Here is a 286,545-nt window from a genome sequence, read left to right on the forward strand (position 1 = left end):
AAGAGAGTTTTTGGGAAAGGTGCCAGGTACTATGGACCAAGTTCAGCTCCAGACAGAATTCCCACTGAAATCAATGGGAGCTGCACCTGCTGACTTTGGGGCTGAATATGGCCCAATATGTGGATACTGTAAAGGTTCTGTTTCCAAAGTTTCTTCTGGCTTGTTTTGTGGGAATGCAGACCTGGCGCCAGGAGTGTCAGAAGACCAATAAATTCACTATGGGAACTTGCAGGCAAATGACAACTCTCCCTCACAAAACAAATCCAGAAGCTCACACGATGCTGAAGGACAAATTGTCAGTGTTCCCCCAGTTCATTTGCATGAATACCAGTTCCAGAAATGCTGTGAGAGAGGAAAATGGGGAGTCTGTGGCTGGGAGAGATACCAGGGGGGATGCTTTGATTGGTTTGCCCAAATTATTTGGATAAATATTTAAATTATCCCAAATGTTTGTTAACTTGCAGGGAAAGTGGTCCTAAGCCACTAAGCAGGGTATATTATATTTGTACAAATGATTTGGTGGCTGGTCTCAAGAGCTGCTATTCTCCATCTTCCCAGTTTGGATGGAATTTAAGCTGTGACTGTCTCCAGGGGCAGAATAAAAGTCTAGACAGCAGAGAGGAGTCCATCCAGAAAAAAAAAAGGAAAAACAAAAAAAGCAGTAGCCTGAATGTATCCACGTGGCATTGAATACAGAGGAGTTAACAAAGGCATTATGTAAAGGAGCCAGTTTGTCTCTGTTGGGGTTATAATTGGCTGGTAACTGGGATTTAAACAACTGAGATTCAAAGTCCACTTTTTGAGTAATTGCAGTATAATGGGACCAGTCTCCTCGGAAAGCACATGTGTTCTTGGCAAGTGGTTTGTAGGTAGTGGAAGCACAGGAAGAGAAAGTTAAAAGCACAGCACGAGAAACAATCTTGGAGCCCCTGCATCACAAAACTAGTCAGTTTTAATTATTTGAAATTAAATTTAATTTTTAAAAAAATTCTAAATAAAACCAGCATTAGATCCACAGCTCTCATTCTGATTTAACCTAAAGTTTGAAAGTATTTAAAGTTGGTATTTCTAGCTCATTTCCTTGATACACAAACCAAGAACCTTCTATATTTGACTAATTTATAAATGCAGTAGTTTTCTAAACGAGGTATGGAGAAGGAGAGACTTCACTTCATGGGCACTGTGTCCACTCTGAACACTCACGTGTGGAAAAAGGGCAAGGGCAGAGGAAGGGGTTAAAGGCAGTGAGTGCCCACGTGCTGATCTGCTGGAAACCCATCTTTCAAAGGAATATTGTAACTTCTTGTATTTGGCATGTCCTGGAAAAAAAACTCTTTTAAGATTTCTTTTCCAAGCTGCTTATGATTAACAACCTTCTTTCCATGCCCTCCATCTCTAGCCCAATATTCCTTCTTCCACCACTAAACCCAACTGAGTCATCCCTTTTAAAATCCGTGGTGGTCACACAGAGCACTCACACACACACACAGCAAATTAGGGGAAAATTGATGTCAAGACCTATCGAGTATGAAGGGCCTTTTAAAACCAACCTTCAGAATGTGCTAATATTTACACATTCCCAAACCACCTGGAAATATGTTCCAACAGCTTTAAAGCATTTGCAATATGATTTAGATGTATATGCAGCCATTCAGGGTGGTACATTAATTTACCCTAAAATCCAATTTGATCCAATCCATAATTTGATGTCTTTGAAAAAATACCTGCCCAGCCCTGGATTTTACAGGAAGTCAAAAAAATCTTATTTCAGCCAAGAAGGAGTCAGAGTTTTTTCCTTCAACAATTTTCAGAAACTTTTTTTTTTTTTTTATGCTGGAGATACAATTTATGAATCTTAAGGTTGTGCTTTTCCATAATCTTTTTGAATAAACATTTTCTTTCTTCTTGTAAATATGAGATAGTTTGGAGTTCTTTAGGTTTGAAGGAGTTTTGATGATAGCATGTAGTTGAAGTGATGGAAATGTGGATAAATAAAAACATATATTTTTATATATATTGAGCTTATATAATGGTCAGGTCATTTTATTCTGTATAGAACTCTATCAAATATTTGATATAAATATATACATTGATACGAATGAATACCTACAGCCTATTAAATCCTATTTAATCCTCTGTTTACTTTGTTTTGTATTCCATTTATACGTTCTGCCAAACTAGAACAAATAATCTTAACTTTCATATATTCAGCTCCATCTTGAGTCAACTGCAAATGCAGAGACAAACAAGAATTTTATTTTGAAATCTGTAATAAATAAATGATTTTATATCTAATATTAAAAAAAAGATCATCCCCCTCCAAAATAGAAGCAGATAGCATAGAAGCTTTTCATTCTCCTGCAGGTAGCAGGGGTGAGCTTAAAGTCACTGGAGTCAATCTGCACCTGTGTTTCTTCCTACACAGCAGCAATAATTATTCTCCTTACGAATGAACTGTGACATTTAATTGCCTATAAACACATTTTAAGATCCAGTGATGATGTTACTAATCAATTGGAAAATGTAGCAAGTTTCTTCCAGGTACTGAGAGCAGCGCGTCCCTCTCGCTGCTGTGGGTCAGCATCGCATCATCCCTGGGCCTGGTTCACAGAATCCCGGAATGGTTTGGGTTGGAAGGGCCTTTAAACATCATCTCTTTCTCATCCCTTTGCCATGGGCTGTGACAGCTTCCACTAGACCAGGTTGCTTCATGTTCCACAGGACTCGTGTACGTCCATATTTAAGATTAAGATGTGAAAACCCAAAGTGGTCAATGCAAATAACCCACAACACAGTAGGGACAGACCCTTTCTGCACAGTACATGGGGTAAAAATCAGACCCCTCTCCTTGTTAGCTGGGTGAAATCCTTGCTGGTGATGTTAAAGTTCAAATACATGTTGCTTTGAAAGAGTTAATAATACAAGATTAATAGCTGTTATAAGCACGTTGCAGACATGAGGAGTTTATGCTATAAAATGTAACAAGCACATCACCAGATGGCCTGGTGGATGCTCATAAGCCACGGTTCCAAGCACGCAATCGACCTGTTGGACTCTGCACCAACCTCCACAACTGGCTGGGCACGTCCTCCACCACCTCCCAGCCACTCATTAACTCTTTGTAAACTATTTACACACACGCCATTAATATGCAGCGTGATCGCCTCACCACTGCCTGCTACAGGAGCAGGATCGAGCCCTAATTACTCGCACCAGTTTATTAATTCAACCCATTAATGGGAGGCAGGTTCTGACAGCCCGAGTGGGGAGACAAGAGGCACTGGGAGCAGCTGCTGCCCTGCACCTCTGGCTCACTCTGCTCACCTTCGAGGTGCCTTTTGTCACTCATTTCTCACACCCAGAAGCACGAGGGGGGGCACAGCCACGGGGTTTGGCAGGGAAGGGGTTTGGCTGCTGCTGTGCCTCGCCACAAAGGCTTGGTGTGGTTGCAGAGTGCATCGACAGCCCTTTAAAACCCTGTCAAAAAGGCACAAATATCAGCATAATTTATCGGTGGCTATTTTAGGCAGGTGCACGGGAACTCTAAATATATGGCATTCACCGCTTGCTGCAGTTGCTATGGATATGATATCTCAGGCCTGTAACTAGGGTTATAAATGCTGTTGTGTGCTTATTATTGTTGTTGTTATTAAAACATGAATTTTATAGTTATTCCTGCTCAGCAGCTGCCCTTAAATCATCCATGTAACTGCATATCCCTTGTTTGAAGGAGGAATGTGTATGGGAAAGAGGTAATAAACAGTACCCTTTCTCCCTTCTGCTTTTTCTTTGCTCCAGAAGGGAACAATCTTCAGCTTCTGCTTGCAGTAGTTTCAGGGCCAGGAGAAATACAAATCACTCAGAGCCAAAGAAATGTCCTTCATTTGGGTCTATCTGATTAGCTCTCTGGTAGTTAAATCTTGAACACATCAAATATGTTCAATTGTTGTTGTTTTTTTTTTTTTTCCTTCTCCTTGCCCTAAGATCTTGTTCTTCTGCAGCTGCAGGATTCTGCACAGCCCTCTCAATGTTACAGTGAGATGGTCACTTGTACCCTAATTCTGGGTAAGATCTGGGAAAGAGAAGATGATGGTCAGAGGCCAGAGAGGCTCTACAGACAGAGCAGTTAATGTCCATCTGCCCACCCAGCATCCATCTGAGGTGTGCTGTGCTCCTGGCCCCTTGCTGGGAGGAGGCTGAGCATCCTCCTTCAGTCAGGAGCCTGTGAAGGTCAATGGTACAGAGTGTGATTCAATGCAGAGCAAAAACTGGCAAAAAGGGAAAAACGTGGTAAAAAGGGGCAACCCACATTTTGCCTGGCTTGTTATGAATCCATGAAATGCAGTTTATAAGGGGGGATTTGGAGGGGGAAAAAAGAGTGAATTCCAAGGATTTCTGTTTGTCTTTCATGTGTACAAAACCCACTCACCCATGCTGTGTAAAAGATGTATCACTCACCCAGGCACAATTCCCACCTGGAACTCTTACCTACCCACACCTCCCCTCAACGAGAAGGTTCAGCCTGAAGCAGAGGCTGAACAAGGTGAGCTGGCAGCACCAGCAGCTCCTGGAGCAGAGGGGGTGGCTGCAGTGGGTGCTCTCAGCTGCAAGGGCCACACCAGGAGCTGCAGAGACCTTCCAAAAAGCAGCCCCAGGAGCAGACAAAGGCAGTGATGGCTCACCTTCATCCCGGGGAGCCGACATGGCTGGAGAAGGCAGGAGAATAAATTTCAGCAGCTCCCTTCTGCCGGTAACACGAAATGTTCAGAGGCAGAAAGGTTACGACAAGCGAGCGTCTGGTAAAGAGGTCAGGCTGCCCTGAATGTGCTGCAGAAGCCAAAATAAAGTCTAGTCAAGCCTATACGGAGTCCGAGCACTGAGGCAGGGGAATGAGTGAGGCCTCTTCCTCCCCAGTGGTGGCCCCAGAAAGCGGTGGTGAGGCTGCTGTTAAAACTGAAGTATGGCTGAGTATGAGGATATTTGCCTTGGGCAGATCTATGTTTTGAGAGACTGGGGTCAGTGGCTGTTTTAACCGCGTTGTTTCATCGCCACTGCCACACTCCCTGAGTTTTCCACTTAAGTGGCATTTTAAGCAGGACACAGGTATGCTGGTGGCCTTCAGCATCACACTCCAAAGGGTAAAATGTGTGTGTGTAACCAGGAGATTCTTTCTGTCCATCTATCTCAAGGACCACAAACCAGCTGTGGACAAAGGAGAACCACAAAGCCTAGTGCAAACGGAGAGAAGGAATGATTGTAGAACCAACAGGACAGAGAAGAGCCATCATTTTATGAGTTCACATTGTTATGAAAATCAAATATAATTTATCCAAATTATAACTTTAATTTTGCACATGGTATAGGTACATTGTGCTTGAGGTTTTCATCGTCAAGGACACGACCATGGTGTGGTTGTACATGTTGAAAAATCCTGATTTAAATATCTCCACTGAAAATAACTGGAGCCCTCCTGGAGGAAGATGCCAACACACAGGAGCCAGATGTGATTAAAAGGGTGCACTAAAGCTGAGCATGTGCATGTGCATGGCTGGCACTGGAAGCTGCTGAACATGGGAAAGCATGAGGAAAGCTGAACATTGTGCACAGCTCTCCTCTTAAGAGGTTAAGGGAACAGAGCTATGGGCACCTGGGCATTCACAGGAAAAGGGATTCCTCCCTCATACCTCCACAGAATAAAAGGTAAAGACATCCTGGCAGAATCCAGCCAGATAATTACAAATTATGAATTTCACATCAGCAGCTCAGGAGGATGGAGAGCACTGCAAACCCTCCTGTTCAACAATGTGCTGTTGTTACCATATATTTTTAAAAACTTTTTAAAACAATCTGACAGATTCCAGAAGCAAACTACGTTACGACACCTATAGGACTGTGTTTATATGAGACTGGGAGCTCTTTGAGGCACAGCACATCTTTCTGCTCTCTGCCTGTACGTCAGCCAGTACAACAGGCTTGTCCATGTCTTACCCTATTTGCCAAAGTAATGAAAGAAAGGCTATTTGACAAAAATAAAAGTTCTTCATGACAGCAGAATGATGAACTATAGACACGCAGTTCCTACTTCAGCTCTGCCTTTACATAATAATACGTTAATTGGTAAATAAGACATTACAATTTATGCTGCATCAATGCCACGACATGCACGGAAAGGACGCTTGCTCTGCTCAGAACCAGGGCCTGTAACAGCCACAGCTGTACCCAGCAACAGTAAAAATTGATGGCACATGAAGATCTCTCTGGCTCAGTTTGAGGACATGAGAGCCTGTGTGTTACTGATAAAATCTATGGTAGACACACACGTGGCAGTCCAGGATGGTTTTAGGTGTAAACGCCTGATTTTCCTACAGGCAATCTCAGGAGGGTTGTGCTACCACCCAAATGCACACAGTTTTGAGTTATTCCTCAGTTACTGACAGAGTCCTGCATAGGTGTGCTCGTGTGGCAATCCTGGCCCTGTTGTTCTCAGTGATGATCTTCCCTTCAATTTCTGTGACACAGAATTGAACCTTTCCATCTTTCCTAAGGGGTACAAGAGATAATGCGTAACTCATTCAACTGGACAATTCTCACAAGGCAAACTGTGGAAGAATAGATGGAGAAACTATAAGAAGAAAAACATGTTCAGTATGAGGTTGTTGGAAATGATGGGGTGGCATCCCTGAAGGATATTGTAAAACAAGATGCTCAAAAAGAATTCAGGTTTAAATGTAAAAACTTAATTTTGACATTTGCATTAATAATGCGACATTTTCAAATTTCTTAATGTACTTTTTTTTTGAAAAAAACAACCCAACAGCCTAGACCATAGCTAATGCTCGCAGATGTCTGCTTTCTTATACTTCAGCATCATTTTGCTATCTCCCCATGCCAAAGTATTGCAACAAATCTGTGATTACTCAGGACACCCATATGCCGCGCAGCATGGCTACTACGAGCTCCGGCGAAACAGCGGGAACACGGCCCACGTCTTCCGATTCCGAAAAGCCCAAACCTTTCCTGCTTCAGCTCATCCATGTCCCCAGCATTTGGGGCGTCCGATGTCACTGAGGGATACCAGCGAACAGCTGAGAACGGAGTGACAGCGTTGGAGCCTTGGGTGGGGATGCTGAGAGCGCAAGGGGAGGATGGAGAGTGTGGATGGGGACATGTCCCACCGTGGTTTGTCCCCTGCTCTTGGCCAAGCATTGGCGTCCCTGTCCCTCGCTCCTGACCCGCATCCCTGGGAGCAGCGCTCCAGGGTCGGCCCTTGGCCCTGTTCTCAGTGTGAAACAGAGGAGCAGCTTCCATTAAGTGCCATAAGTAAATAAACAAACACACCATGTAAAAATCGCAGCTACAGATTTCTACTTCCTCCTAACCCCATTCCTGCCTTTTTATTATGTTTCATCTCATTTATTTATTTGTCACGAACACAGCGGCATTTCCACTGGCAGGGCTCGCTCGCGGGCTCTCCCGCCGCCCCGCAGGATGCTCGCTGCACATCCGTCAGGTCTCCTTCTCCCGCTTCCCCGTTAGAGAAGGCCGTGGCGGAGGCAGGAGCGGCGGCGGCCCCGCAGCATCCCGAGGTGCAGCATCCCGAGATGCAGCATCCCGAGATGCAGCATCCCGAGGTGCAGCATCCCGGGGTGCAGCATCCCGAGGTGCAGCATCCCGGGGTGCAGCATCCCGGGGTGCAGCATCCCGAGGTGCAGCATCCCGGGGTGCAGCATCCCGAGGTGCAGCATCCTCCCGGTCCCGTTCCGCTCCGGGTTTTTCCCGACGCTCGCTCGCGCCGCCGCCGCCTCCGCGCGCGCCGCCGGCGCCGCCGCCTGGGCGAGGGGAGCCCGCGGGGGGGGGGGGGGGGCGCGGGAGCGCGCCCGGGAAGGGAAGGGAGGGAAAGGAAAGGAAAGGAAAGGAAAGGAAAGGAAAGGAAAGGAAAGGAAAGGAAAGGAAAGGAAAGGAAAGGAAAGGAAAGGAAAGGAAAGGAAAGGAAAGGAAAGGAAAGGAAAGGAAAGGAAAGGAAAGGAAAGGAAAGGAAAGGAAAGGAAAGGAAAGGAAAGGAAAGGGAGAAGGGAAAAGAAGGGGAGGGGAGGGGAGGGGAGGGGAGGGGAAGGGAGAGGAGAGGAGGGGAGGGGAGGGCGGGCGGGAGCCCCGTCCCCGCGCGGCCGCAGAGCGGAGAAGCGGCGGCGAAGCGACGCCGGGCTCTTGTTTACCAGCGCTCACTCTCCGTCGTGTACAGGGAGCCAGCGCGGAGGAGGAGGAGGAGGATAAGGGGGGGGGGGGGGGGGGGGCAGACGCGGCAGCAGAGCGCTGCGAACCCTGCTGCAAGCGAGCGGCGAATTAATCGGGAGGAGCAGCAGAGCAGCAGACCCTTCCCCCCCGTCTCCCTCCCCGCCCCGTTCCTCCCCGGAGGAATTACAGACCCTTCGCAACAAGCTCCTGGGGTTTGACCTTCAGCAAACCGGATCGCCTTCCTCGCCCCCCGCAGCCCCCCCTGCTCACACACACACTCACACACACTCACACACACACACACTCACACACCTCTCCCGGATCCCCCTCCCCCTGCCTTGGGCTGGGCAGCGCCGGGGGAAGGTTCGCAGCGCGCGCGCACCCAGAGGAGGAGGGAAAAGAGGAGGAAAGGGAGGAAAGAAAAAAAAAAAAAAAAAAGAAAAAAAAAAAAAAAAGAAAAAAAAAGAAAAGGATTTACAAATTCGCTGGGTGGTTTTTGTTGTTGTTGTTGTTGTTGTCGTCCTCCTCCTCCCCCCCGCCCCCGCCGCGATGGCAAGGCGGCTCGGAGGGATGCGAAGAGGAGAGCTGCGGGGGGAGGAGGCGGGGTGCTGAGCGCTCCGCTCGCCCCGCTGCTGCTGCTGCTGCCGCTGCTGCTGCTGCTTTGTGTGTGTGTCCTGGATTCGGCTCTTTTTTTTTTTTTTTTTCTTTTTTTTTTCTTTTTTTTTTTTTTTTGAGAAGGATCTTGTGGCAGCCGCGCCGAGGAGAGGAAGAAGAGGAGTAGGAGGGAAGCCTTTTTAATTCATTTTCGACCCAAATTCTGCATTTCGAGCCTCTGCAGGCAGCCGGACTCGTGGTGGCGGCGGCGGTGTTGTTGTGGGTGGTGGTTGTGCGTGGGGTGTCCCCCCCAGCCTCCCCCGCGGAGCGGGGAGCGGAGCCGCGGGGATCCCGCCGGGGCAGCCCCGTCCCCGCGCGGGGGGACGGCAGAGCTGTTGTTGTTTTGTAATAGGATTGTCTGGGTCGCGCCCCCCCCTTCCCCTCCCTCCGCGGCCCTCCCAGTTTTTGTGTCTCTGTGTGTGTGCGTGTGTGCGGTGTTTGAAAATGGAGGTTGAAGATGCCGACTGCCAGCCCCGATGTGCCTCGTGTTTGCGGCTCCTGTGCACGATGTACCACCGCAGCCAGCGCTGAGGGGAGACGGCGGCGCCCCCCGCCCGCCGCCCCGAGCCCGCCCCGCCGCCCCGGAGACAGCGTCGCCCCGGGGCTTCCATGCCTTGTTGTTGTTGCCGTTAATACATCGTGAATATCTGTGTATTTTTGGTGTGGTTGCTCCGGAAGATCAACACCCAGGGACCTCAGCAACCCTCCGGTTTGCCGCGCCGAAGGGTCTTGTGTTGTTTTTATTTTTTTTGCTTTTTTTTTTTTTCTTCATTTCTTGAGGCAACGTGGATTTATTTACCCTGCCCCGCTTCTCCTCCGTCGCTCGTTATTTTTAGAGGACGGGGAGAGGAAAGAAAGCGAACAATTTTGGACTTCTTTTTGCTTTGTTTTGTTTTCGGAAAGGAGGATTTTGTCCAATTAAAGAAAGAGGAATGAAGTCTGGCGCTGGAGGAGAGTCCCTCGCCGTCGTCTGGGGGTTCCTGCTCGTCTTCGCCGCACTTTGTCTGTGGCCAACAAATGGGGAAAGTGAGTACAGTGCGAGCCGGGGGGTGCGGCGAGGGACCCCGCGGTGAGGGAGCCCCCGAGTGAGGGGCTGCCGGGGAGGGGGCGAGGGCGGCGGCTGCCTGTGTGCGTTTGGAGGGGCGTGAGGGGGTCCCTGTGTTTGTGTGTGTGTGTCCCTCTGTGATGTGCGTGCGTGTGTGTTTATGTGGGTGTTGTGCGTGTGTGTGAGGGGGGGTCCCTGTATGAGTGTGTGTGAGTGGGCTGGTGATGGGGGGGCTCCCTGCGTGCGCGTGGGTGCGTGAGGGGCTCCCCGTGTTTGGGTGTGTGTGTGAGGGGCTCCCTGTGTGTGTGAGGGGCTGCCGAGGGGGTTCCCTGTGTGTGTGAGGGGTTCCCTGTGTGTGTGAGGGGGTTCCCTGGGCGGGGGGCTCCCTCGCTGTGTGTGTGTGAGGGGCTTCCCTGCGTGTCTGGGCTGTCTGAGGGGCTCCCTGTCCTTGGAGGGTGTGTGAGGGGTCTCTGTTCGTTCCGGGGTCCGTGTGAGGGGGGCTCCCGCCGTTTCCCGCCGCGGCGCCGAGCGGGTCTCGCCCCTGCCCGCGGGGCTCTGCGTGTTTTCCTCCTGTTACGCGTCTGCTCCTCGAGCACGTTTAACAACCCGGGGCTGCGCGTCTCCCTGCCTGCCATGCCCGCCTTCCTTCCCCGGAGGCGGCTGCCTGGTTGTACACACGGGTCGGCACCGCCGCAGCCCCGAGCCCGGCGGAGGGGGCCGTGCCCCTCCTTTGTGTCCCCCCCGAGCGCGGGGCAGCGCTCAGACGCCGCAGCCAGGGCTGCGAGCTGCGTAGTAAACACTCGCAGGCAGGGAAGGACTCCGCTCGCTTTCCCCGCATGGAAGGAGCTTGATCTCTGTCAATATTTAGAGGCTGTATGCAATAACCGGCCGTAGCGAGTGAGGAATTCCTGGAAATGAACGCCTTGCCTTTTATTGCCGCTTTACCGCCGAGGAGGGGTTTCACTCGCTGGGCGCGGGGTGCGGAATTACGGCGGCATCCCGCAATCTAAAGGTCACAGGCTGCCGTTCTTTTTTTTATTATTATTTTTAAATTAATTCGCACATTGGTGCTTTACGTTTGTGCGTAAATAAAAAGGTTTGATGGCCGAACGGGCTGCGATCTTAGGGGTGATGCATTTTTCTAAGCGGCCGTGTCGCGCCCGAGGTTCGAGCAGCGTGCGAGCCGCTTCCCCGGGAGCACCGGGAGAACGGGGATCGCCGTGCGGGCCCGGCTCCCTCCGGCCGCCGATCCTCAGCCCCAGCCCGCGGCCGCCCTCCTCGCTCGGGAGCTGCCGGAGCCCCGACTTTGTTTTTGTGCGTTTCCAACCTGTGATTGTGTTGCAGTGCCCGCCCCTCTCGGGCGCAGGGGGAATCGAGGGGGCAGGGAGGGTTGCGCTGCCATTGATTACACTGCAATCATCGCCGGATTAATCCCGGGGCTGATCGGTTTTCTCCTGGTATGTCGGGCTCACGCTGGATTGAGGATCTCTTGCATGAAATTAGCCTTCCCTTGTTTCCCAGAGTATCTCTGCAGACGGGGAGATGGTAAATGTGTCTTGGAGCCCAACCATTTTAAACAGTGCTCCCTCTCCTTCGGCGTCTGCAGAAACAGGGATGTTCCTGTACTGCATCCTGATGCTTTAATTTCTTCTGCCGTGTTTTTTCAATGCACTCCTGGAGCTGTTGTGTGCCTCTCCCTTTCAGAAAACGCGTCGTTGGAGGGAAGGAACGAGGAGATCAAATTTCTCCATTTTAAATGTAAAGGGAAAGAATTTAGGAGACAGGAGGGCTTTTCTAAAGGAAGTGGTTTCAGACTGAAAAGAAAGGGAAGTTCTTTGGATGCACTGACAGTGAGGCTAAGTACACAAAAAAAGATAAGTGAGCAAGAAGCACACAGACGAGCCTGTAATGCATGTTGAGTAATAATTATGTTTTGTTAGGCAGCAAATGCCTGTTAACTCCTTGCAAATTAAGGCCCAGTTTAGGCTTTTGGGCCAGCTAGGTCTGGAGAGCTGCAGTCTTACTTCCATGAGTAGAACTTCTTGGCTAGTGCTGTTTTCAAGAGGGAAGATTAATCTTTAAGTGTAAAAACAAAACCCCCGTGCACTTCTTCAGGGAAGGGCTTACAAAGGATCCAGTAGCGTGGAGAAACAGAACGGGAGGAGGAGGAGATCTGGTGCCTTCTTTAACTGCTAGGATACACACTTAGAATTGTTTTCCTTGTCTTACCTGGTACAAAGTACCTTGAAGTAAAAATGCTCACCCAGCTCTGGCAATGAAGTAATGCAGGAAGAGTATGTGAGGATTTTAGGTTGTAGTCCTCTGAAATGTTTGTGGTTATCACTTACCTAAAATGAACATCCCAAATGAAATATCTTCTGAAGAAGATTCAGGCATTTAAATATGGGAAGATATGCTGAAAAACTTGTCTTAGCTGAATACTGCCTCTAATCGATTGTCTTTGTAGTTTACAGTTTAATAGCCTTTGTTTTCACGAGTTATTGCTGAAAGAATTTTGCTGTTAGGGGGAAAAATGATCTCCAGAGCAGATGTTTTACATCTCTTCATATTCTTCTCTCTCCCCACAATAGTGGAAGGAAGATTAATCTTAATTTTTATTTGTTTTTCATATATACTGTGTCATAGCTAAAAGGCATTTCCATTTTCGGTCAAACAAGCAAGGCATTCCTAAATAGGAATACAAAGGAGTTACAACTGGAGGGGAGAGACCCATCTCTTTAATGCTAAATTATATAAAATGTGTTTGTAGTTACGTGACAGAAACCTCTTTAAAATGCAGGTAACTTCAGTGGAGAGCTCCTGATTCAGAAAAAGTAATTTAAAAATGCTGAGAATTCCCTGAGATTGTGTTAGAACGGCACAAAAATGGAAATGAGAAGACCTTTCATTAAGCTAGAGTTTGTGGTGCTGTACCCGTGCGTTTGATGTGTAAAGTTACAACTGTTTGATGCTGGGGGTGGGTTTAAGATGAGGCATAAACACGAGGTGTTCTTCCTCTCCTCCCTTGAGCACGATGGGGTTTTGATTTTCAGCCTTTTGTGTATTTACAGAGGGAATGTCTAGGAGGGAATGGGTTAAACACTTGGGAGGAAAATAATAGTTTTAGGTGTGATAATACTTCAAATTGATGGATATCTTGATGGGTCTGCTCATGTTAGCGCCTCATTTTTGTTTGTCTATCCAGGCTGGATGTTGTGATTGTGATAATGAGCAGTAGCTCATGCTGATGCTTAATCTCTCTCCCAGGTTGCTTAGTAAAAGCCCTCATGACCTGCTGAGTGTCGGCGTTGCACTCACCTCGCTTTTGCATCAGCATTTTCCTGTACGCCCAGTGGTTAGGGAATGTTGGTAACTGGGAGCTGGATAATTCCTGCTGTAATTGAGGGTGCGAATAGAAAACGCCAGAGCCAGTAAGGAAATTGGCTCAGGGGGTTTCAGCAGAAGGGGAAAAGGAGAGAAGTGAGCAGGGAGTGATGGTGCCTGGAGTGAGGAGAGTGGGCCGGGCAGTGCTTGGACTTTTTTTTGGTTGGGTTGGGTTGGACTTCTGGTTTGCAAACCAGAACTGGAGCAAAGGCGTGTGTGAGTCAGAAACTGAGAGGGTTAGGAAATGGAAATGACTTAGCTAATATCAGGCAAAATGTGTTGAACGTGAGGAAGCAGAGGGATGGGTGTGGAAAAAAGGTGTGTTGGAAGTTTCAGTGTTGAACCAACATTTGAAGGAGAAACACAGGGCGCTTTTGTGTGTGTAAAGTGAAGGAAATTTAACTTAGTTCTTGTGTTCTGAGAAGTGAGGGAAGGAAGGGCCTGCAGAGACCAAGAAGACAGATCAATTAGTTTGACTTCAGCACAACAGAAGACATGATTTATTTGGTCTAATGGGGAAATTGCTCAGATGTGATCAACTACTGTGTTGATTTTTGTGTCAGCGTTTCCCTGACGTGTTGTTCCTCCAAACTAATTCTAGGCCATAGTTAAAGCACATGCCAGTGATGCTGAAATTATTTTCATCTTGAAAGATACACACAAAATCTAGTGTTAAAGAGCAGCCACGTGATGATTTTTGAATCTGTCTTCATTGGTAAATAATTAATTTCTATCCGTATGTGTTACCATGGGAAAAGTTGTTTCAATTCCTGTTTAATTTTCTGCTAAACTGGCATTTACTAAGATCTTGGAGAAGTTTTTTTAAGCATCTAACATTCAAAATTAAAATCCATTTCAGGGCTGAAACTATTAGCTTTAAAGGATGATTTCAGTTCATGTTTAACTAATGCTTTTTCTCTTCCCCAGTAATTTTTGTTTTCTTTTTACGCTGAGGTAGATTTTACCAGTGATCACTGGAACGATTATCTCAGTGAGAGCAGAAGAGGCAGTTTTGTTAAATGATTAATTATATTGTGTGTATATTCCATCTGTGTGAATTGTGAGCTACCGCAAACTTCATTGTAGAGGAGTTTGTTTATGGTCCTGAACTTTGAGAGAGAGAGAGGCAATAATACATGCAGAAAACCTGTTTTTCTCACACTGGATGTTAACTTTGTGATCCCACACAGCAAACAACTTATCTAGCTCATCATCTGTAATGGCTCTAAAGTTCATAACTTACAAAATGTGCTGAATTAAATTATTTTTAAGAAGTCAGGGTATTTATCTGAATTATCTGTAGTTAAATTAATAAACTTCATGAGCATTATTGTACTTGAAAAGCTGATGGCAACTTGCTGAAAAAGTTCCTGCAACTTTGGTTTATGAAATTAAATACATTCTTGCTTGGATTTTAGCATAAAGCTTTCACATTTGGAAATGTTTTCGGATGTTATCAAGTAGCAGCTGTTTTTTATTTATGTGTGAGTGCATACATAAGAATGGGTAAACTGCACTTTATTATTGAAAACTATTGTGGATGCTAAATTTTAAAAAAAGCTGCAGTTTGAGTGATTGTCTCGGGAGTCTCGTAATTAAAGTTGTTGCACATTTGCAGTTACAGTTTAATTTGGATCTTCCTGACAGAGCTGAGCTTTTAAGGTTTTTGGGCTTTGGTGCTAATGGAACGTGCTGCTTTTAAGAGTTTGTGTGCAGAAAGACTTTGGGAATGTAGTGATGTGTTTGAAAGGTAGAAATACTGTTTTAGTATTTTGATCCATTTGACATGTGTAATTTTTCTATCACTGTAAATTGTATAGACAGCTTCTTTGTGTAGGTTACTTGGATTAGTTTTTATGATTTATGAAAGCCACTTTAAAAAGAATAGTTTCGCATTCTTTTTCATTGTACAAAAGCAGAACTCAACAAACAGCAGTTGATGAAGACACATTGGTGGTTGTTAGCCAGCCTGTCTTGTGTGTGTTTTTTTGAGCTGCTTTTTTTCCCTCTTAGCCAAGTCATGACAGGTACAATCTGGACTGATTTCTGGAGTACTATATTTGTCTTTTTTTGTGTCCAGAAATGTCTGAGAGAAACTTTGAGGACCAGCAAACGATCAGCAGCACACAGTGTTCATTCATATGTTTCTGTGCTCTGCACACAGAGCTGTACTGAGTGCTCAAACTCAAAGATAGGCTCTGGTTCCTTTAGACAGGACTTGTTGGTTTTGCTCACACAGTTTGATAACAGTTTGACTTATTAATTAATTAAGGAGATGCATTCTGACAAGCCCGGGTGTGTTGTGAAGATTTAACTCGCCCTTATCACTGAAAGTTTTGCTTTCTAACCTTTGCAAATGCAAAACATGAGCCATTCCCTTAGGATATCTTGCAAAGACGCCAATTAACTTCTTCAGTGTTGATATCCTCAGGAAGTTGCTGTTGTGGCCCAAGATTGTTTAAAATGTGCTGAAAAGCAAAATTGTTGTTTCTTTATTTACAGGTTGATTTGCATATGACTCCTAAGCTTGAATGTCACAGAAATTTATTTATTTATTTATTTATTTATTTATTTATTTATTTATTTAGGAATATCCAGACCTGTACATTTCCAGTTAGTCTTGTTTCTTTCTTGGTAAACTTGATGGTAGGAGCAGAAACAAATGTCTGTATCTTTCAGTGACTTCCCAGATAATTTTTTGAATGAAACTGTTGTCTCTGACCTGTCTGAGGAGAAGGGATCTCACACCCCAATAAAGTACTAAGATTATTCCTTTAGAGGACCAAATCCACTGGTAAATAATTGGGTAGAATATCAAATGTACAGTTTTGCGTCAGCAGAAAGTCACTTTAATACTGACTTAGGGCAGTATTTGCCATCGTCATCCTGCAGACCTGGTTGGATTTTAAGACTTTTGTTTCACTGTTGACTTCAAAAAAGGGTAAACAATACAAATAAATCATTTAAAACAGGAAATAGTCGTACTGCACATGTATGTGCTTTACCATCGTAGTTTATAACTTCAGTGTGTTATAAATTCAGTGCTTTGGAGAATTCTTGGTTTGTGAAGGTGTGTTTGGGGCAGGTCCCCTAGCTGAATGAGTTGGTTTGCCTGTGTTGCCCATGTTGCTGCAATAGCTCTGTGACCGGTCAGGAAATGTTATCTCCAACCCTTATTGGTGCCATTACGTGCTGTAAAGATAGCTCTGTTTACTTGGAAGTGTGAGCATCAACTGATCAAAACACTTTCTCTTAACAGATGGGCTTTTTTTGGAGTTCTTTGTCGAGCATCCCTTCTGCCTGTGCTGGGAGCAGTGTCAGAAAGTGACAACATCAGGCAGATGCAGGAAATATTAAGAGTTTTTAATGACAGAGGCAAACTTTACAAGAGTGGTTTTCTCCTGCTGTTGAATTGGTGATGGGTCATTTTTACTGGCTGTTTCCAACAGCTTTGCAGTTTTTTCCTTTAATATGAACAATTTGCAAATTATTACACTACTCATTTAAGTGATCTCCTTATGCAATACTGTTCAAATAGCAGAGGGTTTGATTTGAGGCAGGAAAGAAGAATTTTTTGAAGTTCAGAATGCATGAAATGAATACATGCTGAAGTAGTCAAAGATCCCTTGTACTTTATCAGAGAGCAGTCTGCTTGAATGAAAGGTACTGTACCTGCTGTTAAGTTTATAAACTTGGTTTATACAGATTACTTTTTAAATTATTCATGATGCTACGTTACAAGTATATCTGACAGGTTTAAAATAAATGGCTTGATGGTAAGAGGGAGCATGCATAAATTAGAGCTGGGATAATGTGCTCTTTGAAGTATCTCTCCCATTTGTTACTACTGGAATACAGTAGGTAGCTGCAGCTGAGTGTGTGATTCTCAAGTGAGAGTACATCATTATCTTCAAACTGTGGTGTAGTGGCAGTTCTCGTGTAAGACAGATGAGACGAAGCGGCGGGGAGGACCAAGGTGCTCGCTTTGTTTTTAGTTATAAACACATTTCTGCTGAAGCAGGAGAGCGTTTATGGGATGAAAAGTTGTAAGCGCAGCAGTTGAAAGGGTCTGCTGGCTGCTGTGCATTGCCGAGGTTAGGGTGGCATCACTTTGTTTTATTTACTCTTCTCTGTTAGCGTTGCTGTGGGTTTGTAAGAGGTGTTGTAGCAAGGTGCTTGTACTTAATGGGATGAGGTGTTTGATTTGCATATGGATCGTGGTACTCAGCTTGAGAAGTCTTCCTGGGATGTGTGCTCGGGAAAATGCAAGAGCTGAGCCTTAGAGTTTGGAGAGCTTTATTGGTGGGGAAAGAGAATTCCAGATCTCTTGGATGCAGAAACGGCTTCCCCAAACATAAATTGACTCAGTGCTGATTTTCCTCATCCTGTAGACAGGCAGCTCATTATATTTGAGAGGCAAGCTCCCCAAGGAATTCATAGGATAGGGGAAAAAGCCCCCATAATGATGTGTGATAGAGCAGCCATAAAAATGATCACAGGTTTTTCTGAGAGTGAAAGGTCTTCTTGTAGACAGGGATAGTTCAAATCTTAATCCTTAGTCAAAGGCATAGAGCATTTTGGAGAAAGATCTGGTGACAGCTGCCCCTGGAAACTGTCTATAACCAACTTTCTACAAGAGAATTGGCTTGTGCTTGCAGGGAAGGGCTTTATCTCTGGTTCTCGCTGGGCTGGTTTCCTTATTATTTCCATTGGCTTCAGTTGAGAGTTGTCTCCCCATTTTGACCTTCTCCAAGTAGTACTTTTTACTTCCCTGCTGCTCTTCTCACATCCCCATGGGTCTGTCTGTGTGAGAACAGCCTTGAAAGGTTTGAAGAGTGCACTGTGTTCATGTTGGGCAGGGAGTGAGGAACCAGCCCTGCACCGTAGGAATGGACACGTGTTTGCTCAGCTCAGCTGACCTCGGAGTAACACTTGGCTGAAGTGTGAAGAGTTGAAATGGCAATGGAAATTCTTTGTTTACTCTGTCCCCGTGCTCTGCCAGGGCAGAAATTAGTTTTATTGTGTTCTTCTTTTCTGTTTTCTGGGATGTGTAGTTAAGTTGTCTTCCTTAGTGAAATTCCATGTGTCCTACTGGGGATTTGGTTTGTTCTCCAAAATACTGCTGGGCTGATATAACATGGATTGGTTCTTTTAAGCTTTCAGGTGGTTCTGCCATTTTTTCAGCTGAGAACCAACTTTAGAGAGACTCAGCAGGGTGATGACACAAACTTTAAGATAGAAGGAGGATAGAAGAGGGAGCCCACTGGAATTGTGATAGAGCCTGACTTCCACTACTGGATTAGCAGCTGCTTCTCTCTGGTTGTTCTGAACCCCAGCAGGAGGAAGCAGCTTGTGATGCTGTGCTGATTGCAGTTAACATCATCTTTCAGTTCGTTGTGGCTGAAGCTTTTGTCTTGTTGTTTGTTTGTGAGATGGATGTAAATTTCTTGGTCCCTTGCACACTGTGTCTCCTGGGATGTATGGAATGAGTGAATATCCACCTGTGCTCAGAGATCCGTGTGAGTTACTGCTGCTCTGTGCACTTTGCTCCTCTTCCTCAGACCTGAGAGATGGGACACTGTAGTAGGATGGATGGCCACTTGTATGTGGAGGAAGATGCAAAAAGTCAGAGGGTCTGTTGTTATTCCTGTTGATTGTGCACCTTGGATTGTGGAGATTTTGTGTTATTAAGTGATGTTGGTATTCCCTGCAGCTATGCCCTTGGTGGAGCTGGAGTCTCTGCAGTTGTCCCTTGTAGAAAAGAGTAGCAATGGGGTGTAAGAAAAGCAAGTTTGTTATTTCAAACTTGAGACTTGGCTTGTTAGAGACTGACTTGAGCCTGCCAGGGTCCTGCCTGGGAGTGACTGAAGGTTTGTTTGTTTATTTTTTGTGTGAGTGCTAATAAAATGTTTATATTTTTGTCACATTGGAGTAGGCTGACTACGTGGACAAATATTTTCATTGATACTATGTCTCAACAAGAGGCATGACAAACATATTGAATATTCAAATTCTGGTGTGAGAGTCTCTTTTAAGATTCAGGCTTAGATATTCTTAGGTGGGTTGTGATTCTGAAGTGGCCAGTGAAGGAACAAAGGCCCTTCCAAGTCAGTTGTTGTCCTGCAGAAATGAGGCACAGAGAAGTGCAGTGGAGTGTGTGTGGTGGAGGTTCTGGGCTGCAGCACAGCACACATGGAACACACATCTGTTTGTACACGGGCTGTGCAGCTCTTTGGGTAGTTCATTGTTTAAATAAACATGTTGCATTAGCTGTGAGGCTTCAGTGCCAAATGCCCACTGATGAGATGTATGAGGGTTTTGTTGTTCCCAAGCCACACTGAGGAACACAACAGCTTTATAATTCAACATGTTTGAGGAAGATTACAAAAAGAATTTGGGGTGGATCGCAACCAGCACTTCAAAAGCATCAGCTTTAGAGTAACTCCACTACAACACAGTGCAGCCCATGGAAAAACACTGTCATCTTAACAGATGCAATGTTATTTTGGAGATTCCACTGTATAAATACATGGACTGTGGTTAAATTGTGATGGCAACAGATGCGATCTCAGTTCTTGGTTCTTTCATCTCTTTAATATTTAAAAATACCCCACAGAGTAAAAAAAAAAACCCAACCAGCATCAAGGCTGAAAATATTCCCTCTGAAAATCGCTGGGGCTGTACCTTTTGGGCCTGATAACATTTTGGGTACATCACTGCAGATGGGACTTGGGAAGAGTAAATGCTCCTCTCTTTGAAGGAGCTGCAAATGCTGCTACTCACGACTTACTGTACCATTTGCATATGAATGGAATTACTCAGCTCTACTTAAGAAATGTCAGTGAGATTGAAGTCAGAGTTGGTTAACCTGGCAAAAAGATATTTTCAGTATTTTTCATGAAAGAAAGTGATAGTATGTAGACAAGAATTACACATTCCACTGGCTAAGCCAGCACTGTCTGAGGATTTTCTTGGTGTCTTTGTAGTTGATACCAGTGATTTATTTTTAAATTTGTCTGTGATACATTGCAGTGTTGAGGAGCAAGAGAGTTGGAATGTGGGAATCAGATGCTGTATCATAATGCTGCACAGTTGTGTTCAAGTTTGTTTTTCTTTCTAGATCTGATTTTATTTAAATCCTGATTTGAAAAGTATAAATTCAGAGCAAGGGTCTTCATTTTAACAAAGAGCAATTAAAGCATAGTAAGAAGTTATTACTGGTGCATTCACCTTTATCCATCCACTAGTTGGATAGAAAAGCCTCAAGTTAAATACTGTAATTTTAAATACAGAATTTTAAAAGGAACCAGATAATTTGTGTGAGCATTGGTAGTCATGCATGCTAAAATAGGGAGTGATCACATCTCGTGCTTCAGGAGCTGCCAGGATTGAAGGGTTGGGAAGAAATTGTATTCCTCCTCCGGGTGTCTGTATTTCCCTCCCCATTTGTAAAACACAGCGAGTGCAGTCCTTGGGGGGTGGGTAAAGGCTTCGTTTTTGCAGCAGGGACGTGACTTGGGATGCTCGTGTGGCTCTGTCATCCAGGTGACAGCGCTTTCACTGGGAAGCTGCTCCTTGCCAGGCGTTGGATGACTGTACTCTGAACAGAAGTGTGAGGATGGGGGTGTTGGCATCAGCTGACTGATAAGGAGATAGTATATTACACTAAAAATACACCCAGATCTTCACAGGCAGCTGTGAACATTACCTGTGTCATGTGCAGCAAGAATGAAACACAAGCTGAGGTGGTTGAGCGTGGCTTGGCCTCACTGTGAGGATGTGCTGGGATGATGCTCTCTGTTCATTCCATGGGATTGCTCTTCCTCCCTCAGCAGCAGCTGCTCACAGAAGTGTGCAGAGATTTCTGGCTTGTTGCACGTGTGGCCACAGCCCTTTGTTCACTGCAGGATCACAACAGTGCTCTGAGCTCATCGTGACTCTCCTGCTCCCCGTGTCTTGTGCCTCGAGTTTGTGTTTGATGCCCTTGTGGCTTCTCCCAAGCAGAGGTGAATCCTGCTCAGTGGGGAGAAGGGGAGAGCAGAGGGGCTGAGCATGTGCTTGTCATGCCATGTTTACTGATTTTAGCAGGGGGAGGGAGGGCTGCTCCCTTTAGGATGTCTGCACACCCTGGTTCTGTGCATTCCCCTCTGTTCTCACGGAAGCACAGCGTGAGAGGCCAGGGGGATGGATCCTGTGGCTTTGCAACCTTCTGGAGAAAATGTTGCGAATTTTAGTCCAATTTGTCCTTCAAAGTTTATTTCTTCCTTAGTATGAAGGCCTCAGAGCACTACTAATGTGTATTTTTTTTTTCTTTTATTGAGATGAAGTAAATGGTTTTCGTAGTGACAACAGCAAGCAGGAAGAGCTTGCTCAGAATATACAGTTTGAATCTCATTTTGCATATTTTTAGTTGGATTTTTTTAATGACTGACAGCTGTTAGAACTCTGATTCACAACCAACCATTTTTGAAAGTACAGACCTTTTTGCTAGTGAATAGCAATGTGTTTCTACAAATTCATGTAAATAATTAGATGCCTTGGATGCATTGGCTCAGATCCTTAATTTTCACATTTTTAAGTGACAAAATGGCAAATGATGTATTTTCTGGTAGATTACTTCTCATTTGTGTTATTTTTTTATTTGGAAGGAAAATGGAATTTTAATTGAAATGCAGAAGATCTGGGTTTTGAGACTTAATTAAAACTCCAAGTGTGAAGGAGAGGCATGATTTAAAAAAATAAACAGAAAAAATAGTTTGTCATTGTTTCTCAAAAGTTTAGAGTTCATAGATCTTGCCCACTGACCGTTTCACAGGTTTCTATGCAGGAGTCCTTTTTAATTTGGGATTAGGAGCTCGTTGAATTGAGCCATTGGAGAAAACTTAAATGAGGCACTGCAGAAATAGCTGTTGAAGGTAGAAGTTCTGTGAGCATTTCATCAAAGGGTGGCTTCAAGAGAGCACTGAACAGCAAATTCACCAGTCCCAACTTTTTTTTTTTTGGTGTAAATTATATGCTTACTATTTTTATTTTATTTAAATTACAGTAGGCATTAGCCCTAATATATGCTGTTACAATTTCATGTTAGATTTGTAATTAAGTTTATTTTTAGAAGAATGCATTTAAGTGGTTTATATAAAATGATTTTCTATTTTTGTAAATGAAATAATTGTTTTTTATTGACTTTCGATTTCATGCAAATATGGGGTTTTTTTTTGGCTTGAAGGTTGTGTAAGCAGAAGGAAATTAATGATTTGAGAGTATTTTCATAATACAAAGGAGATTCATTGTCAGTAGCTGGCAACACTGATAGGCAGAGTTAACTCCTCTTGAGACATGTTCAAATTGAGTTATGGATGTTAGAGGCTGTGGTACAGTTGGTTTATATAATAAATTTTCCTATTGATTATTTTTCCTGGTTGAGTTGAGAAAGACAAATTGTGAGTGCGTTTGGGATCTGACGCAAAATGGTCAGGATGTCGCAATCCCGAAAATGTTGCAATCTGGGGCAAATCTGATGGACAAGGGAGTGTTAATTGTGAGTGAGCCAGATTTGCTATTTTTAATTCGGCCGCGCTATCACGTCTCTTCACAGATGAATTTGAAGGCTACAGGGAGTTGAATGATGAGTCACTATTGAGTTAGTAAAATCACAATTGATCTCCATTTCCTGTTGATTCCAAAATTACTGAAGTGTGAAAGCCGAGAGTGACTGATCACTTCTTGGAGGGGAGTTTGAGGCTGGAATGTGGAAGTGACTCCCTCCGGAGTAACTCAACGCTGCCCTGGGTGTGGGGACAGGGGTGTCTGCAGTGGAGCAGGTGTGTGTGTGATGGTCTGCCCGGCTGAGTTACCTCCAGGAATGATAATCCTCACTCTAAAATACGCTCCCCGCAGCAAGGTGGGGGGAAGAGCTGTCTTAAGTGGCTAAGGATAGAAGCTGAAGATTAAAGTTTTCATTAGTCTCGTCTGCTGGGGTTCTTTCTAGCTGACCTGTGTCTCTGGTGCTTGGCTCAGACCATTCTGCCCTGACATCCCCGTGCTCCCGGCGCTGTTTCTGTGGCAGTGGCACAGGGGAGGATGCAGGGGCAGCAGGGGTGGGATACAGAACATTTATGTGTCTGTTGTTGTTTGCAGTTACCTTTTGATGAATGGCAAATTGTCATTCTGCAGCTTTGTTCTTTTCTTGTGATGGAAATGCTCTTTTGACAGATACTAATTAGAAACACTGTGGTAAAATGCAGGTAAGATTTAAAATTTATTTTTTTCGTTCCTAGAATTTACTGTTAGCAAAACCTTTTTTTTTTTGGGTTAGGAACTATTAAGTCACATTACTAGACTCTGCCCACGTTGCATATGTGAGAGTAAATTCTGCTGAAAGGGGATTTGTTGGAAGAAATTAAAGGGAGGAGGTACACTGCTCTGAGTTGCACTAGAAGCAAGCTATAAAGAGGCCTTGAAGTAACACTTCAGGAAGAGAGAACTTACTTTAGTTCCCTGGAGGACTAAGAGGAGGTGGGAGGATGCTCCTCTGCTGCATTCCTCACAAAATTCTGATTTTAAAGAATTTTTTGAAGGGATATTCTCAAAGGGGATGTAACGACCTGTGTTCTGCCTAACAACTTTTTAGATGGTCTTTGAACCATTGAAACTTGTCCTGGCTGTACACTCTGATATACTGCATTAAAACAGAAATAAAGAGCCAAGAGAAGAGGAAATCTATATCCTTTCCTTGGAAAGCATGTACAAGTTTTCCCCAATGTTGCCTTAATTAGGATTGTAGAAAACTGGGAATGGGGTTGAAAAAGAGATGGCTCATGCTGCTGTCTGAGAACAGCTCAGTTTTCGAATTTGTAAACAAAAGTGGAAAAAAGATCCTGCCGGCTTCCTGACAGGCAGGGTGTGCGGTTTTCAGTCAGAGAAGCTGATTCAGTTGGTCTGGCTTTTGCAAGGGAACAACGAGAGGAATAAATTGCTCTGAGAGGGTGTAAAGAACTTTCCTTTCCTCTAGAAAAAGTTGAGCAAACACGGAGCACCGAGTTGCATGGTTGAAATTTGGTGAGGCGTGGAAAGGACACTGGTTTTCAGCAAAGTACGGTGTTTGTTCAGGGTGTTGTGAATTCAGGAGTAAGAGTTGCCACACTTTAAAGACACCTCTCGGTCACTGAGGTTTAAAGGAGCTGCAAGGAGCTTTATGAGGAGCAATCTCGGCAGTTCTCAAAGCTGTTGCTTGCAGAGAATCTTCCAATACTTACAGCCACACCTTGATATCTTACATCTTGTCTCGTAGGATCTCTGTTGATGTGCCCCACTACAAGAGCACTTTGTTAAGGCCAATTAAATGTATAATATTTTTATAATACTTGTGTTTTGGAAAAATCAATATGACCAGTTTCCCTTTGAAATGACAAGAAGCCTGTTGTGCTGACAGAGTAGAACACATTAGGAAGTGGTGCTTTGTATCCTCTCAAGAGTAATGTGCTCTTGTTTTCTCTTAATCAGCAGGATGTTCTCCTGTATGTCAGATGTCTTAGTTGTTTTTGTGATCTCTATCAGAGAAGAGTGAGGGGGGAAAATGTCAGAGGAACAGAACAGGTTTAAAAGCTTTATAGCAGAGAAAGCCTGCAGCCCTGCATTTCTGTTTAAGTAAAAGTGGGAATCACCACCTTAGGGTTGGACACTTTGTGTTTATGTTTGTGCTTTAAACAATAAATAAAAGAACAACTTGCCCTTCAGAAGAACATAATGCGTAGCCCGTTGAAATACTCTGGAGCATAAGGGATATAATTAACCCTTTTCCCTTTAGCAGGGTTGTGTTTCAGAAGCAAGATGTCTAACACATTATTTGCCAGTTCACTGAAGTAAGGATTTTTCAAGTTGATTGTCTGAAAATTAGACCTCTTCTTTCTCCCTCCATTGCCTTCCCCTCCTTCCTTGTTTTCTGAGCTATGGTTTCCAAATTTGTAATAGGTCTAGTAATGGTTGCCTTTTTTTTTTTTTTTTCTTTTTTTTTTTCTTTTTTTACTTAACAGTAGCCATTGAGAAGGAAAGCTTATTTCCCATCACTTTTGCTCAAGGCTATAGAGAATAAATCTTGGAAGTTGAGGCACTTGTCCAGGGTTTTCAGAGGAATATTTTTAAGAGATACTTTTGATACAGTGAAGGAAGGGCAAAGACTTGAAAGGATTGACAGCACAACCAGGATTTGGCTCAGTGCATGAACGAAACCTCTTCCTGTGATCCTTGAATATTTTGCTTTTCTGATCAGGTCTTGGGTAGCACAAATCAATTCTGAACTGTTCCCTCAGACAGTTTTGGTCTGAACTGTTCCCTCAGATAGTTTTGGTATGATTCAGTGAAAATGAGCTGAAAGGAGACAGAACCTGAAATGCTTCCAACTCGTTTTTTCCCATCTTGACTCTCCTTGAAATATGTGAATTAGTGTGAGAAAGTGTCTGTAGCTCCCACCGGGTCAAATGGAGGTTGAGATAAAAATACTCCTCTCTGTGTGTATTGTAATATTGATCGTCGTGTGGTAAATAATTCCTTGGCAGCAGGATTGCCAAGTCTGATGTTTTACACTTCATTTGTAAGTTCTGGTGCAGTCTTGCTCCTGGCTCTGTGCTCAGACCTGCTTTTTGTTCTCTGATGGATATCTGCTTCATTACTTCCTTTTGACCAGCCTTTCCTTTCTGATAAACCGTCATCCTTTGGATTGGTTTAGCTGCCTGGAGCTTACTGGGTCTGTTAGTCACAGCTACTCTCTTTTTGTTGTGACATTTTAATAAATTCACAGTCTCCATGAAGACACATTCCTGTTTCTCACCTCTCCCGACATGCTTGTGCACCAATTGACACCAAAACAAAGATTGCTTCCCAGTCTCCTTCTTTGAATGTCTTTGTTTTTATCTGTTCCATTGTACACATCTTTACATAGTGTTACCCAACACAGTCATTCCTGTCACTTGGGGACCTCCTTCTTTGGGCACTCGTGTTTTCCAAAGCAGACTAGGAAGTTTTGTGTTAAAGGCAGTGTGGCCCTTTCACAGATCTGGGGGCGGTTCTGAGTCCGGGACTTTGTTTGTGTCCTAAATTGCTGGTTAAATGTGGAGGCAGTAAGGAGACCGAGTCCTGGTTTCTGACTCTGAAGCTGAATGAAGCTGGCGTGTGGTAAAGCAAGCGCTGTCGGCTCAGATGTGTTTTCTTAACATGGAACCAGCCAGCCTTGCACAAATACCGTGGTTTTCTTTCACAACAGCGGAGCGAGGCCGGCGGAGCTCTCAGGTGGGTGAGGCGAGGCCGAGGGCCGTCCGTCACCTCTGCTCCCGCACCAGTTCACCTGCAAGCTGGCAGCTGGAAAGGAGGATGTTCTTGTCCAAATCCTTTTTACTTTGCTTTTTTCCCCTTCTGTTACTTTATGTTTTTCTTTCTCTGGCTTGCTCTGAAGCTTTGTGTTTGGAGGTGGATGTGGCACTGTTACCCAGCGTGGCAGTGCCGCCGAACACCCGCCCTGGCAGCGTAGTTTGTGTTGGCAGGAGCTGTGTGGCTGATGGCACTTCATGATGTTCGGGCAGGCAAATCATAACTACAGGCAGAAGAATGCCTTTTTTGGGGTGGCTGTAGTGGCACAGTGGAGATTAGATTCTTCTTCTACCTCCCAGATTGGCAGCTGGTTTTGCTGTTGATGATGGTGGGGAAGGATGTGGGGTGCTATAATTAGTTACGGGATTTCAGAGCTTGGAGAGACCTTCCTCGTGTCTGAAGGAAACAGTCTCACCAAAATGTTTTTGAGTGTAGTTTGGGTCCAGAGAGAGGTTTCTTTGATGCAGTCATGTAGCCTAATTCTAAAGTTTTGTGAGCAGCTTCTGCCTGTGTGTTGGTTTCCTTCTCATCGGGAGATGTTCAGAATTATTTTTTGGGTGGCTCCTTTGTTTGAGAGATGGCAGCTATTGAGATCAGCTAATATTTTTTTGTCTATCTTGCAGAATGTAAAGTGTCTGTATTGTTACCATGATAAAAGGATTTCTGAATGCAATGAAACTAAAGGATAGGCCACTTAGGTTTATATATTTAGGAGTTTATATTACAGGGTTCATGTGGTTTCTCTTGCTTCCCTTTGTCTAGTTCCTCCTTATTTGTTGCAGTGGATAAAGTTCACTGTTCAATTTTTAATCTAAGTTCTCTAAGGAAAGATTTCTTATCATAGGTTAATTATAAATATATTTTCTGTAATAATTCAAATATTAAGTAGTATACATTTGTTAATAATTTCCTGAAGAAACATACCTGCTCACAGGCTGAGGTTCCAGGTGTTCTGGTGCTAAACCACCTTTTGACAGCAGTTGTCCAGGGAACTCCACAGTTCCTCCAGGGAGGATAGTTTTATTTTAGTTCCATCAACCAGGTCATGGCAGTTAAGTTCTATTGCAGTTAAGAAAATTTGAATCTAAAAACTTTTAGTATATTGTGTCCCCCCTGCCTAAGATGAAAATTGATTTTTGAGAGGATGAGATCTTTAAAAATAGTATCCTTTCCAAGACTTGTGCATTTCAATAATCAGTTCAGGTTAAACCTAGAACAGTATGTTTAGATCCACTTTTTCCTGGTGAGTGCAACAAGTTAATTTTAAAGATGACTTCAAAGTTGAGTGCCCCAATTAAAATCTTGTTTTGTGTCCACCTCTTTGTAGATGTACACTATAAAAACAAAGCAAAACTTTCGCTCAGTTGTTTTTCTCTCCTTGATGTTAACCATCTTTTCTGACTCAAATTCCTTCTAATTTCGTATGTTACCTTCTTCATGACCAGAACAAATAGAGAAATAGTACCAGGGAGCTGGCTACAGTCAGGTTAAGTGTTTGTTCTTTATTTATGTCTTTAAGTAGGAGAGGGGTGTGTGTACAAGGTGAAGGGTAAGAACAGTGATGAAGACTGAGCTCTCTGTCTTGGTCTTGCCTCTATTTACCTTCCAGAATAAATCAGTGCTGCTGCAGATCCCAGTGAGGGGAGGTTCCTGAAGTTGGGAGTGTCTAGACCAGCATCCAGGCTTGATATTGCTGCTTTTTTTGTCCTAGCCCCATCTCCTGTAACTTCCTGCATCCTCTTCCCCCCAAAGTCTTGCAACACCCTTCTTGCAACACTCTTCCCCCCAGTTTTGGCTGAGAAGGGGGGTGGAGTAGATAATCCCTGATGAGGAGCTGCTGAATGAAAGGTGCCATGGATTTATTTGTCTCACTGTGTTGGACCCACTGCTTTCTCATGGGGAAGTTTGTTAGAAGTGTATCAGGGTAACCTGTTACATCCTAGGCTCTCCAGAAGCACCTACCAGAGGGTGAACAGTAATTCTCCTGCTTGCTCTGCCGTTCCAGTGCTCTTGTGATAAAAGTGGATATGGTGACAGGAATTGCAGTTGCCAGGCAATAGAACTCAGCAGAGCCTGCCTGGTTAAATACCCGAACTGTTCTGCTCACCAGAATTGCAGCATCGTGCATCACCCACAGTGCTTCTAGGCAGTGTCTAAAAACTGTGTATGAGGTTGGAAATCCAATGTCTTGGATAGCATGTAAATGTGGAATAGACAGTATTGGCTGAAATGTCACCTTGAATGTAAGTGTGGAAGGCGGTTGGAAGTAAACCACAGTTGGCTCTTCTCTTTTTAACAGTTATATATATTTAGGTTATTTTATTTTTTATTTTTACTGTTTTACAGTAAGGTTCAATCAATTGCTGATGAGAACATCTGCATAGATACACTGAAAATCCTATACTCAAGCTTTCCTTGTATTTTCAGAGAAATGAAACTCCTAGAGTTCCAGTGGCTGACTGTGCCTAGAGCTCTGCTTTCCCATCTTTAACCCTGTTTATCTGGTAGCTTCTCACCTGTGTGCATTAAGGATGTTTTGTTTGAGGACAGACTCGCCTTGAGTGGTATCACAGAGGTGTTTGGTTCTCTTTTTCCGTGGTTATTGTGCTGTGGTGCCTCTGAGACAATTAATACCGTGTGAACGCTGCCCTTGTGGTACAAAGGACACTTCCCTTGGTTGGGCTGTGTCTGTGATACTAAAAGTGAGTCAGAAGCATCCAATTCATCAGAAAGGTGAATTCATGTGAGAACTCTTCCTGATATTGCTACTTTGGTTTACATTTGCCTTAAATTGTGTTCTGATGCAAATGTTTTTGGTTGATAAGGGCTGGACTACGTTACCTTGTCTCTGGCGCCAGCCCACATGTTTTACCTTGTATTTGGAGAGGAAGGTTCTTTTTTCAATCTAGTTAGCTCATGGCTGGAAAGCCCCACAGCACCTGCATATATGTAATTTAATACCTTTAAAGCCCTTTTTGGGGATTGCAAGTTGGTCATATTTTAACTGCCTTGAAAGAGCAGGTTACAGCATGACCTGTGTGATTTTTAAGCTGTGTAGTTGCCATGTGAAGGGAGGGGTGGGAGAGCTCCCTGTTCTGTTAAATGAAGTTTGATAGCATTAACTTTTTCTTCTGTTCAGTTAGATCATTATTTATTTTTTAGCACCATGTCAAATTTCTATTTTGGTACAAATACGGGACTAATAGAAGTCTTAGTTCAGTTTGTTAAAACAGAAACATTGCTGTGGAAGGCCAGAGAATGTAGGATTTCTGTGTCTGATTGCTTAAGAGCTGGTTAGCACAGCATAGTAGGGCCCTGTGTTGCATATTGTTAAGAGTAATTGCATCAGACTTGTAATTTTTCTGTGGATCTGTGACTCACTATTAAATCCTTTGCTGACCATTATGGATGCAATTGTATGTTATGATACTGTTTTGTCAGTTGGCTTCTAATGAAGCCTGAATGATCTGGCCTGATTAGCCAGCCGTTTTTGAAAAATAATAACACTAAAAAAATTCCCCAAAAGCTTTTAAAGAGTGACAGCTTTCCTAGATTACTGCAGGGTGGCAGGCAGCTAAGAGCATGGTAAAGTCTTCCTGAATGTGAGTTGCTGAGCCCAGCCACATGATGAATTTCCATTCTGGAAGAATTTGGCTGCTTATCCCAGCTACCTAAGTGTAGATCCCATAGGTTTCTGTCAGCCAATTGCTGAGTCACTTGGATGTGCAGACAACTGTTTTAAAAACAAATAAATAAAATCATGCGCCCAACTTTTTTTTTTAAAGGTGGAAAGAACAGTCCCCAGGAGAGACAATTTTTGCTAAGCTCTATTGTCATCACAGATTGTGAAACATAAATTCAGTGTTATAAACAGCTTGTAATTTCAGTCTTCCATTTTTGCTTTAGCAGGCATTAGACTGAAGCTGCTGGCGTTGGGTTTAAACATTATTAGCACCATTAAAAATGTTTTACTCTCATAGTTATTGATCATAATGTGCCACCTACTCACTTGTATGTTATGTATTTTGTGTGGCACGTGCTCGTTTCGTGGCTGTCAGGGAAGTTATAGTGTGGGATAAGAAAAAGTGCAGAGGTTTGAAGTCTGTCTCCTGTGAGGAGGGGCTCATCTTTAGTGATTTAGGCATTACCTGCTTTCTTCTGTAGTTTTTTTTTTTTTGTTGTTGTTTGACAATTTTCTCACAAACTCGACCAGGCTGTGACTCTGCATTGTTGCAGGGAATTAACCTGGAGCTGCATTCAGCTGATGCTTCTAAACAGCTTTCCCTTGCCTATAAATGCACAGGAGCAGCTTGCTGGAGGTTAAAGTGTTCAGCTCCAGCCACGGTAAGGTTCAGACAATGAATTTCAGTGTTTGACACCTACGGGGTGTTAATGGGTGAGGAATTTGCTGGTGAGGTTCGTCTTTGACTTAGCTCTTCTTTTCTTCTTTGGCAGAGCATCTTACAGGCATTGCCCATAACCTGGGCACTGCAGATCAGGGTTAAAAGTCTAGTGCTTCTTTTCCTGGCTTTGATAGCTGAGGGTTCTGGGCTGGATGTTGTCCTCCTTCCATTCCTGCCCTGTGCCCCCACGAGGATGAGCAGGAATCGTGCCAGCCGAGCCACTGATGTGCTATTTCAGCAGCAGGAGGTAATGGATGTGGCTTCACAGGAACCCCTGAGGGATGTGGTGTATCAGGGCAGTCTTGGTCAGAGAGGATTAATTTGGGGATGACTTGTCATGAGGATGTTTTCACGTGAGCTGGGCTAATTCTAGACCTCCTTGCTCTGGTGAGCTGTGTAGAGAAGGCATCAATCAGTGTTATTAAAGGGATTCAGTTCGTTTTGCTGGCCCTGTTTGTGCTAAGCTGCTGTTCCTGTTGATACTCAAAGTAAAATGTTGGCAGAGAGAAAGAAAGTGAGATGAGGGACAAAAATGTGATTTATTCTGAAATTTTATTTGTGTAAATTTATGTGGAACTTGGAGGAAGTTCATGGAAAGCAACAATGCCAGAGATGTCTTCAGCCAATGACAACTGAAAATTGCAAGAGCAAAAAAGCAGAGACAGTTTTAGTTTGTGATGTGGGTTGTAGCCCTTTTGTGTGTTATTTTTGTGAATGTTTTGTTCTGGTCAGCGTGGTAACACAGTGGCCCTTGGATTTGGAATATATATTTAGTAGAGTGGCAGAAGACAAAATTAAAGTAGGATCTGTGTATTTTTCTAAGGGCTGTGGGAGACAAGGAGAATGTGTGTGGAGAAGGGGAATCTGGTTGCCTTTTAAAGCATTTGCACCACATTTGATTGGCCTCTTGTCACACCACTTTTCCCTTCCAAATCTGGGTGAAAATAATTCCGTAAAAGGTTGATAGGAGTGATGAGTAGCATGAGGTAAATTAATGATAATATATTATGTTTCTCATAAATTACAAGCTACGTTGCAATATAATCTCCAGTCCCGTGAGTGTTTTGAAGATCGTAGTGGTCTGGCTTTGTCCTCCAAAACTTAACTTGTAATTAAATGAAAAAAAAAACCAAAAAAACCCAACATGCTCTCCTTCTTGGCCTTAGATACATTATGAAGAATGTTCTCAGGACTTATATTCAAATAGAAACAGTGGGGTTTTGTTTGGGTTTGAGTGTTCCCTTTCATATTTTGAAAGCCAAAGATAGCAGCGTTGTGCTAGTGCTGGAAATACAGAAGTTGAAATTCAATTATGGTCTTGCTTAGCAAAATCTAAAATGATTGACACTTTATGGGTTGTAGGGTGCCTTTTATCTATCCCCTCCCCACCCTGAGAGATGCAGCTTCATGAAATCTTGGTAAATGTGAAGAGGTTTATGTAGCATATTCAGGGAAGAGAAATAGTTCAGTGGGTAGGGAAGCAGCTTGAATCGTGATGTAGATGTAGTTCCCTCCTTGTTACTGGTTCTGACATCCCAAGAGGTAACACAGAAGCTGGCTTCCCTGGGAAGAGATCTAGTGATTGATGTGACACATACAGGATAGGTGAGCTTAGAGAGTACAGAAATTTTGTGGGAGGTTGTGTAAGTACATTAAAGACACTAAAATATATATCTCATTCATAGTGTCACTATGGAGGCAAAACCAAGAGCTCAGTGGGTGGTGGAATCCTGTGTTAATGTAAAGTGTCATAAGCAATCTCTCCAACCACTGATTTCTGTGAACTCCACATTTAATTTCTTCTTTGCAGAGTATGCAATTAAAGAATCCTGAGACTTCAGTAGTAATTTTTTTTTCCTTACGTCTGCAAATGGTGCAACTGTGCTGAAACTTTTCATGGGCTCCAAGGGAAATTGTGGTTGCTAAGCTGTTCCTTCTCAGACTTTCTAGCTTTGCCTTCCATGCCTCTGAAACTACAGGAACAAAGAAGGCTTAGGCCCAGGGCATGGGCTGCAGTGACTCTCTGTTCAGTGATGACTAAATAACACTTAAAAGGTTTTCTTAGGGCTATAGGATAGTCCTGATGGCTTCCTTAAAACATACATAATTCTTAGAGTAAGAGTGAAGAGAGATATTAAGGTCAAGTTCCACTTTCTCCTGTTTGTAGTTTGTATGGGCATCACATTTTCAGACTGTTCCCTGTGCCTTCACTGATGTGTCCTTCTGCTTCTCTTCTGAGCAAGGACAGTCATGTAGGATAGAGGCTCCTTATAAACCTGATGATTTGGCTCTATCCTAAGTTCAGTTCCTTTTTTCTAACATGACTCAACCTTTTAGTATCTTGAAGGAATTTTTTTGAGCCCTAAGTTTTTTTCCAGTGTGCCAGACAACCCCTCCATTGGGTTGATCCAGTAGATAGTAAACATGTCAATCTGCAGCCTGTGATACATTATACAGATCTAAATCTGCTCAGTGCAATAAACATGTTTTGTTGTTGTGAGAGGGATGGGAACTCTGGAGATGCTTGCCTGAAAAGGGATGCTGCATGCTGGGAATCTGGGATGAGGGCAGCTGGACTGCAGCCACATCCAGTAGCTGTTTTGGACTCTTTCTTTATAAGGACCTGCCATAGATTAAAACTAAAAAACACATGATGAAAAGGAAGTGGCTCTGTTGGGAATAAATAACAACACTGTTCAGAAGATGTGCTGGTCTCCCAGAAAGACCCACAGCTCTGAGCTGACATTACTGAGGGCTGATGTGGTCAGGGCTCTTTCATTAGAGCAGTTTGGGAGAGAGCAATGTTCTGCACTCAGGAGCATCAGCTCCCTGCTGACCAGAGAGCAGCAGTAGCTGTCTGGGAAAGCCAACCTCTCCTTGGAGTGGAGTGTGCTCAGAGAAGCCATTATTGGCAAAGTGAGCTGTGGTGGTGTGAGCAAGCTACTCTCTAAAAGTAGAGCCAGCCACAATTGTCTTCTTGTATTAAGCCTTGTAGTTCTTTCTTTGTGTGGGAATTCGTCCAGCACTGGTGGTAACACACTGTGCTTGTTACCAACTGTGCAGATTTTCAGGATAGATGAGAAGTTGGGCAACTTCATGCCCTCCCTTAAAAAAGAACCCTTTGGAACCTTGTGGATCACAGACTTGGCCCTCAGAATGGGTGTTACAACCCCTGGACAGGAAAACAATGTGGAATTAAAACAATTTCTGCACCTTTAGTGCTTTTTCCACAACCGGTGTAAAGAAATGCTCTTCATAAAACTGAAACACTGAAGGTGTCCTCATTTAAGATTAACTTTGCATCTCTGCTGTGAATAAAGGAAGCAGTTCTTACAGAAGCAAAGTCAAAAGGGGGAAAACAAAGGGAAATCAGAAATCAGGAAAAAGGTGAGTGTGAGTTGGTATCGAGGTTGCTGGTGAAATGCTCATGGCAGGCTGTCTATCCTCATTCTTGTTTCAGAGATGTAAAGGACTGCTCAGGCTGAACAAGTCTCTGTTGCTAGGGGAAGCCTGACCCAGCTGGAGTAGACTTGTGTTGAAAAGGCTTCAGGATTGTGAAAGGGATGTGCAGGATTGACTTGGTGACTCAGAGCTGCCTTGGTGCTGCTTTGTCTGAGACCTTTTGGTGTTGAGAGAGCCAGACAGTGGTGGTTGCTCCATCTTTAACTTCTGGCTAGTTGAGAGGATATTGAGACTGTGCAGTGTAGTGCAGCTTTCTAATGTCATCCAAAAAAGTAAAGGGTCAAAGGCAAGGCTTAAAATGTTGAGGAATGTGGTTTTTTTCAAGAAAAAACATACATAGTTGTGTTGCTTTAGAACTTCTAAATGGAGCAAGCTGGAGGAGTACAAAACTTGTAACTACACCAAGATGAAATTGCTTCTTGTAGGAAATGAATCCTTCTCTTATTAAAACAGTGAATGTGTGAACTGTCAGTGCTGCCCATGAACACCTTGGTATTGATAGTGAATTAACTGTGGTGAATTTATGTCCCACTGGGATGTGGTGTAGCAAGCAGATGTTGTAGTGTAGGGTGAGTGTTGAACAGAAAGTCTTCTGCTGCTTTGTCTGTGCTAGCATGGGATTTTGCAGAAAGAAGGGAAGGGTTCTTTCCAAACACTGAAGGGCAACAGCCAAGTCCCTTGAGGATTCACCAGTGACCTGAAGTAACTGGCGGGCATAGGAAAAGAGTGAAGAGCTGCTGTGTGAAGTAAATGACTGTTCGTAAATAGATGGTGAGGAGATAGCAGGTGTTTCTCAAGGTGACAAGGCAGTTCTGCATGTCAAAATGGTTTTAATGATCCAAGTAAGCTTTGGCAAATCATAGTTAAGGTCGAGAGGAATCTGCTGGATCACTGCACTCTGTGACACAGCTTGTTTGGAGGCTGCCCAGCCTGTCCTCAGCAGTGGCTGTGTGTGTGTCCTCAGCCCCAGCTCTGCTCCAGCCAGGGCACCACTTACACGGAGACTTGCCAGGAGGCTCTGCCAGATCAAGGAGCATTAATTACTCTCGTCGCATGAACCTGTTACGTGCAATCACTTTTCCTGCTAGTTCATTGACCCCATCTCAGTTACATGAGCAGGCTTGGATCTGTCCTCTGACTAGGAATGGGCTGCAGGTCGTCTGGGTGACTGGGGCGTGGTGTGGGTATTTCTGTTGCCTTTGAAAGTTTATGTGCCCATGGGGTGGTCCCAGAAGAAGAGAAGACAAATGTGCTTCTTGTTGGATAGCAGGTGGAGCTCAGGACTTCTGGGCTAAAGAGCTGTTTCCAGGGAGACATTTGTGTTTGTCTAGGTAAAGAGTGCGTTGCTTCTCTTCAGTATTTTAGCATTATTTAAACAAATAAATACATTCGTCTTGAAAGAATGAGTTTCTGACTCTGAATTAGGTACTTCGTTTAGGCCAGATCTGATAAATGATAGGCAGTTTAAGGAAAGACTTGGAAATCTGTAGGCAGTTGAATGAAAACAGCATGAGTCTGACTATTGGTAATTATCCTGGGTGTTTATAATCTACCCAGAACTAGTGGGGCAGGGTCATAAACAGCTGTTGCATTTTTATGTTCCGTTTTTGAGCAAAATAAATACATAACAGTTAATTTCCGATTCTGAATTAAATGTGAAACAAAGGCAAGTTATCCTAGTCATATTAAAAAAGTTCTCGAAACTGGAATATCCAAAACTGTTAAATGGAGTATAAGTGCTCTGAAGAGCATTTTCTGTGCACTTCATTGTGTCTGACAGACCAGTTTATATTGTAAGTCCATATACGCTTTCTCTCAAATGGCATCCAAAGAAAACACAGCACAGCCAGATGGAAATCGGAGTTGACTTTGAGCTCTGATTAATTTGTTTTTCATATAATCCTTTTCAGGGCAGTGAGAAAAACGTGAGAAAAAGATGATGTGTTGTGGTATAATTAACTCTGGTGAACAATGTGAACTTAAAAGAAATTTCTTTTAAAAAAGTGTCTGCTTTAATGGGAACTGATTTTTCCAAGTGTCAGGATGGCCCACAATGCTCGCCTTATTTCACATTTGTGTCTCTGCAGTTCTCATTATATGTGTAAAGTTCTGCAAAACATAACTCACCAGATGAACTAATAAGTTCTTAAATCAAAAATGTCAACAGCCACTCATCTGTGATCAATTTCTAATGTGGGACCCCACTGGACTTTATCCTTTTCCATACTAAGGGAATGATGGTTCATAACTGAGGCAAGTGACTAGAAATTTCATTGATTTATAAAGCATTAAATATCTAAAATTAAGTAACTTTAGAGCTGAAACAAATATAAAGCTAAAAGCAATATGACTTTGAAAGGCCAGCCTCAAACAGAGACATGAACAGATATATAATGCTTTAGTTAACGGTTGCTGCCATTTCTCTTACAAATTGTTCTTTAGGGTATTGTAACTCAGCTGTTTTTAAACCCATCACTCTGGAACCTTGCCTGCAAAATGTCAGCGCAAGTGCAAATTTTATTTCTTTAACAAAATAAAGGGCTTGGAGCAGTTAAGCTTTCTAAACTTTTATGGCAGGAAAATAAATCCTGCTATTTTGCTTTGCTGTAGCAGGAGCCGTACGGTTCACCTTGGCCCGCCAGCAGGCAGAGATGGAAACCAAGGGTTTAGTGGGGGACACTCTGTGTGTTTTAAGTTGCCTTTTCAAAACAAGAGAAGCCCACTGTCAGAGTGTAAACACCCTTTGGGTGGAGGGCACAGGCCCTGGGGTGAATGGAGGGTTTGTGGCTTTAGAGGATGATTTCTGAAGTTGAAAGCAAGATGTGGGTACCAGCTCATTAAATGAATTTAATAATGCTTGAGGTTGTTTTTCCTGCAGGTTCAGGGGAGAACCCCTCACTTCTGCACTAACCAGTGCATCTCTTACTAGATCTACTATCTTGGAGTTCTCTAACATTCTCCCTCTTCCATCTGGCTTCTAAAGCTGGATAGTGCCAAGTCATTCACCCTTTTTAATGTTTTCCAGAAGTTCAAGCCTTGACACATACACCAGCAGTAGAGTCCAATTTTTCTGAAGTCAGTATGTACAAAAATGGGGATTTCCTGTCGCAGTGCTCATGAGTACCAAGTATTCCTGGTGGTACATTAGTCTTGGTGTTTATTTTTTTTTTTTGAAAGTCTAGGGAGTGAACTTTCTTGCACATAGCTACTTCAGTGCAGCAAGTCACATTTAATAGCCTTTGCTTTCAGCTTGAATCTTTACAGAAGGAAGTTTAGGTAATAGTTTGTGTAGAAACATCTGTTTCCTAACAAAGATCTCGCCCTATTTTATTTTTTTGTGCTGTCCCTCTAACCAGAAAGTCTTTTAGTCTTTTAAAGACTTAGAAGTCTTTAAGTCCTTGTTGGGTATTAGAGTTGCTGTGGTTTTAGCATGCTCATGCTCTGGAGCCTTTGTTAGCTTAAGTTATTAGCCTTAGATAAGTGTTGTGGGATGGAAGGACTGCTTTCTATTGTCAGTGCAATTTCTGAGTCTCTGGACAATTTGTCTGGGTTAGAATTTAAGTTTTTTGGCTCCAGTGCTTGTTTAGACCTTTCCCTTGTCTGAGGGAAAAGATGTTCTTAAAATAATTAAGCCTAGCATGCATTAAAAGAGAACCTTTCCACAAAATTGAATTGCTTGGAGTTTATTTGAGTTTTGGGTTGCCTAAATAAATAGGCATTTTGCTTTGTTTGCTTACAAGCAACTTAGTATCTCTGATGGGGAATCTTTTTTTCCCCATGTTTTCCAAAGACCAGCTCTGGGAGTTTTGAAGAACAACAGCTCTCTAAACTCTGCAGTTCTTTGTTTTACATCCAAGTGGATTGTATGTGTCTAAATATTACATTATTAACGCACATGTTGTCCAGCCCCTTTAACATTGTTATTGTGATATGTCTCTAATATGGGAAGACTTAATACATAGATTTATTAAGGAATAATCCTTTTGGTCATTGTTTTCTTGCGAGTTCATAGAGTTCAATCTGCTGTTTTCAAGGAAAGATTCTTCACTGTGATGCTGCATGTTCTTGTAAATAAATTTATCCTGTGTTTCTTAGAACTCAAGAGACTCTTTTATATCTTGGTGCCAAAATTAGTGAAACTTGGTTTACTGGAACATGCAAACAGGAATTCAGTGCTGTACTTTGTTTTCTTCCCAGTCACAGAGCAGGAAGTGCTGACCAGCTTTCCATGGATTTAGTGTTGCTGCTGACCTACTGCAAGACTAGTATTCCAAGAATTAGGGCTTGTTTGGCGTGTGACCCTGGAAAGAAAGAGTGATTTGAGGCCTAAGTTGTAATTTTCTGGGAAATGCCTTCTTTGTGTGCGTGTGTCTTAAGCGGGGTGGGGAGTGAATTAGTAACACCATGAGCAGTGGATCACTCTGTTTTACCTGCCTGGTTTGAAGTGATGTGGCTCAAACCCTGCTCTGGGCACACATTCGTGATCTAATTTGAAGCAGGGTGTGCAAATGCACTGGGTTTATCTTTGTATTCCTCAGTGTAATGCAGCTCTTGTCATCAGCAGTAATAAATCAGCATTTCTCCGTGTGCTGCAGCATACAGGGAGAGCTGCCATCCCCGTGCTGCTCCTGGTAGTCGTTAGTGTGATAGGCTAAAAGAAATGAAGATTCTGTGTAGGTGTAAATCAAGCACTCATTTTCTATTTTAACACTGCAACCTAATTAAAAGTTAAAAATTTTACGGCCATCAGAATATCCTTCTTGCGTTCCAGTTTCAGAAGGCTTAGGAGTGCCTTATTTTCTAACTTTTCTTCCTCCTTTTCCATCTCAGTTTGCGGGCCAAACGTTGACATTCGCAATGATATCCACGAGCTGAAGCGCCTGGAGAACTGCACGGTGATCGAGGGTTTCCTGCAGATCCTGCTCATCTCCAAAGCAGAGGATTACCGCAGCTTCCGCTTCCCGAAGCTCACCGTCATCACTGACTATCTGCTGCTCTTCCGTGTGGCAGGCTTGGAAAGCCTCAGTGACCTCTTCCCCAACCTCACAGTCATTCGTGGCAGGAACCTCTTCTACAACTATGCCTTGGTTATCTTTGAAATGACAAATCTGAAAGAGATCGGGCTTCACAACTTGAGGAACATCACCCGCGGGGCCATCCGGATCGAGAAGAACTCTGACCTGTGTTACCTCTCCACGGTGGACTGGTCTCTCATCCTAGATGCAGTGTCCAACAACTACATCGTTGGGAATAAACCTCCAAAGGAATGTGGGGACTTGTGCCCGGGAACAATGGAAGAGAAGCCGTTGTGTGAGAAGACATCTATTAACAATGAGTACAACTACCGCTGCTGGACCACCAACCACTGCCAGAAAAGTAAGATTTGAGTAGATATCCTGCTTTTGTTACCTCTTTTGGAGGTAAACATTTAGTTTTGGGGGTTTATTTTAAGCTCTTCAGCAAGTGAATCTTTTGTTCTAGTTGCGTATAGTTTACATGATTTACCCGGTTGCCACACAAATAGATTCTTCCTCTGTCAGTAAAGGTTTGTTTCACTTAAATTAAGAAAAAAAAAGAGGAAACAACAGATCAGCAACTGTAAAACAAACTCCCTGAGTTACTTCCTCATGGAAAAGGTGGAAAGTGTAAGTGTGGAACCAGGGCCATTGTAGCAAAGCTGGAGGCAGCTTTACCTCCCTTGAGGAGTTTGGCAGGAGGTGGCCATCGAGTGCCATCTCCTCCTGCTGGAGTGACATTCCGTGTGTGCCAGAGCTGTGCTGAAGCTGTTAACTGGACTTTGTTTTTTGCTTCTCTTGGCATGCACCTCCAGACATTCCTGCAATGGTAAATCCTGTACGTAAGGACTTGTTTACTGACATTAATTTTCACAGTACACTCTGTAGAGGCACAGACTCCATGAATATCTTGACTCCCAGTGAAGTTACTGTTGCGTGTTTTGTTCTTATCTGGCAGGTTTGTCTTTCTGATAGCAAGTATTAGCAAAAACAAAACCTGATCTCTTCTCACTTTTTAAAAATAGAGTAAACAAACACATAGTTTACTCAGGTAACATGATTACATGGCAGGCTTTTTGAGTTCATCCTGTAACTTTACGAAAGCTGAGCCCTGCAGTATCAGTAGGGCTTAATTACAAACAGTCCTAAATTCCACAGGCAGTCTTGAGCAAAGCTGCTGTAATGATAGGAAGCATCCCAGTGTGAGAGGAATCAGGGCTATGTTCGGGTTACCTTCATCTGGGGATGTTGTGTTTTTCTAACGTGGCTTGTCAGTTGCTTGTGGAGTCCTCCTGTTCAATTAGAACTGCAATTAAAGTAGATCGTGGGGCAGTTTCAGTCAACACATGCCAAAAATACCTCTGCAAAAAGGCATTTGGAGTATGTGCTTTTATCAATACTTACAGGAAATAAAGTTCGTTTTTTAAACAAAGCAAAGAAACCCCCTCAGCCTGTTACTGGGAGACTTTGTGCTTTGCCCAGGGCAAGGGGAGTGTTGCTATGAGTCCTGCAGGCCAAATTTATGTCTTCATTAACAGAGTGTAACTCTTGTCTGCAGAGGGTGACCAAGGTGACTCCGGTGCAGCTCCATTGCCCTCGGTGGTTTGAATGGATGTAACGAGAGTGTATTTAATGAGATATAACGACCTACTTGCTTTCTGTTGTGTGCTTTGCCTATTTGGAGTAGACAAAAGTAACGTGCAAAAGAACTTTTTTGGCATCTGAGGGGCTGTTGAAATAATTTGGATCCCAAATACACATGAGAAGAAGTTTGTTTAAATGAAATGAGGTCATAGTTAGACTGTGATAGCAGGACTTTGAAGGCAAGGGTGTAGGTAATGTGTTTTTTTTTCCATATATGCTTTCATCTCCTTTCATGGGAGATTGTGAAGAAGAAAGAAAGTATTGGAAAAGAGCCTTGAAAAGCTTGTTAAGAGCATTACAGTGTGGAAAAACAATTTGGTTTAGAGTATCTTAGGATGTACAGCATACAAAGAAATTATCAAATTCTAATTAATAAAAAGAGTGAGAAATTTGGACCTGTTCTAATCTGCTTGTTGTGATAAGTCACAGACTTTGAGGAAGATGACTTAAAATTTGCAGGCCATTCATTCAAAAAGAAAACAACCCCAAAGTACTCCCACTCTGAAGAAAAACAAGGGAAGTATAAAAGTGCAGTTGTTCCAAAGGAAGCTTTTTGTCTCCCCTGCTAGATTGCTCGGGCACTTTGGCAATGAACTCCTGATCAGGAGAGGACTCTTGCAGTAAGAGATCACACAAGAGATGAAAAAGAATAGAAGGAGGGACTTTGCAGATACTGAGTGTTTCCATCAGCGTTTTCCTACTGGTCAAGATATGACACCTATGTTATTTTCCAAGGAATATTTTTCTAGTATCTAATTTAACCCTGACATTCTCCTTGTGCGTCACAGTAACGTTAAGCTGAAAATGTTCTCTGTCACTCAGGGTTCCTTTGTGCCTTTTTTATTTTTCTTTCCTGTGGCTCTGTGGAGGAGTGCGTATTAAATCTCTCTTGTCCTTGTTTAGGTTTTACACTGAAAGACCTGAAGTTGGTGGGTAAATGTTGTGTGGGAACACTTGGTACTTTAAGTGGCCTGGCTTCTGTTTAGTTTTGCTGTTGAGTGGAAGTTGTTTTTTTCCTTCTTTTTCTTGCTCACAAACAAAGGAAGAAGCTTGTGCTTCCTTCAATATAACTTGTGCAGGAACAATGCTGAGGGAGGAGGGAGGGAAGGATATGCTGTGCCTGACTTAGAATAATCCATGGACATTTCTATAGAAGAAACTCCTATAAAGAAACTGTAACTTTTACATTTTTCTGGGTATTTTAAGGTTCAGCTTAAAGCGTCAGCAGCTCTGCTGCCAGTTTGGTTGCCCTGGTTTCTGGGTAGTGTACATTCCTTTACCTTCGAGTGCCCCAAGGCAGCAGCAGTACTCGTTTGCTCTCTTAGGAGCTGCAGCTTGTTGTGTTGGGCTTGGCACGCGCTCTTCTCTCTGACTTGCACCTACTTTTATATTGGTGTACGAAATTCCAGCTGTGCCTCGCTGGGGTTGCAGGTCCACACTGAGGAATCCCTCAAGATAAAAGGGGAATACTGGAGTTGTTTGTTTGCATCAGTGCTTTGGGGCACAGGTAGAGATGGAAAAGAGAAAAACTGAGTGTCCAGACATACAAATGAGAATATGGCCTTTCATGTTTTTGTTTTTTTTTTCTGGCAGTTGTAACTGCTGGAAAGGTTTATGGAAGCTGTGTGCATCTCGCTCAGCAACTGATGTGAGAACCAGAAAAACTATTCCTGCTGTACCCCTTGCAAGACTTGTGTCTGCAACACTAGCTCTGCCTGTCCAGTGGTCTGCTGTAAAGAAAACTTTGATTGTTTTCTCTATTCCTCTTGCTGATGATTAAATTTTGAGGTCTGCTGCCTTAGTCACTAGGCCTTTCCAAGCCTGCAGGAACCAAATGTAAATTACACCCTTGAAAGCCTGCCTGGAAGTTCAGGATCCCTTGTCTGCCATAACCTTTGTGTTCTTTTTCAAGCAAGGCCAGCTAGTGCTTCCTAAGACACTTTTGCTATTGCTAGGACCATAAGAAATGAACTGGGCAAACTATTTGGGAGAGTAATAGCAAAACTAGCAGTGATCTGTATTTATATACAGATCCCTATTTATTAGGGTCTTATGACCCTAATTATTTGTCTTCTTTCCCCCAGTTAAGCTGGAGATGCTCTGTGTCAATGCTTGCTGAAGCTTTTCCTGTTCAGAGAAAAGACAAGGGGTCTGGCTATGGGGGAGGTGGGCTGTCGTGTCTGTGAGGAAAGGGGTGTTGGCTTCAGCTGCTGCTTCTGTGGGACAGGATGAGAGCACAGTCTGGGTCCCCCCCTCGTGAGAAAGCAAATTAGAATTCCTGTATTTCCCAAAGAGGTGGAAAAGCCACTTCCCATAAAAACAATGACGGAAGTATTGGAGTGCGTGAGGAAGCTCTAATATTCAAGTCTAGGCATTAAAACAAGGATGTGTAAGCTGGCATGTAGAGAGGAGATGGATTAGGGTTGTAAGAATTAAGGATTTTGTTCAAAAGAAGTGAATTTGACTCGAAACAATAGCTCGTGTAGACCTCACTGCACAATACAACAGGAGAAAACTTTGAGCTTCTGAATGTGTGAAACTGAGGACCATGGAAAAGGCATGTGAGGATTTGGAGGCCGATGAAGCAGATGGCAGCTAAGCACAAAATGTTTTTAATGAAAATGTATCCTTATTCATTTTTGAATTGGTTTGACAATGCCCCGAGAAGATGCGGTGTATGAGGAGCAGGAGGGAGAGAATGACAGTGAGTGGGAAGAGTGGTCCATATGTGCCTTCTACTAAAATGTTTAAACATATGGAGACAGTAACATGATGTATTCTCACAAATATTCGGAATCTGCTCCTGTTTGTTTACACGGAGCTCAGAAGATAATGCAGTTGAGTGGTGTCGTTTGACATGGCTCCATTGACTTGTGCAGTGCTTACAGTGTGCACCAGCTGGGAATCTGCTCCCTGTTGATTCAGCAGAGTAGTGCTGAAAACCATGTGCTGCTCTTCCCCCACCCCCCTTTCTCTCCTCTTCTTCCCCTCTCTAAGGAATATTCACTGTATTCCCCTGTCCTTTAGAAACAGTGAACATACATGAACTGTGTAGGCAGCAAGAGAGGAGCAGAATTTAGGAGCCAGAGATGATGAATCAAATTATTCTTACTTTGCTTAAAATTATGTTTGCATGCTTTTTTTTTTCCCCTGCTTGCTGCTGCTTTTTTTTTCTTTTCCTTAAACGCTGAAATATAGTAGATATTATATATGTCAGCAGAGGACAACATGCTTTAGGTTTTACTCTTTCAGCAAGCAAATTAGCTGGTCTGTGTAACACTAATGCTACCTTTGTTGGTTTAAAAAAAATTCAGTATCACATAAACCTGACCATATTTTGAAATGGACAGGTTGTTTGTTGGTTGTATTTGGTTGGTATGCAAACTCTCCAGCAAATAAAGATCTTCTGAAAGGAATAAACAGACAAATAGATAATAATTGTAAAAGGCACAGTTGGTGTCACTGAGTTAGAAAAATCTGGAGTATGTTAAAAAAAATTTGTTAGTGTTTTCTTTCTGAATGAAGTTTTTTGCTGACTTTTGCTCCCCTCCTGAGAAGTTTGCTCTCCAGCCAGAGGTTTCCCAGAATTTTTATTATGGCTGTGAGAGCATATTTAATTAGTAAGCTGGAATGGCCACAGAGCAGTTTAGGCCAATCTGCAGTTAATTACTGTAGCAGTGGTTTATATTCTGAGAAAAGGGCTAAAATTAAACAAATGTATACTTGCCATTTTTCTTTGTTCTATTATAAAATGGCATAACCTGGGAAGAATCTTGCAGCCTGCACTAGCCACCAAAACCTATGTGATAGTGTTAAGTGCTCATCGTGGCTTCCTAGTTTCTTTTGGCACAAAGATTTGTAGAGGGCTGTTTGTTTTGAGAGGTCTTTAAATTTGGGAGTTTCATTTTCCAGTATGAAAAGATGATGCGGTGAGCTCAGTCCACCACTTTGCTACACGTTCCAACACACACACAAAAAAAGAAAACAATGAACTTTTAAAAGTACTTTGGAAAGATTTAGAACTTTTCTCCATATTTTGGAATAAAGAATGAAAAAAAGTTTGAAGTTTTTGAAAACGCCCTGTGTCTTTTTTGCTCACATTTACAACACACACTTTCATCTTCTGAGGACATCACATTTTACACTTGCTCCAACTTCCTTTATCTTTGCCAGTCCAGGGGTGTGTTTATGGTCACCAGGTGATGTGTAGCCACATTTTAGTGACCATCCATGCTATTGGAGAAATTTATTTTTCCTAGTGTTGTTTGAGCTGATGGGAAGGGGTAATCCACGTGTTGTGGAATGAGACAGTAAATAATTTCAGTGGCACTACAATTCCTTATAGATGGTGGGGTGATTAAATGTATGTGCTCAGTTACTGTGAGTAATACAAACTCTGTTTTACAGGGATTAACTTGAATTGTCTTGTACCAAGAAGCTGTTTCACTGTCAGAAAAAACCCTGTAGAAAGGCAGTTGAGAGGTCACTGATAGGAAATAGCAATTCCTTGGTTTTCTGGGTTGTGTGTGTGTTCTTTCCTCAGTTCAGTTTCTCTGATGCTGTGTGGTAAAGGCTGGAGAAGAAAAGAGTGCCAGTTCTTCCTCAGAGGAGGATACAAAAGCATCTCCAGATTGCACACTGTGTGCCTGACAACCTTCTAACAGGGAGTGCTTGAAAAGAAGTCCTGGTCTAACCTCACATTATGTGGAAGCTCATGGGAGAGAGGAATTGCTCTGCAGCCCAAGGGGCCTGAGGCTGTGGAGCAGAGGGGGAGAGGGAAATGATGGCTGTGATCACATTCAGTGTGGATTTCCAAGATGATGTTTATTTGTTTTGAACTTAAAATAAGAAAAATAGAAGTTTAAAACTTCTAAAACTTCGGTCACATCCTAAATTGACCTTTAGGGGTACTGTGTGTTAGTGATGTTTCAGAAATTTGATAATCTGGTGCTAGCTAGGATTGGAAACAGAATGTTTTTGGTTTTACTTGCAACACTTTGCTGTTCTTAACAATTCGTTTTCATTCTGGAGCAGACTGAGAGTGATGCCCTGTTTGGAGAATTTTTTGGTTTACTTTCCTGTGCAGCAGTGCCATGTTAAATCTATGCAATTAAATACAAATCTAAACTTGAACCAAATCTTTCATTAACGTGCTTAATGTGGATTTCCAGGCCCCATTGATACATATGTTAGACAAATGTTTGTTAATAGAATAGACAATTGTATTGGATAGTTAATTAGATGTAATGTAAGACTTTAATTTTATGATGAATTTGCAAAACAACTGGGAGCTGGGAATAGCTAGCAGTGTTAGAAGGAAAATGTCAGGGAAATGTCAAGTGTAAAACTAAAAGAAAGCTGTGTTTTTGCTGTGTTCTTGCAGATGTCACAGGGACAAGGCAAACTCAGCCTGGCTTAGCATTTTCTGCAGTTCTCTGTGGCTCTTATCCATGCAATGAGTCCAGCTTGGAGCGGGTTGTGAGTTTTCCTAGGGATTTCAGTTTTGACAGATAATGCTTGTATGGATGTCAGACAAGGGGTGAACTTGGGCCACAGTCTTCTTATCTTGGTGGGGGGCCCTAACGTGATCTGTCCTCCACCTGCCCAGTTGTCCCATTTTCATGGAATGTATAGAAATGCATCTTTTGTGATGACTGAGCTGCAATTAAATTTGAAATAGGCTGAAGGAAAGGAAACTTAGGCTCAATCCTGTATAGGAGTTACGTTCTCTAAAAATTTTGAGTAGGAGGAACCATTTTCCTATTTTTCTTTCCCCAAACAAACATGAATGTTGGAATTAATTGTCCTTAAGCATTTTCATAAACTGTTTTTATGTGGCAAACAAGTTTTTCAGTGTTTAACAGTCCTGAAGCCGCCTTTGTTTAGCCTTCTTTCCCACTAATAATGGGATTTCCTTTTCAAGTCTGTCTACGACTCTGAGAATTAACTTCTAATAAAAAGATGCTCGGATAATAATATGTTAATACAGATTGTTGAATTGCCTTTTTCTTCTGAGGTGAACTCAGCCTGGTTCAGTTGTCGACTGTCTCTTCCTCCCCCTCCTTTTGAGCGTCGGAAATGGAATGTGCATGTGCTATCAGCCGAGTGCTAAAAATGATTTAGCAACGAGTTTGCCCACCATAAAATGGGGAGAGTGTGAGGTGCCCCAGAGCCTGGCTTTTTAAAGCTGGAAACCATGTGCCATTCTCTCCATGTTTGTGTTGTTTTTTGTTTTTTTTTTTTTTTTGTTTACTGTTTCTTGCTGGGCGAAGTGAACGTGTAGTTACCTGCCCAAAGCACAGTTCTGTGTTCCCGGGCTAGTGATTAAATGTATTTGTGTAGCCCTTGACAGTGTAGGCGAGGATGAATTCAGCACATGACTCTTGGGAAAGGCTGATGTTTTTTTGTAGTTTGGTTGCTGGAGGAATTTGAGGGGCAACTCAGAAGTTCTCAGTTGTTGCTAGTTCAAGTTCAGCTTGTGCTCTTAGGTGGGTCAAACTTGTACTTTGTATACCAAGTGTGACCCTCCTGATGTGTTTTTTCCTGGTTGTAACATAATTGGGTTCCTAGGCTCCTTAATATCACTGCTCCAGAGCTGTCCAGGCTCATTTCTCCCCACCACGCTCGTCTTCCCCCATTAATGGCTTCTCTAACTTTCCAATCAATTATGGGGTGGTTTGTCTTAATTATTTTTTCTTATTTATTTTTTTTTTCCAGTTGAAGTGCGAGGGATATAGATGGATGATTAAAGGTTATAGTTTTGGGAAATGATGCCATTTAGGAAGCATGTTGGAAGTGTTGGGCGCGCAGAGAAAGTCTTTTATATCGACGCAGGCCTTGGGAGGAGGAGATATTTTTCTATGTATAGAAACTTCCCGTATAGGATAGCAAGGGAAGGTTGCAGGGGGGGTTGCCTGTCTCTTTAAGTGGGTTTATAATTGGCTAGGAATTTTTGTCAGCTTAGTCACTGCAGCATTCAGCGGATGAGGGAAAAAAACCACAGGCCCCAACCATTAGGGCCGTTGGATCGGCTCTGTCATCCCAAAGGAATGCGTGTGAACAAAACACTTTGTGCGGTGCAACCGTTGGCCTAAACAGTATTGCATTCTTCGAGCGGGCTCTGAGTCACATGGAGCAGATGGATTGTTTCACTAAAATGGAAGTTATGTATCACTGAGCGCTCCCCATCCAGCTTTCGGCTCTGCTTCCGATAGGTCAGGGTGATGAAGGGGTGTAAAGGAAAAAGGAATAAATAAAATTCAGTTCCTTCTTGTGTGGCTGAAATAGTTTCCGTGGTGTTGAAAAGGTAAGAGTGTTTCAGTTTGGTAATTACTGAGCTGGCACACGGGCCTCAGAAGTTTCTCTCTAATTTCAGACCAGCATGGTCTTAATTCTGAGGCACTTCTTTTTCATGCTGCCCAAACTAATCCAAAGAAAGCTCTGTTTTGAGGGGGACAAGGAGGGGAGAAAAACCACGCACTAAGCCCCAAACCTGTTGGCTCTTCTCCCAATGCAACAGCTGCTGTGCTCTTCCCCACCCTGTCAGGCTTTTGCCCCAAAATCTTTCTCGAGGCCGTTCTCTCCAGAGCTCAGAGTATATTGATCAGTGAGAGAGTAGCTCTGTCTCTGAGGATGCCCTATCCCTTTATTTGGTTTTATCTCTTCCCTTTGAGGGATTTGAAAGGATCTGATAGGAGCCTTCAAAGCGTGCAGGGGAGGAGCTGCGACTTCTGGCTGAACAAATTCAGAGCTGTCAAAGAGGGGTATTTTTTCTATTTTTTCCCCCTTCCTGTTTTGTGGGGAATCCTCTTTAAAGAGTGCTCTAGGATTTAGCAGAAAACCCAGCCTCCAGTTGGTCGATATTGACAACTGCTGTCGTTTGGCAGGCTGGCACTGGTAGGAGTGCAGCAAGTTTGGAGGTCTTAATCCAGTTACCACGAAGGCAGGTGTTTCGGAATTAGTGCCTCCCCGCGTTGTATTAATTGAATCTTAAATCATTACAGCACAAAGGGGAAACACTGACTGAATTCCCTTCCATCTCTGGAGCTTTCCTCGTGAAGGCAGCACATGAATAGGAACTCTTTCTTAGAGAAGCTGGTTTACTTTGAGTGCCTGTGAAGGCTGTTTGGCAGAATGAGAATTGACTGGTCCACGTGAAGCGCTACATGCAGAACCGAAATTGCAGTGAGTCACTGTCTGCTCTGTCTTTTGTGATCTGAGAGTCTGGGATAAAGTACTGCAGTGGGTGTTACAGATAAAACCAGTATGCAAATCCCTAATTCAGAGATGAAGCCTTCTTCCTCTTCTGCTCACTGCAGTTGTTTGTCTGTGTGTATCTATTTCTCTTCTGTAGAAGAGAAATTAAAATAATCAGTAATACCTTGCACCAGGAGATGAAGAGAGTGGTGGCAGGGAAAACAAATACCGCTTCCAGCAAACCAGCTGTAGAGACAATTTAAATTCAAGGGCTGCTTTAGGATCAAGTGTTTTACAGGATAATAAAAGTAATTGGAATTCATCTTACAGATGAAAAAAATCATAGTCTTCCTAGGCAAAATTTTTATTATTTTCTACCCTTAAGACAGAAAATGGTTCTTCTTTGAATGGTTAGAATTATCTGAACCTATCAGATGATCTTTTTAGGAGAAAAGGTGTGAGGGAGTGAGAGGGCATTTCTGGAGTGAAAAAAGCAGTGGAAATCTTTCAGCATGTCCCTGGTGACAGTGGAAGGCCCCCGAAGTCTGTGGTGGTCACAGGTCCCAGCTCCAGCTTCTTGCCTGGTGTAAAAGGAACGTTTTGCTCTGTGAACCAGCATTGCTGTTTTAATCATGGCACTGTTTTAATGGCCCTGGGATCAGTGTGCTGTACCTGTCCTGTGCTGTTCATGCTCTGCATTCTGGATACAATGTCCTTATGCTTCTCAGTAGATAAATCCAACGTGGTGCATGTAGTACCTGAAAATCTCAAGCTGTGAAGCTTTCTTGGTTTTCTTGTCTACTTATTAAATATTTCTTGAAATGGTAGCCTGGGATGAGGGAGGAGGAGGAGGAAATGTTGTTCAACAACACGGGGCTCACCCGCTGCCATAAATGGTGCAAAGCTCTGTTTACATTAAGTGTGCTGTAATGGGGTTACTTCAAGGAAATTGCATAGCAAGAAGCAAAAGCATTTGCTTTTCTGTGTGTGCTGAGTGGGCTGCATGATCTGACCTGTATGTGAGGGTGCTGTCTGGACAAAGAATGTCATGAGCAAGTGGACAGCTATTTTGCAATGTTATCCTACTCATTCTTCTAGTATCCAGGAGACACTGGAACTGGTGTAAATAACTGTGCTGTGCCTGGTTAAACACTATGCCCTGAAGAAGGAGTTAAAAAAACCCTAAAAGGATGACATCCCCACCCCCAGATCTTACAGCAAAGGGAAAGGATTTTCCTCCCAGCTTGTGTTCCCACAACAGCAGCGAGTGTGGCAGTAACTTGCCTGGGTTCTCACAAGCTGTCTTTCTTCTCAAACCTCTGCTTTTCTGTTCTCCTTCCCAAAATGTGTTTGGGAAACTGGGAGCCTTCCTGGCCCTTCCCACTGTTCTCTGCAGCAGCAGCAGCACAGAAATGATGTGCCTGTCCAGTTCATTCTGCTGCTGCTTAGTAAACTAATGAGCAGAGGCACTGCAGCTGCCAGGAGGAATTCCTTTCCAGCAGTTTTGCGAGAAAAGTCAGCAGGATTAGGGCCTGGTTCAAACTTGATTGTTCAGCATATCTGCTATGCAAACCATTTGAGTGAGGGAGAGAGCAACCAGAGTGGCAACCAACTTTGCTTGAGGCAGAAACAAACTGTGGGAACAAGGAGGAGACTGTCTTGTTCTTTATAAACCGTAGTCTGCTTAGAGCATTTTGGTGTGCTTGAATACAGACATATATATGTGTGTATATATATAAGTATTTTTTTTTTCTTCTCTGCAGCAACACCCGGAGTTAGTGTCTGTTCTAGCTTAGAGGAAACAATTATTTCAAAAGCCTTTCTTAATAGCTCTCTTAATCACCTTTTGAGCTTCTCTCATGTTTTGCTGCTTGGATGTGCGTGCTCATGCCAGATCCTGCACTGGATCTCACAGTTCTGGAGCACCTACTTAGTTATCTATCTAGGCAGGGAGTATTGGGGCACCTCCCAAGTATTTAAAAATAGAAATAAACATCTCATGCTTGCTCTTCCTTCCTTGATTAAATTTACAGGGTTTGTGCTGGGCTTGTTTTGCTTTGTGTGGGTGAGTGGGTGTGTCTCGTGGATGAAAAATTAATTGCGAGAGGGCTGGAGTCAAAGGAATATGTTTGTACCTTAGTTTGGAAGCTGTAAGGTCTTTGGTCATTTTGCTTTCTGGAGTCAGTTTATATGAAGGTTCAGCTTTCTGTACTTTTAAGTTTATTTTGATGGGGCTGTTTTGTTGTCAATGACTAAGTAGTGAAGTGCTGCTGCTGTGGGAGGCTGCACTCCCAGCAGTGAGAGGTGATCTCTTGGGTGGCTTGAGCCAATTGCATGGAGCATTTGAAGTATCTGGTGAGAGACCTTGAACTGTATTACCTGGAGCTGCAGGTACAGAAGGTTGATTTTTTTTCATGTACTGTTGGAAAGAGAGTCTGGAAACAGGAACTTTTTAGTTCAGGATAGCTGAAGTGTAGGAACTGCAATACCAGCAGAGGAAAAGTCTAAAAATGTGATTATAGTAACATGTTCTTGAGTAGAATTAGGTGAAGGACATACTCAACTCTTTTTTAATTTTCTTGTTAAGTGCTTTGTTGCACTGGTAATTTTGTTTTCCATTCATGTGAAGCAGGTGTGGTTTAACCTACCCACATGCTGGAGTAATAAACACTTAGTGTTGTATGTAATACATGGAAAATAGGATTAGCAGAAATAATAAAAACACAGTGTTTGTGCTGCTGCAGATGTGAGAGGTAATGGGACAGCCAGGGGCAAGTGATGAACCAGTTAAACAGGGACCAGGAACTCTGGTTGAGCAAGCCCTTCTCTTTCCAGCACAAACATGGATACAAGTTACACTCTGATTGCAAACTTGTTTGTTTGACTTTCCCTCCGTGCTCCCTGAGCCTTAATTATAGGAGGGAATTGCTTCTCAAAATGACTTTCAGATAAATCATTATCTGTACTTGAGTGACTCTTACATCTGTAGCAGTCTTGTCTCCAGGTGAGGAAAGTATTCCTGAGGGTCTGTTCTGAGTGTATTTCCTTTGGAAGGCTTCTATTGACGTGCTTCAGTCTGTTTCCTCACTACCTATTGTGTAGGACTAGGCAAGAAAATAGTAATTGTAGAGAAAAATATTCTGGGCCAGATGGTTTGCTTTGTAGCATGGAGTACAGAGAGCTGCTTGATTTCTTACATCTATTATTTCTGCTACTCTGGGCTGTGCCTTTGGTGGAGAAACTCTTTGCTAGCTTGAGACACAGTGGTGCAGGTAGCAGCAGCTTCAGGTAAAGCCGAGACTGGGATGTGTTTTAGAGGCCTGTCCTCATCAAGTGAACTTTAATTAAGGAACCATCTCATATTCTTACTCTCTGGACATTCTGCCAAAATGGGTTTGCAAACCAGGGCTTCTAAATTAATGCTGGAAGTTTCTCAGTGAATTCATCACTCTCCATCCTAAGGCAATATTGATAAAATAAAGCGTCCTTCAATTTATAGGAAGGATTTTTGTGTATATCAACTTTCTGTCAGTGACAGTGACAGAAACTGCTGCAATCTTGCCACTGATTTCTTACCCTGTTCCTTATGTCATCAGTGTGTTGTTTTTCTATGAAGCAGTGGCATCATGCTCTAACATAATATTTGAGCTCTCATTTTAACAACTGATGTGCATTATCAACATTTTCTGTGAATGAAAAAGAAAAAAAGGTGAAATTTGGTGTTGTCAGTGAGATACCCTGATTGATTAACAGATTTCATTTCTCTTAAGTGTTCTGGTCCACAGCTCTCTGGTGGGTGGTCTGACAAATCAAGTGTAAGGTGCCTGAAACCAGTAGTCCTGTTTGAAAATCTAGGCCAGAGGATTTTGCCAAGTGTAAACATTGTCTCATGGTGTGAAAAACAACCAAACAATTTTGGTTCATTAATATAATTTACTTGAAGACAGACAATGCACTTGACATGGCTGTTTATACCCAGGCTTTTATGCCATTCATATATCTGATGGGTTTTTAAATTGGTTGGTTTAGAGCAGGCCAACCAGAAGTGGCTTTTATAATCCATAGCAGTAATTTCTAGATTCTGCAATTACACTGGATTTATTTATTTAAGCAGACACCTTATAATTAATCTTCTAGTTGGCTTTGACAGCAGTTTCATTGGGTCTTTCCATTTTTTTTTCTTTTTTAAGCCTGGAATCAGAGAGTCTTTGATTATTGCAGCTATTTCTGTAGGTAGCTAGAAAAAAAAAACCAACCCAGCTTAGCTGTGAAATTGAGTTCAATTCCACTCATTTTGGAGCCAGTGGTGGGGCACTCTTTGTGATTTCACTGTGTCTCCTGGCAGAAGCTCCAAACGCAGCACCTGCAGCTCCATGAGCTGTGAGGAAGCAGCAGAGATGGGAAAGGTGCTGCAGGTGTGTCCCAGCATGGCAAAATGTCCTTTTCTTCCACCCCCCACACCAGCCTGGCTGTGTCTGTCCGTGCTGCATTCACAGAGGAGGTGGCAGTGCCAGGCTGTGGCAGTGCCAGGCTGCTCCTGTGTCTCTCCTGTGTGTGAATCCCTTTGGATTTTGGGGGCTCCAGAGCAATTCCACCCCGTGTGGCTCACGTGGCTCTAACTGGGCTGCTGGAATCTCCCCAGTCCTGTGGGCTCCCCAGGGTTTGTTGTTGTCAGACCTCATTTTACCCCCCACACCCTTCATCCTCTTTTCATAATCCATCAGTTTTGGGAATGTCTGAATAGTGTTTATTACTTTTATTGTTTGGTGGGAAAATGGCCTTGGAGCTTTGATTGTTTTATGGCAGGAGAAAGGCCTTGTGGAACCCCGGGCACTTTTTTCCCCCTTTTTTCTTATTTAACCCCAACAAGGAGTGCAGAAAAGTAACAGTAATTTAATTGTAAATGAAGAATTTCTTGCTGGTTATAGCCTGGGGACATGTTTTATTTGAATCCAAAAATCAACCAGAAAATAAATTTAATTATTTTCTAATCTATCTTGTTAAAGCATGGATCAGTCTGTGCTGCAAATGAGCTTTGGAGGTTCTGGTGAGAGAGAATGCAGGTTCCAGTTTTGCTAGTAAAATTCTTTTTTACCAGTTTTGCTGGTAAAAATCCTTAAAATAAAGGATTAAATGCTGGATGTCAGCACTTTCTCTGATAGCAGCGTTGTTGAGAACTGCTCTGGCACACCAGATCCCCCTGCATGCCTGTAGCTTGCTATAGAAGTTAACTCAGGACTTCAGCTTTTGTCATGCTCCATTTGGAAAGTTTGGATTTCAGAAAGAGGAAAATGATGCTGCCTGCTTTTAGCATCTAAAACAAAAGTGTAGAAAGCTGGAGGAGCTGATTTTGAAGCTTTTGAAAGAAGTCTTAGATATCTTTCTTCAAAGAATAACTTAGTTTTATCTTGTATCTTTCAAAAGCTCAATCATTAGATTATTGGTATCATTAAAATATCAACAGGCAAATGATGAATGTCTTGTCTTGCCTTGCTGTATTTTTTAATTGGGTTGTTTAATTTGGATTTGTTCTTTTTTTAAAGATACTTTTCTGCAAGACAAAGCCATTTCTCCCAGCACATTTGGCATGTATTAAATATATTAGTTTTAGGAAGATGCTGAGCAGTGCTTCTTATGCTCTGTATTCTCCTTTTCCTGTGGCCAAAGAGAAAAAAACCATTTAATTATTTACTGTTTTCCAAACAGTTGAAAAATAAATGTTTGTAGACACTTCATGTCTTTGTCAATTTAGATGCTAATCTGTTGATAATGATGGGAAACATGCCAGTTGAATGTTTCCTGTATACAGAAATTGATGTGGTTATGGGTTTAAAATTGTCCTGACTACCCCTAATAAGAGAAGTAAGGTAATTTATGCTATTGCTCTCTTTGTAAAATCTTTTGGAAAATCCTTAAACTGATTTTTTTTCTCTTTTCCAGTATTTTAAAATATTTATAATCTCTCTCATGTCTGAATTTTGAAGGACTTCACCTGATGCTTTGTGTCTGTGTCTCCCTGTGTTACATCTCTGCATGGGCAGCTCTTTAAAATTGGTTTTGCATTTTAAGGTGAGATTGGGCTTGGTTTATGGGACAGTCACTTAGGCTGCAGTGTCCCATCTGTCCCATAAGGAGGATAATCTTATTTAACGTGAGTATTGTGGTGCACCAGTGTTTGTGAGTGGCTGCAGGTACCTTTTATCTGCAACATAAGAATTAATGAACATCTTGCTTGGAAATCTTGTTGTTAAAGGCATTTTTTGTTACTGTATAACCCTCTTTTCTTGTATTTCCCTGGACCAGTGATGTATGAGACTATATATTACATATTTCAGCTCGCTGCTTCTAGAAAAGAAATCTGTTTGGGTGGAGTTGTTTTGGAAGCACATGTAAAGCACATTAAGCCAAACAGATTTAAATTCATCACTTGAGTATAAATATCCAACAGGACAGCTTACAGATTTTTCTTCCAGCTTGCTGCCTGGGGAGTTGAGGTGTTGTAGAGGAAGGCAATGTACACAAGGAGGAATACCCACTTCTCTGTTCATTTTTAACTCTCTTTTGAATGTCTCATACATATAAGGCAAGAACTAAATGCATTAAGTCTTTTCTTAAGTAAGAACAAACAGTTATTTTTAGATAATATTCTGATTATCTTAGTTATCATACCAATTGATATTGTTCTGTTGCTATTGATGGGAAGTAGCTAATGAGAATTAACTATATGAGCTTTGGAAAGCCTGATTGTTAAAAGGGTTTTGAAATGCATCTCAGTGACAGAAGTCAATGTTACCTGTTAGCAGCTTGAACGAAAAACTCAAACTCTAGCTCCTTTAAAAGACTGAAAATAAGTTAAATATTTTATTTTATAATTCATTCATGATTCAGCTTTATTAGGAAATTACTTGTTTTACTTAATTGTATCTGCATTAAGAACAAGACAAATTTCAGACTCTTCTCATCTCCAGGCTGAATTTAGTTAGACATAAAAGGAGTGTGAGCACTGTGAATCTGGAATTGTGTAGTCAAGGTGAACGGGGAGGTGAAATCCATTATCTGAAACGCTGGTGCAGGTATGTCTTTGGGAACATGAACTGCTGCACTGATATCTGCTGAGAAGCCTGCAGTGTGTGTGCATCCTCACACTGCCTTTCCTCCTGGTGAGGGAGAGCAGTCATTTCAAAAATAACATCTGCCTTGACAGCCTGAAAACCTGTGTCAATGACCTCTCTTTTGAGTTTGTAATTGAAATGTCTCATGGTTTTTTGTTTTTTTGTTTTACTTCTGCTTACAGTTTGTCTCCTTTTAGCATCTTTCTGCAGCCAAGTTCAGTTAGGAAGGAATAATGTAAATTTGGCCTAGGAAAACAGGTCAGTTCTGTAGTTAAGTGTAAGTGGTAGTTAGTGGGTAGGCTGCAGAAAGGAAGAGTGACTTTATTTTGTTGATTGATAAACACGTCAGCCATGGCACAGCCCTGCCTTGGCTGGCTGATCTGGCCTCTCTTGAGGCTGCTCCAGACAGCACAGAAAATGCTCTGTAAGCTCTGGTCAGATTAGTTGGTCCAGGTATCACTCAGCAATATATTTGTGTATAAGGTTTTAGTGCATATTTATTTTAGTTTTCAAGGAGCAAACCAACACTGGTGCCTCTTCTTATAATCAGCTCAAGTCACCTGGTAAATAGGAATGTTCTTTTGAGCCTTCTAGGAGCATGACTGTTCTTTGGGACATAAAAGACATTGGAAAGGTTTTCCTGTAATAAAATAAACCTTTAGCAAGCAGAAATTTTACAAAGAGGAGATATTTTTTGTTTCAAATGGAACAATTTCCCTGAGGAATAACTGGTTTGTGGGTAGCAAATACAGAAATTTGAATGTTGTGGTAGGAGAATGTTGGAAAGACAGAAGTGTGTGTCCATTTCTGTGAGTGAACCAAAAGCTCTTGCTGGAGGATCCTTTCTCAAAGGTAAGGCATGGCTTGGAAAGGTGAAGGTCAGTTTGAACCAGAGAGGCTGAGATCTGCACATTGGGGAGAACATCCCGATCCTCAGCAGCTTTGGCTGTGGGATAATGCTGTTGGAGGGACAGGGGACAAGGTCTGCTCGTGTTGGGGAAAATGAGATGCAGGACACTTAAACAGCTTGGTCAGACACATGTGCCTGAGAGGGTGGGAGAGGAGGGAGGATCACGTCTGTTTGTCTGCTAATCCAGCAAGGATGGCTCACCAGCCTAGTGGCAGTGGCAAGGATATGACGTTCAGTGAGAGTTCCCTCCGTGGACTTGCTATGCCTGTGGGTTTTTAAACTAAAAAATGCCCTTTGTGCATCTGTTTTATGTGTAACCACAGTCCACGAGCTAACATGAGGCAGTGGCATGGGTTTGTTTTTATCCACCTGTTGGAGTTGGGGATTTACTGGAGTGTGGATGGATAGTGAGCATTTAATTTGTTGCAGCTAGAAGAAAGATGCAGCAAACTTTAATTCTGAAGAAGCTCAAGCTTTTCAAAGAAAATCCTCCAGGGAGTCATCCCTGTGAACCGCATTGACTGAGAAGCCCTGACTTGGTCAGGTTACATTTGTAGAAACAAGCACGTTTTCCCAAGCCCCTCGTTACAATTCCAAATGCTTGTTTCCAGAGGCCCTTGTCCCTGGGAGCTGGCTGGGGCGCTGTCAGTGCTCTCTGTGCTGTGTTTGGATTCCCTGTGGCTGGGGTGGATGGCTGGAGAGCACACGGCTTTTGTGTGGCTCCTAATCCCCTGTCTGAGCATCGCCCTGGCAGAGGCTGTGTTGCAGAGGAGCTCAGCCGGCAGCATTTTGATCAGCACACTTTTATCCCGTGAACCCAAGCAAGCAGAGGAACAATGGGATTTTTCTGTAGCTCATAGGAGGCAAACAGCTCTGTTTGCAGTGGATGAGGAGTCGGGATTGCTGTCCCTGGGTTGTAGCTTGGTGTTTTCTTCTTGGCTCACACACATGGACTAAGCTCTTTGTCTGGCCTGCTCTGCCAAAGTCTAGGGCTGGACAGTGTTGAACTGTGACCTGCAAAAGTTTACTTAGTAATCTTCCATGTCCTTGTTTTACATTGAAGATTCTCCTGGAAATGCCCAAGGGAAAAAAGAGGGGTTGGAGGTGGCTGGTTGTTGAAAGCAGTCAAGTTGTAGTAAAACTGGGCCAATTCCAGTGTTACTGGCACAGTTATGTGAATTTATTCATTATATTTGGCTTGTTTTGCTTTTTGGATGGGACTTGCATGAAAGGAAGACTTCAGATAGTGAGGAAGAAATTACTATTTCAGTTGTTCCTCCTTGCTCTAAAGCAAGTAGGGTGGTGTTACCATTCTCATGCAATGTGAAAGTGGCAAACTTCTTTAGGCAACACTTGCAGAATTGTATGTAAAGCTATTAAATTCCCCTCATTTCCCTGCCAAAAATAGTAAACCTTGAAAAATATGCAAAGCATTCCAAAGCTTGTAAGTACCAGCGTGCTGAACTGAACGTTCCTGTATGTTTAGAGTCCCATTTTAGATGCACTGTTGGCATATTGGTGTTCTCATCCTGCAGGCTGCCCTGGGCTGCTGCCTTGTCAGATCTGGTACCCACAGGAGGGTCAGGACTACTCAGTCCTGGAAGGGAGAACTTGGAAAAAAACTTAAACCTTGGAAGAGCTTGACTGATTGGCATTAGCATTCCATTTTTAATTATCAGTGCTGCAGTTTAATACTGGAGACATTGCTGTGTTCCAGTGGTTTTACAGAGTTCAGTGCAGATCTTCACTGCTTGAATCAGCACTTAGCAAAGTACTTTTTCTCCAGAATTACGGGAGCTGTGTCAGTAGTTCAGAGTACACAACTATTTGGTGTTTTCCTTGCTTTCCAATTCGATATTGTCATTGTGGCTTTGTGGACTTAAGTGTGATGCACTATTAATCACTTTCAGAGCAGCTGCTCCCAAGAACTGAGTGAAAGCAGGATACAGACTGCAAAGCATGGTGGGATGTTTTGAAATAAAAAGCACTTAATCAACATTATTTAGATCAGAGAATCTTTTTATTAAGTATTTGAGCCCTGTGGTACAGGATGATGCTCTGAGACAAGATAGTTTTGCATTAAGAAAAGTATTATCCACATCACATAATACTCAACAATTTAATGTTGGAGTGTGCTTTTATGTTAGGATCTTGTTAAAATTCTGCAAGAGATTACCTTTGCATTTTGCCTGATCTGAAATGCTGAAATGCTTGATGTTGAATATGTGAAGTTGTTTTTTTTTTTTAATTTAAAAAAGTCATTGCAAATCAAGCAAGTAAAAGGAAGAAAACTAGCCATGCTTACATGCATTTAAGTAGATGTGTGAAGTATTTGGATTTCATATTTGCACAAAACCAATACATTTTTTCAGACAATTAAATATTTTGCAAATTAGTCACACTCAAACTGGCAATTTTTTGAAGTAACCATGAAAGCATTTACTGAACTAAAAAAGTCTTTTGTTGTTTCAGCTCTAATCCACATTATTTTTTCTAATTCATCTACCCATCATTGCCTTTAAAATCTCTTGTTCTTTGAAATGCACAAATAAGTTTCATCCTTGTATTTGGGAGCAATTTTATTAAAAAAATTTTTAAACCCTTCACCATTGTTTTTTCAATTTTGCCACACCCACCACAAGATAAATTCCTTAATTTTGTGCTGGGTTGCAGGGTAATCACAGGGAATGGTGCTCTAGCAGCTGCATGTGTTCAGCTGCTGTTTGTGACCACACCTACGTAAGTCAGCGCTGAATGTGGATATTTGGGATTGTGTTGGAAGTAAGAAAACTTCATCTGGGAATTATCTTTAGCTGTAATGTGCTGAATTACTGAAAGCTGCAAGCATCTCTTGCTGCACACAAATCTACTCTGTAAGATTGGAAATATTAAAAAAGCAAGGCAAAGCACTTGGAGTTTGTAAGAATGAAGACATGTAGTGTTATGTCTCTATTTGGAGAACCATGATCTAATCTTATTTATAGGCATCAAATGAAGAAAGAAAATATACTTTCTTTGTGTGCTCAACATCAGCACCTGCAAAAAGATGTCTCTTATTTCCTTTAAAACAAAATAATCTCCATGGAAAAGGCTGATTGGAGGCACATATCAGTGGTGATTTATGTTCTTGCTGACATATTTCTCTGCTAGGACTAGATTTGAAACTGCAAATACCCTGGGCCTGTGGCTGATCACTTTGGTATCAAGCAAAGGCCATGCTTGCATCAGTTCCTCCTTGCTGAAGCTGATTTTCCTCTCTGTAGCTGGTCAGGAGGACACGAGCTGGTGATTCCCAGCGTGGGGCTGGGATGGGTTTCCCATCTGGTGTGCAGAGTCAGGCTGACACACAAAAAATCCTTCAGCTGTTACCACTGTGAAGAAAACCTTCAGGTGGTGGGGAAATGAAAACCTGTGGAGTCAGAAATAAGTCTTGATGAGTGGGTGGGGGGTTTTTTTCTGTGTGTGTTTGAACTTTTGGGGGATTTTTTGGTTGTTTTTTTCCCTGTTGGGTCCCAGTTTGAATTCTAGGAATCTCACCTTCAATAGAGTAACAGGTATTACTGATGGTAGGAGAGGAGTTCAGAGGGGTGTAGGGTTGGGGGAACCCCAGGAACCTCTTCAGAAGGATCTGGGAATGTAAAGATTTTTTGTGGATTGCTGTAGTGGCAATAAAATTGGTATTTCATAGGTATTACAGGAAAAATACCTTGAAGATGCCAGTCATCAGTCCCAGGCACAGCTGTGCTTTTCTTTTTATTTTTTTTATTTCCCCTGTCCTAGAAGCATGTCTGGCTTAAATGCTTCTTTGCCCTGTACCAACCTCTGTGCTGGTACAATTGTTTATGGACTCAAGCAGTGACTGGGAGCAGGGAACTCCATCTGGGTTAAAAATAACTTGATCCCAGAAAATAAACTGTATTTTTAACTGGGATCAAATTTCCTGGTCCAGAACACTGTACAGCGCTGCAAACACCAGCAGTGACACAAGGAAGGTGCTGCCCTGGTCCTTGGGGCTACTGGGGCACTTTAAGTCAGGTTTTATGTTATATCCCAGTTGCAATAAGCTTTGCAAAGAGACATTTTCAACTGTATCCCAAGCTTGCAGTGCAGGAATGTGTTTTGTGGGTGTTGGGGGCCTTTTTGAACTCTAAGTATTGTGTTAGCAAAACAGCTTTGCTTTTTTGCTTTTTTTGTTCTTGGTCAAGTAACCAATCAGGCATAATTTTCAATAATTATAATAATGGCTAAAAAAAATCCATCCATTTAATGCTGAAATATTTTAGTGGAATGGCTTGGGGAGCATCTGCCCCATGACAGGAGGGAGAAATGGTGAATTCTGGAGGCTCACCAAGTGTAGTTCTGCAGGTTGTGTCCTCCTGGGTTCTTGGTGGGGCTCAGCTGCAAAGGCAGGATGGCATTGGAGGCTTGTCACGTGGAGACAGAATGTCATCCATACCTTTTTCAGACATCCAGGGGCTGCCAGGGATCCGTGTGGCTCTCAGGGAGACCTTTGGTACGAGCATGTGTCATCCACTCCATGGGATGTGCCAGTTCAGGAGTTGTCTGTCTATTGTCTCCTGTCACCCTCCCTTGGTGGCCTCTTCCTCACATGTCTTCCACTGCCTAGAAAAACATGTACTGAGCCTTATTCTAGTCCCAACAGTGTCATAGATACACCCAGGTCTTTGGGACTTGCTTTTAGCAGGTAAAAATTGGAATATTTCTGAAGCAAAACCATTCATTTTGTCAATTCTAGCCAAAAGCTGTGTACCTTCCACATGGATAGAAATGAACATGCAGTTGCTAAGGAGTGAGCACATCCTGCTTTTCATGTGGGAAGTTTGCCAGAAGACTCAGTCTCCTTCTGACTGTGGATCTTAATTTCGGGCTTCTCCTCAGGACAGCAAAAAAGTGGGTGTGGGGAGGAGGGTGGAGTGCACCCCATGGACCTGGGGGTTTTGAGCTGGAGTGTGCCCTTGGGTCAGTCTTCTGCCCTCTTGGGACTTTGCTTCTGCCTGAGTATCACGATGGAGAGCTGAGTGTGGAGGAGTGAGGATCCAGCTGAGCCAGCAGGGTTTTGGGAACAATGAATCCATGGATGATGTGGGGCTGGGGGGGAAGTTGGTATATGGGTTATTGTGGTTGTTTTGTTTTCATTTATTTTATTTGTTTTTTAGAATGTGATTTAGAAGTGTTAGGAAATGGAGTGAAAACACCTTTCTTTTTTCTTCTTTTCTTTTTTTTGTTTTCTTCAGAAAACTCCTCTAGCGTGGTCAATCTACTTTAATGAGGGATCCAGCAGTGGGATGCCTTGGTTCCTAATATGGCAGATACTACATCTGCTTCCTGTATGTTATCAGACATGTTTTTAGGTCTGGGTTGTAATCTTCAAAGCTCTTGTGGAACTGGCCCTGGTTATTTTAGAGGCCTTTTCAGTCTGTGGTCTGGAATAACACAGTAATCAGGGGCTCCAAGTGGACAGGGTTTAAAGTGATACTATCTGGGGCCATGAGGAGCTTTCCTGGCAGCACTTAGCTTGGGACTCTGTGTGTGTGATACCAGCCCGAGCCTGGAATTCACTGGTTTTAGGGTGAGAGGGAGAAGATGGGTTTTACAACAGGTTTATCTGCTGGTAGCTGTGAGAGTGCTCCAAGTGAGGGACCTTGTGGGAGACCTTCTCTGTGTCAGTGCCTGAAGATCATGCCTGAAGTTCTTCAGGGTTTTAATTTTTTTACATAATTACCATGTTTTTCAATGTCTGATTTTTTTTTTCTTTATCTTGTAAAGAAATATGTTCTATTTTGCTATAGTAAAAAAATACCTTTTTTGGTTTTTTTGCCTGAGTCTGGAGCATAAGTTTTTAAAGAATTGCTTGTGAGAAATGCTGACTTAATCGTCTAGCTTGGGAGGTGTGTGTGATTTTCAGAGATATCCCTATTTCACACTCCCTTTGGATTTTTCTGGTGAGAAGAAATAAATTCTAATTCCTGAAATTTCTCATGTACAAAAATCCAAACTATTTGTGGATGTCTGCTGCTGAATGAAAATGTGTTGGCTATCGGACGCTAAGATACTTGACAAAAGACTTCAGAGTGGCAGGAGTGGAGGAGGTGGGGAGAATAATGTTTGTTTGAAGATCAGTGCACCCTGGAGAAGAAATTTATTATGATAGTATCAGAGTAAATAAAGTCCTCCTTTGGTGTAGTTTTGTTTGTGTCTTTTTAATTAGCATGATTCCTTGGGGACTGCTGGAGATTGACCTGTGTGGGTTTATGATAAGGATGTGTAAGAAATATTTCGTTCTAAGTAGGGTTGGTTTTTTTTTTTTTTTTTTCTTTTTTTCTCTACAACTGATGGTTGTAACGTTGGTTACCAGTAACAAAGGAGAAAATTTCTTCTTAATCATTCTGTTCCAGTGGGCGGGAATTATCCCAGGTTTAGTGTTTCTGGTACTATGTCTGCCATGAAAAGAGAAAAGGCAGTAGATGCAAGCTCAGTTTATGTCTTCCTTTTCCTTTGTCCTGCATTTTGAAGTCAGCATCCACTTGCCCCATCAGAGAAATGGGACTAATCCCAATTTCAAACTTTCTCAGTTGTGGCAGGTATTTTATGTTAGGAGATGCTTATTTGGTGTCAGGAATTGACTGGAATTGGCATTGCAGATGGAAGGTAGAGCACTCAAATAAACGTTTATTTTAGCTTACGAGTCAAGCCAGAATTTGTGAACTCTGGGGATGTTTTGAGGGCATAGCATGTTCAGAAATGTGTGACTTTGTTTTGAGCAGCAGCTTCTTCCCCTTCATTGGCTTCAGCTGGTGATCACTGCCTTTCCCTGCTGTGCATGAACCTTGTAATCGCCCCTGGAATCACCCAGGCCGAGGCAGACAGCCACAGCCCCAGGTGCTGAGCGGATTTTTGGCACCCAGCTCCCCCTTCCAGGCTCAGGGGACGTGGGACGCTGTTCCTGGAGCAGAGAGCTCCCTGTGTGTCAGGCAGGGAGGGTGGAGGGCACTGGCAAGGCTCTGCAGTGCCCAGTGCCACCTGCCAGCCAGGGAAGGAGCCTTGCTGCTCGTCCTGTGCTCCAGGGCTGCTTGCCCTGCCCGTTCCAGCACTGCCTTTCCTTCCCCAGCCTGGATTTATAGGGTTAGACTGCGCACCAGTTAATCCACTGGTGTAATTTTATGAAGAATTGAAGCAAATTGCTTTCCCACTCACGCGTTTTTACAGATAGAGGAGTAGTTTTTCTCATAATTCCATGAATTATTGATTACTCTGGGCTTCCTTTCCATCTCAGATCATCCTGCTGCAGAGGTAGAGGTGTCCCTGCTCTGCAGCATCACTGAGATCTGGTGGCAGGGTGGGGACTCCATCAAGTTCAGTGTTAGAGTGAGCTAAAGGTGAGATAGCAGAAACTCTGTGAGACACAGGGCTGCTTTAGCCCTGATAATCACCACTCACAAGAAACGTGTCTGTGGTTAGCAGATCTGCACTAACACAGGTCACTGTGATATTCTTGTACCTTGAAGGAAGCAGCGTGGTTGGAGAGCTGTGCGATGTGTGTGTGTATTCTCATGTCCCCATCCCTGGGACTGAGACTGCAGTAAGAAAAGTTTTCTAAAGCTTCCAGTATTTTTCTTCTTTACTTATAATAAAGGGATGGAAAAAGCCTGTCGTATGGTATTGGCATCAAGTACTTTGCTTAGAAAATAGGGTGTTGCAGTTTCCCTAGACAGCAGGATTTAGAGCAGAGACATGTGGAATTTTCTGTCTTGGAGGAGATGATGAGCTTGTTGTGTGTGCTGCTCTCAGCTGAAGCATCCCCATTTTACCTGTGAACCTGAGCCTCTGGTTTTGGTTGGTTTTTTTCCTCATTTATAAGACCTGAGCACTGCTTTCTTGCAGTACTGCCATGCCTGTGGTTGACATTGCAGTGGCCCTTTTCTCTCCTGTGCAGAAGAGCACTCAGCATGCGGCGTGTGCTGCTGTGGGGCTGCAGGTCAGGCACTCTGCAAATGCCCCAGTGTTGATGGAGAGGCTCTAGAAATACCCAATGTTGCTGCAGCTCTAATCCTGCCCTTGAAAGCAAGAATGTTGATGGAATCTTGGTCGTATTCTTTAGGTCTTGCATTCCTCTGTAAATAACAGGATTTGACTGTAAAATGCCATTTGGGGTTTGAGCAAGGAAATGCAGGAGGGGCCCAAATGCAGTCGGATGCTCTCGGTCTGTGCCTTCTGAGCAGGGAGAGCAGGCTGTGGAGTCAGTTTGTGAGGCTGTATTTCAGCTCTTTAGCAGAGTGCTTGAGATTTATGTTGTCCTTCCTCTGGAAAAGAAACACCCCCCTGCCCTTACTCTTTTCATGCAGAATTAAAGGAGGTAAATCTGGGATTTTTATCGGCTAAGGTGGAGGCTCGGTGTTCTGCAGTGTAATGCTCTCTGTAAGAAATGCACCGAGGCTGATCCTTTCTCCCATCTGACAGTAATGAGGGGGGTTGACTTGAGGCAGGAAGCATCTTCCCATCCTCCCCTGATAATCCAGGCAGCTTGGAAAAGCTTAATCAATGCGGGCTGCTTTACAGTGTTTACTGTGTGTGGCAGAGAACTGCAGCACTTATCACCCCTCCTGTTTTTCCTGTCTCTAGAAGCTTAAAACTGTCACTCCTCAGGAATTCCTCATGCTGCAAATCCCCATTTCTCTGGTGTGCTTTTGCTTCCTAAATGACCCTTATCTCTAGTGACAGGGCTTTAGTGACCAGTCGATCTGGATCTGTGTGGCCACTCTGTCTTATCTTGCCACATTGACTTTATTTCAAGAGCAAATTCTGCGGGTCATAAATGGAAATTACTGCAGTTCTTGCTGACTCCCTGGCAGTTTGAATCCCACTTGAGAAGCTGGATAAGAGTTTTTAGATAAGAACCCTTAAAAAAAGTAGGAAAGTAAACCAGATTTTGGCTTTTGAGACTGTGCCTTTCTGATGGTTGAATGTGGGGCTGGTAAACAGCTCTGCCATTACCAGCAATGTAAACTCCACCATCTCCAGTATCCTGTGGTGGCTGTGCTGACTTAAATTGTATTAGTCAGTGCAGAGGGCACAGTCAACTGATGCTGGTGTCATTCAGGCAGCTCCCTCTGGTAGCTTTGTTCACCACTTCCTTTTAATCACACGAAATTTCAAAGGCAACGCATTTTTTTTTCATTTGGTTGATTTAATAGAACAGGTAGAACCAGTGTGGACAATGTCCATCCTGAGGTGATGCACTGAGGCCATGGTGTCTTGCAGCTGGGTTGGGTGACTGTCCCCATCACTTAGAATGAAAGATACAGTGTTAAATGGTTTTGAACATTCAACAGCAAAGAGCTCAGTCTGCTCTCCAACCTATACCAGAATCTTCTGGGAAGGCAGAGGGGAAATGGAGAACAGTGTGGTGTTGGTAGGAGGTTTTTTTGTTGGAAAATGTCTCTGTTTGAAGGCTCTGGTTGCACAAACTCAAAAGGGAGAGCGAGGCTTTGCCGGTGACTCTTTGTCCCTGTGGATCTTTGGAGTTTTGTACAATTAGTCCCCTATCAGTGTCAAACTTGTTTGAAATCTCTCCAAGGCTTATAGCCTACGTCGAAGTCACGTCAGTATTTTTCCATGTCGGAAGGATCCCTGTGATTCAAACAAGATGCATGTATGAGGACAAAAAGTGCCTGTGCCTGCCAGGCTGTTAGGTCAAACAGATAGCAGGGAACTCTGGCTTTCCATGCCCATTGGTTTAATTTTTAACCCATTGGGGTCCAGAGCAGCATGGACATCCAGCATGTCTTCAGATACAGACTTCCCTTGTCCTTGGGTGACCTTAAAAGGCATCTCTCAAGGATTTTTGGTTTTGAAAGTCATGTAGCTTTGTATGAGCAGTTCACCATGCAAGTTCAAACCCCTGTATCATGGTCTTCAGGGGAGTCCAGCATGTGCAATTATTCCATAAATGCCTTTGCAGGCTGTATTTGGTAGCTCAGGACCTCCTTAACACATGTTGCTGTATTGCCCTACCACGATAAAATCTCCTGGAGCATCCCAGTAAGCAGTTGCAGACAGGAAGCCTCCATCTCACTGAGGAGAGTGTTATTGGCTCTTGCAGGGACCTCAGAGATACCATTTTTCTCTATCTTAATGAAGCATTACAGTTAGTTTACATAGTGATAAATATAATAATTATTGTAGCGATGGCTGTGTGCCCAAGATGCCTAGAAAGCTGAACATGAAATCTTTTTAATGGCATCATAATGGTCTTTGTAAGTGTTACAGATTTTCTAGTGTTACATATAATAAATAATGGACGTTATTTTCTGGTGAACTTGTACAGCTCGACAGTGTGTACACACAGAAAAGACTTCATCTTGAGAAGTTTCGTTATTTCTGTGGCAACTTTCTCTGGTTAGACAGTGTTCTGCAGTCAAAATGCACAAGTTAAACAAACTTACTTCATTAGGCCAATGTGTGTTTGTGAAACTAGGGGGAGATGAAATGGAAAAATATGCCAGGCTTGAAGAGTAAGTTCTGTGTCTCCTTCTCTTCACTAATGCATTTTTGTGCATTCATTTCTGATTTGTAAATAATGCATTTCAGAGAACACCCAGCCCTACCCCAGCATGCTTTCCTTCCCTTCTCTCTCCCTAAATCTCTCAGCGGAAGCAGTCTGTAGCCAGTGTGAGATGCTTGTTTGTGGATTCTGCTTCACTTGGCAAACTATGACTCTTTTCACTTTGGGTCCCATTCCTGGCAAGGGTCAACCGTTTAACTACAAAAATCAGTGGGAAGCTGTTGGACCAAGATGCATCAGGCCAGAGAAAAGCTGTTTGTACTTTTTTTCTTTGGTTCTTCCGGCAGATTTGAATAAAAAGTATGTGGAAAAGGGTTAGGCCCTTGAATTTTTAATACTGAAGTGTATTCCTTCCTCATATTTAAAATTCTGTGCTAAGAGTGTCAACACAATAATCTGTTTAAGGTGAACCATGAATTTTCAGAATTAGTGCTGAATCCTGTATGGCCCCACCTTCCCTTATGCCTAAGGACCAGAGTTTCCAGCAGCTCCACGTTTTTAGGATGCGTGAGTCGAGAGTTAACAGTCAAACTATTAATGCAGATTAGAACAAAATACTGCATCCATGGCAACTACAAATGAGACTACTAAAATCAGTGATTTTTTTTAAAATGCCATATTTGTAGTGTTCTGTGAAAAGCAAAATGGGAACAACTAATAAGATGAGAAAATATTTATATTTCTGGTGACTTTCAGAGCCATGGTTTATTACTTTGACCAGCCTTGGTAATTTCAATTATTGCTTGTAGAGGGCACAGTATCAAAAGCATGGTGGTGTTGTGCAGATACTTGATGAACGCAGTGTTCAGGACCTATTTTTCCCGTGATTTTGATGCTTTGGCAGGAAATAGAATGAAAAAGATGAGACAAAAAGGGTGGGTGCTGAATAAAATATACAGCCTTTTCCTTTAGGAATACAATGTACGTGGTCTGTTTCTCAGAAAGTTTTTTGAAGTCTTCATTCCAGAAATAGGAAGGGTCTTTTAAAATTCTGGTTTCATTATGGATCTTGTCCAGCAGGGCCTTTCCTGCATATCCAAATGCTTCATTTGCCATGTGCTTGCCATATTCCAATATTGCCTTTGAGCAGGGGCTGCAGGGTATATCCCCAGTTGCACCTGTAGCTGAGGAATGGGGCTCACTTGACGTGTTCTAGGGCACAGCTTTTCCTTTTTGTAGGCCCAGTGCAGCCTTCTAAGTATGAAGAATTCTGACATATCCTGAGGAGCACTCCACAGACTTACACTCATGTTCTTGGATGTCCCGTGCTTTGTGCAGGGGGCGTTTGTTTGGAGGGGGTAATGTATGCAGGGCTTTTTGCATATTCAAAAAGAAATAGATACATAATATGCACACAAATGTTTTTATGCTGTGTGCAAAGTGATTAATCTAGTGAATATTTTGTATTTTAATTACCATCTCTCTCCCTACTGAGTACCAGTTTAGAGGGCTGTGCAATTCCAGGCTAGTAGTCATCGGTTTTCTCTCATGTTATTCTGTTTGAGTTGTTGCTTATACTTAATTTCTGTCTTAACCAGGGACTTCTCAGGGCAGCCCACAATGTCCAGATGCTGTTCATTTGCAGTGGTCAATATGTTGAAATCCTGTGGTGGATGTAGAGGTCTCTTGTATTTTCCAGGGTGACTGGAAGTGCTGGTTGTGGATTCAATCACTTTACACAGAGTGCTGCTCCAGACTGTGAGCTCTTTCCTCCTCCATGAGGCTGGGAATAAATGGGTTTGCTTTGCCCTTTTGGACAACAAGCTGATGTGCTGGAAGATGTTGCCAATACATGTTTTTCCTAGTGGTTTAAAAAGCTCATTAAATCTGCTTGCTTGGTGGAATTGCCAGTGAGCTCCTTCATACCGCGTTAAGTGTTCCCTTGTTTCTCTCCTTCTGTCCTGGGCGCCTGCTGGTTGGAACAGGGAGCCTGGCAGCGAGGGTTTGGTGCCTCAGGCTGGTGCATGGCTAAAAGATGTGCTTTGAGAAGGAGACACCACGTCTCCCTGGCTGTGGAAAGCCCTTTACTGTGGGGCTGTGCAGTGTCAGAGCTAACCTTGGCTCTGTGCTGAGTGTTGAGGGCAAATGTGCAGCTGTGAGATGCTTCCTTGGAGCTCAGAGTGTTGGCCCAAGGAACAGGAACAGAGGCAGCCCCAGCCCCTAAATGTGCCCTGCTGAAATGCAGGAGCAAATATGCACAATGATAGGCAGTGCTGGGAAAGGAAACAGGGAGGGAGATGTGCTTTGGTGCAGCAGCACACAGAAAGCCAGAGGGGTCTGCTGGCTCCAGCTCAGCCAGGAGGTTACCCCGTCCAGAGCTCACATGCAGGACAGACAATATACTTCCTCTGACCTCGAGTCAATCACTTAATCTGAGTAATCTTACTTTGTGGTTTGTGTTCCTGTTTAAGGTAGGAGTGATAGTGTTAGTGGCTGCTGTCTGTCTCAGGTGTGCTGGGATTAGTGGGTTAAATTTAGTTAAGACATATCAGGCAGAAGTAGGACAGAAGTGCAGCAAAAATGCTGCTGTTACTGAGACACCACCTAGGAGTGATCTTGTAACACTTCCCAAGCACAAGTCTGCCTTGGACAGGGCATTTCAGAGTGTGAACTGTGGAAGGCAGAACACTACTCCAATATTGGAAGGTTCTAAATCATACTGAGGTGAGATTATTATTGTCATGTTGTCTCTTATAACCACTAAACCATTTTGTTCACATAAAAAAATCAGTTACATACAGCAAATGAAGCTGTCACTTTAAGTCTTTCTGCAGCATGTTGAAATGATGATTGTATTGTGGGGGTCAAGTAGGTGTGTTGGTGAAAAGGATGACAGGTTGGAGCTGAGCTGGAGGAAATTCAGGTTGTCTCAGCTTGTTCTCACTGGGATGGACTGCACGCCCAGCTTGGGTTGCTGCTGCAGCTCCTGCTGTCTCCACAGATACTGCTCCCCTCCAAAGGCTGTGGAAGTGAGGGTTAACTATCAATGGAAATTTCGGCTGCCTAAATTGGCTACTTCTGACTTGGCTAAGCAAGATAATGAGTTACTGCTCCCTGATGTAACAATTTATTAGTTTATGGGGTTTTTAAAGGCTTTTAAATAAGTCTTTCTTAGGAAGTAGTATGGAGGGAATTGCCAACTCAATTTTTTTTTTTATTCCCCCCTCGCCCCCCCCTTAGAGAAACCCTAAACCTGCCTTGAGTCTGTAAAGAGGGGATTTTGGGGGGTTGAGTGGGAGGAGCTGCAGAAGGGGAGGGTATTGGATGTTTTGCTTCTCCCTTGGCTGGAATGCTTGAGATTGAGTAACCAGGGTATCATCTGGCATATCTGAGGCCAGGGCTAAAGCTTACAAAAGAGCTTAAGTCATTTCAGTAAATGAATTTAGCTGTTGTCCATCTACATCCTGTGCTTGTTGAGACTTTGCTGATTCCCAGCTGTTTTCTATTGCTCCTGTGCCAGCAGTTGCTCCACCTCCTCTCGAGAGCTGGTGGAATAATTGGAGTGCTAACTTCCTCCAGGCAAAGTCTGTCAAGTTTGCCTAAACCTCCCAAGTGATGGGAAGAGGGGGCTGGCTCAGGCTTCTTCAGTGGATTGGGATTGCTCCTGCAGCTCCTCCTTCATCTGTGCACTAGGGGTGGCATTGGCTTCTGCCTTTGCCTTTAACTGCGTTTGGAGGAGTGATTTTGATATCCTTGGGAGCATTTATCTCTTGTACACGCTGAGTTGTGCTGGTTCTAGTGCTGCAGCAGCTTGTTGGAGTAGAGGAGGAGGAGGAGGGAAGCTGTAGGAATGCTTTCTACAAATTGCTCAGATTTCCTGGAGGCAGTAAGGGACAAGACTGCCGTGGTAGTGTTTAAATCTATGTGAAACAGGGCCTTTGCATGTACTCGTAGGAAGACTGATAGTAAAAGAGTAGGAGATTAAACATGTGTTTTTCCTAGAGGGTGTGAATTCCCAGAAAAGAGGAATGATAGTTGGGGTTTCTGATCTCCTTTTTTATGCTGCCTGTACCAGCCAGGTTAAAGTTCTCTGTCCCATCATATCTGTAGAGGAGGGTGATTGGAGCATTGTAGATGTCAGTCCATAATCTCAGGAATGATTTCTGTATTCAACTCAGTCCTGTAGGATTGGTATGATACAGAATATTCAGGCTTCTTTTTCAAAGAATAAGGAAAAAGGTGATCTACTTTTCCCACAAATTATTTGGCATGGGCTGAAAAGCCGATTTTTCCTTTTCAGTCGTTTTGTCCCTCTGATTCAGTACAAATCTTCTAGTGGTGTCTTTCTGAAGACACAGAATGTTTTTATGAACTTGGAGGTAGACAGACTACACGACAAAATCCCTAGAAAATTCTTTCAGTGCTCTGATTTTTAACAAACACAGCCTTGGGAAACTCTTAAGTATTTAGAGGATTATGTCATGATTCACTTTGAAACATAAGGAAATGAGAGGCAAGGGGGAAACCTGGTCTGCAGCTCTGAATGTTTGGAGAGTTTTGAAGCTCTTTGTATGTGACTTTTTTGCCTGGAGTGAAGCCTCTGAGTCTGCATTCAGTTAGTGTTGGCTAGGTGATAAGGGAACATGGAATGGACTTGTCCTTATTGTAACCTGTGAGCCTGGAAATAGTTCTAAATTGAGAATATGATCCAAATTTGTGCTTTTGTTACTTGAAACAGCCATCCTTGGAGCATCTCTCTATCCATCCCTCTGTATCAATCATGAAATACTGCAGGTTCTGCTGGGATGAGAGAGGACATAAAACTAGAAGTATTAGTCAGAAATCTCTTGAAATACTGAGTATTTTTCTGCGTACTGGAAGAAAACTTGCGAAATTCTAAAACTTTTAATACTATCCCCCTCTCCAAACAAATCTTCCTCCCCAATCAAGCTGTAATTTTAGTAACACAGGTTAAGACCAGTGGCACTGATTTCAGTGTAGCTTGTGCCACTCTGTGGACAGAGGAGCTCGTTGTGTGTGGTCTGTCTTCAGGTTTTCTTCTCTCCCCTCTCTCTTCCTCTGCTTCTTCTGGAATACTGGGATTCAGCAGTTTTTACAGTTGTAGTAGTTGCTCAGTGGGAGTGTGAGAACTTGTGATGTAAAGCTCAGTTCTCACTTTCAAATTTCTTAGTAATTGGTACAGGAAAAGAGACCACTGTAGAACTGCACTCACTGGCTAGTCAATAAATATAGTTACAGAACTCCTCAAAATAAGAAAAATCTAAAAATGGCATCACTCTCTTCATTCTGGCAGTCTCATTCTTGGGGCAGCTCTCAGCTCTGGAAATGTTGCTACTAAATTAAAAAAAAAAAAATGAAAATACTTTTTATTAAGCTTTGACTAAGTAGGGCAAAACTTTAACAAAACTTAACCAGACTTACTGCAAAAAGCCCTTTTAAAATGAAGTGACTGAAATAATTTAAAAAGATTAATAAGCTTGATTAGTTTAATGTGAGCTGAACATCTAAAATTAGAGGTGTTTTGCATTGGTTCATGTTCTTGCATATATTTTGCTCTCACTTATGAAGGTTGTTTTCTGAGCAGGGATTAGGAGCGTGGAACAAGTTATGGATACTTAACTTGGCAAATAAATCTGTCCACACCTTATTTTCCTTCTGGGAGATTTGCTGGGAGAGAGGTGCTATGAAAGCAAGAAAGGAAGATGTGGAACTTGTGGGGAAGTCACAGAGGCTGTCAGATCACCACCAAAACAGAGACTGAGCTGCTGCTGGCACTGGTTCCCTGCAGTGCTGTGTAAAACCTGCAATCTCAAAGGGGCTGCTGTGGGTGCTGGGGGTTTCACACCAACAGGCAGAGCTGGATTTCAGACTGGATTTCAGGACGTGTGGCACTGCCTGGGATACATTTATGCAAAGCTGGCATTCTGGGGCTCAGTGATTCAGCTTTTCCAGCTGCAAACAAAAGGTGTTGCTTTTGGAGGTGAACCCTTCCTCCCTGCAGCTGTGAGAGCACAGGGAGAGCCCCACAAAGCCGAGATAGTTAATGTTCTACTGCAGGGAATAATCCGGTGGTTTTTATCCAAAGACGCTGTTTCATCAAAGTTGCTCAGCCAGAGATGCTGTATGTGAAAGCTGTTGGTGTCATGAAGGGGGAAGAGGATTTGGGATTAAAATTACTTGCTGCCTGCTCTGTGCTATAGATAGCTGTGAAATAGTGCAGTTTGTTCAGGGACAGCTTTGCTACCTGGAAATAGAAAATAATCCTGGAGGGAAGCTGTGTCCCGCCATGCAAATTTGGTAAATAAAGGAGCCTTGTCTGGAATGACAGCTGAACCCACCCCAGTCTGTGTGCTGTCAGAGGTGTGTGAGCACAGCCCTGTTGTTAAGACGAGCTTTCTCTGCGCTTTTGTGGTTAAAATGAAATTAAAATTGTGGATTGATTGGGGGGGGGATCAAATAAAATTGCATGTTGGATAAACGATCTTTAACTTGTTTCTAATGATTTGACAGCTCCAATGTACATAGAGTAAAGGGGCTGAGACAAACCCCTCTAAGAATTAAGTACCTGTCTGCCATTGTGCTGCCAGTAGATCAGCAGTGACATTCCGTGGTTAACTGGGATGCTGAGTAATATTTTTCCATCATTGAAACCCACTGTTCCCTTTTGAATTTATGGATGTTCTTTTTCTGGAAAAAGACTGTTTGCTTTACCTCGTGTTTCTGATAAAGATGTGGAGTTCAAACTAGAACAGTTTATTGAAATTTATTTTTGTAATGAAATATTAATTTATTTCTCCAACGGTCAGTTGGCCAGAATCTAAACTTTGAACTGGCACTGGACTGTAAAGCACTTGAAGTACTGTTGTTATAACAGGGTCACTGTCAATTTCATTTTAGCTCTAAATTTAAGTGCTGTTTACTTAATTTTAAGAAGGGGAACAAGGCAGTGGAATGACCTGATATGAATGTTTTCTGTTTTAATCAAAAATGGTTGTTTTATCTCTTCATCCCTGGAAAGATCAGCTCTGGCCCAGAGCACTGCTCTGGGATGCTTTTGCAACTGAAAGGGGAAACTGAGAACTGTGATTTTTTTTGGGGGTGGGGAAAGTTTCACTTTACTGAAAGGCAGGAAGAAAACATAGTCATGAAGCAAAGCCACAAAATGAATTTTGAGTCGATATCAGTTGAGATGATCAATTAAAAATGGGTAAATAATTGCACACAATTTTTAACACTAGCATTTTTGAATACAGTATTTTATAGCAATAAGCCTTGTGAATTTTCACTGTCCTAGGATAAAGCATCCATTTGAGATAAGAAAAAAAGTAATCTAGACAATGATTAATCCAGTACTTGAAAACATGCCTTTCTGCTGAATAACCCCTTATTTCTGAAAGGATTAAAGCATCACAGCTCCTCCTTGCACAGTGAAGTCTGTGCCTTAACAGCTGGTGAAGTGACTCGTTCAAGGTCACAGTCCCTGGCATCGCTTGAAATAGAAGTGTGATGCCAGACTTGCTGTCCTGTGACATAACCACCAGACACGCTCTCCCCGAGTGCATCCCCGAGCTGGGACTGCCTGGGAGCACGACAGAGCTCTGGAGAAGCAACAGCTGAGGCTTCACCAGCCCTGGGTTGATTTCTGCACACCCTGAGTAAGATCTGAGTGCAAGGAGGCAGCCTGCAATCAGGCACAGGAATTACAGGATATCTGCAGAGAGCATAGCTGATGTTAAAAGAGTCAGTTTGCTTCATGCAGTGCAGCAGGGTTTTCCTTAAAAAAAAAAAAAAAGGCTGAAAACAAAGTGAAGGTAAAGAGTTAAATATTTCTGTTATCATTTTCCTTGACTTTTTGATCTATCAAGCAGGTATTCCTCAAATTCCTTCAGTTCTTGATGAATTACTTGAAAAAACAGAGTTTATCAAGGATTTATTCTGGTGTCTGGTTGTCTGGTAGTCTGTCTGCTGGTTTTTCTCATTATGGTGTTGCAAACCTTTCTTTTCCTTTTTGCTTGCCTAAAACTAAAATCTGCAATTTCAGAAATAATTTGCACCATCTGAATAGAAGAAATGGAAAAGCATTTATTTGCAATGCATAGATGTTTTTCACTGACTCCCAAAGTTAGCCCAGTCTTTAGGCATCAAAGATGCTGCTACCAGAATTTGAAAATGTTGCTAGGAGTTAAGGTTAAAGAGCAAATTTTCACTGCTATACGGACAGCTTGTAACAGAGCTCATGAAAAGCTAATGCATGAGATGAATATAAACCTTTTTTCTTTTTTTTCCCCCCCCTCACTGAGTGTACAGAAGATTTGCAGCTCATTTTGGGTAAAGGATGCAGTGAGAGGAATGGAGTAGGAAGGATTCAGCTCTGGTTTTAGAGGTTCACAGAAGTGCTGGTACTTCAGGCAGCTCAGTAACCCTGTGGAGTTCTGTGAGGTGCCATGGTTCAGAGGCTGGCATGTGTGGATTGTGCAGCTGCCTGGGTAGCTTTTGTATCTGGAGTTTTCCCCAAGAAGTGGAGTTTGCTTTGTGGCTGTAGTAGAAGCAGATCCTTTGTCACATTTATTGAGCTATATAATGATCTCAGGGCTTGCCTTCCAGGCTTGTATTGCTGAGTTACACTAATTTTGATAGACTGTCCTTTAAATTTCTTCAAATCCCAACACAACAAGCACCAATATAGTGCATTGTGATACTGATTCATTACCAGGGTAGACCAAAAATGGGTGATTTCTTCAAAAAAACACCCAGCTCTCAGCCTGTGTCCATGGCAGAGCTTCTCTCTCCCTTGGAGCATCTTTTGGCTTCCTCTGGACTCATTCCAGCAGCTCCACATCTTCCTCATGTTTGGGACCCCAGAGCTGTAGGCAGCACAGTAGGTGGGGTCTCACCAGAGCAGAGGATGAAAATCCCCTTGCTCAACCTGCTGGAGATCAGCCCAGGACAGGGTTTTAATATGGACCTACACATTTTGGTCTTTCTAAATTTTTTAATGTATCAGTGATTTTTATATGCACATCAGTAGCAAATAATTCTGAAAATTGGCTTGAATGTTTTCAAAATAAAGGTGTTGCTGCAATTACGTAGTGTTTTTCAAGTTTAAAGAGCTGTGCTGCAGGTCTGTTGCCTGGGAGAGGCTGCTGAGACAGCTCACTTGCCTTTGTGCTTTGTTCCCTGGTGTCTTGATTCCACCCAAACCTTGTGTGTGAAATCCAGCGCTCTGCTTTTAGAGGTCAGTTTGTTTTATTCCCAGAGCCTGGTAAACGTCTCTGAGTGTGTCAGATGCCATCTCAACCCTTTGCCAGAGCAGCAGTCGGAGCAACAGTTGGCAAGACTTGGAAGCATCTCCTGATGGCTTCAGTCATCCCAATGCTGTGTTATTTATTGTCAGTGCTGCTGGGGAGGAGAGTGCAGGGTTTGAATGGCTCAAAAGCTGTGCAGTACCTGAGCAGTGGTTTGGAGTGTCCCTTAAGGCCACAGCAGACTTGTGAAACCCACACAACAGAAAATATTAATGCTTTGTGCACTCTTCTGAAAGCTTTTGCTTGCTGTTAGAACAGACTGAGTCTCATGTTACCAAAAGAGATGGAAATAGACTGTAAATGTGGTATTTTCCTTTTCCTCCCTCAAGTTTAATTCCTTTGTACGTTGGCTAAGATCGTTGTTGCAATCAGTGGCAGGTTTTTGCCCTTGGCCAAATCAGCCTGTTGAGAGGGGATGGAGTGCATCCCACATGGTGAAGCCTCTTTATTGCTCCCTGGAGGGAAGAAGGCTTCAGATCCACCACCTGGACCCCTGCCCCTCGCTGCTCAGACCTCACTTGGCTGCTGGATCTCTGCTGGCAGCCACGGCTGGCCAGGGAAGCCTTTCATTACTTCCTGGAGTACTTCCTGAAAAGTCTGTAGGGGCTCAGTGAGATAAACCTGCTCGTTTCCTCTAGGGTTTCCTGATGACTGGTCTGCAGTACAACTTTTCCTGTTTCTAAGGTGGGGGGAAGTTTTTTTTCCCCACCCACCTGACTGGCCAGTCACAGTTACGGGATGTTGGTTTGTCCATCCTTTAGCTGTAACTCTATTTTACCTTTTAGTTTTATTGTTTTTTCCTCATCCAGACAGTTCAAAATGAGCTGTTTGAATTTTGCCAAAGCTCTGATGGCCATAGGATTATTCACACACGCTGCAAACTGGGGTCAAACACAGAACTGGTGAGTCCTTTCCTGCCATTGCGAGTCAGTGCTGCATGTAGGAAATTTTTGCTGACCTTAAATCTATCTAGCAAACTATTTTGTAGGAACCATTTCAACTTCTATCATCCAGGGAAGGGGTTTTTTTGTTTGTGTTTTTCCCCCCTCAAAGCAGATTTCTCTCTGGGATCCTCTCTCAGTGGTAAAAGAGTAGATGGCATTTGCACTCTTCAGCCATTAACCTCAGTACTTTTCTAATTGTTAAAACTTACACATTTTCTTGCATTGCATGTGGTAGGTTCTCTGATAATTTGTGATCAGAGCTTTTCCCTCAGCTGAGTGAAAATGACCTCACCTTTGGTGCTTTCATTGCTGCACTTTGTTGTTGACTAGTTCAAAATACAAGTTACTGCATTCATTTAATTTGCAAATTCAATATATTGTGATCATGTATGAGTGTGTATAGTATATTCTGTGTATATGTGCAGTGTTATATATAGATGAATAACACATTTGATCTCTGTAAGTAGTTTATTTCTGGCTCCTTCAGAAAGGAGGTAAAGAAAAGAGAAAAAAGTGAATAGATGTATATTTTTTCTGCTGGGTCTAGTTGTAGTCTGTTGTCGCTTTTTTATTGTCTAGTTATCATACAGTCAAGTATTTTAACTGCAGCTCCCAACTGATTTATGGTAATTATTTTTAACAATAAAAATAATTTCTGCTACTTTAAAATAGGCAAATGTAGTCAGGAAACTAAGACTGCAAATGTAAACTTTGTTTTGGGTGGGAGAAGAGCCAGAACTGACTAGAAGTTAACTTGCAGTGGTAGCTCAGGTTGTAATTAGATCTAAGAAACTGGAAGTCCTATTAACTGCAATGTATTTCAGATTTCTGAATTTCCAGAGCTTTGAAGTGAATAATAATAAAGTGTAGCATGTGGAAAAAAATTTCAGGACAGTCAAATCTGTTATTTGTGAATAAATCTTCAAAAGAGTGTCACAGCTTACAACAGTCTGGATGGTAGTTCAAGAATGAGCTACCACACCTTGCACTTTAGGAAAAGCACACCTTTAACTGCATCTTTAGCCTAATTGGCTGCAGGAAATAACCTTAAATTTTAGCTCAGACTTGATTTGCAGTGCAGGACTGGAAGTTCTGATTGCCAAGCTGTTTGTTTCCACTTCCTGAGAGCAGCTCCTTTTCCATGCCCACCCTTGCACCAGCCTGTGTTAGGAATGCCATTCTTGCAGGGCTGGCAGTGGGCTAATAAATCCTTTTAATTTAGCTTAGGGATCACTGATGGTGCAGAGGCAATCTGTGTTTCACTACGTGTGAAGCCACACACAGGCAGTGTGTGATGAGCCAGCAGTGCTGGTACTTTGGATATGGGATCTGAGTGTTTCCTACCTGTCGGGCGAGTTACTGATTCCCATCTCTTGTTGTACACAGAAGTGCCTTTGAAAGGCTGAGACCTGAGCCTGGGATGGTTTTGGCTTTTGAAGAGCTTGAGCACGTGGCTGTGCATCTTAGAGCCACTGGTTGCTGTAAACTTGTATTGCTCTATATTAGTTCCCTTCCCCATGAACGAGTTCTTTCTGCAGCTGAAATGAACAGGTAGTCTGATAGTTTATATTATCTGGTGATGACATCATTTTCTCTGACTTTCTGTAGTTCAACAAGTCCTTACTGGTACAAACTTGTGGCAGAAGAGGAGGGGAAGAGGAGTGCTGTAATGGCAGCTTGTCAGTTAAATTAGTTTTTTTTCCTAGTAGTATTGTATTCATTTGGGGGGGGAACTGAAACTGTTTTTCATAATCTCGGCGTGGTGAGGAGCAGCAAAGTCAACAGCTGGGAGCATCTGCTCAGAGGAGACCTGCTGCTGCCAGAAACTGAGCTGATAATGATGAGCAGCTCTTGGTGTAATTAAGGTCATATTAACTCAAACATCTCCTCCTACCTTAAACACAAAAATCCAGAAAGCCTCTCCTGCAGGACAGCAGTCAGGAGTGGGTCCTGTTGGTTAGAGACAGCTCTAAATCCATGTGTTGAAAAACAAAGGGAAGTACAGAGAAATCAAAGTTGATTGTAGAGGAATGTTTGATACAAACATCCTACAGTTTCAGGGCAATTCCGACATCACATTGCTACAGATCCTTCCTCAGGATTCCATCCCTGGCATGCACCACTCTGTGATCTGCTGGAGGATTCCTGAGAGTGGCTGGAAAGGTTTTGTTGCTTCCAAAGCTGGAGGAAGGTGGTGTATTGCCTGTCATTTAATCTGTGCTCTGGTGGGGACAGTCAGTGAGTGAGCAAGACCTGGAGATCAGGATGACCAAGGGATGGTCCCAGGGGCTGGTTTGTCACAGCCTGGCAGTGCCTTGTTGTGTTGCAAGGGCAAATGATGAGTTCCTCTATGAAAATCCTCCTTGTTCAGCCCCTGAGCAGAGGGCTCTGCTGCTTACCCTTCACTGTACAGGGACCTAAGCGTAGCTGTACATTTTTCAATGGATACTAAAATCCAAGAATCTTTTAGAAGAGTAGCCAAGTGGGGTTGAAATGGATTTGCACCCCATACAGGAATGCTGTGCTTCTGTTGTGTTGGCTGTGTGGATTTTAAAGCACCACAAAGGCAAAACACTAAGAAAAGGAAGTTTCTAGTGACTTTACAAAAGTATAAAAGTATTGAATGTATTTGAGTAAGTCTGAATAACTCTATTTTGGAAATGTGTCCTGTCATGAGAGCTCAGTTCTGAAACTTGTGTGTCCAGCATGCAGCATTGAGAGGAATGACCAGCTGCCCTGAGGAATGAGGCTGGTGTGACAGGGCAGTAAAGCTTTGTAAGGTGCTTTTCCTCAGTCTGATCAATAATTAAACAAACACCTGGAAATCTGTCTTTCCACCTTCTCCTTTATGAAATTAAATGGGCTATCTCAGGACTGTTTTGAAATCTTACACACAGAAAACACTTAAAAGTCCTCAGAAGAAGCTGTGGTCTGTGCTTCTTTTTTCAGTCTTGATTTCTTAGAAAGGAAAGAGATAACGTTGTTGACTGAAAGTCTTTAATGCTTTGGACAACAGGTTTCTGTGGTTGTGGGGTTTGTACGAGATTTTCTTGCACTTCTGGAAAACATCAACATTTCTTTTGCATAGAGATTGATGAGTGCAGCCCGTAAAAGGCTTGTAGTGCTTCTCCAGAGTTGCTGCTTTCATGTGTAGTGGGGCAGATTTTTGCTCCTCGTTCCTGGCAATCTGGCAGTGCCTTTCTGCTCCAGGTGCCTGGCTGAGATGTTGCGCTGTGTGTGCAGCAGCTCTCTGGGCAGAGGTGGTGCTTTTCCGTACCAGAGGATTTTTCATTGCCAGGGATGTGTTTATCCAAGTAATGCATGCATGTAAATCAGCCTGTGTTTATGATTTTTTTATTCCAGGGTGCGGTTGTAGCAGGCTGGCGCTTTCTGTACTCGGAGGCAGGAAAACAACAACAGGAGGGGTGAAGCAGAGGAAGGGCTGAGCAGAGCGCCGGATGAGGGAGGGTGGCTCGGTGCCTCCTCCTCCTCCCGGCTTCTTGAGGCCCCGTGTCTGCTTTAAGCTGCTCCAGGCACTGCAGCCTCGTCTGAGGGAGCATGAGGCGCCTGGAAAGGGGAGAGGAGAGGGTGGCCTGGTCCTGCCCTTGGAGTCTGTGTGTGTGGGAAGAGGAATGATACGGAGTCTGGCTTTCCACACGACTTTTTAAACCCATAGCCTTCCCCAGCTTCAACTGAGGGTGCTTGTTTGCCTCGAGACCAGAGGTTTTATTGTTGTTTGTATCCCAGAAAGAGGTTTCTCCTGGCTCTATTTAGAGGCAGCGCTGTTTGAGCTGGCTGTGATTGGGAGGAAGGAGGGAGGCAGTGAGTGTTGTGCCCTCTTGTTTTTCTCTTGTACAGGAAGAAAAAAAGCTGAGGAGCCTGTCCTCCTCCTGTGAGTCAGCTGTGGTTACCGTTTGCTGAGTAGGCGTGCGTGTTTGGAAGGGAAAAGTAGCTTCAAATTAAGTCAGCTAAATACTGTACCCAAATAAGTTTGGGGAGGTTCCCCCGCCTTGGACAGACTCTTGCTAGAGCTGACAGCTTAGAGTAAAACTGGTTTATGATAATTATTAAAACTATTGTGTGCGTTGGGTAATGCTTGAGCTAAACAGGAAAACAGGTTCCATGCCCTGGTGAGGTTTCCATTTTGGTGGCTGTTGTTACCACAGCACATTGAGGTATAAATCCACATTAGGAGTAAATATGACAGCAGATTATGATCCTCCCTCCTGTAGGTGCATCCAGATCAGGTAGAACATCAGGGGTGAACTGTCTGCACACACGTACTGTGTGCATCACATTGGGTGACTTGTGGGCAATGTGGAACAAGAGGGTCTGGAAGAAGACTTGCTAAAATTGGAAGGTAACTGGGGAGGAAGAAGTGAGCATCTTCTATTTGGTAGGAGAGCAGATGAATGGATGTCCCAGAAGATCCTGCAGGAATCTGACAGCACAAAAAAAGTCATATGGAAGTTGATAGGTAAATGTAATCATGCTACAAAGCAGCTCTCTGACAGTTTTGGGAAGCTACACAGAGAGAGGAACCCCCGCTGCTGTGTTTGGCCTCAGTGTCATACACAGCAAAACCATTTGTGGAGAACCTCAATTAAGAAACAAAATAACTGATGAGTGTTTGTCTTCAGCAAATGCTTTAAGACTATACTGCACTTGAAATTTGTGAGTAGTCCTGTTGATACTGGTTGAGTACTCCAGGAAAGTGAGAACTAACTTAAGTCAGCACTGGTTCTTTCCATATGAGAATAAATGTATGCTCTGTAAGGTGTCCTGCTTCTCTTTCCAGTATCAACTGTGGAAAGTACTGGGACACTCTTGGGTTTCTAACTGAGCCACACAGAAATGCTTTGAGATCAAGTGGTGACCCTCTCAGTCCCAATTACAGTGCTGAAATATGGGCTAGAGGTGATGAGGAGTGGACTGACAGGTGAGTGAAAAAATGGGAAATACAAGAATATCAATGTCCACACAGCAATAAAATGAGTGACCTGGTGCTGAGATAAAATGGAGATAAGTGAAGTTCCTGTTCCAGTGGTGACTCAAGGGCTGTGCTCTGGGGTTGGGACACAGGGAATAGTTGATATTGGCTTGACTCTTGCATGTGATATCTCCAGTGTTTTGCAGGACAGCCTGGCTCCAAGCCATACACCTCCTGATGGTGGTTGCTAGTGTAGAGGAAATGTTAATTCCTTACTTTTGTCTCCAATTGCTTTATCTTTGCTAACAGAAGTCTGTTCTTGTTTGGTGACAGAGATGGAAACTCAATTGCTCTGCTTGTTTTTGTGTATCTTATCCTTTTTTTCCTGCTGTTATGAACATAATATGATTTGTACTGGTTATTTTTTGGACAAACGGATCTGAAATGGAATGTAAATGATACTGTGTGTTTTGCCAGTACAACTGAAGTTCTAAGTATACATCCTGTTTGTCACTTTGTTTTGCTGTTTTGGGAGGACTTTGATCATGGTGAAGTTGAAGGAAAGTACATAATGATGTTTAAGTGGAAGAGGAATGTATAAAAGCTGTTTTACTAGTCATAAGCCAGTGTTCAGCCAATGTAAGAGCCTTTGAGCTGACACCCCCAGGAAAAAAATAGAAAAATATGTGGGCTTTCTGGCTGGCTGCAAAAGCAATGGTTGTGATGTATGTGAAGTACTAAGCTGTCTCCTCTAGAGTTTCTCCTTTAAGGTGAACAAGTTATTTGCATCACCTAATCTTGTCTTAGGTCTTGGTAGATTATTGAGATCTGAGACCAGGTTTCCTCCTGCAAGATATGATCGCTGGCACGTGCAGTTTGTGGCTCCTGGTTGTGTCCCAGAAGCTCTGCTTTAGCTGTGGAGTGTTGGGATGTGTCTTGTGGCTCATGGTGTTTGGATACAGGTGACATGGATATTTGTGGACAGAAAACATCTCTGCTGCTTGAGGTCGTGGAGGATCAAGGTTAAGACAGAGAACACCTCGTTTAGCTTGTCATGTTTGCTATATGAGAGGATCTAGTTCACAAACAAGAGGAAGAACTCTGGTTTAGAGGCTGCAAAAACAACCAAATGTGTTGTTTATCTGTAAAACTTGATCTGCTTTTGATACAAAACAGCAGGGTATTGCAGAGCTTTAAAGGCTATCAGAATCCAAAGTTTGGATTGGGTTTTGGGTTTTTTAATTGTTTGTTTGGGGTACCTGAAGGGGCTGTTTTCCTTCCGAAGCTGGCCAGGGATTTTTTTATCCTCATATAATACCTCTGCAAAAGATGTACTTTAAGGGCATAGCCACAAAATTCAGTGGAAGTTGAGGAACTTCCTACCCCTGGGTTGTTTTCTGGGACACTGTGCTATGAAGCAGGTGAAGACAAATATGATGCCTGTGTATGTATTTTATATGTATATGTACATACATAAATATAAACATGAATGCTCCTGGCAGTTAGTACCTTTGAAATATGGTCAGTGTGCTGTGGCTCAGGGCATGTGGCCTTGTGCATTGGGAATGTGAAATTGTTCTGTGTCTTGGCCGAACAAAAAATTCCTCCTGGATGATTTGGGCCAAACAAGCAGCTGAATGGGTGCTGCCCTGTGAATTATGTGTCCTGCAGGAGGCCCAGATGATGAAGACAAGAGTTTGGAGTTAACAGATCTGCTGTGAAAGTTTTCTGTCCTTGCTAGTGCCGTTTTAGTGAAAACGGTTCCACCAGTGTTAATGGAAATGACACACATAGAAAATTGGTGGTGATGTTCTCATGATCTCCTGCAGGGCTTCTTGTGGGTTCAGCTCTTTTTTTGGGAGTAGAAAATCTCCCATGATCACACCTGTGGGGAGCAACATATTCATCAAATGCCAGTGGGAATTATCTTCAGAAGTACGCTTTGGACTTAGGCAGCTTGCAAAATATTTCACAAATAGTTCTTCAGGGGAGAGATGCCAGCTGTGGTTTACCTTTGGCTCTGGTAACAGTACCTGTTCTTCAGAAGCTGCACTATGGATTAAAAATTGACTTACAGGTTTCACAGATGTGTGACAACAGGAGATGGAACCTGAGGGGTGGTGTGAGAGCAGGGTGGACACTGCCTACATTTTTTTTAAAGTGCTTTCTGAATGTTAGATGATGGATGCATGTGTGGAGTAAACTCCTTTTGGTAACTGCAGACATTCAGGTGGGTCAGCTGTGGTAGTGGTTACCTGGTTGGGAGTTTGGAAATTCTCTTTTGAAATGCCTGTGAGATGATGGATCAGTGCTGAGGATCTTGCACCATCTCACAGTATTCTGTGGGTACTTTTACGAAACGTTGACATGGGAATATCTGCATCTTTAATCTGTTTAATTCAAATTTGAGTTTGTGTTGATCCAAGGCCTTTATTTTTTTTTCCTGGTCTAGAGAGAAAACTGTTTTGGTGGTAAAAGATGTAGCTGGGATCTTGAGTTAGTTCTGCAAGACCTTTTTTTTTCCCCCACTAGTGTGAATGTGATCCTTTCTTCCTACCCAGTGTAAAATGAAAAGGAGGAGGGCAGGCTGCCTTTTCCTGCTGATGAGCTGGGCAGATGCCTGCTCCCACTTGCCTGTTTGGGCTGGGGCCCCTCTGGAGGGTTAGCAGAATGGAGATGTTATTTGTCATCTTTTACATTGTCAAATTTTTCTAATTTTAGAATAAGAAACTGCTTTCTTAAGAGAATTACTTATCTTCTTGGAAAGTTGGCTGTAAAAGTAAGTCTGTTATTAAATGGCTTTGTAAGAAGTGGATTAAACTCCTGATTTATTGTCTAGCAGGAGAATTGCTCATTTTTCAGCAGGAATTTATGTTTGTTTACCAGGAGAATCAGAAATAAGTAACTCGGACTGATGGTGACAATTTCAGTAAGTTTAATTTATCTTCTGATAATAAAATCAGGTCCTTGGTCAGGCCTTGGCTTCTTTCACCATCGATCATTAATTATTCAGTTTTTGAGCAATGCCTAGAAGCATTTTTCCCAGTATTCCTGCATCTGTGCAAGTCCTGAGCATAACAGGTGGGTTCTTTACTTTCCTTCATGATCTGCCTCACTTCTGTGCACATTTTCTTTCATTTTTCTTCCTTTTTTCTTTTAGAAAAAAAAAGAGCATTTTGGAAATTCCCCTTTGTAGCTACAAACAGTAGGATACTGTATAGCCCATGATTTATTAGTACTGATACTGTTACGGCACGTTTGAGCCTTGTTCTTCCTAATTAAAATGTTCTGAAGGAATTCTTAGCTGCAGATACAGGGAACACCAGAGTTACCGACATTCACCTGAGCTGGGCATGCAAAGCAAAGCGGTTTCATCGCATTTAACAAGCTTTGGGGTGATGATTTCTTCTTGAAATCCTGCCTCGTTTGTTTCTCTATGCACACACACCTAGCTGGGACGATCCCGACGGGTCCCTTGCGGCTCAGCGCGTTCTGTGACTCGGCGGTGTCGGGGTTCCGTTCTCAGCACGGAGAAAGGAACGGAGGCTTTGCACAAAGCCGAGCTTTGAGGGGGCGGCCGGCGGGAGCGGGGCCGAGCCCCCGAACGGCGCTGCCGCTGCCCGGAGCCTGCCCGCCCGGAGCCTGCCCGCCCGCCCCGGCTCCCGGCTGTGTTCGGAGCGGGGGGAGCGGGGCTCTGCAGGGGCAGCGAGGCGCTGCCAGGCCGGGCTGTGCCCTGCGCGGCCGAGCCCGGCTGTGCCGCCAGCCCCAGCAGCCATTTATGAATGAGGCACCAGAAGGGGAGGAGGGACTGCAGCTACAAGAGCAGCCTGCGCTGCCTTTCATTCACCCGCTGCCTTTCAGCAGTACTATGTCCTATTTTTTTAAAAAAAGCAAGTTACATCCCTTCTTTCTTCTCGCTGAGTCTGCCGTGTGGCTCTCTTCGCTTCCACGCTGTTGCCTTCCTGCCCCTCTTCCCCTTCTCCCCGGAGCCCACCCAGACTCTAAAGCTCCTGGCTTTGCCTTTTCTCTACATCGACCCACCCAGGCACCCCTGTCCCTTCTGCCCCGAGGGCAGAGCTGTGTCCCCTCCGTGTCCTGGAGCGGGTGGCAGCTCCCTGTGCTGCCCCCAGCCCTTGGCACACACAGCCCGGCTGGAGGGCCAGGAGCAGGGGGACCGTGGCCAGTGCAGAGCTCCCTGTCCTTGTCCTCCCGGATGCTTTAGGTAGCCCATTATTTTCCGCACTTCAGAGCCCTTTGTTGTGACTGCATTGAAGCCGGGTGACAATGGCCCCCTCGCTTCCTATTCACCCAAAATGAAGAGACAGGCCATTGTCCTGAGCATAATTGAGCTTCTTTCAAAACAAACCCACACAGAGACGGGCAACTCGGTTAAAGCTGCTGGTTTGAGCTGGAGCAGTAGAGGCAGTTTAGGTCTAGAAAATTACCAACATTAACCTCTCTAAAGCCAGGGCAGCATTGCTTTTGAATTTAAAGTGTGCAAGTTAATGTCTCTTATTAAGATATTGGCTGTAATTTACAAGTCACGGTACTGCTGATGACACCTCACAAAACACATGCTTCCCAAATTCGATTTATTTTTTTGTAACCCAGACCAGGTCCACAAAAGATCACAAGTTCCAGCATCAAGAATATGTCCTCAGCTAAGTCAGAAGTGTCAAAAAATATTTAAGCAGCATGTGCTGTGTTGAGTTTATGTTCTCTTGCAGTTTTCACTTGCCCCAGTGAAGTTCTGATGTTAGCACTTGTTCATCCTGTCTTTGGAAGTCTCAAAAATAATTGCCCAGAGAAGCTGTGGTTGCCCCTTCCATCGCTGGAGGTGTTCAAGGCCAGGTTGGATGGGGGTTGCAGCAGCCTGGGATGGTGGAAGGTGTCCTTGCTCACGGCAGGGGGATTGGAATAAGAAGAGCTTCAAGGTCCCTTCCAACCCAAACTATTCTGGGATTCCATGATAATTACTCATTTCCCACTTCATTCACATCAGTGCATCATTTTTCTGTAATCAGTCTCATCAGAACTGCCAGAAATACCCTATTTGTAAATTAATTTTCCTGGCCTAGATGGGAAGAGTTGCAAGTCACTTCCGCTGCAGGTCATTACTTGGATGTAAGAGAATTGTCTCAGGGGTGGGGGAGGCAGGTTCATCCTGCTTGTTTGCTGTTAATATTAGGATTCTGAAATAATTTTTAAACTGGGTGGCCACTTTACCTTTGCATTTACATTCCACTCCCCGTGTGTGTGGGCAGGCAGAGTTGAGCAGAGCTTTGCTCACCTCCTCAAAGCGAATTCTAGCCAGACTAGTTTGCATTCTGGTGATATCAAAGTAAGCAGTGATAGATAAACTTCTAATGATACAAAATCTGGTTCCCTCTGATCCATCTCCTTTTTAGTGCTGGCGTTAAGGGCCACTTTGTGACTCGTATCCATTAGTGCAGACTCCTCTCTGAAGAAAAGCCTTGAGGGATGAGTAAGCTGAGATGACTTGAGAGGCTTGTGGGCTACAGAAGGCTGGCTCACAGCGACTGGAATGGGGCTTCAGGTTGCTACAAAAGATGTCTGCAGATGATGTTGGTTTTATGATGATGAGCAATACACAGATAATGGACGATAGTGCAGAAATAAGTTTTCATGTGAAGAGTTGAGTTGGGGCATAATTTGGGCATAGGAGTTGGGTCTTCAAGACCCAGCTGATGGAAAGCTTTGAGCAGTAGAACGAGGCAGACTTGGCTGTTCTTCCACCCAGACTGCACAATCTTGTTTCCATTTGTTTTTCCTGAGAGACAACCAAACCAACATGTTGTTTCTGTGTGAGTGTAGGCTGCAGACGTGTTTAGCATGACCCCACCAAAGTGGTGCAGAGGCATCTGAAAAATCCTGCTCTAAATGTGTCGGGAAATGTGTTTGGGACAGTTTTTATTTAAGTTTTCTATAAACAAGGAAGATACTTGGAATACTGTTGGTATCTTTTCTGGAAGGACCTTGTCAGTCTCTCTCTGCAATTCTGTATCAATTATTTTGGTAGGATGCTCAACAAAGTACGCACTAAAATATTTTTGTGAGATTGTTGGCTTATCATGTTTAGTTCAGGAGATATCCTTGACGCTGGAACTTGTGATCTCTTGTGGACCTGGCTCATAAAAAAAATCTCTTTTTGGGAGGTAGATGGTTTGTGGGTTGTCGTCAGCGATATCACTACTTGTAAATTCTTGCCGAGCTATTTTTTATATATTTGGAAATGTGCAAAGCCTGTCAGTGTGCCAGCTTTTTTTGAACTGTGGAAGAAAGTGTAGGAAAGAGCTCATCTTGCACCACATAAGTGAGCTCTTCCTGTGGAGGTTAAGTAAGCGGACTCTGAACTCGGCGGATCAAAGGCGGGCGCACTTCGCCAACGAGGAGCTTTAGAGGTTTAGCTCCAGGCAACGTTCAGTGGTTGCCCTCCAATTCTGAGCCCTCTGCTAATAAAACTCCTTTCTCCTTCCCTGAGCTTTACCTAGTTGCACATTAGGGACTAGGACTTGGGAAGTGGGGAGAGATGTGTTTGTGGCTTTGCAGTTTCAGACATGTTCTTTGGGGGTTTTATAAGCTATTTAGTGAAACTGAGCTGAAACAAAGAAGGAAAATACCTCCTAGTTTCCTCATATTAATATATTATTAAACAAACAAACCCATAACAATTGTCAGTTATTTTTAGTGTGTGGAAAATATATATTATTTTATTTTGTGGTTATCTTTTCTTGACATTAAATGAATTTGTTGCCAGTATTAGGCTGAAAGGAGATGGGGAAATCCCAGATTTTTTAATCTTTATATCTAGCATGAGCTAAGCCTCTGTTTTGTGCTTGTTAGGTGATTTCCATTTGAGCAGCTTGAACATAACAAAAGTAAAGATTTAAAGTGAGCCTGTGGGGTAAACTGATGGACTATTCCCATTCTTCCAAGAGAAGCCACATGGACAGAGCCAAGGCTGGTTGCATGCAGAATTCTGTGTGGGAATATGTTGCTGTGACCTGTCTGCAGGTTAAAAATACTGCACAAACTACAGGCTTGGATACACTTTTCAGCTCACACATTTGAGAAGAAACTCTGTCCTCCTGCATCTTGCCTGCATCTGGTTTTAAAACATCCCTGTGATCTCCATGAGAATTTTTTTTCCTGTAGGATACACCCTTGCTGCAGTGCTTCCAGACCAGTTGGGTGTTTTGAGCCCAAAGAACACGTTATCTCTATCTCTGCCTGTCTCACTGATTTCTTTCCTTGCAGAGCTTTTCTTGCATGATGTAAATTTGCCTTTGCTTATTTATGTCTGGGGCAGAAACTTTTTATCTGTGGTTCATGAGCAGTGGGCTGATAAATAAGGTGATACTGTGTGATGTTATTACAGATTGTTCTGGGCTTTAGTTGATTCTAAGCTACTGCAGGAATTTTTTAATTGCCACTGACTTGAGAACTTTTTAAACAAATTAAAAAACAAACCCCAACTCCGCCACCAAAGCAAAACATTGCCCTTCTGTGTTTTTGTGTGCTGGAATCTTTGCCTTGGAGGTAATTAAAAATATAGCTGTTCTCCTTAATGGGATTTCTACACAGCTGTATTTTTTTTACCAAGCATGTCTGTGTGCAGCTGGTTGAACAGAAACACAACAAACACGAGAAATGGCTGGTGTTGTACTGAGGTTTTTAAATACATGTGTGTGTTATATATTTATTTAAGAGCAGACCCTGCAGAGCAGCTTGAGCTATATGAAGTAGCCTGGAGAGCTTTTTGAAGTGACCTTGGAAGGGCAGGTGCAGTTCTGGGGTGCAGGTTTGGCTGGTGCATCTCTGTCCTCTGGCCATGCAGATGTACAGACCATGTTGTACTTGCCAAGCGAAGTGCAGTGGGGTGGGTTGTTATTTGCTTGTGTGTTTTGTTTCTTTTTATTTAGCATTTTGTTTCTGTTTTTTAGACTACTGTAGCTTGACCCCATGCTCCTGTGTCTACGAAAAATAAAAAGTTGTGCTTGGATGTAGGTCAGAACTGTAATTCCTTACCATTGGGGGTGACTTGCTTTGAAGCTGGCCCCAGCTATGGTAACCTTGCAGTTTGTCCTTCTCAAATCATAACTGTGTACTGGGGACTTGACATCTCACGGCCAGAGATGAAAGTCTTTTATCACAATTTGAGCACCCTGACTTCACTGAAAGACTAAACTCCACAAAGCACACTCAGGGGAAGGGTGGTACAAAGTGCCTTGGCAGCCTTGGGCTGTACAGTTTACATAGTTTTCCAGTACTGTTTTAGGTGTTTGCCCCTGTAACGTGGTTTTGAAGGAGTCCTGTTTAGAAATAAGTGGATTCTTTTGTCAGGGTTTTGTATCTCTCATGTGTCTCCTTCCTCCACAGTCTGAGCACATGCAGCTCACAGCTGGGCAGCTCTGCCTCCGTGTGTGTTGGGATGCAGAACACCTTCACTTTTCAGTTCTCCAGCTGCAGGTTCAGACTTACTCAACTTTTCTTGTGTAATAATTCTGACCTCTGGATCAAGACACGCTTTTTTCTCTTGCCTTTGCTCACAACCATTTTTCAGGTAGCTACTGATGTACCTCCACCTCTGGAGCTGACAACCATGGGGGCCCAGGCACAGAAGCTGTGGGTGCCTGACCTCCTCCCAGGATGGAATGGGACAAACAGGTTAGACAGTGTTTGTCAGCAGTGCTTTTACCAGGGCCGTGAGGCTGGGAATGTAAAGAAAAATGCAGGATCACCAACCTTTACCTTAAAGGCAATGCATTGCCTCTGAAAGGCTTGGATTGTAGCCTGGGAAATTTAAGCAAAACAAAAAGGCAATGATTGTGGTGATAGCAGAGAAGGTTATTGACCAGTGATATTCTGGTTGCCTGGCAGGACTGGGAGACTGCTGTTTCTCAGAAAGCACAGAGCTCTGAAGTGCAGCCTTGGAGAACAACAAAAAACCCCAGCAAAATCCCCCAACTAAGCAGCCCCACCACAGAAGCAACCTTTGTTCAGCCTTGGGTGTTGCAGGTGTGTTACTGACCCTGCTGCAGGCCTGCTCCCATGGATTCTGTGCAGGCTGAGGAGCCCGGGCTGGTGGCCAGGTCATGGTCAAAGTCTCTCCTTACTGGGCTGGCCTGCTGAAACAGAGACCAGTAAATACAAAACTAAATTATTATGTGTTGAGCCCTTGATGATGCTGCTGTTCATAAATAGGGAACCAAGTAACGTGCACGTGGAAGTTGTCTCTGGGTTTCTTCTAACGTGCTGCAGTACTGAATGTACCCTATCAAGTTATTACATGCTGCTTTCTTTCCATTGCCATCTGTTATCTCTCTTCTGGTCCTTATCTCTAACTCTGCAAATCCTCTTAGAATTTTCTTGAAAATACTGAGAGGGGAAGCTGGCTCTTAGGTAATGCTTTTATTCACAGAGTATTTGTTTTTGTTTGCACCACCCTCTTTATTTCATCCTGGTATCTTCTTATGTATTTTGATGTGCAAGACTAGTGATCTAACTTGTTGATTTCAGTAATATCATGTCATGTAATTTAAGAAGGAGGCACTGGAAATCCTAAGTTTTGTAAGCTTGTCCCTCAAAGTAAAAAATAAATAGTATTAGATGCCTTTTCAATCTGACAAACACTCAGTGTATAAGCAATTTATTTTCATACTCAAAAAAGCTTTTCCTTCCCAATCTCCAATTTTAGAAACCCTGAGAGTGAGCTCCTGCTACATGTAATACCTTATGTTTAGTGTTGTTTCAGGGATTTAGTTCACATTTGGAAGGTCAGTGTGAGTTCCTAAGGATTCTCTCTGTGTGTGATACTGATATTCTCAAGTGTTTTAATATTCTCACACTAAAGTCTTCTGATCTAATGAAAAGGGGGAATAAAAGGAAAATGGGCAGTAAGATGCTAATGGTGTTTATGGCATTTGGGGTGTGAAAGCAAGGAGAGTGTGTGTGAAGAGCTTTTGGTCATGTGCTTGGATTTTTTTTTAGGATAAGAAAACTACTATCTTGAACTGCTGCAAGTCCTTATGGCTGCAGAGCTGCTTTGGAGTATTGAGAAGTTTCAAAACAGGGTAACAGAAGGATTGTTCTGTTTGTGAGGGTGGGAAAGGCCTTTCCCACCTCCTTTCAGTAACTCAGAATCCTTTGGTTTTCTCGCTCTCAAAATGAAGGCAGTCACAAGCGATAGCTGAATATGATACTGTTTGTTCCGTTTATATGAATTTTGCTCTGAGTTGAGTTCTGGCAGCTTTGCTGAGTGGGAAGCTGATATGTTTGGCCTCTGTAATGGCTGTGTGGGCTGTCATTAGGAGGTGTTTTGCAGAAGTTGCTGTATCTTACCTTCTCACTTCGTTCTAAAGCTTCAACATGCGATCTGCCCTCTCCCAGCTGGCACTGAATTTGTGGGTCTGGAGTGGTTTTGAAATCCTTGGGTTGCCAGGCTGGCACAGAACGGAGCTCGTGTTGCAGATCGGGTGGGAGCTGCTGCGCTGCCTCCCTGGTTTTGTCCCCTGAGTGTTTTTACTAGCAGGGTACCTGCCTCGCTGTGTGATCACAGAACACTACCTTGCATTGCAAAGCAGGTTTTCCACATTCAGATGAGCCTAAGCACATGATCCTAACATAGGATAATACTGTGTCTTGTTGTTGGAAGGTGTTTTAGTAAAGCAAAATGGGATGGACTGGGGGAAAATAAAAATAGGACCATGAGGGAAAGATGAAGTACCCCAGGTCAAACAGCACTGCATAAGGGGCTGTGCTTGACTTAGGATGGTGAGAAACTCCTTGCTTTAAGTAAATAGCTCATCCTTCAAGATCACAGAAATAAATTATGCCAACAAATAAGCTTTTTGAAAGTCGAACTAAAAAATGAAGTTACAGAGGAAAATCTTCTCTTTTTCTGGTAATTTGTGCATGTGATTTAAGGGCAAACTTCATGGAGACCCCAGCACTGGTCATGTGGGTATGTAGGAGCCTCTTGTCAGTGTTGTCAAAGACTGTACCACATATAAAGAAGGCAAATGTAGTTTCTACATTCTCCAGAAAAACACGGGAGATTTCCCTCTAAATTATCTCTGTGTGTGGAGGAATTTTAACTTGCATAGCCATGAAATTCTCTTTAGAGTTTAGGCAAACATTCATTGTGGAGCCCTACAAAACATCAAGGCAGAAATGAGAACAGCTAGCAGATAAGCATTGCAAATGCTCAGATATTTATCTGAATCTTTTTGGTTTAGAAATTGGGTTTGGGAATCTTGAGAGAGCCTGTTCTCACGATAAGGTGCCCTGTAAAGCCCAGGCTCCCACCAGTTAAGAACAGCACAGGTTTAGCCTTTCATTTAAAGGACTGAATCCCAGTCCTGAACCAAGGTGGTGTAAGATGTGCCTCACATCTAAATATTACAGTTTGGCTCTCAGGATAAAAGTTTTTGTGAAGTACAAAATTTGGTGTTAGAAACAAAGGTTTTTTTAACTAAGTAACTGCTTTTCTTAAAGTTCTCATGTTTTTCATCCATGTTTTTCAAAGTGTAATACATGTGTAAAAAAGCAGTAGGAATCGATAAAAATGTCCTTTTCTGGTGATCCACCCAAGGCCTGGCTCTCTCAAGTCCTCAGTATACCAAAATGTGTCTATACCAGTGGTTCACCATTCTCCCAAAATCATCCATGGTCTGAACTGAGGGATTTCCTGAGCCCAGGCTGGAGATTGTCACGACAGAGGTTGGTTGAGGTAGGTTGTAGAATGAGCTTCTAAAGCAGTTTCAGACTAATTTGATTTATACTTAGGATTTTCACTCTCTAGTGTATACATGATGTTACTGTGTCTCTCAAATACATTCCCACATGTTCTAACTTTAGTCAGAATTCTCTGGTACCTGAGAAGAGAGAAACACAGAACCATTGTAACCCCAGACTAAGCTCCCACAGATACGCATTGTGGAAATGTTAGTTGATGGGTGGTGGCTTAAATCTCTTTGCAAATTATCAGTAATGAGTCTGGAGGTAAAAATAGGTACCTATGTGTAGAGAGGTGGGGCAAATACTTCTGACAAAAAAAAAAAATAAAGGTGCTTCATTAATTTTATTCTTGATTACGTGCCTTAGTGGAGTTTGGTTGAGTGCTGATGCCCTGAGGTGGACAGGTAGAGGTTGAAGGGGCTCCAGAGTGCAGAGGAGCCAGTGCTGCCCTGCCAGGCTGGGGCTGGCAGAGGTGAAGTCACACAGCTCTGGTTTGGGGCAGGGAGGGACACCTCAGCCTTCAGATGTTCTGCTGTGTTCCGTGGCTATTCAGTGACTCAGAGAAATTCTCCTTTTGTAGAAAAGGAGAATATCATTCAAATGCATTCTCATGTCTCAAAGCACATTTTTAAAAGCATGACCAGGTAAGGTCAATGATCAGGTGATTTTGCTCCATTAGCTTTCCCCCATTTTCTGTGTGCCTCTTCATGCCTTATAGCCTATGGAAAAACAGGCAGTGTCTCCATCTGATATATTTTCCTTCTATATTCTGTTTTTTTTTTTCTGCCAGTTTTGCAGCAGGTGTTTTGCATAAATTTGTTATAAATTTGGTTTAGTTGCTGTGGCCAGCACCTGTCCCTTGTTTTCTGCACACCTGACGTGGTGGGTGTTTTGAAGTGTGGCTCAGATCGTTTTACCTGCACTGATGCATTTATTGACGTCTTTTTGCTGCACTTCAAAACCCAAACAAAACAACCTGATTTATTGCAAACTTGGCACAACTACCCATGCTCTTGCAACTGGCCAAGTGTCCTCTGCTTGTTTCTGTTGTAAAGAAGTGTCTATTTGGTCTCACGGCTGACTTCATGCTATTACAGTTGGTTTACACAGAATAATATACTAGGTTATATATAAACAGTGTATTACAGTAAACATTTGGCTTTGGGGAGATGACAGTGCTGAGGTGGTACAAGTACAGGCTGCTCTGCTGAGGAGAATTAATGCATATTTTGGGCAGGCAGGGTTGGGCACTCCTGTTACTCTGGCGTTTCCCAGCCTCAGCACTTCCTCATGCAGGTGATAAAAATATATATATATAATTTTTTTTGAGTGTGCTTATCTCTGAGGTGGGGCAGGCACCTTGAATCATCTGTTTGGAAGAAATGTTTTGCACAGAGCCTGGAATGGGAAGAGCAGTGGCTGGTTTGGGTTCTGGGCTGGCAGTGGCTGCCTGGGGAGCGCTGGGGCTCCTTTGGTGGTGCCAGGGCAGGTGGTTCTCCAGTTCTGAACATGAGGGAGGAAGGTGGATCACTCTGAGAATGACACCTCTCAGCTTTCCCAAGTCGAATGGGTGACCCTTTCAGAACACCTTTTAGGCAGGAAAAGTCTTTTTGTTGTTTTCTTCTCATATCCCCAGCTCAGCTCTGCCCTCAGACAGCTTGACCTGAGACCCAGCAGGAGACTTGGCTCCTTTGGGAGCACTCCATGGGCCAGGGGAGCAGCGAGACCATGGGTGACCAGACTGTCACTGGTCACCCATGGGTGTCACCGGCACCCCCACATCACTCCTGCAGGGAAAAAAGGGGTGTTCTTCTGTGTGAGGTCTGTGGCAAGGCCAGAGGGGCTTCATAACTTCTCTTTGTTTGCTTTTGCTGCCTGTTGTTCTGTGTGTGTGTAGCAGGAGGCTCCGATGGGCGCCCCTGCCCGGTCCAGCCCGGGAAGGGAAGGGAGCAAGGCTGTGGAGCAGGAGCGAGGGAAGGGAAGGGAGCAAGGCTGTGGAGCAGGAGCGAGAGGCCCCAAGCTCTCAAAGCCGGCCTTTGTGTCCCCCTCCCCCCGGGCCCTGCCTGGGGCAAAACATTACACAATCCAGCTATTGTCTGCTTGGAAAAGTCTACGGCATCCTATTGCAATTATTTATGAAAGGAAATATTTGATGTTTTTGTGGAAGGTGGGTGGGGGAAGCTGAGTTTACCTCTCTTCTTGTTTGGAGCTTAGTATTTCTTGCTTTTGTTCTTCCTGTCCAGTTGTTTTAAATTTTTTCTGAGCAGCAGAGAGTGCCCATGCCTGCAGTCTGTGCTGCAGGGAAAGTCCTGCTGTGAAAACAGCCTCCCCCCCACCTCCAATTTTACAGAATTTCATTCAGTGTTATAAATAAAAGATCCCCACAAGCTCCTTCTTGGGATTTGGTTCATGTCCTTCACGTTTTGTCTAGTATGTTTTTTATATGTGGCAGCATTTGGAGGTGTTAGGTTTTCCTTAGTTTTCCCTGAAGAGTAGGCGTAGTGAGAGAAGGAAGGAGCTAGGGAGGATCCAGAAGCTGATCCTGATGGAGAGACCCAAAATAAATGGCATTACTTGAACTCATTTTTGTCAGCTTGAGCCCTCTCTGCAGGTGACATAGAAGGCATTGGAAGTGTAGTTTCTTGCTAATAAATGCAAGCCTTTCCACATTAGCAAAAGAGAACTAAACTATAAAATACTGAAAGCAACGAGTAAATGCCCAACAGGTGTAATACCTCACACTTTGTGCCAGTACTGTGCCAAATAAATCTCAGACCCATTTTCTTAAAGGCCAGGTTGTCCCACGTTTCTTTAAATGGAGCTTGAGAAGCTGTTTTAGGTGGCCAGTGGTTGCTGTAAAATATGATTTCTGAAAGAAATCCACCAGAGACTGCTGCTTGTCAATCTTATTTTATCAACTGGGATTTTGCTTTCTTTTTTATGTTTGAGGAGATCCTTCACTGGATTTTGGAACTTCCATGCTTGCTGGCTTTGATTCATCTATAGAAATACTGTCTCATGAAGCCTTGCCTTGCATGTTCGTGCCACTGGCTTGAGGTGGAAGAATCCTCTTGCAGTGATGACTCTTGCAGTCCTCCTCTTTGGATCATTTTTGGGCTGATACTTCTGGTTGGTTGGTTGAAGGAAATGTTAGGAAGGCTCACTGAGGTCTGTGGTGGTTAGGGGGAAAAGTCTGGAAACTTTTGCAGTCTCACAGCCAAAATCAGAGTGAGGAAAACTCAACTTCATAATTGATTGAGAAAACTGTATCAGACCAGCCAGTAAACATTTTCCTTTTGCCGAAGGAGCTAAGGAAGTGCCATTGCCCTGGAAATAGGACGGTTCCCCAGGGCCATCCCTGCCCCAGGGTATGCTCAGGTGCAGTGTTGGGTGCTCTTGCTGAGTTGTTTGGAGGAGGAATGTGTGTTCTTGTGAGAGATGAGAATGCACTGCTTTGTGCAAAACAGATCTCTTGGAGTTATGGAGCATTCTGGAAGGTGTGTGATAAATGAAGAGGCTGTTACATGTCCTGCTTACTGCAGCCTGTTTTGCTGAGGTCAGGGGAGCTTTCTGAGCCAGAGGGGCTCAGTGTGGTGCTCCAAGCATGACCTGCTCCCTTGTGATGGTGGCAGAGAGCAGATCCATCTTCCAGCAGCTCTCTGTGTCTGCTTTGGAGCAGACTGAGCAGTACCTGTGTTGTCCCTGATCCATGGGGTACTTCACCCTGGTAACCGAGATCCACACATGTTGAGGAGAACAAATGCTGCATTTTTAAATCTTTTCTCACATGGTAGGAAGAAAGCTTTGATCACTGACATCATGGTCGGTGGAAGATACCCCTGTGAAATTCTGTATTCCAAACCACACATGGTAAGCAAAAGAAAATCTCACTCAGTGTTTCTTTAATTTCACCGGTGGTTTTCCCTCATCTTGTTGCTGTCTAGGAGTTGAAGCCAGAAGAGTTTTATAGCATTTTTATGTCATTTGCACATAAAAGCATTCAGTTTCCTTGGGTCTAAAGAGGGCTGAATTATTGTCCTGGTAAACATGCCAAGGTATGAATGTCATGAATGAGTGTTTTAAGGTTGTTTTGTGGTAGGGATAGGGGATGCACCACCACAAGGAAGCAGTATCTATTAAATTTAAATTAAGATGCAGTCTTAAATGTAGTCCTGGAGTTTGAGGGATACTTTTTAAAATAAATCAAACACATTGATTTAGTGTCCTGAAATACTGATGTTCTCTTAATTTGGAGAAATAGTGGCATCATAAATTGTAAGGTTGGTGTAGGGTAGTGATGCTGTATGTGAATTAAGGTAGAACTTGAAGTTACATTGGTGGTAGTGCCTGTCATGCACAAGAAGCTTTTCTGTGCTGGGACAGCAGTGCAGCCTGTCTGAGCTACACTCCTGCATGGTAAGGTGCCTGTCCATATCCTGGGAATGGGTCAGGGGTTCGGAATTTGTAGGATGCCTGTCCTTAAGGGTGTGGGTTGTGGGATACACACTTCAAATGCACGCTGCTGGGAGTGAGCAGAAAATGCGTTTTGTAGATGAACTGGTTTCGAGAGCATGGTTGTGTCTGTTTAATGGATTTTGTGTAAGTTGCTCAGTGTTTTTAAGATGCAGGCTCTGTAGGTACTTTTGGATCCAGGTGGGTGCAGTACACTGTGCCTGAGAGCAGTCACTCAAGCTCGGCATTAACTTAGGTGTTTTTGTACTTGCTGGAAACTGATCTTTTGCCTGATTGATCTGTGTTTGTGTGCACATGAATAATTCACAGATATTCACGTTTGGATATACACACACACATCTTGTTGTGTGTTGAACAGAAAACATACAGAGTAGTAGGTACCCAGAGGCAGAGCAGCCCTTTCTTCATTTTGTTTTCCCAAAGCATTGTTGTAGACCAGATATATTTTCCTACTCTTGTATGTGCTATAAAATAATATTTTTCAAGATGGGGAAAATATCAAGTTCCTTCCATTCTGTGCTTTTACAAAAATCACTGGAGAAATTAACATTCTTGTGTATCAGGTTACAGGCGTCCGAGTTCAGGAGGGGCAAGCGTGTAAGGGGAAGCAGGATGTGAGCTTGGAACAAAGGCAGCCTCGTGTTGTGGAGGGGTAACAGGGATGATCCCGCTTTGTGCTGGATCCCTTACGTGTGCTAACAAAAGAATGGGACTGTCTTTGGGTCGGTGGGCAGTCTTTGCAGTGTTTCCATACACGCTGTTACATCCATGTGCCATTCCGCCTCTGTGCATGGGTGTTGTTAACTCCGCTGTTGCGTTGCATGTGGTTTCCATTTGCCACTCTTCAGGTCTTTCTCTGCAATGCATTTCTTACGGATTTTGCTTTAACTCTCGCTGTAAGCCCGTGACCCCTGCCTGGCCTTTCCCAGCCCCAGAAGCGCCGAGAGCCCCGTTCCCCTCTGCCTGTCCGGACGGCGGCTCGGCCCCGCTGCCTCCCGGCCCCCAGAGCTGTGTGAGGTCCGGGGGTCCCTGAAAGGGGAAGCCGAGACGCAAACATGAGGCTGAATAATAAAATGATGTCACTGGCAGCCAATCCCGAGGGCTGATGTCACACGCCTGGCAGCACCAGCAGCCCCCTCTGGCCACTTGTCCCTTCCTCACCACCGGGAGCTGCTGAGGAGCAAAAACCCTCTGAAGTTCATTATTAAGTGCACATAAAACACAATCCATCAGCCCTGCAGTTCATGAGATTCCGAAGTTTCCCAGGACTGTAGAGCTGGGTGGGAGCTCTTGCAGCTCTGCCATGGAGCACATGACAAGCAGGCAAAGCAATTTTCTTTGAGGTTTTGTTTTTCTTTACAGCACTTGCTGTTCTGCCCTGTGTGTGCTGGGTAGGATCCACGTGTTTGCTACTTTCGAGATGTACTGTACACCATTCTTATTTCCATATTTATTTTGTGTTATACGTTTAAGTCTTGTTTTGTATTAGCAAATCCCACAGTTAAGCTCTAAATTACTCACCTTGTTTTCTGTCTCCTCCTATCCACTTAGCGGAGGGTATGTTGAGCATCTTGGTGGTTCAGGCTGTTGGAGGCTGTAAGAGCTGTTTATTATTTCTGAGTGAAATCTAATAGGTTTTCAAACCAGAGAGCTGAGGCACCCTTTCTGGTATTCAAAACAATGACTGTATCTACAGTTTGAGGTAGATTTAAAAGAAATAAATTATTTTACTCTATGAGATCATTGTTGATGCCAGGAAAGAAAGATACGAGCAAACAGATCTAGAACAAAAGTCTGGTTTTAGAGGCTAGACAAGGTCCTTTGTTATAATTTGTTGTACTTCCTTAGTTTATATTTTTTTGGTTTTCTCCAGAAGTATAATGGTGAGGAGGAGGATGGAAGGAGGAAGGGAGGCTGTAAGTTTTGTTACACAGACTTCATCTGCATTTGGGATAAGGAGAAGCAGTGTCCAGAGGGCTCTGATGTTTTTATCTTTTCAGGGATAAATAACCTCCTCCAGTCCAGGTACTGGAATTTCTTTCCTATTGTAGTCTACACTGGATTTCCATGACATGTACAAGAGATGTTTCAGCTTTAAGGACAGCCATGTGACCCAATTTGGGATGCTCGAAGCTATTGCTGGAATGAGATCCAAGCACAAGGCTTGGGCAAGGTGGTGTTCAGTGTGTTTGGATCTCCTCTGTGGGCATGAGAAGATAGGAGGTGTGTTATAAACTCAGAATATTAATAATAAACTCATTTTAAACTCAGAAATGGTCAGGCTAAAGCAGGTGATTCCTCCTGATCTGCGGCTCCTGAGTTGGAGCTGCTGCAGGCATGGAGTAAAGCAGAAGAGCAGCCTGAATGTCCTGTACAAACTGTTCAGATCATAACCCAAATTAAAGGGTTTTGTTTTCATAGTGTGTTATAAAAGTGATTTAATGTTTTGTAATTGTTTTCTTGGAGGGAAAAAAAGAAATTTATGTGAGCTTCAGTTAAAGATGTAGCTACTGTAATTCATCTCTGAAAGAGCTGGAATAGTTTTTAAATGCATGCAGCAGTCTAAGATAGCTGTATTATTGAGAAACCACACTGGAGCTATAAATCAGAAGGCATCTCTGAATTTATTTTCTTCATTGCCAGGTGTATGGAGGACTGTACCATTAGGCCAACAGGAAAAAAAGATTTTAAGATTTTAGTCCTTCTCACAGTTTCATTCTTTTCTTGTGAAGAATCCTGCTGTAATGACAAGCATTGACATAAAAATGATATAAAAAAATAATTAAAATAACATGATGCATTTAAGTTCATCTTGGGTGGTTTAGCAGCATTGATGCTGAGCTTAGGAAGATATTTCCCATATTTTACAGCTATCAGTGTGTTCCAAAACAGCAAGAGAGACTAAAATCTTCCAGCTGACGGATGCTGTGGGTGTGGGTTCTTGTATGTGCATTGAGATACAGAGTAGATTCCATGAAAATGGAATGAGCCAAGGGCATGTGAAGAGTTTCACGTGAGATCGGCAGAGGGAGATGCTTTGAGAGGAACCATCCCCACTGTGCAGTCCACACGTTGTTTCCTGTGCTTGAGGCAAACTGGGATTGGTGCTTCAAGGCTTCTGTAAAAGGGAGGTGAAGCCCAAGCAGATCCTTGTCCCCTTTTAACAGGGAAGCTACAGCTTTCTGTACTGGGCAGGCACTCGTTGTATGGCATTGTTGAAAACCAGCAACTGATTCTTTTTTTCAATCTCAGTTTGTAGCATACGTGGTTTCCTAGAGAAGCATTTGTTAGTTGAAAGCAAAACCAGTACAACTGAAGTGCTTCTGTTAATAGCCTGTTTAATTCTGGAGAAGTCTTACATAGCTGAGTTGAAAACTGATGACTAGACATAAGGATCCTTTTCCTACCTGCACCTGGCGCTCTCATTATTTCCTGATGCATTAAAATGGTAAATTTTGTATTGTAACAAAACCCGAAGATGTCTGTGGGGCTGAGTTTGCCATCAGAATGATCATAGAATGGGTTATTTGGTAAAGTGTGATATAAAAATGCAGCAGCCTGTGTGGCCCAAGCACAATCAGAGAGTGTAGGTGTATCCTTGTTGCTTCTGCAGTTGTAAACAGGGCACTGTTGGGATTGTTTGAGGTAATAGAAATAATCACCTGACATAGGAGGTTGTTTATCTCTGAACTGAACCTGGTGGAATGGTAACATGCTGAACTTGCTCCAAACTCTTGGGGTCCTTTAATACAGTTTGACGTTCCTAAGGTGGATTTGTGAGCCGTGTGAATTGGGAAGTGCCTCAGCAGTGCTCTGAATCTGCATTAAGTTCTACTGGCCTTTTGAATACCATGTCAGGAATTCCTGAACTATTGCTGATGTGTTTGGCTTGTGCTGGCTTGCTTGATGCTGGTTCTCTTCTAGTAGTTCAGTGTGGTGATTTGTGAGGATCTCCTACTGTAGCACCAGGGCTGGGGGATGTGGTGATAACTCAGCTGGTGGTGGAGATGACTCCAGTTTTGTCACATGGCTTGGACATTCTTCCTCTGCACTTCCCCTTGAGCAGCCCCTTCTTTGCCAGCAGAATGCTTTGATAGAACTGAGGTAGTGGTGAGATTTGTTCTCTTAAAACCCAGACTGGCATTTAAGAGGCTGAATTAAGGAGCTGGGGGTCGAACTGTAAGTGGTTGGTTAGAAAATGTTGGCTAGCACTGCTGGAGGAACTGAAATCATACAGCTTCCCTTTCCATCAGAGCCTTCTGCTGCATGAACTTTAATTTTATATGTCAGTTATTTGACCAGAGCTGCATTCTGAGGTTGGACTCACTTTGAGTAAGCTGATACTAAGTCTAAATTGATAGACAGAGTTACCCAGAGGGCTTGGATCTGTTTGTGCTCTTTGTTCTCTCCTTGCTCTTTCCCACTTCTCTGCTGTTGGTGGCTGAAGTGACATCCCTGGAGATGTCTCCATGGAGCTGCCCCACCCAAGCTCTCTGTGTCTTACCTGAGTGCTGCAGGGCCTCCTTGCATTCTAAACAGTTGGAAAGAGCAGTGAGCAGATTCTGGTGTTGCATTTGGGATTCTTGCCTGTAGGGGGACGATGGCTGCTTTAATTGAGTTTGTTTCTCTAGGAAGTAGACTGAAGAATATTGGAGTAATTTAGTCCCAGGAGAGCATCGTCCTGGTGACTCCAGGCTGTTTTGGAACACTTTGTGGCTTTTGAACCTTACAACGTGTACCAATTATAACCCAAAAAGAGGGTGGCTGTATTAGTGTTAGTATATTGGAAATTTTTTCCTGGATATGATCAAGCTGGAGACCAAAACCATTTCAAATGGACGAGAAATGACATCAGGCTATTTACGATCTTAGCATGCCTCAATGAAACTCAGTGTTGATACTTTTTCACCACCCTTTTTGGTGGAAAAATAGGTGTTTCCTGTTTTAATACGAGTTTTTTGGTAGTTTTGCACTGGTGAGACTTCTAGCCATTTCATTTTAGACTGCACCTTCAGGGGAAAACAGTCACAGCTGATACCCTTCTTCTACATCCAAATGAATCTTCAGAGTACTAAGACTAACAAAATACTGTAGAAAACCACGTAACTAGAATAAAAGTTTATAGAAGCAGCTTTTTAATGAACTAAAAAAGCAAGTGAGTGATCTGTACTAAGAATTTCCTGATGCACTTATACATGGGCCTTCATCAGCATTGGAATGATGGATTCTCACTCTGGGATGTGAATTCTGGGTATTTTTTGGCATTGGAGCCTGTTGAGTGTGGAGTAAAATATGCTTTTATAAACTCAAACGGGAGTGTAGAATCTTGTGGCCAGTTTTGGATTGGAGAGATTCTTGTTTTGCAGAACTGTCCTGTTGTACAGTTTTTAGTAGCAGTACACAGGATTGCAGTGAGGCATCAAGAGAGTTTCTTGAATTAAAGGGATAATTTGTACAATCTAGCTTCCATGTAGAGGTACTCACAGTGTACAAGTCCACCTTATTTATGCAAATCTACCATGAACATTTGAAATTCATGGTCACGTGGTGCAGGAGTGGGGTTTTTTTATCTGGAAATAATAACTTTAGATTTCTCTGAAATGTCACATGTTATGCCTTAGCTTAGACAGACTCTTTTAGATCAAGTTGTGAACTGTTGAGAAAAACGAGTTATTAATGGGAACATGAAAAGGTAACACCAGTGTAGTGAGCAGCGGAGGTGAAATATCTCTCTGGAGAGAAATGCAGCATCTCAAGGTAGAAAAACATTTTTTTAAAGAAGGCACTATTTCAAAGGCTGAGGGTTTTTGAAAACAATTTGGTGCCAAAAGCTTAACCTGTTTTTCATAAACACAGTTGCTGGTTGGAGCCAAAACAAACAATTAAGGTCCTTAAATGAACTGAAGTGAGGAATCATAGCTGCCCCATCAGACTGCTAAAAATTGTAAGTGTGGCTACATGTGAGTCAGGGAGGACAGTCAGTGGCAGGGACCTGGAGGGGGGCTGGGTTTCCTGGTCACTGCTCCCTTGGTGCTGCTTTTACTGTTACTACAGATTTTGTGGAATGGGTGTAGAGCAATGGGAAGGCTCTGGCACTTGTGGGGATCTTGGGCAAGGCTGTCTATGTTTGTGCTTTGATTTTCTTTTTTAAACTGCCTTTATAAAGATCTACAGGAAGAATCTATGTCTTCTACTTGACTGTAGAATTGCAGATTCTGGTTGGGAGATACACTGCATGGTCTTCAAATGGCCTCAGCTGCCCAAAAACCTGGAATTTCTAGAGAGATACCATTGTTAACCATCATAGTACCTGAATTTAATCTGTTTTTTGTACATTCCTGCTTGAGCATTAGTTCCAATCTGTTCCAGAAAGCAGAGGGCTGAATTATAAGCAAGATCACTTTCCTGTGGACAAATATTCTTATTCTGAGAAGCCACTGTGCAGTGGCAGCATTTCATTTCACCTGTGTGTTTCTTCCCTGGCAGGTTAGAGAAGCTGGCAGGGAGAGTTAAGCTCTAGAAAGCTGTAAGAGTGCAGTTTTCTCATATGTACTTCTATAATCACAAGTGTGGAAAGGACAGGCAGAGGTGTGAAGATTATTCACAACCATAAAATGAAATGGAGTTGGAAGATAATTTTAAATTTACCTACATAAACAAACCAGGGGTGGTACATTTTTGTTCCTCCTTTTAACTGTCTGTGACAGAGGTGTCAATGGTGCATTATTTAGGAGCTGTTGTAGATATTGGACTTCTGCATGACATCCTCACCTCATGAATGCCTCCATGGAGAAAGAAGAATAGCTGTTGTGTCTTATTTCCCAGCCCTCTAACTCCACAGCCATTCCCTGGTTATCTGTGGGGCAGCCTTTGGCAGTACAGAGATTTTTGCCAAGTGAACTTTGCAGGAAGTACTCAGAGATCAGCTGAATGTGTGCTCAGTTCACTATAAACAAAATATTTGTCCTTAGGCATAAACCAAAAAGGAAATGAAGCAAAGAGATGTTAGTAATCCTCCTTAAGGAGTGTAAGTAACGATGTCAGTGTTAATTGTTTAAAAAAAATCATCTTTGGCTGTTAAAAAGCTTTTCTGGTGAATGCAGAGTTTTTTCAAAGGCAGTAGAATTCCTGTCTCCTACAGAGATACTTGCTGGTTGTTGGAATAGCATGGCTCTTGCATTTTTAACATTTCCTCAAATTCAGGAGCTAAATCACATCTTCAGGACCTGCATATCACTGGGGAAATGGTTCGAAGAGAGCAGGTAAAGGACTCTGGGATGGTGGAAGAGGGACAATCTTAAACAGGATTTGAGCAGGGCTGCCCAAGAGCTGCACAGTGCCTGCTCCTGCTGAGCAAGGCTAAGGAATTCTGACCTGATCCACAGGTGGGTCCTTGGAGGTTCTTTCAGCTGGAGGTGGGCATGGTCCTGGTGAGTTGCAAGTTGGTGTTAAAACTCAGACCTTGAATTTAGTCATTGGAAAGAACCTGCGGCTTTGAACTGGGACTTCAGCTAACATGGAGACTCCACTGACACACTTATAAGTGTTGGGTTTTTCTGTGTGTATATTCTTACCAAACATCAACAGGATTTTTCTTGTTGAAACCAATAAGAACTCAGATCTGCTTTTGTGAATGTTCCCTGTTGCAATAGCCAAGTGATAGAACCTTTTTTAATGGTTTCAGTGAGGAGAAATCAGATGTCAGAACTATGGAGAGTAGTGATGTAGTAAAGTACTTATAACTGCAGGAGAATAAACCTTGGTTAGTGGAGATAAATCTCAAATACTTAAAGGCACTTGGACAGAGCTTTTAACTAGCTGTTGCATGAGTAAATACTGTACAGGCAGAAACTGAAATTAACAGCAATGTGAATTTAATGTTGGGCAGCTTCTGCAGTGCAGCATCACAAAATATCCTGTTTCTTCTCTTGTCACCCCCAACCAACAGATGTTGCCCTGCTTGCAGGGGTAGAGCCTGAGGAACAGAGGGATATTTGGCAGAGCACAAACAAATTCTTTAAATACTTGAGAACTTTTTTTGGAAAGCAGATTTGAATCTTTGTTATCGCTTCGTTGCCGAAATAAATTTTAGGCTCCTTAGCAGGCAGAAACAAATCGTGAATCTAATGCTGGACTTTGTGCAGCCACGGCTGTAGTAGGTGGGGATTCTTTTCCCTCTCCAAAGGAAGGGCTTCTCTCTTTGTTTTTGGCTTTTGGCACACGTTACCAAAATATTTGCAGTGCAGTAACATGTATTTTTTCATCTGGAAAGTGGGAAATAAAACATATTTGTTCCTATGTGTAAATACTCTTTCCCCACAAAAAACAATGTTTGCTTTGTAAATCCAGCCTGTGTCCCCCCTCCGAGTGTGAATTCCTGTGAGCTCTGTTTGGGAGAGCAGGCACGTGCACTTCCAGGTTGTCACTGGAATAAAGGGGGCTCACAGCTCTCCCCTTCACGTTTGTAGTGATAGGTGAGACTTCTTAAAGGAAGGACCCTTTAAAGTGGTGGTTAAAGTGACCTTCTTAGGAAATGCCATTCGTGCCAGAGCACATAACCTTCCTCCCCATCTCTTCCCCTGCATAGGAGGGGCTGTGGGATACAAAGCAGCCTGGGAAAGGGAATGCACATTCTTCTGTACAAAGGAAGCTCAGAACCTCATGGTATATACATAGGTCTCTCTGTCTTCCCCCTTAAAAATGTTTTTCTTTACCCTGTAATCAGAGAAATTTTTCCTTATTAATTTTCCTCTGGGTGGAGAGAAAAGGGAAGGATCTATTGTTGGGCTGGAAGTTGCTGCCGGGGGCGACAATTGGGCTATTGTTGGGCTGTAATTCTAGTCCGGGGGCTCCGAGGGGAGGTGGAAGGGAGGAAGAGGAATATGAACAAACCCAAGTATTAACTCTGTAATGAACTCCTGTTGTTTACCTGAGCCAGGATAGCCAGAGGTTTGGGTTTGTTTTTCCTGATGAAACACTGTGTTATTACCACTGATGATGCTGCTCTCCTGTGAGCATCTGGGAGAAGGGGAAGAAGGGAACTTATTTCCCCTCCAGCTGAGGACATGCAGTTATTTTTCTAAAGCCCAAATCAAAACTGTTAGTTGAAGGCAGAAACAGGCCTCAGGAAATGCTGTTTCTTCTGGCAGCAAGAGACAAAGATCCTTGTTCTTTAGACCAGCCTTTGTACAGTTCAGAACAATAATAATTTTTTTAAAATGTCTGATAAAGAACAAGTACTTATTATCATAATGTGTTAACAGAGCTATAATTAAGATTGTTCTTGTCACTTTTTTTTTAATATTCCATCTTCCTTTGGGAGTTCTTAATTGTTGAAAAAAATTAGTGTGTATTTACATTTGTCAAAAAGAGGTTTGGGGACCAAATGTTTTAGAGCAGCATTGTTTGCTTTTCTGGGCTCTTACCGTGAATACAATAGAAAGACACTGAGAAAGGAATGAAAAGATCCTGGGATTAATTCAGGTGTTGCCCAGGCTCCATTCAGAAGAGGAAGCAGCCACTTCACCCCTGGCTTCTTAAAGACTTACTGTCTTCCTGGTGAGTCTGGTCTCCCCAAATATCCTGGGATTGCTTGGCCATCACTCCCCCCACTCCATCCCTCCCAAGGACATCCTGTCAAGGCATTCACACCACCAAACTGGAATATGTGCTTCTGTTTTGAAAGAGAGAGACTGCTTTTGAGGTTAGGGAGCTTCTTTAATTATTTTGATTGCAGTTAGAAATGTTCATCCTTCTTGATTTTTTTAAATTTTATTACACTGTATTGATCTCGAGTGCTGCCTGCTTCTAAACGCTGGTGCTCTCCTGGACTTTGATCCTGTGGTGGTGAAGTCTCATGTGCTCCAGTGAAGGCTTGAATATTCAGATTTCATTAAAACTGATTTCATCCTCAGTGAGATATGAGATTTTAATGCTGTTTTTGAGGTCCTCCAGCTGACCATGCTGGGCAGGAAGGGACCTGGAGGTACCTGAGCTTTGTTCACCTTCAGCTTTGACAGCTGGCTGCCTGCCAGAACTAGGGAAGGTTATCATTAATGCTCTTAATTTTTATGAGTGTTTGAGATCTAAAATGTTTACTCCGTGTTGTCGGTTGTAGAGCCTTTGTATTTAAAATAAATAATCTTGTTTTAAATTAGTGTTTCCTGGAGGAAGCTATCTGGCCATTGTAAAGTGCTCTGTCAACAGAGCTGCATCCTCATCCCAGCAGAAGAGGAAGGATCTCGTATTGATACACAGAGCTTGGGAGAGCTGACACAGAAAAAATTCCCATGGACTGGGCTCTCTGCTTCCTACTTTTTTTGCACAGATGGGTCTCTTTGTTTCTGATTAAACATTAATCAAAAATCAATTTATGACTCCATGTAAGTGGTATTAGATAAGTCTCCATTTATCCATGGTAAACAAAAACATTGTTCAGACATGAACAAACAACAGTCCCGGTTTGGTTAGAGTTTCAAAGTAGATGGGGATAGAAAATTGTAATTAAAATTGCAGATTTCATAATTGAATGTGTTCTTTTTTAATGAGAACATTTAGTTTAACTGTAGCAGGATAAAAAAACATAATTGAACCAAACATCTGAATGTTTTGCAAAAGAACATGAAAATAGGATTTGAGAGATCCTTCAGTAGAGAAAAATAATCTTATGGGTAACAAGGATATTTCTGAGGAGATGAGGTGTAACCTTGAGGATTATTGGACAGTTTGAGCAACCCACAAGATTTTGGGGTCTGAATACTCTGATTTGCTTCAAAAGCAGAATTAATTTCTGTACATTAACAGTATCTCTGGGTAGTAGAAGGAATTTGGAGGAGCAGTCCACTTATTCTTTGGAATTAAATGTGGGTTTGAGCATTTTACTTGCAATTACTCTGACAGTAACTGGTTTTTAATTCTTTTCTTCAGGCTGAAGTACTGAAGACAAGTCTTTGTTTTCATGCATGTGTGAATAGTTCTGGGTCTTTGTCACGCTGGTTTGTGCCTTTTCTAGTTTCCTTCCATCCTTTTTGAGCGGAAGGGCTCAGAGTTGCAGTCTGTATTTGAGATGTGAGCAACCTGCATTTTACAGTGTTAGTGATTTTTTTCTTCTTTTTTTCTTTTTTTTGAGTCTTTCAACAAAATATCTATAATTCAAGGTCCTCCCTGGGGTGGTTTTTGGTGAGGTCACCCCTCTGGGTCTCAAAGGGAGGATGCAGCCGTGGGAAGGATGAGGAGAGGTGTTCTGGGGGGCCTCGGCTCTGCAGCTTCCTGTTATGTGACAGAAAATGCTGGATGGAGCATTTGTTGTGCATGAATGATGTAGTAGTTGGAAAAACTTTTTGGCCAGCTTTAACATGTTTTGTTTGTTAGTTTTGTTTGCACCCAGAGTGCAGGGAAGAGGACTGAATTAAGCTTTAGCATCCTCTCAGTTATTGGGCCAAATGCCACTACTTTTGCTGCCAATGCAGCCTACAGAAGCTGTGTAGGCATGGGGAGTGTGGGAGTTTCAGAATACACAGCATCTTTTAATTGACACGGGATTTGTAAAGTGCAGCTTGTATAACTGGTGATACCTAATCTCCCTTGTCCCTTCCAAGACGCACGTTGATGATCCATATGCTTGATGGAGGTGTTGCTTTGTCTACGGGAGATAAGAACTGCATACTTGATCAGAGATGTCTTGCCTCTGATTTGCCTGCAGGCATGCAAATCTAAGCCGTAAATTCTGAATATTCTCTCACCTAAATTGACGGTTTTATTTTTAAAGTTTTTTTAAAAAGTTTTCCTCTTGCAAAGGGAGACTTTTCCCCCCCTTTAAAAGGGGACAAAAGGAGGTGTGGGGATGAGGGAAGGGAGCTGCACTGTTCGGTGTGGGGTGCAGAATGAAAGGTTACACCACAAAGTCAGGTGGATGCAGGAAACACTGCTTTGCAGGTTTTGTGTTACTTGCTCCAGTGTCACTCCTCCCGAGTGGCTCGGCATGTCTAACCTTGCCTGATCCCCAGGAATTGTCATCCTGCTTTCCCCAGGTCCCTTGTGGAGGAAACCTGTTGGGACAGCGGCTGGAGTGGCTTTGGCTTTGGGAATGGAAGGTGATGGCTCACCCAGAGCGTGCTGTGGGGACTCAGGAGAGCAACTCTGGGAAACAGGAGATACCTGAATCATGGAGTCATTTTGGTTGAAAAGAGCTTTAAGGTCGTTGAATCCAACCATAAAAGGAACACTGCCAAGTCGAGCAAAAGTCAGGCTTAAGCAGCTGAAAGTGAGTTTTCAGAGAATGTATGTCCAGCAGAGCAGAGGAAACTGGGAGAGGAAAGAAAGGAGAATGATCCATAAATATTTTATTACTAGGTATAGAAACAAGGTGTGCTGACATCTGTTTTTCTTTCCCAGTGCAGCTGTTGCTGTGTAGTGTCTGTGGAATAGCTTCAGCCTTCCTGGTGGCACTGTCCTCCTTAAAAATCAAATCAAGCACACACAAAACCCCCACAACACAGACGAAGTGCAAACTCTACTAAGCCTACTGACAGCAAACTACCTGTTGTACATTATTAAGACTGTTTTTCACTGGAGCCTCTGCATTCCAGGCTCAGATTCCCTGCTCCGGGGGGTTTGGGGCATCCGCTGTGGTCAGTGCAGCAGCCTTGGGCTTTGTTGGCCAAGATCCTGAAGCTGCTTCCTGATTTTAAGCGTGGGTAAAACCATGAGATTTAATGTAGATTCTTCATAGTCTTCAAGTCAGTCCAGGCTTTTCTTGTCATCACTACATCAGGAATTTAATAGCAAGACATGAAGTGGGTACTGGGTGGATTGCAGTTCCTGCTTACTTTGCAGATGCTTTTGCAGCAGGTCTTTTGTCCCTCCTCCTAAGCCCTTCTGTTTTGAACCTCAGCACCCTGACAATCCCTGTGTCTCTTTATTTTCTACTGTGTATTTGGACAAAAGAATCAGCAGTGAGGAGCTGGGCACACATCTGAGATGGTTTTCTCCCTCCCTGCACCACCCCCTCTCTCTTTTTTTTTTTAATACACAGATTTTAAGTGCTGTCAAAGGGTTCAGTCTGGTTATTCTCTGTTTTGAGAAGATGGAAACAAAATGTCAATGATGTTTCATTTAAATTCGTGTTTAATTTAGTGTTTCATGATGTGTGATATGTAGGCAGTGATGGTAGGGATGTCTGCATACAGCTGTGTAAAAATTAAGGAATGCCGTGTTCTAGAGGAGTAAATTGAGGCCACATTTGTTCTCCCTTATGGTTCTCTGTGTTGCTGCTGTCTGTAGAACTGAGTTTTTTGATTTGTGCAGTGATAGCAAGAAGGACAACTTTTCACTGTGATCTGATTTTTAGATTTACCTCAGTTTTTATTTAATGCTGCTGCACTTTTCCCTTTTTTCGCTTTCAACATTCCCTACAACGCAGGTTGCTTTTAGAACACGATGCTGAGACCGTCGTGTCTAAAATACTCCAAATGTTTTCAGAGCTGGCTGGTTCCAGCCCCAACACACACAACTCTGTGCCTCCCAAAAATAGTCACCTGGAGGGAAAGTCAGAGGCTGAAATGGAGCTGCCGAGCCTCGGCCTGCCCTGGGCTGTGCTCGCATTCCTCCGGCAGGGCCTGGGCCTCTTCTGAAAGCAACCTTTCAGCTCGTGGAGCTGCATTGTGTAAACATCTTCCGCAATAATTTATTCTCTTGAAAGAGGCCAAACTAATCCCCCCATCCTGGTTAGAGCTGCCTTAGATGTTGCTGTGAGCGGCGCATTTTCTGTCTTGCAACAAGCGTGACATCACTCGAATATAGGAACAGAATGTGGTCAAATAGCATTTTTAACAAATTTTAAAATCCTCCCCTGTGGGGCGGATTTATTGGGAATGTTCTTCCTTCATCTGTATGTTATCAAGCTAAATACCAAGCCTTGGTTTTGCTAGAATGTTTCTATATGTGTAGAAAAACCTGTGGCTGATTTGAGTACATCGATATTTTCCTCCCCACGTTGTTTTCTGCCTTCACAAAAAAAGTAAATAGTTATAAAAAGAGGGAGAAAGATTTATAAAAATCTACCTGGATGGAAAATAAGTCAAATTATTTTCTGAACTTCGGAGCATTTGTGAACACAGTTTGTTGTAAACAAACTCATAAAACGCTCTGGAGAAACATATGACTTTGATTTCATTTTTTTTCCTCTTATAGGAGCAGCATTCTTAACTTTTGCCTTACATTTTTTTTTTTTAGCACAGCCTGAGAAAGCTCCATGTTGTTTTTGTCCTGTAATAGCCCTCGCTCCAGCAGGGACATGGCATCTTTGGGGTTTACCTCTGTCTCCAGCCCCTGTGAGGTTGTTTACTACTTTCAGCCTGGAATAACAGGCCGGTCCCAGGGATCCTCCCCGGGGAGCAGGATTGTTGGCATCTACCAAAATACCAAAATACCGCCTCTGTGCTGGGCTGGGCAGGATGCTGCCCTGGGGGTGTTGGATGGGGTGCGGTGACCGTGGGGCAGCGGATGCTGCATTCCCGAGGGGATGCTGCGGTGGATGCAGGATGCTGCATTCCCGAGGGGATGCTGCGGTGGGATGCAGGATGCTGCATTCCCGAGGGGATGCTGTGGTGGATGCAGGATGCTGCATTCCCCAGGGGATGCTGTGGTGGATGCAGGATGCTGCATTCCTGAGGGGATGCTGTGGTGGATGCAGGATGCTGCATTCCCGAGGGGATGCTGCGGTGGGATGCAGGATGCTGCATTCCCGAGGGGATGCTGTGGTGGATGCAGGATGCTGCTGAGCTGCGGGGCAGGCACAGCCCCCGGCGCTGCGAGCTCAGCCCGTGGCTCCTCTCAGGGCGGGAGGGAAACAGTGAGACCCTTTTCAAGAGCGAGGTGTGTTGGAGCCTATATTTGGATGCTGCGCCTCTTCTAAATTTGGTTTTCTCCTCATTAATACAGGAGCTGTTTCAGTCGCCCTGTAGGGAAAAACATGGGGTTGCTGTAGGGTGGGTTCCTCTGATTTTTGGTGTTTTTTTCCTCCCTTTATGAAAGGCCGAGGTCTGTTCGGAGGGCTGGAGGCGAGGGAAGGTGGAGGAAGGGGCGGAGGGGAGGGTCCGCCGCTCTGAGCTCCTTTGTGCGGGAGCACCGCAGGGAGGGGCAGCTCCTCTGCTGCTGCTGGGGGCACTGGGGCGGGCACGGCTGCGGAGAGGGCACGGGGGCTCTGCCATGGGAGGGGGATCCGGGTGATGCCGTTTCCATCCCCTTTCCCCGGCAAAGGCAGCCTTAGGGCTTTCCGCGGGGAGATGCGTGCCCCCGTCTCGGGGGGAGTGTGGAGAAGGCAGCGTGGCGGCGTCGTGTTAAAATAAGCGGATTTGTACCTCTTGCCGTGACCTGAAGCAGGTTTCCCCCATGCAGCAGCACGAAGAGCTGGCAGTGGGTGTGATGGAGGAGCAGTGGATGGGAATTACTCGTGTCGGGGCTGCTGGCAGCCGTGGAGCGCAGCCGTGCGTGGGAAGGGACGGTGAAGGCTGGGACACGGCGTGGGGCCGGCCCTGCCACTGCAGAGCTGCCCTGGGCTGCTGCAGGGGTTTCACTGCGGGTTTGTGACCCTGGCAGGCTTTCAGGGATGTGGACAGCAGTGTGTCACCTTTGGGTGTGGATGTATCGGTCAGGGAGGGCCCGGTGGTTTGTTCTGCCGTGGCCGTGGCCGGGGGGCCTGGGCTGCTGCTCACGCCCAGCATCAGTGCAGGGACCAGCAGAGCCTCCACATCCCTGGGGTTGATGATCCTCACCAGTTCCAGGCGTGGCAGCGTCCCCAAGTGTGGCTGCATCCTGCCCTGACTTAGGGACATCATCTACTGGTGGCCTTGGCATCACTGCTTTAATGGTTGGACTCTGTCTTGGATATCTTTTCCAACATAAACAACTCTGGTTTTTAGGTAGCTCTGTGCAGGTCCTGGAGGAAGTCAAGTTTCAGAGCAGGTGTTGGTAAATACGAATAATATGAAAGAGATTTAGGCCCCCACAAAATGTGTAAAAGTACAAGTCCATCATTTTATTGCAATAGAAGCATAAAAGACTTTGGGTAGTATGCTTAAAAGTCCAGACAACCCAGGGTAATACAACAAAATTGAATTAGTTGCAGCAATTAATTCGTTTTTTCCAACTCCTGCTATTAATCATTTAAATGACCTGGGATGGAAATTACAATTATAATAGTTATCTTTTGCTGTATTTCAGGGTACTCTGCACTCCAGTAATTTGACCTAGTTTATTGGTGGTTTAATTCCACTCTCTCATTTTGAGCCCTTTATTCTTGTTAGCAGCTTCGTCAAGTCTTCTAAATATTTTACTGTCTGCTCCATTCCAGGGTCAAATGGGACAAGCATTAACTTCTGGCTAGAGAAAAACTGTGTTGAAAACCGGTGCTAGTGAAATCCCTTAATGGAACAGATGCATCTGACCTGAAAAATTACATGTGTGCTCCAAAATTTACTTCCCCCCTCCTTCTCCAAGATTATCTGTTAAAAGACTTTCCTGCTGCAAAAATCCCTTTTCCATATCCTTAGACCATTCAAGTTTCCAAACCCCACAGCTAACCACCTTTCTATACATATTTGCTCAAGTAAGAGCTTTTTTCCCCCTGCTTTACTCTTCTGGTAGTCTTCTGTAGTGAAGATTAACTTCACAACTAGGATTTGCTTTTCAAAAAACAATGTTTGCCTTTTGTGAAACTTGCGTGGAGCTCCTGCTGGAATTATTTGTTCGCTCTGAATTTCATCATGTTGCAGGAACGATGCACGTGCTCCAGGGGAAGCAGCAGATTCCAGAGGCAACGTGCGGATGGAGAAATCTTGCTTTGTTGTGATAGCTCTCATTTCTGGGACAGATGCACTTAGCTAATTTTTTTTTAATTAAATTCAAATCATGGGTAGTGCGAGGTGGCAGTTTACCAGTGGCTTTGGAAACGTGTTTTTCTGTGAGGAGTGAAACACGTGGCTTAGAGCAGCGGGCAGGGTATGAAGAGTTCCTTCATGTGTTTATCGAGGAGCAAACCTGACAGCTCCTTAGATAGAAGCTGAAGAATTATGTTAGTGTTTATCCCTTTGACTTGTGCTCTAATATATTTTGTGGCAGATCTCTTCAAATATGTGGAGTATTGTGGATCTGATAAAATCCTTCTAAGGAATTAGTAACAAGTTAAGCATAGCAATTAATATTTCTACTGAGTGAATTTTGCTAGCAGTATTATATCACCGAGGTTAATCTCCTGACTTCCCAAGCTCTCTTCTGATTAAAGAACACAGGCATGTCATTTCTTCTTTCACCAGAAAAATGATTTTCTTGTGCTGTGTAGTGCCTGTATGTAAAGTATCACATTTCTGCAATGATTATGAAGAAGCACAGAGTTATTCTGTGGTCATATTTCTGGCTTTCAAAATCAACAGCAAAAGTTTTGCAGAAAATAGTTTCTGTTCAATCACCTCTTATTTTTGTCCAAAAATAGAGCATTTCCACCCCAGGTAACTGTCCTAATTGCCGTGGTTTCTAAACCAACATTTTTACTTTTGAGAAGTCAGGAATGGAGTGCTGTTTTTTAAAAAAAAAAAGTCAGAGAGAAGCTTAAATATGTTTTCTGCTTTGTCTAGCTGAACTGTGTGGGCTGATGGGCTTCCTGCTCCCTTCAGAGCTGAGCAGACTTGGGGTTTTGTGAGCTTGGCAATGAGTCCCTCTACCTGTGCAGGCTCCAGGCTGTGACCTGGATCTTCGGGTTTGTTTCTTCACTGTGCCAGAAAGGGGAAAGTCACATCACGCCCAAGCTGATGGTTGTTCCTAGCTGGTGAGACAACCTGAGTGCTGCTTCCTGTGCCTCTTTGGGTTTTGTGGCCCAGAGCAAGAGGCCACAGTACTGATGCTCCTGCATCACTCACAGGGACCTGGGCTGCCCAGGTGATTTCAAAAACAAAGCCCAACACCTGAAGTCCATCAGCTCAGGATCAGCTCTGAAAAGTGTTAGGATAAATTATTATTTGTTTAAAATAAGAGTGCATCTAGAGCCTGTGCGATTTGCTACCTGGATCTTCAAATTGATGGGAAGTCTGTTCAGTGAAAGAAACAACCACTAAGGGGTGATGGATGGGGGATGGCCTTTGCAGCAAATCACAACAGGGTGGGAAGTGAGGGGTGGATGTGAATGACTGATAAGTACGACTTATTGTAAGGAGCTTAAAAGTAGAGGAATAATCCGAGAGCAGCTACAACGCGCAGGAATTCGGGATGTCTCACTTGTGGCTGTGCTGAAATCTCTACTGCAGCTCTTCTTTTTATATCCTTTGTCCTTTGAAATACTTCGCTGTTAGGGTTGGGCTCTTATTTATTTATTTCTTCCGCTCGGCAGCTGCAGTGCTCAGACTGAGGCTGAGATGCTCACAATGCGCTGCCTGCTGCCAAGAGAGGAGGTATTTGCATTCATTTTCACTTTCTTATTCTGAATACAAAAAACAAACAACCCACCCCATGGTCCTCCTGAGTCCTGCCTTCCCTAAACTGTAAATACATGTGCAGATACGTGATTTGGAGGATTTAGAGGGGGTGTGGTACCATCCACTGGCTGACCAGGCAGGTAATAGGAGTGTCTGTATTCAGTGAACAAAGAGGTCTTACAGTAATCCAGAATAGCCATATTTAAAAAAAAAAGTGTAAAAAATATCAGTAATCGGTTTCATAGCAGTTATTTAACAGATTCGAGGCCTGATACTTTACTCACGTTGCTTTTTCTGAATTTTTTTCTTTTTTTCTCAAAATTGCTGGTGTTCGTACTGATCCTGTCGGGAGTGGTCTGTGCTCAAACGACGCAAATTGTTCCCGTTTTCCACTCTTTCAGTAATTCTGACAATGATGCAAGGAGGAGAAATGAACCTTTTCTTTTTTTTTTTTTCTGAGTTCTGAGCAGTGCAGCCTTTGAGGTGCAGAGCTGGGTGTTGGAGTGACTCCCAGAGATTGAAACTCCAGGTTTTTATATTGTGACATATTGACTAAAACATGTAAAAAAATAATCCTATTGCCACATTTGTTTTTGTGTGTCTGCTCAGGTTTTAACAAGCCTCTCGTTATGATTCAGAGCACAGCATAGAAATCCACTGTGCCATCCTTTTTTAATGCATTAAATGATCTATAATGTGTTTCTTTTGTGGTGAAACCCCACAGCCTCAGCATGAAGAGTGTACATGTGTATTTGTTTAACTCAACATGTTTTCATCTCTCAGTACTGGAAATAGGACATTTTAGTTCTCCAGCCACCACTGCAGCAAACTGCCTTGTGTGCAGTTCGTGCTTGCTTTTTCTTTTCCATCTGAAAAATCAGTGTGAAAAAATCAGAGGGCTAAAGGGAAAAAGCCTATCTGCTGCTGGTACTTGTTTAGAAATATCAAATAACCTCCAGTGCGGGGTTTTTATCTCGCTGTCTTTGTGGTGAGAGTGGTAGAGAAAAGGCACGTGAAAGCCTGTGACAGTGTAGCCTGTAGCAGCTCTGCAGATTGATTCAGATGTTCCATTCAGAGCAGAGATCTGATACACAGTAATGAAATCAAACGGCTTAAAATCATCTCCTATTGATTTTTATGAAGAGAAATCTATACCTGCAGAACCAGACTGAGGTGGTGATAAGCTCTGCCTTTAATTTTTTCTTTGTTTTGTGCGAGTGAGCTTTAAAAAGAGCTTTCTTCCTGCTCTTTGAATGGCTGCTGCTCCTGCTTGCCTTTAATTTGAAGCCTGGAGTCCAGAGCTGTGTGCGGAAGCGCCGCGGCGCAGGAACGCTGCTGCGCGTTGGGTTGGGATGTGTTTTCCTGGGGCTGTGCCGTGGGGTGGTGGCTGTCCCTGCCCGTGGGTCCCGTGGGGCAGCGCCTCGTGATGCACTCCAGACTCATAAACAAACCATCACGTGGGTGTGCAGTCCTGCGGGCACGGATAGACAGCCCCAGCATTATCCTTATTGGATTTCCCCGCCGAGCTGGGGCTGATTTGAATGTTTTGGAATGAGTGGTGAATGAAACAACACAAGACGCTTTTTTCTCCCCCCTCTCGCCTTCTTTTCGTTTATTTTTTGTCTCTTTTCAGTTGTGGGATTTAGGATGCACAAAGAGTCATTGAACCTGTAAGAAGCCTCTCTAATGCAGGTGTTTGCAGTGCAGCCTGATCTTCTTTGTTGACAAAAATACACTAACACGAGCAAGCACCACACACTCACACTGTCACATGAGAGGGTATGGAGGTGCAGATAAAACAATGATTTTATTTGAGGTTTTAAAAATTTTGTTCCATGCATTTTTTTTTTCCTATTTAACCGACAGATTTTTTTTATTAAAAATGGATTTCTCTGGCACGTGATTATGTAGCCCCACTGTGTACCCAGTGGAAGCCACTGTGCTTTGGAATGTGACATGATCCTTTGGACTGGTCTGCTGAGCCTTGATTTGGAATGATTAAACTTCAAAAGCATTGAGCTCTAAACGTGATTGTCGCTCAATTATTGAGTCATTTGAGTGACAGGATGCACATTATAAATGAGTAGGATGCTGTCCATGAAACAATACACGCTGCTGGACTTGGCTAAGAAAATAACTAGGATCATGAGATTAGACTTAGAGCTGCTGAATACTTCTTAGTTGTGATCTTCATCCTTAGATACAGGGGCTCAGCTGTAATTTGTTGGATGCATGTCAACATTGTTGTTTTATCAAGGTAATGTTGATTTAAATCAGCAAAAAACAGGATTCACATGTGCATCAACTTTGTAGCTTCTGGTTCTTGGTAGGGTTCCCAGTAGTCTGTATGGAATGTTTGGGAAGTACCAGTTCATGAGGAAACTTTTTTAATGCTTTGCAGGTAATAGCTCATGAGGCTGCATTTTTAGTAGTCTGGATAGGAGTGAAGCTTGAGGAGTGATTTAAGAGCTCAAGGAGGAGCCTGCAGAGTGTGCAAGCTCCGGAAGGGTAATTTAGGCCAACAGGGGAGCAGGGGATAAGCTAATGCAGAGTGGGAGGTGGCAGAGTGAACAGGATGTTCTTCTGTCCAGGGATGAGAGACATGAGCAAAGCTGTGCCCTGCCGTGCAGGTGAGGTGAGATCTGAGGGAATGAGGAGCTGGCCAAAGGGGCTTGTGGCCTTGTAGAGTTTCTTTTAAGTGTAACTTGGCGGATTTCAAACTGCATTTAAAAAGATTTTGGTTTCCACAGACATTGCTATTAAGTTATTTGTTCTGAGCCTATTTGGTTTTTGTTACCCATTGCACCAACAGCCACAAAATGCTTTTTAAATTGTCTTTTCTCAAAGATAGTGCTCGGGAACACATTGACCTGGTAATGTCATTCTCTAAATGATAATTTTCAAGGCAGATGCATTTGTTAATCTTTAAAAAGGCAGTTTGGAGCAATCTCCCAGGTTCAGATGCAGATGGTTTGGACCATGTCCCAAGCTGTGCAGCTGTGGGCAGCTCATGGAGACTCCAGGTTCCATCTCTGTGCCGTGGGTGAAGTCCTGTCACATCCTCACTGGTGTGCTGTAAAATCCAGCTGTGACTGCAGGGTGCTGGGGCTGTTGGTGGCTGAGAAAATCCAGTTGTGATTCACATTGGTTGTGTAGTAGAGGTTCCATCAGACATTGGGCAGTCAAGTGGGGACCAGAGATAAAAACATGGGCATTTTGTGTGGCTGGAAGTGGCTGAACTCTGTCCCTCAATGGAAGAAGTCACCATCTCTCTCCAGTGAGCAAGAAAAGAATTAGATTAACTTTTCTCAAGTAACAAATTTGGCAATGTTATGTCTTAAGAACAGTTATTGGCATGAAGTTAATTCAAAGACACTTAATGATGTAAGCGTGTAAACTTTCCCAGGTGGCACCATCTGCATATGCAATTAAAAAACCCAGAATGACAAAACAAAGAAAACAATGTATTTTAAAAAGTGAAATTAATTTGTAAAGCCATTTGGCTTATTAATTAGAAAACCTTCAAAAATCAAAAAGTCCTTGAGTTAAAATATCTAAGATAGAAACCCTTGGAGAAGGTACCTTGTGCACATTTTCTTACAGGAATCCCCAAATTCTGCTTTACATCCTTTACCCTACTGTAGTTTATAATGAATGTTACTGTTAAGTGATGTGGTGCTGACTTGTCTGGATCAAGTAAGTCCTGTGAGGAGCAGCAGAGAGAGCTGGGGGTGTTCAGCCTGGATAAAAGGAGGCTCAGGAGTCGGGCTCTTGTCTCAGGCACCCAACAACAGGAACAGCACCCAACATGAGGAACGGCATCAAGCTGTGCCAGGAGAGGTTCAGGCTGAACATCACAAAGAATTTCTTCACTGAGAGACTGGCCAGGCATTGGAAGGGGCTGCCCAGGGAGGTGATGGGGTCCCTGTGCCTGGTGGTGTTCCAGAACTGAGTGGACGTGGCCCTCAGTGCTCTGGTTTAGTGGACAAGGTGGTGATTGGTCAAAGGTTGGATTTGATGATCTTGGAGGTCCTTTCCAATCTGTATTTTTTATGATACTATGATCTGTCATGTGTCACTGTAAAGCTTTTGGCTCGATACTCTTTGGTTCAGACAAGCCTCACTTCTTTCTGTGGTGAAGATGTTGACATCCTTTGTTGTCATCCTTTAAAGGCTTCAGACTCTTCACCAGAGTGTCTTTGTGTTTATCCCAAAAGACCCAAGTCTGATATTGCAAAGGTATTTTACATTTTAGACTAGGCTGGGGTCCACTGTTAGAGTGAAATATCTGGTTTTTTGTGGGTACTGACATATTCACTAGTAGCTTTTTTTACAAATACTCCCAAAGCAAGCTGATTTCAAAACCAATTTTTAATAGATTGTCTGGCTTCTGCTTGGTCTTTTCTGTATTATCTGCTAACAGCCTGACAAGAAAATACTTGAGCCCCAGGTCCTCTGAATAGCATTCTGTAATTGTGTGCTGAAGTCTATAATTCAGGACTGGTTGCATTTTAAAAGAAAGTTATTATGGTCTTGTAATGTCAGAGGCTTTTGTATATCAAGGCAAACAGCTTCTTCTGTTCCTAAATCTCCTGCCTTTTGCTGTAACATGGACTAACCCATCTTTTTTTGATTGCATTTATCCCCCAAACCCTGCATCTAAACCAGCCATTTGATTAGATGTCATACTTTGTAAAGCATTTTGAAAACTGCTGATTAAAAAGCTCTCTATGAATATGAAGTATATATTTTTCTGTTACTAAGCATTTATCAAGTTTATTTTGTGGGAACCAAGGCCAAGAAGCTGATGCTGGTAGGAGCAAGCTCTTCAAAACCCAGGGAAGGGAGGCAGAAGCTTTGGAGATGAACTGTTGGTTGAAAAGCACTGCCCAGGAAAGGTATAAATGGATTAAAAGTTTCCCGTGTGGGGAAGGCCGTGATGTGGGGAGGAGGGAGTGATTAGTGAGTTTGGAGATCCTTGTGTAGCGGTTAATCCTCCAGCGGCAGCGCGGCCACCAGCGGATGCTGTATCCTTGGGGATGATCTCTGGGAAGCTGCTTTACTTTCTGTCATCACTTTAACGAGCCGTGGTGCCTGGGTAAAGTGCATCAAATGAATCTGAGAAATATTTAAGCTGAAATATGTATTAAGGGTAGTAGCTGGCCCAACCCCTTAATTTTTCCCCACGTCATTCCTAATTCATAAAAACAAACCATAGAACAGCCTTGAACTTTGTGCAAAAATCTGTTGCTCTGTAATTTGCAATTTAAATGATACTTCTCTGGATTTGACTGCAGGCAAGATCAGCTATTCTATTCCCATCCAATTTAATGCTTTTAGTTTTGGGTGTGTGCGTGGGACATCCTGGAATACTAATTATTTTCTCCTCCCTGTTTCTTGTTTCAGAGCCATCAACAAGCAGGATCTACTGTTTTTGGTAGTTCCCTTTCATTGTTTTTCAGTGAAGGCTCTTGTCGGCAAATGTGGATTTGTCTGGGTTTTGTTTGTTTTTTAACCAGTGTGATTTTTAAACAGTGTGTTCTGGCTAGTGTTTGCATAGTTTACAGAAAACTTCATTTAATGGGTATGGAAGTTGAGGTTCATATAACTGCAGAGAAAGCAGGGCCTGCCCTTCTTAAAATACATTTGTTGTGTCATGTTGCAGTCGTAAACATTGGAAGAGAAATACCATTTCTAATGATGGAATAGGAAAGTGCTTCTCAAATTAAGTGATGGCAATACAGCCCTGTCCCCCTCCAGCTGGCCAAAAGCAGCCACTGGTCCCCTTTTATAGTGAGGACCAGCTGGACCAGAGGTGGTACATAACTGTCTCAGCATTTCTCAGCATCAGCATTAAATGTTTGTGGGGGTGATTTGGTATTGATATCTGCAGCATGGCCAGAGATATGTTGTTCTTGGTCTGCTTTGTGTTCTGTAAATGTACAGCTGGAGAATGTAGGGAATGGCATGGCTGGTGTGTTCAGAATAGGTCAGTGTAAGCAGGAGGATGTACCTCTGAATAGTAAAAACATGGTGTAGTATCATGAGGAGGTGGAAAATGGGAAGTGTGGTGATGCTTTCACTCTCTTGACCTCTATAACCAAAGATATCTGCAGTTATTGGCTCAGGGAGACCCATAACTGGAAGAAAAGGTAATTGCAGTCTTGTTTACTACAGTATTATTGAGAAATAAAGCTTAGAATTCAATACATTTTCCATTTGTAGGTGTTTGTGGGTGTCCTATAAATCCAATAACTTCTGGGTTAAACGAGGTTGTGGAAAGTTTCATGGTCTGTCTGCAGTCTGCACATTCTGCATGAAGAACTTGTAAATACTGATGTTACTGAATTGTAGAGCTTGTTGTTTTAGGAGCCTGGGTTTTCTCCTGTAACTAATACTAGCCCTCTGCAGAGTTAATGAAATACATCGTGGAATTTTAACATTAAAAGAGAATTTCTAAAAACTGTAGAAAAGGATCTGTCAAATGATCACATTGTAGAAAAACATAATTGCTGTACTTCAGCATAAACATCTTTTAAAATATGTAAATAATAATGAAACTTGGTAATACTAAGTTTTGCTCTATTTAGTTCTTCAAAAACCTTTTTATGATTTTACTCAGTGGCCTAGATGGATGAAAACATAATCCATATTTAAATCCTTTCCTCAAAGTGTAATGAACTTGAGCTCCTTTGATTAAATTTAGATAATTTTTCTTCTTGCTAAGCTGGAGGAGTGTTTAATAGCTCTTAAAAGTTTGTCTTGTGTGGCAAGTGATGGAAAAGAACTCCACCAGTAGCATTGCTGTAGAGATGGGAGAGGTACAGATCATGTTTTCTCTGTGAACATCTGACTCACCAGAGCTGCCTGTTAATCCTGACAGCTTTATTGCAAAGCAAAGAAAGCGGCTGAATAAATTCAGGGGGGAAAAAAGTTGCAGCACCACTGCCTGCCCGCAGCAGAGACAGTGACCCTGGGATGAAAGGCAAGGAGAGGCACGTGTTCCTGGTTTGCCTTACAGGAGGATTTTAGGAGCCATCACTCCTGCTCAGCTGCAGTATTCCAAGGGAACTTTTATTTTCCTAGGGGAGAACGTTCTCAGTTCAGTTACACAAAGTTGTCCATGCTCACCACTTGCTTTCCTGGTAATGTTTTTTTTTTTTTTGGAGTCTTAAATTTTTGAAGTGTAGTCCAGATCTTGCCTTGCTTTTGTAGGTGAGGCATTTAGACCCCCAGATAAATTCTTCTGAACTTGCTTTTCAGCAAAACCTCTTACGAAAAGGTGTGGATTTCTTGCTTTTTGTGAGTTTTTTATACACTAGTACTATAATGAATCAGTGAAGCCTAGAATGTCAGGGATTGGAAGGCACATTAAGTTCATCTAGTCCCATGGCAGGGATGATTTCCACTGGACCAGTTTACTCAAGGCTTTATCCATCCTGGCCTTGTAATGAATCCACCTCCATGAGCGTTAGACACTAATCCCAGCTACCAACAACATATTTTGAATTTTAAAAAATGTCTGTACCTATTTTCCCTCTGCTTTTTGGATAAATACTTACTTATATTGAGCATATGTAGGAACTGTGAATTTAAAAAAACTTTTCTGCCCCACAGGTGCCTAGCATGAGTTAAAAATGCATTGATTATGAGGCACCTCTGCAATGACAAAACCTCAGATTTCTCTCTGGGATTTTTGAACTAGTGAGGTGCTCTTGTTCAAAAGACAGAATATGATTGCATGCGTCTTGAGCATTCATATAGATAAGGAATGTCACCCAACCCTCATTTGTACGTAATCCAGTTTTTTCCTAATTTTGCTGCGTTTGCTGCCTGATAGAATCTTTTACTTTGCCAGCCACTGGAGGTCTGTAGCGGGCCAGCATCAGTGAACACACCATGCTCTTGGGGGAGTTTTGGATAAAACTTGAGGGTTTTGCCTCCTTTGGATTTTGAGAGGCCGGTGAGTCGGTCAGGCTGGGGTTTGCCTGGTGCCTGCGGTGTGTCCGTGCTGTAGGCGACCGAGGAGCTGTGAAATCACTGAGGGCTTGTGCTGCACACACAGCATCGATCCCCAGCCTGGTGCCAGCTCGGCGTGTCACTGCCCAGACGTGGCCTCTAATACCAGCCTCAAGATGAGCTGCCAAAACCACAGTGCTCAAGGCCTCTCCCTCTGAGTTCGGCCAATGCTGGAGTGAAACAGCCCCCAGCTTGTTCCTCCGGGACACAGGCCTGCCTTGTTAGGAAATCGGTGAAGTTTGGGAACCCACAATACCTCACATAGCTCTGTGTACAGTAATGGAGGGTGGAAATAGGGCCATAGGCATGAGCAACCAGACGAGTTATAAATATAGAATACTCTCTCAATTCCAGTTTCGTTAGTCATGGGAGGACAGTGAGAGTTTTATAAACTTATAAGGAATATACAAACAGTTCTGAATTTAAAATAACTCTGTATAATTTTTTTAGTGTGTGAAAAGAATATTCTTTTTTGAGACCATCCTTGTAAGTATCTGCTATACACAGAGCGTAAGGATCTGCGTATTTATATGTTCATGTGAATGTGACTTGAGATGACAAAAAAAGGTACTGGAGAAGAAAAGCGTAGCTCAAACGTGCCAAACTCGAGCGAAAACAGAGTGGGAAGCGGCGTGCTTCCCACTTTATGCCAATATCAAAAACATGAATCCCCTCTTTTTCTTTAATAAGTGTTGTCTGGTGCCTTCTTCAGCTTCAGAGCAGCCCGGAGTCCCCGTCGGATCCAGGGATACAGCTCACCTTGGCTGTCCTTCCTACAAATAAATAAATAAACCTCTGGTACTCCCTAATCTGATCACAAATCCTTGCTACAGGGAAGGATTTAGAAAGTCCGAAGCAATGTCATGATTATTTTTCCCAGTCATGCTAGCAGGGATTCCTCAAAAGCGTGTGGAAGTGTATCAGCAGAGACAACTCAAGCATCCAAGTCGTAGCTGTGTGTGAGTGCGTGGCCAGCAGCGCTGTGTGTGCTGTTTGTCCCGTGAGTAAATCCTGTGTGTTTGCAGTTTCTGGGGGATGTCACAGTCAAACAGTTTATTTGTCAAACTGTTGGAAGAACCGAAATAGTTCAGTATAACAACGGAGGAGGTTTTAAAAGATAGTGAGCTGAGCACAGGCAGGATGACACTGTCATCCCTCACTTGGGTTAGCAGGAAGCACTGAGCACTCCCAGCTGCTGCTGTTCCATCCGTGCTCCTTGCTGACCCAAGGCACTTTCCCCCTGCGCCTTCTGACTCAGGTGTTTGTCCTTTGCTTGGTTTGAGCTGTCTGGGGATCCAGAGCTGCTGAACTTGCAGCGGTTCTCTTGGGGCCTGCTTTGGGTTTGTGCTCGTGTCCAGTGCCACAAGGGACTGGGAGCATCCTTGCACTTCCCAGAGCAGGTTCTGCAGCCCAGCTTCAGCTTTTCTGTCCACACACAGAGCTGGTCAGGAACCCCTAAGCAAATAGGCAGCAGTTGCAGCAGTTCTGTTTGCAGATCAGACCATGGAGGATGGAGTTAGAAGTTTAGGTCTAGATAGTTCAGGGAGATTTACCAATTATGAAAGCCATCGCATCAAGTCTAAAAAGATAACATTTTCCCATCTCTCTCTGAAACGCTTCTGTCCATGGCTGTGGTATATGAGAAGAAACTAATTCTAATACAGCTTTAAAGTCAGCTGTATCCTTCCCACTGTCAGTGTTGCCTGTAAATTTGTTAAAATGCATTAAGAAATGGATTAATGCACAATCTTCCTGTCTGCTTTTAGGTCTTAGAAATACTGGAACTTTCTGTATTCCCTCTCCATTTATAATAGAGAAAGATTTAGAATGAAAAGTATATTCCATGATTATTAAAACCAGGAAAGAGCTCACCCTTTGATTGTTGTGGATCTCTAGAGCATAATCTTCAGTTGCTGTCAGATCTGCTTACACTCTTGTATTTCTGGAAGTCCTGAAGGAAATACTTTATTTGATTGTTTTAGCTTAATTGCCTTAATATTGTTTGGAGCATTGTTGCTGTTGTTGTTAACAGGGTGCCTTTCATTTGCAATGTACAAATATCATAAGTGATGTCATTCTCCCAGTTTTAGTAGTTTTTAATTTAAAACAAATGCACCAGGTGTCTCTGACAACTTTGCAAACCATCAGCATTCTTGTTCTTCCCATCCATTATCATCCTGCTCTTTTATCAGGCTCCTGAACATCTGGATCTTAATCCTGGTTTTAGTGGCATATCTCACTAACAGGTGAACAGCTTGAAAAATCTTGCTCTGTAGTAACATGGTTTGAATGTTCTTGGTCTTTCTGGCTGTTTCCTTGAATTTTCATCATTCTAGTAGGTTTTGTCATTTGTTGTTGTCACCTGAGTTGGAGGTGAACAAAAACTTTCTACGTTTGCCCCACTGTGTGTATTAAGAGCAGTTTTCCTGAAGTTTTTTTCACTTTAATTTTAGTGTAATTAGCCCTCGGCTGGAGCAGTGTTGATTCAGCCTCCAAGATGAACGTTCTGTTTCATTGCTGGTGCCAGAATGGTTAAGCTGTTGATGGGTGTAAGGCATGAATGCAAAGGGCATTCCTGAAATGGAGCAGGAGCTGAGTCCCTCCGAACCAGTGACTCTTGTTTGCCCTGGATTAAACTGTGGTGATCCTTCGGCATTAAGAGAACTACATAATTTAGGCCAGTGTGATAATGTTATCAGCCTGTCTTCGTCCTTTAGAATAAATCTGGAATGTGAATAGTAGTCCTCCTCCAGTTGGGCTTTTGCCAGGAGATGGCTGACCAGCACTCCTTCCTTGCAGTATATTAATTAAATCCTGTAAAGCTTATTGCCTTACACTTGCAGCATTTGGAAGACAGGCAGATTAAATCTAGCTTTAAGCAAGAACAAGCAAAACCCCAATATATCGCTCGTAATCTGCAGCAAAAAGAAAAATAATTTCCCTCAGAGCTGCTCTTCAGCAGCACTTTGCTTTCCTTATCTGTTACTGCGGAGTTCAGGAACTTCAGTTGTCCCTTTAGGAATGTGGATAAATCTGTGACAGTGGTGGGGGCTGGCAGTGGATGGGGAACAGCTTTCACCACCATGGGGGGACCCTCGTGTTCCTGCCTTCACCCCCGCTCTGATCAGTGTTACTATTCTGATTTGCATCTTCCAGCGGGAAATTTCCTCGTGCGTAGAGGAAATGTTTCTGGAACAGTGCAGCACTGATGGTAAAACATTCCCCACCAGTTTGTTTACCCAGTGCTGAAGATGGAGTGCAACTGCTCCCGAATCCCCAGAGATGGTTGTGTATCTGCCTCCGTGGGGTTTGTTTATGTGCTGGATTCATACTGGCGTGGAAGGGACTAAATGGACTTGTTTTTTTCCTCATTCTCTCGAGTGCCAGCTGCAACGGTGCCAGTCTGGGCTGTGCTGGGCAACACAAACTGTTTTGAAAAAGAATGCAATTCATGCTGCCTGGGTTTGTCAATAACTCGTGTTTGTTTGCACCTTCCTGGGCCGTGGCCGTACGCGCTTGGGAGCAGACGTGCACTACCTGTGCTATCCATGGGTTCCTGTTGACTGTGGGTTAGGGGGTTGTTTTCTTCACTCAGGTTTCCATCTGCTCTCATTTTGGTGTGGTGGGAGTTCCTGTAATGCCGCTGGAGCGTTTAGCAGGGTTTATTGCTTCATTTGCAGAGACCTAAAGGGATGGGAGTTCTGCGGTGCCAAAGAGTGTCCCCAAGTCCTCTGCTCTGTAAAATGGATCTGGCACACACGTTGTTTTGTATCACAGCTGGGAAGCCTGGAAGATGTTTTGGTATAACTTCTAGAGTAAGGAATGAATGAGAGGTGGCCAAAAGAGGGATGTGTGGGGTCATCAAACTCCAGTGTATCCAACTGGAATATTCTCATTGAACATTTCCTCTCGGCTTTATTGACCTCATTGCATCTGGTGGAATCACAGAGACTCCAGGTGCTGGCTGGTGCTGGACCTTCCTCTCCTAACCTATCTCCCATTCCTTTCTTCCACTTCCTTTGCTCTGGAATCATCTATAGATGCTGACATCTGAGCAGTTGGCTCCAACTGCTGCACACCTGGCTGTGTATTGTTTTTCACCTGTGAAATCCTGAGGAGGGGAATGCAAGAAACAGATTCCTAGATCAATCTTTCATATGATTAAAAATTGGGCAGCTAGTGGGCTGATGTCAGGCTGGGCAAATCCGCTGAGGTTATTTTGGGGTTCTGGATGCTTCATCACACCCACTCCTTCATGCAGGGATAAAGGCATATGCAGCATCTGTGACAAACAGAAATACTGAGAAGCGAGAGACCAAAAAGCTTTGTGTGGAGGCTGACCAGGTGTAGTGGGAAGAAAATAATTCCCTGAACCACTTCAGAATAATTTCAGGCTCCTTGGAAAGGTCTCAGGGATAAAAATGGGTTGGTAGTGACTAGGATTTAAACATGGAAACGCATGACTGATCTCGAGTCAGACATAGCTTGCGGGCTGTAGACTTAATGCCCTCTTGGTGTAAGTTTGTGTAGACCTATCCAAGTATTTTGCTGGTGGACATGACTATACATACTGGAGGTTTAATGAAGGAGGAGATGATCTCTTTCAGGTCCTAGATCAGTGCTGGGTTGAACTGAACTTTTGACATCTGGCAGTTAATGTCAAAAGCTGCCAGACTTCGTGCCTTAACTATTAGAAAGTGGTTCAACATGGCAGCATTTTTTGCCTTCAGGATTTTCACTGAATATGAATTAACCAGTTTTAGAGAAGGGGGAACAGAAAAGACAAAAAACACACCACTGTTGATATGCTGCTAGTACCTGTTTCTGTGGCAATATAAAGATTTATACAACTGCTCTGAGTGGCCTCTTCAGTGCCTTGGAGATGACTTTTACCCATATTCCTGTGATCAGAACACGCTACTGCATGTATTTAATACGTGTATTTCCTTTTATTCTGTAGTTTTTGATTCCAGCCCTGACCGTGAATCACTGGAACTGGATTTTCTGAGTAATGTCTTTCCAGTCTCTCTGTTCTCAGAGAATATTGGGCAAAAGAAATCAGGTCTTGTATAGGCTGTTTGAGCATTTGAAGTCAGCTGTTTGAAAGGCCGTACCAAAGTTTAGCCCATTAAAATGCAATATTTTAAAAATTCTGTCATGTAGAAGGATTAACATTCCAAAAGTGACTGTATTTTTCTGTCTTTGTGGATAAATTTAGACAGCTAATTTTTTCAGTAGTTGGCTATGAGAAAACACTCCCTTCCTCCTCTGGTTTCTGCTCAGAACGAGGCGCTTTTCTGCCCCTCTCCCTTTATTTTCCTGAAACATTATTTTATCTGAAGGATGCTCTAAAAAACCCAAAAGAGTACACAAAAAAAAACAAAACCCCAAACCCAAAGAAGGATCAAATATCTTTTTACAAGGAGAGAAAGAATCTTTAAAAAATATTTATCCCACACTTGGCAACCTTTTGCTTGCCCGCGTGTGACTGGCGCGGTGCCATCCTTGGCCGAGGCCGGCGCCTCCGCTTGCCAGGAGTCTTCCTCCTCTGGCTGCATTTTCACTCCCTGTGACTGATTGTTTATTCACCTGATTTTTCTGCTCCAGCATCGCTGAAGTCATGGCGTCTTGGAGATGATAAGAGCACTTTGTCTGCCCAAACCGTGCGATAGCCGTGATGTCAACGCGCGGGGCGTTCGCCGCGAGCCCTGGCGTGGTGCACACTCCACATAGCAGGGAGGGATTAAATGTCAGACAAACTTACTGCCACCTCCTTAGCTGAGCCTGTCCAGAAGGGAACCATCATAAATACAGGCAGATGATTTGTTGCTTGCTTTTTGAATTTTTTTTTTGCCCCCAGAGCTGTATTTGAGGATTTTCGAACTTTGCTTTGTTTGAGTTCGCGTTTAGCATCTTGGGGGTTTTAATTGAGGATAATGAGTCTCTGAGTCAGATTCTCTTGGGACTCCTCTTGTTTCTAAGATGTTTCCTGCATTTAGTTTTAAGGTGTCTCCTTGTTGTATGCCATGTCTGAATCTGATTTGCTCAGTAAATAGGCATCTTGGAATAAAAAGGTTTGCCTTTTTTTTTCTTTTTTTTTATCAGTGATCATAGTATCTTAATAGTATTTGGAAGATCTCCTGAATTTTTTGTTGACAGGGAAAACTCGTGAAGAAATCAGAGAGAGGGTGAAGTATGGGTAGACAATGAAAGTTCTGTTATTGGTTTGCTCCAGGAAACTGGATTTGTGGCTACTGTTACTCTCATACTGTCTTTCTCTGAAGATCTGACACTACTTTCCCTCCCTAAATGTAAATGGATGCTGGTCTAGTCAGGCCTCCATTGTCTTTTTATTCAAGTGCATAAGGGTCTGCCCTTTTCTACATCTTGCTTTGACTTCCTTCTCCCATGGCTGCCCTCCAAGGTCTCTGAAATTTTCCATTATTTTGGTATCTCCATGTGATGACAATTAAGCATTTTTTTGCCCTTGGGCTTGTCAGCAAGGATTTTTTCAAGGGGTTGGTGTTTTTTTTGTATATCGTCATCAGCCTTCGTGTTCCAAGGCTCTGTTGTACCTGGCTGATAAATTCTGTCCCCAGATGTCACCCGACTCTTTCCTCCTGTTTGTCTCTAATATTCTTGCAGAATAAAGTCAATGAGTTATTGAGTGTATTACGGGGCACTTTTTTTGGCCAAAGTATTGCATGTTTTGGTACAAATCTAGGAGCCCAAGTAGCACAGATTGGGAGGGTGGGGGGAGGATAGATGGGTCTGGACTGGGAGGTCAGCCAGTGTTGTTTAGTGAGGTTTTTAGAATGGAGATATCTGAGGGAACTGGCGTGTAAGGCAGATAAGGCTTTTTTGTTGTTGATAATATGTCCTACAAACACACACACAGAAGTTCTTGTTCTGCCTCTTCAAAGAAACAGGATACCCGTATTGTCTCCAGGCTGAAAACTCTGCCAACGTTAGCAAGAACAAGCAGAAAATAGGACTGAGGAAAAAGCGAGGATGCTGAGCTTTTAAAAAATTATCTTTATAAAGTTTTCAAGAGTTCACGTTAAAATGGCTGTGATTAAAATATTACTGTAGTTTTGAAAACCTGTTTCACTGATTGCCTTTTTCATGTTAACTTGTGTATCCTTCTGTGCTCCAATTTATATTTCCGTAGACCAGAGTCAGCAGATTTACCAGGAGATGCAGGGAATCCTATTTTTATAGCAGACTGCTCATGAATGGCAGAGGCATTAAGGGAATACAGGAGTCTTTCACAGGAATGAAATAAACTTAATCTGTGTTTATCCCAATGCTTAGTACAGCAGTGTTTGTTTTCCAGCAAATTGTTCAGATGAAAACAAACAAACAAAAAAAATCATGCGTTTAATCAATATATCCAGTAATGAACTTTGTGGAGGCACGGGGTGGGGGGTGTGTGTGGTTTTTTTAGCAGGGCTTTGAACTGGAAATGTAGCTACCACATGAAATCTGAGTTCTGGCACCCACTCAGCACAGCAGTCCATCTGCTAGCAAGACACGCTGATTTATTTTTTGTTTTTAATCCCTTAGTAGTGCCAGATGCAAGTGCTGTGTACCTTAAGGTGAAAGGCAATTTGTGATGCCTTACTAAGGTGGCATCTGGGCAGACTTCTTTTGCACTGGTGCAGATTACAGTCAGAAAGAGAATACACACCTGCATGTGTGTTTTATTTTGGTATACAGGTTTATTGTGTGAGATTTGTTTCCTTTTCAAGAAAAAAAAATCAGCACCTTCAGACAATGAATTATTTAGCAGTGATTGCCTCTGCATTCCTGTTTTCTGTAGTCTTACAGGCTCTGCAAAAATTTTCTTGATTTGGTTTTCTTGTGATAGTTGTGATACTTGGGGTACCTGAGCAGGCACCAGCAGTGCTCATGGTCTCAGCTCCTTGTTCTCATAGTCTCCCCACTCCATCTATTTCAAAACAAGGTGATTAAAACTAGAGTCAATATAGAATCAATTTGACAAGAAATGCAAAATTCTTCAATGGCATTTTGACAAGTCCTTTTCAAGGTGGGCACTGCTTAAAGCTGCCAAAAAATGGCTCTTTATAGTCAAAGTCAGTGTAAGAGGTCAACATCCTGGATGCAGAGCTATGAGCAATGGGGTTTTTTGTGGGTTTTGGTTTGTTTCTGTGGGGGACTGATTGTTTTTGTTGTTGTTACTGTTATTATTATTGCTTAATAGCAGTCTTGAGAATTTTATCCTGTGTCAGGATGGTGGAGTTCTGCTGAATGGGATTATAAAAACTGAAAAGCCTGGACTTCATTATGGGAGGAGGAGGGAATTAAAATTTTATGATGTTTAGTCCTGCATTAAAACAACACCATAGCTGCAAAGAGATAAATCACAATGCACAACTTGTGTGGAGTTTCATCAGCTGCTTCCATGGTCTCTCCTCTCCTGATTCTCTGCTCTGCTGGAATCATTCAGTTTAAATGTCCGTGGTGCTCCACTTGGACCTCTCTGTAGTGGCACCACTGAAATCCAGTTTTCTGCTGTTGTTACTGATACAGTGTTCTAGCTAAGTTAGAAAGTGGCAAACAGTTACTTAATGCAAACCAGATTTGCAATCTGTGTGTTTCCAGAGCCTCTGGCACACAGCTCCTGTGGCTAAAAGGCCATAGAGTGCTGTAATCAAAATGCTGTTGTTACATAAATATAATGCTGCCACTTCTTTTGATCTAGCAGTGGTGAGCTTGGCTGCTGAGGATTCTGCTCTTTGTTCGTGTCTTCCAAGCTGAAATGCTTTCACATAAAACGAATGTCTCCATAAATTTGCACCCCGTTTTTTTTTTCCCCTCCCTTTCATATTTTGTTCTCTGAACCCAGAATTTGAGGATAAGGCAGAATTCTGTTATGCTCTTCAGGGGAAACTAGTAGCTCCGTAATTCCTTGGTATTTGATGTGGATGATGATTTGATACTTTATTAAACCGCATTTTGCACACATAAGCAACATTGGGATGCTACGCTGGGGTCACCCAACCATGTGTGCTGCAGTAGAGCAGGGCTTCCTTCTACAAGTGTAATTAAGTTGTTTTGAAGGAAGCTTGTTTTCTTGCCAATAAAAGACCAATTTGAAGTACAAATAGGAAAGGCAAGAAATGCTTAGAAAGACAATAAGTCAGCATGCCAAAAAAAAAAAAGTCCATAATACTAGGGCTATGGAATAGGTTCCAGTACTGCCTGTTTCCATTATCCTTATGTTGATCTTGCTTTCAGCAGTTTTCTTTATTACTTACTTGGTTCATGCCATAAATTTGATCTGAGAAAAAGATACTTTCAGGCAACTAAAGCTGAGAAAACCAGAATTTTTTGCAGTAGTGAGTTTGTTTAGGTTTTTTTTTTCAGAGATGCTCTAGAGCGCAGGGAGTGAACCACCACAGGGCTGCACAGAGCAGAGTTTCTCCTTCAGTGCCACTCACCTCAGCAGGTGTTGCTCACTCTCCCTTGTTTTGTGTCCCACAGTGTGCCCCAGCTCGTGCGGGAAGCGAGCCTGCACAGACCAAAACGAGTGTTGCCACCCCGAGTGCCTGGGGAGCTGCACGGCGCCCGACAACAACACGGCGTGCGTGGCCTGCCGCAACTACTACTACGAGGGCGTGTGCCTGCCCACCTGCCCGCCCAACACCTACAAGTTCGAGGGCTGGCGCTGCGTCACCAGGGAGTTCTGCTCCAAGGTCCCCGCCACGGACGCCAGCGAGTACGAGAGGTTCGTGATCCACAACGACGAGTGCATGGCCGAGTGTCCCTCGGGCTTCATCCGCAACGGCAGCCAAAGGTAACGCGGCCTCCGCCTCTGGTCCTGTGTGGGTTTGTCACTCCCTGTCCAGGGGCAGCTTGGGGTGCAGGGTAATTGGGGGAGAGAGGAGGGCACAGGACGGGAGTTTCAGTGGGGGATTACGTGGCAGAAGCTGACTTTGACTTTTCCACAATGAATCCACGTGATGGGTGCGTGTGGTCCTGTGCAGCATCAGTGGGCTCTGGTTCTTCAGAAGGGTTCATGCAATGCAGAACCAGCTCTTCAAGCTGAGAGTAACAAAACAAAAGTGAAGCCCAAGAACAAAGGGAGGCCCAGGGTTGGAGTTGGCTGATGATCATTATCACACAGAACGAACCATAGGAGTTACCTTGCCATGTGTATTATTTGCTTTATGTGTGCCTGCATTTTAGACACATGTATTCTTCAGTGTATTTAATTTAATTTCCCTTTTTTCACTATTTCCAGGAGATAACAATGGTCTTTTAGGAGGAAGTAATCATCTAGATGGTGACAAAAATAATGCAGCAGCCAACAGTATTATACAGAATAATTTCTTGTGAGAGTGTCGCTCTCCTCCTGTTACTTAATTGTAACAGAGCAATGTTTGCTTGGGATTTTTGTAATTTCCGGTGGCTTAAGCAAGTAGCCTTTGTTGCCTACTGTCCTTTCAAAGTCATGGACTTTCAGTAAAGGATAGTCAGTGTGCTAAAATTTGTAGTGCTTCAGTATTGTGCTAAAAAGATGTCTTTGTAGGCTGCTGTGTTTTCTGCTAAGATGATCATGGTGATGCAGCAGTTGTGTGCCTCTGTGTACATGTCATCCATCCGTTCCAAGCAGTCTCCAGTTGGCATTTGGATACAAGCAACTTAACACAGCCTTTGCCCAAATCCAGATATTCACCTGAGAAATGCAGCTTTTGTTATCTCCTGGAGCTTGTAGTAGCAGCTGTTTGAGCTGCTTACGCTGGAGTGCGCAGCCATCCTGTCTTATCTCGATGATGTGCTCTCTGCAGAGATTGAAAGGAGCTGTAACTCAAGGCTAGTGAATGTTCTGTTCCCCAGAGGTGCTGTTAACAAATAGTTGCAAATGGAAAGCATTTCCAGCATTCTTTGTACATATAGTTGAAGCCTCTTTCTTGTGTCTGCAGCTTTTAGTGGTTTGTGGCATGTTATAGAGCAGGATTTTGAAATAGGAGCTTACTGCTTAAAAAAGGAGCTTCTTTCTGTTATGGTTTATCCATGGAAAACTGTTATCAATTTACATGTTTCTTTAAGCCTGAGAAGAAAGTGGGTTCACTTTCCTTGTAAAAAAATAAATAGTAAGCCCCTGTCCATCAGTGTTGTCTGCAAAGGCCTTTGTCTTTGGAGCTGGGTTTGGATTTTTTCAATTTTTATTTTTCCTCTCTGTAGTGAGATTAGGTGATGTAAGTAATCATGAAATACCAAGTAAAATGGTAGAATAAATTGGAAAATAAAATTTACCTTGAATCGGGAAAGACATTTACCAGGAGGAGTGATCAGAGGGCCTGTGTTGTGCACACGTGAGGTGTCCAACTTGGAGATGAATACGCAGGGAATATAACATGGAGCCCTTTAAAAAGCTCCTGCAGCCAAAGGCTGGTCTACCCTGAGTTCTTGTTTTTTGAGTTTGGCTGCTAAAAATGCTTCTGAGTGCCTGTGAGTGTCAGAAGCAGAAATGAGCCTGTGTTTCAGTGTTGCCTCCCAGCTTCTGGCAATCTGATTTCCCTGACTTTGGGGCTGTGTCTTTCTTGATGTTCTGTCTGTATCACCCATTTTGAACCCGCTGAGACTTCTGGGCTTCCTCTCCCCATTTCTGTTGCCCCATTAGTTGTGCTTGCATCAAGACACAATCTTCTGTTTCCTTAAACTTGTTGCTTTAATGCCTCTTAAGCTGTAAGAAGTAGTGACTAACTGACTGCTCACTTTCTCCACATCCCTCCTGACTGTGAGCCCCCACAGTTGTGTTTCTGAGTTAAATGGCCAGGAGCATGGAATTCCCTAGTGCTGAGCTTTAAATATTGGTTTATGAACATGGACACAGACAACTTTATAAGAATGTGAACAGTATTTTCCCATCTCCAGTTCTTGGCTGGCCTATTTGGTGAGGTTGGGCCTGGATTAGCACGAAACCTCCCTGCACTCTGAGGCTGCCTTTGTAAATGAGAGGAGAGGGGTTCCTGGGAACCATTCAGTTGGAGTCAATGTACAGTTGCAAGGGCACTGGGTTTTACCTGAAGTGCCTTTGACTTTGGAAGGACCACAGAGCCTTCCAGAAGCTGGCAGCCCGTGGGTATGGATCCATTCAGGCCCTGGAGGAGGTACAGTGCTCCAGCTTCTCTGGAGTGCATCAGGCAAGTGTATCCTGAGCAAGCATGGCAATTTTCATTCTGGCCTGGAGGATTTGCCTAAGCTTTAGAGGGAAATATCTTCCAAAATTCAGCTCAAAGCAGTCTGTAGACTCAGTGTCGCACATCACTGTTTATTTTCAATATCCACCTCTTTCCTCACAGCATGTTCTGCAGCCCTTGTGAGGGGCCTTGCCCCAAAATTTGTGAGGATGGGAAAACGAAGACCATTGACTCAGTCACGTCAGCACAAATGTTGCAGGGATGCACAATTCTCAAGGGAAATCTGCTGATCAACATCCGGCGTGGAAGTAAGTGATCGCCCTCTCTTTCTGAACCCCTGATAAGGCTGCTTTTCACATTTTTCCTTCTGTCGTCAGCGTAATGATAAGAACATTATAAACTCAGCAAGCTGTTTGCTTTCCCGGCCAGAGCAGGGCTCCTGTTTGATTTGGCCCACTGCAGCACCATCCTGCCCCACGCGGGTGGAATAGGTATTCAGCTCCCAGGGAAAGCTGGGATTTTTGTTAGGTTTTTTGGCAGGACGAGGAACCAGGATTAGGCAGTTAGACAAGCAGTGGTCCCAAAGGAGTAATAAAGGCTCAAGAAGGTGGAAAAGTTGAAAATCCTTGCATCTGGGTAGGTAAATAACTTGTCACGTGGCACTGTAAGACTGCAGATCCTCACTTTTTAGGGCAAGGCGTGGTGTTTTGCTAGAACATGGAATCCAGAGTGCTGAGAGCTCTTATAAAGCCTGACACTGTGCTGCTGGATGGTCAGCATTAGTGAGCTGGCCACCTCTGTCACATGTCTTGAACAAGCGCTGGATTAAATTTGTCAGAGCAGTGATTCATCAGCCAGGGAGGTGTTGACAGTTGATGAGCTCTTAAAAGCAGAGTAAAAATTGCTGTTAGTTTTTATTGGACTTGTATGTCCCTATGGAACGTCCCTTTTGGTTTCATGAATAAGGTTGAAAGATTGGGATCTGTTTGATTCCCTACCTCATGCTGAATGAAAGTTCCAGGGTTTGGTTACAGCAGCATGTGAATTTTTTAATTTGTGGTCCTACTGCTACAGGTACAGTCTTCCCTTCTGGGAGATGTTCCAGTTATCTGGGGCAAGCGTGTGGGAGTGTTTTTATTTTATTTAAGCATTATTTTGGAGTGCCAAAGAGCATCTGATTATTTGGTATGGGAACCAACCATTGGTATTTGGTTATTGGTCTTCCCAGCCATCTGTTAAGACTTTGGTGTGTTTATGGCAGCAAACACACCCCAAAGCATCTTCTCCCAAGTCCTTAAAAACTTCTCCTTGGAGCTGTGGTGTACCTTGGCAGGGTGGTGACACCAGGCAATGGGCTTGGGCCGGGGGTTGCTGGAGGTGAGGACAGCAAAGCTTGAGCTTGTGAAGGATGGGGTGTTGCAGCCCTGGGCAGGGACAGTGCATAGAGAGGAGGCAGTTCTGAAGAGTGGAGCTTCCTCTGCAGTCATTTTAATAATTTCTAATAGAAAGTCAGCTTCAGTGAGTTGTCTGGAACATGTTCCATGGCAGGAGGACTTCCTTTTTTATCTTTGCTGTTTCATCAGCTGGTTCATTTTTTAGCTTTTCAGGTTATGGAAAGCAATGCTCTGTGGCCCAGAGCAGACCAGGAACATACCCTCTCCTCTGCATCTTCAATCTCATTCTCTGTTTTCCAGTGGAGCTTTCTGCCTGAGCTTTGCTCCATACCCAAAGAGCAATTCCATCTCATGGTGTGAACATTTACACGTTTTCATCCCGGCCAGAATGCTGGCTCACCATTTGGTGCTGGCTTCAGAGGGCAATGCCTATGGAAAGATCAGGTGTTCCAGTATGGAAAAGCAAAACTGGTTTCCCACTGTTACTCTGTGGCTTTATTTTGCCCTCCAACCATCTGGCTGCACAGGCAACTGTTCTAGGGGAGGAAAGCCAGTGTCTCTCATTTTCAAAACCAACAAGTACAAACATTTTCTTTTGCTGAGCTAATACTGCACGAAGCAGAATATTAGTCAAAGCTGTGAATTCTGTTACGATAACGATTATCTTTTTCTCACTGTAGATAACATTGCCTCAGAACTGGAGAATTTTATGGGTCTGATTGAGACAGTGACGGGGTATGTGAAGATCCGTCATTCCCACGCGTTGGTCTCCCTGTCTTTCCTGAAGAACCTGCGCTACATTCTGGGAGAGGAACAGGTGGACGGGTAAGTGTTCATGTATTTGTGGATGTAATTTCACCTTAATAGAAAGCTGTGGAGAGTAAGTCTCCTAAAAACCATTCACTTTCATTTATAGCATCTCCTCTTCCACTAATATGCAGCGCTTTTTCTCCTCATGAGCACCTCTGCACAGCAGTGCTCATTTGCATTACTGTGCAGATCAGCATGTTAAATTTGAGGATATTACAAGTATTTTGTGGTACCTTTGCTGTTGTTTTTCACTTTAGGTTTTTCTAGGTAGATTTTTTTATATCAATAAAGTGGTTTAGTTTGTTCTTTTTGCAGCTTTTTGAGAAAAGAGCATCTTCAGAAACAATTGGATTTCTTTGTAGTTCTTTACTGTTGGGTTTTAGAAGAGTTTTGTGGAGAAGTCAGCTGAAAGGAAATACGAATTTTACTAGCCAGAGAGTGCAACTGGAAGTGAAACACAGTGCAAGTTGCAATTACTTGCAACTCCCTGAAATGTTAGCATTACATGGATTATCTACTGAGCATGCAAAAGACTGGTCAGGAAAAGTTGATCCCTTGAAATGTTTGCTGTGGATTATATTGCTTCTATAATTACTCACCATGTGATACTCCTTGCTGTACATAACTCCTGTTTTCCTATGATGGTAAAAGTTTGTCAAGGCAAAAGTTTTTACCCCTGCAGAGTGTGTGATGCTGAGGAGTAGTGAGGGTCCTTCAGCAGACTGTCTGCTCTTTCTCATCCCAAATCAAGTAGCTGTCCCAAGTTTAAACCAATGTTCTGTGGAAGAAATCAGTCCCCTCCATAATGACAGAACTATTAAATGAAGAATTGGGAGAAATTGTAGAAGGCACAATTGTGGAATTTAATTGTAGAATTAAATTGAAAAGGTAGTGTGAGGGTCATTGGAAATGTTGCTTATGTCTGACATCTGCCCTGACTGTATAAAGGTAAAACACCAGGGATTCTTCACAGCCTCCCTCTTTCTCTCCGGCTAGTCTTTGGTCAGCTTTAAATTCTTAAAATTCCTGCATCTGACAGTGAGTGCAGGGCAGCTCTCCCTGCTGCCCTTGCAGAGCACGCTGTGAGCTCAGGAGGAGCACTGGCTCTGTGGAGAAGCTTTTTTCCACCTGCAAATCCCATGGGATTGTCAGTGCTGAGCTCGGGCACGTTCGGCCGCTCCGTGCCCTCACAGACACTCCGGTTATCGACTTGTCTGTGCTTCTCTCCCCTCTCTGCCTCGACCTCCTTGGATCTGAGTTTAGCTTTGTGCCCAGGTAGTAATTACGTTCATGGTACCTTGTCTGTCAGCAAACAGAGCTGAACCGAGGGGAAACTGGAGGATTATCAGTCAGATTCCCAAGTAGAGGAGAGTAAATAGATGCAGCTTTGGAGAAGAAAACAGGGCTGACTGGGGAGGTAAAATAGATTTATAGTAAAGAGCTGCTTGTGCTAAAATTCCCCTATGTTAGGAAATGACTGCAGTTACATACAGGGGCAGTCTCTTTGCTTGGAAAACGCCTGGCATAATTTAGGCATTACCACAGTCTAAATAACATGTCCAAAAATGCCTAGGTGGAAGTAGGCACCCAACAAGGAAGAACTGAGCCTGAACAATTACTTGGGCAGAACTAGGTATGTCAGCTTCATTAGAAATCGAGTCCTAGGTAATTAGGGGACAGGTGGAAATAGAAATGGAAATGGAATTATTCTGAAAATACACTCTGCATTACAAGAAATGGCAAATCTGTGCAGATTGGAGCCAGAATGCAGTTTTTGTTTCAGTTTGAGTGAGGGAAGAATTAATACTAAATTTTAAATGGAATAATTGATGGAAAACCATAAATTGATAATATGGCAACTTTCTATGAGCCCTGTGCTTTGTTTGCCACATTTCCCTGCAGAAGCTGTGTAGTCAGAAGGGTTTGTAAAAAGCCCAGTCTGGGTCTGTTGACAAGGGCTTAGCAATGTAAGATGGGCCTCATTGTGTTAATGGTGGATTTTGTGTAATGTAGTTAATGATGGGGGAACTTCTCACCAGAATGAAATAAATGCTGCCATGGTGGGTTAGCTTGATTTAGGTTCATCAGCTACACAGAGCTTGATCTCATTTCCCAGTGGTGCATTCCTGTCCCTGCTATCCCACAGTGTCAGTGTCCTTGCAGGTGGTGTCCTGCAGCTGATGTAGAGCCTGCAGTCTTGCTTCTGTTGCACGTGTGGTTTTTTTTCACGATTCAGCCCAATTGAGTAGTACCAGGAATTTCTTGATAATACTTAGTAGGCCTTTTGCATACAACTTTGTATACAGTATCTGTGGAAATGAAGGATGTTATTCCAGGGCTGGGCTTAGCAGTAGGCTCAGCACAGCTGCCTGTGTTTCGCTCTGTGCTCTGCAGTGTGCATCCTGTGCAGTCAGTACAACTGTTTGCTCTTGGGTTTCAATGTACAGGTGCAACTGTACTTGGCACAATGCAGGCAACCTTTATTGGGCCAGGAGGTAGAGCAGAGAGGCAAGGAAACCTCACTATGCAAACTCTTAGAGCTGCTTTTGTAAACATAAGCAAGAGCTGTGTTAACAACTGTTTTATTGTCAGAACTCCAGAAGGCTTTTCCTTCCATAAAGTATCCAAGGTTACTGCTTCCCATTTACCACCAAATGGAAAATGCAGTGTAGGGACCTGCTGGTCAGAGGACATGAATTTATATGTTCCTTATAGCAGCTCCTCTGCAACTCTTAAAACACATGTTGGAGTGGGATTTAGATGGTGTGGTGTCACTTTTGGAGTCCTGTGTCACACTCATTTCCCTGCCCCCCAAACATTCAGGATTAACTTGCTCCATGGGAGAGAAGAAAGCCCTTTGCTGAACACCAGTTTAAAGTACAAAGGAACAAACACAGTGTTTCTTATATTAAGTTTTCTTATGTTAAGGTATTCTTTGTTGAAATGGGCTGTGAATTAAAACAAGTATTTTCTCTTCAAAAACTTCCTTCTAGGAATTATTCCTTCTATGTGCTTGACAACCACAATCTTCAGCAACTGTGGGACTGGAACCATCATAACCTGACAATCAGTGAGGGGAAAATGTACTTTGCATTTAATCCTAAACTGTGTGTTTCTGAGATTTACCGAATGGAGGAAGTTTCAGGAACCAAGGGACGACAGAGCAAAGGAGATATAAATCCAAGGAACAATGGGGAGAGAGCCTCTTGTAAGTAAACAAATCAAAAAATCTCAATGCCAGCTGCACAGGAGGGTGTCACAAGAGCAAACCCAACATGCTGACATGTTGCTGACCATTGCAATATCTAGAGTTTAGGATTTGCAGGAGGCTTTCAGCCCTTCTGCTTGTTCAGGCTTTAAACTGTAGCTGTGAAGGTACCTTTGCATGAGTGGGAAACGATGGGGTTACATAGTCCCTATCTCATCTGTAAAACCCACTTGTAGAAGATGACTTCTTCCCAAATCCCCTGTTCTGTGGCAGCAGCAGCAGAGAACAATAGGAGCATACCTGGGAAATGAGAAAAGAAATCCAGTAGTTTGGTGTATCAAGGAGCAATTTCTCAGTCTCCTTTGTAACTGTGCATCATCATAGGTGTTTTCCTCTCTCTGATACTTACTCTTTCTTGATATTAAGGAAGCTGCTGAATAACAATTCCATAGACACCAAAACAAAACTGTGTCTGTTACATTCAGCTTCATTTAAACTCCTGCCAAATATTGTACCTGGTTGCTAGAAATGCTTGTTTCAAACTCTGCTTCGTTTTCAAATCACTTGCTTTTGAATTGAGAATACTTTTTAGTATTCTGCAGTATTCTTAAGCCTGAGTGTATCTGCATTTAATTCTGGATTCTGCAATGGTCAGAGTTATTGAAGTGTCCTCTCTTGGCTTTGGTGGTCTGCACATGAGGTCTCCAGGTGTAACAGTATGTTTAAAAATAATCTCTCTTCTAGTAATTAGGAATACCTACAAGTTTTCACCTCAAACCCTTAAAAATGTCAATGCGTTTTTCCCTTGGTCAGTTTGTGGTGTTTTGGAGCTGAGTAAACTAAAATGTGCCTTGTGTAAAAGTCAAGACCCCTTGTTGTGGACGGTGCCTACAAAACTAGGACACGTAATCTGCTGAATTTCTCTTTGGGCGCAATGCAGACACGCAGATGGCCCCGACCCTTGTTGTAAGCACCCTCCATTCTTTGCACATTCAATAGAGCAAAGCCTTGCAGTCCTGGAGGAGTTACAGACACACAGCCAGGCCTTACTACCACTGAGGCCAGTGCCAGCTGCTGCCTGCTTTTTTAAGAAACCAGTACAGAAAGCTTTCTGACTCTGAGAAGGGCAGAAGAATCAACAAAAGCTCAACTGCCTTTGCAAAGATAGCACCAACAGTGCCAGTGTACACGAGGGTGAAAACCTCTTTATTTTCAGAGCTTCTGTGGAGCATTAGAAGCTAGCTCACAGTTGACAGAACACAATTTCTTCATCCAAGAATTAAGTTTTTAAAATGCTATTTTGTTTTGGGTTGGAAAGCTCAGTGAGTTGGTAGTGGGAAGCCATTCATTTCAAAGCTGTGGGCTTCCATCCAGGTCTGTTCAGAAGAGTAGCTGGAAGCTGCTGCCATCAAATGGCTGTGCCGCATATGAACTGGGTTTTGGAGTTCTTGGTCCAGCCTCTGATGAATAGGAATGTAAACTCCTTTGTCTTTTCCGTGTTGTTCAGTCTCCAGAAGAACAAATGGTAGTTGTCAAAAGTTGTCCTGGAGAGTGAGCACACGGAGGGCGGTGACGGCTCCGCGCGTGCCTCGGAGCCGGGTGATGAATTCAGCGCTTCCAGACAGTCCTGTGGATGAACAGCGCTTCCACTGCTCGCCCAGGGACAGCCTGCAGTAGCTTTCAAGAGCTTTCTGATGATGCATCAAAAGAAAATCTGCTTCAAAAATATGAATAACAAGTGGCTCAAGCATGTTTTAAACTGATTGCCAAGGTCACTGCTTACCTGTAAGCTCTCAGGTGTAGTAGGAGGAAAGAGGAAGCTCTGCAGGGACAAAGGATGTTGGTGTCCTGTGGTGTCGTAGGTGCTACTGGAAAGGCTCCTTAGCTAAAACTGACATCTAAGAAACACAAAACACTGAGAGGTGATGTGATGCCAACTCTGGCATGTCCTGTCCTTTTGTATTGCAGGTGAAAGCAAAATCCTGCATTTTGTTTCCAACACGACGCTCAAGAATCGGATTAAACTGACATGGGAGCGGTATCGCCCTCCAGATTACAGAGACCTCATCAGCTTCACTGTTTACTACAAAGAGGCGTAAGTAGATGTCAGAGATGAACCAGCCCAAGGGAGAGCAGAAGATTCTGTTCCTCCTGCAGGATGGCTCACCCAGTTTGTGTATTTCATCCTGAACTCCTGATTTTGTTCTGATTCTTTCCTTGGTGGGGCACAAACCTCCTTTTAAAAGAGGATTGGTTTCAATGAGTCCTACAAATGGATTGCAAATCCATCAGGAAGTGTCAAATTTGAAAAAAGAGAAAGTGGATGGCTTGGCTCTTCTCAAGGGGTGTGATCTGGAGCTCCTCCCAAGTCATCATGTTTAATGAGATGTTTTCTTTCTCTAGTCAAAGTACTGAATAGAGAGCATCCCAGGTCAAGAGTTTTTGCCCTGCCACCTGGATGAGTTGTCTGCTCGGGGTTTGGGGTTATTTAGACTATTAAGTTGTGGTCATTTCCTGCATTAGTATCTCTTGAAAGTGTGAGGCAGTTACTGGAGAAATCCAAATTACTTGGGATATGCCTTTGCATATCCTTGTAATGGCTCAGATTTAATATAATAAAAGAAACCAAATGGGTACAAAAATAACTCTCCAAGCAGTCTGGAGGTGTGAAAGAGAGGTTTGGAATGCTGGTAATGATACATGGAGAAAAGACATGGGACATGGAAGCACAAATGGTTCATGTCCAGCATCACTTGAAAAAGATCATTGTGACATTCTACAATGAAGCCAGTGCTGGCAAGTGTACAGATATTAACAACAAGAGTTTGTGTGCTCTTGCACCAGTGTTACAACTTCTGAAAAGTAGAACTGTATGTGTGTTTGTATTGTGTGGAAATAAGAGTAAAAAGCCCATTGGAATGGTCAAGGCCAGTCTTGGAACTTTGGGATCTTTATGGTAAAAAGCTTGGCCCCTATCAGTAAGTTTTTTCAGTTGCTTCTGTTTGATGTGTGTTTATTTAAAGTCTGTCTGAAGCATTTCACTGCCTGTTTTGTGTAAAAAATACAGATAAATATAGTGTTTTCATGGAGAATGGTGCTTTATTGCTCATGACTAAAACTGAACTCTGAATTTTGTACTGCTTGGAAATGCAAGTTTGTTGGGTTTCTTTTTCTAGTATATTCTGCTGTGGAAAGCAAGCAAGCTTTATTTGTTTCATTGAACAACTTTGAAGTGAGACACTCTCATACATACATGACAATCTTTAGGAGAAAATAACTATTTGTTCTACTTTTTTCTTTGACTATTTCAGACCATTCAAAAATGTGACAGAGTACGACGGGCAAGATGCGTGTGGCTCCAATAGCTGGAACATGGTTGATGTTGACCTGCCACCAAACAAAGAGAACAATCCTGGAATTCTGCTGCAGGGGTTGAAACCTTGGACTCAATATGCCATTTATGTCAAGGCTGTTACCCTCACAATGATGGAAAATCATCATATTCATGGAGCAAAAAGTGAAATTATATATATTCGAACCAATGCTGCAGGTGAGATGCTGGGCTCTGGGATGAGAGGTTGATAATGCTGCAGGTGTGATTAGTGCATTATTATGCACATTCTGTCGTCAATACAGAAATAAAATTTATGTGCAGATGATGTGCATAATGCTAGCAGGTTCACTAATTATAATAGTATTAAAATTTGAATTATAACTTTTTTTTCAGATACTACTTTCATTAGGAACTATGGGAGCTTCTTGGAGTTGGAATTTCAGGCTTTGTTCCATTGTAAAGATTAAATTAAAGTACAACTTTGGGTTGGGAGTTGGTTGCAGTTGAAGCTTCAGCTGCTGGCATAAGTAGGAAATCCTTTCTTTGGAGTAAGGTGGTGTTTTTCCTTGCAGTATAGAAATGCATTGGGATTCACTCAAAAGTTTGTATGTAAATGCATTGTGGAGTGCTCTAGATTGAAATACCTTTCTTTTTTCTTTCGTTTTTCCTTCCCTAGTGCCATCCATTCCCCTGGATGTTATTTCAGCATCCAACTCCTCATCCCAGCTGATTGTGAAATGGAATCCTCCCTCTCTTCCCAACGGGAACCTCTCGTACTACATCGTGCGCTGGCAGCAGCAGCCTCAGGACAGTTACCTGTACAGACACAATTACTGCTCCAAAGGTAGGAGAGCTGGATGCTCCTGTGTTGAAATGCCTGGGACTCTGCCTGCCAGGGCTCCTCACTGGCAAGAGCTAAATAACAGCCAAGAGAGGGAATGGGTAAATAAATACAGATTGTTGCTGTATCTGTGATTGGGAGAGAGGGAAACCAGCTCTGTTCTGTTCTTTTCTTTCAAGATAAAGTCCCAATTCGAAGATATGCTGATGGGACCATTGATACAGAAGAAGCCACTGAGCCCACCAAGCCAGAGGGCTGTGGGGGAGAGAAAGGACCTTGTTGTGCTTGTCCCAAGACAGAGGCAGAAAAGCAAGCGGAGAAGGAGGAAGCAGAGTACCGCAAAGTCTTTGAGAACTTCCTTCATAACTCCATCTTTGTCCCCAGGTAATGGATTTTGGACACCTTTTTGGAAGTTGGGCTGATAATCTCATCTTTTAACATTTCCTAGAACTGAGGTTTCCTGGACAGGAAAGCACACAGAAACACACGAAACACTAAACATTACCTTTCCTCTCATGGGAGACAATCCACAGCCTTACTTTGCAGTTTCTCTTATTTGCCAATTTTCATTTCTTTCTTTCAATTCTGGCCCGTAGTAAGGGTTCTTACTTGTATTGATCAAGGATTTCAGTGATGGTTTCTTTTCAGACTGAAGAGTCACTTAAGGAGCTCGTTGTCTGTGAGGGTTTCAGAGAGGAGCAACATGAGGCAGACAAAGGGTTTCAGATGTGATTCTTCTCTAAATAACCATTTAAGTACTTGTACTCCTAATCTGAAGATTTATCTTTGAAATTAAGGGCACAGTCACTTCACAGAATTGAAACTGGGTTGGTTTTTTTCTCCTCACTGCACAATTTGCAAAAGGCTTGTATGTTTCCTGGGTCAGTGCTGCAGGGAAATATTTAATATTTCCACTCTCCCACAATAAATATGCTTACATGTTAAGTGGAATTTTAATGATTCTGTGCTGCAACACAGAGTAGATCCTACTGAATTAATTGATGGTTTTGATCTTTGAGTTTCCAGTTTATCTTTCAGGTAAGCTGTTGTTACTTTGGGTGATTGGATGCTGGGGCAGGGCTCATGGTGTACAGCTGTTGTGTTACAGTATTTAATACGTTGTAAGATCTCAGTGGTGCACCTTGTCTCATTCTCCCTTCTGGCAGGGGAAGCCCATGGTCAAATCCTGGGTTTGGGAACACCAAAGTGTGGCATTGCTGCTCATTGATGCTGTTTCATCTAATTCTCCATTGTGATTTTTTGAACCTTTATTCAAGGATGTGTTGGATTGACTTGTTGGGGTTGAGACTTTGATATTCTCAGTGCTTCTTAGCTCTATCCAAAAAATGAGGCACTAAATCCTGCCTGTCTTGGGAGGTGTGGAGTATCTCACCTGAGCTGTGTTTGGGTCACACTGAGCATTTTGCAGTGTTTCCCCAGTGGTGAGGAGAAGCAGCCAGGATCAGGTACAGGAAGTTGCAGCCTCCATGTCTGATCATGATGTCAAACCTGAGCCATGGAAAATCACAAGATCTGATTTTGGACTTGGTGAAATTGCACAGCAGAGAGTTTTGAAAGCCATGTGTCAAGTCTAAACTACCTCATGGTCTGTTGCAAAGATTTTCTTATTTTCCCCCAAACATTTGTAATTCAGAATGTCTTGTCTTCTCCCAAATTTTCTCGCATCCTGCCACCCTCCAAGAAAACTCATGGAACCTTGAACTCAGTAACAAATAAATTGATCACTTCACAGAGAATTTCCTGAAAGCTTATCCTTTTCTCTTAAATTACTGCCATTAGAGTGTTTTGTAGCAGCAGGGGCAGATAAGGGACAATGCTCAGCAATAGCTGCATAGCCAAGCAACTTTTAAGAGACTGTATGTCAGGGAAATTAAAGTTTATGAGCTGGTGAGACATCTCCATGGGACAAATCTAAGCAGCTTGTTACTTGATGTCCAGTTTTTTTTCTCTCGTTCCCAAGGGAGAAGCTAATTAATGTGTTAATGCAAGCCTCAATAGTAGTATTTGTTTCCAGTGTTCTACCTGTCTCCAGGTTATTATGAAAGAGTTGCAGCATGTAATACAGCATGAAAGTATTTGACTGGGTTTTAAGATTATTTAAGAAGTCTGTTGATCTAATCTCTTGTGCAACTTCTGGATGACCCCATGTGTATTAGTGCCATGGTGAATTTCAAACAGGGCTGTGCTTAGTCTTGAAGAGACGCTCACTACCAGAGGAGAATGAGTTCCTTCTTCAAGGTTTTTGTTTCTCTAATGAGCAGGATGGGACAGGCTCTGTGTGTAGTCTGAGCAGTAACATTAAAATTGCCACGAAGCAGAAGAAGAGTGAGCTTTGCTGTTAAATAGCCCAAGTTTTTTTAGTCTTTTTGATTTGATTTAATTTTTCAAAATGTTGTTTTCAGTTTTGCCCATGCATTTCTTTTCCTTCCTCTCCCTTAATGGAATAAATGATTTTTTAAGTTTTTATGTCTAGACTTCTCCTTACTTCCTTGGATGCATGTTTTTTGCCTTTATCTCTGCATTTCATGAATGCAGGAAGCTGCTTGGCTGAAAAGAACTGATGTCAAATCTCATGATGTTTCAATTACGTTTGCCGTGTCCTGCAACTCTTTGCTCTTCCTGACACAACTGTTACTTTCACCAACAAGTTTTGTGTTCCTTTATCATTTTCTCCAAAGACAAGCAAGGGCTGTACTCCCCACCTCCCACAGATACCACCAAAGTGTGGAGGATCCATGCATCCCATAAAAGCAGTGATGAAGTCAGGCCTTTTGGGTCCTTGTATTGGCACAGGCTTTTGTGGTTGACTGAAAATGAACTTTTTGTTTTCACTGCTTTAAGCACAGAATCTGCGCAAATGTTCATCAGTTCAGGGCTAGGCATCCAACTTTTTCCTGATGAGAAGTTTGTTCATTCCACTGAGCTAAAGCAGTAAATCAATACACATTGTAAGCAGGGTGAATAGGTTCAGTAACTTCCATGGATACCAGTGTAGACAAGGCACAAATGCTTATATCCAATGAAATTGCCTCAACTGACAAGATATTCACTTGTATGTTGGTTTGAACAATTTGTTGCTAACTTAGGAAATTCTTTCTTGTCTGTGTTTATTTCTGTGACGTGGTTTACATGGTGGTTAGAGTGTCAAAACGACTACTCACGACATAGTAAAGGGATTTTGGAAATTTTTGTAGTGAACTCCTAAAGAAAAAATTCATCCAGCCTCTGCCAGAAGGTTTCAAAACTGAGTGAGCCTGTTCTTGGCTCTCTCTGCAGCAGGCTGCTCTGTTGCTGCATGTACTCAGATGATATATTTGACAGTGAATTAAGTTCTCCTGTTGAGTCATCTTTCCTCCTGTTGTGTGCTCGAGGGAGGCCTCATTTGCCTGGTTTGTAACTTGCTCTCTGGTGGAGCTGTTGGACCTCATGCCCCTGGTACCTGTTGCACTGGCCATGTGTTCCATGGGCAGTGGTGAAGTGATTCCAGGGACAGGATTCAAGCCCAAACTGGTTTTGTAGTGTGACTCTTCTTACTTTGTCCTTTACCTCCCCTGGGGCGTTGCTTTCCAGGCGTGAGCATTCCTGCAGCCCCTGGAGACAAAGGAGCAGGAGCAGCAGAGCCAGACTGCCCTGTGCACTTGGTGCTCCTGTGCAGAACAGTCTCAGATCTGGGCCAGGACCAAGGGACAGGTCCAGTGTATGGCCACAGGGTGTTGGTTACGTGATCCATGGGGTTCTAAGAGTGCCTTGATCCTTGTCCTGTCACTTGGGACTGTCCACTACAGCAGTTCCCCGGGCTTGAGAAAGCAATGGCTTGGCTGTAAATCCTCAACTTTTTAACTCTGCTTAAATTTCACCCAGATGCCTGCAAGGTAAAACTGCTCATTGAACTTTTGCCTGTACACAATATGAGTGCTGAGTTTTCTTGCACAGGAGGATGGTTCCTTTGCAGAGCTTTTGTTTGGGTGAGAGAAGCAGAGATACAGAGATGACCACCCGAATGGTGGTGAACCTTCATGGCCTTCAGCTGCCTTCCAAGGTTTCTCCTCTCAGTGCAATACGTTCTAATTTCATCACAACTGCAAAGCTAACTCTCAGTAGGCTCAGCTTCCTTTGCTAATCCAGCAAACTTCAAAACTATTTCCCCCCCCTAACCTCTTCAACCTTTAGCATCTGATTTCTATTTTAAGTGTCAACATTACTGTCATGAAACACAAATCCAGGATGCTTGTTGAGTAATGGTGAAGCTGTTCATTGCTGGTTGGTTTATTGTGTGAGGTCAGAAGCTTGCACATTCATCTTGGAGCTCAGTGTAAGCTTCAGAGTTTTGGTTGATTCCTGACTAAAGGAGAGAGAAATGAGATGTGTTCACATTGGCAGGTTCAGATTGAGGGAAAGTTTTCCCTTGTTTTGCAGTTTCCTTTATTTAGCTTTTTATTAGCTGTTGTCTGTTTCGCTGGGGTGTTTGGCACAGTTTTCCCAAAGCTGGAGAAGAAGTGGGTTTTCTCTAAAGAGCCCTTCTCTGTCCTGTGTCTGCTCCTCAGGCCCGACAGGAAGCGGAGGGACGTGTTCCGAATCGCCAACGCCACCCTGGCCACTCGGAGCAGGAACGCGACCGGGAGCGACCACTTCACCAACGCCTCCGACGCGGAGGAGAGCGAGGTGGAGTATCCCTTCTTTGAGACCAAGGTGGATGGCAAGGAGAGAACTGTCATCTCCCATCTCCAGCCCTTCACTCTGTACCGCATCGACATCCACAGCTGCAACCACGAGGCCGACACGCTCGGCTGCAGCGCGTCCAACTTCGTGTTTGCCAGAACGATGCCCTCAGGTAGGCTCACGTGGGGCCTGCTCTGCCTTTGCTGGGCAGAGATCAAGCTCAGGGGGGACAAGCTCTCCCAAACCTGTTAGAATTACATTGGGGAATAGTAAAAAAAAATTCCATGCAGTAGCATAAGTTGGAGCTGCGTAAATTTTTTGTTTCATGTCCTTGACTGGTGTGTTGTGTGTACTGAGTGATGTGTTTGAGTCTTTGCTGGGAGCTGGAGAAAGGGAGAAGTTGACTGCCAGATAATTAGGAGAGCTTGTGTTTCCCAGCAATAGGAGTGAGACCCCCAGACATGGTGGGCTGAAAGCTTTTGTTCCTCAGCTCCCTGTGTGCTGAATAGAGCCACGGCAACGTTTCTCTGCTTATGTTTGGTTTTGCTGTGCTCACTCGGAGCTGTTTGCAGATGTTGGAGTTTTGCTGGTGGGAATGTTTGCCAAATGTTTCTTCTGTCACAGAATGACCATGCATTTGTCCAGCCTGGGAACAGGAGGAATACTGTGTTTCTTTGTGCCCAATCCCTGGCCTCTGGACTACTTCAAATAGGAAGCACTGAATGCTGTGCTCGTCTTTGGGACTTTTGCAGATTGTACTTCTGAGAAGAATAGAGATGATTTTAGTGTAAGCTCATATGCATCCGGCAATGAGCTTCTGACTCCAGCAGATGTCTGGGGATATTGGATGCAGAATGGTAGCAATTTTGTTTTGTTTCTGGAAGGAAAGGCTATCATAATCCAGATCCAGCTGTGTCAGTTAAAAAAAAGCAAAAAGTATTGCTTATTTCAAGGAAATAAGGAAATCTGTGAGATTGGGGGAAAGGAAAGCAGTGTTCCCAGATTTTTAACACATGCTTCTGAAAATTAAAGACTAAACAATCCTGCTTTCTTCTGTTATCTTTAAGATAGTGGTATTTTTTCAGTCCAGACTGAAACGTGCTTCACGTTCCTGTTAAGTTTTGAATAAGTCACATAAAATCATTAGGAACTAAACAGGGATAAAGCTATTCCTGAGTTGCTGCTGAGACTGTTTTAAATGGGAGTAACTGTTTCCTATGACTGTTTTAGGAAAAGGCTGTCAGTGGGGCAGATGCTGTGTGCTTACAGCTGTTTGCAGCCTATTGGTGGGAACAGCTCCCTGCACTGTTTTGGTGTTGGGGAGAGCTGGGAAGGCAGAATCAGGTGCTGATAACCAGGGTTTTATGGCACACAGAGCCCATGCCTGATGGAGCTGTATGCTCTGCTCTGATTTTCTGGGAACCAGTAGAACAGACTGAGTTAATCTCCAGCAGGCTCTTGGCCAGTGGAGTTTGTTCCCTGGGTTTGAATGGCTCTTCCTGCAGAGCTTCTGCACCTGAAGAATATTGTGGACCTTCCATTTTCCTCAGCTCTGGCCAAAGCTCCTGTTTCACTCATAGGTGTTCTTCTCACATCACCTGTAAATATTTTACAGAGGGAGCAGATAACATTCCAGGAACGGTGTCATGGGAAGCAAAAGAGGAAAATACTGTCTACCTGAAGTGGTTGGAGCCTGCAAATCCAAATGGGCTAATCCTGATGTACGAAATCAAATACGGGCAGCACGGCGAGGTGAGGATTTGACATCACTGCTCATAACTCCTAATTTATACACAAAAAGGGATCTTTCTTAACATGCTTCTGTGCAGTGCTGCTCAAACAGAAATTGTGATTTCAGACACTCAGCACCTGCCAGCATGTCTTTCCTTCATTTGCTTTGAGTTCTTAAATTCCACGTATGTCCTTATGGTGTTGGAAGTAAAACTGATCAGGTGGGGCTTTTATAAAAATGAGCTTATCCTGCAGCTATATTGCTTTGTCCAGAATGTGAAGACAATGACATGTGTAACTTGCTTTTTTCTTCTAGGAGAAGCGAGAGTGTGTTTCCAGACAGGAATACAAGAAGCTGGGAGGAGCTAAACTAACTCACCTGAACCCTGGAAATTATTCTGCCAGAGTTCAGGCCACTTCCTTAGCTGGGAATGGGTCCTGGACTGAGCCCATCTCTTTCTATGTGCAGCCCAAATGTAAGACAAATGTTGATAGTCTGTGTTGAATTGGGGATTTATTGTCTTTTTGATAATTCCTGATGAATTCCTGAATAGCTCCATATTGTATCCCTTTTTGGTTTCCTACTTGATGACCTTTTAACAATTTGAAGTAAAGAGCAGTGCATGTATATTCTGAACATAAGCAGCTGCAAGGTGAACAAAAGGTGGGGAAAAAAGGTGAATGTGCAAGTGAACAATTGGATATTGTTCACTGAGGAATGCAAGTCCTTTAAGCATAACTTGTGAAAACAAAGCCCAGACAGACACTGTTCTGTACAAAATTAATGCCTTTCAGTGTCTGCTTTCTTGATTCACTCATCTGCAGTCAGGGAGGGTTTCAAAGTACATTTTTCCACATCAGACAAGAAAATGAGAACTTTGATTTCTTCCCTGTATGGAAATACACTGAGTGGGTTTTGAATGTTTCTTTGTTAACAGAGGTTTTATGGAAACCCTGATACAATTGTTTTTCTTGTCGGTTGCAGCAGCAAACTATGGAAACTTCCTGCACTTGGTGATTGTGCTCCCTCTTGCTCTGCTGCTCATCCTTGGGGGTTTGCTGATAATGATCTATGTCTTTAACAAAAAGAGGTGAGTTCCATGTGCTTAAACCTGCAGCAGGGGAATTGTTTATTTTCAAATCTGTGCCCATGGAGCGAGTCAGAAATTGAAAAGAGAAATTACATTCAGAGGAGCTGAGAGGCTGAGGTAGATTCTGCCTTGTTGGTGTGGGAAAGGAGATGGTTTAGAGTTATCAGCATCTGGCTGCTGCTGCTGGAGATATGAGGAGGGTTTTTATTGCAGTGTCATGTTTGAGTGGGAAGAGGAAGGCTTGTGAGGAATATACCAGTGGGGCAATGATGGCACACACTGGACCTGTATAATCAGAAGATTTGACTGAAATACAGGTCAATAGAAATCATGAAAGGTTAGGTCCATTAGGTTAATCTGATTTTTTTCAGATTCTAGAGGGTTTTTTGAAGTCTTTACAACCACTTAAAAATTTTTATCCTGGCCAAGAGCCATCACTGGGACTGTTCTGCTGATTTGTTCTTCTCAGTGTTGTTTTTTGTAGCTAGTGATTTATTGCTTTATCTCATTGAAAGACATAACGAGAACTTAATAGCAGTACAAGTGTTTGTCTTGCAACTCTCTAGCTATGGAGGTTTTTTGTTACTCTCCCATTAATTATGCTCATTGAGTATCCCATGATTTCCAGCTCTAATTCACTGGTAGCTCTGCAGACAGTGGTACCAGTTCTGCTCAAGCTCTCCAGAAAAGTCTTTGTCTCTGGTGATTACAGTACCTGCTTTGCCTTCCTTAGGCTCTCCTAGGTGAAATTCCTGATAATTTTTCCTTGTTTAAGCTGTTGTTCTAACACAAGAATATTTTCTCTGTGAGCCTGTCCCCTGGAAAAGCTCTCAAAGTGCATTTATTAGGTCTTATTCTGAAAATCACCCCAGTAAAATTGGGAGGTGTGGCATTGTGTGGTTTTAAGATAAAATATTAGAAACACCTAGGAAACAGTTGAATGGAATCCCTCACTAAAAAGAGTCATGCCTTCTGCTAAAAAACTTCATTCCCACAGCAGAGCTGGTGATGGTAAAGGGCATTCTCAGCCACAGGTCTCCTGGCTGGATAAATATATAGCTGACTTTCTTAAAAGAAGGTTTACCCAGCAGCTAAAAGTACCTTGTGTTTACATTTTCCTGGTGCTAATTTGAATCTGGAGAAGACTCCAGAATTCCTGGGAAGCTATTCTGGACCATGTTCCCATTGATTATATGAGGTAGATAAGATCTCAGTTCGTCCCCTTTGAAAAACTCCACATGCAGTAAATAATATTCTGTGGTTGAGCAAGCAGTGGAAAAGCTGTAGAGGAGATGGTCTGAAATATACTCAGATTTAAAGATAAAAGAAATAAACCTCAATATTTCTACAGGAACAGTGACAGACTGGGCAATGGAGTACTTTATGCTTCTGTGAACCCCGAGTACTTCAGTGCCTCAGATGGTGAGTGTGACCTTCACTTGTGCTGCTTTCACTGTCCTGTGTTCTGCTGGTGTCTGACTTTGGAAGATATCAAACTCCAATAGACATCCTGTAAAGCTGCTTTCCCCATTTTATTAGGACAGCCCTGGAATCTACAATTGCTAATATGTAAATGCCACTTGTCTGTTGAAACTGGGGAGGTTTTGAATTGTTTTCCTGTAGTTTTGTCCACCTGCGGCAAATTGGGATTTACGAATTTTGCTTTCAGATTATCATCTACCTTTCCAGTTACATTTTCACTGGAATGAAGGAAGAATGAATGAGTTTGTGGCCTTTCCTGTTTGCCCTTTTAAGCTCTGTTTTACCCTATTGAAACAAATGCACTACTTCAAGAAATCACATCATCAGACAAATGTCCTTGAGGCCTCTGTTTTTCTGTTTATGGTTTAGTTTGGTGCTGCTGTTGTAGAATTCTTGCTGGAACAGTATTTTCAAATGCCCCCAGGAGACTAATGGGTTTACCCAGAGTGTTATTTTTTTATAGCAACACCATTAGGGTTAAAGGTCTGTCACTGTTCATGCTGTAATCCTCTGTTTTCATCCTGTCATTTCACCCATGCAGAGCATGTGACACAACTGTCCCCTCCTTTGGTGACTGACAGGCAGCAGCATCAGTGAGTCCTTGGATGTCTTCTTGCCTGAGGCAGTCCTGCCTCCTGGCAGTCACCTTCTGAGAGCTCTCTTCTGCCTCAGATCTAAGACCTGCAGCAGCAGCAGCAAGTTCTGCCTTTGCTGGTGCAACGGTGTGTGTGCAAGGGATCAGAATAGTGCCATGCAAAGAGCTGCTGGATCAGAGCCTGCTTCCCTCTAGCCATAAAATCAGTATTAATAGAGAATACAGCAGACACTGAACTGATAGAGATGATCAAGTATGTTTGATGCTGTCTGGGAGAATTAGTAGAGCAAGGATTCCAAGAAAAGATTTAACCTAAAGCATTGATTTGAGCCTTCTCCCACCCTGCTTTTGTGCTTTGAGGTTCCTTATTTCTATCCCAAAATGTCAGTACCATAGTGAGGCCGCTTCAGGTCCGCCTTTCTTTCAGATTTATTTGTATACCATCATCCCCCTGCCTCTGTGTGGGACAGACCTGGCCTGTGTGCACACACGGTGCAAGGTCTCAGCTTTCTGTGGGGTTTGAAGAGCAGAGCTGTGGGGGCAGTTGTGTCCTGGGGCAGGGAGCGATCCCAGCACGGGCAGCAGTGGAACGTCACAGCCTGTCCTCTCTCCCCTCAGTGTATGTGCCAGACGAGTGGGAGGTGCCCCGGGAGAAGATCACCATGTGCCGGGAGCTTGGGCAAGGCTCCTTTGGAATGGTGTACGAGGGAATAGCCAAGGGAGTGGTGAAGGATGAGCCAGAGACACGGGTGGCCATCAAGACGGTCAATGAGTCTGCGAGCATGCGCGAGAGGATCGAGTTCCTCAACGAGGCCTCGGTGATGAAGGAGTTCAACTGTCACCATGTGGTGAGTCCTGAAGATGTGACGTGCCTGTGACTCACCCAGCCCTGGTGCTCATGGACACGAGGCTGTTCTGGGCACGTCTGCCCTGACTGAAGTGGGAATTGGGGATTTCAGCTTCAACTCTGCGCAGCTTTGTAACGTTATCCTGAAACCCCAGTCAAAAAGTGGAACCAAATCTGCATTCAGACCTTTCCCACAGGGTTACATATCAACATGAATAAATGATAATTAGCTGTACTCGTGTACTTGTGCTGAACATTGGTTTTTCCTCTGCCAGGTTCGGCTGCTTGGTGTTGTTTCTCAGGGCCAGCCTACGCTGGTTATCATGGAGCTGATGACACGTGGGGACCTCAAGAGTTACCTGAGATCATTGAGGCCAGACACAGAGGTGAGTCATGAGTTGCTGGATGTTTATTTCTTCAGTTTGAATCATCTTGAACAAGACAGCCTCACGTTGGAAGCAGCAGGCTATTAGCCTTTCCTGCCCTTCTCCCTCAGTCTAAGGACAAAACATGAGCTGTTGTGTGAACTCCAGCAGCTCTTTCATGAGGCAGCCCAGGGCACCACATGGGTCCCTTCTTGTGTCACTGAGTCTTCTTTTCCAGATTTGCATTGGATCTCTTGTCTGATCTACTTTCTCATCAAGATGTTACAGAAACTGGCTGGTTTAAGAGCACGTGTTAGGATAATTGTTTCATGTTGTGTGTCCTGCCCATTGCCCCTGCTGGAAAGTAAATATCCTAGCTCCTGTCCAAACTCTCATGCATAGGCCATCAGTCCAACAGCTAAAATTGTCACATATGCCAAAGGGTCTGAAGGACAAAGGTGACACACAGGTCACTTGCCACTGAAATCACAGCAGCCTTTGTAGAAAACGAGCTCAGCAGCTTTTACCCTTGATCAGAAATTCCAATGTGGGTAAATTAACGGAACAGAACAGGAGGACAGTGTGTGCATGAGAGAATGGACATGGTTAACTGCTGGACGTTCCTCTTGCTCAGAACAACCCCGGGCAGGCGCCGCCGACGCTGAAGAAGATGATCCAGATGGCGGGGGAGATCGCCGACGGCATGGCCTACCTCAACGCCAACAAGTTCGTGCACAGGGACCTCGCCGCCAGGAACTGCATGGTGGCCGAGGACTTCACCGTCAAGATTGGAGGTGGGCTCCCCTGGCCTGGCACAGGTCATGGAATCATCCCAAAAAATCGCTGTCTTAGAAGGCTGTTTGTTTATTTATTTATGTATTTATTCATCTGAGCTTTAGTTTAAATATCTGCAGAATGAAATGCATTCCTCCTGAAGACTTGCTGTGATTTAAGACCTGTGAGCACTTAACATGGAGTTGAAACCCCTGGAATACCTCTGCTTGCTGTTGTTCCAGTGAGGCAACAGTACAGCATGTGGGTTTAAAAAAGAGCTGGTGAGGAAGTGATTTAGGTTCAGGTACTGCAGACAGCTGGGTGGATGGTGTAGTTACCACTGGTGTGTCATTCATGTCTCTGTTAAGGCACGAAAATAATTCTACCTCCTGTTTATTGACTCCAGAATGAGAATTTTAGGGTTTTTTTAAATCATATCTGAGTTGGAAGTAGAATGACTTCAGCTGGGTGCTTTCCAGTCTAAACTGGAGTTCTGCTTCCCAGACAGCTGAATGGCTTTTCTTCTGCTCTGCTGTTAGATCACCGATTTTTTTTTTTTTCCCTTTCACCATCCCTCCAAAATAGTGTCAGATGAGTTTTTTCAGTCTTCTCTCCAGAGAGTGATTTTAAGCTGTTGGCTGTTTTTGAGTTGTGCATATTAAAATAACGTGTATAGCAACAGCCTTCTGCTGTAGGAAACTAATTCTTTTTCTCAGAGCTTAACTCAGCTATTTTGATAATTTGTGTAAGTAATCCTGTCATTTGGGAGAAAGAAAAAATGATTTCATTTTGAGTCAGTTAATTAGGAAATAAGATCTTTTGGGGATTTTGTGTATTTTCTGCAGGTTTGTGGGAAGTCAGCCTAAATCCTTCCCATTCCAGTTTCCTCCTCCTGCCCCCATCAGCTTGTTTTACAATTCTGTAAACTGAAGATATGGTGCATCTATTCCCTTTAACGTGTTCACGGTTACCCCAAAAGCATTTTGTAAATATGCTGCACTGCTCTTGTTTATGTAGCAGCACTGAAAATCCCCTCATGCAGAAGCAGTTCAGGAGCATCTTGGCTGGAGCACGCCAACTCAGACTGTTCAGATCTCAGAGGAAGAGCTTTCTGCCACCCTACCCCTGCTCACTGCGTGTCTGTTTCTTATTTGCATCACATTTTGAAAGAATCTTCCGCTCAGCCGGGGTAAAGTCCCCTGGTGTGTGGGAGGGATGGAGGAGCTGCACAGATGGGCTTTGAGTCACTGTCACCGAGGTCCCGGCGGCCCTGCTGCGCCAGCCTGGGCACTCACCACGGGCTGGTGATAGCTGAGAGCAGGGGGAGTTCTGTACTTCTGTACACTCTGCTTCCTGGGGAGAAAAGGGGCAATTGCAGGTCTGTTGGTAAAATGGATTTTCCCCTGTGTGTCATCACACAGCATTTAGTATCAGTAGAGGACTGATGACCTCTGATTTATTAACTTTCTGGTTTGGTGTCTGAGAACACAGTAACTCATTTCAATAGGCAAGTGTGAGACACAGCAGTTCTGTCTCAGGCTGGAATAGATCTGAGTTACAGTCAGATGAACATTTTGAGATGTAAGTCTTGCTTATGAATTTATGGCTAAGCATGGATAGAAACCGCAAGTGTGTCTTTAATATTTGGGTGTGCTAATCACAAATGAACAGCATAATCCTCTGTAGCACTTGAAGTGGAATATTGTATAGAAACTGGGAATTACCTTTGGAAATAGGAAAAAGAAAACCAAGAGAAGTATTTCCTTCAGCATGTGAGATTGTTCAATTAAAAACAATATTGTAAGTACTAAAGGAGCTCCTTACACTCCTTAAAAATGAAAATCACTGAATTTGGGGAACAATTAGTGAACTATATGACCTTCAGAAGACTCATCTTACTGCAAAGCTTGAGCATAAATGCTGGAACTTGGCATATTCCTATATTTAAACCATTCAGACCTGTCACCCCTGGAGTCTGTTGGTGTTGGGAGGGAAGGTCACCAGCCCTGAGGCGCAGCTGAGGTGTCTGCAAAGTCAAATGTCGTGGGAACACGGCGCAGATTCCTCACACCCAAGTGTGATTCTCTGCCTTGCAGGAAGGGGAAATGTTCATCATTTTCTCACACAAACTCAGAGTGTTTCTGCCTCCTAGATTTTGGCATGACGAGAGATATCTACGAGACAGATTATTACCGGAAAGGAGGGAAGGGCTTGCTGCCTGTCCGCTGGATGTCCCCGGAGTCGCTGAAGGATGGAGTCTTCACAACGCACTCCGACGTCTGGTAACAGAAAAGGGGCTCTGTAAACCTGCCTTAACCTCCTTCTTTCTAGCCTCTCTTGTTTTAGAAGGCTTAACTAAGTGTACTGCTTCTCCTGTCCATTCAAGGGTAACTCTCTTGTTCCGTGAGTTCATGTTTCAGCAAGAACTCGTGAGGTTAAATTTGCTCTCAGAGAGAGCAGAATTAAATGGATTCCTAAAACTGGAGGTGGCAGCATGTTTCCTGCTGTTAGTTGTAAAATCAGTTGAGCAGTGAAAATGTTACTTTCACCTGGAAGAGCAAGTTGTCATTTTTTAAATTGTCCTCCTTCAAGAAAAGCATTAAAAGTTGCCAAGAATATAGAAAGGTTCCTAGTGCTGACCTGCTTCTCCATCAAAACCCTCTGTGTAAATAACACCACTTTCCCCCAGATGGGTTGTGTACACTCACAGGCTTTTTTGGGGAGTTCTCCCTTCTGCATATCCCTCTCTGTTTGGAGTTCTGTTTGCTTGTTTTATATACTGCAAGATGCAGAAATAGGGTTTTCTTTCAAAGCACACTGCATGCTTGCTGTATCTGTGCAGTTATTAATAGAGGCGTGTACTTAGGAGAAGTAATCCCCTGGAACAATTCCCCACACACCCCCCAGCTTTTGGAGAAAGGTAGGGAGGACTTGGCAGAAGATGGTTGTGTACTGGCAAAACCTCTCCTCTGTCTTTTATGGTTTCTCTGCCTTCCTAACAAGATGTTTTTACTGCTGATCTGTTACAGAATTGGCAGCTGATTGCCTCCAAATGTCTAGAAGTCAGTAGGATTGGTGTTTTAGGAGTAAACTGCATTTTCCTTGAGCAGCTTGAGAAGTTTGGAGTCAGTGGTCTGTAGATCACAGCACCAGCTCTGAACAAAAAGTTCCCTAAGAGGAATTAAAGTGAAAAAGCAAAGCACCAGAATGATGCTTAAATTTTATCTTACATATGGCTAGTAACTTACTTTAGAATCCAGTAACCCTCAGACTTGGAAGCAGATGAAAACAACCACGATGAGTTGAAGGGAAGCCCTGTATCAGCCATTTATCTGATGGAACAGTGCAGGCATGCCTTTGGCAGTCCCCCCAGTAAAAGAATTTTGGGACTTGTAATGGCTTCACAAAGCAGACAGAAATTTGGACTACATGACTAGAAAATCCCCAGATGCAGGAGTGACCAGCCTGGAGTGAGGAGCTGGCAGAGCTGCCTGTTCCTACCACACAACAGGAATTGTCAGGTCCAGCCATTGCCTCCGAAGGGTTCGGCAGCAGCTCAGGGTGAGCAGTGGGGATGGACCATGTGTGTTCCACACCTACTTTCCTTTAGCTTGGGACTCTTAAGTGATGTTATTCTTTAAATAGAGCTCAAATTCCAAACTAAAAACCCCTAGGTGTGACACCAAATAAAGTGTCAGAGGTAAATCAGTGCTGAAGTTGTTGCAGGAAGTACGTGAGTGTTTCCCTCACAAGGAAGAGAGGAAGTTTAGATTGAATATTGGGAAGAAATTCTTCCCTGTGAGGGTGGTGAGGCCCTGGCACAGCTTGCCCAGAGAAGCTGTGGCTGCTCCATCCCTGGAAGTGTCCAAGGCCAGGTTGGACAGGGCTTGGAGCAGCCTGGGACAGTGCAAGGTGTCCCTGCCCAGGGCAGGGGGTGGCACTAGATGAGCTGTAGGGTCCTTCCAGCCCAAACCATCCTGGGATTCTGTGATTTGGCATTTGTTGGTTACTCAGTCCAAAGCAGGATTGTGCAAACAGTATTGCAGTTCATCAGTGGGACAATCTGAGTGAATATTCTGGCCTGGAAAGTAGTTTACTGATTACAGGATTGGAAGGCTGAAGAGGAGGAGCAGTAAAATCATGACAGATTTTTACTTGTAGGCATAGAGAGAAAAAAGTGTTTTATGGAGAGGAGGCTCACAGTACTCATGGGTATTTCAGAGAGTTTCTCCTTGGGGTCGTTTGGCATCTTAATTGTTGGAAGTGATTTACTCTGAATTTGGTTCACAGGGGTGTGCTTATCTGGAGGTACAAAAAACCAGGCTCAACATGAGAAATTTGCTGTTTGTTTAGAACTTGTATCCACAGCTACAGAAAAATTTCAATCTAAATTCCAAGTGTAGTGGAACTTAACACTGTCATGAAATACTGTCTATATACTTGATCTGTTACGGCTAAAAGGATCATTCCTTCTCAGTGACTTTTACACCAGACACTATATTTACACCAGACATTATACATTGGAGGTCTCTTCATGCCAGGAAAAATTCCCTGAATCCTTTTATTGGTTCAGATTTCAAGTTGCTCAGTGTAAACTGTGGAGCTTGGCTGTTTTGGGGGGCCATTTATTTGCATCAAACAGTAAATAAAAGGTTGAGATTGTTTTTCCTGCCTTTCTGGGCAGATACTGTGCCATGTAGTTCCATGTTCTTCGAGATCAGTTTTAGAAGCCAAGATGTCAAAAAGACAAAACCCTGTTGAGTGGTTGGAGCCCAGGATTTATAAGCTGTAAGGTGAAATGGCAACTGCAGGAGGGAATAGTGTCTGGAGGTTTGAAGGGTGGAGCTTTATTTTAGCAACTCATTCTTTTATTGCTTTTCAGGCTGAAGAATGAGGTAATTAGACAGGGCTGTTTTTGTTGTAGTTAGGGGAGGAGGACATTTTAAAATTAATGTAATACTGTTCACAGTGAGGGTGGATTTCTATAAATAAATCCTCAGCATCTTGCATTCTTTCAGGGCTGGTAGTTGCCTGGAAGGAGCAACCTGAGTTTATTTGTTAGGATAATCTGACGAGTAGGTGTGCAAGACTTATCCTCGTTATCCCTGCAGTGATCAAAGAAGCTTCAAAGGCACCCAAATGTTGAGCTGACCCCCTGTCCCTCCCTCCCCTGAAAGGAAAACAATTGCAAGGCAGTAATCTAACCAGTTTAGATCCCAGGGACAGCTGAAAGATAAAACCACTGGGCCATGACCAGCTAATGACACTGGGCTCCTGTTTTCATAACATCCCCCAGTGGAACTGGGTGTTTTTCACTCAGCTTGACTCAGCATTTTACCACACCAGTCACACAGCATCGAGATTTTCCTTCTTTGCCCAGCAGCTCTAAAAGTGGATGACTCTTCAGTGCAGGGCAGACAATTTGAGCTGTGTCTGCTCAATAATCTAATTTTAAATGGAGATATTTTTAGAAAGTGTCAATACTTACGTTCAAACTACCCAATTACATAACTACGCTTATCTTCCTTTGCCAGTAATCAATTCCTATTATTAGACAAACTGCTTTTTTCACTTCTGCTGTCCTTTGTAGTTATCTGGAAGGAGCTGGAAGCTCTGTTTCAAGACCACAGTTACATGCATGTAGCTGAGTTTTTCTCACCTGAGCCCTTTTCTCACTAGAGCAGAGGTGTTTGAAGTCAGCAGTCTCTTGAGGGAGGGGTTGTGACTGTCACCACAGGCACAGTGGAATTCCTCAGTAAAAGCAAATACCCACGGACACCCAGCACTCAGATCTTGTGAGAAACACCCTTGTGAAGATGTCTGGGAGTGCTCACACTGTGCTGTTCCTGCAGGTCCTTCGGGGTGGTGCTGTGGGAGATCGCCACGCTGGCCGAGCAGCCGTACCAGGGCATGACCAACGAGCAGGTGCTGCGCTTCGTCATGGAAGGGGGGCTGCTGGAGAAGCCCGACAACTGTCCCGACATGCTGTAAGTGCCACCACGGCCCTGGGGACACAGCCTGGGCCTCCTGAGCCTGCGGGGTCTGCTCCTGCCAGCCCCCATGGGAGGGGCTGGGGGAGAGGGGCAGTCCTGGGAGGGACTGCTCAAACAGCCCCTGTCAATCCGGTGTTTTATGGTGGTGAGACATTCCAGAAAACAACGTGGTCAGAATCTCACCTTGGGCTCAAAATCCAAGCTTTGTGTTACTGAGTAAAATTAGACCTAATAAAAATGTCACTTCATAAGTGACACAGTGGCATAAGTGACATTTGCTACATCAGGACGCTCTGTGCCTAAATCATATCTCTTCTGTTGAGCAAAAAGAGAGAAAACAGCATGGGACAAGCTGAAATGTGTGTAAACACTGGAATTCAACTTTTTAGTTCAGCATTCAGGGTATCTGAAGCTGGGTTGGAGCTGCTGTTTCAGTCACAGCACTTGTCCCATTGAGATAAACAAATCCCCCTGCTAACAGTTTCCTTCCCTGCAAGCACAGGGTGAGGTTTTCCACAGGAAAACCTCTCCCTGCCCAGGGATCGACCCAGAGCCTCACAGCAGCAGAGCGTGTGCAGTGCAGCAGCTTCAGTTCTTAGCTTTACATTGCTGAAATACTTCTGCTGGCCTTTGTGTACAGCAGTTTCAGTTGTTCAGACTTTATTGCTTTGATACACTTCCCAAACTGACTTTTGGGAAGGAAATACTGCGTCTTGCAGTTATTGAAATTTGTTGGAGGCCCACAGAAGGGATACAATCACTTAAGGGCCTCAGCTGCTTGGGATTCTTAGGAAAATAGCTTTTTTGGCTGGAGCCTGGCTGTGGTTTCAGATGACAGGCAGTGTTGTTTTGTTGTTTGAGGGGGGTGGGTGGTATATGCAGGGGGAGGTGTAGCTGCCATGTGATTCCTTGGTTTCACATTCCTTCCCTTTCGAGATGCTGTGGAGAATTCCTGGCAGTCGGATTGACTGGGCATTGTTTAACACGGTCAGAGCTGTGTGATGGGGGTGGGCACAAATGGGTTCACAGGAGAAAGCACCTCTGCAGTGAGCACCACCTCACTGGGGACAGATCCAGCATTGGAAATTCCCTGTTAAGCTGGGCCGTGTGTGGTTTGAGCAGGGGTGGGAGGGCAGTCAGGCCTGAAGTTCTCTCTGCTGCAGCCCACCCAGTTCTCCTTTCTCCCCCTCCTCAGGGAATCTCTGCTCCAGGGCTGTTGCTACTGCATGAATCCACTTTCAAGGTCCTGGCTTGTGAGCTGGGAGAACTTGGGTAAAGTCTGGCAGAGCAAATCTTTGCACCAGTGTGTCACAGCCAAGGCCTTTCTTGTGCTGCTCCTCATGGAGAAGCTGTTCACAGGTTGGATCTGCCCAGCAGGGTTCAGCCTGACAGTGCAGAGGGGCAGAATAAAAAAACCCTGCCTTTGAATTCTGCTGCTTTGCTCTGTCAGAAAAAGGAATGAGGCTGAACTCAGACCAAAGGCACATCCACATTAGTGGTGATTTTTTTGTTTGCTTTTTTTTTAGTGATAAAGTTGAGTATAAAACATCTTGGCTTTATCTCAGATGTAAAAAGGAAAGAAAGAAAAGTGTGACCTTATTGTGACTTGCTTTTGCTCCCTTTCAGTTTGTTTTGTCTTTGTTTTAGTACAGGCACCCAAATGTGCTGAAATTCAAATAGGCAATTGTAGAAATAACAGTAGGGAACTCCAGGAATAACCTTCACCTTTGTTCCCTGCACATGCACTTGGCAATCAAAAAGCCTCTTTATGTTCCTGTGGTGCTTTATTCTTTGCATGTTTTCACTTCTTTCCCTGCCCAGGACGCTGTGGCAGTGCTGTGCCACCCTGGGTGACCTCCCCAGTGCTCCCAGTGCTCACCCACACCCTGCTGGCAGGACCAGAGCTGGTCTGTAGGCAGAGGTCCTCCCCAGGGCCCAGTGACCTCCTTCTCAGCTGGGGACCTGCAGGGAAATTAGGACATGGGCAGAAGAGTATTTCTAACAGTGTCTGAGAGCCCTGAAATTGCACACGGATCTCACCCTGCATCCCAGCACGTTCCAGGCCACTGCTTTCTCCAGTGCTTTATGAAACCCTTTGTAAACCAAAGGATCCTCTTTTTTTTGTGGAGATTGCTGAGAGGTTGTGTTTAAAGGCAGGTTTCTTGGCATGTCTGTGCTAGTAGGAAGTATTTTTTAGGCAGCACAAATTCTTACCGGTGGAGAATGATCTCTGGTACTTTAGTATTGACTCCCAGAATTAACTCAGGATGTCCCAAAAGCAAAAGCTGGCTGTGGGGAGGTCACTTGGGCTTGGTGCTGCCTGGAAGCAGGTGAGAAGGGCAGCTCTGTGCTCCTGTGTCTCACAGGGTAGCTACAAAAGCACTGGGGCTTTGTTCTTTAAATTAGTTTGACTTGGAAGCAACTGAAATTCTGGTCAGAACATCAGTGGACCTGTCTGCAGAGAGAGGGGAGTGTGGTGACAGAAACCTCCAGAACAGGTGGAGGAGGTGACTGCTGTGGGGAAGCGTCGATGAGAACAGACAGAGGAATCTTGCTGTCACCAAATCTGCTATTTTTGGCCATGCAGGTGATGTGATGTTGACACAGCCCTGCACCCTCCAGCCACGGAGCAGGAGCTCCCCTCAGGACCTCGTGTTTCCCCCCCTGAATTCTGCAGGGTGCAGGCAGGCTGGGACACTCTGTGTCTCCATCCCTGCTGTGCTGGTCATGCTGGTCAGTGCCTGTGCTCCCCTGGGCCTGGCAGCAGTGGCTCAGTAGCTTTTAGGTGGAGCTGGAGAGGTTCTATTCTACAGTGTGGCTGTGCAGGGCAAAGGGGGATTTTCAGGGGGTTGTCCTGTGGCTGAGAGGTGGTGAATCCCTGTGAAAAGGGCAAAGCACAAAGGGAAGGGTATTTCTGGAGGCTCTTTACTCTTGTACAGGGTGAAACAAGCCTCGGTTGTGTTTATGCTACACCCTCTTGGCATAGCTCGCGTGGCTCTGCAGACAGAACCATGCAATAAGACAGATGGTTCAGTAAGACAGTGCCAGGAGAAGCTTTGCTGTTTTTCTCCTCTTCCTGTGCACTCAGTGATGTTTTTATGTCCTCCCATTGTTATGGCACTGCTCATCAGGTGACGGCTGCGTGGCACCGAGCTTGGGTACAGCTGAAGCTCTCAGACACTGTGTTCCCATGGGGCTTTTAAAAGTTGTGGAGGCTGGAATTCCACTCTGTTTTTGAAGCAGGATTGCTTCCCCCACATGCATTGTAGACTATTTACGCAGTGCTGATTTCCCTTTGTTCCTGCTTAGAGCCCAGGGTCTGCTCTGCAGAGGCACTGGCAGCACACGGCACCAGCAGGGGAGGAGAGGTCCTCTTGCTTTTCCCCACCAGATCAAGTGTATTGCAAAGCACAAATGGAATGCAGCTTCTATAGGAACTTTCCATTTTCTATGTGCTGTTTTTTGGTTTTTTTTTTTACTTGTCTCTGCAAAACAGAACTCAGTTTCTGCTCAGTTCCTTGAGCGAAAGATGCACAGAGGGATGCTGGCTGTTCCCCTAACCCATGGTGGTGCCTCCAGCTCCCTGGAGCTCAGTTGCCACCAGTCAAGAACGTACTTCATAAATCTGCTCAGGTTGTATTAACAGCCTGTAAATTCCTCCATTGTCTGTTGGAAAGGCTTTTATTTTGTTTAAGATAATGTAAACAAGGCCTGCGAACACACAGAGTTAAAAAGGGGAAAAAAAATCCTTTTATGGGAACTCTGTAGGGTTTTTAAATCTGGAGTGGCTTAAAAGAAACATCACATGTCCTTGTTTGTGCTGATGTCACATGCATTACTCCGCTGCTTGTGGTATCTCCTTAGCATTGCCCTTAGGCCTCGGGGCGCAGCGCCAGCGAATATCCAGAGTTCCTGGCTCCAGCCAAGCTTCTATTCAGGGACACAGCAGTCAGCTGGAAGGGAAACAGCCATGAAGTAACAGAAATGGATTTTATATATTTATGTCTCAAGCTTTCCTCACTGCTTGTGGGTGAGGGTACGGTGCAGTTTCATAGTCTGGCTTTGCCTTCGCTCTGAAAGGCTTTTCACAGACTCAAAAACAAGCAGGGCTTGGGCAGTGTTTATGTGTCTACGTGCGGTTACAATGCAGCATTGAGTACCCGGGGAGTTCTCCCAGCACAGACTGGTTTTGCCAGCTCTTGCTGGGTGTCACAAGGCCATTCTCAGGTGGCTGACGTTTGTTCACACGGAGCTGTGCCAGTGCAGCTCTGGCAGGGATATTGGGCACTTCAGATGCACTTCAGTGGAGATTGCTTTGGGTTTGGTTGCAGCACTCGCAGTGTTTGCAGCCCAAACACAGCCACTTGCCCTCTCTGCCGGTTCATTTCAGCTGAGAACACAGTGGAGGTGCAACAGTATTTCCCAATTTCCTGAGTTTTCTGGGCAGGGGCTTTCTTTGCTGGGGTTTGCTTTCAGGCCAGGGCTCCTGAACTCTCTCCAGACCCACCATGGGCTGCAGAGCCCATCGTTCTCCAGCTCGGAGTCAGGCCTGTTGGAGGGGCTGTTCTAGAGCAGGGACATTACTCTGGGAGGAACTTGGGTCCTATACAAAAAGAGTGACTTTTTTTTTGTTTGGGGTTTTTTTGTCTGTTTAATTTAAAAATAAAATCTTCCCACACTGATCTAATAAACTGAGGGCACAAGGCAGTGAGAGCTAATGAAAAGATGAAATAGAATTGCTCGTTTGAGCTCTGGAAATCTGTGGAAGTTGGAAGTATGGTGTTGTTGTTCTCTAGAATTGAAGCTACAAGTTTAGGCTTTAAGGGAAGGCTGGCAGAGGTGGGCAGTAAACCCCAGCAAGCCAAGGGGGTCTGAGTGGGGCTGCAGGTCCCAGTGCTGGCAGGTGAGTCAGAGATGTGCATTACCTTAACTGAGAGATCTTTCTTGGCTTTATTTTATTTTTAGATCCATTCTTATTCTAGCACAGAGTAGTAGTTTTGGCCGGCAGTGACTTCCTCCACACAGCGTGTTCCTCTGAGCACTGTGTACACAGAGGATTGGCTCGAAGAATTAATGCTAATCTTCCTTTTCTTATTTAAATTTGTCCTATTACTGTGCTGTGTTAACAGAAGACTTCCCTATTCCACCTTCACAGACGGTGAAATCCTTTCTTGTGTTATGTTTAAAGCTCAGGGCAATCTCCTGGGAATATCCAATTTTGCTGTGTCATGAAAATGCTGTTTTCATTATGTCTGTATTACTGTTTCATTTTGTGGTTTTGTTTTGCTAGCACGGGACATTGTACAGATCTAATCATGGATGTGCTTAAACAGATGATCTCACACTCTGTAAAATATTAATGCATCCCTGGCCATAAATGAAAACAAGCTAATTTTAAAATAAAAAGATTAGAGAATGAGATTGGCTAATGTCCACTGGGGATTACAATTAATTTTAATGTAGTTTTCTTCTTTCAGGGGAAAAAGGCAGTGCTTTACCTTGCATGTATTTCCTATTTAAATTTTTTTCCAAGTCAGTATTGATGGGGTGGGATGAGTTGTTTGAAAAAGATAATGCAAGAGTGTCTACAATCATGTAGCTTATGGCTGAGTAAGCACAGAGTAATTTAGAGGAAAAAGAAATAGCAAGTCAGAATGAAAGTATGAGATGGTTCTGGGTGTCAGGTGCCCATGAGGCAGGAGGTGTGGGCAGGGGTGTGGGAGGGAGCGGAAGAGGTGAGGTAGGAGCTGTGAGAGTAAATGGGTGATGGGAAGGAAGGTGGAAATGTGGCAGAGATTCACAGCGTGTTGTAGTTGGAGGGGACCCAGCAGGATCATCAAGTCCAACTCTTAAGTAAGCGACCAGTTATGGGTATTGAATCCACAGCCCTGGGGATCTCGGCCTGTGAAAGTTCTGTCACTTTGGCTTCCCTCGGAATGGAATCATTCTCTAAAACGCGTGGTCTGACCCAGTCATGGCCCTGAAACACCTCAGTAAATGTTTCTCCTGTGTGTTCCCTGCCCAGGTTCGAACTGATGCGCATGTGCTGGCAGTACAACCCCAAAATGAGACCCTCCTTCCTGGAAATCATCGGTAGCATCAAAGACGAGCTGGACCCAGCCTTCAAAGAGGTCTCCTTCTTCTACAGTGAAGAGAACAAGCCTCCGGACACAGAGGAGCTTGACCTGGAGACTGAAAACATGGAGAGCATTCCTTTAGACCCCTCCTCCACCCTGCAACCCACTGACAAGCACTCAGGACACAAGGCCGAGAACGGCCCCGGCGTGGTGGTGCTGCGGGCCAGCTTCGAGGAGCGACAGCCGTACGCGCACATGAACGGGGGCCGCAAGAACGAGAGGGCCCTGCCGCTGCCACAGTCCTCGGCCTGCTGATCCTCGGAGCATAACACACACACAGGCATCGGGGGAAGACAGAAAGAAATCACAATAGATTCAAAAGCCTACTGTACCTCAGTGGATCTTCAGAACTGCCATAGCTGCACTTGGGAGAACCCTTTTTTCAGTAAACAAGTTACCGTCTTTTTCTTTTTTTTTTTTTTTCAATATGCAAGCAGATGTTCGTTTCAGTCAAGGACTCCAGTCATGGGGCACACAGTTGGCCTTTTAAAACTCTTAATGTTAACACTTAATAGCAACAGAAAACTTGAGATCTGATGTCTCTCTCTTCTCTCTCATCTCTTCTTTCTCTTTCTTTCTGTCTCTCTTTTTGCTTCATAATGGGAAACATATCTGCGTGCAAGTTCAACCGTACGGCACTTTTATCAGATCAAAGATATCGCAGGCCAGGTGGTTCCCGGTGCCCCTGCAAGCACCTGCCTCACACTGTAGGTCTTTATAAAAAAAACAGAAACAAACAAAAACCACAAACAAACAAAAAAACCACACACAAAAAAACCCTAAACTAAAAAAGACTGGATTTTTAATGTTGCTCTTTAATCTTTTTAGGAACATGTAAAAGAATAAAAAAGGGCCATCATTCGTCCAAGGCTGTTACCATTTTCAACGCTGCCAAATTTTGCCAAAAAAAAAAAAGGAAAAAAAAGAACTTTGTTTTTTGTTTTCGTTTGTTTTTTTGGTTTCTTCTTTTTTTTTGTAGTCATGGAAGGAGCACAGTAATCAACTGCTCTGTTCAAAACAGATGCTGACCAATATGTCTATTCAGTCATGCACTGGTATTTAAAAAAAAAAATTAAAAAAAGTCAAATTGTCTAGATCTTTTTTCAAAACTGGACAAAATGTGATTTTTAAATTTTTTTTTCTTGTGATGGAGAAGATAAAAGGGATGGGGTAAAGAACCAGCCCTCCCTCCACCCCTGTCCCCATCCCAGTGAATTCTGGACAAAACTGGCAGTGGTGAGCTAAACAAACACGTGCATTTCGTACAAAAAAAGTCAACCGCCCGCCAAAAATGAGTTCTGAAAAACCTGAATGTGAGCGGCTGAGACCTCCATCGCTGCAGCCTGCCTTCCTTCACAGGCTTGCAAGGAAAAACACCTAGAAACATAAATTGGAGAAGACAAAAAAACGCAGTAACCGGATTCAAGTATATGATGCTTTGTTGACCTTTTCTCTTTATTATTAAGACTTCTCGAAGGGTCTTGCAGTTCTATGTTAGACCATGGATCATTTGCATACACATTGTCTTTTGTGTCACTTTTATAACTTTCTTACGGTTCAGATACTCATCTATATGTCTGTACAGAAAAAAGCTGCTATTTTTTTTGTTCTTTATCTTTGTGGATTTAATCTATGAAAACCTTCAGGTCTGCCCTCCTTCCCTTCCCTTCCACTTCAACAAATTTTCTTATGCTTTGTACTATAGTGTGTAACTTTTACTTCCTCCTTCCCAGTAACTGATACCTTTCATATGATTTGCCATGAACTGTTTAATGCCTTTTTATAAATACATTTCCTTTTTTTTTTTTTTTTTTTTTTTCTCCTTCCCATTAGTTGTTTTACAACATCTTGGCTGTGTGGGCTGCAGGGCTTTGGAGGGGGACAAGGAGAAAGAAGGGACACCCTGCACAGGAACACTCTGGCAGTGCTGTGGTGTTTTTAAGCCCCAGTTTTCCTTCCTTCCTTCCCACTAACCTCTGCCCAGACAGCACGCGAGTCTCTTACAGTGCAAGGCGTGATACAAACTCAGGTCAGAAACAAAAGGTTAACTATTTAGTACATTCTTGTTCAGTGTTTATATTCATTGTTGTACAAGGGTCCTACCCCTCTTGCCCTCCCCGCTTGTTCTGGTCGTGGCACACATCCACCCGCCCATCCTCACACAGACACACACACACACATGTATTCTTTTTAAATTATTCGTTGGGTACAACAGCAGACACCAGGCTTTTGGGTCACTGATCCTTAAAAAGATTCTTTCAACCCTTCCACCTGTGAACAAGAGCTGTGCCAGGTGCAGCTGGCGATGCCAGGCATTCCTAGGGTGGCTGTCGAACCCCTGGCTCCAGCCAACCCCAGCTCTTCACCTTCCTGATGGGGAAGCCCTCATGGAGGGAATCCCTTTTGGAGGGCACCTGGGCTGCCCTTCCCACCCCTGGTGAAGAAATCCACCCCCATCCCCAGGGAAGGCCCCGCGCCGTTTCCGTGGGGCTGGTGGGAAGCTCGGAGCTGGGGCCGGCGGCTTGGCTGGCAAACAGTGAAGTGTTGGCAGCTATGGAAACCTGTACAAGTCCACGCTTGTGGCTTAAATCACAGACCAAACCTCAGAACAAAAGAAGACGAGTGAGCTTGCTCAGTTGCAGAAGCCTTGGTGAGAGGGGAAGGAGGGGCCATCAGGAAGTCGACACCCAAGGAGTCGTACCAGTCGCTCATCTTACCTTAGTTCCAGTCTAGGCCTTTGTTTAGCACTGATCCAACCAAACGATGGCAGGAAGAGGTGGTTCTGGGATGGAAATGTTCAAATCTGTTGAGTAAGAACAATGAGTTAAAATATACTGATTGCTAGTTTTGACTGGAGATTTTTAAAAGTTTGTAGTGCTTTTTGCTTGTGTAGTTTAGGTCCCATTATCTTCTCTTGCCTCTGTCCCATAGTTATTTTTCCCTTTGAAAATGAAAAAGACAAAAAAGTTAATTAAGAAGGTATTCTATGTAGGATTTTTTATTTATTTTTGTGATATCAGTTTAAATCACTGTAGAGATGCCCCATAATGAATTTAAATACTGAGATAAGGGTTTTAGAGTATGACAGGGGGACAGTTTTTGATTTTTTTTTTTCAAACATTTATCTACCTCACTCTTATTTTTTTATATGTGTGTATATAAAAAAAATACATCTCACATTTCTCAGCAGCCAATAAATGCCGTTGATACTGGTAACCTCTCACTCCATATACCACATGCTCTAGGTTCTGGAGGGGAACAGTCACTGCCTGTCACAGAGGGTCACCTCAGAATATTTGCCTCAATTCCAAGGGGTTTCTCTGATTTTTTAAAATCCGTTGTTGTGAGGAGAAATCCAGGAGTTGTCTGACTTAGGGTGACCGTTCTTTAAGGAAACACAGGGGCTTTTTAATGTGCTGTCACAGCAGCCCTTGGGTCAGCAGCAAAACGCTGCACGTTTGGATGAGTGGAAATGCTGACCCCATATGGGAACTTCAAATTGTGAGTATTTCCTGAAATCTGTTACAGAAATCAAATGTTTACAATGTTTGAAGGTCCAGAAGAAATACTAAAGGGAGTGGTCTTTCTGTTTGTCCTGTAGAATGGACTAAGTCATTCCTGCCAGTTCTTGCTCAGATGTCACAAACATCAAAAAGGTATTTGGCTGAATCAGAACCCAAAAATAAATCGGCTCATATGTGATGGCATTGCTTTCTTGACTAAAACCTGTCACAGGCTGCCTGATGATAATACTACATCAAATTTACAGCTTTGGTCTTTGCTGCTTCTCTTTAATGAGAGCACTGATTTTTTTTAAAACTTTTTTTTCAAAACTAACATTGAATTGATTTCTTTTAATGTGCCAGTAAAAAGTCAGTTCCCTTTTCTTCCCCTGTTTATATGCATAATAACTGTGGATTCTGATGGACCAGCCATCAAATTTTAACTGCCCTCTGAAAGCGTGTAACTGGTTTACAAGCACACAGGACTAACACGAGCTTGCCATCAACTTGCTGTATAATGTTTCCTTTTTTTCCAGCTCTGGCAGCTGTTTGTGCAGGTGTTGGTTGTGGTATCTGAGTAATGTGGTGCTTGGCTACTTGGAGTTGTACCCGGCCTCTTGGATAGTGCTGTGATCAATTACTACAGTTTGTCTTTGGAGGGAGCGTTTCTCCCTAGTCCTGAGAAACCAGCAAAATTGGAAGTTTTTACTAGATTGGTTTGGTTTTCCATGTTGATGTTCTAGTGACCTTTGGGTGCAGTGGCTGTTCCCCTCCCTTGCACATATTGATTACCACAACTGGAGATCCTCAGATCTTTCAGCTGGCTAGGAGGGTTTTGTTAAAACTGTCCGAGTTACTGGTTTGTAGAATTGTACATAGGTGGTTTTACAATGCATTAGGAAGAAACACTAATGACGTAGCATCACGAGAAGCATTTCAAAAAGCACTTCAGTAGAAGACAGCCACGAGGCCTTGCGTCCGTGTGCGTGATGGCAGTCAGCTCTCCTGGACCAAACCACCTTCATGATACCGTTGCATTCTGTGTTTGCAATTCAAGCTTGATTCCTTTTTTGTTCTGTTTGTTTCCATAGCTTTTTTTGTTGTGTTTTGTGCATTTTGAATAGCTTTATTCACATGGGTTTTTCATGCAGACTTCCCTTGGACAGTAAATCGAGTTGTTTGTGCATGTGAACAACTGAGAATTAATGTTGGCTTGATAGAGTCATAATATGGTTTGTAATGTTGTTCTTCCCTGAGACCACTGGCTTGTCTGGTATGGAAAATTTATTTAGAACTTCAGCTATGTTTGAATAAAGTTAAAGTAATCCAGTTTGTTTATAAATTAAACACAAAAGCCCACCCAGCCCTGAAAACCAGCATTGTGACGAATGGCACCGAGACGTTTGGACGCAGTGGGATAACGAGCTGGCGTCGCCGAGGGGAGCAGGGCCAGGACTGCAGGGCTCGGCTGCAGCTCTCTCCTGACTGGCAGTGCAGAGTGCCCGTGGCAGAGGAGGTGGTGTGGCTGCACGGCTGCTGTGCCAGCCCCAGCTGAATCAGGCGCTCCTTGGGGGGATGATGAACCAGCGGCGGCAGCCGAGCGCGGTGCAAGGCGCGGAGCCGCCCTGTGTGATGCCCCTGCTCCTCCCAGCTGGTGCCAGGTGCTGTGTGGTTCCAGGTGCGGCTGCACTGGTGCTCCTCTTGGTCTCGTAAAACAAAGGAAAGAAAGCCCAGTTTGCCCAGGACGACTGGTGACCAGAGGGAGCTGCTGTCAGGCCCTCTGGGAACTGCTGAGGGGTGTTGGGTACGATCCGAGTCGAAGTGAACAACACTCCTACTGTTGGTGTAACTCCATACATATATATCTATATATACATATATATATCTGCATATGTATATCTATAATATAGATATATATATACTTAAACCCTTTTCATTCCATTAGTACAAGTAACACTTGTTTCCTGTTATTCTTATTTTGTTTGTCAACCGTGTATTCAATCACTGGGCTGAACAACAGTGGAGGAAGGTGCAAGGGATCCACTCCTTACTAACCAGTGATAAAGCCAGATATTGCAACTTAAACCCATGAGTAGATGTGTAGACAAGGATTGAAGAATGATGTGTAGAAACAACACAAGTGGCCAGGGGTGCTGAAGATACAGAACTCAAGTAGACAGGAGGGCTTTGAAGGACACCTTGGTTCAGAAGTGGTTGCTCAGAGGTGCTGAACAGCCTCTGATGCAGAGCAGCCAGGTCAGTCAGCACGGAGGAGTTTGTGGGGAGACACCTGAAAACAAAGGACGCAGCAGTGGGGATTTACAGAGACACAGGGCTTGGCAGAAGTTTGAGGTAGTATCCTGAGCTTAATCTGTGGGATAGCCTCAGCGCTCAGGTGTCCCAGTTCTGGTGGTTGGTACCTGTAAATGAACCTCTGGACTTGGCAGCTGGAGCAGTAAGTTCCTTACCAGGAGCGTGGCGGTGGTTGGTCATCGGCCTGTACGGATCGGTCTCGCCTGCAGTCGGCCTGTTTTGCAAGTACCTTAGGACTTCACTAGTTTGTGTGTGTGCATATGTGTGTGTGTGCTCATATATATTTTTTTGGGTATGTGTTCTGTTGATTAGTAACCATTGATTAGCATTTTCAATAGGGCTTTAAGTCCAGTAGATTACGGGTAGTCAGTTGACGAAGATCTGGTTTACAAGAACTAATTAAATGTTTCATTGCGTTTTGTAAGTACATAGAATAATTTTATAAAATGTTTGTAGTTTATAAATGCCTAAAATATAATTTAAGGGCACTTTTCTGTGTCTGTGTGTGGGTGTGTCTGTCTGTGATCAGTTTTTCCATGGTACCAGTTACTAGTTAGCTTTACAATATGCCAAAAAGGAATCGCTGACTTGTCCAGTTCATGGCTTGTCCCTCTCCCCCGTCCCGCCCAAGCTTTGTGACCCAGTATACAGCGAGTGAGTAAAGGAGTTGGGAAAATGTTCTGTATCTTCAGTATCCTGGTCTTCCAGAGCCCTCTGGTTGGGGTGGGATCATCTTACCTGGTCATTTCACTTTGCTGTCTAGGGCAGTTACCTTCATGGATGACAGGAACCTCACTGGTCGGGGAAACAGAGCAGGGTTTGCTGCTCCCCGGCTCTCGGGGCCGCGCAGCACCTGCGCCACGGGGCCCTCGTGCTTTGAGGGATGCGACTGCACAAGGGAAAGAGGGAAGGTGGTTTTGGTAATGACTGTTGAAGAACTCTTTGCAAATTTCTTATCACTTTAAATGCTTTTGTGCAGCCTCTAAAGATGTTGAGCACCATTGGAAGCTTTGTTGAAATGAGCAAGGCAGGGTCCCTATTTATTGTTATTTAAAAATCTTGAAGATCCGACCTCTCTGCTGTGGACAGGGACACCTTTCTCTTCTTCTGTTTTCTGAACCAGTGAGGTTTTGAGATGAAATGATTGGCCAGAGTTTGTCTACCTCTGGGACAAAAAACTAGAAAGTGCTAAGGAATGGATGCAGTTGCAAATACATTTTCCAATTTTTCTTGCTTAAATTTTTTTAAGAGAAAATTAAACAATAACATGGCCAATTTATTACATAAAAAGACTTGCTGTGTATAAATTATTCCTAAAGAAATTCCTGTGTTTATATTAAAATGAATCAGTAGATAAAAAAAAAAAATTCAAAATGTTTTTGTATATTCTGTTGTAAGAATTTATTCCTGTTATTGCGATATACTCGGGATTCTTTACATTATGAAAAGAAGAAACTTTGTCTATTTTGAATGGCTGAAGCTAAGGCTCCTTTAGTTTCTCTTACTCTGCTTTTTTCTAGTAGTTTCAGTACTACATGATTTAAGTTAAATAAAAGAATTCTGTATGCATTTGCTTGTTTCTGATTTTGTTGCTCCTTATGCAAAGCAAGTACAGGTTAGAAAACTCAGAGTAAAGCTGCTTTGGTTTTCCTCTGCCCTTTCTGGCTGCATCTAATTGAGCTACTCTTAATAGGAGTCAGTACTGCCATTGTTTGGTTGAAATCAAAAGCATTTTCATCCAGAGACACTGAGCTTTTGGATCCTTCATGGCTGAGATTTGAGCAGTTTTGCACGAGGCGGTTCCTGTGAATAAGGTGAGCATTGTTAGTTACTCATCTACCTGCAGAGCAATCCCCATGTGAGGCACTCAGCCAGCCAGCACTTGGTTTTCAGCTTTCTGTAACACTGGAAAAGCCAGTGGCAAGAAAACCAGCATTACCTTGGCGTTTCCAGTTCCTCAGACTCTTGCCATCAACATGTTGACTAAAACAAGGCTCAGTGGTGGCCCAAAGCCCCAGGAGCTGCCTGTGCTGTTCTGTTTGTCTCTTGTCCTTTTTACTGATGGTGCTTGAGGAACAGGCTTTTGTTTCCCTCAGGAAAAGTCCAGATTAAGCCAATCACTCAGGTTTTTTTCCCTTCAAGCCTTTTCTAAGAGATGCAAATGATTGGTTGGGTTTTGCAAGGAAATTTCAGTGAAAATAACATGGGCTGTAAAATCCTTTGTGTGTGGGTTTTAAATAATCTTTAGATCTGCTTCATTTAAGAGGTAAGGAATTACATTCTAAGAAGTCATCATTTTTCCCCTCTATAATCCATCTCGCTTTGTTCCCCACACTGTTCTAACATTGCTAAGATAATGGTCTGTAATGCTTTTCCTAGAAATTCTGCTGTTACCCGCTCAGATAATGGAGGGACGTGGATGAAAGCAGCTCTTCCATTGCCATAATACAGAGAAGTGTAGTAGGTGTAATCACAGATGTACCTGCAATATTGAGAACAAAACAAAACCAGAAACCTGAATTAAGGCTCAGTAAACCTTGTTTAAATTTAAATATTCTAAGTAGCCAAACCAGATCTGGTTTATGAAATTATTAAGAACATATTTGCTTAGTGAATAAAGGAAATGCTGAAATAAACCAAGTTTGAGAAACAAATGTTGCTTATCTGATGGTTTGGTTTCTCAGACACCCACCCACAAAGAACTTTAAATAAAAAAAAAAAATCACAAGACAGGCATTCTTGTGGGGTGGGAGAGGTTACACACCCTGCTGGAAATTACAACCATGTAACACAGTTTTTGTCTTAAATCATAAAACCTCCCTGTCTAAAAGGATTTTTCTTCTCATTCCTCCTTTTAAAATTCAGGTGCAAATCTTGAATTTAAGGGCCAATATTAGCTGATTCTTATTTAAAATAAAGTAAAAATTATTGTTTTGTTTTCCTTTCCAGTGAAGAATAGCATAGTAGAAAATTGCTTCAATGCTACTGGAACACATAATGAGATCACAGGCCTGGTTCTAACAGTACCTGTAATTGCTGTTCTCCAGTGTATCTATTTACATTTTGTATCCCTCCCAGATGAGAAAAATAGATTAAAATCTGCTACTAGTCAGTATTGCTTTCAGACTCTTAATAGCTGAGGTTTACTGGAGTTGCTCATCACAGGGTGTGCTATGTTGGAACTTGTTTCTTTTGGAATTTACAAATCTATGGAAAAAATATCTACTGGCTGTAGTTTTTCATGAAGGTTGCTTTACATAAAATTTAAATTCATCCCAATTTCATACTTTTGTCCCTCTGAGGACTTTGCTTCAGAGTGGTTTATGTTGGAGAAGATGTCATGGCAAAGATTCCCTAAGGTTAAAGGAGCTGAGTTGTTTCTGTGAGCCCCTGATAAGCGGCGTTTACCTTCCCGCATCTCTGGAAAGGATGATATCAATGCCTTCCACTGAGATGCTTTTCCAGAGAGACTTCATATTAATTGCAGATTCAATCTTTTCTGGGCCATCTAGCATGCAGCAGGCACCTTCTGGGTGAAAACCACAAGCATCCCTCTCCTGGTAGCCTTTGTTCTTCCCACACTGCTCCAGGATGATGAGCGCTGTGGCGGATGAAGCCAGCCCAACGTGAACTGTAAGCTGGTTTTTCCCACCAGAGTGAATAACAGGAAATTAAAAATGAGACCTGTTTTTTAAAAACATGGTGATGCAAAAGTGCCAAACATTATGTGAATTACTGGCTTCGAGGTGGGGAGTCTTGCTCATGTCTAAAGAGAACTTTGATAAGGGATTATAAATGAGAACCAAATTAGGCTGTAGTTTTTGTTGTGTTTAGTCAGGACTGCAGAGCTGCAGTACCTTTTTTGCAGTTTGTGGTAGATATGTTCCTTTCCTTTGTTCAGCATCAATTATGCTGTTTAACTGGCACGAGGTTAAACCAGCATGCTAATTAGTGTGTGCTCCGGATTTCAGCTTGGAACCTTGATCACAGTTTCATTAGTCACTTTCCAGAGTTGTTTGATGTTTTGCAATACTCTCTTGGAGGTTTTTTCATTGTATTCAGGGAATGGGAGGAAACTGTGTAAATTCATCATTACCCACCAGTGGCTGAAGAGTTGTCCATATCTTGCAGACTTGTTCCTTTGCTTTTTGGTAAACCACTGGCAGCTGCATGATCTGGAGATCGATGTTTTCACCAAGGCCTCTCTTGGACAGTTCCTGTGTTTACAAAAAAGCCACTGAGGACTTGAAGGAACATTGGATTTCTGACTGTGATAAAGAAACTGGGCTGATTCAACTGAGGAAACACCTGAAAGAGCAACACAGCCCATGGTTGCTGAACATTGGTCTGCAATGAGATTTGTTTTGTGGTTGGTCCCTCTCTTTTAACTGGTAGAGACTAAAATGAGCTGAACAGTTTGTTAATGTCTGTCTGTGTGGAGCCATTGTTGTGTTTTCCAAGGAGATGCTCAGTCTCCAGTGGGTGGGAGGGGTTATTGCTTTGGGACTGGTCCCTGGGGAACCATGAGACAGCATCTCTTAGAAAAGCTCCACCCTTGAAAGCATCTAAATAGGCTTTGCTGTAGGTAAGAGGTGGTTCTCTGAAAGATCTGGTGGAAAAACTGCACTGTCAAGAGACAAAACCAAGGAGGATCCACCTTCAGCATGACTTCACTCCAGGGCACGAGATCTGCTGGCTTACCAGGTTCAGGTAAGATGTGCTGAAGGTCACTGTCAACACAAGGAAGTCACATTTAGAATGAGTTTAATTTATTTCTTGGTCTAGAATGTTTCTCTAGTAAAAGGAAATGTCACTGAGATGTTATTTCTCTGTCATTTATGTACAGTGGAATTTTCACACAGGACCAATTTTCCCAAAGAAAAAATTATGCCCAGAATTGATGTGAATGGAACAAAGGCACCCGTAAAAGCAGCAGGTTGCCCTGCTGGTTGGAAGATGTCTGGAGAATAAATGTCACATGGAAGTGACTTGAAATGATTTTGTCAGTGGAACAGGGCTAGCAAACAAGGCATAGGCCTCAGCAGAAGGGAAGCAGCTGCAGTGGCGGGATGCAGAAGGAATTCATCTTAGGTGGAAAGTTTTGTCCCTGAAAAGTAGAATGGTGATTGAAAATCCCTGTTCCATTTGAGTAAACCACTACCAAAGCATGGCACAGGTTAAATTTTTAAGGGGGCACAGGCAAAAGTGGAGGTACCTGATTAGTCCAAGAGACCTGTGACTGTGTCATTGTGTTCTCAGGTTTTTGTTTCTCACTCAGGATACCCATGCGGATGAGGCCCACGGTTCTGGGAAATCTGCCCTTCAACACTCACTTCCTATATAAACTGTTCCAATTTTCTTGTCAGCGGAAGCATTGATTAGCTGTGCTCAATAAACTATTTGACACAAGCAAGGAAACAATGCCTGCAGGGAAGTAAACACATTTGGAGAACAGTGCCAGCCTTTTTTCCTGTGGGCACTGACAGTCTTTGAGAACCCATTGCATCATCTTGCTGAAGAATGCTGTACTGTGCCTGAGCCTCCACACAAGAAAACCTGAGCTGGTTCACAATTTCTTTTAAACTGTAGGGCTTAGAGGACTTGACAACCCCTAACTTTGGTGCAGAACATGGATATCCAAAGCCAGCTGTAATGCTGTTCTCCTCTCGTGCTCTCTGGGTTGAGACATTCTGTTGTCACCAGTTGTCATGGCAGAAGCACACAGAAGTACTTTTGTGCGGGACCAAACTGAAGCTGGCCAATAGCAAATGGCTGAGAATTTGTGTCAAAAGAAGATGGTTCTCCATGTCCTAGGCAATTTCAGTGTGTTGTCAATAATGTGCATTACTGTGTTGTCTAACAACCACAGCCATGGGTTTACACCCTTTACACCAGATGTTGTCTAAACATGGAGCAAAATAAAAAAAAGGTTGTTCCTTGTCTCAGCCTTAACCAGAACCAATTTTGCATTTAATGTGGGAGAAGATGGTTAGAAGAAGGTAACTGCACCTGGAAACTAGAGCTCACACTAGTGAGTGAATTCAGTAAACAAGTGCCTGTCTTTTGTAGATGAAACAGGAAAGGAAATTTCAAAGGAGAGAAAAGTTTTAGTTTAGTGGGAAAAGTGGTCCAAAAGAAAACATGAGGTTCTTTTTTGGGAAGTTCTTCAAGAAGGGAGAAGAAATCCAGCATCATCAGCTGCTGACCTTGAGCTGTTGTGTGTTGTGGTTGTGGTCCTGGTCCGCTGGTGTTCTGGTCCAAAGAGAAGTGATTGGCACAAGAGCTCAGGCTGGTGCTGGAAGCACTGTGTGTTGGCAACAGCTTGAACTTCTGGAAAACTCTGGAAAACATCACTGATTGTGCCTGAGCTCTCACAACTGATTTGGGTTGCTGGGAAAGTGGTTGCCTGTGTTAATCTTGTGAACTGCTTGTGTTGGTGCAGAAAGGAAACCAGAAGGTTTCAGTTGCCCCAGCCAGACTGCAAGTACACGGCAAACAAAGGTGTTTTGTGTGGCTGGTTAGTGGGGTTTTGTTTATGTGTTTGGTTTGGGTTTTTGGTTGTTTTAGGTTGTTGGTTTTTTTTCCTAATCCTGTAGATAACCTTCTTAAAACTTCAGAGATGTAAGAAAGTTCCAAAACAGAAATGAAGGCACTAAATATTAATGTCTTTGTTCCACAGACGATGAAACTGAAGCAGAGAGGGAGAGAGACAGATTAAATGACAGATTTCCAAAGACCACGTGCTCAGTGGCCGGATGAAAAACTGCACTGGGAGATCTGATCCCCATCTCCTGATAGCAGACATAGTTCCCAGAAGCAGTTGGAAATGTGACCTGTTCTTTGCACTAACAGTTTAATTACTATGAATGTTGTCACTCAACTTACATTTGTGCCCTATTAACTGGGGACTTTGACCTTGATGGTGGAGTGCCCTGATAGGTCATTTGGCTGCCAAGCTGCAGACAGGACTTTCTGGAGGAGATGCAGCAACAGGGTTGGGTCCAGGGTTATTAGATGGGACCATCAATCTATAGCATGGAATAAATAAATCAGGGGATCTGGGATTCTGAAGGTCCCATGGGGTGCTGCAGCACTAACACATGGTGGTAACTCAGTGTGATCTGTCAGCAAATGCAGAGCAAATACCTGGTGATGTTTTCCTTTAGTGAGAATATCCTGCACTTCCAGAGTTAAGTGTTGCTGGCAGAGGTTTTGTGCATATTTTACAAGGGTATTTCAGGTGAATGAAGTCATAAGAACCATGAAAAACTTAGTGAGACAGGTTTCTAAAGGATAAGCTGTCCTAGTGCTAGACAACCATGCTGGGTCAGGTGATGGTGTAGGTAATAGCTCTGAAGCTTTTCTCTATGACCTTGAATTGACAAATTTGTCTGTGCTTTTGGGTCCATTTGATCTCCTTTTCCCTGAACATTTGAGGGGTACCTGCTGAGGAACAAAAACTCCATAAATGAAGAATGCAATGCTGATGAATGCCTTGAATGAGTCTTGTGCTCTGATGAGAATGTGGCTCCATGCAAAAACAGTGAGGTGTTCTTCACATTCTTGGAAAATTTTATCTTCATATTCTCAAAGAGGAAATTCAGGACAAATATTCTTTTAAAACCAGTAGATATAGAGATTTGTAGAATGTAGATCCCATCAGCAGCATCTTGTGGAGGAGCTTAAGGAAGCAGTTGTGAGTAAGAGCAAGTATTGCTCACAGAGGGCAGCCGTGGTTCTTTGGCAAAGGATCCATTACAAACGTATGGAGAGTGAGGCTATGCTTTGGAATTAGGACACTGGAACTGTTAAATGTATTTTTACAGGATTTCAGATGCTTTTGGTGTGAGGACCCTTCTGGGATGTGAACTTTTAAGAGTGCATGTATCAGCATTACATCATCGCTGAGGGTGCTGTGGTGTCCAGGCTTTTGATAAGCACCTACTTAATTTTGGGGTAATAATTAGGATAGTTCTGGTAATGCTACAAAGGCATTAAGCCTGACTAGTCATATTTAGTAGGTCTGTTCTGGCTGCTCAGCACGTTCCTGAGGATGAATTTGAGTGCACACTTGCGTGGTTCACAGCAAAGAGACTTGGCAGGAGGGTTTTATGTCACTCCAGTGATCCATGCATGTACCCCAAGCCAAGACAGGATTATTTCCATATGTAAATACTAAATTTTGCTATCTTTAATATATGTGCATAAGATTTCTGAAGATCCAAGGGCTATTCCTATGAATGAAACCAATGGAACAATACTATGAGATTGCTATTTAGTGTGGAGAAGCCTATTGGAATTCAAAGTACTTCCAGATTTGCAGCAAGGTTCTCTGAATTGCCTGAATAAACCACCTTTGCCAGGTAGCAGGAAACCAAAGCAGCATTCCCGGTCTGAATACAAATTAATTCCACATAGGGGGTGCCACATCAGAGGGAAATGGATTTGTTCTCCTCCATGCACAAGGACTGACATCTGTTTTGTTATGGAATGCTGTGGCCCTTGTTATGTAACTCCCTGGTGTAGCCAGCTCATGGCATTGTTACAAACAACTCATCCCCTCTGTGTGTTCTCGCTCGAGGCTGTTTTCCCTGCAGATAAAGAACATGCTCTATTTTCAGCCAGAAGAGGATGATCTTGCACCCAAAATTAGAACCAATAGGAATCAGGAAATAATGAGCAAGAACACTGTCAACTGACAAATATTTGTGGTTTAGGGCACATGTCAAGTTGGAGTGAAGGTAATTTATGGGTCTCCTGTCATGACTGGGGTGTGGAAAGGTATCACAGAAGTATTTTTGTTTCTTGTTAGCCTACAAGGATAACATCCCTCATGACTTGGAGGGGGCAATAGGTTTATTCTACCAAACACCAAGCTGCACTCAGCATTCCTCACCCAACAAAGCTAGAAAAGAGGTTTTGGTGGAATTGCTACAGCTTGCTATATGGTCTTTGGAAAAACATACTGGCTCCTTGTTTTTCAATCATCTTGGCTTGAGTGCACTTCATTTTCAAAACAGATATTCAGTAGCTGTCACCAAAATTTGTACTATGGTTATAGTCCTGTAGAGGCATCACCTTTCTGTCATTACTAATACTTTCCCATAGCTGAGTTTCTCATTTCAGTGTCCAAAAGAATTAAAAAATGTATGGACTTGTTTCAGCCTTCATAATAGAACACAGTCTCCTTGGTTTGTTTTACATGTCCTGCTTTCCATTTTACCAGTATTATCTGTCATTTCTTGCACATTTTGGACCAATGCTCCAATTTAATTTTACTACTTTGACTGTTCCCCCACTAGTTTCAGATTTCATTGTGTAACCTTCTTTCTACCCTGGGATAACTAAAATCTTATGTGAAAGAGCCTCTCACAATAACTCTGTTCATAGGTACCTTATGAGAGTAACTGAACTCCAGGAAAGGCTGTTGTCTGTGACAAGGAGAATGAATCAGTTGATGCTGAAAGCCAGGTATCCAAACCATGCCTTTGTATCCCCCAGCTAAATTTGTTCTAATGTACAGATTTAGGAAACAAGCAGGAATTTTCAAGACTGCATCAGAGACTTTTTGCTGCCAGTCAAGGTGTATGGAAGAAAAAAACCCCTCTGAATGACCTTGTTTTCAATTTAACTGTAGACTTCACTGTCATTTGAAAGTGGAAGCCAAAGCTGAAATGTGAACTCACACTTGGAACTGGCAGAGTTTAGGTTCTGTGTGCCTGAAGCAGGCAGTGAGAACTCAATAGGCTGCACTTGTCACACAGACAGGATAAAATGAACTGTGCTAGGAGAGATTATCTGTTTACTGAAGACAGACATAACCTGTGGCACATGCAATAGTTGTAGAGAAGGCACAAAATAAAATAATTTTTTAAAATACGGGGTAAAAATAAATTTTTAAAATAAAGAATAATATTTTGAAATGCTTAAATACCACCAAAAAAATAATGCAAGTAAAATAACATTTCATTTCTTCATTATCCTCTTGGTTGCATGTTGGGTGTCTGCTCCATGAGGCACAATTCTGTTTAATGAGTCATGAAAAGGGAATGGAAGGCCTAAAACCAGTTTGTGTTGGGATGTCTAAAAAATAAAATGCCTCCCTTTTTCTTTTTTTTTTTTTTTTAATGCCTACCTTCACTGCTTCCCAGCTAGAATTAACCAGGTATTGTCTGAAGGGACCAAAACCTGAAAAGAAAGAAAGATGTTTTTAACCTGTGCTTATTCTGCAATTGCAGATTAAGTGCTGACACATATTTGATCTTTATCTTCCTATTTTTTGGTTATGGAGGTTGGGTTTTTTAGATAGGATTTAGCTTTTATAACACTTAAGGAATAGTATTTTCAGTTTGTATATTCACTGATAAAAGGACTAATCCTGCAATCTTCATTCGTGTCAAGGCTTTCTTATCAGAGAGCTGGTTAAATGTAGTGGAACCAATAGGACAGATCATGTAAATGATGATTTTGGGGAAGGATCACCATCCATAGAAATACCACTACTAAAATTTATGGTATTAAATACTCTGAGGTCACAGTTAATGCATCATTCTTATTGTTAAAGCTCATGAAGATGAAGATATGCATATTTAATGAAAATGTTTGAAAGAGTAAAATTTATTCAAATTGTGATTTATTTTAATCGCACGTAATGAAAACTTACAGTTTTCTATCCAGGAAAATGTGTTTTTTTGTGATGCTGGGAAAAATGTTTTATTTCACTTTTTTCCCCAGGAAAAGACAGGAGAAAAGGGGAAAGAACACTTTGACTCCAAATTATTACATTCAATTTTATGCATATTTTTTGTGAAAGGATTTTTTTTTAATAAAAAGGGAAAAGACCTAATTTTGAGCAGATGGGCATTTTGTCATTAGAAAGTTTGATGGAAAACTCCCACTATCTTTATTAATCTCAATTAATGTTCTCAATCCAGAATGTTGCCAAGTCCTAGATCCTAGCTGTCAGGAAAATGAGTTTGTGAAATTGTTTTAATGCTATAACTCTTAAATATTTAAAATCCTTAAATGGACAAGTAAATACTTGACAGCAGATGATTGCCATTTTGCACAGTGAAAGCTACTTGTATGTGGAGGCAATTAAGCCTAAATGCAGGCTTGTGACAGCTTAATTAGTGCTAGACTTTAAGCATTTTTTAATTTGATAATATTTATTTCATGACTGCTCCATCTTTTCTCTTTAATGTTATGAAAAGCTTATATTTTTGACAGTATTTTCTCCAGGTTTGAGTTTCTCCTGTGGGGAGGGAACAAAGAAAATAGTGCTCATTTCACATTTCCAGGAAACATAAAACCCCATTAGTCCCACTCTGCTTTGAGAGCAAAATTGGGGTGACATCTGCTCCATTTTGGAGCTGTAGTTGTACAAGCTTCTGTACCTGTGTGTGCAGAACTGCAGAATTATAATCAAGTTATTAAGTAGCTCACAATGCTTGTGTCAGTGGTGGCCCTAAGAAGCTACTGCTTAGGATAAAATTGCTACGAGAAATGACTAAATGTAGGAGAGTTTTACTGCAATACCTGCAGCAATGTGGAGAGGTAACTGGCTCAATGTTCCTGGGCTCCATATAATAAACTGGGCTCCCTGCCAGCAGATTTATATTCTGAGCAGGTGAAAATGTGACAGTGACATGCTGTGATAATTTCTGTAGTAGATTAAAGATGCACGTGTGTCTTAACTAGTCTAAAGCTTTTTGACCAAGGAGATTTCTGGACATAAATAGTGATTTAAAGAGAGGAAAAACTAACAGGGTGCTAAGAAGTGTTCCCAACAAGGCTATGTGCCATAAATATCATAGGAGAGAACCAGACTGTCAGCCTTTTAGGAGGTTAGCAAATACCTCTCCCCTTTCCTGCACTCCCATCCAGCTCATCTGCAGTTAACGTCTGGAGCAAGCCTGACTAGTTCTGCCCATCTTGCAGCTATTAACAAAAAAAAAGTGTTTAATTGAAAACAGCAAGATGCAAATCTCTTTGATGTAGCTTCATCCTCGTTCCTATGTCCTCAGATGACCTGCAGTGGAAAATTATCCAGCAACTCACATGTCAAGATATGTGTAATGATTGCCCTTAGATGAGCCAGTGGCAACAAGAGGAACATCGAGCAGCAGCATTCCTTAGGAGCTTTAACCTTTTAAAGCTCAGCACTCTCTGAGCTGCTGGTTCTGCCTCTCTGATGCTGCAGTAGTTGGAGCCAGCAAGAGAAACTCCAAATTTGGTCCCTTGTGCTGCATGTTCAGGCATGTTCCTTTGGTATATTTAAATGGAATGGTTTAGTTTAGCAGTGATGAGGCAGCATCTCCTGTTAAAAGTCCCTTACCTTGCCATGAAACTGAGCCCCTGAAAGTTGCCATGTGCTGCTCTAATTCTGGACACTGACTGTATGACATTGTGATGCAACCTGGTTTTCTTGCTTCAGAGCGTCTTTTGGGTAAGCTTTATCTAATAGTAGCCTGCACTGCCTTGAGCTATGTGGTTTGGATCAGAGAGAATGTCAACAAAGATTAAAACATGGAGAGAATGAACAACAAACCAAACTGGATGGCAGTAAGGAGGGCAGACTGCAGTCTGTTTCCTCTGACATGCATCTGATTTTTCTTAGGAAGGCACAGCAAGTTATTTTCCATTTGGAAATGTTATTATGACCATTTGCTTCTCCTTTTTCCCTCCAGGAAACTGTTTATGACAAAGATCAAGCATGCATGCATACCATCTCTGGCTCAAATAATAAAATAAAAATCTTACCAGTCACCACCACAGTGTTGGATTTTGAGTCCCTGAAATCCATGCTCTGGAAGGTGGAATTTTGTTGTCTTTCAGTTCCAAACAGTATTATAATTCAGATATCTGTGGCAAACTTCATTTGGGGCACCTTTTTTCTCCTAACTGTGATGAGTCTGGCTTCACATGACAGGGGTGATTTGTGACTCATGTAACTTTTAAAGCAAAAATGATTACGTCTCTATTAAAGATAGAAGGCTGTCTGACTGGGACAGCCTCAAACTCATTCCTTTCCCAAGCATGGAATATTTTGGAAGAAGAGGAAAAGCTTAAAGAAATTTCTTGGAAAATATCCAGCAACATTTTTCATCACTTGTTTATCTGCAAGTAAACAGAAAATTAATTGAATCAGTTTTATTATATCTCAGTGGATATTCTGTTTTTAGCAGTTGTAGCTCACTTTAATGGAGAGGAATGACAACTACAAAAACTTATCTGTCCATTTCCACAGTTCTTGAGCTTTTTCTTACTAACTTAAGCTCAGGGGTAACTCTGCTGTTCCTCTTCACAGCACTTATCTGATTTACTACTCTTGACCTTTATCTCAAGCTTGTTATGAAAGAGTCCAAGCACTGTACACTTTTCAAACCAAACACTAACAGGAAAATGTGTGTATTTGCTAACCCAAAACATTGACTTGGTAATATCCATTAACAGGCAACATGTTAGAAAATCTCACTCCAACTTGCAAGGTCAGAGGAACTCTAGAAGCTGGGTTATATCCTGCTGAAACTGGTGAGTTTAATAGCTGGTCTGTCTTCATTAAAGTGGAGCCCGAGAGCCAATGGGGGGGGGATGAAATCAAAACATATGCACATTGTCACTGCCCAAAACAAAAGCATATGCAAGTTCTCTTGGGAATTATAACTATGTGGGCAGAGGGTTTCACTGGGTCTTGTTTTGAGTAGGAAGTGTGTGTGTGTGTGTGTGTGAGAGAGAGAGAGAGAGAGGGAGGGGAGAAATAAGCTAAGAATAGAAAGCCACTACATTATCTCAAGAGAGCTGGTAACTGTGAGACCTTGGGGGAAAAGAGAAAAATCTCTGAAGAAATCCCTTGGGTTGGGTGGTGGCTGAATGAGGTTTGGAGCTATGACCTGTGTCTGTCATTTAAATTGTCCTGTGCTGAGACACAAAAAAATGTGTAGATTCTCCTCATTTAAAAGCCTCTGATTCCACCATCCATTGCTTCCCCTAACACAACTTGCAGAATTAACTTTTGCTGGCTGCTGGGGCTAAGGGAGCTTCTAATACAGGAAACAGATCTTTCTGCAGCTTTAAAGAAGGGAAAACCTGCCACTGGCAGCACTGAATCAGTTTTAAAATTCTACAGTCCTTCATACTCCTATGTTAATCCAGATTTTTATCCATTAATTCCTCTGCTTGACCATTAAAGTCATTAAAACACTTCCTATGATTCTGAAAAGGGCAATGACATACCAGTCTTCTCATAGTTATTTTTGATTTGTGCTGTTTTGGTTTTTTTTAGGAAAAAATCTAAGTACAGGGTGGTCTAATGAACAAAGAATTTGTAAGGAATAAGGCAAGATTTAATGTCTGTAGTTGCTAATTAATTTCCAGAGTGAGACTCTGTATTTTCTTTGGGACATGAGAGCTGCTTTATACATACATATACATGAAAGGTATTGCTTGTATGCTGTGAAATATTAGGTATTTCATTAGATATTCTTCCAGAGGGGAGATGTAATTCTATTAGTTCCATGCACTCTGAAACAACTGATATGATCTGTTTGGAATGTTGTATTAGTTTTTAAAGTTTTTACAGCTGGCAAAAGGAAGTAGAAAAAATACAGAGTAGCAAAGGTTAATTCACTAAGCCTTTATGAAGAAGCTGATAGAATTTTGGAGAAGGGGAGAAGTATTGTCTTCAGTAGTTAAGTTAGGCCCTTTTCATATGCAGATGTTTGCTGAATTGGAAGTAAAGATTCTGAGACCTTTCCAGTGTTGGTAAATGCTTGTGCAAGTGTGGGAGAAATGCCAGTGGTTTAAATAAACCAGGAATTTGACAGAGACCACTGAAATTAATTTTTTGCACTGATTTGATTGAGTGCTCATGTTCCCAAGCTTTGTGTGCATGGCAGTATACTTGGAGGAATAATGCATTTATTGCAGTTGTGTCACAGAGTAAAAACAAGAACTGAAAATTTTGAATTAGGTCTTACTCAGAAATTATTCAGAAATGAAACCTTTTCTTTCCTCTAACATTTCTTCAGCTGAAGTTGAAGCCACTCTTGAAATTTTTGTTAGAGTATGATTGTAGCTTTAATATTAGCACTCCCATGTGTATCTGTGCCCAAAACAATGGATTTGAGGGTCACTGGATATTTGAGGTCTGTGCAAATTAGTCTCCCCATCCATAATTAAGAATCCAAGCCCTTGCTATTTGAGGGCAAGTCACAGACACAGCTGACTCAGCTAAACACTGGTTGTTTTTCTTCTTGCTACACACGGGTGTGATTGGCACAGCACTTATCTTGAGGTAGGGAAGAAATGGAAGCAACTCAACTATGAAAATCCTGGTTATCACCTTGAATATTTTTCTGCACAGTTGCCTGATACTTCCAAAAATTGTTTGAACTGCTGAGTAAGAGAAAATTATATTTTCTGCAAATGCATTCTGACCACACCGCAGAGCTGGCAGCACACTGCTTGAGTAGCTTTTTAGTAGATGGCAAGAAGAACAGAATATGGCCCTTCATTTAGAAACAGCTCTTTAATTTTTATCTCTTTTATTATTACTTACATATATTTCTTTTATTTCTTATTATTGGCAGGCACTGACCAGTGTTTTAAACTGTGAAGTGGAAGTGTTTAATATATTCCAATTTTTATCTCAGCTGTTCAACACTTAATGAGAGGGGGGAGAAATCAAGCTGTTATGCTATTTAACACTAAACTATAATGGGACTTTAAATAGAAATTTCAGGAGCTAACACTCCATATTTCTTTTCCATTCTAATAAAAATAAATGGTCCTCAGGAAAGAGTGAAGCTGGTCTTTATGTAGATAGAAAGAGATGTAACAAAAAGAGAGGATACAAATATTTCAGTGTAAAGCTCACTGTTCCCTGGGGAATGAGGCCTCTTCTACAACAAAATCCATAGACATGGTAAATGGAAAAATATACTGGCTGTTTCACTCAGGTTTTCTTTTGCAGAGACACCTTCCACTATCCCAGGTTGCTCCAAACCCCATCCAGCCTGACCCTGAACACTTCCAGGGATGGGGCAGCCACAGATTCTCTGGGTAAGCTGTGCCAGTGTCTGGTTTTGGATAGAAATTGTCATGTATTTTATGTTGTTTGATTATTTACTTTGGTTCTTTGGCAATTGAATCCTTTGATTTGTACCTATGGCTCAGCACTGATGGAAAAAATTGTAATGGAATTGAATGTAGCCAAGCTGCTACAATATCATTGTAATTGTTACAATATCCGTTCCGGCCTTCTTCCGGTATTATCCAAATTGATGTCTGTGTATGGACAGGTTTTTTAATTTAATTTTTTGTTTATAATGGGGAGAAAGGACTTAGCAGGGCACATGCAACTCATGATCAACAGGTTGCTTTTTTCAGGCATCATTTACCAGCACAAAGAGACTCTGCAAGCAGGATACACACAATTTAATTAATTATTTATCAGCTAATATGCAAAATAGCTAGAACTAACAGATTGCTGGGCTGAACAGTAACATGCTTACCTCTGCTGATAAGAAAATGGATGAGTTTTAGCTGGCCAGGAAGTTTCTAATAGGCTGGGGAAACTTGGTCTCTGACATTTATTGGTATGGGCTGATGCTCACCATTAATCATCACATTTTCTGGTTGATTTTTTTTTTCCCCTCCTTCTTTTGTATCTTTTCTCTTGAATCTTTTATCAGCTAACCACTGTCATCCCACCAACAGCACTTGTGTGGTTTCAGCTCCCTGTCTTTCCTGCTGCATCAAATCAAACCTTGGAGCACAGCAGGGCCAAACCTCTGGGCTGTGGGTGAGCTGGAATGCACAAAGCTTCAAGGGATGGTGAGCATGAGCCAAAATCCACTGAGGGTCACCAAGGTGTGGTGATGTGACATCTGCTCTTTGGAGCATCAGTGTATGGGCTGAAATCGCTTTGTCCTGTACAGGGAAAAAAAAATTACGAATTTACTCTACTGCGTGTTTTAAAGCATTTGAAAGGAGGAGCAATGCTGAGGAGTTTTGGTCACTGTGCTGACAGGCAATGGAATCCCTACTGAGTCGGGTCTCCTGGTCACAGCAGTGTACCTGGGTGCTCAGAGTGCGAAGGTGAGTTTATTTCTTTGCACACGTACTGTGATTTCCGTGTACTTTAGACCTCTGTGACTTTGATACTTGTATCTGTTATTTTAAATATAATTGAGAGACAGTACTATGGGGGTATGAAGGCTGCCCTGAGTCACCTCCTGAATTCTACTTTTAATTTTGACAATTGTGTATTGGTTTCAGCCCCTGTACCTCGGTTTTATGGTTTGTGGTAATGAACGGCAGGCAGCTGCTTAGGTTTTCCAAAAACCTCTTTGAGATTAACAGCGGTCAGTGCAGAACGCTACAAAAATGTTACTTTTTTACTTATTTTCCCCTCCTAAGCCTTCTGCCTCATGCCGCCCGCGTTAACACAAATTGGAGCCAGGTTTATGGTTTGTCGCTCTGTCGCTTTTTAAATAAAAAATCGGGACTTTTTGTCGAAGTTTTGCGAGTCGAGACGCAGCGTGGGCCGGCGCTCTCCCAAGGCCGTGCCTCGATGGCGGGGGCTGAGGGCATTCCCCGAGCCCGCAGCCAGCTCCGCTCGCCTCTCCGGGCACGATCCCGGCTGCTCCCCGCCTTCCGCCGTCCTCTGCCCCCTCAGCCGCCATCCCGGGCCCGGCACGGCCCCTCTGCTCCGCTCCCCGCCTTCCGCCGTCCTCTGCCCCCTCAGCCGCCATCCCGGCCCGCCCGCCCTCAGGGCTGCCCGCGCCGCCCCGCAGGAAGTGATGGCGGCCGAGGGAGGAGGAAGAGCGGCCGCGGGTAAGAGCGAGGAGGCGGCTCGGGGTGGCCACGGGCGGCCGAGACGCCGCCAAACACTCGGGGCTTTCCAGGGAACCTCTGCCCGGTCGGCTGCGGCCGCGCCCCGGTGGGCCCGGGCCCCTCATGGCCGCGCTCCCGGCAGCGCCTGAGGGAGGCGGACAGCCCGAGCCCTGCGCACGGGGTCACCCGGAGCAGGGTTTATTTTCCCGTTTCCCAGCGTACCGGTGACTTTTCCAGGACTTTTCGGCTAGTCGAAGCTTGCCCAGAGAGAGGCGGCCTGGTGGTTCTGCCCGCCGTGGTTCGGCAGGTGATGCTGGGAGAGGATCCCCGAACTCCCGTTTGCAGTGCGTGTTTGTGGTCTCAGCACAGGTGGATGAGCCAAGGCTTCAGTAGATCTCAAATACGTAGCCATTAAGGAGCATTGGAAACACTGCATAAAAATACCCATTTTCAAAGGTACCATCGGTAGTTGTTTACCCAAACTGAGCAAAAACCAGGGTTTAAACAAAGCAGCTGGGTTTAACAGGGGCAAAAGGAGCAGTAAACACACTGGTTCTTGACCACACGAAAACAGTTGGACTGTTTTGGTGTTGAGATGAGATATAAAAGGCTTTGTATACTGCAGAGTAGAGTACAAAGTGTAATGTACAAATACATTACTGTATACATATACTATATAGTACCCATCCTTTTAAAAGTATTCATTAAAGCTTTTCTTTGGTATTGATGAGGTGACTAGAACAAGAAGAACATGGATATAGAGGGTGAACTTCTCTGTGAAAAAGCCTCTCTCCCCATCTCCTTTCAGCAGGAGTTGATTTGCTGGTGTTTTTTGGCAGTGCTCTGCCCAGCAGAACTCAGCCCTTCAGTACCCGGTGGACTCAGAGTGCTTTGAAATGAACAGACATTGTGTCAGTTCCCAAATGGCCAAGCGCCCAGTGCTTGGAAAGGGACGTGATTTTAGCATAGGTGGATCTTCTGCACATGGATTTCCAGAGGAGTCTGGCATGTGCAGTGCTCTGGGCTTGTGTCTGACTAGGAGGACTTCCAGGAATCTCTGTTCACGCACTTGTTTGGGTAAGGGCCCATTGCATCACCTCAGTTAGCTTTTGCACTGCTTTCCCTCCTGCTCTGTTTTTATACTCTTCTTTCTTAATTTGTCACGCTAGCAGGTAAATGGAGAGAAAGTGAATTTATTTTCTGAAACACGTTTTAAGTTGCTGCCATTTATCTAAAGCACCTACTTCATCCCCTTCAGTAAAATAATGATGGTGCTCATTAGTTCCTCTAGCTGCTCATGGCTAAATGCAGTGCAGTCAGATTGCTCAGTTTTCCCCTCCTATCAACCCCTTATGGAAATAAAACATTTGTAATAATGCTATTTTTGGGGGGTGGGGGGGAAGACTCTCAGTTCTACTGATGTTCTTAAATAAAATATCTCTGGATGAACAGAACTTGGGTTTTCATGTCCAAGGTAGTGTTGGGCAGTTCCATTAATGTCTACATTTCCTCTGACTTTTTCATCACCCTCAGACTGAATCTTTAGAGTAGTTGTTCTTCCATCCCCGTCCTCTTTTGGGATAGCTGATGTTGTTTTTAGGTGTCTGAGTTTTGGCATAGTTATTTAATTGCATAGATCTGTGTTTAAAATAATTATGGAGCAGTTGGCCATAAGTAAGTTGAGTATGCAGTATACTTTAGGAGCAGATAGAGTCAGCCATTAGCTCTTGCGCAAATATTGCTTTTCAGTTCATGTTGTGCTGTAATTGAGACACTACAGCTTGGTCTTGATGGCTGTTCTTGTAACTGTTTTTCACAGGGAAGATTGTTTACACTTCCAAGTTTCTAAGCCCCTTTCCAAGGCCCAGACAAACCTTGCTGTTGAGAAGCAGGCCAGCTGTTGACCTAGAACTTGAGGTTCTTGTTTTCAATTCAACCTTCTTGCAAATTCATTTTGATTACAGAGCACCCTGAAAGTCAGGTTTATATGTGTTAACCACCTAACAGAAACAGTGAGCAACCATGTACGTGCAGCTCTGGAGCCTGAGAAATAGTTAGTGGATGAGAAACCTGTATATCTAGTTTGGCAATTGCATTAATGAAGCCTTAAATTTCCATCTGTCTCTCTAGGAAGATGGAAATCTCCTTGCCCTCCATGAAATCCGTGTTAATCAGTTTATGGGAAGGAGGTCAACAGCCTGGAAGGTGGAAACATGAAATTCAGGTAGCGTATAGGCACCATCAGGAATGCAACTTCTGCATCTAAAAAAGCTTCTCAGAGCTCTAAGATGAGACTGATTAATAACCAGACTCCTACAGTGAAACTAAAATCTCGTGTATGGAACAGGCAGAATTTTACTCAGACTGTGTAAGATGTAAGAGCTGCCATAACATTGCCACAGCTAAGGCAAGTTGATGAAACCTTGCTGTCTTTAACGTAAATATGTAGTTATGGTCTAGAAAGAAAAGAAATCAGGAAACAAAATCCTAAATACTTCCCTCAAAGGACAACTACAGCCAACAAACAAACCAGAGTCCCTTTCTGTAGTAGCATTTCAGTGAACACTCTCCTTCCCTTGAGGGAAAGTTTGGGAAAACACAGCACAGGAGAAAGTCTGGCCGGTTTCAATTTGCAAGTGGGAGGTGTGCAGGCATTATGGCTGTGTGTTATAGGAGCCGACGTGATGAGGCTGGTATGTATTTGCCACATTGTGTAAAGGTTGCATACTGAGAGACTTCCAAACGCCTCGCCTGGCAATCCCCAGCTCTGGCATGTTATCTTTGCAGAATGATTGGCAGACCCTCAGGTCGCACATATCTGGAGGAAACTGTGTCCTGCCCAGTTACCCAGAGGTCTGTGGATGCTTAAAAACCTTGTGTTTGTAACCTTTGAGACTGCTGTCTGGTGGCTGGGCTTTATAGTATTACTGACAACAGATGGCAAATGGCCCCGCTGATGTAATTCTTGCTGGTGTTTCATTCCTGTGAAGTTGCACAGTTTCAAAATCTCAGAAAGTGCCTCCATATTTTTCCTGTGTAACGATTTCAAGCCAAACGAAATGAAAACATTTTCTGTTATTCAGATTCCCATGGTGTCATGTGACATTGTGGTAAAGATTGCCTTGCAGCAGTTTCAGATAAGTGCACGTTTGGTAGCAATTTTAAGGCCTGTGTCCTTTAAGTAATGCTTATTAGTACGTAACAGATGCCGTTTAGAAACATTATGCCTTTTAATAGGCTCTGCTTTTAGCCTGCGTGTTCCCATTCCAGGCAGACTGTGGATAAGGCAGGCTTGGAGGTATGCTGTCATTTATGCAAAGCCTAAGTCAATTTTCTGCTCTGAAGTCGAGCCATGTGTTTTGCCTTGTTTCTTCCATTCTGGTCATAGCTGCCTTGCTGTGTTTTTCCCCCTAGTCATATCTTTGGCTGATTGTCAAGCAATTGCAATCAAAACCTTTTGCATTTTTAACCACCAGCAGTGGTTTCTTTTGTCCTTACAGAAGAGCCTATGTAAACTGAATTTGAACACACTGAGCCTCACTATCAAGAGCACAGCAAGCACAGAGTTAGCCCTCTGTTGCCAGCCTGTCTTTCCTTCTCTGCCTTTTCCTCCTCCCAAAAGGAGAAAAAGGGAAAAGCAGAGCCATGCTGATTTTGGAGCACCTTCAAAGACATGTAGAATAGCTGACACAATGGCACAGAGAACCAAGAGCCATGTTTACATATTTCCTCCACTACTGGCAGCTGTTTATTAAAGTGAGTTCTGAGACTGCCTTGTGATAGCTGGTGCAGGTGATGTATTAATTTCCAGTCATGTAATAAATTTAGCAAAGTGGAAATTACTGGGGGAAGGGATGTTGGTTTTTGTTTCTTTCCTCTGTCCCCCCCTTTTCCTCCCCCCGTTCAGATTAATTGCTTTATTTTGAGATTATTCTGGCTGTGCAAATTGGTCCTTGCAAGTAATTTGGAGAAAGGCTGCTGGGCTTTCTTAGGCAGACTTATGCTTCTCTGCTGGTGGGAGCAGTAGGCCTGTCAGATGTAAAGCATTTGCAACTCAAATTATGTGGTATTTGAAGCTGGTATCTCTGAAAATCCAGACAGTTGTCTCATATTTTTATTGCCACTTTGTTTGTTTGGGGAGTGTTGTCCTTTCTGATAGCAAAGCAGGGCTTTCAGGTACTCCTGGTGTGCCACATACTGCTGTACTTTGCATGAGGTGATGTTAAGGGTTGTGTGTGGTGTGACTTCAGGTTTCTCACACTTCCTTTGGATAATGGTAGCAATGGGGAAATGTATTTGATGTGGTACTTAAATCCCAGCCCTGGTGCCAGGTCGTAACAGTGTGTGTTTCAGTAATAACTTTTAATTATTCAAACATAGCCATTTTCTGAAAGTGTCCTGTCAGTCTGTCTGGGTTGTCCCCATGGGAGGAATTTGTCTCCATGCTAGACCATTTGTCAAACTCAGTTGTCATTTCCTGCCGTTTCACAATTCCTTGTTTATCAGAATGGGAGTCATTGTTTCCCTCCTTTCCCTCAAGTTACAGGATGACTTTGGACCAGTGCATCCTCCTTTCTACCTTCCATCTTTGTGAAGGATTAAATTGCCACTCTCTGCATTTGCCCTCCTGCTTCACAAAAGATTTTCTGCTGTTTGCAGAATCTTTCCTGCCATTTTCCTTTCCAATCCACCTCTTTATTGTGTATTTCATTTTTTTTTAGGGTATAGACAAATAATTAAGTTGGCAAATTTAGGGGTTTTTTGCTTCCATATGCAAGAAAAGACAAGTTTGATGGAAGTGTCCAAGGCCAGGTTGGATGGGGCTTGGAGCAACCTGGACTAGTGGAAGGTGTCCGTGCCCATGGCAGGGAATTGATGATCTTTAAGATTCCTTCCCTTAAAACCGGAGCCATTTTATGATTCCAAAATCCATACCTCAGCCTTCAGTAGTGAAAGTTAGACTTTCTAAGGAACACTTTTGCCCATTTCTTGCTTGTATGAAAACCAGTATTTATTAAGAACTTGATGCTGATGTTCACAAGCTCAGAGGTATTAGCAGCAATCTTACTCAGTTGATAGAATTTCCTTGGAAAACCTGATTTGAACATGAACCTTAAAGCCTTAATTAATGACAATCCTGAATCGCCCTTTTCTCCAGCACTGCATTTTTCCCTGAATTATTCTGTAAGCTGCCTCTTTCTTTTTTACATCTAAGCTCTGTGAAAAACAAAGTTAAATGCGCAGAAGTATGAATTTTGATATGTCACAGCTACAGCTGGTAGCACTTCCATCTTTAACAGTATGCTGCAGTTTTTATTTGTAAAGTCTGTTTCTGGGCTGTAAGACCACAGGAAAAAAATTGGGTTAAAGCATTGGGTTAAAACTTTGTGCTAACATGCCAGTCCAGATGTGCATTGTGTGTATAATAGGACAGGGGTAGCCTGTTTACACAGATGTATTTCAGTTTCTTTGCACTACGAGTTGGATGTGGCTTTACATTTGTAAGTGTGACACTGCTAAAGATCCATCTGAGGAAAAATAGATATAGCTGGAACCTATTTGCTGGAATTTTGATTATGTGGGTAGTGCAGGTTAGAGTGGAGGAAGTGTCCCTTCAGTATGTACTCACTGTTACATGATTCCTTTCAAAACATTTTAATTAATATAGTGTCAGCTAAGTATTTTTATAAAAAAGCTAAACTCATCTATTTATTCAAAAAGGTTTCTTGATTTGGAGTGGGATTACGATTATTTTTTCTCCTCTGCCTTCAGTTATAAATTCCACAGTTGAAGATTATCTACAGACAGAAACTTTTATTTAATTTGTCTCCTAAAGCTCTTTGGGCCATTTGGGCTGTGATGGAATAGTAAGTGATACATGAATGGAATTTCAGGATTGAAACATACAAACCTGGAACCTACATCCTGAATATTCCAAGAATTCTTGTTCTATTAGAAGTGGGGGAAAGCAGAGCAGTGGGGAGGACGTTGTTTTCATGGATGATGTGCAGCACACGGTGCAGGGCTGCTGTGCTGTGCTGGGCAGATACCACACACACCACGGTGTTCGCCCGCGGGCTCTGCTGCCACTGCACGCTGTGGTGATGCTGCAGTTTCACTGACACCAGAATTTGGTTTTTTACTTGTATTTGCTCGGCTAAATTCAGGATGTGAGAGTCAGGTTCTGCGTGTACTCCCAGAAGCGTGCCAAAGACCTCTTCCTTCCTTTGAAAGGTTAAACAAATACGGTTGTCTAACAAAAACCACATGCCTGGAGTTGTTCAGGCTCATGGGAAGGGAAGGAGAAGCATTGATGTGAAGCCCTGCAGTTTATCACACAGCTCCTGTGAGAGGGTGAGGGACAGCAGTCATGTGTGTATGGTTCAGAAGGGCAAAAAAAGCAGTTATTCAATCCTAGACACTGTCCTGGGTGTGCTTCTGTAGTGTGGCAATGACAGTCCATGGAGAACTGAGAACAATTTATGTTATGTGACTTCTTGGTCTTATTACATAGTGGCTTCAGAGGCACTGATAAGGAAAACATCACACCCTTTTGAAGTGGTAGATAAGACATACACTTAACTGATAAGGAACCAGTCAGAAGATGCAGTGATTTGTTAGGGGCCACAAAAACACACCTGGGTTAAGAATAAGTCTTAGGAGCTCTAGTCTCCTAAGAGTCTGGTCTTTCTAGTTACATGGTTTAATTACAACAATAGTCCCTCCTAAATATTGATGATATACTGTCATTTTGTTTTGGTGGATGTTTGTCTCATATTGCAAAGTGGTTTTTGGTTTAAAAAGAAAAAAAGGACAATGCTTCTTGGACAAAACCCCTCAGAATATTGTCAGAAACACTTAAAAGCTGCTGAAATTGGTTTTTGGTGGGTTTTTTTTTTGATTTATTTTTTGTTGTTGTTGTTATTGTGAAATATATTGGCATGAAAATAAAGCCAATAAACAAAGCCAATGCTGCTATTGCAAGCATTAATGGCAAAACTGAATTTAAAAATAATGAAACTTGAAAATTAGAAATGTTAAGTTCTTTTTATCCCTCTTGTTCCTACACCACTAGAAATCTGACTGAGGTATTTTTCATATTTTTACATTTAAAATTATGCACAAATTTGCGTGAATGTACAAAATCCAGATACAAGTCCTGTGGTGACTGATGGCTCTTCTGTAAACATAAAGTTCTTAATGGATGCATGTAGTATCCTTCTCTGTGTTTGTAGAACATGAAAAAGTAGTTGTAGGATAAATGATTAATTCACTTCAGACATAACACTTTTCATGCTTCATCTACGGTGTGGTTGATGTATTTTGCTTTACAATCTGGCTGCATCCTAAATGCCCTTACTCTGAAATGGGCATTTCAACAAGTCTGACTTTCCTGGAAGGACCAGCAATATCTCAGTGCATCTTAATCAAGCCAATGTGTGTCTAGTCTGGAAAAAAACCTGCATCACCAACTTTGCTGGCTTAAGGGAACAGCATTAATTAGCTATAAGTGAATGCAGGAGTAGAAGATTCTTAACAATGAAAGCAAATGTTCTCCATCCCTGGAAGGGTCCAAGGCTGGGTTGGACAGGGCTTGGAGCAACCTGCTCTAGTGGAAGTGTCCCTGCCCATGGCAGGGGTTGGAATCAGATGATCTTTACAGTCACTTTCCACCCAAACCATTCCATGGTTCTAGGAAATATATCTTTAGTAAATTGTATATTGGCTTCATGGTCAAAAAAGACTTTGCAAAGAAGTTTCAGAATATCTAATTAGATGGAAGTGTGTCCTTTACCTTTTTACATTACAGCAGTCTGTACTTTCACTTACGGAATTTCACATATGACTGTATGCACCATGTGTTTTCTCTTGTATTGAGCATAAATTCTTTGCCCGTGGAAAAATATTTCTTGCTTACTTTAACTGATAGAATGAAATCTTGCTGAATCTTTAATGATGGGGGTCTGTCTCTAATTCATAAAAATTAATTCTAGTTTAGGGTAGAATATTGTCTCCCATGTTGTGATTGCATTTATGTGCTGGATGCAGAACATGTGTGTGCTGATGAGATATATCTGGATTCCCACTTATTTATCTTTTTGGGTCCTAAGTGAAGTAAAAATTACCTGACTTTTACCTTTCAAGGAGGCTATTTGTCCACTTGATGGAACCCCCATGAAATTCAGTTCTCTCTTCTGAGGGAGACAAGGGATGGAATAGCAGTGGGAGTAGAAAAAGCTGAGTTTAGGGGTCTAGACTGAAACATTTTTGGCAGAGTTGGACAATGTTTTAGGCTGAGGTTTTGGAGGGTAGAATCTCCTAAAGATGATGAGTTGTATGGGCAGTGCCTGCTGGTATTTATAGCTGGTTTTAGCTGTAGCTTTTCACTTTAAAACATCAGATTCTTAGTGCAAATTGATGACAGATCACCAGAGTGAGAGGAGATGTACTTGCACATCCTCGCTTGAGAACGTGGCCCAGACTGCTCCATGGAAACAAAAGAGAGAAGCAGATGCGCTGCTAGCTTTTGCTTTAAAATCTATTCTGCATGCCTGAAATGGAAATGTGCTCGTTGGGTTTCTCATTTATCTGTCTCTAGATAATTTTCCCTGTGGAATTGCAAAGCTTCCTTGTCCTTTGCCCGGAAAGCCGGTGCCCTGTGGAAGACAAAGGCTGGTACCTGTCTGTCACCCCCTCCCTGTCACTGCTGCTGCACCATCCACCTCGAGGATGCCTTGACCTTGTTTAGCAGCTTTGGCTGTTTAAGGTGTCAGCCCCAATGTCAGGAATCCCTCTGGTGCAGGAGGCCTCCCGTTCTAAATTTACTCTCCTGGTTTATGGTCCCTCTCTGTGGCTGCAGCAGGAGGCGCCTTTTGTGGCTCGGGTAACCCTTTGTGCACAGAGCCCCTCACACCAGCTGCTGGCAAGGTCTGGCTGCCACCATGTGCTCTTTTGTTGCAGCTAGGTAAGATCAAATTCAGATAAAATCCTGTAATTCCAATTAGGTCAAAAGGCTGTCCTTGGAACGTTGTACTTTTGATATCCCAAGATGCTGATTTGGCCTTGGATTGAAGTACTCCTGGGAGAACAGCACTGCTTTTATTCTAAAGCAAAGTTAGATTATTTTGCATTTGATTTAGCAACCTTTGTAACATCCTGCTAGCCAGCAATAATCATGGCTTTAGTAGAATGCCTAGTAACAATAGTTATGGATAGACCTTGAGGGCTTTTTCTTGTGCCTGTATACAAAAGAAGTGTAAAAGGGACATATACAGCAGGGTAAATATTATTTTGTCACTTTATACTGGGAAAAACTGGGAAACACATTAGTTAACATAAAAAGAAATTCAGACAAATGGGTTTTGCCCTGCTTATGGCAGCTGAGCAGCATGAGTGGTATGTGCATGTGTGTGCACATTTTGAGGGGATGTTGACAAAAGCCAGCCTTAGCACCATTGACTTCTTGAGGCCATTCCAGAGTACCTAAAGTGACACTTCTGCTCCATGTTGTTCCTAAAGGAACCTCACTCTCTCTTGCCCCCCTCAACATTTTTTTCTTCACAAGAAATTTTTTGATTCTGCTTTTATTGGAACATATAAGTGCTCCTAACTCACTTGGGCCTTTTCAGTGCATTGCATAGGAAAGACAAGTTCACTGAAAATCTAAAAACATTTTTTAAAGGAAAAGATTACTTTGTGCAAAGCTGTGTTGATGGAAAGTGATCAGAAGTTTCCTCTAATGCCTCACTATTTAATCTGTGACCTTATTTTGTCCTTCAAGTGGTCCTTGTTACCTTAGAGTACAAGCATATTATGAAGCAGAAAGTTAATTGCTTTGTTCAGTGAGGAGAAAACATGACTGGGCTGTTAAGTTGCATTTGCTGCATCGTGGCAGGAGGGAGCCTTGTAAGCAGCACCTCATGAACAGTATTTATTAGCATGGCAAATATTTTTCTTTGTGCTAAACTCAAGTCTTACATGCTGCTCTTTTGTAAAGGATTAATTTACTAGTAAATTTGCTTTCGTGAATTACCAAGGTTTTGAATAATAATCTTTAATTTCTCTCCTGACATAAGTTCTTTGCTCGATGGTGTTTAAGTTCTGCCTGAGATTTTATAATGTGACTTGTCTTGCCAGTGTTGCAGTGCTCTTTTCTCTCCCATTTTGTCACATGCAAACATGCTATGAAACCCATTTACAGAGTAGCTTCTCTTCAGCATTCTGAGTACACAGCTTTGCTGCCAAGACTTGGGATGGAAGCTGGTTGCCTGCAAAGGGCAGGAAAATAATGTTTAAAGCATTTTAAGCACTTTAATTTTATTATCCTTTTGCTGAGGAATTGGATACTGATCACTGCTGGAGGGAGAGTGGTGGGACCATCTCTGGTGAATGGTCTGACCTGGTACTACAAATCCCATGCTCCTACTTTTATGTGGAAAGGTGTAATTTCCAATGTGGTACCTATATGATTCATAGTTTGTTAATCTTAGTATAGACGGGTCTTGCACTGGTCCTTTTAAGCCTCTGTCTTGTCTCAGCCATTTACTTTACTATCAGTGCAGTTATTTCACATTTAACTCACCAAGGGAGCTGCCACGTGAGACCAAACCATCCTAGAAAAGGGAGGATTCAGAACTGAGATACCAACTAGAGCTGTGTGGTAGAAGGTTTGGTCCTCACTTTGGGGCTTACAAGAGTTGCAGGTGAAGCTTGTTGGTTGAAAGCCTCTTAAATTGAATCTATTTCATTCCTGTGATAGAAGAGTGGCTGGACACCATTTGGGTTGCTAACACATCTCCTGTCACGTTCTTTTTCTTGGGCTGGTGAAGAGCCACCAGACAGTCTGGTTTGTTACATCAGAAGGAGGTTATTTCTTCTTCAGGAACACCAGGCTGGACTTTACATTTAGGTAACAGGCATCAGATAGATGTAATTTTTGTTTGCATGCAATTAACAGATACCCTGCAGCATTGAGTCACATGGTTTCAAAGTTATGTTGCATAAAAGATGATGTTACTATTTTGGAAATTCTTGTGTAGGTAATTTTTTTACACTATTTCATTGTGAAAGTGCCCAACTGATGTTAGTCAAAAAAGAGAAGGAAAAAGTTAATGAGAATCAACAGATCATAGACTGACCTAAAAAGGGGCAGTGTTCCAAGAAAGAATAGAAGCTCTGGAATTCTTTCCCTGCTGTATTTTTGGACAGTGCTAAACTCAGGCTGTGTTTTGAAGAATTTTTTTTTCTCTTCTAGCTTTACAGCAATTTACTTACACCTAGTGAAATTTGAGAATGTGCTTGTTGAATTCAAAGGAGGCAAGTGTGATTTGATGCTGTCATGGTTCTGCTTTGTAAAATTGCATGTCAAGAGGTAAATAACATACAGATAAATAACATACAGGTTTTTACCAGCCTTGCTATTTTAGACTAGGATTATACAAAAGGCTCTAATGAGATCATTAAGGGCCCAGCCACACCAAGCAGGTGCTGGGGAAACGGAGGTTTTAAGACTTAGGTTTCTTATTTAATATAAAAAGTAAATAAATATCTTGTGTTTTATTTTAATCACAGGTCGACTCTACTTGGTTGACACAATAGCAGGAGATCCAGAGGTTCTGCAAGCAGATGCTGAAACATACTATGAAAAACTCGTGAAGAAGTCCTTGTCCACTCCTGATGTTTTTTCTGTCCCTGGAGGAGGAGAGGTAATAGGCTGGTGTTTCTCATGCTGTGAGTTAGATACCTGCAGATTAGTTTGTTGGTTGTGCTCATGATCTGCTAATAGGGGTAGACTGGTGTGGCTGGATTGCAGATCTCTTAAAACCAGAAAATCCTGCATTATTTCAAATAATTTGCATGCTGTAAATGAGAGATAAGCTTAAACTCCAAATCTAAAACCCCCTGAGTGTGAAAGAGGGTTTGAAGTACTTTGGTGAACTTTGCATTATGACCTGCCTCCTTACAGGACTGAACCAAAAGCGAATTTTACAGAGATTTACACCAGGGTGGTGCTCTGTATTCTGCCTCTACTGTGCAGTTTACACAGGCATTGTGATATAGTCTATCTTTTGTTTCCAAATACTTATATTGGTAATTTTGAGTGTGAATTCTCCCAAAGGAATTGTGTTCCTAAGACACCTGGATGGAATAGAAATGACTGAACAGACCTATTAAAAATTTATACTGCAGTCAACCTGTGAAACCTTTAATTCTGGCATTTTATAGATCATAAAATATGGGCTGAGGTACCTGTTATTGTACTATCAAAGCAGAAAATGAATTAGTTAAAATGACTCTTTGGAATACAGCAGCTTTTCTGCAATTCAGGAAAATAATATGCAGTAGTTTCCAGAAAAATGCTGTTCCAGGTGGGATCAGCTTCGGCATTGAGCCGGGAATGTAACAGGGTTTAAATACTCTTTTAATGCCCTCTAGTGGAGCCTGTAGGGCTAAATACAAACACACTGAACATGCAAGATCCCCCAGTTTAGAGCTTCTATGTCCTTACCTTCCATGCCTGTTTGTACTTCCATAGGTTCATTTGCTGTTCCAGCAGAAGGGAGGGGAGGTTAAAATCCCAGGCAGTGCTCTGTGTGTTCCTGCAATAGCCACACACACTGAGATCAATTAAAGGTGGACTTCTGGCTTTTGATTCACAACTCTCTTGATTTTGTGGCTTGTCACCAGCCCTTAAATATATCACATGACTGATTTGAGTCTCATAGCAACACATTTCTCTTTGCATTCATTTAATTCAGGTCTAATCTAATCTGCAGTCAGCCAGTCAAGGGCATAAGTAATGGTAGTGTTCTTGCTGTGTTTTTTTCCTTATAATCTGTAATAAATAGCTCAAAGAATGTTGATGTTTTCTAATTTAAAATAATTTAAATGTAATAAGGCAAAATTCCCATTCCCAGTGAACATCTCAGGTAACAATCTCCACTATAGACCCACAACCTGAAGGATGAGGGGTTTGGTGTTTGAATAATAGCTGCATTACCAAGCATTTTTCCCCCTTTTGCATTTGAATTAAAGCAGGTTTCAAGAGGCAGGATGGGCAACAGTGAATAGTTGTTTAGCAGGAGTTATGTGGCTGTCAGCCCACGTGCTGGGGTCACAGAACCTCTTTTTGGTATGGCTTGGCCGAGCATCCAGGACACAAATAGCAGGATTGCTGTGAGGATGGGAGCCCATTGGCAGCCACACACAGAGCTGTGCTTGGCTCCTGCTGCTCTTGTTAACACGTGTGAAAGTGCACATTACCTTATCAAACAAAATAACAATCACGGCAATATTGGAGGTAGTCCTGGTGTCTTCATTATGGAAATGCTTCCAGGTGCCACAGTGACATTGGTGCTGTTATGTTTGAAGCATGCAAAGAACAACTGAATCCCCAGATTTAGGCAAGCTCATGAATACAGATTTCAAGCAGTTTTCAAGTTGCTTTTTTTTTTTTTTCTCCTGGAGTCCAGTGTTTGCATAGATGCTTCCAGGATTCTGGCACTCATCAACTACTGAACACTGGTTTCAGCTTAGAGTTGTTATCCTGAATAATCCATATTCATATTTCTTCCATGTACCAAGAAATATTAAATGTAACACGTGACTGATTTGAGTTTCATAGCAAACTGACAAATGGGTGCAATTAGAGAGCGAGGCACACCCACACATACACAATGGACCAGATTTTGGAAAGTACAGTACATACTGTGCTAAGTCATGCACGCTCTTTGCCTGTACCTAAACTTACATGACAGCATTTGCAATATTCATATGGAAATCGTCATTTCTATGCATATAGAGCTGTTTGAGCACAGTAATTTTGTGTTTATGTGTCACATCATTTAGAAGTTTAGTCTAAGAGCAAAAGCTCAAGAGCTGCATTTTGATTTTAGCTTTGCCTTCAACTTAACCACCTTGTGCCAATTATCTACCCTCGCTGTGCCTCCAAGATAAACTGCCCAGGCACTGCCCTCATGCTTTGATACTCCCTGTACCCTGAGGCTTAATTCATTGTTTGCAAAACACCACAAGTACTCAGCTGGAGGATGCTGTAAGCAGTGCAAGTTGTATTTGTTTTCATTTGATGTGTCTGGTCTTTCATAACACCATTTGTCTGTGTGTGACAGTGTTCAAAGCCAGGTTGTGTGCTAACCAGGGCAAGTCAGCATTAAGGGCTTCACTAACTTCAGTAGCTTGATTTCTTTTAAATTCACTTTCCTTATGGATAATATTAGAATATTATGTATATTTCAGTGCCTTGAAGTTGAGGATTGAGAGGGTGTTGTGCTAAGCTTGTACCATGCATGTCAGCAAAGCATGTCAATAAAACATGTCCTAAGTGCATCTGATACATGAAGTACTTGTTGTGAGCTTTGCAGTACAAAGAGCTACAGGGCTTATTTGTTTTTTAGGTTAAACTTGAAGATTCCTGTGTGTGTTTTGTCCCTCTCTACCGAAATAACCCTACTTGCAAACTGTTGCTGTTAACTGATCCAAAGGATAAAGAGACAGGTTAGAATTGGTAAAAATATTTTGAAATTTGAGTAGTTGTAATTTCTTTACCTTTAAGACGATCTGCTTGTTTACGTATTTAAATATTCTGGGTTTTGTTTTGAATATGAAGTGGTTTCAGTTTGTCTGTCAAGGATTTGTGTCAGTGGGCTGTTGATTAGGTGGAAGAATTGAAAATCAGGGCTTTTAAATTCTATGCATAAATTCTCTGCTGGTAGCTGAAAAATCACCTTAGGTAAATCTGTTATTCTCTCTGACTTTATTCAACAAGATATTTTTTCTAATTCAGAATTATATGAAAATTAACATATTATGGTTTGGATAGAATTCTGAAATCCTTAAACAATAAAATACAGGTATGAAATTGTATTGCTTACTGATTCTTATTAATATTTTTTTTTACTTCATGATGTTTTTTTCAGTCCTGGGTTTAATTGCCTTTTATTTCCAGTACTGGTGTGTGGGGGCTATTTACTGGTGTGTAGATTAAAAGAGGAGTGTTGGTGTTGTTGTGAAGCAATGGGCTGTAGAATTTTTGGAATATCTGCAACGAGGACATGAACTTTTGCGTTGACTCACTGTGTCACTTAGGAAATACAGAACACATGAAACCTCTTAAACTTCCAGCTTCCAAATGCAGCAGCGAACTAATGACATCTGTCATTAAAAGTGGACTTTTTTTGAAATGATAAGCTATAAATTATGCCTGCAAGTCTTCAATAGCCAGTATACTTAATAATAGAGCAAAGGCAAAGCAAAATTCTCTGTTCAGTTCTAAGTGTGGCTGGTAATGATCTTGCACTCCTAGAACAGGTTCTGTTAGCATAAGTGTTCTTTGTTCAGTCCTACCCTGTAACCAGGAAATCTCTTCAGAAGAACAAAAAGCAGATTAAAATCACCTGTGGTTAGAGGTGAACTCTGCAGTTTTCCAGCTCCTTCTACACAGGATTTGAGCTGGACCTTTGCTAATGGGCTGTGATTCACAGGAGAAGGTAGGAGACCTTTCCAAGTTCCAAGTGTAGTCAAAAGACTTTCTGGTCCCTCTGAAACCATTGATGTAGAATTACTCTTCTGATGCTAATTTATATATTCCATTAATGTTTTTCTGAAGAGAGATACACACTGGTGTGATAAAGGGGAGAAGCATCTACACCAGAGGCCAGACTTGCTCAGAGTGCAGTTGTGCTCTCCTGACTCATGTTCAAAGGAACATAGCTGAAAAAAGCACTGAGATAGTTTAGGCTGCACAAGAGGAATTTGGATCTGTAACTACAAAGCAGAAATAAAGACTTATTAAATAGATGCAGGTGAAAGTGCATTTAGCACAGCTCTTCAGTTAAATGATCTCACAGTATTAGGAACAAGAAGTATTAATGAGATACAAGCGCACAAGGAAAAATGATTTCTCACAGGAACCAGTCAAACAAGTCCAATTGGAGCCTAAATTACATGATAGCTATCTTTATTAAAAGCTTAAACCTAGCAGAATAAACACCTTATTATATTATAAACAACAGCCTGACTGACTGCTGTGACCCCCCCTTGCAATATTTCAGCTTAAGTTACCAGTCCAGAGTCAGAGGAACAGAGATCTGTCTAAGCCTGGTTATTTAAATAAGGACTACATCACCTGGCTTCCAGTATTTCCTTGCAAAAGTATAATTTAAAGGATTTTCTGGGAGTTCTTTGTTTCTGGATTTTACATACTATAAACATGTGGCCAGTTTTCCTGCTCACATCAAATTTGACTGATGTGATTTTTTTTTTCTTTAGATAAGTTTTAATAAATTTTCATTGGTTCTTTAAAGCCTGCTGGGATGTGTGTGCATACCTGTACATATGGGTATATACATTTGAAGTATTTTGACCTAGAATTTTTCCCACAGCTCAGAAGATTTGGAATTGACTCTTAGAATGGGAGACTCTGCTAATGGGGCAACTCCGCCTGGATTTGGTCACCTACATGACCTTTTGTTCTGACCAGTGAACAGATCAAATTAATTCAAAACCAATTCCTTCAGAGAAAGGCAATATATTTTACCTCAGTCTTTGTTGCTTTAAGGACATTTTACTTTAAGGGCAGAATATGAAAACATTTAACGAGTTACATAATTTTCTTTTCCTGACTTGAGCTTTACACTTTTCTTGTGAAACAAATTTCATGCAGATGGAGAGGGAAACAATCTTGCTGTAGTTGATCTTTTCCTCTACCTGTCCACTGCATCTGCACTTTAGTTCTCCTCCACAGCAGGAGCACTCTTAGAAGCAAATTTCCTGGCTATCCCCACATACGGTGTTTCAGTGTGGTGGCATTTAATTCTTGAAAATTGGTTTGAAGAGGGGTGGATTCCACCACTGAGATTTATTTTTGATCATCTTGGTAAGATGGGTTGTCCAGAAGTGATGTGTAGCTTGTGGTTTGAAATGATCTGCATATTTCAAAGAGAAAATGGGTATGGCAGTTTTTCTGTAGGACTTGGTCTTGGTTGGAAGCATTTTTAATTTATTTTTGATGGGCTGAGTGTTGTGTTCTGTTAGTATATCTGTACAGATATTTTTATGAGAATGTAAATTGCATTGTAAGGGCTTACAGAGCATAACATGGGTGATTAACATCTTTATAACACTAAATAAACATACCTTCTTGTGGCATTTTCTGTGTTCTGCATCTAATAATTCACAATAACTGTGAGATGCCTTGGAACATTTATCACAAGACATTTGCAACAAATCACTGTGTGAAGCTTGAATTGTAGAAGAAAATGTAAGTGGTTGCAGGAAAGATCTATCTGAGATACTTGAATGGCTGCCATTCCAGCAGGAATCTGCCTGCCTCCCAAGCTTTAATGTTTTTGTTTTGATAAAATTCCTAGAAAAGGGTGAGAAATGCTCTTATTTCATTATAAAGCCAGGGAACTGTGGGACCCAGCTAGTTGAGGGTATGTTGGTGCTGCAGAATGCAGTTCAAAGTAGGATTTCTGAGCTTGCTCCAGTATCAGAGTATTTCCACAGTGGAAGTCTTGCAAATGCAACCTCTTCAAGGGTGTCAGCAATCTGAAACAGTGACAGAATTAAGGTAAAGATGACTTTACAGAAAGTGCTACTACTTTATCTTATATATTTATTAAACAAACTCTAATTACATCTCTCATATGTAACAACACCTTTATTTAGTTTTGGATGAGGGATGTGTTTCAGCCATTCAGATAAGGCAGGAGAAAAAGAAGGACCAAGCTGGATGTTGCTTTATTTTTTCTTTGCTCTGTGTGTAGAATCCTGATGTGCACATTTCATTTAAATAGTTGCACATCAGTGTGGGAACATTTGGCCAGCATAGCCTAGGAAGTAAAAATATAATCCAGGCCTGAGTTGGGAAGGGATCCATGTTTGCCCAGCAAAAGTAGACATTTCATAATCACAGTTGCATGATGCTTAATTCGGCCCAGTCCTGGATTCCAAACCCTCATGTGCTGTGGAATCCTGTGCTCCACTGCCTGTCAGCTTCTTGCAACACTGTGTTTGTCTGAGTGAAGTGATGAAAGTACTGAGGTTTAGCAAGCTGGTGCTTACAGGGCAAGCCATGCACCTGAGCATGTGTAAACCCCATTAACTGTGGCCTGAAATGCATTTCACTTGGTCTTGCAACTGCAAGATCCAGCACATCAAGTCCTGCAGTTGCAAGGTCACTGTAGTCACACACGTCGTGATTCACAGGGTTCAGGTGGTGTTTGTTGGCAGTAACTCCATCTCTCATGATCAGGTGAACTCAACTGAATGTTTTGGAAAGAACAACAAGACTGGGAAGGGAGAGAGAGCGAACATGTGGTCTCACAAATCATATTTGCATTTGAAATAGTGTTCCTTAAAGTTGATTATAAAATGAAAATGAGAGTATGGGGAAGCATGGATGGATTTAACTGCGGACCAGATGTTGATTTGAAAAATGATAACAAAAAGCAAAGTACATATGTTTGTGTGAAATTTGGAGAAATGTTTTTTCTTCAAAGAAGGCATCCATATAGATAAGGTTGCTCAAGTAATGTGATGTGACAGTTGCTATGTCAACTAGTGTTCCCTTCCACACATTTAAATTATTGAATAGCACAGTAAATGTTCTATAAAAGCAACTCCTTCCAACATGGTAATGCATCTTCCTGTTTTCCTCAAAGCTTTTTAAAACTTTCCTGACCTTTACTATGTGTTTTGTATGTCTGAACTGTGTGCCAAACCTCTTTGCAGCTCTTATTAAAGTCAGCATTTGGCCCATTATGTCCCCTTTGTGTGACTCAGCCCCCTTTGTAGCTGCATGTTTCATGGATGTGTAATGGAGCAGTGGCTGCTGCATTTAAAAGCAGAGGGAAGGGTTTGAGGAAACAGATTGAATCCATCACAGAAAGAGTATGAAAATCCCATGCAAGTAAGTGCATAATATTTAATGAATTGAGTCTGGTGCTATAAACAGGCATCTGCCCTTGCGTGCAATACTTCCTTGTTAACCCAGCACACAAAGTGTAATGCTTTCTGGCACATGCTTTAATAATTTATTGGAAATATAAGTTAGCTAAGCGGAATCTCCAGCCTTAAAGCCAGCAGGAGTGATAGAGTCTGAAGCAAAAAGGGAAATTAACCTGTGTGCATCAGTGATATTTGTATAACCTGAGGCTAAAACAGGTAAATGATGAGTCCTGTCCTTAATGTAATTTCATTTCCTCATGTGTGAATTTGTTTCTAACTCACAGATGGTTTTGAACTTTTCTTGTATTTGTCTCCAGTGGGTAGGTTAGAACCAGTTGTTGGAGCACTCTTGTAGGACTCAAGACATGAACTCTATGCTGTTCTTTGCAACATTCTTCCTATATTCTATTCTATTCTATCTTTCTATGTAAAAATGGACATGATAGGTGTCATATTTGAAGATATTTAAGATACTGGTGTTCTTGAGCAATTCTGAAATTGTGGCCATGTACTTTAGGTGAATGTCACCAATGTGCAGATACTAAAAGTTCTTTGTGCTGAAATATTTTCTGTTTGATGTGTTTGTGGTCATAAATGATCAGATTTCTGTGTTTATTCCAAAACCTCCTCTAAGTCCTTAAAATTTATTCTCTATTCTTTGAAATGACCCCATGTCAAAACTTTTCTTTCTGAACAAGGCTTGGAAGTAATTTCAGTGTCACTGTTGCTGCTTCAAGTCTTTTCCTTGTAAATCTATTGGCAGGCAATGAATTATGAAGATGAACATGTAGGAGTAGGGTTTAAATACTTGTTCCTGCAAATGTGAAAAATTGAGGAAGGCTGGGAAGAAGTGGGGTGCAAGTTTTACATCACACCTACATGAGGACTTGACTTACGTGGGTTGCTGATACACTTTTGATTCAGGGCAAAGTGTATCTTATTATGAGTGTCTATGTCTGTCTTCTCTTGATAGAAACCTCTCCATGCATTTGAACCTCAGAGAATATCTGTCCATGCAGAGATTTAGGAGTCTGTACTCTAAAGGTACCCACAGATAGAAATTCAATCCCAGAGAGAGCTGAAAAGCTGTTTGATAAAGCAGATATGAGAATTTTTGTGTTTGACTTGCATTAGTGCAAATATGTGCACTCAAATATATGCAAATATGTGTGTGTGGGCAGGGGAAAGTTTGAAGGAAACTTGAAAACTGTAACCTTTATCCAGGTAGCTCCTCTGTCCCAAATGCCACTCAAACCTACTCTGCTACTGAACTTACTATTAAGCAGGAAGTGCTTTATTCATATGGAACTCAGGCTGTCACACCAAAGTCATATCAATTCCTGAGGAAAATTACCTTCACTTGACACCTTGTGCAGTACTGAAAATCAGATATCAAGGGACGTGGAGGTAAAATTGAAATACAATTGTTGTTCTGCTGTTTCACAGCAGAGCAGACTGGAGTCAGCTGGAGGGAGAAGCAGATCTGAGGCTGCCTGTGGAAGAATTCAGAACCTACTTTGTATTTGCAGGTAACGTGTTCCCTGTTTTTGTTTTTGCAGTTTTGGCAGTTTATTTGAGCCAGCGTTGGTGGCCTGTGGAAGATGTCGTGAAGACGGCTGATCCTGCTAGAGATGGGCTCGTTTTGGTGAGGATGCTATTTTGAACAGTTGCTTCCCAGCCAGAACAATCATATGGAATTGTCTCTGGTTTCCTCCAGCTCCTGCTCTGAACCTGTGGGATCTGGGCTCTGTGGACACAGTGACATGCACATTAACCCTCTCTAAACAATTCTGTGCATGCAGTTTATGATTCATCTGTGGGATTTATTTTCTTTTGGTTTTTCTTTTACCCTCACTGCCTACTAAAGGAATAATCATAAATTGAATTACTACATTAGCAATAATTTCTCACATTAGCTGTCTGGTGGGAGGTGTTACTACCCTTTGGAACAATGTCTTATCTAGCTAGTTATGATTTTTTTTCCTTGGATAATGTTTATATTGTGTTCATTTTATGAAATGGTTGCTATTTAGTAATTTCTGTATCCATAATTCTTTTTCCAAATACATTATTTTGGTAAGATAGAACTACTTTTTCATAATTTGAAAGATTTGAGTAGCCTGTAGTCCGTTAACAACTAAAAAGTCAGATGCCTGCTGCATGTGAGTTTTGTGATGCCATGAGGTTATTAAATCAGTTTTGTTTCCTACCCAACCCTCAGTATCTTTGGTCCTTAATGATTCCATTCCTTTATCATCTTTTTCTGTCACACATAGAGTTTAATTATTTGCAGAATTAAGTAGGCTTTTTATGGGTAACTGAACAGGAGGGATTTTGAGATACCAGTCCTTGCTAGATAGAACTTGGAGCAGGAACTCAGACCTTCAGGCTTTCAAGCATGTCTGTATCAACAGAGAATGAAAATAATGTCTGATAATAGAAATCTTACCCCCTCTAGCTCATTGCTAAAAGGTAAATTGCCATTATTTGTGGAAACCCTAATTTCTTTTTCAGCATTTGTGTGAAGCTTCTTGGCACCCATTTTTACCTTGATGGTCAATATAATCTTGTTCCTTTATATTACTCCATCTCCCTCTCCTGTCAGTTGTCTTCTAAGAAGCTCAGCACAGAATAATTTTTTTGTTACACCTAGATAATAGCTGGTTGGGACAGACCACTCTCTGTTTTGCATAGTGTCTATCTCAGTAAGGTCCTGGCCCACTAAATTCCTTGGTGCTGTGGCAACACAGGTCATAGGGGAGAGGTGACCAGGCCAACAGTGTTAATCCAGTTTTCATTTCACTTTTGAGTAGGATTAGATTGCTTTGATCCAAATCTGGTTCCAAATCTGTGACTAGTTCACTGTGACTGCAATCAAGATACTTCTGCTGCTTTAGAATTCCTCTCTGTGACAACAAGAGATATGTCAGGTTTTATAAATAGTTACTAAATTATTCTGTGCCCGCTGGATAGAGGGTGAAACACTAGGAAAAACTGTTTTTGTTATTCTAGCTGAACCAGCTCAGGAGGTATTTTCCCCAAATTGAGTGTACGTGTTTCCCGACCTCCTCCATCCCAACCTCTTTTGATTTTGAAACCTTTTATGAGATGCAAAATACTCTGCCTCATTTTTCTTTGGTCTGTTTTTGTTTGTTCTCTAAGGTCCAGACATTTGGAGAAAGGATTGTCCTCTTTGTTCTGAACTGCATTATTTTTGGAATGCTGGAAGGCAGTTCAGCTAATGATGCATTCTTTCTACCTCACTCTGCCACCGAGCGTGCCAAGATACTCTGGAGAAACGGCGAGGCTGCTGCCTTTTACTCGGTCAAGATGAAAGGTAAGGTCATTTTAGAGACACACTTCCACCGGTTCCTAATAGCTAGAAATGTAATCCTTTTGTTTATCTTTCAGTATAAATAATCCTGGCTCTCATTTACATTTTTATATGAAATCTCCCTCAGAATTAATCTGGGGAACAAACCTTCCCAGAATTTGGAAGCCATCCACATTACTTTCATTTAAACATGATAGTTCCAAACCCTATTCTGATCTGAGGTACTGGCTTACTCCAAACAAATATGATTTAATGCAGCCAAGTAGGAAGTCCTACATCTAGGAACAAAGAATGTAGGGCCTATCCCCAGGATGGAGGACTGCATCCTGGAAAGAAAGATACCTGAAAAAGGAGTGCAATTCCCAGGGGAAAAACATATCGAGAGTTGGAGGTGGCAAGAAGAGGAAGGATCCTTGGATGTGTGAGGGGCAGTGGCTGGGTTGTGTAGAGGAAGGTTTGTACACTAGATCAGTCCTGGAATGCTTTGTGCAGTTGTGGTACTCCCAGTTTAAAGGATGATGATTAATTGATTTCATAATTAATTGATTAAGTGACATAGAAAAGAAACAAAGGGTGTTTTAATTCTTCAGGGATACTTGATTAGCTTTAGTAAAGGTCTTTTATTAAACACAGAGGCTGTATTAATGCCAATAATTGCTGTTAACCAGTCTGGAGTGGAAGAGGCATAATTGGAATAACTCCAGGTATGCAGTTGAACCCGTGCCCCCACATGGGAGCTGGTTCCCAGTCTGTGTTTAAGATTCATGGGAGTCATCTTGATACCAGCAGCTTAAACACAGAGAAGGTGGGATCTTTGGAAGCAAAATATTGTCCAAGTCAGGACTCAATAGCCATCCATCCAAAACGGGAGAAAAAGAAACAGCTTGAGAGATGGGTTATTTTGGATTCCAGAGGACACTCTGAAGGTGCCTTCTCTGCTGCAATCCCAAAGGGCAGCAACAGTAAGATGTCCTGCTTCTTGGGATGGAAAAATCCTGATACACACAGAGATGTAGCTTGTACAGCACTGTGCTGGTGCTGCTGCACCATCAGTGAGGAATCAGGGCTCAGCCTATGACCAAGGAGCCTTGTCTGTATCTCTGATTATGCTGATGAGCTGGTTTGTAATGGCAAACACGAGTACATTTTCCTTTAAGTCCATAAATATTCCTGAGCAAAGCTTTTGGAAAGTAACACTTGTAGGGGCTGTAATGATTCATGCTTCAGTAAAATAAATGTGCACAGTAGTCTGTTATGGGTGGAGTATTAGCCAAGTTGAAACTCTTTCTGAGTAAGTTGAGAGTCACAGTTTGGTTTTAAACCAGGTCCACATAAAATACAAATCCTTCAAGTCCAGCTTTGTCAGCATCTGCCTTTTCTTGCCAGTGTTTTTTTTCCTCTGGGCAGCTATATTTGTTAGTTTTTGGCCTGTGTCACAAATTACTGCAGTCTTTTGCCAAAGCCTTTTCGGGAAGCTTGAAACTGATTGTTTTTGCTGCTTTTTGCTATTTGATGTACGCATTTAGAAAATAATTCCTCTTTCTGAAGTTCTGTGATTTCAATTTCATACTGTGAAAACAGCCATACTGTGGCTGTTTCTGTTCTCTCTACTTTTTAGAAGAGCCCTGGATTTATTAGGCCCAAAAAAACCTAAGATAAATATCTTCACTTAGAAGCTGTATTTCACATGGTTTTTTTACATATTTTGTAATTTATTTTTTAAATCATAATGTAAGTTCTTTTTTCTTTTGCTGTCCTGGTCAGAACATTTAGTAAAGGCAGCTTTAACTACAGGACTTTGTATTGTGCTGGACCTCCGTTACAGCTTCTGGTCCTAGGAAAAAATTATTTTCCTTTGTGCTCACCATGTGATTCTGATTCCCTTTATTTCCAGGCTCTGCAATTACCTGACCATTCTTTCCAGTTAGATTTTTCTTCACTGGGTAATTGAGATTCTCATATTGATGTTGTATTCAACTGTATTTCTCATCTGAATTTTCCATTACCTACAGCATGACAAAAACCATGCTTCAGTGGAGGCAAATAAGCCAGAAAAAGGTCTGTGGAGCATGGCTCTTTCAAACATAAATCTTCTGGGTGAATCACAGAAGTGGTGACCAAGGAACCGAGAGTCTGTTCTATCTTTGCTACAGATTTAATGTGTCGTTATGCAAACTAAATTTTCAATGGACTCCAGTGACTCCAATTAACTATCTTGGCAATATTGTAATGTCATTTCCATTTGCCAGTTCCTAGGTGGCCTGTACAAAGTGAACTCGGTGTTTTGGTCCAGTTCCATGCTTCCATCCATCTTACAGCCATCCTTAACTGGATCTCTTTTAATAGTCCAGCTAAGGAGGGACAGATGGTCTCGAGCACCCGCCTTGCTCAGGGATGCAGTAACGGCTGCAGGTCAAGGTTTTGAGATAATTTGGCCAATTCTGGCAGTGGCCACCCTGCACCTGTTGTATAGATAAACACAAGTCTCATTCTTCAAGGCTATCACTTTTCGTGAGCATTAGACACCTTTATTAAAGCAGAATTTATTCATGGCTACACAGATCATCAACTTGGCCCCTCTGGAATGTGCCTATTCCTGTCCAATGACAGGCATGCAGCATTTACCACTGGGTATACTAAAGATTGATGAGATGTACTAAGCCACTAATGAGGCTGATAAGACACTTTGTCACGTGCCAAGATAAATGTCTCCAATTTTATCTATGTCAGCGGCTTCCATATCAGACAGCTGAGCAGTTAGACCACACTAAATGGAGCTACTTAAAGGTACAATAGGAAATGACAGTTCCCTCTTCCTGTACTTTTCTCTGCAGGCAGCAACCTGAAAATGAAATATTTTGCAGAAAGTCTTCATATAGATACTTGGGGTTTGGGATCTGGTTTATATTGTTTAAAGTATTTATTTCGTGCTCTGTGTGAAAACCTCAGAAAGAATGTGTTCTGTGTGGTGATGTAGGATTAATTACCACGGTTACTGACACTTGTTTCTTGTGCAGTGAGACCATGTAATTCCCTGGAATTTTTTTCCTTTCTTATTTACTGAGGACTAGTAATTACTGAAAATGGACTTCACCACCTTCACATAAATGCCAGGAGAATGCAGAAGATTCATGATGCAAATAAATCAATAAGGAAGTTGGAGGATGCAATGAGCCAGGAGTGTCTTAATGCTTTTAAGAACAAACCAGAACAAAATCCCTTTTTTATAGAGCGTTTTTTTTCCCTTACTATTCTGTATTACTGTCTCTGTAACACATATGAGCTGCCCAGCTGCAGACCAAGCTGTCTGTGGCATGAAAAACAAAAGAGTCAGATTGTCAAAGCTTGGCCCTTCCCTCCTGACAAATCTTAGTAGTAAAAGTGTGGAGTGATGTGAATCAAACTAGCCTTAACCAAACTGAATCCTCTGAGAAGGCTGTAAAACATACAGGTGTATCAGGAGTAAATGCATTGTTGGCTTCTCGTTCATTCTTTAGAAATGCTCCACAAGCCACAGTTTGGGAACACCTGACTGCAAAAACTCTTAAGCAGACATGGAGTAGACAAAGAAGCAACCCTGGCTCAATCTCTGCTTTTTTCCTACACCAGAGCTTTAGAGATGGTCTTTGCAGGTGGCTTCCTGAGCTTAAATTCATTTCACACCTTTCTTCATACAAGCCTTTTGAAATATCTTCTGATACTTGTGGCCCAGGTGCTATTCTGTAGAACGAGATCCTTAAAAAGATAACAGGATTTTACTTTTTCATCGATTATATACATTTCTTTTAGGAAAAAAAATAAGTTTGGCATTGACGTTAACCTGACAGACAATTAGCTGAAATCTTGTTGAATAATTGCTTTTGTCTCCCTCTGTTAGCTAGCAATAATATTTTTGATGTGCATTTCTGAGGTGGATTCAAAGTTCTGGCTGTAATGAAAATGAAATGACTACATACCAGTCCAGACATGAATTAATTTAATTTTATTGAAGCCAGAACCTTTGTTCGCCTTCTCACATACAAACTCACACAATGGGTTGACCTTGGGTTCTGCTCTGCAGAAATATTCCCCACCCTTTACACAAGTGCTCAGCCTGCTCCAGGCCTGTCCAAACATGTGTGTGCCAAGCCAGCTTGTTCAGCAGGGAAATAGTCAGTGTGCACAACCTTGTTTTGTTTGGGTCTGTTGGATGTGGGGACCAGATTGGTGTTTTTTTTCTGGTTTGTGGCTCTTTGGGAATGCTAATGGCTGTCTGCTTTTCCTGCCCTTGTAATATCTGTTTGCCATTTTGCTGGCTCCTAAGTTGGTCATTTGGCACTCGTGACCTAACCAAGCAGATCAAAGGCTTTCAAAGGGCAGACTGCATGAATGCTTCCCTCTCCATCACCAGTGCCCTTATTTTCCCTGTCTCCTCTCTCACCTCAAAACTTTGTCTGTGTGTTCCAACAATGAAACAAACCTCTCAACCAGATGTGTGAGTGCCCAGTGGCCACTTCCAGGCCACCACTAGCTTATGGTAACCTTGTGCTATTCGATGGGAAAAAGGGACAAAGTGGCCTTTGTTCCAAAGGTTGGTTTGTTTGTTTATTTTATTTCAAATGCCTGTGGGCTCTGACTCTCCTAATGTGTTTCCCAGGGACAAGGTGAAGAATGGCTTCATGGTTTCTTTATTTACAGTGCCTTTAGACATGACAAGTTTTTGTCATCTTCTCAACACAAAAATAGGAGCTCAGGCATAAATCACTCAGCTCCTGGGGTTGCTGCACAGCATTCTCATCAGGATTTATAGGAGACAGTTTGTTATTATATGAGATAATAACAAACTCAAAAGAACACTTGCAACATACAGGAATTCTTAAAGACTTCATGAGGAGAAGTTTTGTCCCTTAGAACAGATGGTGCAATTCTGCTGGAATTTGACATCTCTGTTGGGTTGGCAGCTAACAATGGGACTGGGGATATACTCAATTTTTTGGCTCATGACAAAAAGAGTAACTACCCATCATGTGTTACAAATATTGAAAGGTTATAAACACCACCACAATCCACCCTTTTCCAACAATGTGCTGGAACATGTGTTTGAAGTTAAGCATGCACTTTGATTAAGCAGGAGTGAACCAAGGTTAATCAAGATGTGAATGGATGGTTATGTAGCTGCATACTCTTGTTGTATGGCTCAGTCTGTGAGGTGTGGATCCTTGCTAAATGACGAGCTTGACAAATCAGGGTCTAGAATTAAAAATAGTCATGTATCCTGTGCTAAATTGTCATCCTAGAAAAGAGAGTAATAAAAGTCAGGTCTGTCCAGTATCGGTGAAAGGTGCTGCACACCAACTGAAGCAGCAGAAATAGATCCCGGTTTAAGACAGTTGTGGGGATGTAACAAATAAAAAATTGATCTGTTAAGTAAAAGTCTTTTATTGGAATTTAGGAACTTTCAACAGGACTTGATAAAACTGATAAAACTGTGAAATAGGTCTTAGTGAAGTGATGAAAGCTTCATGTCTCAAGACCCTGGAAGCTAGACTGAGTCAGGTCCACTAGGAAATAGTAAGAAAGATAAACGAAGAACTTAAGCAACAAAGTATGAAAATGTAACCATTTTCTGTTATAAAGACCTGGATATCCATTTGTATTTAACTGCCACGTACTCAAAAGCAGCATAAAATCTTCATAAATATTTTCTAAAAATTAAAATAAATCATTGAGGTTTTTCTGTGGGGACCTTCTCCTATATGCAGGTGGTTGGTGAACTGATGTTGGTCATTCGTTTCAGGACTGAGTGCTTATGCTGTGAAGTAGTTTGTGGTTCTATTTTTATGGTATTCTGAACTGAATGGAAGAGCAGCAATAGGACCCTAGGTTGGTTCGGGTGAACGTCCAAATTTTGGATACTGAATGTCTGTTCTTAATCAATTCTCTCGACTCCAGTTTGAGTTTACCAGCTGTGATTGCAAAATAAACCCCTTGGTTCTGTGTTTTGGGTTTTTTTTGGACAATTTTCTCTGAGAACTAGTTTTAATAGTTTGGAGGCTTATGCTTGAGCCTGTATTTTGTCCACATGTAGAGCATTATGTCATGACCCCGTGATTTCAGTTAATTGACTTAATGTGTTTGTTAGCAAGGACTGTCCTTGATTGAAACCCCTGGTTTAACACTGATAGTGGTAGTTCAAGTGATGGAATAGAAGCATCTACATGTGTGATAAATTATCACTCAGTAGAAGTGGAGTGGCTTACAAAGGAGCTTTCTTAATATGCACCACTCAGTTGTTTATTTAAAGGAGTATACTGGCATCATATTCAGAATATTTATATCTCTTTGGTTTTAGACAATTCATCTTTTCAGTGAGCTTTCCTATATACATTGCCTTTGCACCAAGATAGTGTGATTATGAAGAATCAGAGTCTGGAAAAGACTTGTTAGGCAGGTCCTCTCCATTTCATGGCACAAATCATCCTCCTGGAAAGTGTTTTACTGTCCATGCAAATACACTTTAGCAAGGATCATCCTCACAGCCTGTGGAAAGGTACCAGGGCAGTGTGTGTGGCTGCAATCACACAGCAGTTAGTGCAGCAATACCAGTTTTTGTTTGCAGATGGATGTGTTTTTCCCTGTCTGTTTTCAGGGAGCCTGTGTGATGGTACAACCAGTCAGTGTTACCTGCTGCCAGTTTTGGATACTATATTTGTCCGGAGAAAGTGCAGAAGAGGTGGCCTTGGGATGAAAATGTTGCATGATTTCTGTCAGTCTTTCCTGGCTGAGGATGCCTTGGGGATCAGCTGCCCTATTTCTGCTGCCATGTATCAAGGTAAAGCCTTTGATGTGGACATGTTAGGTAAGGGTCATGTATAATGTATAATTTTCAATATGGTCTTGGTAAGATTGTCTTCACTGTGTGAGAGTTCAGTGCCCTTGTCTGAACTGAACCGTTCTTAGCCTGCAACTGGTTCCTTTTCCAGAGCCATCTGGAATTTCCTCTGGAAAGGTAGGACAATATTTATGTAAGACAACAAAACCCACAAAACTCACAGTGCCTGTTTGACATTTTGTGTTCCTAGAACTGTTCTCTCTTAGAACTGTGTCATTGCCCTAGACAGGGACTTACACATTTTATTTGACACCACAGGGAAAAGACTCATAAGATCTTGTCAAGCCCACACTATGCACATAATGCTCTGGTAGATCTTGCATTTTTTAAGAAATTACATTTAATAACCCAAATACCCAGGCTCTACTCAGTCATCCAGTTACATCAGTACTTGTTTTGTATCAACTGTCTTTGAACATTTGTCATTTTTAAAAGATCACAAAGTAGTCATATATCTTCTCTGTCTTCAGGTCAAAACTCTAGTTTTGCTAATAACATTCACAGAAAATATCTGTGCTCACGTTATTAATAAAACTTTCTTCTTTAGAAAAGTACTTTGTTCTGAGGTTGCTCTCTGTGTGGTGCAGTCTTCATCATTTTTGGGGAGATGTTTTGATTAATTTACAGCTTTCCCGTAGTTTCCTAATAAATGTCAAAAAAATTTTGGCCACATATGTTCTTCCTCTTGGTTATTATGTGCCCTTAAATATATTCAAAAGCACTTGAGCAGGTACTGCCACTTCTAAATTCAGGAGGGAATAGTATTGACAGCATTCCGTCTCTTCTCCCAATAATATCCATTTTTCCTTTGGCAGAACTCCGGGCTTTAGAAACCCTGGATGAGAAAGCTGCATTTTTTATGTGTTAGCACTAGCAATATATTGGAAGACTGTGCTTTTGTCTCAATTAAATTTAGAGCTAATAGTGAATAAATTTGACTTGCATCGTGTTTTAATTAGGTTTTCTTTTATAAAAATACCAATACTGTAAGTTAAATTTTGAGTGTATTGAAGTCACTGTCTGTTTTTAATTTCATTGGAACCAGATTTTCATACTTTGACAAATGAATGCAACCTTTAAATCTCTATACTGAAATCTCTGAAGCTGTGGACAGTTTATTTAACATGGACATGGTATTTAAGCTGCTGTAGAGGCCTAAAATGAAGGAAAAAGCTGTTTAGCAGATACCTGAATTCTGGTCTGTATGTTAGTTTCAGTAGCTTTTATTGGAATAGTTAATTTAGTCTGGATATCCTTGGATGAGTGTCTGTGATCTGCTCATCACTGTAAGGCAAATGTTTACATACCAGAATTAGGGTTTTTGTTTTGACACCCCATTGTTAAACTCAACTGAGGGTTGAAGATGAATTATCCATTCTGTAGTATGATGAACTACAGTGGGAAGAGTATGAAGTATGAACTACAGTGGGAAGAGAATTATGACAGTAATTTTGTTGTTTACAGATCACTATCTTTGTGCAGTTGATGCAAGCAATAGGATGGCAGTTAAGGGAAGTTTAAAAATCCCCTTTAAATGTTTTGAGCTGTTTGTTCTACAGCATGTCCCTCCTCTTGACACTGCTGACATCCTAAAGATACCACTAAATAGAACACACTTCAGTTTGGTAACATAATCAGACCTAAATTTGATAGGTTATCCAAGTTTTTGGGTGGACAGTGTGTACTGACGGTGATAGGAATCTGAGGCAATAGGTTTTTAAAGGTGATTGTACATCTGTTACAGGTATCCTGAATTTTTTCTGTTGGTTCTTCCCACCCACATCCAAAGAAATAAATGAACCTTAACAATGTGGCGTAGGGTAGCAGTAGTGAAAAGGAGGGTGGTTTTGGCCCAAAACCAAACTGAAGCAGAGCTTTTCTTTATAAACAGAAATTAGGTAGCATTCTGAATGGTTAAAGCTGGAAGACAGAGGAACACCTTTCCTTTCAGAGTAGTGAGGATGAAAATCCCTACAGTGCTTTTAGTCTGAAACCTACTGAGTGTCTGGACATTGTTCAGTGCTGCAGTGCTGGAGGAAGGTGCTCAGCAAATCATTTCAAGTCCTTTATCTCTGCACTCACAAGAAAATAATCTAGACTGAAGCAGGTGGCAGGATCCACTAGTGACTGTTTAGGCCATTCCACATAGACTTTTAGTAAAAGTCCCAGCTGAAAGAAAGAGGAGGAAAATGAAAAGGCAGAAGGAACATTTCTAAAGGAACTGATGAAAGTATGTCTGAGAGAATTTCTGGGATAGAACACACTCCCTCTTCCAATGTACTTTTCATTCATTCATACTTGTACCCCTTGATTTCTCCTTTCAGTGTGCCAGAAATTCCTGCAGGCTCATCCTGAGGAGCAGAAGCGACTGTGGGAAGTGGAAGCACCAGGAGATTGGAGCCAGCGAGTGAATATCTGGTTAAAAATTCAGATGGAGTCATCCCCTTCAGGAAGTGAGTTAAAACGAACAGTGTGAACTTGTCTGTGTTATAGTTTTATAAAGATAAGAAGTGTAATCAAGGGTTAGGTAGTGATCATGGCAAGGTGATGCCTCTGTTGTTTGCACATGGAGAAACTACTGAGTGTGCAGCCCGGTGCCCTCATCTTCTCACAGTAAACAGAACAATTCTTAGAAATTATGAGCTAATGAAATGGAACCACAGAGCATCTGAGAGATCCTGAACAAAGCACAGCCAGGCTGTAACTCCTGTTGCAGTGCACTTAGAGCAGGGTAGAAGTTAGCCCAAAAAATCCCTGTTGCACAACACATTGTCTGGGTTATAGACAGGGGTTTGTTTCTCTGAAATTGTTACAAAGAAGAAATTTGTATGGCCAGTGGGCAGCGTGTTTAATTACCTTCCATTGCTACCAATACCATTCTTGGATGGAAACACAAAGGTTTTCATTATGGGTTTTTGGAAGATTCCAAGTACTCTCCTACAGGGTAAATCCTTTTTGCTGGGAGCATTTTCTGCCTGCTTCACAAAAGATAGCGACAGAGCAGGGAAACCTTTCAACAGTTCATATGGGGATCTTGTTGATGTAATCTGTTCAGCTGGTTGGAGGACATAGACAGGCCCCTCTGCATGCACACAAGCTGGGATAAGCACTGGGTTCCAAAAGAAGGGCTCACATTGTCTCTTTCTGGAAGTGCAGCAAGGAGAGCTCCAGAGCAAATTGCTCCCATGCCTTCCCACATCCATCCTGTTCTGTTTTGGCTGGGGAACCTTCTGCTGAGACACTGTGTTTCATCTTGTCTGCAGCACACACAGGAGAGTTAAGTCAGACTTTAGCCCTAGGCTGGGTTCCTCTGAAGCCATTATATCTGTGTTCCCCATGCTTTAAACCAGCAAAACCTGGTGTTGCTCTTTCCTTTAATCTTGCTAAGTGAAGTTTATTAATGGCAAGTGAACAGAACTGTGATCAGATCAAAACTGAACAGATCCTGGGGGAGAGGATGCTTTCCTTTTTCTTTCTTCTTTTTGCCATCTTCTAGAAAAACAAACAGATGAATGGCCCAAAGAATGGCGAAATATCATTCCACCAGAATTGCTGTCATTAAAAAAATACACATGAGGCTTGGGAACTGCCTTGACTGCAGTTTTCCACTACCTAAAGGGGGACAGTAAGAAAGATGGGGATAAAGATTTTAGCTGGATCTGTTGCAACAGGACAAGGAATAATTATTTTAAACTGAAGGAGCATAGATCTAGGCTAGATGTAAGGAAAAAAAAATTACTCTGAGGGTGTTCAGGCCCTGGTACAGGCTGCCCAGAGAAGAGATGTGGCAGCCCCATCCCTGGAAGTGTCCAAAGTCAGGTTGGAGGGCTTGGATGGGGCTTGGAGCAACCTGGTCTTGTAGATGTCCCTGCTTGTTGCTGGGGATTGAATTAGATGACCTTTAAAGATCTCTTCCAATCCAAACTATTCTATGATTCCATGATTCTATCTTTAGGGAGTCTCTTGGGAACAAGAGCTTCATTCCTATTTTCTCTGTTTTGCAGAAAGCAAAACACAACATAATACAATACTGTCAGCTCCAATCAGGATCTATGGCAACAACTGTGAAAATAGACAAGTCTTATTCTGCTCTGATTTCTTAGATTCCTGTTGACATTTGCAATGCTGTGTTTTGGAACAAAATTACTGAGAAGAAAAATTGAATATTTTGCTCATATTATGGGGTGTTTTTTCCCACACCAGTATTTAGGATTGAATACCATGAATGTTCTTGTAAGAATTCTACAGTCATACATATTCCAAAACAGTTTTCTGTAATCCTGAGGTCAGAATTTTCAATTTTGCAAGGTGGTGTGGCTGCATCTAGTGGCAGTTCATCCGAACTGCAGCCCTCTGTTTGCTGCAGCTGATGCTTCAGTTTGGATGTGCACAGATACATAGGCATGTATACACACACACATTTCTGTCTGCATGTATATATCTATAAAAATCAAGCTTTTTAGCATGTTGTCACACATAGCTACAGTTATGTGTGACAATACAATTTCAAACAATAAGAATTAATTCTTATTGTTTGAAAAATGTAGGAGATATAGTTTCATCAAATAGTCTCAGCAACAGGAACATGGTGACATTTCTCTTCTGGGACTGATTGGAGGAATAGAAATCATTTCACATGGTTTGGTCGTGGTTGCTAAATCTACCAGGCAGTGAACGGAGCTGTTTTGCAGTAGTTTTGTAATATCCATAAAACATGTAGATGTGAAGCTAATGCAAAACCAAGCAGGCTGAGAAGAAGTAAAATAAATTTCAAGTGATTGCATATAATTCTTTATCAGACTTGGTCAGAATACCTGTATTTTCTGAAAAGGAGAAAAGGATATGGATTTTCCAGGTGTAAGAGGTGAACAGATTATCTGTTTAGCAGAGCTTTCTCACAGATATTTTGTTTCTGGTATAGTTGTTCACCTTACGTTTTTGTGGTAGTGTCATGGGGCACCCTGGTTTGGTTAATTAACAAAAACAAGGCAAGAGGGATTGAAAGTAAGAGTCAGGTGGCTTTTTCTGGTGGTTTTTTTTTTAAATGGAAATAGCCATGGAAGTATGATAATGTTTTTTCCCTTTTTAATCTCCTTCTGGGGCAAAATATTCCCCCAATTTCTCCAGAGGCTGAAGTGGGCTCTTGTGTGGAGAAGACTCCAAGCACCAAACCCAGACAATCAGATATGGAACAGATGAATAAGGTACAGTCATTTTTATGCCATCTTATGACCTTGTTTTCCATTGGTGACCTTTTCCCCTTTCATTGCAGAGGTTTAAATATGAGAGATTTCCACAGTTGTGTTTTACTACTGACTTGTAGGTAGTCACAGCTATATTATATATATATACATGCACACTTAAAAATGATATTTATAGCTAATTTACATAGATGTAATAGTTTGAGAGGCTAAAGAATGCAGAATAGTTTTAATAAAATGCTCTAGTTTAATCCTTACTGAGATAAGGGAGCTGTAACCAAGCAGGTGTACAGCAAATTCCAAGGTTTTTCTGAACTCCACTTGTGGTCTTTTCTGTGCAGGAGCTTGAGTGTGACTTTAGAATGAATAAGCCAAACTCTTTATGATCCTAATTATTTTACCTCACTGCTGAGCTGCAGATCTGGCCGTTTTTAGGATTTTGTAGCACCGAGGCCTAAAACCGGCTGTGAGGTTTAAATGAAGCCTAAGCTATGTATCTGAGAAAACAAATGACAGGAATGAAGCTTTTTCAAGTAATAAAGAAAAAGGAGAGAGGAGTGGAAGCAAAACAGAGAGCTGCAGGGGTTGTTTCCCCAGGACATTTTGGTTGCCACACAATTAAATCAGTTTGTTTCCTTCAGCCCTGAGCATCCTAGGGGAGCTGTGACAGCTCCGGCCCCTGTGGTGCACGCTCTGGTTGTGTGCTGTGGCTTCAGAGCCCACCCAGCCAGATCAAGGCTCCCCGTGCTCCCACTTTTCCCTCTGCTGACACTTCTGGGAAGGCAGGCAGAGCAGCAGGAGTGAAGCTGTTCTGTACAAAAAATACAGCTGAGTTTCTTGCCTTGCACGTTTATGGCGGCTGTGGCCGACAGAGGTGTTTGATATTAGGATCAAGTCACTGTCTATTTTGTTCGTGCATAATTTGCTGTTCTTTCTGTCTTGGCTCTAATTTCAGGGTGTTGACTGCTTTCCTGGCGTTGAGCAAGAGGCAGGAGATGCCATGGAGAAAAAAGATGACAAAACAGCAGCAGGGACTCTAAACTCACAAGGTTCTGAAGAGGAGGACTTGGAACAAGGTGCAGGCAATGCTCAGGAACATAAAGGACTCAGGAAAAGAGCAGGTCCTGGGGACTTAGCTGGAGACAAGGCCACCAAACAATTTAAAACTACACCATAATTGCTGTTTCAGAAATCAGCAAAATTCAGTATGATTTTAAAAATTGTAATTGACTCTTCTTAATTTGTAACAGTGGAGAAATTTCTTCAGGTATGATGAAAATTTTTGCAGCACACCTTGTTCATTTTATGTTTTGTTTTAAATAAAGCTTTTGTTTAGTAAGTGTCCTTTTCTTTTTCTTCTCACCAAGTAATTAAGTAGTAGCTGAGCCTAGTTATTTCCCTGCTCTGAAAAAATTTTATTGGATTGCACGAGGTGTCCAAAGGGGAATAATTGGAGGGCTTGTAGGTAGTGATGTGAGAAGATATTTCTATGGAAACCACATCCTGCATTATGGAAGAGAGATACCACAACACACGTTGGTATCAGAATGACAGTTGTAACCTTCCTTTCAGAGGAAACTGTTGATCTTGAATTGCTTTCATTTGAGCTTTTCTAGCAGAAAAATCTGCCTTAAACCCTGTGGTGGACAGGATGGCACACAAAGGCCATTCATGCAGAAAAGGTTTGGTGCAGAGAAAAAGAGTGAACAATCCATAGGCATTAAACTGCCTTTCAGTGCAAGCTCAGGCTGTAGAACTTCATGTAGCTTCCATATTGCATGTTTTATTTCCTGTAGGCACTTTCCTTATGTTTTACATTCAATTAACTTGGAAATACAACGTACTTCACTCAATTACCATGCTGGGGCTTGGTAAAGAAATTTTGCTCTTTTACCACAGGCTGGTTCTGTGTTAGAATATTTTATGTTTTTTTTAATAGGGAATTTCAAAAGCCTGAATGTTATGTTAATGAATTACAGGTGAAAATCTTAAGGATCAGATCTCCAGTCCAGTGGCAGAGAAGGCTTTGCAAAGAGGTGAACAGCAGGAGTGTCCTGATAATCCTGAACAGATCCAGCAGCCTGTAATTCTTAAGTGGCTCTTGGAACAAGGAGAGGTAGTTGTTTCTTCCCACAAACAAATCCAGCATTTCCAGGGAGACAGTTCTGAAGGCAGGCATTGTAGGTACACTGTAGAGATGTATATTTTTTCCCTGTACAGCATAATTACTCGCACATAGCCCCATCACCCTGTTTTTGTTTAAGGTTTTGATTTAATGCAGCATTTATTCACGTATCCAAGTAACTCCTTCCCTGTTGAGCTGCTCTGTAAACCATATGCCTGAGACACAGTGAAATCAGACCTTCCTAAGCATCTCTTAAAAAAAAATAAAAGAAATGCTATAATTGGAACTTACAAGTTTTGCCAAGAGAATTAAAGCACTGGATTGTGTGCCAGCCTTAATCATGTTGCTATGGTTCTCCTGTTGCAAAGAAAGTGCATTTAGGACTAACTTTAAAGTCAGTTGATCTTAAGGTTGTTGAAAAGTCACCAAGAGTGTGCTTTGAAGGCTGCTGGAAACTCCATGTCCTCTTGTGGAACAGCCTATATTCTTGTTAAATACATAATTAAAAAAAAATATAAATTTGTGAAGAGTTGCAATGCCAGCTGCTTTGAAATATGATAGAAAATTATTATATTTCTGCTCATGAAAGCTCATCTGGACTTGCAGTGGCCTGGCAAACTGAACTCATGTCCAGTTTGCACATTATATTATAATGGCAGAGAAAGGAAAACTGGAGTTGTTCCAACAAGTGAGGAACATTAAGAATTTTTAATCTGAATTAAGTCTTTCAACAAAATTTTATCTAAGAAGGCCTCGGAAAACTCCAACTGAATTTATATGAGGATAAAGGAAAAATATAAGGTACTGTCTGGAATGGGCAGATGAATAATTAGATTAAATTCATTCTATATCTGGAAACTCTTTTAGTTAGAGGATAGAACCATCAATTTTTCAACATCCCCCAAATGAGTATGTTTCACCTATTAGCCAGTGATCCACAGCTACATTAACAACCACTACTGGCTGTTCTCACAGAAAAATTGCTTCTTTCCTCTGTGTATGAATCTCCTTCCTTGATTTTGTTTAGGTTTTTGTTTTCTAAGTATCTCTTTCTGTTTTAAGTGTCAAAAATTCTAATGATGACAACTGAAGTAAGTAAAGGTGCATTTGCTGAGGTTGTGGTGGGAGGTGCTTGGTTCTCTCTAATCAAAGAGATTATCCTTTTCATCAAAACTTGTGACAATTGGAGCTGGATCTCTGAGGTCCTACTTAAATGTACTAAATTCCAGGGCTACAGGTTCCAGGAGGGCAGAGGCTTGTTCCATGTTATTTCAGAAATGCTGATTTACAGAACAATTAGTCCGAATATTGATTTGATTTGTTTTGATTTGATTTGTTATATTAGTGCTTTAAGGTATCTGATTAATGCAGGAGCTTGGACCTGCAACTCATTCTTAGCAGTCTGAAGCACTGCTTAATGAGATCAGAAGAATCCTAAGAGTGTCTGAAGCAGAAATAAATCCAATATTTTCACTGTCTTAATAGAACAGAGTAGGAAAAACACAACCAACACCACAAACAATTTTTTTTCTCTCAGTGGAAGATGTTTCATTTAAAACAAATCTGCATTTACTTAGGAATAGAATGGTTTCAGGGTGCTGAAAAAGTTGGCAAAGGCTTGAAAGAGCATGCCAGTTTTTGGAGGGGTTTTCAAAAGCTGGGATTTGATCTCTTTCTGAATCTACTCTTTGGTCATGATGAGAGACAGCGATGGTTCTGCTCAGGAGACAAGGAGGTGAGTGTGTCTGTGAGGGAGGGGTGGCAGATCTGCTGAGAGGGAGTTTGGATCTATGGTTCTTACAAGCAGAGACGCTGAACTCTGGCCTGCAAATAAGATGTTAAACATCAAAATTAGTGTTAGCAGTCATCTGGTGGGTGTGTGCCAACTGAAAAAAGGATTTGATTTGCTCTCAAGACAAGTAAACATATGGATTTTAAGGCTGGAAATTTCATTACATTAATCTGTCATGTTTCACATAATGTAAGCCAGACAATTTTGTGCATGGTTGCTGTGTCAAAAAATCATTGGTTTTGGTTGGAACAACTGATTTTTTAGAGGGATTGTTTTGATTTGGAAGTTTTGATTTTCAGATGTTGGGCAGTGGGAAATCTGCCACGTTTGCTGGCAAGTTGTTCTAAAGTTTTGTCTTTACAAGTGCATCCAGTTTCTTTAGTCTAAATTAATTTTGTTTCAGCCTCCTGTGATGGATTTTGGTTTTCTGTTTCACTCTGAGCTGTGACTCTGGTACTGTCAAGATGCTTTCAAATGTGGGGATGGAGACCTTGTGGTCTGTCATGACATCAGTGAACAGCACTGGTTTGGTTTTGGATCTGCCTCTGTGAGGCAGCCTTTCCTGACCTTGCTGCATTCTTCTTGTCCTTTCAGATAGATTTTCAATTTTTCAAATTCCTTTTAGAGGCTGAAACATCATCAGAGCCCCCGTCCTGGTCCCGGTCACGCTGCCATGACCTGTGGCTGTAAATCATCGTGGAATTCTCTTGTGCTTTTGGATGACCATGCCCTGTAAAACTTGACCAATCTGTTTTGATGTCTGGTTTGTGATATCTGCACTGAAAATGTGGCCTTTGCAGCATCACCTGTCTCAGTACCACGAGATGGCACCATTACACAGCGTAACTTTGTCGTCATCTCTCGGGGCTGGAGACCGTGCCCGGGGTTTTAATGCATCCCAGGCTGGCTTGGTTTCCTCGGGAAGGAGGATGGGGATGTGGTAAAGCTTGTCTTGTGTTTGTCATTTGGGCTCGTTTGTCTGTGGAGTTTGTCTCCAGTGGGTTCCGGAATGATTTTTTTCAAATTTTTGTGAAGTCAAGGTGAGGTCAGAGTAGCACAAAATACAAATTGCACCCACATTTTGCCCCTTTGCACTCTTGTCGCATCAGGAACTCTGGGTGTGACTTTCCATGTTGGATCTCATTGTTTCTCAGCAGATGATTCTGGCTCTGTTGTGCAAAATTTTTAGGTGTTTGGGAATAGAAATTAACACTCAATAACCACTTTTGGCTTGTATGACTTGATACTGAGAAGTGAGCCATCCAAAAGTCTGCCAAACAAGTAGGTGCCAAAGTAGAAAAGAATCAGGGATGCTCAGATTCACATTTTAGTGTCCTTTCCTATGGACTAAGAAGGAAGGGAACAGTGTAAACTTCTACCTGGATACTTCTTAACATTTGCATATTAAGGATGTTGCAGAAAAAGGAGAAAGTAACATGCCCAAATTGAATTTCTGCTTTGTCAACTTTATTGCTCAACTGCATAAACAAAGAATGCATCCAGCTGTAGTTCATTGTTTGTTACTGTCTTAGGGCTTCCTTTATGTATTTCTTGTTGCAGATGAGCATGCAATAAAATTTAAGTACATGGGAAACAAAATTAGGAGTTTGTAATTAGCCTGCTTTGCTATTTGTTTCCTCTTGCAGTCCAGCTTGATGAAGTCCCAGTTTAATGTTGTGTTTGCATTAGGCTTTATTGACTTTTTCTGTTTTGAAGGTTGTTGGGGTGGTTTTTTTTTTTTTTAGTTTTTTTTTAGTTTTTTTAGGGTTTTTTTTAGTTTTTTTTTTAGTTTTTCTTTTTTTAAGAAGTCTTTTTGGTTTTAATTTAAACTGAAGGCTTCATTTTTGGAAGATCAATAAACTCCATCTGGAAGAATTCTTTTCTCCCAGCCACCTGATACTTAGATGAAGCTTAACTTTTTCCTTTTTTGGGTTTTTTTTTTCTCCCCCCCCACATTCTCAGGGAGGAGATCAGAGGTTGCATTCACCATGATGATGAGAGTATTTGGGGATGTTGGCAGTCATTCACCAACACTGGATTTGTAAATTAATAGCTCAACCTCTCTGGACTGTGGTATGTTAAAGGTCAGTGACCATGAGAGGAGAAACACTTCAGAGCTGTGTGTGCCCTCTGGTCAGCACAGTGGCCTTGCCTTAATGGCTTTAATTTCATGTTGCTTTTAAAAGATACAGATGTGCAGCATACTTTCAATCCTCCTACCTGGAACCAGTAATCCTGTCCCAGCTTTCTGCAAGGAGTGGGGAGGGAGAACACAAAAACCCTTCTTAAAAGGATTAGTTGAACTGACTAATTTTCTGAGTTTCTCCTTGCTTGGCATGTCACCTCTCATCCAAGCCTTTGATAAGTATCTTAACCAAGATGCCTTTTGGTAAATGCTGTCTTAAAGCCTCGTGATTTAAAGAGCCTTCTGATTCCCCCACCCTCTCCAGATCTTGGGGCTGGTTCAATCTTTTTTAAAGCTATTTCTCTCGTGCTGCATGCAGAGCCCATCTGCTGTAATACAGACTGAAATGCTGCTTTTATCCTTGTTTGCGTAGAAGGTTGATGGGTAAATCAATTGGAGTGAAAGACGCATTGTCCCTCTTTGCTCTATGTCACAAGCACAAATATCTTCCTTTTAAAGTGTCTCTTGGTAGAAGCCAAAGCCTTTGGCACAAGCCACCTCTGCTAGTTTGACCCCTTTTGTGCATCTGGGATGGAGGAGCAGCTCTGAGAAGCACAGAACAAAACCAGCAAAATGCCGAGAGAAAAGGTCAAGAAGGGGTCTTGCTCCCTGTAGACATCAGAAGTTTCTGCAAGATGATATTTAGCATGTCCTGCCTGAACAGTTAAGGCATCAAAGACACGAGCACTTCGATAGGTAATATCCTCATGAGTTGTCAAATAGATTGCAAAGCACGTTGCTCTGCCATGCTGGGCATGGGAGGGAGGGACCTTATGTCTTTCTAGTCATTGAGGTAGCTGAGACTGAGAGCTTCAGAGAGCCTTTGCTTCCACAGATGGATATTCCATGCTGTGCTCTGTCCTTGCCTGGCTTTTGACTTACAGGCCTAAGCTCACAGAGTGATGCTGTGGGCCTACAGAGGAAGGGGAAGGCGTGTTTCTACCAAAGACAGAGCTGACATCAGTTCCCAGCAATAGAAGTGCTTGATTTTTGCCTCTGTATTTTTGCCTGGTTGCAGCCTTGCAGTGACTTGCTCTCAGACCAGTCAGTCTCTTTGATGCAGTGTAATTACAGCGGCAGAGATGATTCCAACAATGGGATCTGAAGGGGAGGTAACACGTATGTGGATAGTTCACCTCTCAACATAGCAGGGTCAGGACAACCAATATTGCCTGTCCTAGTCACGGGAAAAGGTCATTGGCATTAGAAATCTAGGAGGCAGACAGTCCTATTGCTCAGGACCTGGAAATGCAGGGAAATACAACCCCAGCAGCTTTGATGCTGGATTATTCCCTGTATTTCTGGCAGTGGATTGGTGTAACTCTGATCAGAAAGAATCCTCTCTGCCAAATCCCATGGTTGAACCCCTGCCCAGGACAATGAGTTCATATGGTGGGGGCATGGGCTGAGTTGTGTTCTTCACTGTTGTTACAGATTTTTCAGAGCCCCCTGGTTTTGTCTGCAGTTTTTTCTGCTCTCTCCCCTTACATCCTGCTCAGGAGTTACACAGATCCTTAGGGCAGGCTGCTTTCCCTCTCAGAACCCTGCAGTCAATTCAAAACGACTTACCTGGGATTCACTTGTCCTAAAAAATAAGCGCGGATTGGCAGCTTTTATATATAAAACCTGAAAAAAAGAAAGAAAACAAGGAAACACGGAAGAGAACCCAGCTGATACAGGGACACTCAGTATAGTGCCAGTTTGGCTGAAGTCTTTTCCTGAATGCTGGAACTCATCCAGGGTGAAAGTCACAGTGTTGCTGCTTTCTGATGCTGACCTTGCTTGTTCAGCAGCCTTAGCAGGGCACATCAATCCTGGCTGCTCTGTCACAGCCTCTGGGTGGTTTGAGCCCCTCCATGTCCTGGCAGTGGATATTCCTGGGAGCCAGCATCCCACACCGTGCACTGCTGCCCAGGGAGCATTTGAACCCAGGGGTGCCCTGGCTAAAGGGAGTGGCCATCTAGTAGCACCACTTGTTGAGAAATACCAGTTGAATCTGTGGCTTCTGGTGCTGAGGAGTGAGCTGATTGGGAAGGAAAATTAGCCAGGGTGTATTTTAATTATATTTATTAAATTCCTTTAAAGCTTGCAAGTCATTTGCAAAGGCACGGGTGAGAGCTTTAGTGAGATGGTAGGTTAAGGAAGAGAATGAGATTGTTGGCTTGGAGAAAAGGGGGTGAGGAATTACAATGCCTTTGTGTAAGTCTCTTTCTGCATCAAACTGTAGTTTTTGACCTTCCTAATTAATGTTGTTGTTTTTCTTCTTAGTGCAGAGCAGGCGGTCCCAGCCTGACCTGTTAGTTCACAAGAAAAAAGGGGTTAACTCATCAGAATGGAGATCCCCTCTATTGGCTTATCCAAATCTTTACTAAAAGTGTGATATCCATGAACACAAATAGAAAAATGCATCCAAGAATTATGTATGTGGGAGTTTAAAGGAGGGAGTGAAAAAAGGAAAAAAGTCCGTGTTGCTTTGAGGTTATTTTAAAAACTAAAACTGAATAGGTCAATACCCCTTAAGCTTTTTGGTCTTTAATTCTCTTAATGGTATGGCAGAAATCGTTAATTGTATTATTAAAAAAGCTTTGAAGACTGTATTAATGTAATGTGACCTCGGATCAGTCAAGATCACATTTTCATTATGATTAAAAGATTCCTTGTCCTGAAACATTGATCTCATCTCCAGCTGGCTGTGTCAGCCAGAGAGGGGCTGGCTGCACGGCAGGGCAGTAGATGGCAATATTGCATTTCATTCTGCAGCTGCTCTGCGAGAAATGCTCACCTCAGAAAGGGGCCATGAACTTTTCCCCTCAGCTTCCAAGAGCACGTTTGCACTTACAGACTGCATTAAATATTCCAGAAGGGAAATAATTCAAAATTCCATTTTGAACCCAAATTTCTTTAGTGACTGGAGTCAAGTGCCTGAGCTACAAACTGCAGGACCCAACCGGTTCTGATCCTGCGTGTCAGCTCTGAGAATGGGCATTTGCATGTTAGGGATCATCAGCACTGTCTGTCCTGTGGCAGGGATTCAGTGAGGCAGTATCTCACCCCTGGAAGTGACATCTCCTACTTGGCTACTGTCGTTTGTCTAGGTTTTTGGTAAACTTTCATCCTATTAATTAATTAATTAATTAACTGTGATCCATCCTCCTTTTTGGTGAATTTAGCAGCTTTGCAGTGAATTTTTCACCTTTGCATCAAGGGAGTGAAAGCTGAATCAACTCGTTTAGTTTATATCATAACTGGGGAAGGTCAGGGGGGTTCGTAGCTCACCTGTTGTTTTCCTTTCAGCTGTGATATTTGGCCAGACCTTACAGCAGGTCCTGGAGAGGGAGAGAAGAGCCACTTAGCAAAGAGCCAGGACTGGGGAGGGTGTGTGTTACAGGGTCTTGCACTGGCTGTGCTGTGCCCTCATGTGCTGTGCTGCTGAGTAGGAGGACAAGGATTTCAGAGCACGGGTGACATCAGGGGTCAGGGATTTATGGAAATGAAATCTGTTGTGGCAGCTCCACGGTACGGTGTGTGTAAAGGGCTACTCCTCCCCTGTCCCGTGGGCATATGCCATGTGTGTCCACAGTCCTGGGAGGTACCAAGGTAATTGCCTTAAAACTCCTCGCCCTGCAGGGTGTAGCAGGATGCTGGTGCTTACACCGAGTGGTGGGAAGCAGAATTGGCTGTGCTGGCTGGTGTTAAAGCTCAGTGCTGCTGACTTTTCTATAAATAACTGCTGTCTGCTGTAATTGGTCCTATCACAGCCCATGGTGATCTTTTATATTATTGCAGGCTGCTGGAAAACTCCTGGAGGCATAAAATAGATCCAGGAAGTTCCTGCACCCAGCACTGCTTTTCCCCATGCAGCACAACACGCTAGAACAGAAACAGTGTTTGTCAAGAGCTGATGAAGAATTTTCTGCAGCAGGAAGGATGAAAAAGAAGAAAAAAACAAAAGAAATTGCACCTCTAAAATGATAGCAGCAGGTCATCTCTCCTGCAGGATATTGCTGGGTCTGTTGGAAAGAGAAAATCTTCGTAGGGTTTCTAGTATGGAACTGAATGGGTATTATTATTTGTCTGAAACTTGGGGGTATTTTTCAGCTCTCCATAAAATAACAGTGTCTTGCAAGAGATTGAAAACTAAAGAAAAATGTCAGTAGTTGACTTGTGTAGTGTGTGTGTTTAAAATGTGTAGTGTGTTCTACCCTGAAGGATTCAGAAACCTCTACAGACCAGGAATGCTCTGTGCCACCCTCCCTTAAATTCAGGCAGCTGTGTTTGATGTGAAACACGACACTGAGGTGAAGCTGCCCAGCACCAGGAATTGATGTTTTTGTTAAGGGAGGGCAGGAAATGCTTTGAGTGGAAAGGGTCGAATTGCCAAGCTCAGCAGTGACCAGTTGAAGTAGCAAGTGGCTCTAAGGCCATCAGATGAGTGTGGGTTGTGTGTTCCCCACTCTCACTAAATTTCCACCTCTGTCTTAATCTGCATTTGCCCCTCAACAACAGAGGAGTACCCTGCATGCATTGTAAAATTTATGCTTCACTGGCCTAGTAGAAACTTTGCTCATGTCAACAAGGACTTTATTAGAACTGAAATCTTTCCAGGGTTGCACAGAAGCTGGCACGGAGAACAGGACTTGTCAGGAACAAGGAGGAACTTGTCAGCAGCCTCTCAATTGACTGTTGCTGACTGATATTTCAAAACTAGATGCTATTGTAGCTCATTTAATGTAAGAAAGAATTGTTGTGAGGTCTTAACTTCTGTCATGGTTATTTGCTATTGGTGGAACTCCTTGGTTCCAGCAGTTTGGCTCTTTGTGATGTGGGAGAAGCATTGAAAGTCCACATAGCTTTGGGTCAGAAATGTATTTTCCTTGATGATTTGCCAAGAAAGTGTCAATGTGACAGAAGCAGGGCAAAAAGTCTACAGGGAGGAGAGCAGCAGGATGCCTTCTGTGGCCTCAGACAGTGAGGCCTAAGTGAGTCCTGGGGCCTGTGTTGAAATCAAGCTGCATTGCTGCTGTAAGAAGCAATTCATTGCTGATGGAAAAGTCTCAGCTCTTCTGTTTGGAAACTGAAGTCTCCAAAGCAGTGAGGAGTCACCCTTGTGCAGCAGAGCTCTCCAGTAACATCAGGCTAGGCCAGGACTTAGACCTGCTGCTCTTCAGCCTCACTGTCAGCCCTGCGGTGTGACAGTGTCAGTTTTTGTGGGTGAAAATGCATTCCCAGAGCCTGATTCAGACCACGTGATCATTAACTTTCCTTGGATTCCCTGCTTCCAGCCATGATCTAACTCTCTACAGTCATCTCAGTTGCTCATTGTGCTCATCTCATTTATCTCAGGTGTCTTCATAATCAGCCTGAATGTGGCCTGTGTATATGGATTGGTCTTAAAATACTGCATTATCAATTTAATGGCTAAAAAGCCAAACAAAATAGAAAAATTATAGAGGGAATTGGCAAGTGATAGAATACTCTGGAGAAATTGGAGGAGAATCTTTGATGATACCTGAAATTTCAGATGTTGTCTTCATTTGAATAATACATGGATAGGAATTCAGCACTGAGAGTCCTCAAATTAACAGTGAACAATGTTTAGTGGAGACAACACACATTCAGAAACAGCAAAGCGAACCATGAGAAGAAGGAAAGCTCTGGGAATGTAAAATCCCAGCTAAAAACAACACTGCAGTCAAGGAAATGACAACATCTGGCTCCTTGGGTCCCAGCAGTGATCCTGAGTGACCATTTTGTGCTGGCAGAAGACACAATGAAACAAAGAGTTATGCCTGGAGAAGACTCTGGTCTGCTAACTGCAGTACAAAAGCTTTTCTCACCACCTGCTTTTGAGGACTGGTGGAAAGAGCCTCTCCAGTTGTCTGAAGGCAAACTGGTGCTTTCCACACTGCTCTGTGCACCCCTGGCACCTTGCAGAAAAGGTAAGCTGCTGAGACACCTTCTGCCTCTTTCTCTTATTCAAGCAGTTATTTCTCCTTCAGATGACTAGTTCTCACTATGAGGAACTAAATTCATGAGGGAAGGTTCAGCCTTTAAGATTGTTGGTGTGGAGTTAGATTTTTGTTTCACTAACAGGTTTTTGGGGTTTTTTTTTGCTCCAAGCCTTCAGGTTCCATAGAAAAATACAAACAAACCCCTCTGACACCAGTTTTCACCATGACAGTAATTTGAGTGGAAACAGCTTTGCCAGCAAATAAATAAATAAATATTATATGAAAAGCTTTGGATGGAGCTGCCATGTTCGTTCTTGTTTCTAAAGCCCCCACAGGCCATGTCACATATGTGGGTCATGGGGTCTATTGATTATGTGTCAGACCCTTAGGTGTCAGTAATCAATAACACTAACCTGCAGAAAATGCAGCAGAGGTTTGCTAAACCAACTCTTCGCATTGTTCTTGTACGTAAGTTTTCTGTGCCTCACTAACAATAACAGAATTCATAGCAGCAAAGGCAGGGCAGACAAAAACCTCATTTGGCTGCCAACTCATTTGCTGTCCGTTTTCATCTGGTTCTGCATGGTTCTTGGTGAGAAGGCAGGATGAGGAGGGGCAAGACAGGAAAGGGTATTTCCAATTGAATGGCTTCTGAGAAGTAGAAATGAAAGTGATTGAGTCGGGAGGACCTAAACATTTTGACCCCGACAGCTTATTAATATTTAACAAGGTGCCAGATTTTTCTTTGACACTGGAAATTGTTGCGACTGTCTGTCTCCGGCAGACTGAGTCTGCTTTCTCAGTCCACCATATCTAATGTACCTGCTTCCAGCCATGAATAGTCCTTATTCACAAATGCTTGCCTTTATTTGCTATTTCTGAGAATAAAGAAGCTAGCTTGGCAGATTAAGTTGTGATTTTTTTTTTCATTCAAACTTCATATCTCTGTATGTTCTCAATGGGTCACTGAGCAGACTGTGGTTTTCTTGTGTTGATTGTGGTTTTTAGAATCATTCCTCAAATAACTTTTAACAAAACATTTATTTGCCTTTTTCATTTGCGGATTGCTTGTGAGCTGTTCACTGTGACAGTTACATCTTTTAAATGCAAGCAGCTCTGATGAGATAAATACAACAATTTGGAATTCAGATTCTGACTTTTATTTGTATTAATGCAATTTTTCAGGATGGTTTATGAAATGGGGATCCTGTTGGGGGTGGGAGAAAAGTCTATGCCATAAAGATAATGCAGCATCGAACGAGCAACACTCAATAGAGCAGATGAAGAGTAGAAGAAAAAAATATGTTTATGTATTATTTAGGTGGTCTGCATCCCCACTCTTTTGGTGCCTGTCTCTGTCTCTCTGCATTGTCTAGGTGGATTAGCTGCCTAATGTGGATGTGCAGACCTAAATGATTTTGCCAAGGTCACACAGAATGTCCATGACAGAGCTGGATATTGAATTGGTCTTTCTTTTTTCCTTAAAAAAAACAAACAGAAAACAATCCCCCCCAAAACCAAACCAAAACAAAAAAATCCCATCAAAAAAAAAAAGACTTTAAAGCATCCATAAGCATTTCTTGTTCTCTACTCCAAATTAAATTAAAAAAAAAAATCCCCTTTGTTAAAGAGTTAGCTTAGTACCAAATTCAGAGAGAGGATCCCCAGACCAGAGAGCTGCTTGGTTTGGCTTTAGGAATTTCCAGTCAAGACTACAAGTTACCAATGCTATTTTTGTGAATCTCTCACAATATTGGTGTAAATTTTGAGATCTCAATAAGTCTTTGGGGTTTTCTCTTGGAGATTCTTGTCTGTCTACTTTGGTAATATTTTCATTGCACCCCAAGATTGATGTCAAGGAACTTCTGTCTTTTTGGCTTGTTTGAAGAGTAGTCCAGAATATATATTAAAATTTTATTTTATTTTTTATTGCTCCAGCTGCTCTGTTAAGTCTGATTCTGATAATTCATCTGTTCCCCTTAATAGAGCTAGGCAAACATTTGGTAATTTGAGTTTACAATGTGTATTTATGCCTTGCCATTGGGGAATCAGCTTCCATTTTTGCATTTAGAAAGTTTTAAAATGAAACCTGAAAATATTTTCCCTCTCTTTACAATGTTTAAATTGCAAAGCACCCTGTTGCTGCCTTGAGCTTTCTGCATTGGGCATAATCAGTCATTTCCATGATAATCCACTTACAACTGTGCTCAATTACCCACTTGGGCTCTGAGTTGCCAACTATTTGCCTACTTGCAGAGGATAAAATCCATTTGGAAAAAAAAAATGGGTGAAAAGTGAATGCCAGGATGGGGTAAACCTGGAGGGAAACCCTACCAGGGGAGGGGAAACGCTTCGGGTTGAGAACAGAGTACTGGAGGATAGAGAAGAAACATGGGAAGTGCTGAAAAGGCAGAGAATTATTACAGGTAGAAAAAAAATAAGAAGAGGGAGTATGAAAACAACGTGACTTGGAGGATGAGGTCTGGTCTAGCAGATGGAGGAAGGGATTTATGCCCAGCTTTGCATGTGAACTTCTGGGTGACCGTGGACCATCTGTATCACCTCCTTGTCCTCAGTTTCTCCCTCTGGAAAACGGGTCCTAAACGGGTCCTGTGGTGCTTTCCCTCCTCTGAGGTGCGTGGGTGAGAAGGGCTGGAGAGGAGCTGCAGCAGCACTGGATATCCTGATTTATTGCTTTTCCTTTGCTCAGCCAGCATTTAGCCAATGGCACTCTGCTCTTTTGTGTGCAGGAGAGCTAGAAGCCTAAAGAAGGGAAACCACACTGCTCCTCAGCTCTGTTTCGGGGAAGGAGGGAGGCTTTTAATTATTTAAGCATCTCCTTTTCATGTTGCTTCTGGTTTTTGAATCGTTATCATTATAGTTGTTAAGGTTATAGGCTCTACATAAATCATTTAAATAATAAATAAGTCATATCATTAAGTAATACACTGGTATTATTTATGGCTGTAGGGAGAGGGTAAGAATACTGTGGATAAGATTGTGTTTAAAATGGAAAGGAGTCTTTGTGTGGCTCATTTCAAACACTGCCTTTTGGAATTATGGCATTAGCTTTTGGAAGTTGTCCTGGGAGGTGGATCTGGATGTTCCATCCCTGGAAGTGTTCAAGGCTGGGTTGGATGGGGCCCTGAGCAACCTGGTGTAGTGAGTGGCAGCCCTGCCCTTGGCAAAGGGTTGGAACTAGGTTATCTTTAAGGTCCCTTCCAACCCAAACCATTCTGTGATTCCATGATTTGCTCTGAAAGAATTAGCACCAAATTGTCTGTCTCAGATCCTTTCTCGCTCAGTAAAACCAGAACTAGTCATTTGAAACTGGAATATATATATATATATTTATAATATATAAACAAAGTTAGGAAGGTGTCACTTGAAAATCTTATTTATGAAGTGAAAAATCAATTTAATTTTTAATCTATTGTAGTTAGAGAGTGTTCTACTTTATTTTTGTTCTGAATTTTTGTTCATCTCTTTATTTCTTCTTGGCTGAATTTTCCACACAATTTGAGTGTTTGAAGGAAAAAATTGTTCCAGCTAGTCTTCCATGTGGCTCATCATTTTCAAGTGGCTGGGAACACATCAGTTCTGTAATTTGGTAAAAATAAGCAAGACAGTTGTGGAAGAATTGTCAGTGGGTGATGAGAAGGATAATTTTAATAATAATTATGTTTCTGTGCAGGGTGATAAGACTTACCTTCCCCTGAGGAGTGTAGTTTGTCACTGGCATGTCCTATCTAAAAGGTGTCTATAAACACAATTTCCTGGTCTCTGCTTTTGAATTACCTTGGTGGACCTGGATGCAACGGGGTGGCAAAACAGAAGTTTCCTTTGCCCTGGGGCAGGATCCACCCAACTCTTTGCCAGTGAGAAATGCCATCGAGTCTGCAGGACCGACATTGGGATTTGCTGCTGTCCTTGGTGCACATCCCCAGCTGGGACAACTCCCTGCACTGACAGGGAGAGGCTCAGGGCACAAAAGCAGTGAGAACATTTAGCCAGCACTTTCTGATCCCTCACCCATCCCCACCAATCACTGATGCAGCTTCCTCCTGCTTGTTCTAAATTGGCTTTAATTTTCCTTTAAATAATTCTTAAGTGTGACTTTTTCAGTACAAGACTGGGAACTATGACTAATTATAAAATCATTACGTGATTAAACTCAATTAACTTCAAATAACCCTTGAAATTTGCTTAATGTCAGCCCTTGGCCCTGCTTGAACCAATAAATATGACTCACCTTTTGTAATGGGGATGAAAAGAGGTGGCTGCAGAGCAGGATGGTTTGGAGTCAGCCTTACAGGACTGGGTTAAACTGGTCCCACAGAGTGGAACACTGCCACACTGAGAAGGGGGGCAGAGTCTTCTGCTCCTAACAGGGATATTTTTTTCCCCCAATATTTTTCTCTCAAGTAATAAAGCTTGGAAAATTCCATTCAGCCCTTCCCTTCAATGCTCCCAATCTGCTTTGCAAATGTCAATAAGGGTTAAACCTCACAAAACTACCAAGGCATGGGGAAGCGCTGTCATCTTCATTTGGACAAGGGATACGAAGGCACAGATGAGTGAAATGAATCAAGGATCAGTGGCAGAAACAAAATCCTAAGAGTTCTGGTGTCCTATTTTATATTTTAGCTAAAGCTGTTTATTACATGATGTATGAGAGAAAGGGACTTTTTTGTCAATCAGCTGCCACATCTGGTCGGTGAGGATTTTTGCTGTGGGTTTGTTTGTTTGTTTTTCACCTTAGGAAGCCATCTCTGGATCCAGTCTGTCCTACAGCTAGATCCTGGCAAGGGAGCTGGCAAGGGTGAGCAGAAGAATCCCAGCAGCTGTATTTCTGTGCTGAGTTCCTGCGAGGACAGGAGGGGATGTCATTATTGCTGCTGTTCCTGGCACTCTGCTCTGCCTGGGAAATGGGAGTGGGCATCGCGCTGTTCTCACGGAAGGCACTCGAGGGGTGATGGATAGAATTTTTCCAAAAGGTAATTAGATGGGCATGGTAACTAGACAGATAAAGATGCCTGATCATCTACTCACAAATGTCCCTTGTATGGTGTGCTGGCCATGAAATGTTCTCCAAATTGTATTGATTTCAAGCCCTTCACCTTGAAAAATCTCAGCATTCTTGCTGAGTCCTGCCTGAAAAATGGATTTAGAGGGTCTTGGGGAAAAGATTTCACTCCCCCCTCCCTGATTTTTTTGACTCCTGGAGACAGCATATACATCTGCAGTTGCTCTTGAAATAATTGTGAATTAATTGAAATTGTGAGCAGGCTTTTAAGGAAGCAAGAGAACAGTTGATTAATGCACCTATGTGCAATAAAGCAGTGTGGGCGCTTGATTTTTTTTTTGGCATTTACAATGAATGTGAGTGGATCACTGGTGTGGACTGTTAACAGAATATCCTTTTTCTTTTGATGGCTGGAACTCATGTAGCTCTTGATGGACTCTTGAAGGATATCATATGAGGTCTGAACCCATTTACCAAACAATTGAAGTAGTGAGAGAGACAGGATGTAAACACTCATCCCTAAACATGAGCGTTTATGTCCCCACTTGCTGTTTGAGTCTGGTTTCATGGCTGGGAGTGCCCTCAGGTCATCACTGAGCAGCTTGTTCCACTGTGACTCCTGAATGATGAATGTCTCCTCTTAAATTACAGATCACTGCCCCGTAACAAAAATCAGCACAATTATTGGCCTCTGCAGGGGCACCAAAGGGTGACTGGGCAGTGGTGGAGGGCTTCACCTGCTACAGCACTGCTCTCTCCGTGGCAGTAAATGGGGATTTGTCAACAGTCTGGTTTGTGGGGTGTCTGGTGGGGAAATTTGGCTCAGCTCTTAATGTTCTGTCATCTTACCACAGAGTTTTCCTGTCTGTGGAACTGCCCAGCAAATTAGTTAGGGTCAAAAGCTGAATACTTGGATTTTTGACCTTTGAATGAACCTTACAAAAAATAAAGGCAAGGAAATCAGTTATACAGTGCTTTGTCCAGTCCTTGAGGATGGATTTGAACATCAAAGGATGGGTAGTTCAATAAGACAGAGAGGTAGTTGTGTTCTTGAAATCAGAAGAGTGTATAAATTCCCCTCATCAATTTGGGGGAAAAACCTCCCCCATCGGTCTAGCTCATGTTTACTGTTTGTATTGTGTTACTCCTTTTGCCATGAAAAGTCTGATAAAAACAATTTAACAGAAACAAATTGGGGTCCAAGATGGCTGGGAAATGAGGGCACCATTGTGTTTCTTTATTTCCATTGAAACAGTTTCTGGACTGGAATTAGTTTGGGAATGTCTGTTCCCCTGTTAAGATAAAGACCTGGTTGTCATAGCAGACTGTCCATGGTTTACCTGCTGGGAGCTGAGTGAATTCTGTTTCCCCTCAAAGATGAGCTGGGGCAGCACAAGCAGCGGTGGTGCGTGGAAATTTGGGCTGTTCTGGAACGCGCTGCAGCCACTGCAGAGTTGAGGCAAAGGTTTGGCTGCAATTTCCTGCCAGCAGCCTGTGGACCCCCCTGTGCTGGTCAGAGCCTGTTGCAGTGGTAATACCGCCCTGCTGCCCCTGACAGATTGATTTTGACCCTTAACTTCCCCTTCACCTGCTAATTACTTGGTCGTGTTCCCTCCCAAAGCCCTTTCCACCTGGCAGTGGCCTGGTTTTGTCATTCTCCAGTTCTGCTGTTGCCCTTTGCACCTCTTGGCTATTTGTTCTTAAAATCCTCCCCTCCTCACTACCTTCCTCCCATTACTGGTCATCCAAGGGTCATCATTAATATCCAAAAATATTTGTTTATTTTGTTGCCCCAATTTCCCCCTTTTTTTTTTTTTTTTTTTTTTTTAAAATTTTTCTGACACCCAGCAGTCTGATCTCTAATACCTCCAGCTTGATAGGGGAGGGGGTGTGAAAATCAGGGTTTTCCCTTTTAATTTGTGCTTTGTCACTGCTGGTTTGACCTTTAATCAGGTGTCTGGCTGTTGTTTGCTTGCTGATGGTTGTTACAGAATGGTCCCTTGTAAATATATACAGAAAGGGCAGGAGAGTAACTGGAGACTGTAACCACTCTTTTATTTCCTAGGAGCCCATTAAAGATAGTTTCAAGTTTATCCATCCGTCTCTTTGTCAAGCTGCCTCCTGTGTCCATCCACTTGTGCATTTATTTAGGAGAATATTAGGTACTGTATCATCCTCTAGGATGGTAACAGTGTGTTTCAGAATAAAGCCAGAGATACAAAGTGCACTGAACCCATTATAAAAAAAATTAAAAGGGCTTTCCTTGATGGCATTTAGCTCAATAAACACAGTTTGTCAGAGATGTCTTTATCTCCTTACATGTAAGCGATTAAATGTTGGTAAAAATAGCTTCAGAAATAAAACATGAAGAGAGCTTCTGGCAAAGCCCTGTCCAGTTTAATTCATACATTAAATATTTGCTAGTAGGGTCAAAAGCTGAATGCTTAGATATTTTGCCCTTTGAATGAACCTAGCTAAAATAAAGACAAGGAAATCGGTTCTGCAGAAGCTGTCTCTAGAATACCAGGATCAATTTAAACATCAAAGGATGGAGAGATCATACAGACAGTCAGCCATATTATTCTGCACAATTTATACTCAGAGAGGTGTTTCCTCAATTCGGAGTGTTGTGCAGGGAAGATGTGAAAATTTCAGATTTTTAATTATGTAAAGGCAGCCATTGATCCTTGGCTCCTGAAAACCAGAGCAGTTTATTTTTCATTAATGAATATAGAAAACATCACCCAGCCCGAATCTCTGCGTTGATGCAATCTTTTCCCAGTCAAATTAGCATTTATATTTCTAAAGGTAATTTTTAGACAACACAATAAATAAATGATTGGCCGGGAATCTCCCGGTGGATAAAGCAGTGCTTGTGCAGCATTTCCGACGCAAATTGGCCGAAGATTACATAATGGTCGTCTCTGCTGATTTGGGGCAGCCTGAGCAGGGAGGGGAGAGGGGAGTTCTGGGTCAAGCTTTGGGCTCCTCAGCCCTGCAAACTCCTTGGCAGGAACACCTCACTCTCTGTGGGATTAGCTACGGAACACACAGGCTGGCACAGAGGGCACGACCTCTCCTGGCTTCAGGTTTGGCAGCAGGGTCTGTGTCTCCGACCTCTAGTTCAAAATACACCATCAATATGTGGTGTAGGGTTATGTTCTGGAAGGGTTGCTCCAAACTGGAGCTCATTTATTTTGGGGTTGAGCTATTTGAGATTAATTCACTTGGTTGGAGTGTGGTGCTGATAATGCCAAGGTTGTGGGTTTGGTCTCCTCAGGGGCTGTTCACTGAATAAATGATCTCCTGGATCCTTGTGGGTGCTTTCCAACTCAGACTATTCTGTGATTCTTTGATTCTGAGATCCTGAGAAGAAGGGAGAGAGCAGCAGCCAATTGCTCTGAGCAATTTGAGCTGAACTTTGTCTGAAGTTTGATCTATGTCTGCACAGCTCCACGTAGGCTGTGAGTCACACTTGTGATTTATGTTCCAATAGGAGCTTTAACCTGGTTTATTAATTTCTGTAAATGTCCAGTTTTAAAAAGATCTTGACCATGTTTTCTATATTGATTTTTATAGTTCAGAATAATCATTTTAGTGTTGGGATTTTTTGATGGTAAGTAAACTAACTTGAACTTTCTATACGCATCTAAATAGGTGTTCTCATTTTGGTTACATGATTTCAAGAGCTGCTGTGCTATTAAAGATTACAACATGACTTACTAAATTGCCTCACTTAAGTATCAGTCTTGAAAATCTTAGCCATGATTATTTGCTCACTCTCTGTGTCCCAAATCTTTCTGTTTTTTTGAGTACTGCATTGCATCATGTGGATTTTATCGTACAATTGAGTTTGGATGGTAAATGATATTAGGAATGGATTGAAATAAAATAAGGCCCAAGGTGTTGGTCTTTATCCACTGAAGTAAAGGAAAATTTTATCATTTGCTTCCACTGGGTCTATCAGAGAAATTCAGTGAGGTGATGAAGTATTTGCTTAGTTTGGCTCATGTGGCAGGCAATGGGGTGAGTTCAGCAGCAGAGCCGTGCTGTACATAATTAACATCACAGAGCTGGAGGTTCTGCATGTGAAAATCCGGGCTATTGTCAGTTGTGGTTTCCTTGCCAACCATATCTCAGCTCTCCCACTTTTGTAGTTGTCTCTATGATGCTTTGTGCAGTATTATTACCCCTCATCTAATGCTGGATCTGGATGGAGCTGCAAAATCTAGCTATTATTCTTTCCATTTGAAATACATTAATATGAAAATAAAAATAAAATTTAAGATGTTTTCACTTCCCAAGTAATTCTATTCCGGAAATATTAAAATAAGCAGACTTGACATTGGGAATGTTTCAAAAATACATATTTTTTTTGGCAAGTGCTTGTAGCTAATGAATTTGCATTCACAAATGTAAGCATTTATAGCAGGATCGTGATTAAAGCATTAAAATTGACTTGTCTGCCAGACTGTAGGTCATAGAGCTTGAATTTCATGTTTTGAAAATTTCATACTTGGAGCGAACTGCTTGCCAGCAAATTGCAGGCCAACACTTACCTCCAATAATTACTTTCTGGTGCTGCTCAAATAATAAATACATGTTTGTGTCTGTGGAACATAAGGAAGCTTATTCCACTACTAGTGTCTTTCACTGCACATTGTTTGGGCAAAAGGCCACAGAAAAAGCTGTCTTGAATTTCTTCTCGGTTCTCTTTGACTTATCTGTGGAAGATATTGATCTGGCTGGATCTGCAGCTATGGGCAGGGTTCATTGGCTCTCAACAAAGTTTTTCATGTTCTTGGCAGTGTTTTCTGACTTGGAATTACCTGTTCAAAGGGCCAGTAAGAGCTGCAAGGAGCATGAGAGTGAAAGTGCTGCTCTTCTGTGCTTAGGGTGTCAGCAGGCCTCAGTCCTGCCCTGTCCTTGTGGAGACAAGTTGTTGCTTTGTTTCTGTGTTATTTCGATATTGACTGGGAGGTGAATCTTGTTTCTTCTTTCTCAAGGTTGCTTTGCACATGGAACACCTCTAATCCTGTTCATACCATTCACAGAATCGCTGAGGCTGGAAATGCCCCCCAAGACCATTGAGTCTTGGATGGATAACCTTGAAACAATCTTTAACAGGCTCCTAGGAAATGAAAGAGAGGTTACAGTCTCCAGTTACTCTCCTACCTGTGGCTGATCCTCACCTTGCCACCCAGCCCAGAACACTGAATGTCACATCCAGGCGTTTCTCGGGCACCTCCAGCACTGCCCTGGGCAGTTCCAATGCTTAATAACCCTTTAAGAAGAAATTCTCCCTGAAGTTTTCCTGCATGAACCCCCAGCGATGAGTGGATTATGGCATTTTTTTCTCCCTCATGGTGAGCTGGTACCATGCCAGAAGTGTGGTGCAGTTGCACCTTAAAGTTTGAGGAAAAGAGTGCAGGATCTGGCACCACTCTTGTGAAATCAGAAATCCTCTGTGCTCTTCTGATTCCTTCACAACCCCTGGTTGAAATGGGATTTTTGGCAAACTTTTGAAGCCAGGCTGGCTTGTGGATGGTGGTGCAGTGTGTGGTCATGAGGGTGCAGAGGACAGGGTGGTGTTCTGTGTGGACGGGGGCAAGGAGGGAGAGCTTGGAGTACCTGAGGCTGGTCCTGCTGCCAGCAGCAATGTATTGCCAAACTATGGCCTAATTTTACTTACCTAGGGTGTGTTTAAAGAGGTATTGGCACCAGGAACAGGCCATTAAGCAATTGAAACTCTAATAGAAAAACATAACCTTATCACAGATTTTTTTAAAAAAACCCTCGGAAAATAGCTCAAATATAAGGTTAATTGGAGCCAGAAATGTCAAACTAATGTAGCAATTTACCCTGGGAGACTGCCCTGGCCTTTGAGTATAGCAATAGTACAGACTACTGAGTAGGATAGTGAAGAAATATAATAGGATTTTATGTAGTCCCCTGTCATATTAAACGTTCTTTGCAATTAATTTCTTGTTGCAATGTTATTTTCACTGACCTATTTTTTTTTGACCTCCTACAATCTTTAAGCTACCAAACTAGGGCATACGGGAATTCACATAAAAAAAAAAAAAATCCAAAAAATCTAAACTTAAACCACTATCAGTATACACATTGCAGTGTAGACTAATATTAACTCAGAGCAGTATAAAAGTGCCATTGGCTCATTCTAGAAGAGCCTTTAGTACTGAGTTGTACTGATCCATTCAGGAAAACGCTGCTTTTGAACAGTTCGTTCAAAAATAAGTGGGAGTTTTCTTGGACTGAGAGTTTGAGGATGTCTGCCCAGTGAATGAAACACGATAGGTGGTCCCTCTTTTCCTCCTTCTGGTTCCTGGCTCTGTTCCTTTTACTATTAACTGGATGTCAGACTAAGATAGCTGGGTATCGTGATCTGCTCTGATTAATCCAAAACTGCTGGATGCAAAATTAACAATGGTAAAATTCAAAAGCTGTGGAGTAGCCAGGGAACCTGGCAGATTCCAGCTGTTCTGACTCTAACTGAATCCCTTTCCACCTGGGCTGGATACATAATCCATTTTCATTTTTTCGATCGATCATCACTGAAGTGATTTGCTCTCTGTATTTTTTTATAAACGTCCCCAGTTTACTACAGAAATGGCTGTATTTCTCTGGAGTTCTGACGTTTCCTGACAGCATCTCTTTGTCTGAAGGTGTGAGTGGGTAGGATAGTCAAATCTCAAAATGAGCATGAAATCTCCATCACAAAGACAGATAGATGTCTGCTGGAAACAATCAGGTAGTTTGGAAGCAAAGGGAGTGACGGGATCTCCAGAAGTACCTTTCACTCCTATTTTTCTCTTGTACTAGAAGATAAAAAGTGGTACCCCAGGAGAGGGTACCTGGTGTCCAGGTGTGCAGTCGAGGTGACCAGCTCAAAGGAGAGAGAGCAATACAGGCAAGAAAACTTTCTGATCTTGAATAAAAACTCTTAACATAAGCTCAAGTGTTTTCCAAGCAAACTTCCTTAATATTTTTCCCTCTGGTAGTAAGGAATTTTTATTTTTAAAGTGGAGCTGGAACCAAATATCATTGAATCAAAGAAGGCAGCATTAATCAAAGCACATCAAAGATGTTCCTCATCAGTTGCCTGGAGCAATAGAATCTACAGCGTATCATCTTTCTTATGCTAAGCTGGAGAAATTCAGAGAAGAGAATTCTGTCTGTTTGCTCTCAGACTAACACAGAAATAGTGTTTTCAAGGTTTCTTTAATATTTCAGTGATTTGGTCCCTTCAGCCATCATAATTTCTGAATCCCAGACTTAGATTTCCCAGGAATGTTTTTCATATGAAAATCAATCAAACCAACTTTTAAACCTAAATATGTTGTAAGTTGCCTCTCCCAGCAAAGTGACAGGAGGGGTTTCCTTTTCTCAGAGTGTCTCTTTCTGTTCTCTCTCTCCCTCTAGGTCATGGCAATGGTACCCCATGGGCCCTTGTTGCCTCACTACAGAGGCATTTTCCTAGAAGTTTCATAGTACCTAGAAGGAGCAAGCAGCTCAGCTGGATAAACACACATCATTTCCTGTTCGAGAAATCTTGCCCTTAGTTCAATCTTTTCTGGTGTTTCCTAATGCAGAAGTTTATGGCTGCTAGTATTTACTTTCTCTTTACAGAAAATTCAAATGTCATCTAAAAACTCTTGGATACTGATTACAGTGAAGTGATTCTTAGGCATAGAAGGGCCTTAATTTTAGATCTTAATTACAATTATTTGAGCAGTTGATGAAACACACAGCAGCAAAGCCTCTTGGTCCACCCTGAGGACTTTAGGTGCAGCACTGGAAGACACCCAGGCCTTTCATGTGGGTTGCAGTGCCAGAAATAAAATCCAGCAACGTGAGAGCATGATCAACCTGCAGAGCCACGGAGGTCAGAGCTGTGGTTTTATGGTTTTCTAGGTCATGCATGGTGCACCTCCTTACTAACGAGTCCCAGGGCATTTTGCAGAACGTGAGCCCATGGGCTGGGTCCTGTTCCCTGGCTGGGACATGTTGGCATTTCAGTGCCAGCGACACTTTGCTCTGGTTGTTGCAGGAGGAAGTGAAGAACAGAAGTTCCCCGTCTGAAACTGCAGGGGGAAATTTAGTGTGCTAGAATGTAATTATCCAAACTGGAGCATGGCCAGGATCCTGGAGTTAATAATACCCTCTGCTCTTGCAAAAAGTGTCATAGGAGCTTTAATGACTGCTAGTGGTCAGCAGGCTTCACATCACCCCTCCAAGACTGCTATTAAACAATCAGAAGTGTGGGTATTACAGTCTGTCACGTAACACAAATATTTCTGCATGGCCTGTGGCTGCAGCCTTCAGGTTGAGGAAGGAATTGAGTTAAACAGCCAGGGAGGAGACATTAGTCTTAATGTAAATGATTCCCATTAAGGGCAAATGACATGCAGTTGGCAAGAACAGCTGAGATGTTCCCTCAAGTGCCCATAAGGTAGTTTTGGGTACACCAAATCACTGACCATCCTCAGTGACCATGAGCACCATGGAGTTCGGGGAATGGGATAAAAAGAGATTTCCAGCATCCTTTGTATATAATAGGGTTATCTCCTGTGGAAATCTGTTGTACGAATTTACTCTGATTTCTGTAATAGTGGGAGCTATGTGCAAATGAGTTGGGAAGAGGGTGTAAGAGGCAAAATTACATTGAGCTAATTAGCCTGGCATTGACGAACTGTACAAAGCCTGGGAACTTCCACAGCAGGCAAGAGAGCACATCACAGAGAACCCCTTTCCTCACAAGTGACTTGTGCCATGGGACTTCAATTAAAAACCAGACCAGGCCACTTTTAATCGCTTTAATGAGAAATTAGGCTTTTTAAAAAGAATAGTCTTTTAAAAAAATTGTCTGTCTGCTTCTAACAGTGCAGCCCATCGTGGTGGGAGATGAGGTGCTAATTATCTGTCTTGGCAGCATTTTCTGAGTACAAGGTTTGTTATTTTGTACTGCACCTGGCAGCACAGGCTCTGGTCCTTGGGATCAGTGGGCATTAGTCTACTGCCAGCTGTAATAAAGAGTAGAAGGCCAATGATCCTGCATGTTGTTAAAATGAAGAAAGACTTGCACAGTTCTCCCCCTTAGTACATCCCAGTACATTGGTACTTACACCATAACAGTATTGTCTCAGGGAATATAAGTCTGCGACAGGATATTGCTACTTTAACCACCTGAACTGCCTTTTAGTTCCAGTTTCAACGCAGTGTCAAAAATATTACCCCTGTTTAAGATTAATTTGTGACAAAATGTCATATTAATACAGCTATATTTCCCAGGGGATAAATATGGCCTTTTGAAGAGCAGCCATGGCTGAGTGCTATATGGGACTACAGAGAATTATCAACAGGCTTTTGCTTTAGCAAATGTCATGCTACCAGAAGAATGGTGCAGTTTGTGGGTAAGTATAGTCCATGAACCATTTTATTGTAAGAGGGAGTTTATGATATTTTCTTCCTATTAATCCATATCTCATCCCTAATTATATTAGCACCTCTCAGTGACACCTGATTAGGGATCTGAGGAGGAAACTGTCAGTTACCTACAACTCCATCAGCATTGTATCATGTTTACTTTTGGCATCTTAGCTATTTTGATGTTTGCCTCGAGGTTTGTGTATCATTGGTAGAATTACTCCAGATTTACACCAACAGCTGTGCAATCACAGTTGATCTCTATGTGATGCTGAGGAGTTTTCTTGTAAGGAGATAAATCCAGCACCAGTTGTAAGTAACTTTAATTTCAGTGAAACCAATAACATCTGCACCTGCATGTGCTAAGGCTGACTTTGGAACAGTTTATCAGGTATTTTCTCTGTACTGAAGTAGAATAAACTTTTGTATTTCATTGCACCTTCGGTACCTGTAGTATGCCTTGGATATGTCTGAGCCATTGAAGCCAAACTTCTTAACAGGCCTCAGATGTAAAGAGAAGGAAGATGAAAAAAGTCCTAAAACTAATCTCTTGCCTCACAGCATTCCACCAAGATGACTCAGAAAATGACAAGGGAACCAGACTGCAAATTAGGCTCTAGTGCTTGTTGGAGACATTTGCCACCGGTTAAAATGAGTTATTGAAACAGTAAAGCTGAGGACTTCATAGAAACTTTGATTGACAACAATAATTACAGTTATTCTTGTTCCTCTAAGAAATACAGTGCAGGCTAGGCATAATAAATACATGAAGATGATATTCAAAATCTGAGCAGAAGTAGATGCAGGTCCAAACAGTTTAAATGTCTTCTGTACAAATTTCTGTGCATTTTTATGTGTTGAAAGTAGCAGTAGTTACCAGGCAGGTGTGTAAATTTGCTTTACATGAGTAATGAGCTAATCATTGAATGTTTCCTAAAGAAGCCTCAGTGAGTAAAGGCTGTCTTGCACCCAAATCAGGCTGTGGGTTCAGGAGAGCAAATACAGTTCATGGAGCATTTCCACCTAATCCTTGTAGCCCTTTTCTGGAGGAGATGCCTAAAGATTGTTTGAACCACCTGCAGATGCTGCCAGAGTGGTCAAATGATGTCTTTGGTACCCAAGAACAACCCTGTGCTCAGCCTGACCTTCCACAATGCTCCTCACAGGCAGAGAGGAGGTGGAGTTGATGTGTGTGGACTTTTGTATCCACACACAGCGTGGTGCCTGGGTGGGGAACCCTCCAAAGATCCAAAATGAGGAGCTCTTCTTCTTGGCTAACCAGGCTTACTCCCAGGTGTGTGTTACCAAGATCAGGCTTTTTTAGACAGCGCCTTAGGACAGGGCTGGGCACAAAAGGGTCAGGAGTCAAGTTTTAGGTTCTCTTTCTTATGTATCTGGGTTGTCTAATGCCATGATGGACTAACACATGACAGTACAAAATAATGAATCTTTTGTAGTCAGTAACCTTTATTTTGTCTCCCTAACTTGATATCTGCCTTGCATTTCCTTCTGCTGCAGTTACGATTGTTACCAAAGACCCTGCACTGCTCCCACCCCTCTCACACAGTGAGGCCAGGCTTGTAGCTCTGCTGTGCTACCAGGTGCTTCCAATTTCTGCAAAAGATGCTTCTGCTGTGAGAAAATGACTTTCCCCTGGCCAGGCCAGGGAGCTGGATTAATTTTATAACACCAGGCATAGTCTGGGAGAAGGCAGTGCTGTAACTGACCCTTCTTACAAGGCCACAACAGTGCCAGGAAAGTGACTGGAGACCAGGGGTTGGTTTCTTGACCCTGGCAGATCACATTGCTGGGAGTTCATCAGCAGGGTTAACATTCACAGGGCAAGGGAAAATAAGAAGTTAGTCAATCCACAAGTGCCATTAAAGAGTTAAATTAATGGAGGAAAAGGAAAAAAAATCTTAATGCTGGAGAATGATTCTGCTGGCTTACTTATCAGGTTCATGCTGAGCCCAGTTGTAATTGGAATGTACCCTTTGTAAAGTTTATTGGGTCCTGGGGCAGCTTGTTACTGAACCGGTCAATTAATCTATTTTTTTTTTTAATGAGTTAGGGGATTTCCTTTTGTGGAAAATCACCAGGAAACCTGACCAAATGCCCACAGCTTGGGGAAAGCGTGGCCTTAACATATAGAAAACCCTTCTTCCACAATTAGGAGAGGAAATAGACACCTCCCCTTATGGGCAGCATATTTGACCAATCCAGGAACAAAATAGATGGGATTTCACCATTGACTTGCAGGTTGTCGAGGGAGGATCACCATGAAACAAGATTACTTGAATGCAGCTTGGTGTTGAAGGAAATAAAACTGTTGAGTCTCCCTGCTGAGAGACAAATGATTTCCATTTAAAAACCTGTTTGTTCCATGCTGTAACTCCCAATGTAGCAATAATTAATGATATCAGAAGGTTATGAAAGACATTCTGTTGTGCTTGCTCTGTTCTAGGCATGAAATTGGATTAACATGAAGATAAACTTAGACTTCAAATCTGTTGAGGAAATCAGTAATTATGTCAAAATTCACAAATACTAATCTTTTAAAGTGTGGCAAGATACTGTTCATCTATCAGCAAAACATCCTCCTTTGTCAGAATTCTGTTGAAAGGTTAATTTCTTAAAATACTTGGATTTCCAGCGTCAGAATGTTATGGAGATGCAGCTTGTTGAATAAACACAAACAATCTTACCTCTGGAAATGTGGTTATTTCTGTTTCAGTGGCATCCAGCCAGTGCCCTCTCATGAGGAAGAATCAATTTGCAAGGTATTGAGTAAGTCCTTGGGCTCTGCCGAGGAGAGGTGACCACCCATGAAAACAACTGACATGAAAAGAATGCAAGGTATGGCAGTGCATACTTATTAAAAGTGTATCTTTGCTGGAAATGAGCACATGGAAACACTGCTGGCTTTAGGGATAAGCAATAGGTACAATTACAAAGGCTCTGAAATTAATTTAGGTAGAAATTCACCGTGTGGTTGAAAGGGGAAGGGACTTCACGTCTTCTCAGATATTTCATGAGTCCAGTGCTGGCCCTGATGCTGCCATAGCTATTTTTAAACAGCTTCTGTAAAACCACAGAGATGACAGAGCTGTGTGCAGTGATTCAGTCTGCAGAGGAACCTGCTCAGGTGTAGCTTTGTGGCCACTGATACTCCTGGGGTGGAAGCTGGGCCTGATATGCCCATTGAAGTTGCAGTCACACCTTCCCATTGCAATTTAGATCTACCCTGAGGGAGCACATGAGCTTTGAGTGCCCATTTAATTAAGTAGCTTTGTAGTACAATTGTAGTAGAACTAGAAAAAATAACCTTCAGTGCTAGATTCCCTTCTCAGTGGGAATGCAGGTGGTGAACACTTGTATAAATCTATTAGGAAGGGTCCTCAATACCATCTACCAGGAAACATGCATCCAAAACCACGTGAGACTTAGAAATCTGTCTAGTGCAGGAAAATTAGTTTCATCCTTTCTTCATTCTTTTAAAAATGCAGGGGAAAAAGAGAAGGTTTCAAATCAAGAGGATGGTTGGGAGGCTGAGGAAGCTGTGTCTGTAGGCATGTGTTGCTGGGCCAGCACAGAGTTGGTGTAGTTCAAAAGGCTGGCAAATCTCTCAGTGAAATGTTACTTTGCTTTAGTGCACAGTGCTGGCAAAAAGAGGCTATTTGTAGCATCAAGTGTGTAGCATGTGAGAGAGGTGAGTCTGGCAGCTGCTGAATGTTAGCAAATTAAGTTGAAGGCTAACAGGTAGCTTTAGTATTTTGGTGAACAGGTTTTAGAAAAGAAAACTGGATTTTTTTCCCCCCTTAGGTAGAAAAAAAAAGACAAGGAAATAACTAATTTTTCTAGTGGGGATCATTTGGTTCTTCTAATCTGTAAAACTCTTTCAATTTTTTGACGATATTTATCAAATCTCCCTCTTCTGTTTTCTAGGGGAGCTGTCATCTTGGTAAACATGAAGAAAGAGAATAAGAATGCAGAGAGTGGCTGTGGCTGTGTTTGAGCTGTGATGCAGGGACAGGCAGCTCCTGTTCAGCAGGTCTGGTCTTTGCATCTGCCTGATCCATGGACAGAACGTGGTTTTTTCCATTTCCTGGCTGGAGGAGTCAAACCAACACACCCCGAGCTGTGGCACGTGGCCCTGCTGGTGAGTTGGGTCAAACATAAAGATACTGGTTCATTATTTTTTATGTTATTATATGCTACTTCTCTTTACCAATTTCTTTTTCATTTTTCCTATGCCTCTTTCTTTATCCTAGGCTGCTTGCATGGGCTCAGCCATAAAATCATCTCTCTATGAAAGAAACATCCTTCTATTTATTGTGTCTATTTTTATGAGGACTTTCACTTTTGAATTTATTTTATTTAACAATACTCTACTTCTTTCCTTTCGGTACATTATAACTACTCCTTCCTGTGTCATTTGGAACTGGCCAAAGTTGGCAGATCTCAAATTTCTCTTTGCTCTTTGAAATGTGCAGTTTCTTTCTCCCTCAGTGATAATGGGCATTGTGTTTCCTTAGAAATATTTTTGGGGGCCTATTATTCCTCAGGCATTTCAGTTGGCAAACTGAAGGCTTGGAAACAAATTAGCTTGGATGGCAGCCCAAGCTGTCAAAATGAACCTTCCATTCATTACTGAATCATCCACCTCCTGCATTTAGATCTTCAGCCCCACTTTTCCAGTAAGCTTCTCAGTAGAGTTCTTGGAATTCTTTTTTCTGTCACTTTTGAACTAAACTCCTCCACTCTACTTCATTTACGACCACACAGCAAAGCTACTTCCCCATTATCTGAAAGCAGTGAACTCGTAACGCCAGTCTAGAGGGCAGAGCTGGTCATCATTTTTGGTAGAAGACATTAAGATTATATTTTCCTCACATATTATTCCTCTATGAATTACCTGAGGCTGAGGCCTTGATCATTTTGTCAGGCAAGAAATTCCAGGTAGAAAACCTGATTCCTACACAGCTGTCATTAAAATTGTATTATTATCCTTGCTCTGAAATGATCTGGAGATGAGGTAGGAAGGTCTTGTATCACTTATGGCCTTCAAATATTCTCCCCCACTTCTTTCTGGGCTTTGGGGTTTCTTTGTGTGGTTTTTTTTCTGCTTGGTTTTTCTTCTCCCCTGTCTTTGTCAATAAACACTTTCTTAGAGGAATAAATCTCTCAGAAATATTTTTTTAGCAGCTTTTCCCTCTTCTCACTTGATGTTAATATGGACTTTGTTAAGGGAATTTTTCAGATCAAAATGTTTTTGTTTTGGGCATGAATTTTCCCCCCCACTATTGTAGTAAACTTTTTTTGTGTTTCTATTTCAAATGGTATTTTTTAAAATAGAAAAACTATTCTGATTAATGAAAGGTATTTAAAGCAAGTTAACAATTTTAAAGGTTCCAGTACAACCTGGAAATAATATGAACTGTATGGGGAATTTGTGGAGGAGAGTAGTACCCAGGCAGAGGCATAGCCTTGGCACTCCTATGGGGTAGACAAGGAGAACTGGTGTAGAGACCAGGAGGCTTCAGATTTCTTCTGAAAATTTCTTTTAAAATCCATGAGATTACCCTTGATTCTACAAAACAATTATCTCTGACTCAAATCCAACAGAATGAAGGGAAAGGAGGCAAATTTGGGCCAAAGCCCACATTCTCAGCATGTACAGTGTTAATATTACAGACTCTGGAGAAACTTCCACTGGCAATGCAGCTGTTGGGATGAGGTGTCCAGGAAGGAACCAGTGTCAAACCTTATAAAGTTTTAGAAGATAAAGTTAGAAAACATGCACATATATTTACAGCAGAAAGGGAACTTTAGTTCTTCTTTACTGGGTTTCAGGCTGTCCCAGAAAAGTTGTTTAGACTTTTCTCATGGGAAGGGTTACAACTTTATTTCTTATTTCTCACTAGAATCATGTGTGTCCCTGCATTCTGAATATAGACCAGAACGACTTGGGGCTTGGACAACAAAAGCTTTGGACCACAAGGACTTCAGGTACCTGGAAAAACATGGAGAGAGCATGGGGACAGCTGCTAGGCTGTGTAAGTCTGGGAGGTACCTATTCCCTTGGTCATTACTGCCTTGTTTTGGTCTCCAGAAATGTTTTGCTGCTCTGGAGCTGCACTCTTTATTCAGTCATTTCTTAATCTTCCTAAGCCCAAGTTGGGGCAAAACCCCCAGAAACTCTATTTTTGCTGTGCTTGCCAGCAGGGAAACGAGGAATAAGCTGGAAAACTGCTTTTTAGATTCAAGTTCAGTTGTAAATAACTGCTGCTGTACACAAGGAGTTGCATAGTAATGGCACGAGATGAACTGAATGTTGCACATAGTGTAATGAGCTTTTTTTTTTCAAACAACAGAACTCCTGATTTATAGACAAAGCAGATCATGAAGAGATAGGACACCCACAGTCCTCTCTCTCACTGTCAATAGCAGCAGAGTTATCCATCGATGTGGCCTGAAGCAGGTACAGCATCAAGGCAACAAGAGGTTGGGGTTCTGTGATTCTGCCATCAGGGGAAAACAAGCACATTAAGCAGCAAATTTATAGGGAGAAGTCAAGCCCAGTAGGGCACACAGGGGTTTTCTGTGATGTATCCTACAAACTGAGGTCATTTTCTAAGGCATTTTCTACAGCCCCACATGAAGATAGATACACAACAGTGAGTTAGCAAAGCAGATTTGGTTGCAGTTGCACTTCTTGTGATGCAATTTCATCTCTTTTTTTTTTCTTAACCAACTTCTCTGGGATCCTGACAATTATAATTACTTTACAAAAATTAAAAAAACCAAAACAAAACCAAAAACCACCAACTAAAATCTCTATAGCATTGTTCTTCTAAGCAGGTAAGTCTCTTTCCCTCTTTTGACTTGCAGGAATGTTGCCTCCCAAATTAAGTACGCATTTAGCATAAATACACTGTGGTGATTATCGCAATTCAGGGACTAACGATTTCCTTTTTTCAAGCTTTCCTGCTATGCAGTTGGTTGTTGGTTTCCACACTTATGGTGGTGAATTAACTCCCTGTGGATAATATAGCTTCACTTGCGGCAGATGTCAAGACTCTTAATCAGAATTTAAGTAGCTTCAATTACATTTACTTAATTCACTTTGGAAGTGGAGTAAGTTAAATTGAATTAGACCTACTTTAATTCTGAATGAGTATGTCCACACAGATATTCAATGTATTTCTGCTAATCTGTTCTAAAAATTAATTCAGGTTCTGTTTGCAAGTACTCTGCAAAGTGCAGATGCAGAGCCTGTGGGTGCTGGAGATAAGGAGGGACAGACAATGCTGGTATGAAAGGCATGGCTGAGGACATTTGGGTGCAATAAGTGCAATTCCATAGCAAACAAGAAATGTACTTAGCCACAGTACACAAAAGCCTGGATCATTTTGTGCCTGGTTAGAATGAAATGTGCTCGGACAGCAGCTTCCCCCATGCCTGGGTTTGCTCTTTGGGATGCTACGTAATCAAGGTGGTTGAAATTGTAATATATAGACAGAGGTCATGGTAAATGGACCCAAAATGTATCTGTTCTTTTATCTGTTGGCAACAGTGGACAACTGCAGAGCTTCTGAGGAGGATAAAACTCTGCATTAATCCCTGGTGCATTCCCCTGGCAGAAGTTAGCAGGGGTTCAGGATTTCCTGAGTCAGAAATGGAGTTTTAGAGCAATTATTAATTGCTCATAATGGATTTTCCCCGTGAATTGTTGAGCACTTTAGCACTTTACTAAAACAGAAATGTTTACTATTGCCTGCATGGTCTGTCATTTATATTACCTACCCATCGTTTGTAGAATGCAGTTCTGGGATTAACTCTGCAGGTACATGGCCAGTGTGACTATTTTCTCTAAGTCAATAACAAAATAAATAACGGCCTTATAAAGCTTGCAAAGTTATGATCCACCATGTCCTGAACAAGCACACAATCCTGATTATCCTCTCTCGAAAAGGATGTGATAGAAAAAGAGAAGATACAAAGGAGAGCAACAAGGATGAATAAAGTTCTAAAATGGATTTCCTGGAAGAGATTAAATAAGATAGGGCAGTTAGGTTTGGAAGAGAGACAGGTAATACAGGTGTGTGTAAAGTCATAAATGGCGTGGGAAAAATGAACTGGAAATTACTATCTCCTGTTACAATGTAAGACTAAAGGGGCAATGAAGGAAATTTTAAGGCAGCTACTTTAGACCAGAACAAACAGAACTGCTTTTTCACACAGTGCATAATTCAGTTGTGGAACTTATTGCTGACAGATATAGATTCAAGAAGCAATTAGACAAATTCATGGAAAATAGGTCCAGCAGGGCTATTAAACATGCTGATGCAGATGCAACCTCTGGCTCAGGAAATCCCCTCATGGCAGATTGCCAGAAGCTGGAAGGTGGAAGAAGCATCACTCTAGGCCTGATGTGTTTCTCTGGTCTTTCTCTGAGTAACCACTCTGGGTTGCTGCTTAGTGTGAGTTTCAAGCACATTTCAAGCATTTCCTCCATGGAAGATTGTGTCTTCTTAGGTTTTTATTTATCCCTTCTTGGGCACTGCTGGTATTCCATGTATCACATTGTTTAATTCCCTCTCTCTATAGGGCTGTGTCATAATTTGTTGATATTTGGCAACAATTGAATTGTGCAGTCTGAAGCATAAAGTGTCAGCCTGTTGTGTGACAGTACAGTCATGCATAAGCAACCATAGTTAACTCTGTGACAAAACACAGGTTCCACATCCCCATCCCTGCCCACACACATGAATGGGAAAGATTAGCAGTTCAGTGCTTACAGGAAGATATGCAATTGATGATCTGGCAGAAAAAGGGAGGGAGTGAATTCCAGAGTAGCTATCTCCATCCTTTTAAACCACTTTAACATTAAGTCACTGGAGGGGCTGTCCAGCCTGCCTGGCACCATTATAAAGAAAGGTGCTGCATTTCTAGGCTGGACTTTCATAATTTCCAGTTGTAGAAATCTGTGGGTTGCATGAATTCATCTGTAGAGGCTGAGTTAAGGCAGAGAGATTGGTTTGCTGGAATCATGCCCCTTAAAATGAGAACAGCAGGGAAGTGACCCCTGCAGAGCTGTGTGATAGGAGCAAGCAACACCAGGTACAGTCCTGGAAATACAGAGCCAGCTCCTGCCTCAGCACTAATTTCTGGCACAACATTGAGCAAATCCTCTGTTCTTCCAAAAAAAAGGGTTCCCAAGGGTGAATATACCTCTGTATATTCAGCTGCAGAACGACCACAGCTTCGTCCCTTTGTCTGCCTTTTCATTCCTCTTGGGTTTGGGCTTCACAGAGCTCCACAAACCCACCAACTATAGATCAATGTATCTGATATTCTTATTAATGCTGTATTCAGGTTCCAATTCTATGCTGAATGATACCCCACTGCTTCTGGGGGAAAATCTTTGTCTTTTTCCTTCTGTGACTAAGAAATGGCTCATGGTGCATTGAGCTCATAGATTCTCTTTGATTGTGAGTGTAACCTTTCAGCGTGAGCCTGCTGGTGCAAGTGAAATCAAAAAGCCTTTGTGAAAGTGTCTTAACAAGCCAGTGGTGTGATGGTTTAAGCTCTCACCTGGCTCCCAGTCAGCCTGAGCTTGACCAGCTTCTTAAGACTGCTAAAAGGTGATTTCAGGCATATTTCTCATTACTTGCCACAAAACAATTAAAGCCTTGGTTTTGCACTCCCAGAGTGTTTGTCCCTAGCACTGCCTAAATGAATCACATGCTGTTTTTCTTAATCCACATGGGATAGGTTTGGAGTTAAACTGTGATAACTCGTGAGTGTAATAAATAGAAAAATATAAAAGCAACCCCTTTTCTCATCCCAACCTCCTAAAGGGAAAAACCACCAGTGTTTAAGTGACTTTGCAGAAGGAAAAGAGTTGATGCCCAGGGCCTGCTCTAAGTGAGGGAGGAGAGGAAAATCTACATTCAGGATAAACAGAAGTGAGCTACCTGCCATCTAGATGAATCTATTCCTCAGGGAGGAACTCGGCACTTTACACCTGTAATGCCTGTCTGCCTTAGCCCTGAATGCTTTCAGCATTTGCATTTTTGTCATCTAAAAGCTGTTGCTCTGAGTTCTGTGACTGTGTGTACATAGCACTAAAGGAGAATGAAAAGCTCTTCTGTGACTGTAAAAGTGCCTAAATCAATCAATAAATATTGGTTTAAATGAGTGTTATGTGCTGCACAAGCAGTATTGATGTGAACTGGGGAGGAAAAGAGAAGCCTTGAGAGGTGCAGGTCTGTTCCCCCAGGAGGTGTCCAAGTGTACTTATTTTCCTGTACTTTTAGCTTCTATAGTGAAAATAAGCATGTAAACTCCTGTGAACAGCTGAACTTGTATTAATTTAATAGGAAGACATTCTGGTACCTGTATGAGGCTGCTAGTGTAATGGCATGAATAAGTTATTATTTTAGCTAATCTTCCTCTTTGAAAGAGTTTAAAACAAAGGTAGTGAGGGTCAGTGACTTTCCAGAGATCTCAAAGTGGAATTGTTGTAGGACTGTAGTAAGAACCCAGGCCCATCAGTTCTGAGGTCTGAGCACCGTGGGCTCTTTGTTTTAAGGCTGGCTGTTGATCTGAAATGCAGTAAATTGGTAAATGAAGTATTTACCAATAATTAGGCAATCTTAATGGGACATCTTGCAGGACACATAAAAGAAATCTGTAATGTGGAGGATTTTCTATCCACAGGTGAACCCTGTGAGATTCCAAAGGGAGATACTGAGAAAAGGGAATGAAGGCTGTCAGATACAGACTCCTCTGCAGGGGAGGAGGGAAAAGGAGCAGATACATGCAGTGCACATGCATGAACAAAGGTGCATGTTAGGTTAATTATTGGGGTAAAAAATACATTGTCTGTGCTGCCTTGGAAAAAGTGGCAGGGGAAGGAGCTGTAGGAAAAAACAGCTTGGCTGTCATGGGCACTGTGGCACAGTGGAGGGAGGCCTGGATGCCAGGGTGAGATGGGGGACTTGGGAAAGGCCACCAGTAAAAAGTTTCCACTTCTGAGGTTCTGTTCTCAACTGTTCAGCTGCTTTGCACATTGCAAAAATAATAATTATTGTTTATTAGGAGCCTATCCATCAGCTGATGCCTCAGCTGCCTCTTGAGATCAGAATATAAACCAAATTGGGCTGCTGCTCTCAATAAAGAGATTTTTAATCTGTTTCAGAGCAACTGTGTGACACTGAAGTAATTCTAAGGTTAAGTGAGAAGGAGTTCTGGGAAACTGAGGTTGGAGGAGAATTATTTGTACAAACAGTGTCTTTCTTCAAATACAGCCAGTCTGAGGGTTATGCCTGTGCTTATTAAGGAAGAACAGTATGAAAGGAGTTTGAAGATTGGAAGCAGATCTTAGTGCCTCCCCATTAAATGCCTGAGACGTGAGAACTAACTTTTTAAACTCTACTTTTATGATCGTGGAGTCTGTGACAGGTCAGTGTTTAGTCTATTATCTTATCAGCTAGTGGCTACATATTCATTGGAGAGAGATGAGCTGTCCATTATATGTATTTTGTACTTTTATGATGAAAGATAATTTGTGTAAAAGCATCTAAAGCGTAGGCATTTTGGGATGCTTTTAACATATCAAAAGAATCTGATCTGTATCTGTCTTTTTCCTCTAGCCAAATTACTCACCAGGAATACTGATTCTTTTATTTCCTTTCTATTCATTTTCCATGCAGTCTGTGTTAAAAAAAATAAAATTCTTTCTTTCTTTCTTTTTATTTTTTTATGTAAGGGGCACAAAACAGGAAGTGGAGGGTAAGACATAAAATAGAATCACAGAAATAAGGGCTTTTTGTATTGTCTTTTAAAATATTTGTTCTAATTATATATTGCATCAAATATAGGTATAAGGGGAATATTTTTCTGCTCTCTCTGTAGATTTCCCCCTAATGTTTCATCATATTTGCCAGAGTGGGAAAATTTAAAGTAGCAAAACAATCTGGAAGAGCCTGGTTTCTTTATAAATCTCTGCTTTGTTATCAGGGTGTTTTGAATGAATTGATCTTAGCTTGTGTCTCCAGTTATCCAGTAGAGAAGATGCTTCTCTGCCTGCCAGATTGGAAGCTTGGAGTAGTGTTAAATAGCCAAGTGAGTTGGGCGTTGGTGTTGAAAATCTCTTTTTTCTGGAGAATTTTGGTGAAGCCAGAATGATTTGGAATGATGGTCAGTCTTTTGAATTATATGGAGTTGTGAAGCTATGCCACAATAAATTCTTTGACCAGGAAAAGACACTGTTTGACTGGGAAGCTGTCTTCCACTGTTCCCTTTTCCATATGTGGAAATACACGGTTGCCATGGAGTTGTAGCAGGCTGGTCTACTCATTTTGCAAGTCTCTAGAAGTTTTAACCCTTTTAAATTTGCCAACCTGCCCTTTTTTTTTCTTCTTCTTGGACAGGAACTCTTGGGTTTAAGCCTTTTGACAGCTCTCTCACTTCCTTTTTTTTTTTTTTTTAAGTTACATTACATAGATGGAATATTTCCAAGGGAACCATGGATACCCAGGGCTCTGAAGACCAGAGACTAAAATCACCATATAAAAGATCTAGAAAGGTTCAGAGCACATCAGCCTGACAATGATTATTTCAGGATTATTGTGTTTACTTTCAGATGTTTTAGAGAGAACTCACAATATGTCTAATATGTGGTCTTGAGGAATATATCAGGAATATATCATAGGAATGGCTGATGGCTTCCTGTAGCAAGGGAATTTGTAGCTGTGAGCTTGAAGTGTTTGTGCTCAGGCTCTTTGTGTTTTAAGGAAATACTTCATTGTCTTGTAGCACCTTTTGCTCTTGAGGGCTTGCTCCTGATCAGTCAGGACAAGGATTAAATGCTTGATTTAAGGCAGAGATTCATGGCAGGTTAAATCCACGGTGAGATCAGTCTCTGGCTTGAGCAGATGAGGTTCCCCAACAAGCTTTAGCTGCAGTCTGCAGCTGCTGGCCAGGGAAAAGGAGTATCTTGGTGGAATAATGAGAAAAATGAACCTCCTCCACTGTGGATCTTTCCCTCTCCTTCCTCTCTGATTTGGGGTGACAATCAGAGTTCTTCCCTCAAGCTCATCTTCCCGTCATGCCATTTCTCTTGATTTCTGGTTTCCCCTGCTCCTATTTCTGCATTTTTTGGCATTTGCCTTTTCAGCTCAATTTCCTGGTTTCTCTCTTCCCTTCTGAAGTTGATCTCCTCCCAAGGCCATGGGGTTGTGCTGCTCAGATCTGTTCCCTGACTGAGCTCACCCTTGCTTTTCCTCAGTGTGCCTGCAGACAGGGCCCATTCCACAGCTCCTCCTAAGCTTCCCATAACTCCCTGTAGCTCTTTTCTTGTTGAATCCAATCTCTAACTCATTGGCCTTATGGGTTTGTGTGACGTTTGGGACTGGCTTCTCCAGTTATTACCATCTTACAGAGGGCCATCCATCAGAACAATTAACCAGCTCTCCTTCCCATTGCAGTCAGGAGGAAAGGTGTTCCTATCACTCCATAAGTGCTTGCTTTACATGCAAAAGTGCATGTCTGCATTTTGCCTTCAGTAAATAGTGCTGCATTTTTAATGAGCTTGTCCCTAAGTAACAGATTGTGCCGCCAAATGCTTTAAATTTCTGTCTTTTCAGATTCTAAAATAAGTTTTTGCTGACTTTTTGTTGGTAATGGCTGAAGGGGATGGTTTTCAAAATATGCATGGCTGGCACCAGCTGAAGATTGCTTTTTATTTTCCTCATGCTGAGTGTGCTGGCTCTTTTCTCTCGTTTCTCCAAGGGAAGCTTGTTTAAATGTCCCTTGCATACTGTAATTGAATCCACTGTAGGAACTCAAGCTTGTAGCATCTTTGTCTGGGCCTCTGGAACTTCCTGGGGGTGAAAAATCTGTGTTTAATGATGAACTCCGCAGTCTGAAGCCTCGTGTGAGAGACTACCCAAGGAGTAAGACAGGAAATGTGTCACTGTGCTCCGCATTAATTCAAGAGGTAAATGAGGGCAGCATGGGTCATGGCCATAGGTGTCAGCTCCTTGGCTCAGCAGTTTGAACAACAGCCCATGTGGAGCCTCTGCCTAGAGCTTGTTCTGAACTGAGAATTTAGAGTGAAGAGAAACATGTTCTCACTCTTGAGTTTCTGAAAGAGATTTGGCAATGTGAAATCCCAGGGCTGCAATGGTGCCTCTGGAATTGAACTCAGAATTAGGGAGTTAAATCTATTCAACTCCTTGGTTGTGGGGGCAACTTTCCAGCTGATGTTGCTCAGCACACTTTAATAAAGCCAGTTATCCTTCATGGATGTCAACAAAGCCTTATCAGCTTTTGCTTTTTTAAGAATCCAACCCCACTGTGCTTACAGATATTTCATTTTAAGTACGGTAATGTGGGAAAGTGGTTTAAGGTTTTGTTTTGAAACAGGGAGCTTGAATAGTTTTGGGTGAAATATAAGAAATAGATTTTAGGGAGACGGTGCACAGTTGTTTACACTTTTATAACCCTGTTAGGCCCAAAAGGTGTGAGACCTGAGAACAACAGCTTGTCACCTGAAGGCAGTGGGAGCATGAGGCTGGGATTTAACTAAAGGAAACAGAAAATGTAGCATTAATTTCATTTTTCATGGTGGTAGTGGTTATTTTGATGTTGCAAAGTGAGAAAGAACTAAACTTACTCATAGACATTAGAGATATGGATCTGACCTGATAGAGCTGTAGCATGATCAGGTTTGTGGCATATACAAGAAACTCTGGGATGAGATTGGAAGAAAGTGATGAACAAATTGTCCCCTGGGAGACCTGAGGAGGGCCAGGATGAAAGGGAAAAGAGGGGGAAGTGGAAAGAGTCAAAAGAAAAGAAGTTGTGCAAGGTGCTGAATGTGAAAACAATAAGCTTTGATGTGATGAACATTGGCTGGGAAGCAGAAGGATCTGAGGATGGCAGAGAAGGTAGGTGACTCTGGATAAATGGACTGGAGGGGATGAGGGCAGAAGCCTGGAGGGGAGAAAGCTTCAGTGAGACAGGCGTGAGATGACTAAGCCTTGGCTGAAAGGCTTCAGCACTGTAAATTGGGCAGGAGGATTTAATGGCAGCTTTGACGGCTGGGAGAAGAGGGAGAAAGAGCTGAAAATGCCCCTAAGAGTTTGGATCTGTGAGAAGCACATTGCCACTGGCAATGTGGAAAGGAAGGAGAAAACGCACTAAGCCCCCAAGGCTGACAGTTCAGAGGCTGAAATTCTGAGCACACATGAGGAGTTTGGGGTAGAAGGCACTGAGTGCCCCATGAAGCCCCTCTGGAGCTGGTGCAGGGTGTGGGTGGTGAGCAGCTTCTCCTTCAGTGGGACAGGGGGGTCACACGGGTGTCAGGTCACTGTGGCAGCCACAGAGCTCACTGGGGAGGTGGGAAGGAGGGATTCTAAAGCTAAAGTGGCTTCCCACTCCCAGAGCAAAAGGGGATGTCAGGAGAATAATGTGGCTCCTGTGAGTAATTTACTCTGCACCTGGAGTGTTGTTCTCATGCTGTCCTCATCTCCTGCAGGGCTCTGCCCTGGAGCTCTCTCTGGCCTGGCTGACTCTCCCTGCTCCTGTGGAAACAGCTGCTGCCCTCCAGGGCTGAGCCTGCCCGTGGGGAAGGTGTGCCAGGGCTGTTCCTGCAGTGTGTGTGACACTGCAGTCCCCAGTCTCCTTCCCTTTCTCCTCAACCTGCATGTCTGGTCCTGGTTTTAAAGCTCCAAACCTGGTTTGGTGCTTTGGGGGAGATCCTCATCCCCATCGTGTTGTGGGTGCACGTAGAAGGACATTCACTGCCAGGTCCTGGGGACTGTGCTCCCCTTCTGGCACCACCCAGAGTTTCTGTCTTCTGGGTACACCACAAACAGCAAATTTTCTTCTTCTTTTTTTCCTCTGTTTTGTTAAGCATTATATGGCTTTTCTTAGGCCACATGTGGTGCATAGAATAGAACGTCAGCTGAGAGAAGGAGACCAAGGCTGACCTTAGGGCCCTGAACTTTTTGTGCCTTTTTGCTGCGGATTTCCCAGGCTGTGACTGTAACAAACCTGCAGATCCCTTTTCCCTGCTCCCTATTCCAGATCTGGTGTGTTTTCTCTGGCTCACACAGACCAGAGGCTGCCCCTCTCCTTCTTCCAATGTGCACCTGGCCCTGCCCAAGCTGCACCTTTGCAGGGCACTAATTTTCAGTGCAGCTGTTGTCAGGCTGGGTCTTTTAAACTCAAAACTTTGAGGCCCGCAATGTGTCAATGCCTTTGAAAAACTTGGCTAGATGGCTTTATAAATGCAGGAAAATGAAATGGTAAATGTCAGTATGTCTGTGGTGAAAATGTGAGTGTTCAGGGATACTGAAGGATGGCATTTCACAGGGAGCTTCTCCCACTCCTTTCTTCTTTTCTAAGAATGCCCAGTTTTTTCAACGAGCCGCTTTCAAGCATGCAGACAGTGCAAGATCCTGAGTTAAATTTATCCTTTCCACAACTCCACCGACTTCAATAGAGTTGTACCAACACTTGTCCCATCTTTTGTAGCTGATTAATTTATGTTCATTTTACTTCTCCGGTGCCAGTGAAAGAATTTAATAGACTCTTATTGTTCCCTGCAGATTCCCCCCCTCTGTGCAGAGAGGCATCAAGCTCTTCTGTGGGTTGGCATTGTTGTTCTTTCTCTTTTTGATTTCCTTCATGGAACAGAAAGAGATTACACCAGGGGAGCTAACTGTGTACTTGGCTCTCCAGGGAATTCAATACATGCCTGCAATTAACCTGCATTGAACTGGCCATTGGATGTTGCTATTCCCCCACAATAAACACAGATGGGAGGCAGTTTTGACTGAGTATTTGTATACTGCAGGTTGGCACAGCTCAAGTCAAAATAAATACAATTTCCAGACGGTTCGGATCCCTGCCTCTCCTTTCTGCTCTTTTTTTTTCTTTCTTTCTTTATTTTTTTTTCTTTTTGACAGAGGAGAGGAAAAATCTGAATCGTATAAAAAACCCCTTCTTGTTCATCCCCCAAAATAAATATTTCACCTAAAAACTAAATTTATTTCAGATCTCAGCCCCATCAGTCTGTCAGGGAGACAGTAAAAGGGGAGAACAATTTTAATCAGGATTTAGCAGGGAAAGTAATTCAGTGGGAGGGAAAGTACAGTTTGGATTGCACTTAATATCACAAGCTCTCATCTTGCTGGTGCTTGGAACATTGTACAGCTTTACTCCTCTCATGGGCAGCTTGAGTTCTGAGGATTAAAATAAGATTCGAAGGGTTGTGGGCGAAAATACATCTTTATGTGTTTCTCAGGCTTGAAAGTGAAGAGAATATGTTCCAACTGAAACAGTTTTTTTCTTTACTTCTTTGAGCAGGGAAGCTGTGGGTTGAAATGAGCACCTCATTAGCTATTAATTAATTTCCTCATTCACAAAAACAAGAGGTTTCCTCCGTTGCCAAAAATGGGTTGTCTGTGGGAAAACCTGAGTTCTGGGAAGATTAAAAAAAAAAAAAAAAAAAGTAAGCAAAACAAAGCACAATTGTTTAGTTTCAAGAAATTGAGCTAAGCATATAAAAAAATCTGCCACCAGGGTCAGACTTGATGCCATGTGTATTTTTTTTTTTTTTCATTAAAGGAGTGCAGATTTTGAGCCCAAGCTATTATTTCAGGTGACTTGAGGCCCTCCGGGGGCAGCAGTGAAATGGAAAAGAGCACGGCAGCCTGCTCTTGGAACTGATGCTCACTGAATCTGAAAGGTCATGTCATGTTTTCTGGCAATTGACTCAATGGGTTTGGATTCTACAACATAAGGTCGGGCCGTTTTCACTCAGCACATGTTTACTGGGGAATGTGCCTTCCAGTTGTTTTCACATTGACCTTATTACCCTGCCACACTGATGAGCCTGGCACAAAACCTACTTTTTGTATTGCTATGTGCACCACATTCCCTCTCCCTTTCCTGCCCTCCAACATTGTTACTTTGGGCTGCAGATGGAGGATTTGGTGTCTGCATTTCCCCTGGCTTCCCGTGCCTCTGCTGCAGCACAGATGTGCAGAAGCCCCTTGACTGCACACTTTGGAGGAACAAGAGGGTGCAGTGGGATTGCCTGGAGTTTGGTTGCCAGGTTTTGCAACAGGAAAGCTGGGGAGGAGAGGGGAATCAGGCTCTGGGCTGTACACTCGAGCAGGAGGGTTCCCAGCATCTGAGGTAAAATCCCTTCCCAGTGCTCCTGCAGGAGATGTTGGCCACGAGTGGGACAGGCACTGGCAGGGCAGGACTCACAGCCCAGGGCTGGGATGGGCTCCACACTGAGCAATCTTTGAAGGGATGGAGGCAGCACTTCCCTCCCTCATGGTAAATCTGCTCCTCCATGCAAATAGACTGGCCAAGCTTTGCAGGGATAAATAAAATACTGCTGCTATTTCTGCAAGCGCATTGGCAGCTCTCTCTCCGCGCAGCCACACCAGTTCTTGTGCTGAGAACACAATATGCGTCTCTGCCACCTTTTCAGGCTTAAAAAAGTGTTTTGGGCTTCTGTCAATTTTAGGAGTTATAAATTAAAGACAAGGAGTTTATTATTACTTGGAACGCTCCCATGTTTTAAGCAGTTTGAGACAGAAAGGAGCTGAGACATTTGAAAAATGTTGGTGGAGGGAAGGAAATAAGCCCACGAGTGCTTTCTTCTGTGAATGCATTGCTTTGCCTTGTCCTGCCCTGTTGTCAACCCTGGCTGCCCCAAGAAGGAAAAATGTTGTGGTGCTTTGTCATTGTTTGGATATTGCTCTTTCAGTAAGGTCAGAGCACACTTGCAGCAAATCCACAAGTCAGAGAGCGAGGCACACTGTGATGTTCCAAGCGAGTGTCAGGACCTTGAGAGATCAGAGGTTTGGTTCTGGCTTGGACTTTGCTGTCTGAGCATGGCCCTGACAGGTTATTTTTGCAGACAGCCTCACAGTCTGCAGCTCAGGAACACTGTGTGAGACCTAGGGATCAGGTATTACCCTGGGCATCTTTCTGTCAACAAAATGAGAGACTGCCTTGAGAGAGGCTTCAAGAGTGGCTGCTACAGGTAACAGGATGAGGGCAGTGCAGTGGTCTTTGCCACTGACCAGGTGGATTTTAAACCAGAACATGTCCCAGTCATTATTTGCCATCAGGGCAGCTTCTGTCTGCGTTGCACTTCAGGAGGGAAGTTGCTGGAGAACAGTGAAGGAGGCTTCCTGGATGCTGAGGGTTGACTGGATTCCCAATGCAGATATGTCCTGCACATGCTTTGTGCTGGGGTTTCAGCATCTTCTCAGGGTGCAGAGCTCCATGTAGACACACCCAGGGAAGCACTGGAGCAGGGGCATGGAGCTGTGTCAGGCTCCTGCTGTGTCTCAGGGCCATGAACAGGCTAAAGGGGTGGGAATAGCTGAGGAGGAGGAGGGTTAACACATGAACTTAGCTCAGAAGGTGCTGATCATGCTGAGGAGACACATCAGCCTGTTTGGCACTGGCTGCCTTCCCACAAAGCCAGTGGGCAGTGCAGAGAAGCCTGTACTGGCAGATGGTTCCCAAAGTGTCACCCAGATCGTGGCTGCTCATGCAGTTTTTAGAACATTAATTTTTGCAGGACATGCAGGCTTGCCTGGTTCTGCAAGTCCATCTTGGGTAAACCACTGCCTGATTTAAACCCTCAAGCGAAACTTTCTTGAACAAAATCCTGGCTTTTGTCTTTATGAAGTGAACCCCATGCACTGAAAATTGTGGACTGTGCAAGCAGAGCAGCTCTAGAAAATACTTCTAAAACTGTATTTGTTAAAGACTGGAAATTAGTATTCATCTCAGCAAGAGGACCAACGCAAGGCTTGACAAACACAAACCCATTTTACACAGGAATAAAGAGTCAGTGCAAATTTCCCTTATTTTACAGTCATGTCCATTATACTATTTGCTTTGACTCCTAGAGTTCGAATCTGTTTTCCCAATAATTTTGTAGTGCTGCACAGCATATTCACTCTGAGTGGAAGCCATTTTAGTGGATCAGCCTGCTGATTTCACAAGGGCCTAAAGGGTAAAACTCCTTGGAAGAGTGTTCAGGACTCAAGTAGTTTGTCTTGGTAGAAAAAAGGCAGTTTAAATGGTGCAATAGCCTTTCTTAACTAAGATTGCAAATGCCCTGTGGCTGGCTGTTCTGTTCTCACTTTAGGTGATGGCTGTGGATTAAGAGCCTGAGGCTTTGGCTAACATCTATAGGTAAGGCAGTGCATCCCCAGGGTCTAATTCAAGGAAAGTTGTGCAGGTGTCATAATTAGCAGTTTCCTGTTAAAGCTCCACAAATAAGCTCTAATCCTCAAGGCACTAGTCTCCAAAACCCCTTGCAGGTTTGTTTTCAGACCAAGTAATATTCATGTGTAACCTTTTCTTTTTTTTTTTAATTGCCCAAGCTGCACATTTAACTACCCTGGGCCCACTGGCTTAGATGTTGCCGAAAATCAGATGTGAACAGGGATTAATGGTTCCAGTTGCTCACACTACCAAACCACCATGCCAAGTGCAACCAGCCCTTAAATGAGGCTGAGGTGTACAATAGTTGAGTCAGAGCTGAATGGAGGACTTTGGTTTCCTCTGTTATCCCTCCTCACCCTTCAAGGCCAATAAACATGTCATAAAGGGAGGAAAAAGTGTGAAAAGTTAGGAAGCAAAACACCACCCTTAATGATCTCTACATGTGCTGCAGCCATCTCCAAGTGAAAGCTGAGGTACAAGAATTTTTTAGCACTTGGAGAAAAGCCTGGCTCCCCCCTCCCAAGCACAACAGAACAGAGACTCTCAACACAAGTGTTCCTGGACAGAATAAGGTTGGGAATGTGTGTGCACGTGTGTGTGTGTGTGTGTGTGTGTGCACATCTGCAGCCAGGGAAAAGACAGGGAGGAGTGTGTTAATTGCAGTGTGAGCACATGTCAGGCAGCGAAGGGAAAGTTTCTCAGATCCCATGATCAGCAGGGCATCTGAGGACTTTCATGTTTTTCACAGTACAATAAAACTACCAGTGCCAGCTGGAGTCTCCAGCCAAGCTGTGTGCCTTGGAGCTTAGATGTTTCACATCACTGAAGGCTACATAATACTTTCAGCTGGCATTGCATTCCGTTTGATATGTCTGGGGATGGAGATAGTTAGTTAAATAATCACATTGGCTGATGTGGCAGCTCAAACAATGGGCCCTTCCCCCTCTCTCCAAACGTGTTTTGGGAATATTAATTTGGGAAGAGGGGCACCAAAGCTTTTCATCTGTTTTCTTGATTTGTTTCTTTCTTTGTCTAGCCTCTAAGTGTTGACAGGTTGTGTTGATGTTACTTCACTTGGTGTGAATTTTTGTGAGACAAAAAGAAGGATCTGGTCATATTTTTCAAACAGATGAGAGATAAGTCAGACAGAAATGAGAACTTCGAGGCTTGTTTGTGCTGAAGTGGAGAATTTAGCCTCGGTACTGGATAGTATGGGTTCAGGGGGTTGACTAGGAAACCATTAAAAATGAATTCAGTTTGTGCCATCTCTTCAAGTTGCAAGTTAAAAAAAAACCCAGAAGGTGTTAACATGCAAAGCACATGGCAGAAGAATAATGATTTTACTAGTTAAATGTAAACAAAATGTACTTTAGGCAGACAGGACCAAATTCTTGGTCTTCTAAAGTCCCTTTAAACCATGAAAACAACACTGGGGTGCTGAAATACCTGCCTGGTGTTGTGACTCTGGCAGGTTTTGGTCATGCCATTGTTTAGGTGATCATAAGCCAAGCAGAGATGGAGAGATGCTGCAGGGACTGTGACTAACCATCACAAATAGTTCTCTAGTATTTTATTTTCTAGAGCCTTTGAAGTTCAAGATATGTTTCCCAGCATTTCATATATGCAAGATTATAATTCCAGAGACAGGTTTACGGGTCTGTGGCTTTTGGTGTACAGAACTAGAGGTGATGGATAACTTTGCTTTCAGAAGTACTGAACTACTTTGTCATCTGCATTAGGATTGTCTAGCTGTGTCCTTTCTTCTAGGGTTTCTGTATGGGGATTTTGTAGAACCTTGGCAACCTAGACAGATGACATAAAAGAAGCCATCTAGCTTAGTGTGTTCTTGAACTTGCTTTCTATTTATTTCTTTCATGTCTCCAGACTTCAGTGTTGCTACAACATAAGTTGTAAGTGTGCACTTTTCCGTGACACAGAGAATTTTCTTGCAAACTTTTGACAAGGTGATAAAACCTGTTTTCTTGGCCTCACTTTGTTGTACAGTACTGTGTGAGTGCATGTAACCAAAGAAAATCCATTGCAATCTCTGAACTGATGTTATGCAAACAGTTCTACACCTTCCTGTTTCTTTTCTGTGCAGGAAATCACTCTTACAAACAAATGCAAATCACTATTATAAAACTGTGAAGCACTGAGTCTATTGACATTGCCTGTAAGTGATTAGGTTAGAAGGCCAGTTTCTCTTTGCTTCCTATATAATCAGTGGAGAAACCTGAACTTGCTTTTAATATCAGGTTTTGAATCACTCTTTGGAGAAGCCTGTGTCTTTCCACTGTTAGGTAATGATCTCCCAGGTGACACACCTACAGCCATGCCAAATTTAGGTGGTGTGCATTCAGTTGTACCTATCCCATCCACGTCTGTCTGAGGAGACTGAAACATTCATCTGATCACAAGGAGGATCCTGTGAAGAAAATTAGGGGTTTTGATGAAGTGTGGAAGTTGTTAACCTCTCATGGTGTCTGCTCACTGCCCGTGTGGGCCCCGTCACACACTGAAATCACCTTTGCACGTGCAGTCACAAGCTCTCTTGAGTTGTAAGGCATGACATGATATTTAAGAACAGCATTAAGAGTTAGGCATAAAAGACAGGACACTCCTTATTTCCTGGCAGCCCTTCAAATCTTGACCTCGTTCCAGGAAGAAAGCAACCTGTGAAAACATCAGCTCCTGTCAGCAGTCGCAGCTCAGGGAGAGCAGCACATGCTCCATATGCTGGAGGAGTTGTGAAAATCCGTGGAGCAGCATGTGCTTGTGCTTAAAAAGCAGCTGTCCCTACACCTCCACTCTGATGGCAGTGCCACCCTTCACTTGATATTCCCCAGCTCCTCAGTGCAGGCACGGTGAGATTTTGGAGTGTCAGAACTTCCTCCCCACAGGTTTTCAGCAGGAGCGTGTCCCATCAACAGCCTTCTGGACCAAGGTAAATATTCAAGTGAGCAGCTCCCTCGTTCATCTTACCCCTGGAAGTTACTGATACCAAAGAACTGCAGTGGGAAAGGAGCTGATGAGGTGGGGCTGAATCACACAGGTCTGAACAAAGCACCTGGGCTTGTCTCAGTTCACCCTCAATATCTGTCTGCAGTTGGGAATATCTCCTCTTTCAAAGTTCAGCATCTTGTCATGTGAGGCTGCATTATGTCCAGTTAGGTCACTCTGGAACCCTATCAGATGCCCTTTATATTTTTGCACTGACTGATTTAAAGGGTCAATCAATGAAATCAATGGCAGTGAATATGGGGCAGCAAAAAAGAAATGTTTTCTCACTCAGCACAGGAAGTTGGTGTCATAGGAGGTTACAGAAGCAAATGCTGTGGATGGATATCAAGACCTGAAATGTTTAGTGGGATTGCTGATCTTTGGAAAAAGTTACTCATACAGAAGTATCTCTAACTCTTCTGTTCTACTACTGGTTTTTTTGGTGTTTTTTGTGGTATTGTGTAGTATAATGTTAAGAATAATTTATTTTCTTCTGAAGCTTCAGGCATAGGTTGCTCTAAAAGGCAGGTCAATGGCCTTCATGGCCCAAAGAGCATGAACCAGGGTGAATGTGATGTTCTTGTCCAAAACCTACTTATTCTTTAATGCAAGAATGTTTTTCCCCTTGCTGTGATCTACACTAAACATCCTCTCTCTGTCTCTGCATTACTGAGAAATTCTGGGAGCAAAAGGTACCCTCGGATCATCAATGCACAGTGTTTCTCTTGCAGCTACTAGATGTGAACAATAAGTCATTTTCCCTGAGTTCTGTAATGAAAATGCCCTCTTGAATTCCCAAATACTTGAAAATATGTGCTGTGTGGAGGAACTGTTGCTATTTGAGTTTGAGTTATTCAGTACCTCTCTGCATCTCCTTTAGGTTTTTCAAAGTCTGTGAAGCCATTGTGATGGACTGGAAGTTATCCTGCCCTGACCTAGATGCTGTTTTGCTCCAGGCTCAGTGTGTCCCTTGTTATTAATCTTATCATACGAAGCCTTGAATAACCTGGCTGGGGTCTCTCAGTGAGGAACAGTAGCAGGTTATTCACCATTTTGGTCATGAACTCTTGTACACGGAACTACCCTGGGATTGTTGGCTTTGAATCTGTGTATGTGCAGAATTACAGGATCCACAGTTTCTGCCTTCTGGATCTACAGGGAAAAATCTTAAGTTTAGCAGAGAAGTCTGCTTTTTGTTCTTGTTGTTGTTGTGTTTGTTTTTTGTTTTGTTTTGTTTTCCTGCTACTGAAATCTGCTCCCTTGTAAACAAGGTCTTTTATCAGTAATGGGCAATATTTCGTGAGACATCCGAATTTCTTCTCCCTAAAATTCATGTGTTGCTACATAAACATTCTTCTGGGGACTTCTGTCCTGAGGCATTTCTTGTTACTAACTACCCTTCAAAGAACTCTTAATTTCAGAGAAGAATTAACTCATCTCCCAGGTAATCTTTGTTTTGCTTAAGCCTCCTTCTCATGCTTGAATACTACTAATCTGCTCAAAGTTGCAGAAATCCCCTTTGAAGTCCTTAATTACATCAGTGTGTGACCTCTTCTTACATTACAAGCATTGAGGTTGCTGTAAGAGGCAAAAGTGAGAAGAGAAATCTTCATTTGATCCCTGTCCTTGATAAGCACAAGCTCTGGCAATCTGGGCTGTCAGGAGACAGAGGCACCACTTAACTGAGAACAAGAAAAGCTATTTGGCATCAGGTGATACATGCTGGGAAAAACAGCTGGCAGGCTGCAGATCTTGAGCCACTGATGGAGAAGGGTAAATTCAGAATCTCTGGATTGGATCTCTTTTCCCAGCCGTGTAAATTCTTTTTGCTCAGAATGCCTTTGGTGGAGTTCCACAGATTTGTTTTCTGTTACATGAAGAACAACCTCCTTCTGCTTGTTCAAATGTGGCTTTCACAGGCTTTATCCCATGGCCTCTCATTTTTACATTGGAAGGGTACATTGAACAATCCCTTTCCCTCCAAGCCCCCAGACCACTCATGATTTTATAGACTCCTAAAATAAATTTCTTGTCATCTCTTTTTGAAGCTGGAGTCATGTGTGATCCTTCCTCATAGAGGTTTTCCTACTGTCTCCTTGAATCTTTTCTAATTCCCTTTCTGATGTGAGGTGTCCTCATTGGAGAAAAGTGGGATCAGAATCTGGATTTTCTTGTTGTGGGTTCTGACTCTAAGGATGTGTGACGGTCCTCTTGGATATCCTCATGTCTACATTGTGTTCTGAGGAGTGCACTGTGTCAGTGGTGACAGATAGCCCTCATTGGGTTAATCTTCATCAGTTTTTAGGACACAGAGCCAACCCAAAGGAAGATGAAGGTGAAAGCTCCGATAACATCCTGATTACACATCCGTGAAAATGAGCTGGGACTGATGATGTTTTTTAAATTGGGCTACATTAATGACCTTAGCAGCTTTAATCCCAGGGCCAGTTTTACTAGCAATCCTTCTGAATGGTTTCAGCAGGACCTGCTGACCAGGGACCATCTGCAGTGTGGATGTGCGACACGCTGGGTAAACGCGGTTTGTTTTCTCAAGTCTTGTGTCAGCCATCTGCAACCATTTATCTTGGTTCCATCCCTCTGCATGCAAAACACTGTGAAAATGTAAAAGCCTACCACTGGCACAGTGTAATTGTTATGCTGCCAGCGCATCCCAGAATGTGGACATAGTGCCCTAAGGTGTTTTTTTTCTATGAGAGACTTCATTCCACAGCAACCAAAATATGACTAGATCTCAAAAAGCATTCAAAGTATTAAAAGACTCTGGCCTGTCTGCTACTAATGGAATCTCCAGCTCCTATGCTACTTGTTAAAACACTTGAGCTAATAAAGCGCTCACCCAAACTCTGACCTTGGGCTGACAAATGCATAAAATCATCCAAACCCAATCGAACTCAGTTTAAAGATTGAATTCTGGAGCAATTAAAAAGATAAATAGCTGAACTTGGAAATAAAGACATAGCCTAAGGTAATGTTCACTATTTAAAACTTACTTGAAACCCTCAAAGTTTTCATGGCAAAAACAATTTTTAGCTTTGCTACTAGCACTGGAAGTTAAATCTCACTGTAACTTGGCTGAATGAGATGAGTTGCATACCGGCACCTCTTGTAGAATTTGAACAAGCAACCCCAGCATTAAGGACCAATCAAACCTGGGGTTGTTTCCATTAATAACCTTCACTGATTAAATGAGAGATAAGGAATGAAGGGCTTCAGAAATGGAAGTTATTGGATGGACCATTCAGAATATATTTTCTCAGCTTCTGAATTGTCTTTGGGAGTAGGAAATATTATTAGAGTTTTCAGATTTACAGACAAAGCATGAACAAATAATGACAAAACCTGCTGCCTGCAATTCTAATCAGCCACTGGGCTTACAAACAGGATCTTTGACTCTTTTCTTACAGCTAAATTTTTTTTCAGTCTCAGTTGTGTTTGGGAACAATCCACAGATTGATTATTTAGGCTGCTCTGTGAGCCAACTAATCTTGACTCTTCTGAATTCTTTTCAGTGCTAGCTGGGTAATACTTGCATTGAGTTATTGCACCCTCTTGCAACCCCTTTTCCACTTCACTGGTGTGGAGGTGTTTCAGGTTCCTCAAACCTTCTTCAGCCTCAGGGTAAGAAGAATTGGCTGTTTTATGTCTTCTAAGTGCTCCAAACATTGTGCTGAAGTGATTGAGGCCCAAGTCCCAGCAACACCGTATGCAATTGTCCTTTTCAGTCTGTCCTGCTCATGAATCTCCTTTTTCTGAGCCCACTCTCATGATGTCACCAGTCTGGCTCTGAGTTGCTTGGCTGTTCCCTTCCTGTTGGCTCATATTTGCTTCTTCTGGAGTGAAATTGCCTCTTCTGAAGAGGCAGGGGCGCTCCCCCTCTTGCACCCCAGCCTTGTGTTCCCACTGCATCACTTCACTGACTTGCCTGGCCACCCTTGCTGGGACAGCTGCACCATATCTTCATTTCTGACCCCAAAAACCTGGGGAAGATGAGGCTGCTCCATGATAGTACAGGTACAAACCTATTTCTGTAGAAATAACAACAGTAATAAAGTAATGTGATTTCTGCAGAGACTTTGTCAAATGTGATGTTGTGACTGGCTAGTTATCAGAGCTAGAGGCTATTTGTCTGTGATGTTATCCACACTTCTTTTTTTCCCCAGGAAAAAGACATTTCTATTAAAGCTTTCTTTTATTAAAACCCAAATACCCACAGAGCTCTTCCACTTCCAACATGGGAAATTTTTACCCAGTCCTACTTTTTCTTTATCTATTTCTGTAGACTTTATTTACCTGGTAGCATTTGTTGCCACATGTGATTTTTTCAGTCGTACTTAATTCAAATTATAATTAAGTTACTTTGGAGACTTGGAGTTGACTCCCATCCTTGCCAGAAATTGCGTGCTCCCAGTCCTTGACCTTGAAATGAGGGACAGAAAGAATTCCTGTGTCCTTTTGTGAGATTAGAGGATGATTTTTCAAGGCTTTACAACTCCCATACCTCATGACAGGTGTGTGAGGTGCCAAATTTAACAGAATTTCTGTTGTTGGTACTTCTCTGCCGTGGTAACCTGAGAAATACTTCAATAAGGTAGGACAGGGTGTGCTTTCAGTAAAGGAGGAAAGTGAAGATAGCTCTTACCTTTCCTTGAGACCGTTCCATTAATTATTGCTGATGAGCTTTCCGGAGTCAGGATTTTCACAATCTCCTTTCAGAGGTGGGGACAGAATTTGTAGACAGAAGAGAGCAATGGTTTGCTCAGCCCCTGGCAGTACAAGAAGTTTGGCATCCCAGTTTAGTTTGCAGTATTTATTCCACTGCAAAGTGGTTTCATGGCGAGCAGTTTCTTGCTGTCAAAGGTGCTTTCCATCCATGTCATAAATTACAATAAGCTTTGACAAGTCCTTCAAATTTGGTTTCCCCTCTCCTCGCCTCAATGTGTTGCAAAAATGGCTTGATGGATATTTTGAAAGTTGACAGGCCAGAGGATCTTTCTGAATTAAAATACATTCTGGGTTTAGTGGCATCAGAGAAAACAAGAAGGAGAAAAGGGAATAATATGAAATGCTATTCAAGGATTTTTTTTTCCTACAGCAACAAACTGTGAGCTTTTGAATATTATCTTTGAAGAGAGGAGAAATCTGGGTTTAAAAACACAATAATGATAACATTAGTGAAGCTCTGTTAAAAACATAACCTGTTGTGGTTTTTAAAAATGTTTTTGTTTTATGGCACTTTCATTCTGTACATATTTTTCATATTTAAAGCAGTGAGATTGTTATTAATTGATTTTTTAACTATTCTTTCTCTGTTGCATTAGAGTATTTTCCAGTAGTGTGTGCTTACTAACTATGAGTATTCAGAAACAGTGAGATTAGACTGTGATTTTAGTTTTCTAATCACTGTTCTTCTTGCGTGTTTTTTTTAATTTCATTTTTCAAATGCATAATTTATTTGGTTCATTGTTATACATCAAGAAGATGCCTGAGCGCTTGATTATCTTCTTTTCATCAAACCAGAACACATGTTCTTCATATGAATCTCTGCTTTGATGTCATTAAAATTGCATTTTCCCCTTAGAAAAGGTTTTCTTAAAGTTATAATTTCTTTTGACATGAATTTAATGCATTAACATCACTTCTATTAATGTAGCTGGATACAACATATAATAAAATCCAGTAAGGTCAATCCCTAGCAAAGAATTTTACGAGAAAAGGCATTTGAAATGTGATGTTTGAAAGTATGTATTTATTTCCTTATCAGTGCTTCTAACAACAGTTAGGCCCAACTGACAAGTTGGAGTAGACTCCTCAATTTAAACGTTAATTCTAATATCCTGTGGTCTTCTTTCTGCTTCAGCTGCCTTCCTGCTGAAGGCAGCAGCCTCCAGAAATGGGGCTTTTAGTAAGAAAATGTATCAGGGTGAGGGGAATCCTCACATTTGCTGGGCTTTTCACCCGAGCAGAATCTGAGTGGGTACATCAGGGTGTGCCCCACGGTCCAGGGCAATACTGGTAATAGTGCTTTAGGGGAAAGCAGGATGTGTTTTCTGGGAATTTACAGGCCAGGACATATCCCTGCAGTTTTGAGCACAGAATTTTGGTCAAGGCACCAGCACTGTCCCCTGTGCTTTTTGAAGGGTGTCCTGCCCTCTTTAGGATCCATCTGGATGAGCAGGAGAAATCCAGATTGGATAAGTGTTTAATTTGTCATTTGAAGGGTGTCATTTCCTCATCATAATGCTGACACACACAGAGCCTTCTGGAGCTTGCTTTAGAGGGGGGGAGGGAGTGACCAGTCAGCAGCATCAAAACTTTGTTTCCAGATTTTTTTTCTTAGGTTCCTAATTCCTAACTAAAAGGTTCCTAATTAGACATTCCTAATGTCTGGAAATGCAAATATGAGACATTACTGAGGTGAAAGGAGAAGCTTCTCCTCAAGTTGATGTACTGGGGTATCAGCAGATGGAGAACAGAGCCCAGGCCCTGATATGTGCCTGCTGGGAATCCATCCTGTGCTCTGCTTTGCCACTCTTTTGCTCTGTAAATCTCAATGGGGGCTTTTCTTGGGTTTTAAATTCTTGATTTTATTTGTTGCCTTGGCACTGCAGCTTACGAGACTGGACAGCTTTCATAAAGTCCCTTGTGAAGTCTCAGCCTGGTGAGGTGCTAATTAAATGAAAGTTGTTATTAAAGTGGGAGAGGGAGTGAGAGTTCAGGGCTACCTCGTTTATGCACTCGTTTAGCTGATGACTTCAGTGAAACTAAACAGGAAAGCTTCAAACACTTATGAAATCAGAAAACTTCTGCTAACTCCTATTAGATAATTCTCAAAGCTTTACTGATTCACTTAGGATGCATCCTCAAATGCCAGGGATGGATCTTAGGTACGACCTCCTGAGTCTCCAGACTCAAGGTGTACAAACAATAGCAGCTCCAAGGTCTTGGGTACAGAGCTAGTCCTTCCTGCCTTCAGCTCCGTGACAAATTTCACCAAAACTGTCCTCATCTTAACTCTTCTCTTTTGTAGCTGCTTTGTTTCATGCTGCTGTTACCACTCTCCACAATCCAAAGGGCCTTGTGACTGTCTGCTATTGAGAGCTAGCTGAAATTCTAAGGTCCAAGGAACCTATTCAACAAATTTATCTATTCATATCTCTAATCTCCTAACAGTTCCTGGAATCATATTTCACATTAGCCTGTACATCTTACTTTATATAATCATATCAGGTCACTCAGAATGCATCACTAACTGTCATGCTCTTAAAATTGTAATTGCAATCCAAAAAGGGTTATTTGTTCTGAGTCCTGAAAGGAAGAGACTCAGCCATTTGTATTCACCTGGTGCTTTGTAAACAAAGCTTTACCCTTGGGGGGGTC

General features: G+C 42.6%; 4 protein-coding genes across 8 annotated transcripts; 2 read left to right on the forward strand and 2 right to left on the reverse strand.

Moving 5' to 3' along the window:
- Positions 1-5,346: 5,346 nt before the first annotated feature.
- Positions 5,347-9,497, reverse strand: LOC134558747 (uncharacterized). Its single transcript, XM_063412935.1, has 3 exons — positions 9,426-9,497; positions 8,711-9,384; positions 5,347-6,540 (listed from the first exon to the last, which is right to left on the reverse strand). The coding sequence occupies exons 1-3, from the start codon at positions 9,495-9,497 to the stop codon at positions 6,417-6,419; spliced, it is 870 nt and encodes a 289-aa protein (XP_063269005.1). The 3' UTR covers positions 5,347-6,416.
- Positions 9,491-178,694, forward strand: IGF1R (insulin like growth factor 1 receptor). Of its 2 annotated transcripts, none has more exons than XM_063412802.1 (21): positions 9,491-9,912; positions 39,373-39,918; positions 135,365-135,677; positions 138,190-138,335; positions 140,102-140,246; positions 143,225-143,439; positions 145,408-145,534; positions 146,751-146,989; positions 147,450-147,617; positions 147,794-147,998; positions 152,180-152,466; positions 153,910-154,046; positions 154,342-154,501; positions 155,011-155,116; positions 156,468-156,538; positions 157,812-158,041; positions 158,316-158,426; positions 159,040-159,199; positions 161,332-161,461; positions 165,032-165,166; positions 171,198-178,694. In XM_063412802.1, the coding sequence occupies exons 1-21, from the start codon at positions 9,819-9,821 to the stop codon at positions 171,562-171,564; spliced, it is 4,092 nt and encodes a 1,363-aa protein (XP_063268872.1). In that variant the 5' UTR covers positions 9,491-9,818; the 3' UTR covers positions 171,565-178,694. The 2 variants fall into 2 exon arrangements, with proteins under 2 accessions (XP_063268872.1, XP_063268873.1); XM_063412803.1 differs by having other exon boundaries at positions 155,014-155,116.
- On the reverse strand, positions 178,180-196,035 carry PGPEP1L (pyroglutamyl-peptidase I like). 2 transcript variants are annotated; one of them, XM_063412808.1, is made up of 8 exons: positions 195,186-196,035; positions 193,640-194,057; positions 189,888-190,244; positions 187,261-187,313; positions 181,226-181,342; positions 180,534-180,763; positions 179,520-179,607; positions 178,180-178,928 (listed from the first exon to the last, which is right to left on the reverse strand). In XM_063412808.1, exons 3-8 carry the CDS (start codon positions 189,928-189,930, stop codon positions 178,890-178,892), a joined length of 570 nt encoding a protein of 189 aa, XP_063268878.1. In that variant the 5' UTR covers positions 189,931-190,244; positions 193,640-194,057; positions 195,186-196,035; the 3' UTR covers positions 178,180-178,889. The 2 variants fall into 2 exon arrangements, with proteins under 2 accessions (XP_063268878.1, XP_063268879.1); XM_063412809.1 differs by lacking the exons at positions 189,888-190,244; positions 193,640-194,057; positions 195,186-196,035 and having other exon boundaries at positions 178,180-179,607; positions 181,226-181,855; positions 187,261-187,635.
- A 1,251-nt stretch (positions 196,036-197,286) lies between these two features.
- LOC134558689 (protein FAM169B-like) lies at positions 197,287-230,677 on the forward strand. 3 transcript variants are annotated; one of them, XM_063412804.1, is made up of 9 exons: positions 197,287-197,338; positions 206,535-206,668; positions 209,378-209,477; positions 215,492-215,577; positions 217,095-217,269; positions 223,895-224,077; positions 226,462-226,590; positions 229,238-229,341; positions 230,294-230,677. In XM_063412804.1, exons 1-9 carry the CDS (start codon positions 197,302-197,304, stop codon positions 230,513-230,515), a joined length of 1,170 nt encoding a protein of 389 aa, XP_063268874.1. In that variant the 5' UTR covers positions 197,287-197,301; the 3' UTR covers positions 230,516-230,677. The 3 variants fall into 3 exon arrangements, with proteins under 3 accessions (XP_063268874.1, XP_063268877.1, XP_063268875.1); XM_063412807.1 differs by having other exon boundaries at positions 229,265-229,341; XM_063412805.1 differs by lacking the exon at positions 197,287-197,338 and adding an exon at positions 206,399-206,447.
- Positions 230,678-286,545: the final 55,868 nt, after the last annotated feature.

The sequence above is a fragment of the Prinia subflava genome, chromosome 15 (assembly GCF_021018805.1).
Source record: "Prinia subflava isolate CZ2003 ecotype Zambia chromosome 15, Cam_Psub_1.2, whole genome shotgun sequence".
In the NCBI taxonomy this organism is placed as follows: Eukaryota; Metazoa; Chordata; class Aves; order Passeriformes; family Cisticolidae; genus Prinia; species Prinia subflava.

Coding starts and splice junctions, on each gene's coding strand:
- LOC134558747 (XM_063412935.1), bottom strand. CDS start 9,497: ATGGAAGCCCCGGGGCGACGCTGTCTCCGGGGCGGCGGGGCGGGCTCG. Junction 9,385..9,425: donor GGCGGGCGGGGGGCGCCGCC/GTCTCCCCTCAG, acceptor CATCGTGCACAG/GAGCCGCAAACACGAGGCAC. Junction 6,541..8,710: donor AAAAACCACCCAGCGAATTT/GTAAATCCTTTT, acceptor TGTACCCCTTAG/GAAAGATGGAAAGGTTCAAT.
- IGF1R (XM_063412802.1), top strand. CDS start 9,819: ATGAAGTCTGGCGCTGGAGGAGAGTCCCTCGCCGTCGTCTGGGGGTTC. Junction 135,678..138,189: donor ATCCGCAACGGCAGCCAAAG/GTAACGCGGCCT, acceptor CTTTCCTCACAG/CATGTTCTGCAGCCCTTGTG. Junction 158,042..158,315: donor AGTTCAACTGTCACCATGTG/GTGAGTCCTGAA, acceptor TTCCTCTGCCAG/GTTCGGCTGCTTGGTGTTGT.
- LOC134558689 (XM_063412804.1), top strand. CDS start 197,302: ATGGAACAGGCAGAATTTTACTCAGACTGTGTAAGAT. Junction 197,339..206,534: donor TTACTCAGACTGTGTAAGAT/GTAAGAGCTGCC, acceptor TTTTAATCACAG/GTCGACTCTACTTGGTTGAC. Junction 217,270..223,894: donor TTACTCGGTCAAGATGAAAG/GTAAGGTCATTT, acceptor GTCTGTTTTCAG/GGAGCCTGTGTGATGGTACA.
- PGPEP1L (XM_063412808.1), bottom strand. CDS start 189,930: ATGGATTTCAGGGACTCAAAATCCAACACTGTGGTGGTGACTG. Junction 187,314..189,887: donor CAACACTGTGGTGGTGACTG/GTAAGATTTTTA, acceptor CTTTCTTTTCAG/GTTTTGGTCCCTTCAGACAA. Junction 180,764..181,225: donor GGACAACTCTTCAGCCACTG/GTGGGTAATGAT, acceptor GGGAAAAACCAG/CTTACAGTTCACGTTGGGCT.